At 38.6% G+C, this 229,272-nt stretch overlaps 3 protein-coding genes, 1 long non-coding RNA gene and 1 other non-coding gene across 7 annotated transcripts; 1 reads left to right on the top strand and 4 right to left on the bottom strand.

Moving 5' to 3' along the window:
* Positions 1-14,795: 14,795 nt before the first annotated feature.
* On the top strand, positions 14,796-59,801 carry PRSS12 (serine protease 12). The gene is made up of 13 exons (XM_074867210.1): positions 14,796-15,263; positions 23,623-23,761; positions 26,026-26,204; positions 28,344-28,494; positions 33,079-33,257; positions 33,900-34,041; positions 35,015-35,211; positions 38,298-38,439; positions 44,538-44,743; positions 45,382-45,460; positions 46,326-46,448; positions 54,696-54,976; positions 56,999-59,801. The coding sequence occupies exons 1-13, from the start codon at positions 14,948-14,950 to the stop codon at positions 57,304-57,306; spliced, it is 2,442 nt and encodes an 813-aa protein (XP_074723311.1). The 5' UTR covers positions 14,796-14,947; the 3' UTR covers positions 57,307-59,801.
* LOC141942943 (uncharacterized) lies at positions 18,608-20,590 on the bottom strand. Its single transcript, XR_012628783.1, has 3 exons — positions 20,548-20,590; positions 19,034-19,108; positions 18,608-18,783 (listed from the first exon to the last, which is right to left on the bottom strand). It is a non-coding gene; the product is annotated as an uncharacterized LOC141942943 (long non-coding RNA).
* Positions 59,802-63,316: 3,515 nt separating the features above from the next.
* Positions 63,317-149,752, bottom strand: LOC141942939 (bifunctional heparan sulfate N-deacetylase/N-sulfotransferase 3). 3 transcript variants are annotated; one of them, XR_012628778.1, is made up of 17 exons: positions 149,637-149,752; positions 140,656-141,784; positions 118,290-118,377; positions 115,175-115,329; positions 111,380-111,565; positions 108,598-108,726; positions 94,728-94,910; positions 92,639-92,735; positions 91,660-91,783; positions 87,575-87,749; positions 86,973-87,143; positions 82,231-82,340; positions 81,524-81,626; positions 79,884-80,304; positions 75,935-76,040; positions 72,108-72,169; positions 63,317-64,034 (listed from the first exon to the last, which is right to left on the bottom strand). XR_012628778.1 is itself a non-coding variant. In XM_074867209.1 (15 exons), the coding sequence occupies exons 2-15, from the start codon at positions 141,634-141,636 to the stop codon at positions 76,032-76,034; spliced, it is 2,622 nt and encodes an 873-aa protein (XP_074723310.1). In that variant the 5' UTR covers positions 141,637-141,784; positions 149,637-149,752; the 3' UTR covers positions 75,992-76,031. The 3 variants fall into 3 exon arrangements, 2 of the variants coding, with proteins under 2 accessions (XP_074723310.1, XP_074723309.1); XM_074867209.1 differs by lacking the exons at positions 63,317-64,034; positions 72,108-72,169 and having other exon boundaries at positions 75,992-76,040; positions 80,194-80,304; XM_074867208.1 differs by lacking the exons at positions 63,317-64,034; positions 72,108-72,169; positions 75,935-76,040 and having other exon boundaries at positions 76,090-80,304.
* On the bottom strand, positions 64,498-71,178 carry LOC141942942 (endogenous retrovirus group PABLB member 1 Env polyprotein-like). The gene is made up of 2 exons (XM_074867217.1): positions 70,981-71,178; positions 64,498-66,514 (listed from the first exon to the last, which is right to left on the bottom strand). The coding sequence occupies exon 2, from the start codon at positions 66,375-66,377 to the stop codon at positions 65,127-65,129; it is 1,251 nt and encodes a 416-aa protein (XP_074723318.1). The 5' UTR covers positions 66,378-66,514; positions 70,981-71,178; the 3' UTR covers positions 64,498-65,126.
* LOC141943634 (small nucleolar RNA SNORA24) lies at positions 72,322-72,452 on the bottom strand. Its single transcript, XR_012629016.1, has one exon. It is a non-coding gene; the product is annotated as a small nucleolar RNA SNORA24 (small nucleolar RNA).
* Positions 149,753-229,272: the final 79,520 nt, after the last annotated feature.

Here is a 229,272-nt window from a genome sequence, read left to right as displayed (position 1 = left end):
ATGCGTGAAGAGAAGGAAATTAGAGCAGTGCAGACTAACACAGAAAGAAACTATTTCCAGCTACTCACATTTCTCAGTGACAGAAAATCCTAGAAAAGTGATGGAGCTTTTCAGTGTTAAAAACCCAAAATACCAAGAGGTGATTTTTTATCTCCTTAGGAAATACATTACTAGTTATACTGTCCTATCTGTGGAAATGTTATGGAAAAAGAAATGCTATCTCATAGTACTGCCCACTTCTTTGATGTTGGCTGTAATGAATACAGTAGAAGTCCCTGCACAGTAACAAAATCACTTCCTCCTGGATGTGATATGATGAAGTTTGTGTGAGCCTGCACTCCGTTTTTAGAACTGGTTGCTAAGACGAGATAATCTTTACAAACATTAATGGCTATGAAAGATGTTACACTATATACACGCACTGTTTCAAATAAAGTTTGTATTTTTGCAGAATGCTCCTCGCCTTTCTTATTCTCTCCACATGCTGTGGTTTTGGCTCTCTGAGCCTTGTATGCAGTCTGTGGTCAGTTTTTTTCTGTTAAGATATGTATCAGACCAAATTCTGCCAGTGTGGAGTCAAGAGCTACACACGCACATATACTGTACCATAATCCAATCTACAGGTTTGGGTTTAATCACTGATACTGTTTGATTAAATCATGATTTTCTGTGGCCTTGAACCTTATCATGGAATCATCAAAAAACAAAAAAAAAGAATCCTTTAATCTAGCCTCATATCCTGATGTCATCCCTGACGTAGTGTCAAACCTATAAATATGCAGTGCTGGAAATGCATCAGCCTCCCTGGGCAAAACATACCTATGTTTCGTGGTACTTACATTCAGATTTTTTCTTCCTAGTCTCCAGTCTAAATATTTGTTGCCAGAATTTATAACCTCTACTCCATATGGACAGCAAGAGAAATGCATTTCATACTGTTTGCCATGAGCACGCAGAAGTTTATTTGCTTTTCCTCTGAAACAGTCCTTAGTGTCTGGGAAGACTGCCACCGTATTTCTTTTCACCTTGCTGCTCTTCACTTCTGATCCTTCTGCCTCTTGGAATCTCACCGAGTCAACTCCTTCGTGAATGGCTATTCCCCAGACTAGGTATTCAGCTGCAGACGAAGCCCTTACAGCACTGTGTGAAATACAAACATGATGTAGCATGTGATGTAGGCCACCGACCCGTTGAGGGATCTCAGTGCAGTTTTCCTTTTTTTTGCAACTAATGACTTCGTTGAACTGCCTTCAACTTTGATCCATTATCCAGATTTTTTCCTTCAGATTTATGAAGCTAATTGTTTTCTCATCCTTTTTTAAGTTAACTGTTTATTCCTGAGTCCATGACCTTTCACTTCTCTTTATTGACCTGCATTCAATCTTTTTAATGATTTCTACTGTTGCGATAAATTTGAATTCAAATCCTGTCCTCCAGCATACTTGTATCTACTTCCAACTTCAACTGTTTTTCTCCATATGTAATCAGCAGACGTTCTATGCCACTTTGTTTAATCATTTATAGCTTTATAAAATGTTTATAAAACACAGGAATAATGGTAGAATTTCACACCTATTTGGGACTTGTATTATTCTGACATATATTCGAATCTACTCCATTTAGCAAAAAACTGGTAGCTTATTTTGTGACAGTAAGAATTACTGTAAAACTTAGAGAATTAGGCCCAAGGTGCTTAATTTATCACTGTTCTCTCAGGTTAATTGTTCTTCACATCACAATCCTCCAACTAAATTATAGTCAATTAGATGCTCAATAAATTAATAATTTAAAAGGACTGAGTGGACCAAATAGATGAAATAAAAGAGAACTTTATCTCTTGAAACAGACAAATAGAAAATGGTTAGCATGGACTAACACTCTTCCTATTTCATGTCACTTTTCCTCATGCTTTTAGTCAAGTACCTAGATCTACCTCTGTAAAAATATCTTTAAAATTTGGTAACCTCAGCTTCGGGGCCCATTTTGAATAAGTGATAGTATCCACAACACCCAGTGATTGTGGCTGTGCATGCTTTTCCACCTCTGCCTTAGGCTGTGTCCCTACAAGATGATAAATCTGACTTAATGAGCATATTGCAAAAACACTACAACCGTGAATCTATACGAACTCACTGTAGCGGTTCAAATGTTGTTTAAAAATCTCCTAGAAGTATCTTAGTAGCAGCAGAGTTTTTATTAGGCCAGTACTGCTTGTCCTTAGTAAGCCAACATACAGCCGAAATAGAGCCTTCATAAACACACCACCATACGCTCTGGATAATTTGACAGACATGTGCTGCGATTTCACACTTGATCTAGATCAAATTTCATTGCCATTTGATCCAGTATTGTACATGTCCTTTGTAATGGACATGAAGCCTTGATATTGCTTACAGCACAAGAGCTACTGCCTCTGGACCAGCTGATCATAGCCTCCTTACTAACCCAGAGGTGACTATTAAAAGGAATTTTGAAAGAGATCATTTGCTTTTCTTTTGCATAGCATCATATTTCATTCTACTTTGTCAGTAAGAATAAGTAACTTGCACCCAAACGTTTAAAAAACTATAAAAATGTTTCTAATTCCCCTACATGGAATAAACTAATTTAATTTCTTAAACGTTCTGAGCAAAATACTGGTCTGGTTTGTTCAAACAGTATCCAACATTGCCAGAAGAACAGCAGTACTGGAGTAGAGCTAGAGAAGCTTTTTGAACTGAGCTTTGTTTTGCTGAAAAATGTGGCTGGGCCAAGGGAGCATTTTAAGACCTTGCACTGAATTTGTTAAATTGCTGGGAATTAAAATGATTCCCACTTTTAAAAATTCCTCTGATCAACATGTTTTGTTCTAGAAATGTCACAAACTACCAAAAATATAGAATATATCCTTAATTCAAGACATTCTATATACAGCTATTTAGGCCGGACATTAGGAAGCGTTTCTTTGGGTGGTCAAAGCCTGGAACAGGCTTCCTAGAGAGGCGGTCGATGCCCCACACCTGTCAGTGTTTAAGAGGCAGGCTCTAACTTTTGGTCAAAGACTGTTGTTAGCAACAGGCTTTAACTTTTGGTCAGCCCTGAATTGATCAGGCAGTTGGACTAGATGATCATTTTAGGTCCCTTCCAACAGAAACTAGTCTAGTATAGTCCAGTCTAGTCTACAAATTCATTGCGTTCATTTCTATACCAAAAGGTAAGATTTAGCCTTTTTATTTGGGGTGGAAAAAAGAGCAAGCTGGTTTACATTTTTTCTTTTACCTATTGCAGAAACTTACTAGACACTTGTCCATATACTCTAAGGTAAACCATATACAGCAGGGGAACTCAGAACTGAGAATTTGCCCTATGTTTTCCAGACAGTCTGGGCGTTTTAACTCTCATGAGGACACAGACAGTTGTACTGCACCGTCCCAGATCACACAAATCCACCCGCCGTTAAGAGTTCCATTGAAATCACTGGGACTATTCCCACAGAATAGCCAATGCAGTAGTATTAAATGTGAATAAGGTTGGCACAATATGAACCTAACTCATCTTCGTTGCTGTAGGATATTGTATATTTTTTCTGGGGCTATAATGACTTGTGTTTTGATATCTCTCACTATCAGGATTAGATGCTAGGCATATGCAATTTCAGAGATGCTACCTTGCATGCTATAGTCGTCCACATAGCTTGCCAACAGTTACATCCATATTTTAACAAAGAGATTAACACATTCTTTCTTTTGACAAATTTAGTCAATCAGGGCAATTCACTTGCCCTCCTAAATTAGTAAAAAATCCTGTCCCCTGAGCACCCAAGTCCCACTTCACTTGAAGATCAAGCATTACTGGCTTCCCACCACGTTCGGAGAATGTGTTAAATACAACTGGCTTTTTAACTGAAACGTCTGTGTATATGCCTCAAAAAATAGAATGTGAAGAGGGGACCGAGTTGCATCTAGCCCTGTATATACTCCTTCTCATTTTAACACTGCCCCCAGATTGGCCCCCCTTCTCATTTTAACACTGCCCCCGTAGTAAGGCAGGAGAAAATCTCTAGTATCTATATGAACTTCAATGATATTATTTGTTCTAAGGCTGAGCTGAATTTGATCCACTCCCCTCAAGGGCAGTACAAATCTAATTACATGACATCTGCTGGCTTTATTATTATAAATGAAGTGTTAAAGAAGTGTGAATTTGTTATACTTTGAATAACAGAAACATTCCATACACCTCAGTGTTCACTGACTTAACTCTATAAGCACCAAGATCAGAAAATATTATCTATCACTTTCCTGCTTTCCTTATGTTTCTCACAGAAGATATTAAAATTATACCGCCAGTTTTGTCTCATAGTCAAAAATTGTGTCCTATCATGCTTGCAAAACAAACCCATACATTTCTACGTTTAAATACATTACTTGTGCATATTTTATGTGATTATAGTATCCTTACTTTGTCTCAGAGCTGTTTTGTTTGTACTAAATAGCAATAAAGGTGACTAAATAATGATACTGTACAGAATATTACAGTATATGGTACTTCGTATACTGAAAACTTCATATGTCTAAAGTCTTTGTATTCCAGAAAACTCATCCTTATATATTTCCTCATATACTCAGTACTTTTCCATTTTAAATTTGTTTTCAATATTATTTAATGTTTTCCTGGATACCGTCATAGCTAATTAGATGGAGTATTTTGCATCAGCATGTTATTTGCACAGAATATTTAAAAACATATCTCTGAATTTATTATCTTCTTTTCCCAGTCTCCCATTTACTTACATGTTTTCCAGAGCATTTACAGTGTTACCAACAGTGTTACCAGTTAACTGTGGCTTCTATGAATACTCCATTTTTCAGTATCTACATCTTAATGCTTTCTTGTTTAAGTATACAGCATGCTAATCTAAACAGCTCCTAGATCTGCCGCTTACTTCTCATTCATGCCAATTCACTATCCATTGTGTTTTCTGTGTGGTTGTGCAAGAAAAAGATCTGGCTGATCTTTTAACCCAGTTTGGATTATTTTGCAGCAAATGTGCAATCACAGCTTCAGAAGCAGTAGATGTACAGAGAGAAGGCAATACAGAAATATGAAAAATGTTACTCCAGAAGATGGCTTGTAGTTAAGTCCTAGAGAAAGAAGTTATTCTGCTGCTTTTTACTTTTCCTGGGTTCTAGGAAATTCAGAAGGAAGCTTGAGGAAGAAAAACTAATGTATACTAGAAAAAAAGTAGACATATGGACTACTCATGATCCAAATTGCAAGTCCATCTGCTACAGCTCCCAGCAGCAGTTACTCACTTGATTTCTAAGGGCCAAACAAAAGTTCTGTTGAAACTAATTGCAAAACTCTGAGACCTCTTTCCAAAATAGGGTAAGAATCATAACAAAAAGCCAATAAGAAGTTCTGAGATTTTAAGATTAATAAACTTAGCAGTACTTCTAGTTAATATAACTGGGTATTTGGTCTAGCAGGATTTAGTTACACACTATTAGAATGTATTGGGTAAAATAACAATGTTCAGGAGTCTAAAGTACAAAAAGTAGTGTGTACTGTAACACAGTGTTTATTTACAAAAATAAATGGCATGCTAGGCAGATCAGTACAAAACCAGGACAAGTCACTATATATCTTTTGTATAGCTATATCTATAGCAAAAATCTGTGGCTTTTCATAATCCAATGGGTTTAATTTTAATTTTCACTTTTTAGTTGACAAATCATTATCCTAACCAAGATGACTAAATATGAAAATAGTTAAGTTGGAATGTGTAATTCCACATCACCATTAGATTATAAAAGAAATAGCAATGGGGAAATCATTATGATGGGACAAGAGGGAACAGAAGAGATAAGAAAGGGACACCAGTCAGAAGTGAAGAAAGAATAAGGGATGGTTAAGGCAACAATGAAGATTATAAGAAAACAGTTTGTTTTGCCGGTAGTTACAGCAGTGGATCTTGCCTTCTTTGCCCCCTTTCTTTATCCGTTGCTCTTCCTCCCTGCCCCTCCCACAGCTCCTGACAGACATTTTTCACATTCTGTGGTAATGAAGGCGATCTAACTGCAAATGTCTGTCACAGGTCTACACAATGCCAGTGTTGTTCTAACTACAAGAGTCATAGTTCAATAGTGCAAAGTCAACTCTGATCCCATCTTGTACAGAATCTACTCGCAATTGTAGATGTTATCCTCACCTTACTTATTTTAAAGCATATGTAACTGCATTTTAAAATTTCAACTAAAATGTTGAAAGGAGGCACAAGTAGCAAGTATATCTTTGTGCATCACTTTATATTAATCAGTGTGAAATGGTTGCTCTAGCTCTGTATATATTTCTGGAAGCAAGCTAGGAACTACTGAGATTTATATTTTTTTTAATGGTAACAATATGGGCAAACTAATGCTTGTATTCGTAACACACAAAATCTATTCACTAACATGAGAAGACTCACTGATTTTGATGAAATTATTAACCAGTACAGCCAACAGGACATGGTTTATAAACACTCAACAATATACTCCCCTCCTTAATAGCTAAACTTTTCAACTAATTGAAATTGCAAGTAAAAGAATATTTAAAAATTAGTCCTAGTGCTTCCAATATAACCCCAAAAGAGAACATACAAAGATCACGTGTTACGAACATGTGCTGATAACTTCCAAGAGATCTTTCAGTACCTTTATGAGGTAAGAATTAACATTTCTTAAATCTCTTCTTGATAGCACAACATTCAGTTCCTTCAGGTAGTTATAAATCCCAGCCTCCTTAAGTCAAATAAGTATAAACTTTTTTTAGTTTTCCCTTCATTAAGCATAAGAATATGTGTTCCTTTGAAACAATAGTGATATTCTTATCCAAAACTATTATTAATGATAAGAGAATGCAGCTTCTATGATTTTTTTCTCAAAAAAAAAATTGGAATTTTACTTGTATTATCCAAAGATTCAAATCGTTGCATAATTTTTTAAAAGGGTAAAAAAGGTAAGACTAAATTTGAGTAATGTTGACCAAACACCTATTTCAGTGGGGAGTCAAAAGTATGGAACACCTAGCAGAAGGGACATATGAATATCTTCACTGTAGTTCAGGTCTCTCTTTTTAATCTTGATAGAGAATTGTGACTGAAAATAAGAAGTGGCAAAATCCTGCATGCTTTTTGGTCTAACTTTGTGAGACTTTTTTTTCAAGTTCATATATAATAAACTTCTCCAGCTGTATACAATGGTGAAATCTTTTTAAAAGTCTCTCTGTGAACTGATTAAAAATAATAGATGCAAACAGACTTTTGGAAATATTTAAAATTCTTTACATTGTCAATTAGTCCAGCACTTGGAGATGAACACAGACCAAACCTAAATAACAGTAAGTGACTGTGAAATTGTATTTGATTATTCTGTGCCTCTGTGAGAAAATGGGTATTGAAACATGTTAATATATGATTTTAAAAAAAAATAGCAGTATTTTTTATGTTAATGGGACATTTTAAAGCCTTAAAAGTCATATCTATTGGGTTATATTTTAGGAGTGCACTGCAGAAGCATATAGAGAAATGTATAAATCAAATTTATTTGTTTAAAATGGGTTCCCTCCAAAATATTTTGTTAAATAAATAAAATATATGGGCCAGATTATAGTTGTATACATATACAGGAGGGGAAAGATGGAAAAAGGAACATGTCTTGCTTTGCATCTCAATTTGTAGACCAAATGCCCTCATGGTAAGGTTTGTGCTAATCTGAAGTGCTTTCTGCTTTTCAAGATCAAAAGCATTTAGCAATTCAAAGTCTATAATATGTTAAACATGGCTTCATGGACAAAACTATTCTTGCTCCACCAAGAATTTATCTTTTTTTCCCCCCCCGTTTTTATGCTTATTTTACATGTTCTAATAAGCTATAGTTATATTTTAATAATTGTGTAATATGTACTTGCGTTACGCATAATTGTAAAAATACAGCTGTAACTCGCTTTATCCTTTCTCATTCCCAGTAACAGAGTCTTATGTTAATGAAGATAAATCAAATACTTGAAGGGTCATTGCACGTATGTAGCTCAGCACTAAAGTAATTCCTACATCCCTCTGAAACTCTGGAGAAAAAAGTCTTATTTACACACTGTATGTACATTGCCATTGGATTTTATGCAGGACACTGAGAAATTCCCACAGGAAATATTAGAAATGCCTTGTTCCATTGCTGCTAATGATAAGGTGACACTTGGGTTAGATGGGAGGTGAAAACACAAACCAGCCCTGCTTGACTCATCTTTCTGTGGGTTGTGATTTTCATTGCACTTACACTTCACAACAATGAAATGCAAAATTCTGAAATAGATATTATTAAGAAATGTTTTCAGAAGATTAACTCTGAACAAAGACATCTGCTACCATTACAGACATAAATAACTGGAAGAGGACTACCTGGATAATTTGTGAGAGAAGAACTTATTTAAACAACTGCATTTATAACGCATTGTTTACCCCAGGGAACCTTCTACACCATGAATGTCAGAGGAAATTGTAGAAGGTCATATATCTCCGCTCTATGAACCAGTTGTCCTAACTGACAGTGGATGTTTTGAATAAATAAGGCTTCATCCTGCTCCGTGACAGGCTTACTTAATGTTGGCTGATTTGTAAAGGCCACTTTCTACATGAAAGAGAGTTCAAAATGTATGTTTTATGATGAAGACATTAAAAAAATGTTTTCACCTTTTCTCTCTTAGATCTAAACCAAAATGTTAAACATTTCCACAAATGTTAAATATTTTTACAAAGGTGTAGCCTGCCCACTCTTTTTTTTTTTTTTTTGAGTGGGTTGTTTCACTATCATGAACACAATGAATCCTGTACAGAGCTTCCCTTAAAGGATGAACTCAATGAATCAAGTACCAAACCCACATATACCCAAGGCAGTCAGGTTCGGAACTGAAGTTCCATTTCTTAGCAAGACTTTGTTAAGATTGTTTGTTAACAAATACCATTTCCCATTCCATTTCCTCAAAATATCCTGTTTGGCATATTCTTGCCTCTTTAAATATGCTTATTTATAGAACAGCTTCACAAACTCACCTTTCACCTAGTTAACAGACTGCAACATATGTGATGCCACATTTACTCCCTATTCTAAGCATCAGGAAATAAAGCAGCACCGCTGCTGTATTTACACAGTCGTGCTGGAGCACTCCTACTCTCACACTTGCGTCTCGCCCCCCACTCAGCCACATGGCATTGCACGCCTGGGATCTGCTAAATGGTCCTTCTGGGAAGGCACATAAAGGAGTGCCTGGAGGTTGCTCATGGAAACAATACACAACGCAGCCTCAAACACCATCACATTGCAACTGCATGAACAAGACTGTACGTTGTAGTACTTGTATGCTCCCAGGTGTTGCCGAAATAGTAGCAACAGCATGAGCAAATCATGTCTCCAGTCCTCCAAAGTTCTACACACAGTACTCATGTAACCTACTTTATACATGGAGACATCACAGTATGCAGATGTGTACATACTAAGAATGAGGATACATGCTTGCAGAATTAGAACCTTTACCAAATGCAGGGCTTTTTTTGTTCTTACAAAAATATTTTTCAAACAAATATCTCCGCATTTCATTGTTATTCAAAAATCCTTTTTTTTCTGTAAAAAATGTGATAGTTTTTAAGTGACGCATAGTTCCTTTGGATATGTCAAAACTATCTCAGTTGAAATAGCGTTTTCTTCCATTCACTATATTAAACAAAAAGTGTTCACCAGTTTTGTCTGATTCAGTTTGCCTTTCAGTTTTAAGTGCAATTATTTCATCATGTCTGTATAACCCTGTGTTAGGCACATATGCACCGATGTATTGAATTGTTCCAGGAAATCAAGTTTCTTATTGCCTTGTTCCAGGAAATCGGGTTTCTTATTGCCTTATAATATGAACTCAGCTTGTTGTACAAGAAAGTACTTAACACTTTAAAAAAGGTTTTTCTATGATCTCATTACTGTGTGCACTGTGTTATGTGGTAATGGAAACCTCATCAATTACAGGCTGTTCAGTTACATCCTGTGTAATGCAGGGTCACCCTATGGAGCTTATATATAATTACAGACAAAAGGCCTATTCTCTTCCATATAAGCACAAACTCAAATGAATTTTGAGTCAGACTTGGCAGGATTTCAAATTTCTGCTGCCCGTGTTTGTTAAAAAGAATGAGATTAATGAATAAAATTATTTTATAAGAGCGCTGACTTATAACCTAAAAATGTTGACTCATTACGGCACCCATTCTACGGCCCATTTTGCACACGGAAGCCTCCTTTGTGTGAAGCCTTGCTTCCTCTCCTCCTAGTCCTGGGTTCAGACCCTGTCTGGTGCTGTTAGATCTCACTCGGTGCCCATTAGGCCATGTGCCTAAGTTTCTCCATTGATTCCAGCGATTAATCTATTGGCCCCAGCATACTTGATTATGTGAAGAAATGATAGTAAGAAATTATTAGATGGATAGTTTGAAAATAATTTCATTACAACGTGTTGTGCCTGGCTATCTACATTCTCTCTGCTCTGTACTTATTTCCTGGGGGAATTTCTCATATATTGCCTTGCCTGAAGCCAAGCCTTGCTCTGATCTGTCACACCTACATTGCTGTTTGACTCTAACCTGGTCAGGAGGGAATGCAGGAGAGAATACCCTGGCTTATGGCTATCAGTGGCAATAAGATGGGACTGGCTCAGGCCTTCACTTGTCAATAGTATTTTAACTGAATTCCACCAACAGCTGGAAGTGCTCAGCTTTTCCAAAATCTGTGCTGAGAGCACACTGTATGAGCTACTCGAAAATACAGGTAGCAGTTTTACTGAATACAGGAAGAGGCTAATCAGTGAATTTTGCTATTGATTTAAATGGGAGCAGAATCAGATTTTTCAAGCTGAATTTTAATTGCTTAGTATTAAATGTTTCTGAAATGCAAGACTACTATTTTTGCATGTATAACCCACACATCAGATACCTTCACCTGTTCACAAGAACCATTTATTGAAAATTAGTCCTCTGATAATATGTACCCTCACACAATTCATCCAAAAGCAGAGCCAGAGACAGGGAAGAACTGTCACATGCTTTTAGAAAGCTATTAGGATAAAGGAAGCTCTTGTGTAAGTTTGCTTTTAAGCCTTGCATATATGAATAACCCATGCCACTACTGTATCATGCGAGTATTTCTAATATTTCCATTTCTCGGGTAACCTGAGGAATCTGTGCACAAAAACACAGCGGGGGCGGGGGGTGGGGGGTTGGTGGTTTGGAGTGGTCAGATCAGTCCATACCTATGAATTATTTATTATTCTTTGTTTTATCAACAGTTCGGTATTGGGGCTGTCAAATATCAGGAGAGAAAAAAGCAGCCAACCCTGTGGAATTGTACAGAAATTAAGACCTGTTCTAGCAGATGATTTCCTACAACTGCTCTCATGGAAGTTGTCAGGTACACAGCACAGATTTGCTAACTTTGGTCATGAGCATCATTCCATAGACTCCCATGGACTGCTGTCAATAGGTACTACCTCTGTGTGTAAAAGGTACAAACTAAATTCTAAGATTAAGTATTGAAAATTTTTTGCAAAAGAAATAATTGCTATGTACTTCAGCTGGAGCCAGTTCACCCACTGTAATGTCATTTTAACAGATTATTTTCTCTACCAATCTAGAAAGACTAAAACAAGCCTTTCTTTTCATATAAAAATGCAGGCCTTGTTAAACACAGATTACTAATTTAAATCCCACAGTGCTGCTGCGGGAATCTAAGTAGCACAGTTTCCAAAGACTTCTTATTTTCTCAACATTTTGTGACGATTTTTTTTCTGAAAAGTTGGATACTCTAATTTCAGAATCAAAGTTGTATGTAATGCCCAGATCCACCGACACCTTTTGAGGTTTCCAAAGATCTACTTGCTTATTTTCCTAATTGAGCAAACATAGGTTTTTTTTCTTTCCTTTTCATTTCTAATTCAATTTGTGAGTGAGTTTTCAATAGTTTTGTAGAGCAGAGACAAAACTTTTTAAGGCAACCAAATGCACTAAGAACATCTCATATTTGGCATCTTTTTAAAGCTATATCAGCTATACCAGAGTAATAAGCCTTTGTTTCTTGTTTATAAACATGTGATGGTAAAGTCTACCCTTAAAGCATAGTGCAGTTCCATTTTAGGCACACTTGTAACTCCTACTGTTATTTTAAGTGTGATGTCCAAAAGAATCAGGGTTCTCAAAAATGCACTGTCTGTCCATGTAACTGTTGCTTTGTCTTTGCTCTTCCCAATAACTTTGGACCGATTGTGAGAAATTTGACAGAGGTAGAAGTCACACAAATAATGAGCTTCTTACAAGTGTAACAAAAGTAGTCAAGCAGATGAGAGTGTTTTTATACGTGGCACCTGTAAGTGCCACAGCCAGAGGAAAAACTGCAACATGCTCTCACGCAGTTCAAACACAAGAGAAACCATATGGGGGAGACACTCGTAAATGCTCTAGCCAAGACAGAAGCTGCAACCAAAGTGCAAAGCTGGGAAGGCAAACTTCCCCAATTCCAGTATTTTTTAGAAAAGGGCCCCTCCTACTTACAGTGAAACTATTATCAGTCTTGAATGGAAGCCAGTCCAAGTCCTTAATTTGTAAATTCTAACATTATTTCCTGCAGCATTAACAGACTTCACATCATAGTGAAAGCTAATTTACAGTTATTAAAACCAATTAAGGCTCATTCTCTCTATATGATTACATCAAAAATAACAATCATGATAAAAATTACAATGTTCAAGAGTGAATCTGTACACGTGGATCATTCGATTAAACCTGAACCCTGTCTTGGGAGGGAATCATTATGACAATTGTTTTTTTCTTCTGGATGCTTCTTTTATAATTGTAGTTACTTCCAAACCTCTTTCCCTGTGTAGCCCCCCTCTTTCCCCCCACCTCCTGCTTAGTACATTTTGCAACCTCAAGCACCTCTACCCTACAAAGGCAAAGAAAGTTCACTGCATCTAAGATTCCTGCTGGCCCACACACCTAGGGGAGACAAGTGTAATCAGAATACATGAATAAGTACCAGGCTCAAAGCTTTGCCTGAAGTGTTTTGCAAGATTCATCACACTCATCTGTTCTCTTCCTCCTGTGCTGATCAGCAGAGCCCTTCCTCTTCCAGGCTAGAGGGGGGGAAAAAGAGCTTAGGTCAGGGAAAATGAAATATTGCTGTTACTGTGATGCCAAAAAGTGTTTACTAGGCAATGAAGGAAGCCTTAACCAGCTAGGCTGAACATGCTTTTAACCGGTCCTTTCAAAGGATAAAAGCAACCAACTTGTCATGACAGCAACAAATTCTCAGACAATTTAAAAATGGCCATAATGAGCTGCTTTCAGGCTAACATCTTGCATATATTCAAAAATTCTGAAAACAAATTAAACTCTTGCCAGTCCTGACCGTTTCTAAACTAACGTATATACACAGCCCCAGAAGAAACCTCAGAAGGAAAAAACAATCCGTGCGCTTATATCCACAGAGAAGTGCAACAACACATGTGATAGCACAGTTATCATGTTGCTGTAGAAACGCCAGCAGAGTATTCTTTAACTTTGTGAGTGATTAAAGTACTAACTGTAATGTTGCAATAAGAATCACAGGTGAGCAGAACTAAAATGAATACAGGTAATACCAAACACTGGAAGAAGACCTGCTTTTCCTTAGCAGTGGAGCTCTTTCGTTCTTATAAATAAAAGGTTAAATCGGTGAAGTTGCATTTTGCACCTTCTCAACAGCCTTTGGAGGCTTCTAAAGGAAGCACTGTTTGCTGGAGATCCATGGGATCCTGCGTGGAAAGCAGAAAGCACAATCTCTCTTTCAAACTCCAGTCACAACACAAGGTTGTGGAAATACTGTTGTGCTCACCCAGAAACCAGGTTAACACTTTTCAGTCAAAAAATTAGAGAGGAAAAAAGATCCTATGGAGAGGTGAATCCACAGATTCACGCTACAGACAAATTGCCAAATAGAGGGTGTGTGCTCAATCAGCCAGGGTTGGGCTTCGCAAAATATGAACAGCGTAGATGAAAACCAGTGCTAAATTAAAAAATAGTATCTAACCCAAACTAACAACAGAACAATATGAGTCAAAGCAGCAAAACTAACTGACAGCCATCCTGGTAGAAAAAGGGAATCGGCGATGGTCAGGTCATGCAGAACTCCGCAGGGGCTGGGAATAAGCAGATTACTATTCAGAGCACATGGGGCTGGGATAAAGCTAAACCCTCGAAGACATTTCACGGCATTTGTTTCCAGCCCCTTTGTTTCCCACAGACGCGTCTGGGGCTCTCTCCATCCTCTGCCCCCCCAGCCGCCGTGCGGGTCCGTTTTGTCCCTCTCTCCCCGAAGCCCCGACCCCGGGCCGGGCTTTGCCCGGGCTCCTTCTGCTCTTTGTGGGGCTGTCGGGGAGGTCGGGGGCGCCACGGCCGCGGGCGCAGAAGGTGGTGCCGGGCAGGGGAGCCCCAAGTGCTAGAGGGAGAAGCGGGGAGGGGGCGCAGACTGCGGAGCTGCGGCGGGACGGCGGGCAGGGTGAACCCGGGGGGCGGCCCGGGAGGGCACGGGGCTGGTGGGGGAGAGGGCGGCGAGGTCGATGCGAGTCCCCCCGCTCCGAGACCCCGCCGGGGCTGCCGGAGGGGCGGCTGCGCCGCTGCCCGCCGCGCCGGGGTCGGCTGCGGCTGGGAGCCGCAAGCGCCAACTCCGCCGGCCCTGCGCGGGGGCTGCGTGCCTCTCCGCGCCTCGCCGCGCCCTGCCCCCGCCGGCAGGGCAGCCGGGGGGCGGGCGGCAGGGGTGTGCGGCGTGGGGGGATTAGCGGGACGCCGCGGCCCCGCCTCCCCCCTCCGCATCCCGGGCGCGATGAGAGGGGGAGATGGACCCGAGCCGGCGGGACTGGCACCATGACATTCGCCGGCTTCGTGGTGGCGCTGGTGATCGGGACGATCCCCGGAGCCCGCGGGCCGGGACAGGTCTCCGCCAGCCTCCCGGCCGCCCGCCCCCCGCAGCCCCCGGCCCCGCCGCCCCCCGCCGGCTGCCCCGCCGGGGGCTTCGCGGCGGCCCAGCGCCCCTGGCCGCCGCCGCCGCCCGCCCTCCCTCGGCGGGGGCTGCGGGGCCGCCGCAGCTCCTGCGCCCTGCCCGGTGGCGGCGGCGGCGGCGGCGGGCGGGCCGGGGGCGGCCGGGGCCGGGCGGAGCGGGGCCGCCCTGACTGCGAGCGAGGTGAGCGGGGCCGGCGGGAGGGGGCGAGCGGCGCTGCGGGAGGGCGCGGGGGCTCGGCCGGGCGGCGGCGGCGGCCCCACCGCCCGCCCCGCGTGCCCCGTCGCCGGAGGGAGCGGGGGGACGGCCACCTCCTGCCGGAGTGACAGCAAAAGCTGCGCTGAGAGCAGCGATCGGACTTGTGCAGCAGCGGCTGCAGCGGGCGAGGAAGGTCCTACCTGGCATCGTTGCGGCGCTGTGCCATGCTGGGCAAATGGCGAGCGGCAGCGGCGCCCCAGGTGCGCGGTGGGCTCGGTGAGCCGAGACCGGCATTGCCAAGGCTGGCATTCCCCCGGCGTACCCGGGAGCGCGGCTCCGGGGAGCGCTAGTTCTACAGAAGTGAAGAGGCAGAAGGAAGAGCAAAAGGATGCCTTGCTCCAAACGCGAACTGCTCACCTAGTATCTCTTTCTCTCTCTCCCCCCCCCCCCCCCCCCCCCCCCATCTTGGGATAATGGGCTTTGCGAGTAGCGCTGGTGCTTGCAGACATCTGTGAACCCAGCCGGGAGACGTGTGCTCCCCCCGACTCCCGGCTGAACTCTCCGTGACTTCAGAGGAAGTTTTCAGGGCGTAAGGACTGAACAGCGATTTCAGCATTCAGCCCTTGAGCACTTGATCAGCTTTACATTTCATCAGTGTTGGCGTTAAATATATTTATGCACAGTCTGGGTTTGAATGACTTCACATTTTCTCCTGCATTGCTCTGGTATTATCTCCTACCTAAATAAGAATTATGTCCTATCTATAGGTACACTAAAAATGATCACACATAATTGTTGCAACGAAAATAAATTTTCCCTTCTTTGTTGCCCTACCTTTTACATGTTTTCTAATATCACAAGATCAGCAAGGAAGTTGATCATTAATATTAATAATTTTGTTCTTGTGGAAGTTGGTTTTAGTTGGTGTTTTTTTTTAAATAATTTACTTTCAGATCTCTGAAGAGAATTGTTATCCTTCTCTTCCAACAACAGCCCTAGAAGTTGTGTGAAAAAAAATATGATAATTTGAACAATGTGATAATTATACATATTGGTGTAAAATATCACATGAAGAGCACCAAGGTCCACATTGATCATTTATGCATTAAAAAAAAATGCAGCTTCCAACGCTGTGTTCCAAGTCAAATGTACTCCTTTGAGAAGACAGAATGATGTTATGTGTTACAGATGTTTCCCTGGAGAGAATACCAGGCAGCTGATGCCACAGAGGAGAAAACAGATAACTAGACATAGATGAAAAAAAATCCAGAAGACTTCATGCCCTTTAATTGGTCTCAATTTGGGAAAGGGCCCCACAGTTGCTTCTTTGATTTAGCCCATCATATTTATAGCTTTTTTTCAGAATTCTTCAGTCTGGTTCCCAAAATACTTTGTGAGAACTTGGTCTGAATATGTTACAGTGAAGAAGAACGTGGCATTTTATTGCTAAGAACCCAATCTTGCACTTACTTAAGTTAATTCCAGAATCCCCTGTAAATTCAGCATGAATGTGATTTAAGTAAAAAACCACCAAAAATACTACATGGTTTGGGTTTAGCAGTGTTTCTTCAGTCTTTTCAGAATGCCACTTTTTTTTTCACCAGGAAAAGGAAATCCAGGTTAGCCCCTATTCAGAGGGAAGACATAGCTACTGAACAATAGCCGATACTTTAATTGAAAGGTCATCTGCTTCTGCTGGACTCAGTGGTAAACTCTCGGTGACATCAATAGGGCAAACGCCTGTCCAAAAGCCTTCGTGGAGGCCGTATGAAAGAATGGGAGAGTGTGTGAGCTGGCTTAAGGTGGAACATGGAAATAAATCAAGCCATTTGCCCAGAAATAAACATTATTATAACATTCGTTCTGAAGTATGTTCCTTTCTTACAAGAAGCCAAGAAATGCACGTAAGGCAATGTTATGATGCAGTTTACAGCCAGAGAAGGACAGATTATTCAGAGGTAAACTCACTGCATCTGTTGCTTTAGTACATGTGCCAAGGAAGCCCATGCTCAGTTATTAGGCACCTGCAATAACTAAATTCAATACCATGTTCAAAGCCTTAACTGTAAATCTCCTGGTTTTTCTAGCTTAAATATTAAGACTTATCTGCAAAGTTAATAAGCTAAACTTTGTGCACGTGTATATATTAAACTGCTTTATATTTAGACATTAATGATGAAAAATTAAAAAAAAAAAAGTGCCTTTGCAATTATACTATGTGGTACCAGTCTAAAATCAGGTTTATAGTTTAAAATAATAGATTTTGGTGTTTCATTTCCTTCCTTCTAAAATGAGAGACATCTGGGTAATATTATTTATTCATGCCTTGAAAGCAAGTAAACCAAATACAAATATATATAAATTATGATTAACCAAGGAAATCATAGAGGAAAATAAATGAGTACAAGAGTACTCTGTACACAGAGCCAGCGTAAGTCCAGCAGAATGTAGTGTTTTAGTTACTGCTAATAACAACTTACCTGTGACTTACTCATGCTTCAAAAAAGAGGCCTGCTCAGTACCTAGCTACCACACAGTGTTTATGTGGCATGTAGTTACAGTATTCTGCATGACATATTGTTCATGCTATGTTGTTAAGTATCTAATTTAAAACTTTTAAGTAAAGTGGGTTAACTATTTTTCTTTACTTTACAAAGGGGAAACAATACGAGAGAGGGTAGGTGTCTTTGCCAGAGGTCACGCTACCCATCAGTGGCAGAACTGGAAAAAAAATACACATCTCCAGAATGGCCAGACTGTAGAGTCTTTCCATTTAAATTGCTTTTAACACAGGATAATTCTACTAATGCCAATCAAATAATGCTTCACTAAACTTTTGAGAGAGAAGAATCAAGCCTCAGGCTCATAGTCTAAACACTAGATTATTCTTCCTACCTGTTATACTATAGTGCAGGCAGTTGATGGAAGGTTTTCTGGGGTTTTGTTTTTTTAAATAGCATGGGGTTAAAGAAAAAAATATGATGAAAAATTAAACATTAATGTCTGTATTTTCCTTCTAAGAAGCAGCTCTTTTGGAACCATTCTTATTACAGCTGCCCAGCACGAGACCCCTCATTTTCTATAGCTTTGTACCACACAAGACAACTGCACTCCTTTGGAGTCTGTTATGCTTCTAACGCTTCAGTTTATTTTTTTAGAGCCTTAAACCATTGATCATTGACATGATGAATCTCACTGCTGCAGAGGAACCGATTCAGCACATTACACACAATATATACAATATTTATGAAACTTCTAATATAAGGATCCTTGTGTGTGCAATACTGCTATCTGCTGAAGTTCTCAAGATAGTTCTTAAAAAGTAGTTCTGATGAATACACCCTTTTTTCAAGGTTAAAATACCAAGAGAAAACAATTGTAATTTGACTAAGAGCAGTGCTCAGGAAAGTGATGGACAACAGCATTCATTGATCGCAGTGAGCGTCATCCATAGTTTTGCTGTAGTCAACAGGATTAATTTATTTGATTTGAGCCAGCCCTGATCCTGGAAGGGAAGAAAAGTTTCCATTGATTTGAACTGGTGTTTGATTTGACCTATACTACAAGTAGCTTTTTACAAGTACCTCACGCAAACCGATGAATTAGTTTCATTCTGAAACTGGGATAGACTCTTTTATGTGTATTAGGAATCATCCACTAGTGTTCCAAAATACTACAAGTTACAATGTGGTTACACGGGATATACAGCATGTATCAATGGGAGACCCTCACACTTTATGTCAATTTGGACTTACCTAATTGACTCCAAGGCAACAGAGATGAACTATCAGTGCAGGGCCTTTCTGTGGCACTATCCCATGTTGCAACACCTTGGAAATGAAAGCAGAAATAAAAATAATTGTTGCTTTTACACATTTCCAAAATGCAGAATACTTCTTTGATGTATACAGAATACAGAATTGGAAGTGATTCCCATTCTATCTGCAATTCGGCCACACACAGTAACAATGCTTGTTCTCAGTGAAATGTAGAAAATAAAATAGGTTTTGAAGCTACCCAGCATCTCTGGATGTGAGAATGATGTAGGAAAAGAGGCCAAGCACAACAGTGCAATTCCTTTGAACCTCTTCTGCTTTTTGGAGTTAATTAAAAGTTGGCTGAGAGGTCTTCCTCTCCCTTTTTTCCTGTGTGTCTCATCTTGAGCCTATATGGCAGGTGTTGCGGAGCAAGTCTCAGCAGCACCCACTGGATACCCTTACTTCCTTGCATTTGCAAGTATAACTTAATCTCTTTTAAACAGTGATAGCAGATAGGAAAGACTCTGACTTGGGCAGATACCAGGGTAACTAAAATTACCAGACTGTATGTAAACAACATGAATTGACCGTCAGTAACCTCAGCTAGAACATAATTAGAAGAAACACATATGTATTTTTTGAGTGTATATAACTGAAGGAGTTTCTGGCAAGACAGTAGATTTTTATTCTTCAATATAGGGCTGAATTAAGTCCTTTGTAAGACCACAGTATGTATCCTAGAGCTGCCTGGTAGGCCTGCTTTGTGGTCCTGGGCCCTTGTTTTGAACTCTTGTGGGGTCAGTTCACCTCTCCTCATCACTCCTCTTACTGACCAGTGCTGAGGAGGGCACTGAGAGCCATGGGCAGGACCCCTGTACTCAAGTTCCCTGCTGTTGAGCTTGACGTTGAGGCAGTGAAGATTTGATAAGCACTTTACGCAGAGGCTTGACACCATATTGAGTTGGTGGAGAGGGGAGAGAATGTGAGTTTCTCAGAGCATTGTATAAAAGTTAGAGTAGATATTACTGCATTAGCTCTACTCCCACATGTTTAGTATTCTTCAGTAACTGAAAGAGCTGAAAACTTACAGTTTAAAAAATGGAGATGCTACCATACCTAGGACTCCAGAAACCTAGAGCCTCCAATGCATATGCTTAAGCCAGACCTGTTTTCTAAGAATTAATTCAGATTCTCTTCTCCAGAGCTTCTTGTGCCCTAGGGGCAGCACAGAAGGAAGCCCCTTGGGCACACATGTTGAGGTGCACTATGGGCTTGAGGTGTTAAAATGCAACAGTAGAAGACTTAACCAGTGAAATTAAGAATTAACCAGTATCCTTTTAATCATGCTAAATACTAGTTTTCTTGCAGCCTATGAAGTGAAAGAGCATTTCCTAGTCATTTTAACAATGCAGACACTGATTATCTTGCAAGTAAGATACTAACACATTCTTAGTAACAAAGATTGAATCATGAGTAATGAACAGAAACTTGGTAATACAGCATAAACATACATGACAGCAGATGTTGGCCATCTTGCAGTTCCCTATGATCAATTTACACATGAAGTAAGAGCTTTACCTATTGGAAAGAAAAAATAAGCTACTGAAATGAAGGTCTATATTTTAAAGTTCTGTTATGTTTTATGAGGTATCCATGTTACTGCAACTAATGTATCTCTCGATCCAGTAAAATAACTAGCAGCAGTCTGAATACTGCAACATTTTGAGTGAACAACAGAGAAATAATTTTCTCATTAGTGTGCACTTTGATTTGCTTGCCACATAATTATGACTCATCATAAGATATAGGTTAATACCTACTTCAAAGTGCATATGAAACAAAAAATACTGTATCATTTTACTCTTGTTGGATACAGTGCTGAAATACTGAGCTAGAAACACTTAGATAGCACTTAGAAAAATACGTTAGAGGTATTAACCTTTCAGAGGGTTTTCAATTCTGACTTTTCTTTAAAAAAAATGGCTTTAGTTACTATTTTGCTTCAGGAGAGAATGCTGGATTTTGCCCTGGATGGTTTAGGCTAATCATAGCTATAGCTGTCAATACTGTCCTATAAGGAGAGTAGTGAGTCAATGCAACCACATTAGAATTATTATATCATATATTTGGTTAAGTCTATTAAACAGCAGGCATAATAAGAGGTTTAAGATTGACTAAATGTAAAAATAGGCTTTCTTTTTATTTCTTTCTAGATTAATTTATCAGGTGAAAATCAAGAATATTTTTAATTTATTATGAAATTACCTTTAACAATCATTTTGTGTGTTTTCTGTATGAGAGAAGCTGGTTCTTTATAGTATTTTCTTGCACGATGAACAAAGGTCTGTTACGAATGCAGGCAAACCAAAACATTTTGTTGAGATATTAGATAATTTTTTAAAAAATCCCTCATTTATTGTTTTCATCTATGTCTTTTCACACAGGCATGTGGAAATAAGGCACTGTCCCTTCCAATCATTTTCCCTTCCTTACCAACTGATATCAGTAGTGTGTTTTCCCACTTCAGCAGGGACCAGATGTCACCTGGGGTTCCTTAGGGGAGTGGGTGGCAAGGGAAAGGCTGTTTTCTTTGTTTAATGGTACGTGTCCACAGTGACTGAGAACTCTGTGCTTTTCAAATTTTTTTCCTGTGGCTTCTACTAGAGATGCAAAGGATTTTAAATTTCTTTCATTTTTAATTGTTGGGAAAGGAGTTTCTGATGTGCCAGAGTTATCTCTTGTGCTATCTTTGCTCTGCATACGTGAATAAATTCTTCGACTGTTGTCACTGGAAATTCTGTAAATACAGAAAGAGGAGTGAGCCAAATTCTGCCATACAGACCTTAGAAGAGAATTTTATTCTTCAAGTACTCCCTTATGCAAATATCTGAATAGAAATATTGTGTAATGTGTAGTCAGGATACACTGTATTGATTTCAGTAGGTGTCATGCAGGACTGTAAGCAATCGTAAAAAAAAAAACTTATTTTTGGAGATGACATCTTCAAAATTGCTTTCTGGTATGTCAGGAATCACTTTGCTATGACTGCAGTTGATGTTTCAAGTGAAAATAATAGTCCATACAAAAGTCTGCTGAAGAAAGCAGAAATAAACAAAATTCCAGACTCTCTCTGTATGTGACGGAAAAACACAAAGAGAAAAATTATAAATACAGATAAACAATGTGCAACACGCCTATAGGATTGTTAAAATTAACTCATTAATAATCCTCTATTCAGAGTGATAGCTCATTCTGTAACATGAGTTGAATAAGTTTTGTTTGTCATTTACTGCACAGTAAGTTACTGCTGAGAAAGTAAATAGTAAGCAAAAAGGAACACACAAAAACAAGTTTGAGGTTAATTAATTCCTTGAGTTATTTGGCAGTCATTTGGCTTCGTGGTTTTATAAAATACACTGAACTAAATTAAAACCAGGACACAATCTGCGTGAAAGCTGGGAAGAAAAAGTGGATCTACCTTTTTTTATTATTATTTACACATACATGACCACATATACAATGAAAAGCAGGCACAAACATTGAGTGTTTTCTCCCATCACTAAAAGCCCTGCAAACTGGGTGATGGGGTAGCTTCTGATTTTAAGTAGATCGCAGAACAGAGACAGATGGATTAACAGATTTCAGGTAATACTAATGCATACAATTAGGCTATGTTTGATAACAGAAATGAATTTTTTCTTCTTGAATTACTGCTCTGTTATGACTCTTTATTCTGCTCTGTAGAGTTAGACCTGTGACGAGCTTTATCCTACTTTTACCAGTGGTACTTGGCTACCTTCAACAGCAGATGCATCTGGCATCTCAAGCAAAACTACTGTAACAAAAAAATGGAAAATCTGATTAATTTTCTTGGATTTCTGTGTCCTGTAGCTCTCAAGAAGCAGACTTCCCCCCCCCCCTCCTTCTTTTAGATGATTCCTCATGTTTTTAGCTTGTTTTGTCTGAGACTTTGGTAAAGACCTCTCATGAATTAATAGAACTACATCCAATGTTTTTCTGTCTGAGAACAAGTATGAACAAATGCATTCTTTGGCTAAAATAAACTGCTGACATCCATGACATGCACAACGTTACATGGGTCAGAGCAAATACAATCCATGTGGTTGTTTTCTGATTCCCTTAAGTTTGATGGAATTATGTGGAAGATAAAAGTATAGCACTCGTATATATATATATATATATATATGCTTTTTGCTCATTTGGGTAGAGGTAACCACATTTAAGTAATTATGTGTAGTCTACACATACTTCTTTTTTGGTTAGATCTTTAACTAAGTTGTAGCACCAGAAGGATCAGAAATGTGATGTAATTTCAGTATAAGAAGCAAAATGTCTTCCTTATGTAAAAAATAAGATTATCTTCTTTTATATATCACTGTATAAGAATGTTGGATGTGCCAGAGTGCTTCTTAGAAGCAGCTCACCCAAAGAGCACAAAGATGGTAATACATGAAACAAGAACCCTCTCTGCAGAGGGAAAATCACGTTCAGAGTCTTTTGTGTGGGATGCATTAACTGAGCAATGGAATATCTTGGAAGCTTAATTTTTTTATTTTTTTAACTAGGGTCAGTGAGACTCCAGGGTGGCAAGAATGAGTTTGAAGGTACAGTGGAGGTTTATTTGAATGGAATCTGGGGAACAATCTGTGGGAGCCATTGGGACAATAATGATGCAACAGTTGTATGTCGACAGCTTGCACTTGGGTAAGTTTGAGTCCAAGTAAAAATCAGTCAACTTATTTTAATGATTTCAGTATAAAGGACAATCTATTTTGCAAATCCTGAGGACTTTTGTGTTTGATGATTGTTTTTTCTGTTTGAAAGCTGTTGAACGCTGAAGTTGTTCTTCCCAGAATCCTTCATTTCCTTCAATTACGTTGTACTTCAGAGAGGTTGCTGTGAGAATCAGTATTTGATTTGAAAGCTGCATATGGGATCTGGAGAGGAGCAGATGAGGGTAGATGCTTTGCTTTCAAAGTGAGAAGTGTGAACAGGTCAGGAAAGCTTAGGGCAAACAAAAACTGCTTTACTAGACATCCAGGAGATGTCCACAAGGGCAAAAATATCTGATCCTGATCTCACTTATGTAAGTGTCAATTAAGAACAGTTCCAGTGAGGTTACTGAATCTATAAAAACATAAATGTGGCCAGAATTAGACTCTACATGGGCTCCTAATCATAGGAAAATTCCTGGTTCTCAGGAGCATGGGGTTACCCTGGAAATCATCCATTCTATCCTGCCAAAAAACATCTGGGACTCATCCTAGGTTTTTGGAAAATGTGATATTTTTGTTGTGCATATCTTCATCTAGCTAGATAATCTGTATGGTTTACTTTCAGAGTTGCACATTGATAACAAAACCCAAAACCAGACAAGTTTTGCAGCTTCACATTTTCATGGAAACATTTTACAGAGTTATAGTAATATTGGACAGGTTGAAAGTCCCTGCATTGTCCTCATTGACTACTACTTCCCACTGCTGTCAGAATGGAGTTAACCAACAGGACCCTTTAACACAGTTTGGTCATTAAACTCTAGATAATGCCTATAGTGATACTGCAATTGCAATAGTAAGATGAAACTGAGGTAAGGAACAAAATGCCCATACCAAAAACGAGTTTTAAAAATAAAATGCAATTTCAGCTTCTAAAAAATCAATGCTGTTCAAGTTAGCAACCAAATTACTTGAATATCCCCCTTAGCACCCCATTCAGTTTGCACTTTCTCAATAAGCCACAAAGTATGGCTGGCTTTATTGCCTTTCTAACATTTCTTGCAGTCACATACCAAAGTAGTGATTTTGTTTGCTACAAGCAGTAAGGGGCTTTTATAGCATACTTGCACTGTGACATTCCTAATGATTATTCCACTTTTTAAGACTGCTAGCCAGAACTAAATCTAAGCTGTTTTGTAATGTTCAATACTAATCTGGACACACCATGCCAATTTATAAAAATATGAGGATTAGATGAGATAAAAGTTCAGCCATCTGGAGACCGTGATTCTGCTTATGACTTCAGCTGTCTACGTGCAATGTCTCCTTTCCTCATTTTCATTTAAGTTCTTTTTGCCTTCCATACCCTAAACATTCTGGTTGAACAAGACCACTATTAGTAAAAGTAGATCAGTGATATGGGTGAATGACTTGGTCTTTTCAACAGAAATGGCTTAAATCTGAATCTAGGCCAAAAAGCTCCAAGCAAACAGTAGTTGAAAAGTTTCTGTTATCGTGTGTGTTTGGCAGACATTTGGGTCTATATACCACAAGGTGACCTCGCTAGGTATTATTGATGCTTTTCAGGTGCTTCTATCTATCTGTTCCTTTGATTTTACAATATTTGGGCTTTGTTTTTAATTTAATTTTGTTGGGTATTATATGGAAGAAAAGATGGCTCAATAATTTTGCTGTAGATTCAGTATGGGAAGGAAAGGAAGCTGTTTATAAATGTTCTGAATGGATGGGAATGGCTGAATAGAGAATAATGGAAACAGGCCTGGCCTGATCTAATGGAGTATGAGGTGGTTTCACTGCTCCATGGTCACAACCATATTGTATGTATGGGCAGAGCACTGGTACATTTTAATGGAGTAAAGGAGAGGATAAGGGTGAAAGGCCCATTAGCATTACCCCTCCTGGAAGTATAACTGCAGCAGGATGGTACTGTAGGTTCACCTATGGACTGTGGACTCTGTGTTGATTTTTGTAGTTAAGAACTGGGAGGACAGGAATGTAGCTAGCCCTGCAGCAACACAGGCCATTGTACTAAAATGTCCCACAACAAAATGGTGAGAACTGGGTCACATCTGTTACTTTTCTTTGTGCAGAAGACAATGCTGTATGAAAATGTGATGGATTTACACTGCTGAAGAAAGCCCTTTCTTTTATACGCCAAGATTTATATATGAGAAAATGTTCCACTTCCCCTCCTCCCACTCTAATCTCCTATCCTGATTATTCTTCTTACAGTGAAAAAGGTACAGCAAAACACATACCATTTTCTGGACTGGGCCTTATTCCGGTTTACTGGAGTGAAGTGCGTTGTCGTGGTGATGAAGAAAATATACTGTTATGTGAAAAATACATCTGGCAGGATGGAACATGTCCTCAAAAAATGGCAGCTGCTGTCACATGTAGCTCTTCCCTGGGTAAAAAAAATACATATGGTTTGGTTAACTCCTTACCTTATTTAAATAGAAGTAGTAATAATTACTCATTATTAAATTAGAAAAAAATATTAAGACTTCTTGGAACAGGAAATTAAACAGATTGAATCATCACATCATTAACTGTTTCAAGTCCCTCCATGCTGTGCAAGCAGCAACTAGCTGAACCACTTTTTACCTTTCCATAATCAACAAGCAAATGTTGCTTTGAGATACAGGTTGTGAAAAAGGGTGAAGCAGCGAGAATCTCTTGCTGTAAAAGTAGGATTGTTCCCCCCCCATTTAAAAAAAAAAAAAATTATTAATTTATTTGTCTACTTGGAGGTTATCTTTGGTAGCTACATATGCTACATGTTAATTCATTAGCTTTTCTTGAACAGTAGGGAGGAGCAGCAATTTCATAAACAGGCTATGCCTTCTCCTTTGGTACAGAAGTGTTGGGATCACATTAACGTAGATGACATTGCACAAGAAACTGCAAAGTTTTTGCCCTATTCTGCATACATTTAAAACAGGTCCAAGTCTTCCTAGCTGAAGGTTGCTACCTCACACACCACTCCCACAAGTCAAAATTATATTGTTAGGACCAAAGTATTATTAATGTTTTTAAGATATTTCAAATTATTTTAATGAACATGATAAATGGCAAGTAAATGGGCAATTATGCCATCAGATTTAAGACATTGCTGGCCTCGAGAAAGGTTAGGCTGGCAGTGCTGAGGAGCTGGCAATGTCAATTTCTTCAGTTGTAACCAAACCATGTATGGCTGCAGACAGTTCTGTGCTGCCTTTCCTCTCCTACTTACATTCCTATCCAAAGACAGATGCATTTTTTTCTGAAAGCTCCACTATTCATGAGGAATATTTTGATAAATGACTTCTAAAAAATCATTTTGATCTTAATTTAGAAAACTGTAGTGTAGAGGGAAGGGAGAATCTTTTTAAGCTAGGAGACAAGTTGAAGGACCAAAGCAAGAGACATAGTTTTGCCTAAAGAAACTGAAAACTATAAATTTGCAAATTATACTTTTAGATCATAAGGTTTTCCTTCTCTTTATGGACATTTTCACCAGAAAACTTTGCTTTGCTTAGATAAATTTATTAAAGGACTGTGTCTGTTTCAATAATGCCGAAAGGAAGTTTATCAGTAATTTAGAGTCCAGGATATCGGAAATGAATTAAATTGATCCTGAGTTTCGGCAGACTAGATGAAGCTTTCATATTTTGCAGGTTCTCCTGAAAACTAGCCTTTTTAAATAACAACAAAAAAGCATATTTCATACCAGTGAAATAGTAAGATGAAATTGGAGAAATACCCTCAATTTTCTTTCTTGAAGCCAAGAAATAGATGAAATAGTAGCATTAATTGGTTGGAAGGCCTACACAAAAATTAATCACATTTTAAATCATTCAGATGTTAGATATGGTGAAACTTTAAAATAACCTTTTTAAATATTAGAGTGATTATTTTTTTAATATGGTTTTAAGCTGTTTCCATTATTATAGCTTTATGCACAAGTAACGCTTTCAAGACAATTTCTTGCTGGACCAGAAAAGGGTTAATGATTTGAATAGACCAAAAATCAAACCATATCTCAGAAAGAGGGAGGGAACAATACTTGCACAATTAAAGTTGAGATTCCACAGTCAGTAAGATTTCACTGCTCTAACTAGAATTACCAAAGGAATGAGAAAACATGAGGATGAATTTCTACTTTTGTGGCAATGAAAGAATTTTTGCCTCTTACTTCAGATTTTAACCTCTGGGACCAAGCCTATAGAGAGCCAAGTTTGCTCTTACTGGTAGAAATGCAGCTCTACTTACTGACTGTAGTATTTGGCCTTACAGCCCCAGGTATCTGTGAATGATTTGACACTTAAGTAACTCAAGATCAGTATGATTACTTGTCTGTATAATATTCTTCAGCTATTGAGAGTGGAGCTTAGGAGAACTCATTTCTAAGAAGTTTAATTTCAGGTTTTCCACCTAACTACAAAAAATAAAGTGTAGTTCTTGAGTGATGTCAGAGAAACCATTAAGCCATCTTCTTTTTTCTTTACTATCAGGATAACATTTTAGGAAAGAAATGACCCTTTCCTATATTCTATGTTTGATCACAGCCCCTGTCTTTACTCCGATCCGGCTGGCTGGTGGGAACAACGCTCATGAAGGAAGAGTAGAAGTCTACCATGCTGGCCAGTGGGGGACTGTCTGTGATGATCAGTGGGATGATGCAGATGCTGAAGTTGTCTGTCGGCAGCTTGGCCTTGGGTTTGTGTTTTCTACATATTTTCAACTCCAGCAGCAAAGCAGGAGAATTAGTCAGATACGTAGCTTGGAGTTGTCACAAGATGCTCCTTTAAAATCGCACTAATACTTTGAAGCAGTAACTAAGTTTATTTATAGAAGGTTCAGGTACAGCACCATTACTTTCAATTCCCTTGAACTTTCATTTATAGGATCCAGTTTTCAGTGTCATATGATAGGGGCAATTTTGTCTGTAGGACAGACAAAGGATATGCCTCAGAATAAATGCTGACTTTTTAGTGAAAACTCACTACAATTTCAGTAAAGTTTCAATCTAAAACCATAGGTGAAGAAGAGGAAGTTGCTTTGACTCTTAAAATCCTTACATCCATTTTACTGAAGAGTCTAACAGCCTCCTTGCTTTGGAGTAAGAGCACTGTTTTGTCAGAAGGGATATGGTTTTTGGCATGCCTGTGAGAATCTCTCAAGATTCGTTTAAGTCACGAGTCTCTGAAGATTGTCAGTTTGCATATACTGAGTAGAGATCTGTTTGAAGTTTTGACAGTTAAACTTGTCAGCAATTCTGTCTGAACTAAGCATGATCCATAATATAGTCACAGCAGCAGAACAGGATTTTCTTGCTCCTCTTCTCAACAGCCGGGGGTGATCTTGATACCACACAGAAGATAAGTATTCAGTATTTGAGGAAAGATGCTCCAGAAATGGGAGGCAAAGAAGAGAACTGCTGGATTAGAGAGGAAGGAGATGGGGACAATTGGGATGAAAGGTCAGATGGGTTGAAGAGGGAAAGAACTAAAAGCAAGATGCAGAGAAGATACTAAGATTTAAACCCAAGGAGGAGAGGGGGATTATGGCTGAGGCAGACTGGATGAGAACTAAGCAGGTCAATGCAGAGGAGACTGGAACGGAACTTGCTTGTTCAACCCTGCTGGGATTATGATGAATTAAAAGAAGTGGCATGGAAGGTAGCAAGCTTTGGGGCATTAATGGGTGGCCCCCAGAGGGTACTTGTTTTGTAACGTGAAACTGAGGCCTGGGACTGCTGGTGCCAACCAAATTAGCTCAAAAGGATGAAAACTGTGCAGTACTTAAAAAGATCTCCTGGTGAGAATCAACATGCTCCTCTGACACCAAATTTTCATTTTTACCCAGTTTATTTTGTTTTATGTTATAGTTCTGTATTTCCATACATTTTCAATTGGGAATACCTAATAGAAAGTCTATCTTCTTACAGGCTTTTTCTGATTTTGAATTGGGCCTTTATTAATAAATTTGGGGAGTTACTATCTATATTTTACATTTCTGTATACTAACGACAAATGTCATGTTCTTAACTGGCCTCCTTACTGATTACACTAAAACATTTGATTACTCATATTTGATATTCAGAAACTGCAGTTCTGAGATGTTTCTAATTTGATTAATTTTTCTGAGTAAATAAATTGTATTAAAATGGTGCTAAGTCTTTTTGAAATATTTCTTGACATTTACAGAATTTCTCAAGTAATCAAGATGTCTTGACAAATGTGCTTATTACTATGAAGTGAAATTTTACCGACAGTGGCAGTAAACCAGTTATGAAGTAATAAAAATAATGTAAATTTGCATACTGTTAATCCATCTGGAAACATGCCACAAATTGTAAAAGTAAAGCAACTCAGCAAGTACTTTCCCACACCCTTTCAGCTTTTCTGTAGCACTCCTATAAGAACTTCAGAATATTAATCTACCATTAATAGGTGAAAAACAATGATATTTTATTTTATTATTTGGTTTCATAAATGCTTTTTGCTTGATACAAACTGCCCTTGTTATAGTAATGGGATGTGTTGTCTCTGCTTTATTGGAACTCCAGAGAATCTTACTAGGTTTTGGTATAATTTGTTTTCAACATTCAGAGTAGTCAGGCATTCTTTGATTTCAGACAGCTTCTTAAAGAATAAGGATTTTTTTTTTCCTAACATTTTCTATACATTTGTACCAGCATCAGCATTAAAAAAATACAAGAAATGGAAGCTATGTAGGAGAATTTTCTTTTTGTCTAAAGTCTGTATACATGCAAATACTATTCAGTAAACTTAAATGAAGATAATTCATCTGATACATATGAATGTTCCAAAGTACAATCATCTTAAAAACTACCAGTAAACCAGGCTTTCTGTAAGAAGTCTATATTTAGAGTAATATTAATAAAAATAGGTAACCTGAAAGTAGACTCTTCAGTCCATATTTATTCATTTCAACAGAAATAGCATGAAGTGCTGAGAACTCACAGAGCCTATCTTGGTACATCAGAAAGATACACTGGAAAACCAAGACATTTTTATTTATTTAGATGCTTAAATATAAATGGGATACCTAGATTTGAAATAAGTATTACCCTTAGTGTATCCTTTGAATTATATTTTCTTAGCTTACTATATAGTCATTCACAACTTCAACCAGTTTGAAAAGCAGCGCTTTATGAAATATGAGATGGAGGATTTGGCTCTTTTTCCCATTACCAGCACTGCAAAATGCAAGTGTTCAGTAAATTAATGCTACATATAGAAATGCATGGTTACTTAACAAACTAAATGAAAGAATAGTAAGGGCAATCAAGAAATGTTTGCAAATCTCAGGGAAAAATACCATTTCCAATCTATTAAAATTCTTCTTGGCATTGCTAGAGGAAAAAGAATAGAGCAAGATAGCTGTTAATATGTTATTTGGAATTAGGAAGGTCATTCAGAAGAAAACGCAATGTCTAATTAAAAATATCTCTCAAAAATAAGGTACTAACTTCAGACTGAAGCTATGTGTTTTGCTAAAATGTTGCCTGCTGAGTGTTTGAGGATATTTTTGGGTTGTTTACCTGCTTCTTTGAAGCAATCGCAGATTATAACTCTTCTCCCTACTGAGTAAGTAAGACCTGCTTTTTGATATTTTCCATGTTCCCCACCACTTGAAGAAGGCATCTGGTCATCAAAGAAACAGTCTGAAAATTAACAGTGCATTTTCAAGATTAATGAAGCACATTAGCTTGAAAATATTAAAACCAAACTGATTTTAAACAAAAACAAAAATGCAAAACACAGACTGTGTGTGCTTTTATTTACTCAGCACTACCATCTACACAGTGTCTACCATGAATTTCCACATCCTTCCTTTTTACAGCACCTTTTCCTGATCCTAATTTAATTTTTATAAGCCTCTTACTGCTATTTTTCCCATACCCCTTTACTGTTTATCAAGAATTTGTGTGATTGCTAATTGTAAATTTAGTATTGTTTTCCTTTTAAAAAAAAAGAGAGAACAGAGATTGTTCTGTATTTATACAAACCACTAGAAACGAAATTCACATCTATCTAAATCCATACATGGATTAATGAGTCAGTGCCTTAAAAACATGAACTACTACAACTCACATTTAAAAAAAATAATCACAGCAAGGTACTATTCCCACACACAGTTGCAAAAGCCAACTAAGAGTTTGAGTGATTACATCCCAAAACAAAATAGTCAAGACCTGTCATGTTTTCAGTACATGCTGAACATACCATTCCTGTTAGGTGTTACGTGACAATATAGGGCTGGTAGTGGAAAACTCTCTTTAAAGCAAATTAATAATTAATACAGAGCCCCACACCCAAACTGCATGTTAATTAATTTAAACTAATCCTTTAGATTATAGTAAAAAATTTAGACAAACATTTCAATCTTATACGTTGAAAAAGAAGAGAGATATTGGGACTACTCCTACAAAAGCTAGACTGGATATATCAATAGAGAAACTATTGAGAGAAAAGAAACCAAACCATGAAAAACATTTGCATATGAAAGACATGTTATCTTAAATAGAACTGAAAAAATCCTCATAGATCATCAAGTGTTAAACACTGCATAATTTCTCTAATGCTGAAACCATAGGTTTTTGTGCTCAATTCCTCTATGCTGGCATAAAGAGTGTAACACACACAAGGCTAGTCATTGGTCTGCTTTCTGTTCTTACTGCTACCACTGATTGGTGGTATGACATTGTCTAGTCACTTAAGATCTCTTTGCCATGGTTTTCACATGACTAAATGAGGAACAATCAGTTTTATCTACCTCTTCTGGTATGTGAGATTTGATTAACGAGCTTTGAGGACAACAGATGAAAGTCACTGTAGAAATATATATCGGATTATTTTTACTACATAAAACCATTAAATTAAAATTAAAATTAGAATCCTCATACCCAAGCTGTACATCTATAATCTGTTCTAGGAAAGATATGCTCAAAAATCAAAAGGGACAGAAAAGGAAAATCTCATAGATACAAAACAACGGAAAGCGATTTTTTAAATATGTTCAAACCATGTAAGTGTGGAAACGGTTATGTTCAAGTTGCTCCATAGCCTCAGCTGAGACTGAAGTTGACTGTGGAACCACATCATGTTATGTGACATAACATGGGCTGCACTGTCAGTTACCAGTGCAGTGGCTATTCAGGCAGTACCATCTACTATTTTAGAAGCTGGATATGCAATATCTTAGCTCTTCCCACCCAGTCCCAGACTCTTCAACTTGCTTGTTCTTGACTGGGTGTTTGTTGCATTTCGACAGGGGTGTTGCCAAGGCGTGGAGCCAGGCTTACTTTGGAGAAGGCTCAGGCCCCGTGCTACTGGATGAAGTGCGGTGCACAGGAAATGAACTATCCCTAGAACAGTGCCCAAAAAGCTCCTGGCGAGAACACAACTGCGGCCACAAAGAAGATGCTGGTGTTTCCTGCACACCTCTCACAGGTACTTCAATTAACAATAATCACACAGGAAAACAGTGACAAATGCAGAATTCACAGCTCTGGAAGGAGAATTTGTAAGGTTTGCAGCTGCACACACCACCCACCCCAGTAATAAAGTGTTCTGGTAGTATCAAAACAAACCAGCTGTTAGCTATGGAAATTTTACAGGTACAGAAAATCTCATTATTCAACACAAAGCCTTGATTCCTCAGTAACATGCTAACTGCCACTTACTATGTGGGGCATGCCTTAACTGTGTATCACATCTATCAATGGCAGTAAGCATTTCAGCATAAAAGCAACGGGAAATAACAGAATATACAAAGATAAGGTGTATATACAGTGAAATCACGTAATCAGAGCCCACTCCTGCAGACTTGGCATTGGGGGATCAATATCTTGTGCTATTTCTCTTGCACTTAAGCAATTGCATTATGCAACACTTAACAGCTGGCTGGGTGCATTATGGCATTTCTTTCATCTTCTCATTAAATGACACCTAGTGATCAGCACTAGATTTAGTAGTCTAATATTCTGGTCAGATGCAGTAAACGCAATGTTATTAATTTTGTTTTAGAACAATAATTGGACCTAAGAAAAACTGATTCTTGTTTTTGTTTTTCCTTACTTGTTAATGACACAGATGGTGCATTAAGACTAACAAGTGGGAAAAGCAGTCATGAGGGACGCCTGGAGGTCTATTACACTGGGCAGTGGGGCACAATCTGCGATGATGGGTGGACAGAGCTGAATACACAGGTGGTTTGCCGGCAGCTGGGATTTAAGTAAGATTACTTGATATTAGATATGTGACTCTTTGACTTGACAATGATGACATTTACATGAACCCTACATTATTCAAGAGTCTGTTTTTTTAATATTATTTGAGTGCTTCATAGGAACTACTGAGTTGAAATCCATTAAAGCCTGCTTCCCTCAGTCTCAAAGAGATATTTATGGCCTCAGTATAGGCAGGAAAAAAAGCTTCAACTGAGGTTGTGATTCAGCAGCCTTTATTCACCAAGTTCCTTTCAATCATCTTTTTGGCTAAGATCAATGCATATGCTACAGAGAAAAACTGATTTGTTGTATTCTGTTTTGCCTATAAAAGTTTGATTCTTCAAAATCTTTGCTTGTTGAACAGTCATTAAAAATCACAGACATTTTCAAGGTATAAGTCCTTCTGGATCTAGCTCAGAAAAATCCACATTCTGACCCTGGAACACTGTTATGTACTGAAAAGCATATTTTAGAAAAAAATCCCATTAGAGTTTCATGCATTCGCTCTTCACTACTTTTCCTACTGACTGTGGCTACAAAGATACACTCTCACTAGGTGATTGTTGTCTTGTCTTCAGATTATAACAGCTCACATTCAAAAAAGAATGTTGTCTCATTTTTCCCAGGCTGTGACATTTAAATGTATATGTAATACTAAGAACATGCTTTAAGTCTCAGTCAGTGAGACAGCCATATGCTTGCTTAAAGGGAGGCCTTAATCAAAGGTCTTACATTCTCAAGTTTGTATTAATGTAAAGTAATTTCTTAAAAAAACATTACCATAGAAGCAACATATAGTGCTCTCATTGAATTTAATGCTAACTGAACCTGCTCTGTCATGGCTAACACTGGTTACTGTTACTACTTGAGAAACCTTTATTTCTTCAGAAATAATTTATTTCCTTTCTAGTGCTTAAGCTTCACATGCCCTCAGATCACTGTGGACCAAAATGTTATGTATATGTATGTGTTACGCAGGTATGGAAAAAGTGCACCCGAGAGCTACTCAGAAGGAAGCTCTGGGCCCATCTGGCTGGATGATGTCAGCTGCTCAGGGAAGGAGACGAACCTTCTGCAGTGCTCAAGGAGAGAGTGGGGAGAGCATGACTGCAACCATCAGGAGGATGTCAGACTCATTTGCCATCCAGATAATGACAGCCATAAACTCTCACTCGGTAAGGCATCTCTTTGGTAAAGCCACAGTAGGAATATTGCGATGGGTGCAGATCCGAGCAAAGTATAGTATACTTAAGGATGCTCAATATCCTAATATTTGGCAGATGCGTGCAAAGAAGGAACAGAAAGGGAAAAAAGAATGCTTTTCTCCTGAAGATCATAGGAAGCAATCAAGCTTTGTTTAAAGCAACATAAACAGCCAGAATGTTAAAGATCAACATAAATTTGTAAGGTAACAAAGTCAGATTCCAGAGGTCCTGTTCTCTCAGTCTTCACCAGATTTTAGACCTATTCAGCACTTCCTAATGGTATACTGCATTTCACTCAGCACTCTCCAAGTTTTAAGTAACTGTCTCATGCTATCAAAAGTTGGAGACATACCTGAACACTGAGGAACATAGATCAATAGTATATCCTCCTATGGCCTTACATTCAGAGAGCCTGAAAAAAGAGATAAAGAGGAAAGTTCAGAGATTGCAAGAAGGAAGGGTAAGAAGCATGAAATTATTTCTGTATTGCTACTGCAAATCATTTATGTTGTGCCTGGGTGAATATTGACCAGAAAAGAATGATACTACAAACACAGATCAGAGAGCTAGTTTTAATGTCAAAAAGCCTACAAACTTGTATGAAAAAAGAATACAAAGACAGATAAGAAAAGAAATGAGAGAAAAATACTAATTACACATATACAAATGAATTCCAAAGATTCCTAAATCCACATGTAGATAATTTAACAAGAATTCTGGCTATCACACAGACACAGTAAAAATTGCAGGGGAACAACGGGTTGCTCAGCAAATCTGAAAAACAGTTTCATTTTTAAAATTGGCTACATACGAAGTTTGTAGCTTGTCAGTAGGTAACCTTCTACAAAACTGTTGCTAATATTCTTTAATTTACCCAAGTATATTTTAGTCAATTTTGAAATTAGAATTAAAACTAGTGGAGTTAGATTCACAGCTTCTACTGAAATCTACTGCATTTGTATGCCTGGGTGCCTAAAGTTCTCTGGAAATTACAGACTGAAGGTCTATCCTGCAAACTAAGACATGGATTTACTGCATGGCATTGCTACCTGTTATAACAACAACCAGCACTTCACAAGTACTTTTCTAGCCTCTCCCTCTTTACAGTCTTTTTCTTTATAGCCTTTTAACCTCTCACGATCCAATGAATGTTTTATGTTGCAGTACAGTTCCATTATGTGTAGATGATGTTAAATCATATTTGGTAGAAAGTATTTTCTCAGACCAAAAATAACAGGAATTCAAATCATGACTGCTGTCTTTACAGATGCAAACCATCTGTGCTGCTTTGCTCAAATTCCTATAAAATACAATCTTAGCTGAAGGAGGTCTGGTTCAGTTAAATGCATCCATATGGTAAAATTCTCACATCCCCCATCACCAGAAAGTTATATTAATTTTGTGCTCATATATATATATTTTCTAAAACACAAGATGATGAGATAACAATAAAATAGCTATACTGTAATTTAATAACACATGCCTCTAGTTGGATAATATAATTTTCACCTAAATCATATTCTTCCAGAGTAACACATCATTTCAACAAGAAAATGAAGACAGTGTATCTGACATTTCCTACAAGATTTGTGATTGGAAAGTGGACAAAGACTCTATTGTTACCATTTACTTCCCAGCATTTGAAAAATCCTTTTTTCTCTCTGCAAGGCTGAATTCAGTCGAAAAATATGAGAAATTAGTAAATGATATGACTTGAAGAAATACTGACATTAAGGAACATTAAAAATGAGAGAGAATACACTAGAATAACTACAACATTTGTTTAGTATGTAAGATCATGACAATATAGCTCAACAGAAAATTGGTGAAGGTAATTCATGTAACTATCCAGACAGTATGAACTCCAGTATAAACAATATGATTTAAATGACATTTGAAGCAAAAAGACTTTAATTTTATTTTCAAATCTTTTCTCTTTTAATTAATGAATTAGGCCAGATTTAACTAGCTCCAATCCAGAGCAAGGTTTGGTATACAAAAGTTATCATACCCTAAATTAATCTGACTTAAATATCAAATGCAAATGTCTCAAAATACTGCTTTATTTAAGATCATAATTAAGTAATTTCTCACCTTTACAGATTTAGAAAAGATTAGGAACAGGTTAGAAGAATTAGGAACAGTCTTTCCAATTATTCTAAACAGAAACTCTCACTGGTGTATTAAGGATTATGAAGTATGACATACTAAAAGATTTAGAAGGTGATTCTCACTTAAACATTATAAAGAGGCCTCAGAGGACTTCATAACTGTTTTAAGGCTACTTACATTGCTTGCATGCTATAAAGGAGTTTTAATGTAAGAATCAAGTATGTACTTTGCCTAATGATTAAGAATTTAACTACAGGCCAAACACTGAACAAACCATGATTAATTAAGTCTGACTAATCCACATAAGTGAGATTTTGTATTATGAACATATCTGAATAAGCAATCAATTTAAATTGCTAGAAAAATAATCACGCATTAGTCTAGAATAACATGGTGTAGAACATTATGTTATCACACAAAATATGCTACAGAACAGCATGCATAACAATAAGTAACTGAAGTTCAACACAATGCTACACTTTTTTGCTGAGACAGTGGTTAAGAGAAGTGGTAGCAACCAGTCTGAGAATGGATTTATAAACTGAGATAAATTCGCCCATAAAGTGTCTGCAAGGAAAACAAGTCCAGCTTGTATGGGTATGGGTATCCTATCAAAGATACCTCAGGTGTTTTCTGCTGTTAGGGGGAGAATTGTTCTGTGCCCATTGTGGTCAAATTCTGAGCTATGTCACATATCTGTATGAAATGAAGGAACAAGATGAACTCTGAAATTCAAAATACAGTAGTATTTCATATTTGTCTTGTAATTTGTACAAACTGCTTCCTTTTGCCAGCCAGGAAAAATATGACTACTTTAACAGCTGATATGAGGCTTGTTGAACATAAACATCAGTTGACCCTATATACTGAATGTGATGAAAATGACTTAAAGTACTAGTTCTTGCTTCTGTTGTTGTGAGTTGACAGCAGTAATTTATTCCCAGGTCCTCCCATCAGGCTGATGGATGGTGAGAATAAGAAGGAAGGACGTGTAGAGATTTTTATCAATGGCCAGTGGGGCACAATTTGTGATGATGGATGGTCTGATAAGGATGCAGCTGTAGTCTGTCGACAGCTTGGCTACAAGTAAGAAAACTCATTAAGCTGTTTCTCAAGTTATCTGTTTGCTGTATCTAAAAATGTTTAAGTTTCTGCAACTGACTATCACTAACATACGTCTGATAACATAATATATGCCTTTTAAAACTTGTCTGTCATTCTTTTAGAAAAGTGTATTTATACTATTCATATAAGAAGTAGTAAGGGTATGTCTTCAAAAGGAGTATTCATTTACTAGCATAATTGGGAAAAGGAATTTTAATATTCAAAGGCATATCACAGTCTGACTAGCAACTGAAATGTGAGTTAATGCTAGTTATTAAATATTACTTAGAAGTTAAATATTCCAAATTACTAAGCTATTGACTAAATACTATATTTTATCTGTCACTTATGGTGCTACATGTCTATATGATACAAACATATTACACCAATTTTAAATTTTTTACATTTAGTTGCACTGAGAAGATCATTTGATTTAGTGTATTTGCTCTGTGCTCCTTGCCACTCAAACTGTTCTTAATTTACTTCTTTCATATTCTGTTTTCAGATTTCTAAACATTTTTTAAAAGTTAAGAGTGAAATTTCTGGCTTGGAAAAAATAAGGGAAACTAATATTAACATCTAGAATAGCACAGATGATTACATATTTTGTGAACTATATAGATCCTCTGTTTTGTTTCTGATTTTGTGTGAGAGCTGTGTTTCACCATATTTAAGTGACAATTTTCATTCATATAACAGTTTTTATATTGAGTCATCTTTAGTCAACGTAGAAAAACTCAAGGTACCTAAATGCTAGTGCTTTGGTGATTTAACAGTATACATAGAAAAACCTTGGGGAATTTAAAATGCCTTTTGCATTACATCAGCAAAGAAAATACAAATATTTGGAACCTAGACATGGTTTACCACAGTTTATGGAAACTGTCTGGAATTTAGCTAAAATTTCAGGGGTAATGGTTGTATTGTATTAAAGAGTTCTTGATCTGTTTTCATTGAAAGGTGATTTTGCATATTGTTAATATTTATCTTTGTTGAACCTTAATGATGACTTTGAAATCCTTATAGATTCTAACGTAACTGTTAAAATTTTTAATGAAATACAGCAACAGATCAGTGTCCACTGTCACAAGGTGTGGATATGGTTTCTGCAGATTCAGATGTAGGTGCACTAGCTATGAATTCCTAGTTTCATGGTTTTTTCCTTCATTTACTGCTCTAGCTTGACTTAATGTAGCTTGGAGATTTGATGAAACTGTTACACAAAGGCTTATGGCTTTGGCCTGCATGATATTAATTTGAATAAGCTTCACTTAATATTGGAATAGACCTGACAGGACAAAAACACCCTCTAATTAAAACCACCACAATGTATATATGTCACTTTTGAACTAAGTTGCTTAATCAGGCTTACATCACTCATAAGCAATTTTTTTCTGGATACCTAAGAGCAGTAAAGATATAACAACTATAGGGCAGATATATAAATAGCAGAACTAATATGAGCTGAAAAATATCCAGAACACTAGTGAAATACAACAGGAAAGTAGTGAAATGTCTTCTCTGAGTGTATCTGTAAAGAAATCTGAGCTTAAGAAATACAAATCATGTTATCTGTTTGCTGTAACTAACAATGTAAAGTTTGTGCAACTGAATATCGTATTATTATGTCTGAACATATATGCCTTTTAAAACTTGTCTGGTATTTGTTTAGTAAATATATGTAGTAGTAGAATATGGCTTCAAAACTACAAAACTTGACTTGTATTATCTCCCACTGAATCATTCATTTAGTCTGCTTCATCCTCAGCCTCTCTGGCCTTTTATATGTCTCCCTCAGATGATCAAACTCAACTACTTAACCCCACCTTCTGTTTTTAAATCTCTGCAAGGACAGACAGTTGGCTGGATTCTCAATTTGTGTCATGTCAGAATGCAGAATGGGGGGTTAAGATTATAGGATACAACAGAGCACATGTTTCCTGAAGGACTAGGGATAGACACGTTTTAGAAAACTAAAATTAGGTTCCAGAAATTGGGAGAGTGTGTCGGCAATGCTGGATCTTGGTGACCCTACGTCTAGACAGTTGCATTCCCGAAACCTGACTATGTCATTACGTGCACTGATGGGCTGGAATTGCTTCTGGGCCTGGGAGATCATGCACAGATCTTTTTGCTGAAGTTCAAATTATATTTGGTGGTGACTTGACTGTTCCAAAGCAAGGCTGGGGCTTCTGGGTTCACGCACCTGAGCTTCAGGGTTGATGAATGTTATTTCTTTAGAAATAAACACATTATGATCTTTTCCTGGGAGGAATTAAAAAAACACCTAATACTGAAGTTGACATCATTTTTCATTAAGACTGATGACAGAACTAGACACTACCATTCAACTCCCTTTACAATGCTATGTTTAATTCTCAAGTGTTTCCTACTGGGGAATTACATTCCTTGGGAAGAAAAAATTCACACATTAATTATTACACATGGGAGAAAAGACTGACTTAAAAAGGAAGACTTGCATAAGCAAAGGGTAAACACTGAGAAAATGGACTGGTTTTCCTGCATATATTATTCATATTGTCAATGCTTATCTGTACATTTATTTTATGAAATCCTGCTTTGGAACATTCTCAGCCATTTACTGGGGTTCATTTTGAGACTGAAGTAAGAAAACCCCTGAGTTGGTAAAATCACTAGGTTCAAAGCAATACTAGTTTTAAAGATGTCTCATTAAGCCAGTTTGTCAAATCCATGATTAATGTTAGGAAAACATAATATAAATAACATCAGAAAACAGCCCTACTAATTGTCTAAAACCAGTCATGAAAACATAAAAATAATTAATAGCACCCTAATCAAAGTATATTTGTAGCAAGATAAACACTAGGAGAACACACACCTTTTCTTAAGTACTATCTACTGTGTGATTGGGTTTAACGTACAACAGTATTTTGATACAATGAGTAAAGAGCAAAAGACAGTTGGTTTTTAGAAGCTCTTGCATTTTAGTGAATTAAGTGGCCCAGTAAAATTGGACCCCTTTCATCTAGGGCAGGGTTATAAGAATGCACATGCATGCAAATGCACACACATACACAAAAAATGAGCAAATATCCTGCAATTAGTGCTCCAAAAATGATCTACTAGAGGAAAAAAAAAAAGCTCTAGGGTAGTTGGCCATCTATACTAATGAACTGGATCTCCTGATTAACAGTATTATGAATAATGGTTAATACTGCATCTGAAGAGCTCAGCATGTTATTGTGTATGGCCTTGTGTCTGAGAAAAGCTAGGGGATAAGACCTGAAGCTGCCCTTCTCTCTAGGGACAGATCTGAGCTAGCAAAAAGGTTGTTTCTCTGATGGTCATCTGTGCATAAATAGCTGGCTTGGAAAGCAGCAATTAAAGCACATGCACATGTTTGTTAAGGGTGGACTGAAACCAGTTGTAAGGGCACATTCCAGCACATCACAAACATGTAAGACTTAACACTTCCACATTTAGAGATCTCCCAATTATATGAAATGATTTTCTCTGTTAAGCTGCACTCCTTGCTCTTGAACAACATGATCTTTACAGTTGTTTCCTGGTAGATGTTCTATTTAAACAGTGGGGGCTTTTTGGTTAAGAGTGGGTATGGACACACCTTTCATAGCAATTACCAGCAAAGTGAGAGATTACTGACACACAGCAAGAGAGAGCGAGCTTTCATATAAAGGTATGAAGAGTCTCTGCAGTCCAAGTCCCATGACTGCAATCTATACGCACTGAGTTCCCTCCTTCATCTTTGTCTCTCTACATCTCTTTCATCTAAAATATTTACATACACGACCTCATAGATGTCAGAGTATTCTTTGAGATTTATCTGGTAAGACAATGGAGGCAGTGCCCTTATTAAGTAGCTGATAAGAGTCCGCAGGGACAATTCTATACCGAACTGCAATAAATACTTCTCTGGGAAAGGCTAAGAATACTGTGGTGATTCACAACAAAGTAGTTTTCAGTATCCTGAGGAACTTTAGAGCAATGCCCTAAAGCAGAAACTTTGTTTTTTGACACAGAGATACCAAGACCAGTTAAGAATTTGCAACAAGTGCCTGTACTGTCTCACTATTTTGTAATAGCATACATGGACACATCAGCTGACCACGGGTATTGGAAAGTTGGATTTTTTTTTTTTTTGTAATTATCTATAATCAGAGTATCATTCACAGAAGAAAAATATTTGGAGCAAGAAGAGACACATTGCTTGTGACTGACAAGTTAAATCATACTAAACTCATTAGGCAAAGATTGTCCTATACTGGTTCCAAAGTCAGTTAAAGCTTTGGATTATCTGGTAAATACATGCTAGCCATGGAAATTAAAAATGTGTAAGGACAGTTGACCTTCTAGTATCATCTCTGTCAAATGTTTTACATGCTTCTCTTTCCTGCATTCTAACAACATTCCCTGCTTAGAAAACCTGCACACCTACCTGTCAGTATGTAGTAAAAAAATCCAAATAGGCAAGGCTTTCTATGTGCAAGTTTGAAAAAGGAGGAAGCTTGTATGTATTACTTTCAAGTTTCAATTATATGGATATGGGCAATTGATGGCTGGATTCTTTGAGTTTGATCCAGCCACACTTCCAGTATGACAAAGCTTTGAAAATGGTATGACAAATCAAAATTCCTCCCCAACAGAGAATCCCTAGCTGATGAAGGGATATAAACTCTTTATGCCATTCTCACCTATCCTCCCCAATACTGCAGGTATTAAAAGAGGTATAAAAGAAGCTGTAAAGGGAGAGAAATACTTTCTTGCCTAATACATTTTCATTGTTAAACTCTTTTCTCTACTCCAGCATTACATTGTACATGCAGTTACACTTCTGCATACATAGAAGTACTGTCCTTTACACTATGCAACTATAACTCACCCTTTGAACTGGAAACCTATGAAATGGTGCAACATTTTAGTTATCTAGCATTCAGTATATTCTTATCACAATAAAATATCAGTAAATTGCTCTTAACTGTAAACTTGAAGTTCAGACACACCTAGAGGCAGCAGTGGCTTCCTGCCCCACCTCTCTATAGCCAGTTGAGTGGTCTCCCACTTATAATTTTTTTCTGACTCTTAAACTGTATACAACAAAACATCTATTTTTTTATTAAGAAGCATTATCCTAAGTAATTACAAGTAAAAATCTATCCAAATCAGATGCTTACATGCACAAGTCATGTTTTTTTATTGGGTTTGTTCATCCACTCCCTCATTTAGGAAAAATGCTCATCATTCAGAAGGGGTCATTCACACAACTGATACTGCAGTCATTGCTGAAGCTGCACAACACTACATACAAGCTATAAGGATCAGGACTTCAAACCCTAGTAAAATGTCCTAAATCTGACATTCAAATACTTAGGTTTGATACTTATCCTTACACAAGCACAGGATTATCATACTGACCTTCTTTGTAAAGTGCCTTGAGGCCTATCTATGAAAATGCTACACAAACACTAAGCAGGGGGGTTCCTCCCAGGAAAAGGAGGGTGCTGAGACTGAACTGGGTTCAGTCTTTCTCCAGTATATTACAGTCTTAGAACTCAGCTGTGGGGTACACTCTAAAAGTGGCATGATAACAAAATATGTTAATAACTACTAACAACTAATAGATCTGTAAGACATTGCTCCTACTACACTGCAAGTATACTGTATTTAACTGGCCCATATTTCTGAGGGAATCAGACCAGAAAAATTATTTTTAGCATTCACAGATGCTGATTTTATATGAGGATTAAAGAGATTATGAAAAAGCAGCTTTCACATATTTTGCTTTATAGGTATTTGTAATGCCATTACAATGTAAAATACTTTGCATGGTGCCTTCTAACTAGATACAGGAAAGCACTTTTTAAATGTAAATGAACTGTAGCAATTTTGTTACACTTATTTTTTTTCTACGTACCAGAGTAACACAGGCAATGAGAAGAAAAGTTGTCATCAAGTGAATCAATGACAGGACTTGGAATAAAACTCCAGTGTCTTTCGCTACTCACTCTGAAATATTTCAGTTGAGTAAAATGTAGAATAATGCCTCAAAATGTTTATAAAAAAATATGCTCTGTTTCCAGAGGTCCAGCTAGAGCAAGGACAATGGCATATTTTGGGGAGGGCAAAGGCCCGATCCACGTGGATAATGTGAAGTGTACAGGAAACGAGAGATCCTTGGCAGACTGCATTAAGCAGGAAATTGGGACGCACAACTGCCGTCACAGCGAGGACGCAGGGGTGATTTGTGACCACCTAAGCAAGAAGGCCCCTGGGAACAGCAATAAAGGTGAAGCCCCACTGTGAGTGGCAGACCAACAGGTTCAGATGGGGAGCTATCATGGTATGAAGAGACGAACGTAAACAATCTCACCTCACAGAGGAAACAGTTATATCAAAAGAAACAAAAGTGGTGGGAAATCCTCTCTACTTACACTGTGTGGTCTTATTGTTGTGCCAGCTGTGCAAAGGAATCCTAAAGGCTATTCAAATGATACAGGGTATTTGCCTTCTGTAGCAGCCATGTTTCTAAAGTTGTATGAGAGACATGAAAATGCACAAACCTAGACAGCTACATTCATCTTCTCAAGGTATTGTTACCTTCAGCTGAGGATTGAGACCTATGTTGTATGCCAAGCTCTGCTTCCACTTACATGAAGTAAGGAAGAACCCTATTAAAAATTCCTACACTTGAGAAGCAGAGCACAAATGTGTAAATTGCTCTGTGATCACAGTCAAAAGATCTCAGCTAAAAAGAATTTCTGAGAAAATTCAGTGTATTCTCCCCAAGCAAAATTTGGTTGTTAAAAACTGCCATGAAACACAGAATAACTTCAGCCTTTATGGTTTTTTTAGTTAACTCTCATTGAAGATTGGGTACTTTTCATTTTGAGTTTAATGCTGTCTACATCTCCCTTTCTGGTTTAGATTCTCTTGCTTCTGTTTGTGGATTGAGGTTACTACATCGTCGACAAAAGCGAATAATTGGTGGGAAAAATTCTTTACGGTAAATATTTGATAAAGACAAGTAATTCTGAATATAAAGCTCCTAAGACATGTATTTGGCACTGGTGACTCTGAGATACGATGCTGGACTAGATGATCCTTGGCAGCTACTGTACTCCAACATACCTATTCAAGCTGACAGTAGTCAGAAAACATCTAAGCTTACCTGTTGCTTATTCTTGGATGTTGCTGTTGCTTACAGGTGCATCTCTCTCCCTCTCCCTTCTGTCTGATCCCATATTTTGCTAATCCATTAAACTGGTGAAAAATAATCCATCCTGTCTTCATAGGCCTGCAAATATGTATCCCAGATCTGCTGTACAAAACAGATGATCACAGGCTGAAAAAAGGTGCTAATCTATTACTTGTGCTTTCTACAGTTGCTTTAGACCTCTTGGTTTGCCAGCTTCCCTTTTCAAACAGCTCAGAACTGACAAAGATATCAACACAGACAGGAAAGGATGCTGGGTTAAGCTTTTCAAGAAATTCCCTTCTTTCCCCTCTCCAGTTGACAGGAAATTTCTGGTTTGTTGACTTGGATGGTATTTGGTGAGGAACCCACAGAATGTATTCTTGGCACAATGAATGCAATCTGAGAAGGGAAAATTAAAATAATTGACACTGGGAGGAAGCGCTCAGAGTGCTGGATACCCAAACAATCCATAAAGTAATCCTGACCATTGTTAAATGGAATTCTGACTGCTGTAGGAATATAAAGGTATTCTCAACCGTTACTCAATAAATAGCATGGTTTGCAAGCTGTGTCAGTCAAAGAAACTAAATAGGATTTACATTCAAGGTAACCAACAAGCTACCTTACTTGTCCATTGTTGTGCCCTGAACGCAATGTTTTATGTCCTCTGTAGGGGCGGCTGGCCATGGCAGGTTGCACTCCGACTGAAATCTTCTCATGGTGACGGAAGACTCTTGTGTGGTGCTACTCTCATCAGCAGCTGCTGGGTCCTCACTGCTGCACACTGCTTTAAAAGGTAGGTCTCTCTTCAGTAGTGAAGTGTATTTTCAAACTATTTTGTTGTTCTGGGTATAGGCAAAAACATTTCAGTTTAAGCCCACTGAAAACTGTTCTAAAGAGTTGGTCTTTGGTTTAAAAAAAACCAACTACCTATCAACCTCCTTTCCCTCCAGATAAAAACAAACAAAAAACCCTAATACACTGAAATTATTCTGGGTGTCATAATTCATGAGATTTATATTCACAGCTTCAGCATTTCCATGAAAAATATAGACAATACTTCTGGCATTTTAACACAGCTTTCTGTTCTAACTAAACGGCAGCTTATGGCTTTCAGGTTATAGTGAAGACAACTGAGCAAATGTCAAACACAGGGACTATAACATTTCGGATTATTTTTGGTAATGATAGATACTGGCAGGGATAGACATTTTTACTGCAGTGACTAGATGAACTAGTCCTCCCAAACCTATTTTAGGGTAAAGCACTATTATGTATTTTGCTGAGTCTAATATGAAAGTAAATATGTACACTGGATGCTAGTGAGACTGAGCTGTTTTGCTTATTCTTCACAAATAGGCTGAAGCCACTGCCTTACTCCGTTACTTCACAGTACATGAAGAATTGTCTTTTGCAGCCATATAAACAAAGGTCCCATTCCCTTTAACAATGAAATAATTGTCTAAGCGGTTATACTGGTATAATTGTCTGACACTGGCATCTAATAAAACTATGCCAAATTCAGGTCTTTTCCATACGTTTAGCAACTGTTTTGCAACTTACACTACCTTGTAAATCACATTTGATCGACTTGGTCTAACTTCTGCAGTTCTCAGTATTAAACAATTACCTAGTTTTTTAAAATGTCTTTTCCCATTTTTGCAGAAACAGATATTCTGTTACTGATAATTCTGTTCGGTTTTTATGATATCCCTTCTTCAGTAAATTTGACATCAGGAATTCACTGCTGATGAAGTTACTGCAGTATAAAAGCATCAACTTGCACAGTAAGGAAGCTGGTCTAGTATTTTAAGCTTTCAGCAGTAATTATTTCATTGGAATCCTTACAAGAGGTTGCAGTATGGGCTGGAAAAAGCATAGAAAAACGGTATTGCAGTTTTGAGGATATTTGCTGGTATTTGCTCAAGTGGGCTGCAAATGTTTTAACTTTGGGCTTTGAGCCTTTCCTTTGGCACTCTAATAACTAAAGAGTCAGATATACTACTCAAATTGAAAGTGTTACTTTTACGTAGCACCAGATACACATTTTTTTCATTTTCATGTTTCATGAAAATCACAAAGGACTTTTCTTGATAATATTTCAAGCTGAAATGGTCAAACTCAGTAAAACTTCTGCCTACTTCAACTGAGCTCCCAGTTGTTTCTGTGGAAGTATGAAAGCATTTCAGTTGCTATCACCAAAATGTGTAGACAATGGCTTCCTGTTCCCCTGTTCATCATCTCTGTAGTGATTACTAAGGATGCAACTTAAGCTTCTGAGAAAGCTTTGGATTAAAGGCTGGAAAACAAGGCAGTCCTTTCTGTTATTTTACCTCAAAGATCCTCTTCAAGGAAAGAAAAAGGGAGTTCACAGGAAGACAGTTATGTTTTCTGTGTGCAAATCAAGATCTTAGCTACCCAACTCTTTGCCTTATTAGAACGCTTTCACAAAGTTTGGTGAAACAAGTTAGTATTTGCTGTGCTGCTGCAGTTGCAGTGCATTCTTACATTAAGCACTCCCCAGAGAACACACTGCCGGTTCTTCCCAATGGCTTGCTGACGTAGATGGGGCTCCAGGTCACTACTGAGCGTGCTGCCAAAGGGTGCCCATTTTGGATACTTTGCTCAGCACCCACATGATGGGGCAGCAGCATGGCTGTAAACTGTGATGCTGTACACTGTGATACTTCCAGATCAGTGCAGCCAGGCAAGGGTCTGTTACAGGCTATCCTAAAAACTGTTACGTGTGGTTTTGGGGACCAAAGTATTGTTTTGCCCCAGATGTTGCATTTAAAACTGAGCAACCCAGATCTCAGTGTGCAACTCTGACAGCCTGTGGATGCACTACTGTTTACTGTAAAAGTGAGAAGGCACCTGTAGCTCTAAGTTGACATTGGACAGACTCGGCTGAACTTCCTAATGATCTCAGAGTGATTTTAAGGGGCTAGGTTTCCAAGAGCTATCTATAGATCAAGCGCCTTCTTCACATATTTTCCACAGACAGACAAGAGAAAGGCCAGTATACCATTTCTCATATCCTGGAAATTGGAACACTGCTTAAGTAACAAAAGTGGGCTCATCTTTACTGTGGATAAAAATGAAATACAGTTTTATGCATGATAATTAGAATTGTTCACCAGTATTATAGCAGCATTAATGATTTCTGTAATTTCGCAGACATAATTTAAGATCAAAAATTGATTTAAGCGATTTTTCCTTTTACAATCTACCCATGTTATTAGCAAGTTTTGTCCCGAGTGGTTCTGACAGCTATAGGGAATTTGCAAGTCTATATGTAAAAAATATTAACTTTGGATAATTGGAAATATGAGGCACAGAAAAAAAGGAAATTATACTGACCATGATGTCATTTTAGGAAATACTGTGTTTCTTGAATGTTGTACTGTTCTAACAATATAACTCTTAAGTGCTTCTTTAGGCATTCCTCAATGCCCATGTATGCTTCAACATGGTCCTAGTAATTTTGTTTGAGAACTAGGGACCATGAGGCACAGTGGAACCAAATAACTAGTAAGACACCATAAACCGAAGCAGACATCAAAATTAAAATTCAGTTTGCTCAAATTTCGCATGAATGGTGAGATGAATTCAGGTGTGCCTTCAGTGTCAGTACATTACTTGACTGGCAGCAGGATATTAGCATGGTGGCTGACTACTAATCCAACCTCCAGTTGGCTGGGAAATAAACATTCTAGTAGGTGCAAAGGTCAACACTGCCAGGCTGCACTAGAGCTTAAAGGCATGCCCAGCCCAGCCATCCAACAGAGGGGTAATACCCTGAAAACAACATCACTTTCCACACATGAAGCACTCCCAGACTCCTCCTCTGCCTCCGCTCTTCAAATGTGATGTGCATGTGGTGGTTCTCCACCATTTCATAGGTGACTTCTAGGTGAGGAAGACTGGACACCCCTGAGCTAGACTACTTTGCCTTTTTTATGTACTGATGCTCTACTACAGTATTTCCATATTTGGCAAATACCAGCTAGTACAGGGGAAGAAATATAATTGTCTACAGATTAAAAAGTGAGTTTAAGAAAGCCTTGTGTGGGAATGTGCACAGAAAGATGGTAAATCTGTGGAAAAACTGCTCATTAAGCTTTGCAGTAGAAACCTTGCAGCTATTAAAATTTCATACATTTGCATGAGAAGCATTCTCATTCTATTAAATGTTTAAAATCAGTACTTTTAATTAAGATAAGCTTTCCTGGATCTCCTTTGTTCATTATTCTGCTATAAATGACTATTATCCATAACACAGACAAGCAGCAGGAACCTATTAAAGTGAACTCTGTTCCTTTTTGTCAAAATCAAGGATATAACATTAGATAGAAGCAGCAAGTTTTCTACTATACTAGCTGATACATGGCTGACAGGAGAACACTCATTATCACTAGTCATAAACAACTTTCCTTCATGTTTAGGCTTACGAATCAAAATAAACAATTAAAAATCAAGTTCCTTTGATTATTAAATCACAGTTTAGGAAGGAGGTGTGTTCATTTCTCATCTAAATTACAAACACCTAATACATTTGTGACTCTGTAGTACTCTGACTTCCATGAGCTTTAAAAAAAATATCAAAAAAACACACAACCCCTTCACCTTTTCAAATTGCATTAAAGATAATGGATAGAGTGTATGGTAAATCCTGTAACTGATGTGGATAAGGCCTACAGACTAAATGCGGAAGCACCCATTACATTTAAAAAAAAAAAGAAGAAAGATTTATACCGTGTAAAATAACCTTTCTCTACTTGACAGCCAGATTTCCATTGCACCATTCATAACACACATCTGCAAAGTACTGTGATTGTGTTTCTTTATATATACAAAACCTATATGTCAATGTACACAATGGTTAACTTAGATGGGCAAATATTTATTAAAGGTCAAAAAGCTTTCATAATTCTGAAACTATCACCATAGCACTAATTAATATGTGGCTTGCTGCACAGAGCCAAAAGTCTATCTGTAAATTATGAGAGAGTATTTTCAGTGACCTTTTGAGAATGTTTTTTGCAGATTATGTCAGGCAAATATATATTTAATGCTAATGACCCTGTACATTTGTATTCTAATATGACACTCAGATGTGTACAAAAATTGATAAAATATTACTTTCACACATTCAAAGATCATATCTAGCAATACATTCTAGAGTACAGAATCCTAGTTATGATAGCTTTTAAAGGCAATAAGATCAACAGTTATAAACAATCGCTTTAGGAAAAATTATTAAACTATTTAATATTGCTTAACTGGCAAAGGAAACAGCATAATTTTACTTAACTTATTAGGCTCGGTTGCTGTATCACTTAGATTAAGCAGAACATCATGATGCAGTTACTAAATTTGAGCAGAAAAATATATCTGAGATGTCAGTAACAAAACCAACTCTTTCATTTAGTGGGAGTTTTGTGTGTAAGGTAGAGTAATTAAAATGAAAATAACAAAGCCATTTTACTGCAATAGTAACTGAAGTACTTTCTGTATCAGCTTCCTTTTCTAATTTCCTCTGAGGAAAACAGATCCTACAAAGTTGGTTAATTCATCAGCCAGGATTGTTTGTAATCTTGTCCTGGGCAAGACATTGGAGAAGTACTTCGCTGGCTGTATAAGCCATCCCAGTATTACTACACTCTTTAAGTTCTGAGCATTACATCTGTTCTGTAAATAGATTTTGTAGAAGTGAAAGACTGTTTGACACTGCACACCCTGACAGGTAACTGCCTCTATACTGACCTTGTCAACTTTGGCGAGGGGCACAGGAGTTGCACTGTCAGTGTGTAAAACATTCTATAGTTGGGTGTTTTATTCCTCTGTTTTACAAGTTTCACAGAGGACCAATGCACTGATTAGCTCACACAATAAAATGAATTACCAGGGTCTGTCAGTTTGGTTTTCGTAGTGTATTCAAACTGCTTTACAAACCCCAGTAGCATGCTTTCTGACAATCAGCATTCTGCGTATTTCCATGAAAGAGATGGCCAAAGTGATCAGTACACTTGCCCTTGATTTCGTAGTTTCTTTTGGTGCAATCAGTTCAGAAATCTTGAAGCTGTAGTTCTAGGAAATACACTACCTATGAGGTTATATAGCCTCCATGTGAAGAGACCATTTAATATATATAAATACTGAACTGCAGATGCAACTTAATGCAGAACACAAGATTAAACTAAGGAATCACATTACTTTCCCTAATAATATTTTCCATAACTAGAGGAATAAAAAATACTTCCCCCCCTACTTTGTTTATTTATTTAAAATATGTTTCTAAGTTTGAATGCTATGGTTTTGCCAAAGCATTACTGGAAATTTTTGCACATGGGCCAGGAAAATTTGCTTTCAAGTCTGTCTATATGTACACATGCTAAATTCTGAATTGTAGTTTCTAAAAATTCCAGAAGCAATAGCAACCAAATATATAAAGCATATTCAGTACAAACTGGTACTGAAATATACCAAGCATTTTATTGTAAAGATACACAACTTATTCATAAAACGGTCACTTCCACAGAAATAATATTATAAGAAAGCTGTGTTAAGTAATGCCTGTACTATATAGTATTTTAACATACTAAAGATGTATGTAGCCTCACTCCTTGTTGTATTAAGGAAAGCCAAATAGATGGCAGAAGAAAAAACAAAAAAGAAACTCACCCAAGGTTACAGATCTGATCACAGCACTGCTGTAAAAACCCCCCACTGTTTTCTAGCCAGTGCCAGATTATACTTTTACTGGCTCCCACATTATAGCTCAGAGTAACAATAATAGTATGCTGTTACCAGTCTAAACTTCTAAGTATCTCAGCAAAGTATGGTAAGATTACCCTTTTCTGATGTAAGATGTGTGGCAACAGTGACCCAGGAGGGGATTTATCAGTGTCAGAGCAGAAATTCTTGGCAGGCAGCAGATGGCAAGGATTTGACAGACAATCTTTAGGGATGCAGAATTTAGGATTTCACTGATGTCATACTTTCAGATGGCCAAATACAGATGGATATATATAACTCCAGAAACTAGTTGAGACCTAACAGCCTTTCTTACTCTGAAGAATCTCTTTAAAGGTAACAAAAATAAAAGCAATATATCAGGTACCAACCCTGCTTCCATGGAATTTTGCCATTTATTTTATCAGGAAAAGAATCAACTGTGAAGTCTTAGTGACCTTTAAAACTGGCAAAAACACACAAGATGATCTAGAAATGAGAACGTGAAATCTAGTGCAAATGAAAGAGAGATTCAAGTATTTATTTTTTAAGAAAGCTTGCAAAGACATACCTCTATTCTAGAAACTTCAAGAGACTGGAGTCAGAATGCCTGGAAAACCAGGATTCATGCTTCTGCCTTTTCTGATGTTCTTTTTCTATTCATGTTCTTATTTTTTAATAGAAAATTTCTAATTAAAATTGATTCAGTGATAAGTTATAAAATACAAGCACTTTTGTGGTCAAAGGAGAAAGATTAGTATAGTGACAGATACAAACAGGTTTTTTCTTAAATATCTTGAGATAAACATACTGATCCACAAATCAAAAAAGCTCTTGAGCTATTTTTTTTTCAGGGGGAAAGTAAGTAACATATTTTGTAGAATACACAATTTAATTTTTCTCAGTTCTCCCTCTGAAACTAAAATCAGTAGGAATACTTTTTAAAACACCTCTGGAAACTTTAAAAAGTCTGCATGAATTGCATCTCTTCACTTCCAGCTGCTATAGAATTTTGATTTCCAACCACAAGGAAAACACAGTATCTGGAGAGTATTTCACACAGACTATTACTATGGAGGACCCGGAAAAAGTTTTGTGGTAGACAAGCTACTTCATTTTTCCTATATAGAAGGTCATCTTCAGATGAACAGATGTTTGGTCACAGCCTGCAACTCTCTCTCCTTGCAAGCCTAGAAGTGAAATTTTGCTCATAGAAGATCTGAAGGAGATGTGCAGAATTTGACAAAGCAAGCTTTGCAGGCAACCTGGAATGGAACCCACCACTAGAATAAATATTCAGTGGTACACCTATATATTGTTCTGAAGAAACCTGTAATGTTCCTGCTCTATCTGCTGCTCCTCAAGCAAGTTCTAGTAAGCTATGGAGATCAGCACATTGCTGGAGGTTATAAAAAGAGCAAGTATAGGTTAGAAGGTGACAGAACGACAGAACACTGTAGAGTATTTTCTGCACACACGTATTACAAATTTCCTGTTGAAGGCTAGGAGGGAAAGGGAGAAGTCAAAGGAAAAATACTTAGCTTAGCCAGATTTTAAAATAAATAAATGTAGCCAACAGTACTCCCTTGTCTGCATTTTCCCAAGAAGGGCTGTGTGTCCTGTAATCCAAAAATCTCCAAAGGCATGCACAGAAAATTGTTATTTCAGCCATAGTAATCATCTCTAAGGTATCTACCATTTAGTCTGTGATGTGAAAGAAATTGGGGTTGTATTAGATGCAAAACAAGTGTAAGATTTACAGGCCTCTGTCACTTTGACAATAGGTGCTTGTGATGCACATATGTTTTGTTCTCCTTACTGTAACTTCAGTTAATGTAAGAGGTTTTTATCAAGTTATCGAAGCCTCTATAATTTCTCAACCAACCTGCAAAGCAAGCTTGAACGCTGTTTTCATTTCAGTAATTATTTGGAGCATCACAATGGTGTTACTACTCACGTTTTCATTATAATTACTGGCAGTTTGTGCTACCCTTCCTAAATACATTTATAATGCACACCTTTCTTGCACCTTTGAAATAAGCGCCAGCCATGGCAGATGGCCATAAGAAACCTTGTCTGTGAAAATACACAGAAAGGAACATAGCCCAACCTGAAACTTCAGGAAAAGTTATTCTTCAGGATACACTTGAATGTCAATCTAAACATCTGAGAAAGCATTTTTGTTCTTTAAAAAAACCTTCTGGTATCATTAGTTATATGAGCGACAAAGACCCTGATTAAATCTGTTTGCATGCTTAGGATCTGACTTTGCATAAGCCAGCCCTATTTGTTTTCACCTCAATCTTAGGTACGGCAACAACACTCGGAACTACGCTGTGCGAGTGGGAGACTATCACACACTGGTACCAGAAGAGTACGAGGAAGAAATTGGAGTCCAACAGATTGTGATGCATAAAGAGTACCGGCCTGACAGCAGCGACTATGACATTGCACTGGTGAGGCTACAGGGGCCAGAGGAACAGTGTGCCAGATTCAGTACCCATGTCTTACCTGCTTGTTTGCCATTAAGGAGAGAGAGACCACAGAAGACTGCTCCCAACTGTTACATCACTGGATGGGGTGACACAGGTAAAAATGTTTTAATGATTTCCACCCACTGATCTCGTTACCTGAGGCTGCTTATTTAAAAAAAAAATCAAACCCAAAACTCAAATACCCAAAATAAGAAAATGCTCAAAATGGAACTGTGGTGGTTTGACCTTGGCTAAATGCCAGGTACCCACCAAGTCACTCTGTCACTTCACCCCCCTTCCCCCTTTTTTCTCAACAGGGAAAAGATGGGAAAGAAAAAAATACTTTTCTTACATAGGGGAATATTTTCTCTCCTGATACTTAACCAGGAATGACAACACTTTGTTTACTGAATTTAGTTTGTGTTTGAAAAGTGGCGATTAACCATGTCACTCTATCACAGAACCAGTGAGTAAAATGGCCTCATTAAGACTGACAAGCATGAAAGAAAAGCTTATTTGTTGCCAGGCACACCCTGCACAGCAGCTTATCACCCCCTGCCTCAGAACATAACTAACAGCTTACATATATTTAAGGTTTTTAGGGTAAGTACAATGAATATTTTAGAAAGGTTCTTTAAATTACACTACTTCAATAGAAAAATGGATAGAAAATATACACATAATAGCATATCAAATAACATTTTTAGTCTCCCCTGTTACCACTGACATTTTGAATCAGCAGTTAGATTTAAATAAGAGAATATCTTGACAAAATTTATGAGAGCCATAATGCAATCTGCAATCCAGGCTTCTGGAACAAACTAGTCACTTTTTAGGTCAGTACAAGACTCTTCCTCTTCAAAGGTCTTTGTCCTTTAAACGTTTTACAAATTAATAACCATGTTTTACTTTCATGTTTTTATGGTGTTGAATACAGTGCAAGAAAGCAACCACACTTGAGCCTTTGTTCCACTGACTCATTCAAACTGGCAAGGAGACAAGGCAGCAAGGCCAAATATCAGTTCCTCCTCTTTACGTGCATTAATCTGTGCACACAGATGTCTGGGTCACTGTACCACAATAAAGAAGATAGACTTGTAGGGTGGGTTTTTTTGCTAAAAACAACTGCTAATTCATTGCTTAGCTCTGTCTAGCTTTTTACACAATTCACTTGAAGTTCTGCAATGCTGTTTACTTAGGACATCTATTTAAGGAAACATTAACCACTGCAATAATTGGCTTTAATTACATTAAGAAATGACATCATCGCAGTACTTCAGTTGACATTTCACACACTGTATGAATCATAATTACTTTACAAGTATTAAGATTTTACTTAAAAGAAGACCCCAACACTGGCTTTAATTTCCCATGTTTCCAACTGAGAAAGAGGTGCAAGCTACAGAAAAAGCCAAATGATTTAAATCTTGACATTTTATAAGCAGAGCAGTGCTTATACAATGCAGGATTCACTACAGATAAAGAAAACCAAAGGACAGGTTCTGGTCATCTCCACAAAATGAAGATTCCTTTTGGTCAGGAGTCCCATTAGCACTCTGGTACACCAAAGACACTGCTAATCTCTACTAGAGCACACTTGGGCTCAGTGATGTTAGCTCCGCATCTTGTGTGTACTTACAGGGCATAAGCATGATGGTTGGCTGGATGCTCTACTTGGAAGCCGACAGAGGATGCAGCACCTCTCAGGCTGAGCTAGACTAGATCCAAACTCGTGACCTAGAAATGAAGTACTTCTACAGCTTTAGTCTCCATTGCTGAAGACTCCCAAAAATAGCTTCCACATTTAAGTATTAAGGCATATTCTTGTAGAAGACACAAAGCGTATTTGGAACAAAACAAACTCCAGCCTTGGAAAGATCCAGTGAACATAAGGAGTAAAGCTACATCTTATCAGTTTTTTTTGCTAAAAAAAGCATCTATATTCCCTATTTACAATACCTACATAGTTTTTTAGTATTATATTTAATGCACAGCAGATTTTATCTGTCTTGCTTTCAGTCATTTTATTTAATGACAAAACAGCGTGAAGGACTGACAGCAAAAACTGGATGAAATGACATTCATGTTTCCAAGACCAGTCATCAAAATGAGATAATAATTTGGGTCCTCTTTTCAGGAAGGGCTTATTCAAGAACATTACAACAGGCTGCCATCCCCTTACTTCCCAAGAGGGTATGTGAAGAGCGTTACAAAAGAAGATTCACAGGAAGAATGCTCTGTGCTGGAAATGTCCAGGAACAGAAACGCGTTGATAGCTGTCAAGGAGACAGTGGCGGACCACTGATGTGTGAACGTCCAGGGGAAAGCTGGGTTGTGTACGGTGTGACCTCCTGGGGCTACGGCTGTGGAGTGAAAGATTCTCCAGGTGTCTACACAAAAGTATCATCTTTTGTACCCTGGATAAAAAGTGTGACCAAACTATGAATGTCCATAATGAAAACCAAACTTTGTTAATAAAGTTTGAGGCAGGACAACCTGAAAGGCACAGACAGTGCACAGCTGGGGCCCACAGTGGGTGGAAACAGACACATTTTCCCGATTCATGTGTTTTTCTTTTTGTTAAATCCAAGCTGTATACACATAACCTTTCCAGGTAGGGATTACTATCCAAACAAAATCCCTGGTGTTAAGGAAGTTTATATATTGCACGAACAAGTTACCATGTGTCTAAAATAGGGGAAAAGTGATAGCCAGCTTAGAGTAACATTGGAGCAGAACAGCTGGAGAGTTCAGGGTGAGATTCACTGCCCACAGGAAGACTGTGGTAGCTCCAAGCTATTTATGCGCCAAGTTTCTTTAGAATTAATTACAGATCTCAAAATTAATCTTCAGTCTACTTTATTTAATGAGTTCTTGACTGTTTTCCTATTATTCCTATGATCTTACACTTAGCCCTCTAATTTTGACTCGTGTTTCATTAGCTAATGTAACCATTAGCATGTTGATTCTTGCTAAATAATTCTGACTATGTATTAAAAGTTAGAAGGTAAATAATTGTCAATAATCAGTTCCCCAGCTATTCTGATAAATGTTCTTACAGCTTAGTGTGCATAAAGTACACTCCCAAGTAAAATAGGTAGTACACTGGAAGTTAAGTTTCCGCACAGACATCCTGCACAGCTGCAAGAGCTACATCAAAAACAAATAACCTCGTATTTTCTTTCCTCTAGATGTCTTCTTTCTGAAATTAATAATCTTTATCACACACAGCATTTCAGAGAGAATTTAGTTTTCCTATTTACCACTAGCTGTCAGTACAGTATCAGACTAACAGACAAACATCTCAAACTTCTCATTGCTGATTTCAGAGGGGCTTTACTCAAGTAACACTATGAACCTCTGTCAATCCTACAAGAGAAAGTTGTAAGTATGTACAGTGCAAGTACTGGAGATGTTGAGCCAAAACCTGTCTGAAAAGGTCTATAAAGTCTTAAACTACTATTTTCTACAAGATAATATTTAGACAACTCTCTCCTGCTTAGTTGCAAAACTGGTTCAGACTGGTCTTACAGGAAAGGTGAGAGATAGATAGTTTTCAGTGACTAGTTCTAAAGTATTGTCACATCTTGATTCCATTTAATTACTTTTACAAATACTGTTTCCCACACTATGAAAACCTTAATGGTTTATTATACAAATGCACTGATAAAAAGTTACTCTTGATGTATAAGATAAATATAAACCTACTTACTATCCTTTTAGAAAGGGCCACCCCATTGAACTTACCACACAGAAAGTAACCACCACCTTCGTGCAACACTAATGGGTATCAGCCTTGAAAACAGCTGTGACTAACTACAGTTAAGAGGGAGACAGAAAAGTCCAGTGCTACCTCTACAGCCCCTGTCAAAGGCCATTCTGATTACATGCAAGCATGCTGTCTGTATTACATTAACAAACATGCTTCTTAAAAAGATGAAATGAAAGCTCTGTGGGCCATGAAACACTCCGTGACAAGTGTGGCAGATGTGTGTCACCACATAGTGATTGTGCAAACTGTGACTACCAGTGACCGTTTTCCTGTGTTTCCTATCCCCAAACACTCTGGCTACTACAGTGTTGTATGGCCTTTTGTGAACAAAGTGGGATGCTTGTATTCATGTTGTAAGTGGGCAGTCATTGATTTCTATATGGTTCTGTGTCTCTCTGGTGTTGTAACAAATATCCAAGACAACTCAATTTGTAGACAAAAGTGGTGATGATATTGCAGAAGCCCATGTGATTGAAGACTTCGACCTTATTTTCCCCCCAACCTCAAACTTAGTTTTCAAGGGTCATGACTAGTTTAAATATCTTGTTGGAACTGGTGCTAAACTAGTACACGAGGTGCTTTAATATATTTTAGTTTTCTGTAATTCCACACTATTTGAAATAGTGTGAAATTTTATTTAAAAACATGTCAAAATCATAGTATTGTGACCACCTACTGTTAGGCCTATGTGAAACACTCTGTAGTAAACTTTAAAAGTAAACTTTAAAATCATTTTACATTTTTACTTATACATAGCCCTTGTAAAGGGGAAGTAAATCTGTCAAAATGTACCATCAAAGCTTCGCTATACAAGACCCATTATTTTAAGACTTGTGCTGGAATAGGCTATATAGTGCAATACATGTGTTGTACACAGGGGAAACAATTTTCTTTTAGAAGTTGCACCACAGAAATACAATACTTGGGGAAAAGTCAGGTCTGTGTACTAAGTGTAGCAACATTTAGATTTAGTACAGTAGTTAATTAGTTTTGCTCTTTAAATAGGATGCTTTATTAGCTTTTAAAATGTTGCACTACCATTTTCATGCAGAGAGCATGCCTTTTCGGTTTCTAACATGAAAAATTGTCCTTATGTTATGCCATTCTAATTTTTGTTCAATGAGCCTGATGTAAATGTGTACAATAAAAACTGCCACACTGACTACAACTTTTGTACATTATCCACGGGATTAATGTGTAAGTAGATACTACAGGAACTCATCTCAGTGAGCTTCATGTGAGCTTAAGTGAAAAAGGGTGCTCTTGAAAATATTTGGCCCAAAGCTTATATGTTTTAAAGAATTTTCTCAGAGACTGAAGTTTGTTCTGTACGATGGAATTCCTAGTCCTTTGTGTGCTTTAACTTAGACCAGTTAGGTTGTCATAAATAAGTTTACCCTACACTCTTAAAACTGCTTAAGAATATTTTTGACCCTTGCTGCTCTCCCCATTGTTCAACGTTTTGAATACATACAAGGTGGTAGAAAAACCCGCTCTTCAGCCTATGCTAATGGTTTTTTGTATTAAGCAGGTTGGCCAGTGTTAATGTTGGCATAAAATAAGTAAACACTCAGCACTTCTATTAGATGACCATCTTAAACACTGATCTACCCAGGTTCCCCAGCATTGTGAAGATTTATAATTAGATGTAGTCCCTCTGAACTTCCCAAGGTTTTGTCCATTTTCCAGATATTTTACAGGCAACTACATCAGAAATGAAGAACAGAAGCATTACTGCAACAGACACACAAGGTCTATTTAACATGCATTTATCTCAACCGTGAATAACTTCCCAAAGGAAAGGGGCACTTATCTATAAGCCACGATAAACCAAGATCCCATTTTATGACCATTATATATAGAATATCTATAACCTCAGCGGTCTTACTTCCAGAAAAATTCACAGCACTATAAAAGTTTGTATTTAACAAAAAGTCAGTCCTGAATCAATGTTCTCCATGCTTTTCAATGTTGTTGCAACTATTTCATGCTTTTGAGTGCTAGAATATTTATACTCAAGAAGATTTTAACGCTGTTACGGTTTCAGAGTGGCAATCAGATCATAACACACAAGGCGGCTAAAACAATTAGGCTCAAGTAGCAGATCCCAGCAGAAGAAACCATCTGTAAAATAGTAAGTTTGTAGTATCAGGAAAGAGAAATGGTTTTTGTTTGTGCTCCAAGCTGCTGGGTAACAGCAAATGCAGTTAACTGAGGTAGCAGAGACCAAACCTACCTCATACACATTAGATACCCGCTCACATGCAGTAACTCCTATTCCATTTATTTAGCATGGAACACAGAAACTGACCATGTAACCTCCTGCAAATGCAACACCAAGCAACCACAAACAGGGAAAAGATGACTTAAGGTTTGGAAAGAAATTTAAGAAATATAAAAGAAAAACTTTTGTAGCAATGTAAAGGAAAAAAAAAATACTGGTGGGTAAAAGTTGGAGGTGTGACACTGGACGTAACTACGGATGGAACAGGGTGCAGAAAAGTAAGGAGCATCTACAAAGGTAAGAGCTAGATGCACCAGGAATAGATTGGAAAGATAGAAAAACAGTTGTTTGGAAACTGAGATTAAATTTTAAGAGAAATCATGAAAAACAAACCATCCTAAGCCACACGGAAATGAAAAAGCCACATCTTGTAAGAATACCTCTACTGTGCTCAAGTAATGTGGTAATATTGTACTACCCTCCATGCATGTGACTGGATGCTCATGGAAAGCTTCAGTCATAGGAAAGGCTATGTAACCTCACTAAGCACTCAAAACTTATAGTAAGAGATACCTACAGCAAACATTATAGGTCATACTTTTGTATCTGACCATAATCTTGAAAATCAGGGGTTTTTTTCTTCTCTTGATTCAAACCCACTGTTTTATCTTTCAAAGTTCTAAATATTTGATGAAGAGCTCAAAATTGAATGTTCACAAACCTAACCAGCAGATCAGATGAAGCCACCAGGCCAATTTATTCAGGTGGAAATATCAGTGCCCTCATCACTTGGCTCACACAGTGGACTAGCAGAACAGCTCCGTGGTCCTCCTCTAAGTTAGTTTTACACAAAAGGATCCTCTGTTATAGGAGGCACAAAGGGCAACTTGTAAAAAAACCCCAACCAATTCAGTTATGCACTGAAATTGTTAAAATAGATTAAAAAGGCAGCTGCTGTCTGATAAAAGCAAAGGTTGAAATTCAAGGGAATTGGGGTGACACCTCAGATGACCAGATGCCATACAGTAGCTGAAAGTCAACACCAGAAAGTCTGAATTTTTCAGTATTGTTTCAGTGACAAAAGAAAAATGCTTCTCTCCAGACCTTCGTGTCATATTTTTAAGTTTTGTGCTCTGTGTTCATATTGTTTTAATGTATTCTCCAGATCCCTGGAGAAAAAGATCCTCAACCCTGTTCCTGCTTCTTCCTATTCATTTGCCTACACCTGTTTTTCTTCATGGGATCAAAGCCAGTCAGAAAAAACTGATCTAAAAAACTAAGGAAGCCACTCTGCATCAGGGTGCCCATCAGAACAGCAACCACACTCGCAGGCAGTGGTAGCACTCTCCTGCCCACACCTTGTCCCTGGGACAGCAGCAGCTCTCTCTGGGCACTGCCTGCCTAGCATTTCCTCGTGTAAGATAAGCAAGTAACTGCCCTTGTAGAATAGATGTGTTAACTTACTTTCTAAAAGCACTAAAGTTACTACAGAAGTCCACTCTTCTCGGAGAAAAGGAAATTCACAGTACATGCTCATGACTGTTGGCTAACAGGCCTGGCAGCCACAGACTTGGAATCCCAAGTAGTGAAGATGTCATATGATAGGGTTGTATGCAGAGCTGTTTAAAAGGAAAGAGTAATCACACACCGCCAATTAAACAGGTGTAGTATCACTTATTATAGCTCCACACAGAATATACATTCAGCTATAGTTTTGAATAGCAGAAAAAGTACATGCTAGGAGAAAAAGTTTCCTATGACAGCTCCCTAATCTCCCTACCAGTCTATTCCAAAGTGTGATTAACATGACCATCCGAAGTCATTTCCTCAGATCTAATCCATGTTGTAATTAAAGTCCACAATTCCGCCCCCGTCCACTTCAAATAGGAATCCCCCCTCAGCTATCAAGTACTTAGCAGTAATTGCACTGTCTACTGATCTCAGCTCTACCTTCACAGATTTTGTTTCCCAGCCCTTTCAAAGCCCTCCTTCCTCAACTTTTCAGTTTGCAATGACTTGCAAAAAATTTCCATATTAACTGGAAGATATTCCACGAGACTGTGCCAGTACAGCTGGTATTAGCTAAGACAGTAAGTTTACTTGCAAGTAAAACGTGTATCTTGTCTGATTCTGCATCATCTACTGGAGCTCCATTTATTCTTTTCTTGAACGTGGATTAAATAAAAGATCCCTCAGCAACCAAAAATGAAAAAGCAGCTGCATTCGAAGCCACCGTTTCTCTCCTACAGCAGTAAACTCTGATTAAAATTATGCAACAATGCATCAGCCACAGTCACTGCTTTGCCCTGAAACCAGTCATAAATTTAAGGCCCTGCTACCAAAAGCTGTACCCGTCCCCACAACAGGCAGGTGGTGGCATGTATCAGTAACTCCGAAGAACACACGCAGATCTAGTCTTGGTCATCAGTAGTCTTTTAAGGAAGAAGCGACACTTGCAGTGAGAATCAATATCTCTTTATTAACTTATTGATACATCTGAATGCTTTACATTGGCATATATACTAAAATTATGACTGTATATTTCACATTCATTTTCCAGACTTCACAAACTTACCTTCAGCTCATGCAGTACACATATACTCCTTGCAACAACCATTCTAACGCACTTGAACAGCAGAAGAGCCACCACTGAAGGTGCATGTCATCGGACTTAATACTGCAGTATGGTCAGCCACATGACAGAGCACAGCACAGCCACTAAAGCACCAAGAGCATTATTGCAACTGCTTAAGACTTGGTGACAGCCTGAATATAGCAGCAAGAGATCCCTGAAAGCAGCACAAAATGAGCTAGTCATCTTAACTCTTATTCGTATATAAGCAGTCAGTGCTCATTTCAGGCACGCTAACCTACACTCCAGCCGCTCTTTGTGGAGCTGAGAGACGGACTGCAGAATATCTCATCTGGGCTCCAAGTCTGAACTTTGTTAATTTCTGTTAAATCTAAAGTGAGATTAAGATCTAGCCTAAAATCAGTTTTTGCTAGCGCTGCTTGATAACCATAAATAATACTGCTCACAAAAGGCATCAATTCCAGAAGACAGATCCACCCTCCCCTAAATAAAAATTAAAGTTCTAGTCACAGCTACTTCTAGAATTCACATGCAGAATTTAGCCCCATCTTCTTCTGTCATCACAACTCAAGAGTGTTTTTCCCCTGTAAAAACAAGTTTGAGGCAGTTTAATATCGCTATGGGAAACGCATACAAGACAGCAAACATCACTGAACAGTACCATGCTCTGCTCAGAGCTGTAAACTACTCTGAAACAAAAGTACTGCTATCAACTTGACATCTTCCTCTGCTCTTGCAGTTGCAGACTACTCTTAGTACTCCCTACATTAAATCAGAAACGTACTTATTGAAAAAGACATTCCCCTTGTGCAGACATCCCCGAGACATCTGTGGGTTCAGATGCCTCTACTTTAGCAGGTATAAGTACTGGCAATGTGCGTTTTATCATAATCCACTATTCCTAGATAATACGTCTACACCCAAGCCCAATTCTTCCTAGTCATGCTAATATATGCACTCGGTTGTATTTTTCTGCCAATAAAACACACATACAAACGAAGCATGCCTTAGAAACAAAACACCAAGCTGAGTCAAAGAAGAGACGTATCCGGGCAGCAGATATTCTTTATTGCAGCGCTGGGCACATGGGGGATCGCTCCACCAAACATGTGCAACCCAGTCACTTCACCTCTGACTATTTATCCCCCCAATTGTACATATTCATTACATTTCTCGGAAAATGTTTACATATTCAATACTTTTCCTGGAACTACTTTACATACATGAATGTCTATTTGCGCAGCCGCACTACCGGTCTTTGGTGGTCTTCAGGGGTCCTCTGGTGGTCGTTCATAGTCTTCCTCACTTGTCCTTTTGTTGAACCCCTTAGTTTGCGCTTGCGCACTCAATTTCTTAGCTAATTATTTTATATTTTCTTTAGACGGCCTTGAAAGTTACCCACTCAGCTTCAATATATCACTGAGTTGGCGTCAAACATTAACAGCAGGATATACACTTTGCTCGTTATCTGTGAGGCAGGATACATTCATTACAAAAGTTGACAGAGTGTTTCTACATGAGTAGTCTTCAAGGCTAACAGGATATATGCATCGACTCATTGTTTAAAGATAACAAGATACTTAATCAAACACACAAGAATTTCAACATAACTATGACAGTTTTGCCCCCTGTATCAAGTCCCCCCTTTCCTTTACAGTTTGCAAATTCTTTTGCAATCATACTGCCCCATTATGTTTGAGGGATCTCGCAAAATACTTTCCCGTTTCCACCTGATGTTTGATCTCATTCTGTTTCCAAACTTCATAATCATTCTTGGCGCTTTGACAGCACCACAGGGAACACTTAAGCATTATGCAAAGTAGTATTCCCAATCCTATTACAATCAATATTGTAACGAAAATTTGTTTTAGCCATTTTAAATTTGGCAACCATGCGGTTAGTTTCTCCCACAATTCCTGGAATCCCCAGGAAGTATCGTCCTTTGTTATTTCATGTAGTATTTTACTTTGTCTCCATATCTCATCTAAATCTGTAGCAATTTGTCCACTTAAATCTATATACATACAACAGCTTGTATTTATAACTGTACACACTCCTCCTTGCGATGCTAGTAACAGGTCCAACGCCATTCTATTCTGTTGCACCACTTGGGCCAAGCTCTTTATTTCTAACTGTTGTGCTCTTATTATATCTATTGTCTGATTTTCAATTCTTTCTACTACTGCTGAGATATTAATTATGGCTTTTTCTAATTCACTCACTCCCAACCATGGGAGAAACCATCTAGCAAAGGAGTGAAATGCTGTTTGTCTCTTTACTAGAGGATTTTCAACCTCTCGCTTAGTCTTATGAATATGTGTACGAACCCATCCTCTTGGCGGGCGATCATGTATAGTCATATTGGGTACTACTGCCCCTAAAGTACACTTTCCCATCCAGTTTTTAGGTAAAACTTTCCATGCTGTGTTGTTACACAGCCAATACCATCCCTTCCCTTCCGGGACTGGCCAAATGGTAGTGTTGAGAAAGGTTGAAGCCCTAATATTAAAAGTTTCATTACACATGGTATGATTTCCTACATACACTGTATCTTCGCATCCTCCCACTTTATCCAGTCCCTTGGGTGGATTACACCTCTGTACACACTTACAGTAAGGAATTCCTGCTACAGGGCTAGAGATTTCAAGGGACTGTGGTTTATATGTCTCCTCGGGCCAAGAGGTATTCCCCCAAAAATATTTCCATGATTCATTGCCTGGGATAGGAATGCCAATTAACGAAATCTCTTTCCCACTATGTTCTGGCATATGCGTACATATCCAACAGTCAGTTTTGTTTAAAGCTTGTGAGATGCCCTGGGTCAAGGCAAAATGAAAATTTGGATTCCATCGGGTATCACCTGATTCAAAAGTCACTAGGATCTGGAGAACCGCAATCTGGTAGGTCCAATGGGTGTAGTAATCCATGGCTTCTCCGGAGCTTTCTTTATTCTCGAATAGTGGATCCAAGCTGATTGTTCCTTAATCTTCACCGCAGTGTAGGTCGTCAATAACACCTGGTATGGCCCGTCCCACTTCTCTTCCAGCGGGTGTCCTGAAAAATTCTTTACATATACATAATCACCAGGTACAAAAGCGTGAACTGGTTGATCCAGCCCCCTTGCCCGAGTTCCTAAGACATATTTATGAATTCTCTCTAATTGATTTTGGAGAGATTTCATATATTCACACAGGTATCCTTCTCCTAACTGGGTCAGGTCTTCTCCCCCGAATTGGAACTGATATGGCCTTCCGTACAGCATTTCAAAAGGACTAAAGTTCTCTTTGGTTCTCGGCTTTGTTCGTATTCTGAGTAATGCTAATGGCAAGACTTGTGGCCAAGTCAAGTTAGTCTCTTGGCTAATTTTCGCAATTTGCTGCTTAACAAGATGATTCATCTTTTCTACTTGCCCACTCGCCTGTGGCCTATAAGGGGTATGTAATTGCCAATCTATCTTTAAAATTTTTCCTATCTGTTGAACTATTTTTGCACAAAAATGCGAACCTCTATCTGAAGATATTGTTGCTGGGACCCCAAAACGGGGAATTATTTCATTCAATAGCATCTTGGTTACTTCCCTAGCTTTATTAGTTCTACAAGGGTAAGCTTCTGGCCAGCCCGAAAAAGTATCTGTCATTACTAGCCTTTACAGTGCATTATGGCCACCTTTTCTGGGTGGTTAATTGCTTCTAATAGCCTCAAAATTTCTTCTGCGTGTTTAATTTGCTTCTTTTGTGTTGTCAATAGTCCTCTTTCCTTCCAAATAGCACCATGTGCATGTACCACACCAAATGCATACTTTGAGTCTGTCCAAATGTTTACTCTCTTTCCTTTAGCTAATTCCAGTGCTCTTGTAAGGGCAATGATTTCGGCTTTCTGTGCTGAAGTTCCTGCAGGTAGGGGTTTAGCCTCAATTACTTGTTGGGTGGTAGTTATTGCATAGCCCGCTCTCCGTTGTCCCTGTCTCACAAAGCTGCTTCCGTCGGTGTACCAAGATTCTTCAGCATCTTCCAAAGGTTCTTCCTGTAGGTCAGGTCGGCTAGAATAGGTGGCTTCAATGGTTTCCAGACAGTCATGGGATACAGGTTCTTCTTGGGTTTCACTGAGAAAAGAAGCTGGATTCACAATATTAGTGACCACAATTTCTACATCATCTTGTTCCACCAGAATGGCCTGATATTTTAGGAACCTCTGCGGTGAGAGCCAGTGATTCCCTTTTTGTTCCAAAACTGCGGAGACGGTGTGTGAGACCATCACAGTCATTTTCTGTCCTAAGGTAAATTTCCGGGCTTCTTGAATATTAATCACCACCGCAGCCACTGCTCGGAGGCATCCTGGCCATCCTTTGCTCACCTCATCCAGCTGTTTGGAGAAGTATGCTACCGCCCGTTTGTATGGACCGAGTTTCTGGGCCAATACCCCAAGGGCCATTCCCTGTCTTTCGTGGGAGAACAGCCAGAATGGCTTGGAAACATCAGGCAGGCCGAGAGCCGGGGCTCTCATTAGTTCGTGTTTAAGCCGCTTAAATGCTATTCTGGCTTCGTTAGTCCAATTAATTTTTGACTGACTTTCCTTTGCCAAGTCATATAAGGGTTTTGCCAGCATACCATAATTATATATCCAAAGTCGACACCAACCTGTCATTCCCAAAAACGTCCGTAATTCCTTCACCGTTTGAGGTTCCGGGGTACGACAAATCGCTTCTTTCCGTTCACTCCCGAGCTCTCGCTGTCCTTTAGAGATTTCCAATCCCAAATATGTCACACGTTGTTGAATCATCTGGGCTTTCTGTTGGGAAACTCGATACCCACTCAATCCCAGGAAATTAAGAAGTTCAACAGTCCATACCACACATTCTTCCCTAGTCTCGGTGGCTATCAAGAGATCATCCACATATTGTAATAAAACTCCCTTACCATCTGGAGGAGTCCATGCTTCGAGCTCTTTTGCCAATTGATTCCCAAAAAGCGTGGGACTATTTTTGAAACCTTGGGGTAACACAGTCCAAGTTAGTTGTGTTCTTCTTCCTGAATCAGGGTTTTCCCATTCAAAGGCAAATAGTTTTTGGCTTTCTTCAGCCAGCGGGAGGCAGAAGAAGGCATCTTTTAAGTCCAGCACGGTAAACCAGAGCAAATTATCATTCAGCTTTGTGAGTAATGTGTATGGATTAGCTACTACAGGATGTATATCCTCAACAATTTTGTTTATTGCCCTTAGGTCCTGAACCAATCTATAACTTTTTCCATCTGCCTTCTTGACTGGTAATATCGGAGTGTTATACTCAGACTCGCATTCTGTTAATAATCCGTACTGTATGAATCGATCTATTATTTCTTTTATTCCTTTTCTATCTTCCAGCTTTAGAGGGTACTGTTTGATCCTTATCGGCATCGCATTTGATTTTAACTTAATCACAATAGGGTTAGCATTCTTAGCTCTTCCAGGGGCCTCAGTTGCCCATACCCCTGGGTATACTGAATCAGTAATTTCTGGAGGTATCTCCAAAGCCGACTGTGTCTGCAGCAGGGCTAGACTTAAAACTTCAGTTAATTGTTTTTCTTTTACTTGAAATTCTACTTTTCCCCCCTGAAAGGTAATCCTTGCTCCCATCTGTTCCAACAAATCTCGTCCTAACAACGGTTTTGGGGAATTCGGTAAATATAAGAATCTATGTATTCCTATTTGTTTCCCCAGTTTGTAACTAAGGGGTTTTAGAAAATAAGCTTTTTCGGATTGACCAGTAGCCCCGATTACTGTTACAAATTCCTTATCTTCAGGAATCAACCTCTGATTTAACACTGAATATGATGCCCCGGTATCAATAAGAAAATCTATTTCCTGTTTTTCTTTCCCTAGCTCAAGTTTAACCAGCGGATCCGCTAGGGTGGATTCCCCCGGTTCCCTTCATTGATCAGAATCTACGTGTGCCACTACTAAAGATTTCTTAGCCAATTTAGGACACTGTCCTTTCCAGTGTCCTGTCTCCTTACAATAGGCACACTGATCCGATCGCAAGGCTTGACGTGTCTCATTTCCCTTGTGCAGCTGCCCCTTGGGAGGTTTCCTTTTCGGTCCCTCCAGGGCAGCTATAGTCGCCTCTGCTATTACCTTGCCCATTTTGTATCTGTTTTGTTCTTCTCTATTTCTATAAATTCTCCAGGCTTCCTCTAACAATTTCTCTAAATCTCTGATTTCAGGTTCTTTCAATTTTTGAAGTTTTCTCCTAATATCTTCTGAGGATTGTCCCAAAAACAGGGAAACTAATTGCTGTTTTCCTGTATCCGATGATGGATCTAATGTAGTAAACTTTCTCATGGCTGTCCTCAGCCTATCAAGAAATTCTGTGGGAGTTTCTGTTTGACCCTGTTTTATTTCATACAAATTTGACCAATTAACTGTCTTAGGTATTGCCGTTTCAATACCTAACCTAATCCATTCTTGGTATTTTTTCAGTAGTCGATATTCTTGGTCATTATTCGGATCCCAATTGGGGTCGTCCCTAGGCACGTGAACTTCCACTGTACCGGGAAGGGTTCCGGCAGTGATCTGAATCTGAACCTGGGTACGAGCACTTTTGATTATCAACTGCTTTTCAGTTTCTGTTAATGCATCCAGCATCAAATCTATGTCCCTCCAGTCCGGGTCCTGATTTTTAACAATCAGTTCAAATCTCTTAGCTACTCCTTCAGGATCATCCCGATATCCTTTCACAAGTTCCTTCCAGGTATCCAAATCATTCATAGAAAAGGGAATTTTAATCCTAGTAGGTCCGGTGGTCCCTACTGCCTGTCGTAGAGGCGCTTGAATCACCGGACCCATTTTACTCCGGGCACGAGTGGAGATTGGGGAAAACCCCACATTTCCCGAGCCTCCACTACTTGTTCCCTCGCCTGGGTCCTCTACATCCTCACCCTCGGCTGGTTCTACTAGGGGTTCCGAGGATCGAGGTGGAGGAACATAATCTTCCAATCTATCCTCTACCTCTTTCAACTTAACACATCTCTGTCCAATACTACAAGCCGAACAACATCTCTTTAACCTTCCCCCACTTCTTCTGTTCTCTTTCTCCATAGCCAACACTAAGGGGTCTTGGGGAGCTAAGTTAATTCCACATTCCTTCTGCCACTCCGGATGATTTCTCAAAGTAAAAAAACATGTCAGCATACATAACTTCATCCCATTTCCCTTCTCGTCTTAAAAATAACATCAATTGCAACAAGGTATCATAATGTAAAGTTCCGTGGAGGGGCCATTTCTGACCCTCTTCTAACTTATATAGTGGCCACCATTGATTACAATACTTTATCAAAGTTTTCTTATTCACATTTCCCCCTGGAGTCCCTCCCAGCTCTTTCCAATGATCCAGGGCACAGCCTAAAGGGCTTTTCTTTAAAACCCCCCCGCTTTGTTTTCCTCCCATAACTCTAACAATTCTAGACAATACACCAAACAGGACAGATTTTACAACGACAATAACAACACAAAATTATCACAATGACAAAAATTATAACAACACCAAACACCACGTACCAATATATCCCGGCAACCATTAATCATGTATCCGCAAATCCGAGTCCAATTCCCAGTTCAGTTTCCAGGTCCGATATTTAAAGGTACAATTTATACCAAATACAAATGTATGCTTAGTAGTCCAAACATACAAACATATGCTATCCCGCATAGGCTGTCCCTATGTCTTACGGAAAGCTTTCCAAACGACCGGTTCCCAAGATAAACCAAACAAAAAGAATACCTGTCCCGTTTGAGGTAGATGGAGTCCTTGTCTGCTCCTGCAACGATCCGGATGAGGCGAGGAGTCCCTCCGGGAAAATCAAATCCCGGGGGTACCCAAGGGAGTCCTGTTCTCAGCGGGTCTTGCAGCCGAGCAGAGAGGGTCCCATCTGGGGTGCCAGATTGAGTCAAAGAAGAGACGTATCCGGGCAGCAGATATTCTTTATTGCAGCGCTGGGCACATGGGGGATCGCTCCACCAAACATGTGCAACCCAGTCACTTCACCTCTGACTATTTATCCCCCCAATTGTACATATTCATTACATTTCTCGGAAAATGTTTACATATTCAATACTTTTCCTGGAACTACTTTACATACATGAATGTCTATTTGCGCAGCCGCACTACCGGTCTTTGGTGGTCTTCAGGGGTCCTCTGGTGGTCGTTCATAGTCTTCCTCACTTGTCCTTTTGTTGAACCCCTTAGTTTGCGCTTGCGCACTCAATTTCTTAGCTAATTATTTTATATTTTCTTTAGACGGCCTTGAAAGTTACCCACTCAGCTTCAATATATCACTGAGTTGGCGTCAAACATTAACAGCAGGATATACACTTTGCTCGTTATCTGTGAGGCAGGATACATTCATTACAAAAGTTGACAGAGTGTTTCTACATGAGTAGTCTTCAAGGCTAACAGGATATATGCATCGACTCATTGTTTAAAGATAACAAGATACTTAATCAAACACACAAGAATTTCAACATAACTATGACAGTTTTGCCCCCTGTATCAAAGCCTATACTTTGATTTCAGCAGGCAAGTCTCAGTAGTTCAGTCGCTAAACATAAGTTATTGAATTGGTATTATTCCCGCCCAAAACCTCACTTCTAAGAGCTTATTCCGTAGCACATACCCAGGCACGTACTTTTTTGGGGGAAGATCTTTAACGGCAACAGATGCGTCTCTGTATTTGCACCTTCTGCGCTCCTAAAGAAAAAGAGAGAACACGTTTAAAGACTATGCTCTAACCGCATACTGAGAAAATAAAAATAAGGGAGAAAACAGAAGACCAACCAAACAAAAAAACACAAGAAGAGGAGACAGCCAGTCCCACGGCGCCACCCATCTCGGCCGACTCGGCCTGTTACTTGCTACAGTCAACGACTAATACCCACAAGACGGTAAAAGTTATGCCAATCAGCAAGGAGCTGCTCTTCCATGCCTAGGAAGGGAGACAGCCACGGACGGCAGCCCCCATGGAGTCATGGATCACCCCTGCTCTTCCACCCCCCCCCGCCGCCACGTGGCGGCCGCCATCTTCCCTCCCTCAGCCCGGCCCGCCGCCGCCGCCCGGCCCTCTCCCGCCACCCCCCCGCCACGGGGCCCACCTGCCGCTCGCTCCGCTCCTCCGCCGCCGTGGCTCCCCTCGGGCCCAACCGCGCCTGTGGGATAAGCGCGCCGCGGGGCCTCACGGCTACGCCAACGCCCGCCCCACTGGGACCCCCGCCGCCTCCCTCCTCCTCTTCCGCCCCCTCCCGCTGCCCCGCGCCGCCTTCCCGCCCGCGGTGGCCCCGCGCGCCCGCCAACGGCCACCAGCAGCACCCAGAGCCAGCGGCCCGCGGTCCCACGCCACCAGCTCGCCTCGGCGCGCACCGCCGGGAACTGGGCGCTGCCGGGGCGGGGCGGGGCGTGGGGCGGGGCATCGGGCGGGGCATCGGCATCGCCCCAGCGGGGTTGGGCACGGGGCGGAGCCCCAGCACACAGAAACCCCCTGAATTTAGTGATAAACTGAGGTGTGGGGGGAATGCGGGGAGGGCTAACGGCGGATAGGATATGAACCTTTTATTCTGCTTTCGGAAACCACTAAGTAGCATCCCCAGGGGAAATTCGATTAAGGGGTCCATGGAAAAGAGGCTGCAGTTGCTCCCCAAACCAAAGCAGTTCTCTTCAGCTGGTCTAGACAGTGATGCTGCTGTCTAGATGTAGGCGGAGATATATGTACGTATGCATACGTTGCGCCAGGGAAGGTTTAGACTAGATATTAGGAAGCATTTCTTTACAGAACGGGTTGTTAGGTGTTGGAATGGGCTGCCCAGGGAGGTGGTGGAGTCCCCATCCCTGGAGGTGTTTAAGAGTAGGGTCGACATAGCACTGAGGGATATGGTGTAGTTGGGAACTGTCAGTGCTAGGTTAACGGTTGGACTGGATGATCTTCAAGGCCCTTTCCAACCTAGACAATTCTGTGATTCTATATATGCCCATGTATGCTTGGTCAAGTCAAAAGATGGGACTTAAATGCTAAACCAATGCTATTTGTTACTTGAAAACCATGGACTAAGAAGAAAGAACAGGTTATGAAAGATGGGCTAGAAAAATGAAGTAATCCCTTTAGGTGAACACAGGTAATTTTCCTTTTCCAGTCCGTATAAGCAAGTGTACCTGGTTAATGCTCGCCAAATTCTCACACCCTCATTTTTAGTTAGAACTATTTCAGTTGGAAGGGACCTACAATGATCATGTAGTCCAGCTGCCTGACCACTTCAGGGCTGACCAGAAGTTAAAGCCTGTTGTTAAGGGCATTGTCCAAATGCCTTTTAAACACTGACAGGTGTGGGGCATCGACCACCTCTATAGGAAGCCTCTTCCAGGGTCTGACCACCCTCTTGGTAAATAAATGCTTCCTAATGTCAAGCCTAAATCTCTGGTTACCTTACCTTTCACACCACAGCATCTTAAGTATTATTGCAGTCATCCTCAGCGCAGCCAAGGGCAGTTTTTAAGGGCAGGGCACAGGCTGCAAAAGCTGCTCTCTGGCAAAGGCCGCACCTCAAAAGGTGAGTTTGTGTTCTGTGCGTGGGTGTACTGGAAAGATGAGGCAAGCGATTTTGGCTTTTGCAGGCCAGATGCCAATGAACTGACACAGCCAGAGGACTGAAAATGTGGCTCCATCAGCTACAGTGGGATGACTCTGTATTTGAATTGTTAGATTTTGAAGAAGAAGCTGGAAGTGATGACTAGTGTAGTGCAGGAAGCTGCCTTTTGGCTCATATTTTAGTATCCGCATTTCTTACCTCTTTTTCCATGGAAAAGATAGGAAATTATTTAAGGCATATCTATCACATTAGGTGTTTTTCATCATTTTCAGATGACAATGATGTAATACTACTGCTTCAAACTATCACCCAGTGTTGCAGAATAATGAAACTCCTGCTAGGATTGTACAGAAGTGCAGAGACAAACTACAGTCCTGCTATGCCCTTACCTGTGCCATAAGCTAAACCTCAGCTGTTCTGACCTTGCACTGTTTGTGTTCAGGAATTTTATTTCCACTCTATCATGTGCATAAAAGAGCTGGCTCCTGCCTTTAGCCCATGTTTGCCTTCCAGACAGAGTTCTATAGCTAAAATGTATGTACTGTGTTGTATAAAAACTTATGGAAAAAATGCTTTTCTGTTCTGTTTTTGTTTGGTTGGGTTTTTTTTTGTGTTTTTTTTTTTTTTTGTACAGGAGTAAACTGGTTCAGAATTTAGCTGAAGAAAGGAGCTTTACTGGGAGACTTAGGACAGACAGTCTTGATGAGATAATTGCAAGATTTCTTTTCGAGGAAAGGAGCCCATTTCTCCGATCTCCTCAATAACACAGATTACAGGATTTGAACTAGTAATTTTGAACCAAGCCCCTACATCATGGTTGAACTAAGCCATGTCCATGTCATACCCTCTGGAAGAGATCTGATAGTGACCTTGCACTACTAGTCTGACAGCTCTCCTAGTCAAGACAGACATATGAGCAATTAAAAGTATATGAAGCTTATTTCCCATCTGAATTTCTCAAGAGAAAGAGAGGATCAGAACAGAAAAAGGGAAAAGAAGAAAGAACATACTGTATTAAAAAAGAAAGAAAGAAAGAAGTAACCTCACAGAAAACAGAGCGGTGAAGACTTAAGCTCACTATATGCTTTTCAAATCTATCACCATTTATTTGTCTAAATTTCTCCTCCATTCAGGTCTCCCTAGCCCTTGGTTTCAGCTGTTAATTACTTTCCTGTTCCTGTGATCTTTCCTGTGATGCTGACTGTTGTGCTTTCTTCATCCATGTGGTCCACAGAGACAAAAAAGTGTCTTTTGCCTTTGAGCTCTAAGGATTTTGGGATTGGAAGAACTGAAAAGGAACATTAAATGAAAGCAGATAAATTGGAGACAGAAGTCAGGCAGGTGTTATTTGTAGCAAAGATCTTTTCCCTTTGCTTAGTACCTTCCTGTTATTACTTCACTGTTCCACTTTAGTTATTCTTAGGGATTATAGAGATGGGTATTACAAAAGCAGCGTAGACTTCTAAATTATAGGTTGCATCATTTCTCTGTAATGAACGGAATATTTTGTTAACATAGGTTTCCTATTTTCTACACCTCTATGAAGATATTAAGCAGCTTTTGCCCACATAGATAGTGTACTTTTCTATTCTGTTCTGAATTTCTTGATAACAATGAATTTTCCTTTGGACATTCATACCATCTTTAGAGGTTTCTCCTAAGAAAGGTTTTCTCATGTCTGTGAAGGCTGATGCATGGGCACAACTATTGAATCCCCAAGGCAAATAATTTGAATAAAGTCTGCTTGTTATCTTAAAAATAGCAAGCTCTGGAAATGTTTCTACAGCACATTAGCAATTTCTGGCACAAGAAATAAAAAGTAAGCAGGAAGCAAAAGCAGTAAAATGAGCAGCTGCATAGTGCAGTAATATTCACTCACAGAGACAGTAAGCAATATTTTTCATTTCTGAAAACATTTCATGCTGTTCCCGTGCTCCTGGATTGCGTTGTAGATCAGTGTCAAGCTGCAATAGCTGCTAACAAACCTGGAAAAGGACAACTTCTGTGAACATAAAAATCACTTCCACACAGCCCTACATTTTCTTATCAGAGTTTATTGTTGCACTTCAGATACCATGCCACTATCAGAATAATATCTATTTTTTATTTTAAAAAACTTTGAGAAAAATGTTTCCAGCAATTTTCATTCAATGTGAATGACAAGAGTATTACATCTATAAACATTGAAATATCTATTTAATTTCTTCCTGAGGAAGTTTCACATTTTTAAGCAATGAAAAAGGATATTCTGTACAAGATAGTCTGCAAATCATTGAAACTAATTCTTTCTGCACAAGTAGAACTGGGAAAGTATCACAGTATTTTCAGGAATGTGTGCTCAAATAATTAAGTGATTTCATATCAGGCTCTGTGTTTACACCCCCCCTAACGGTCACTTTCTGCTCATAATCACATATTGATTTTTAATGGCACGGATGTCTGCAGAAAGCAAATTTCAGAATCATATTTATGAAAACAGAGGTGAAGCTCACATAATCAAACATTTGTTAAAGAAATTGCTTGTGCAGTTATCTACCAGGGGAAAAGAAACCATGGCTGTGTTACCAACCACTATAAAACATCTAACTTTGATTAGCAAATATAAATTCATTGTAATGAATCAGTATTTTTTATGTTAATACTGATAGTCTATTTCTGGAAATCAAACACTGATTGTAGGTAAGCTGTGAATAGAAGAGGTTAAACTTTGTCAGATAATTCATGTTGTATGACTCGCTTACTCAGCTGTACTCATGTGCATCCTATGATTTGGGGAATAACACATCTAGCTGTTGTCTGCATGCTTTGCTCACACTCTTCCATTCTTCACCAAGTTGTATGCACATTAAAAGTCATTCTGTTTTTTAAAGTCTCCTCTTAAATGTAAGAACATATTTAAATAGAACGGTTCTGGAGAAAAACAAAATTGGCTTCATACCATCTTTGTATAAACAAGTAATAAGTGAACATCAAAAATTCAGAACTGCAAAGAGCTCCAGCAGTTTGCCTTTACTTCTCTATTGCTTCTCTGCCTGAGACTAGCCCGCCTAAGTGTACAAGAAGCTAATCCTGCAGCACCTTTTCTAAAAATGCTAGTGCTTAACAGCTCCATCTCAACAGGAGCTTAGACTTACACTGATTCAAGATCACGCCCTTTCAGATGCACAGTTCCAGGACCAAAAGGTTGAGCTACTTTGCTTTTGAGTATTGATTCAGGTAACGTTACCACAAGAATCCACTGCAGATATCCCTAGGAACTCATTCATTTTGTTCCTAGTTCCCTCCCTTAGGAAGGGCACTGGGACAATAAGAGAACTCCACCCTGCTGTTCCTGATCAGGACTTGAGAGTCACCATGGCACTCCTTCCTGGAGGCCGAGCTTTGTGTTTAGTTGCCAAACCAAGCCTAGTCCACCCAAGGCTAACGCCATGTGTGTGTGGGGCTTATCCTCCCAGTGCTGCATGGTGACTGCAGTTGGGCTCTTTTACCAGATCACCAACAGTTGTAGGGGGCTCCTTGCTGTACCTCAGAGAGGACTTCACAGAAGTAGTCCACAGATCTGAGACATGTCACCTAGTCTGTTGTAAATTTCTGGAGGGACAATGCAACTGACGGGCATGTCCCTATCACCACTCTATCCTTGACTGCCCACTCGTTCTCGTTCTGTGGGGGCTTTGATTTTCCAGAGAAAGAAGACAGAAAGGGATTTCTTGAACACAAAGAATGAACTATGAATGTGGCTGAAGCCCATTCCTCCTGCACACGGGAGGCACTCAAATTTCTGCGCAGAGGGTCCTCTCACCATGAAAACTTCAGGCACTTGATAGTACCAAAGATTTTCCCTATTTTCTTCTATTTTATAATTGATGCACTGAAGAACATGGAGTAACTGAGGCAGCAGTGCACAAAACAGAAGCTTCATGCAATCACTGTGGATTTTTAAAAAATGTTTGAGTGATATCACATCAGGTTATATCAAGGGTAAAATCAATCATGCCAGGATGAAAACCCCAGGTATTTTCTCCAGTTATTCAATTTAGTTGTAAGAAATCCATATAGATTCTTGCAGGACATATGAGCTGTCCACAGCATGCAGAGTATTTGCTCTTACAGATGTTCAGAATCCAGAGTGTTTCTTTTATCAAATAAGAAGTATTTTAAGACAAGTCAGCTTTTGGGACAAATCCATATGACAGTGAATATTTAAAGTGAAATGAAAATTCTCATTCTGTCTAATAAATAATAAAGATGTTCATCTTAAAAAATGTCTACTCTAGTAGGTCCTCATCATTAATCATGCATATTCCCTTAGCAAAAATGTGCTGCGTAAAGAATATTGTTATATACAGCAAATTTGTCTAGATTTTTTCTTTACAGGCCTATCAAAACCACGTATTACATAGACAAAATCAATAAATAATAAAGATTACCAGTTAGAGGTACAGTAAGGATTTCAACATCTGTTTTCTATTTAGGGAATAACAGACTGGTTTCCATTCCATTACCTTGAAAGTTAAATTATATGATTACATAAATGTTGTAAAACAGCACTGAGACATAGAAAGTTTTTCCACCATTTGATGCATGTTTTTAACTATTCACCCTAAAACAAATTATGATAACATTATAGAGTTACTGTAAAAATCATTGCATTTAGTTAGTACTGTAGTTCTCTTTTGTTTTCACTACCTCTTCATGCCTTTAGAAACACTCAGAGCCAAAGTTCAGTGGAGAAGCATTAAGGCCATACTCAGCTGAAGTTTTCATTGATCTTCTCTCTCAACTTCTAAGTACTATTAATTAGACTTTATCTCACATCTAAACTGATGCATTGCGAGACGTATCATTGAAATGTATCACATAAATGTAAGGCTGGATATTTCTGTTTTCCATGATTAGAGCATAATTGTCTACCATGATTACACACTGTGTTTGGTTTTTTTCCCCCTAAAGCTTATTCCTAATATAGAATACCAAACATGTTCAAAATGTCTGGATCCAGAACCAGTATTTTCATCTGGAAATCTGATAGATTTTTGCAGCTGACATAAACTGAAGGTTACTGAAACATGCTACGATTTTGATCAGGTTGAAGGATCTTGGAATACACAAAGCATAGATTGAAGGCAAATAAATTAAGGAAAAAATAGTGGTGCAAATTAAGGCAATCTAAGTATGGTTCTGTTTCTGCTCTTTACGAGTTTTTAATGCATTTCAGTGGAGTCACTCCTGATTCACAGCAATGTAAGCCCTGAGTGCAGTATCCGGATCTGACTGCTCACAGAAGTCAGGAGTGAAAGCCTGTTCATTGCACTGCTTCAGTTTGGTTCACAACTGTTGAAGTATAATACTGCTCATAAAGATTATACTGCAACTTTTGTGTTTCACATGTCCAATTAAATTTCTGTTCAGATAATGGCTATATTCTGTATTTTGCCATTTCAGTTAGTACAAAATCATACATAGTAATTATGGACAAAGGCCCTTACCACATTCTAAGGGTTTGTTGTTACAGGCTATAATCACAGATAACGTTTTTTGTGTGTGTTTGTTTTTTCCTACACTGCTTTTGCCTGTGGCTTCCAGATTTTGCTTTGTGTATTTTAAATCATATATGATAACTGTACTTCTCACCCTTGTTAGTATATACTTCGGGTATTAGCAAAGGCAGAAGTACACCTGGCATTTTGTGCTACATTAAGTTTTCTTATTTTATGTGAGACAATAACCAAATAGTAAGAAAAACTGTCAGCGGTCTAACAACGGGCTACAGAACCTACATGAGACACAATACTTTTAAACCGATATAGAAAAATGTAAATATTTACCGTGAAATTGGATAGGTCACATATCTCTGAAGCTTATACCAGTTGCAAATAACTTCCATGTATGTGCACAGTAGTCCATAAGTCCACAGGCCCAGAAATGTTTATGAGAAAGATTTGGCCCACCAGAGCTCTAAGAAACACATGTATCTTCACAATCCACATGCCAGCATATGGAAATAATTTCTATCTTTTACTCTTTTTTGAAGAGGTATATCTTACAAGACCTTCTGGTAGCTACTGGAGACTTTAGGCATGATGACTGAAGTGTGGAAGAGAGATTTCAAAAAGCCTTTTTTCAATGCTATCTTACTTTCTGTAGCTCCTGTCTCAGCCACGATGGCAGGGGTTGTCCCAATTTGTGTAGGAGTTTTGACAGTTCCACATTGTGATCTCTGTAGTAGCTTGACAGAAAAGCCCTGCACTGATGGATACAAAAGGAGATATTTTTATTTAACAAAATGCTGTACTAAAGGTGCTGTGAATTCTAGGTTTCAAAGTTTGTTTTACCTGTGTCAAAACTTTACTTTATCTTATGCAATTTATATTGGTTTATGCTACCTACTGCATGCAAGTTTAAGCTCTTCGGTTAGGAGCTGAACTGTAAAAGGTAATTTCAAGAGAAACAACAGTTATCCAAAACAAACACAGAAGTCAAGGCAAAGGATCTGATTCTACTCTCAGATAGTCATGTAAATTAAGAATCACACTGAAGCTGATGCAGTTACTTTGAATTTACTGAAGTGTGATTGAAACCAATTGTTCTAAAATATCTTTGTGTGTGGTCATGTATCAATTAGTAACCCCATTTTCACGAGTATTTAGCGTTGAAAAATACGACAATAAACAAACACAGCATTGTCAGATCTCTGGCCAAAAGCCTTCTCACCCAGTGATTTTACATCAGTATGATTCTATAGATGTAAAGTTACTCATCATCTAAATACTGTGAGAAAAAAATCCTGGCTTACTTGCTACATTAATACTGATGTTCAAACTGTAAGTTTTTACTTGTGTTTTAGTCAGGCTAAATGAAATGAGAATACAGGACAGAATAAATGTGAAAGTTACAGCTAGAATAGGAGACTAAACTGCCCTTGAGTACAGGTTGCAGCACTTGATCTGATGCAAATTCTTCATTTGAGCATTTGTCTGGGGAAAGTATTAATAAAATTCATAGAAACAGAACCTACCCTCTCTTAAACCCAGATTATATGAGTCTGCAGTACTTGTCATGGTCTAACTACTCTCAAAGACAAGGGACCAGACACAAATGCACATATTTGATCATGACTGAGAAAGAACCATGCACTGTAGAACCTCTGCTGCTTAAGTCAGTTAAGTAAAGGGGACAGGTTTCCAAGTGAATTTCAGGGAACTTTAGGGGTGCCAAGTTTATTTTCTAAGGGGTGCCAAATTTTCAAAGTTTTTTTAATGACTTAAATTCTTCACATTTGAAATAAAGAACTGAAAAAGTCTATGCACTCCACAGTATCTTAAATGTTTCATTTGTAGAGAAAGGTAGTCAGATAATTAATGTCTACTTAATTTTGTCTTCTCTCCCTCCTTAGGATTTTGTCCGTGTGGTGTCCCATATGTGGCAAATGAATCCCTGTATAATGTCAATGATCATAATGGTTTACCTCAGAATCCATAGGAGGGTATTTTCTACCTTTGCTCTTTCCAAGACACTTTGTTTTTCCTTCTTCCAGGAGCTGACACCAGAAACCTTTATGTGAATCGAACCTGAAACAAATATTTTGATGTAAAGGCTGTGAGATACTGTAATGAGGATGCATCTCCCAAGTTTAGAATGAAGACTCAAAAAAGTAAACCTGAGGTTATTGGTCTTATTTTAAGGCCAACCAAATCTAAATGTCAGAATCCAAAGGATTTGTGTACATGTGTATTTATGACGTACAGAGTGGATGTTACATTCCCAACTGATACCACTTAATCTGCCTTGCAGCTATTGTCAAAAATAAAGAGAAACTAATTCTCCTTCCTTTATGGTTATGCATGTCAGCATTCCGTGTTCCACTTACGGAAATAAAATTCCTTTTGATTCATCCAAAATTCATATGCAATTCTCACAAAGCAATACTTACTTTGTCCATTTATCAGAGGTCTACTTCTGTAACAGTCAAACTCCACACTGAGTGGCTCAGTAGATGATTCACAGAAAATCTAACCCTGAATTGTGTTCTTTGCAGACACTGAAGAATACATCTCACTGACTCAAAGCTCAAAGAAGTATCGGAGGCTTTATTTTGCAGTGAGCTTGCTTACAGACTAGCTGCTATTTTAGGAATGTAGGAACATGTGAAAATGATGATTAAATTTAACTCACGTTAGGGCTTCAGAGTAATTATAATGAGGAGAGACTCCCAGAAATTTCTGTACTTCATCCATTACGGTAGATGGGTCAGTTCTCAGCTGCTGTCCATCAATAATTAGCAACTACAACAAATAAAATAAATGGAAGTTTAATTTAAAATTCACTATTTCAAGCCTCAAACTGAAACTTCCACCTCTGTCAAACTCATTCATTATATGGAGGGTACTGCCCCAGAGAATGATAATTGGTCCCATTTTAATTGTCATCATCATTAATGACCTGGGAGCAGGGTAAATGGCATGTTAATTAAATCTGAAATGATATTAAATTGAAAGCTGTTGTGACAACAGAGAAATACCTGTGAAGGATCTAGAAAGATAAGAAATATTGGCAGGAAATTGACTGATACTTGTCTGGCCAAGAAAAAAAGGTATTAATGTCTAGAGAAATAACCTATAATTCTCATAGACACAAACATATACATATATATGTTACAGTAATCTTTAAAAGCTTGTCACTGGAAATGACCAGAAAGACAGAAACCAGTAGGCAGATGTTAGGTGAAATGCCTTACTTCTAAACCCATACAACAATACATAATTGTATGAAAAAAAGGTCTTTGAGAACAGGAATAAAGGCGGATGTTATGAGGACCTTAAGGCAGGGATGTACATAGGTACAGAATGTGCAACACATCTTTAAGAAAGACAGGCACTGGTAGGTAATTTCTTTTCCTTCTTTTCAAGTGCTCAACCATATACACACTCACAGTAGGATACTTCAGACAGGGCCACCCTTTTACCTGTAGGTGAATCTTCAGGGGAACAGACACTACCTGAGAATTTTATCAAATGTGGTGCCATGCCCAAATGACCCACTGATAGTGCAGCAAGTTTGTGTCTTTGTGACTTGGAAGGGAAGCAAGGTCCCAAATGGATTAACGAAGCATTCATTTCCTGCGATGGAAACACCTCCACTTTTTCCATCATCCTTTAGTGATGAAAAGGAGAGGGGAAATAGATTTGCAGATGGTTCAACAATCTCCTTCTGCAAGCAGTGCTGAAGCTTGTTTTTACATTTCCATGCAAGCAGAGAGGATAAAATCATATGGATTGCTTCCAGGACTGGATGAAACCTAGAGGTCTGCAAGATTATCAGGTTTCAGAGCATAATCAAAAGGGAGAAAATTTCTTTTGAAAGATCAGTCTTTGGAATTACCCATATATAGCATGTAGATTTAGAGATGTGGATTAGTGGAAGTATCAGGCTGTTCAGAAAGCAGTAGCTCATTCCAGAAGTCTTTGCAATCAGATGCATGATGACTGCCTAAGTCCAAAAATGAACTCCCTGCTTTACGAAGACATAAGCTTTGAAAACAGGCCTTAAGTGCTTCATTTGCACAGAGGTCAAAAAACATCCCAAATGGGGGATGCTTCCATCTGAAAGGAGTGAGGGTTTTTTTCCTTCAGTATGTAAAAAACACATAGAGATAACTATCTGTGCCATTTCCACTTCTGGCACCCCAAAAAAGACACATAAGTTTTACCAGTGGAAATTCATTTAAATTCCTGACATTCCCAGGGAGCAGGTAATAAAAAATGTTCCCTCTCAACCTTCAGGGAGGTTCTAAGGAACTGAGGCAAAATTTTTCCTTACTTGTACTGATTTATCCATATCCTGATTTCAGGAAGATGTAATTTCATGAAATTCCTCAAAATCCAATGCATTTTATGTATTGGCGAAATGGAAAAATTAAATAGTGTAATTTTTACAAAGTAGATAGCTTCACATATAATGAAAATACTACAGATGAAGTATTTTGCGTCACTTTACAGAGTATTGATCATTTTATTGTAACACTGCTGACAGCTGAAGGGATTGTTTGAGTCCCTGTTCTCCCACTATACCTTAGTTACTTCGTGTCTAAAAGTCACCATGGTGGAAGAGGAGCAAGAGAGACAGTTTGGAGAAGAGAACAACTTAGAAACAGCTTGAGTCCTGCAGCTTCAGACTGGCCATTTAACGATGGCTGTTGTAAAATCAGCTTAATTTCCTATAGGGCTGGCGCATGAGCATGTCTTTTGGCTCATGAGGGAGTTTGTCGTGCTAGGTCTGCTCTTCTTCTGTATGGCTGCACTGAAGCAATGAGTTGTAGGTAGGAAATTAACTTAAGAGACATGAGCTTCCTGAACTTTTAGAGATCTGTCTTGGTGGCCAGACCAAAGAGGACTTTTTGTATGACTTATAAGAAATTAAGTCAATCAAAATTCTAAAGATCTGAACACCAAATCATAAAGTACTCTGAGATTTGCAGATTCTTACCATGCAAGACAAGTGGACTGTTAACACTTTTCTAATGAATAGGGGAACCTTACCTATTCCTGTTGCTACTTCTACTACTTACTGTATGCCTGATGACTTCATAATGGACATTAAGACTTCAATTCAGTCACATGTGTAGAGATCCCCAAATTTATACAGCATTAAAAATTGTAGATAGCTTTTGCTAGTCTGGGTGAGAGCTCTTTCGGTGAAGAAAGGCTCTTATTTTTTTAAATAAGGCTGTACTTTTAAGATGAGCTGATTTTGGGTCAGTCTTATATAACTGTCCTATGCTTCAGCAGTTCCTTGAACTTGCTAACTAGTTTGGATATGGCATACTGTATATCGTTGCTTTTGCAATGCAAGTTAATCCCTAGTACTTTTACAGAGAAAACATAAGGCTACCAGGGCTGGTTCTTCGCTATCACTGTGGGATGTAAAATCTGGCAAAAATCTATACAGTGCATATTGTTCAATATTCATGGATTACTTTTGGAGAGAAGCTAATGAAAACATAATGTAGAGAATTTCATGAGTATCATGATGTTACAGTACTGTGTATCTCATGAAGTCTGCAAGGCTGGCCTAGAAGAGAGTGTGTGGAGAATAACATCAGCTAGATGCATCAGAGCTTCCTTGGCACTCTCTGGGAAAACAGAAGGTGCAGACTCCAGCCAGCTTGTCTCAGCTAAGCGAGTCCTGGATAAACAGAAGGTTCAGACTGCAGCCAACCTCCCTCAACCAAAGTAATCTTTAAATGTTGGGTGGGGAGTAGTGCCAGACACACTGCTAATGTCAGAAAAATCCAGAAATAAATCTATCAAGGAGATACTGATCAGGTGATATTGTGTGCCTGGTCTTATATGTCACATGATGTTCAGGGCTGAGGATGTGCATCTTTTGAGGCTTGATCTTACACAGGGCCAGAAGGAGCCCAATCACTTGTATGTTATATGCCAACAGAAGCTTGCAGGGAGATCCAATTTTCAGGTTGCATATGTGCTACCTGTACTGAAACCTATGGGTCCATAAACACACACTCTTTGAGGCCCAAAGGCACACAGAGAAACTGGTCTTAACACAAAGAATATGTTGAGGTGTCAGGATCAGTGATAAATACCAAATGCAGATGATGAGGAGCACCAACACACCAAACTTTCAGTGCATGAATCAGTCCCAGCAGAGGCTCTGATATGTGGACGCACTGTTATGGGCAGCAACGTGTAAGGAATTTCCAAAAACAAAGTGTGCAAAAGCGACCCAGTGCTTTGACAGTTACAGAAAAGTCATGTTAGGTAAAACATGCATTCACCTAAAAAACTGGTGATGCCTGAGATGGCAAACATGCTGGTGTACACAAAGGCTTTATCTTTATTGATAACTAAAACAGATCAGAGACAGCTTTCTGGTCTCGAGGCCAAATGGCACAGAATGACCTGGACCCACGTTGCTAAATTCTCTCACCTGCAACCTGGTTGTGTCCACACTCCTCAATGGTAATGGTTCTTGTTATCTTTCTAGCTGTGCTCTGGAACTGCTTTGGCAAGATGCTTTTTGTTATGGGTCCAAACTGTGCCAGAAGTGTGTTAAAAATCAAGCAGTATGGACAGCAGTGGGATAGTGTGTGAACTCTTGCACAGGTACACGTTTATTTACTACTACGATCATAGCCTAAGGAGGTTGACACAGTGAGAGATTAATGCATGAAAGGACCAAGAAGAGGGTGAAGACACTGATGCATTTAAATATTAAGGTGTTACAAAACCACTAGATCACATCAATTTCCATGTGGTAATGCCCATTTCAGATGGAAAATATAGTTTTTACACCTCAAAGTGTTCAGCCACCAAAACTCTTCTCAACCCATGCAGGGAGAGCAATACCCCATCTGACATCCCATGATGTTTACTGATACTTGCTACCACTCAGAGTAGGCAGAAATATTATCGAGAAACTTCCCTTTATTTTCCTTCAATTTTGATTTTGGGAAGCCAGATTGACCATCTGATATTAAAGAGACCACAAAGCACTGCATGCCTGGTTCTCTTTTCCTCAACATCACTGATGAAGAGCCAGACATAGGGTGATGAAAGCATGAGCAAATGAAAACCAGCTGTAAATTAAAGGCAGTTCAGGGTACAAGAGAGTTCAAGAAGCAGCAGTGATGATTTCTGAGCTCCCAGATTATTGTTCTGATTTGTTTTGCAGAACAAGCTCCCAGCTGTAAGGTGCTAAGTCACGACATCTCTAGCAATGACAATCAACTACTTAGAACATGGCTATGAAGAATCACATCCCATGTCTTAAAACACGCTCTCGTATATCTAGGATATACCTGAGGATCAGTATTCAGTAGGCAAGACTTTTACAAAGGTAATCTTTTAGGATAGTAGATACATAAGGTTAGGATATCAAGTTACAGTCTTATTCACCTGATAAGGTGGGAAGTAAGTTAGCCATCTTTCAATATGGGTAGCATACCATCCAGGCGCTAGGCATCTCTTTTGAAGAGCTCTAAGCTCAGATGGGGCTCGAGGTCCAGCTGTGATCACCTGATAGAAGCTGAATTTTAGAGCTGCAGGATCTTCGTGTGATCGCTGATGCTGTAAAAGAAGTTATATTGCTGGAATTTTACAGACCACAAAAGTTGGGAAAATAAGACAAAACTGGTTGGTCTTACTGACAAAATTTCTTTATCTTGTGTTTTGAGCATGAACTGGGTAACTGTGTCTATAAACTATTTTTTTTATGTGCCGATTACATAAATTATTCGAGTAAGTAAGTATTTTTACATGCTTATATTACAGGCAGACTTTTGAAAAGGTGGTTTCTGGTATTTTAACCCTTGAAAGACTTTCAGGTTTACATTGACAGATACATCAGCCCATGGGTGATCATATATTGTGCACTGACTGACAAATAAAATCTTGTATTATCCAAACCCTTTTTATACACATATACTGAAAGGATATACAGAGAAGATTCAAGGTGGAAACCTTGATTTGTGCCTGCTCATGTTCTTCAAAGTGCATACCTGATACCAGGAATACGCCCGATCGGATGGGTCAATGAGGATGGTAATGATCTTGGCCTTGGGGATGAGGGAAGCAGCTCGCTTAGGAGCTTCCTCAGAATGGAAATAGTTGGCACTTTTCTCAAAGAGGAAGTCAGTGGTGACATTAGAAGGAGTGGGGAAGAAATCCATGTACCTAGGAAAGCAACACCATTCTCAGAATTACTTAAGTCACACAAAGGTTGACAAATCTGTTAAGTACATTTTATTCCAGAATAATCAATTAAAATCATAGCCTAATTGCCAAATAAAAGCAAACAGAAGTTTACTTGGTACTAGGCTTCTTCTCACTACATATAACTAGACATTGCAGCTATTTTTTGGTAACTAAATGAAAACATTACGATATTCATGTATCTTCTTAAAATTAGTGAATTCTTACTTTTCAGTCAGAACAAACTCCTATCAAAGTCAAAAGTAGAAAATGAGTTTTCCAATTTTGGCCTGTTGCTGACATCAATTACAGTATAACACCATAAGAAAAAGGTTTTCAGTATCAGAATTGCTTCTACTCAAAAGAGAAAAGAGCTTGTTTATGTGGAGAAGATGCACTGAAAAAAACCCCCACAGCTTCATTAGGTAAAAGGTTTCTAAAGGTTTCTAAACAGTGACAGCATCTTTCACTTATTGTTCTATGAGTCACATTTTTGTGGAAACATGGGTTGTATTTCTTTTAGCTTTCTTTGTGAGCTTTCCTCATCTGCTATGAAGTTGCAGTTAATTTCCAGCAATCTCTTATGTCACATACAGACTTCTTTATCCATGGCCTTCAGACCACTTTTCATTATTGTTGGGGAAACGAATAAATGGGAAATGTTGGTCTTGATTTTTCAGTTAAACACTGTATTGATATGCCATTTAAAACAACCTCTTCCAAAGATCATGTTTAAGGACTGAAATTTGTTCCAGTGCTTAGACTTTGTTCTATTCATAGAAGTTAGCTACTTCTAATACAAATGACATGCTCTTGTTGGCTTTGACATTGTGACCGTTGCAGTCAGGGCCAGAAGACTTGGTAAAATGGAACTGACTGATGCACATGTACTCATCTTCAGGACACGGATCTCACAAGATGACACTTAGCACACAGGCACTGATTACAGGGTACTTCGAGACAAGGAAGGAATCTACAGTGGTTTAAAGAACCTGAACTCTGTGACACCTGATGCTGACATGTTAATTCTTATGAGCAACTTTTATGTACACGTAAGCAAACATTGCCAAGTTATTATTTTGTGCTTCTTTGGCACATGAATGGATACGAGTCATCGGAAATATGCAAGTGAAGTGGGCTGGCCTTCAGATGACAATTTTCTATGCACTAGATAAGGAATAATTGTTGTGGATTCATTCAAGGTCTTAAGAGTAGCAGCTGGTAGATTGTCTTTTATCAGAGAGACCTAAATGATGTCATGTGAAGGGCTGACGGATGGGCAGGTCCCTGCATAATATGCTCAACACTGCGTTCAAAAATTCTGCTACAACATTGCATAGTTATTTCTAGTCTCACAAGCAGAGTGTATGTAAAAAAAACTGAAATAAGAGGACAACCAAACAGAACAGCATGAAAGTCGGTCACGGCTCTGCTAGTTTATTAAGTGTTCATATCTGCCTAATGCTAATGCAAATATCTGAGAATATGATACCGTCTCACTGAACAAACAACAGACTCTATTTCCCAAAAATATTAGGGCTGATTTGATGAAAATGATGAAGCTACACCTATTTCTGATCACAAATAAAATTATTAGAAACTAATGACTCAACCTGACTGTGTGACCTCAGAATGCTTTACCAGAACATCAACAGCAAAGAAAAAGGTCAGCTTTGAAAGAGGCAATAGGCCCTAAAGGCAAATCTGCTCTAGATAATATATGGTGTCATTATGCTGTTGTAGTGAAGTCCTGGTAGTAAACTGAGTGAATACAAGGCAATGAGAACTCCAACCTTATAAGGAAACGCTTAACATTAAATATGGCACTACACTAAATTTTAGGAAGAAGTTAATTGATTCTTTACATAACATGACAAATTTGAAAAAAGTAGAAATTGATGTGGTGTCACTGAAAAATGTTAAAGAGATTGGACCGAGTGGGAAATCAAGAGGTTACAAAGTATAGGCTCAGCATTTCTGCTGAACACAGACTGCAGAACTCTTGCTTAGTACCTCATTCATGAGACGATTGTTAAAACTTGACAAGGGCAAAGCTGAGAAGGCTTTAGAGAAACTTGTCTATGAAATCTGTAACAATGCTTACATAACGAAATGTATGACTGATCTATTCAGGCTTCTTCATTTCAAGAACAGAAAGATCAGTTCTCATCTTACTGTTCTGTTATCTCTACTGGGAGACTACAATACACATCTATCCCTCTTTCAAGATGGCAGTACTGAGGTTGCCGAGGGCTGAAAGAACCCTTTCCTGCTTCTGTATTTACCCTTGGTCTAAATGTAAGCTCGTACAAAGACTAAATTAGAGTCAGCTCTGGAAAAAAGATGTATCTCCACAACCACAAACGAAATTGAACTGATTGTTATTTGTGAATACTCTTGCCTTGAAAGAATCCTAGCCAATTAACGGACTAATGAGGAGAGACCTTGTATCTAATTACCATTTGGTAAGCTCATTACACGCCAGCATTAAAATACACTATTAGACTGAAGGTCTGGGAGATTTATCTGGCAGACAGAATGCAAATCTAAGAATTAAGCAACTACACCAACGGGTAGTTCTGAGTATCCAAGCCTTAACTGCGAGAACCTGACAGGGGTGAGGGGGGCATGTAGTGCAGAGGTACAAATAGCCAAATGGGTGCTGCAGAGGGAGAAGCAGTCAAAAGGGTGTACCTGGTCTGAGCTTTATGCACCAGTGCTGTGTTAAGATGAAGGTAATTTGGCACACGTCAAACTGTATCTGCATGTTAGAGAAGTGGATATGGCAGGAAGAATGAGAAGCAGCAAAGGGGTCTTCTAGCAATGTGAAAACATTGATTTTGTGGAAGAACTGGCTCACTGTACTTAGGCTGTCTCCATCAGTGTGGACCTTGTTTGCATGTCATCTTCTCTAGACTTCAAAAGTTTCACAGCAAGGAGTCAGCTTTCTAATTTCCAGGCATTCAGCTGGCATCTCTATATTGGTAATAACTGGCTGACTCACCACACTTATAAACAATTATAACTCTGCAAAAACTAAGTGACTTAAAAAGAAATTGGATCTGATGTATCTGCATTAAAACCATATAACAGTGTTCACCCTGTTAATTTTCTAGATGAACACAAAGTCAAAGGCAAGAAAACTATTTTTTCTTAAACTGGGGGAGAAAAAACCAAGACAAAATATCAATAATCTTTTACTGGTGTTCCCCAGCCACTACAGCATGTTACCGCTTTTCATCATGTAGTACTTTATATTGCAGCACTTTCTGAAAGCAAGAGGCATCAAGAATGACCTGGGTGCAGCTATGTCCAGTGATTCCCTGGTGGCCATAGTGAGTGTGGCAGTGATACATACTCTTTTATAGCACCACTTACTAACCTTATGGAGACACTAACGTTTTCCTAATTACCTGATCTTTGAAAAACATTTTGAGAGGCTTTCCCTGTTCCCTTTTTACCTAATTGCTATTTCTGAATCCTATTTTAAAAGAAAAAATGCCTCTCCCTGATATTGCCTTTTTTTGTCTTAAGAAATAAGATTTCCAACGGGAACGTAATTTTTGCCTCCATATATCCAACTAACAACCATTACTGTCCCTACTTCAAAGGCACGTGTAATAAGAAATACATCTTTTGTTACTGTTTTGCATATATTAATATATAGATATTTACAAAAAAGCCTCACAAAAGTTAGTGCATTTATGATATTCTGTAGTAAGATTGTTATTCACTTGCATTTATTTATTATTTTAGAAGGACACTGAAGATTAGTTTTTTATCTCACTCTATATATAAACATTTACCATTACCAACAGCAATGTCATTTTTGTATATAAACTTTTGTATTTTGTATATAAACTTTTATATTTATACTAATAACCCATCTTACCAATCAATCCCCCTGTGGTAGTTATTTCTATTAAAGAACTGTACCTCCTCAAAGGTTTTTGGGCTGGGGGAGTTACTAATGATGGAAGGATGCATGATCAGGAACAAATACAAGGCTGTGGTACCTGCAAATAGGATAAAAGTTCAAGATTAAAAAAAAAATACACACACACAATTTTTTTGGGGGGTCATACCCGCAAGATGGACTAAATCAGCTTTATTCCATTTCATTTCAGTGAGGGGATGCTGATTTTGTCACCTAAGAATCTGTGCTTTCTGCGCTTTTAAATTGAAGACATTTAAAGAACTGGAAATAGTTAACACAGAAACTGGAGTGCCAATGCTGGAATCTGATTTTCACACTTTTAATAACTGTGTTTTAAAAATAATAATTGTTTTTTATGAGACTGTCACAAAAATAATTTAAAAATCTTGCACTCAGTAGCTATTGGGGATTGGTGAAGATGAAAGGAAGCACATTATGCAATTTTCTGATTACAGAGAAGAAAATTAACCATTACGTTAATTTATAAACTATAGCCTTGCAATTCAAACTGTCCATTAGGAACTTCTTGACTTGAAATAAATACCATGAAATAAAAAGTTTCTATAAACAAGACACTTGCAGGATAGACAAGAACTTGCAATTAAGAATCTATACCATTTGAAAAATGGCTGTCCTTTCCTCCTTCCACTTTGACAAGATCTTGTCTATCTTGTTGATCTCTTTATCAAAGTATTACTCATTTTGACATAAAGCCAAAAAAATCACACATGCCTGAACCCTACATTTTCAATATGTGTACTGGCCATTGTTGTAATTTACATTATTAAACTACATTTGGATGATATCTGAAAATAAAAAAATGCTATTAGATGATCAAGATCTCTGCACAGCCGTCTGAGCAAAAAGTGATTAATCAGTATAATTATTTGAACTTACTCATACCCTATCTTGTTGAAATACAATAAAATCTCACCAGTTTTCTGGGGTCCTACAACCAAGAATTTTGGTAATCGATCACAGGTTTTTTCTTTAGACCAGATATCTCTGTGCCGTTTGTCATCACAGGGATTCTAAAAAGGAGAAGAACAACTAAGAATTTAATTGGTAATCACACCTGATAAGGTTCTCAAATTATGTTTATATAAATTACCAATTTTTCTCCAATGTACAAATATTCTTACCAGAAAATATTATTTTCCTTTATGACAGAAACCCATGTTATCATTAAAGAACTATTTCAGTGGTTCAGAAAGGTATCTGCAGTGTAACCAGGCCAGAAAGTGTATCTCTTAAGTGTTGGGGGGTTTATGATGAGACAAGCATGTTAAAGAATCATCATTTTCATTCTACATACATATAGTTGCCTCAGCTATCCAACAGACCCTGGGACAAGATCACTTCTCCTATAAAATGTCATTATGTTCAGCAAAATTATGCCAAAGACAAATCTGATCCCACATACTTAAGACGTGGGAATGATTTAAAATCATTTGATCAATTACATACAAGTTAGGAAGACTTGAAATTGCTAATGAGTTACCTAAGTATCGACTTTTTCTTTTTCATTACCATAACAGCTACCACCCTACACATGCTGTAGTTTTTAAACTAGAAGAGTAAATTCATTATAATTTGAGGCTTTCAATTCACACATACATATTTTGATACTCCAATTCAAATTAGTACATAATATTAAATCTTGTTTTTTCATCTGCTGCTTTACAACTGAAACAGTTTATATTTGTTTTAGAAATGCTACTTGGCAGTACTGCACTGAGATGAAGGGAATTACCAATCTTCTAGGCTTAAAAAAATGCAACCGTAGTCAGTCATGTGCACTATAGACAAAAGACACCACATTCAGTGTATGTTAGTCACTGTTACTTACAAATGTTTTTTCTAAGTAATTCTAACTTTTCAAGTCATTTGACTACAGGCTAATTCCCATTTTTTAAATTAATTCTCTCTTAACATTATGCAAAATTAACATTTTTTCCCCTAGTTCAAAGTTTTATTCAATAACAGCATGAATTTCACGATGTATATTTATGTGCAAATTTGCAATCTCATACACAGATTTTAAGTTGGCAGTTCAGTATCCAGTGCTAGGAAACACTTGAGTAAGCAAGCTTAAATACATTTTTATGTTTGATTTAGTGAAGTTTGGTCCTTAGAATATTTCTACCAAGTCACCTCAACGGGATGATATTTGGGATACATATTATCACTGTCGGGACACATGTGCCTACAGCACTCAGACATTCCACTGAATCGGCTGAACCGTCACCCAGCATGTGCAAAATGACTGTGTTCACCACTTGATGCAGGGCTTCCCTTTAGGGGCTGTGCTCTTAGTGCTGGGTGATAGGCTGAAGACGTGTCAACTGCAAGGTCAGTGCAGGCTTCAGCCTTAGCAGGTCTTCCCAGTCCTGGTATTTTCAATTTGCTCACTTACCAGTGTGGGATAATCAAGCGGCAGAGCTGATAACATCAGTGTATTAAGTGCTGGTAAACTTCTTGCTTGGGCATTTCTCAGCCTTTTGTGAATAACCTTCTAATCCATCTATCTATTTCTACTTGGCTAGTCAGTTTTAGCATTAAGGTATCCATGGTCTTAATGTTCTTTTCTCTTTTTCGATGTCCTCTTCACATACTTGGAGAAGAGTTCATGTCTTTAATGGCCAATTGCTAAAATATGCATATACATCTCTCTGTCAAATGCTTCACTTCTATTAGTTCCAAAACGAGGAAAAAAAACCCCACAACATGCCTCTCCTGCACTTCCCACATTTTAGAGCAAGTAAAATCACAAATAAAATTAATTAAAGATAATTTTAATTACACATCTTAACACATATTAATTTCACAACCTTTCTATGGAGATTTAAGCGATGGGGAAAACAATCATGTACACTGAAGCTTCAGTAAGCTGTTTTATGGAACCAGGCAGTAAATCTAAAAGTATTATTGCTTTTCTCCTCAAGAAACTGAAACAAAGAACTTCACAAAAAACACCATCAAGACGATTTTTTTCTGATCTCTTCATCAGCGAGCTTGCTTACCTGCCAGAGTGGGTCCTTTTGCTCAGGGAATAGTTCAAAATACTTGTGAGCCAGCTGAACTGGAGGAAGAGTTTGCAGTTTCAGGTTTGTCCAGGTATGAACGAAGTTGGCCAGATTCACAAAGGTGTATAACCCCAGGCGGTCATTTCCATAATTAGACAAATGTGTCATGAAGATGCTGATCTTCAGAAAACAAAATAAAGAAAGCAGACATTGACTCTTCATATCACTAGATGGCAGTGTAACCACAGATAATATAAATTTAATTTACATTTTGCTCTTATTTAGAGCTGCAAGACTTTGATTACATTCGTGTTGATCTTACTGTCCTTGGTCTTCATTGAATTACATCCTCCTTCTCAAGTCAACTCAATGCAACCAATGAACAAAACTGTGGAATAGGTACCATGAGCTCTGTGTGAACTAGGATACACAATCCTACCCTGGTGTTGTACAACATTTATATAGTCTTCATGTAAATTTACTTAATGGAGAATGCAGCAAAAACAATACCCAGAATTTTACTTCAAGGGGAATACAAATGCAATATCAAAAATGTTAACTCTGTTTTTGTGGAAGAGTAAAGAAGTCAGAGACCAAGAGGATAGCTGACCTCTACTGCTCCAATTTAAATCTTATTGATCCAATAAGTTTTATTAGGATAAGTAGATCATCTCTATAAAGCTATTCTGCAAACACTGTGCAGACAGTTGAATCATACGCAGAAACAAACAAAAAAAATCTGAAACCCGGTTGAGTACTTTCAAATAATTATGCATAAAATACTCCTAAATAAAAAAACCCCAAACCGAACAGCTCAATATCCATTAATTATAAGGCTGCTTATATTTTGTTCTTCTAGCACTTACTATGAAATTGCTACTCTCCTCCTGCTATGTCCCTTGCTCCAACTGCACCCTCACACTCCCAATGGAAGAAATGCCTGCCTTGAAGGTTTCTCAGAGGAAGGGCATATTTGGATGCACGTAAGCCATGCTGCTGAGCAGAGCAGGAATACACAGTCGGCAAGGATGGTTTCTCAGGGACGGAGGAAGGGCTGAAGACTGAAATCTCTGTTTTGCAAAATGATCCATTTTTAAAGTAATTTTTCACTGATGAAACAGTTTGTTCATACACTAAAATCTGCAAACCCTTGCCTCTCTAGCAGTGATTTTTTTTTCAAATTTTTTTTTGAAATAGGATAACTCTCCCAAGATAAATTCTCCAGACTAATTTCCATTAAAAAATTAGAAACATGACTCTTTTTAGAAATAAATCTGCTAATGTCATGAATGGGCAATTTCTATTTAAAGTAAAACTTGATGTAAGCCACTTTAAAATAAAAAAGGCTTATCATGGCCATAATTCTGAAATTAGTTCAGGAACTGAAGTTAGTATTTTGTAAAGGAATGCCATCCTTCAATTTAAAAAAGAAAAAAAAAAAAGAATGAAAAACTGGAATCTACAGCTGTATTCTTTTGTTTCAGAGTATTTAAACCACTGGCTTCCTTTGATATAGAACATCCAAAGCTACTGAACGTCTATTTTTGAATGCCTAACTGTAACACTACAGACTACTTGTAGTGAATGGACACAGAAAATGTGTTTATGTAATAGTGTCATTTGGTGACACCTCTTGGCTTATGAAGTAAGCTGAGGGCTTCAGTTTGTCTGACTCAAGTAAAATTAGAAGATATACACTGATAAATCATTAGGATACAATCTTTCTTTTCAGATAGGAGTGAGACTGAAAAAAACACCCCCTCCCCACCCCCCCACCCCCCTTCTAGGCAACCAATAAAAAGCATTTTGTCAAATGTATAACCTTTTCAAGTTTCCATTTTTATTTCAGTTCTCAAAGCAGGAACAGACCAGCCATAGGACTATGTTATTCTGAACAAAGATACAATCAGAGGGTTTCCATAAAAAAGGTTAACTTGTTTTCTTGACAGCCTCTTTCTTTCCTACATGTGGGTTGACCTCTGACATTTATAATGTCAGTTGACCTCCTGGTAACTCCTTACATGCCAACAACCACAGCACTGCACTGGAAGAAAAAGAGAACTTGAAAAGATTGCTAGTTGAGGGAAAATATGTATTATTCTTTCCCTGAAGAGAGTATCACTGTAATTTTAAGAATGTCTGAGTGAAGGCTGAAAAATTGATCAGACGTATTATCATAAATAATTTCCATCATATGAAACTGTGTCAATGAAGGGGAAAAATATAGCAGAGACCTTAGCTCTCATTTTAGTTATTTTTTTATGTCAAATACTTTATGGTTAATTATTTACGACAAAAAGAAAGATGATAAATGCTTGTTTAAAATGTAAATTACTAAATCTTGTAAAGAAGTGTAATCAAATTGTTATTTAGCGTCATCAAATGCAGACTCTAACATACAACTTTACATTGTAGAAAAGGTCTCCTTTATTTCTATATGGCATCAAAAATATTACAGATCAGCTGAGACTATCTTCCAGGAAAATCTGAATGAAAGTTTTTCCCCTCCTGTTGACACTGTACAAATTCGTAGTAAAATCACTACCACTACCTGTGTAAAATCATCAAGCTACAATCCTGTGCTTCATAGTATGAACAATGAAGTATTGCTGATCCAGGGCCTAATTCACCTGATCTGACCTGAGAACTACTTTTGTTTTCAGCTGCAAAAGGTCTATGCAGACTAAGATGGCAGCTTGTATAACCAACAGGAACGTGATGCTGCAACGGCTGCATTCACGTTTCTCCGAGAAGGATCTTGGCCCACTTTGTACGCTAGGGATCTTGAGGAGAGGTGGCTCACAGTATGTGATGCCAACCTGCCAGCCGCTCACTCCTGCGAGTTTGTCGACAACAGCTACGCAGCCACGGCACTGGGAGAGATGTATAAGCTGATCCTCCGGTTTCCCTGACTACAAGGAGAAAATGATATCCAAGTGCAATTTTGAGGGATTTCACCTTGGCGCTGGCCCAGCTGCAGGGGATGGTGTGCTGCTACCCACTTCCCTGCTTTCCCACCAAGCTGTGCAGAAGGGTGGAAACTCCGTATCATTACCTCTCCCTTTGCAGGTGTGCAGTTTCACACAAAGACAAAACATCATTACTTTTTTGCCTTACCTACTGAGTTATGATGCTTTGTTTTGCTCTATCATACCACGTTCTGCTTCATTCAAACAAGTTCTAACTAATGAGAATGATTACTCTTTCGGCACCAACTAATAGTTAGCACACACTATGCTATTAAAGATTTATTCTCTTAAAAACACAGATCAGGAGATATAAAAGGAATCCTTTGTGGGCATCTCAGAAGCCTAGATCTTGTAAATAACACGATTTGTTCAATAACCTTTCACCTTGGGGAAACGCTGTAAAATATAAACAGAGCTTCATATATTTCTTTATTCCTTCTTCAAAAGGGAAGCAGCTATGAATGGATTTATATTTAACAAGCATTTTAGCCTCCCTTTCAGTTAAAAAGAGCTTATTTGATTTTATTATTTCCAGCCCTCTTCTAAAATAACTTCTTTCAGGGCATCTCCGCATTTTCTTTATCTCAGTGCAGGAAGGATCACCCTTTTAAGCTGTTCCTCATAAACAAACTATCATCTTGGTTGCACTTCAATGCACACTCTCCACAGGATTTAATATCTTTCATGAGGGGACTGAAATGCAATGCAGACGATTTTTAAAATGATGGTTTGGGACTAAATCTGGCCTCTGGGCAGCTGCTCCTTTCTTGCTTCCACCCGTCTTTGGATCAGAGTAGCAAAGGTGCTTTACTCTGCCTTCTCACAGAGCCTTATAGGCAGCTGCATGACCTGCTCCTTTCAGCTTCTCCTCAGCATTTCTGCACTCCTCCTTCACCAGAACGAAAGGGCAGAAGGCTACTTCTGTTCTGCTCTTCTTCCCAAGCCCTGATTTTATTTGGGATTCTGACTAGTACTGCAGAGATGCAGGCAAATGACAAGCACTCAGGAGAAACAGCTTTTATCTTTCATTCTGTGCTGCATATTTCCTTACTACGTTTCCCAATTAGAGGCAATAGCTTCTAGGTCAACAAATTATAGAGTTGAGACTGAGATTGAGTTGCTGCTATTAAATCATACGAATCAGAAAAAGATGAACCAGCATGATCTAATTTATGTATCAAGAACAGAGAAAACAATAGATATTTGACAAACAACTTACACAAAACGAAAAAATGCAACTAGTTACCCAGAAAATATTTATGGTGAGCAAGACTAGCTACTCTGATGGAAAGCAGCAGAGTTGATATTTTTGTGCTGGGCAACCTGCAAATATTCCCTCTCCCCTCCATATACCCTGACAAGCAAAATGTACCTTGCTTCACATTCAAACTCCATTTTACACAAACATTTTGCAGATGAATAGGTTGCACTTACACCTCACTATTATTCTTCTTCATACTCCTTTTCTGTTTATACCTCCGTAATGGTGCACCGCAGCAGGAGGACTTTTCAATTTGGTTTCAGTTACAGTAATAATGCAGGAAAGGAAAGAAGTGGCAATGTCTACAGCAGAGTGAAATAAATTAAGCACAAAACAACAGTAAAAAGCCTGTAGAACAGTAGTCCACCAAGCCAGTGGTCTCCAAACTTTTTTGACCATGCACGCCTATCAGTAAAAATTTTTTGAGCACGCACCCCCAATGTACGTATATTTATTTATAAATTATATACTTCTAACACTGAAGTTCCAATATTTTCTTCCTACACCCAACTGGATCATCTTGCGCACACCTCTTTGGAGACCACTGCACTAGGCTGTCAGGATTGTGCTGTAACCCAAGAGCAGAGAGAAGACTGCCTTTTCAGAGGTTGGCAAGCATCTTTGGCAAGCATCAGGGAAGCCAAGGGAGGACTAAGACTTGCAGTGACACTGATGTTGTTGAACAGATTTATTATCATTCTGGCGTTTTAAATCTGGAACTAGAAGAGCTGGTATAAAAAAAAAAAATCAGTAATAACCATTTCTTATGGACTGGACACATATTTTGGTTTTTTACCATATATAAATCTATTGCAGGCAATCCAACTTGACTAAATTCATACTATTAAACCAGTCACCAAGGTACTTTTTTCATGGGCACTATGTCACCCTCCAATCTGTGCAACAACATTAAAAGGCAGCATTGAGGCCTCCCAACTCAATGAAGTTAAGCACACCACTTTAAAATGAAGTTAAATTATGATTGACAATTAATTATGTGATCTCTCCTAGGCACTAGAAGCAGATGCATTACCAATTTAGTATATTGCTGATATTTTAGCTACTGAACAAATGTTTACAGGCCACAAGAGTATGTCTAACTCTCAGAACACCTATATTCCAATTAATTTGGCATTGTACACACTGTTTGCAGTTCTGATACTGTCTCCACGTCACTCAGAACAGTTTTGTTTCAGGTATTCAGAGACTCAGCAACAGCTGGTTTTGCTCTATTAGACTAACAAAGTGATAGAATAATGAATTAGATTGCAGTCTAGACTTGAATATGTATTTTTAATAGTTGAAAAATATTCCTTTTAGACCTGTACACTACCAGAAAAGCTGTGTTCAATTCCACTACAGAGAGATTCCAGCTTCTAACTCCCTTTTTTTGCTCTGAGGCTGTTCTGCTGGCTTCACAGCTGCCATGAATCTGCTCACTTGCAAAGACAACAAGCCAACTAGTTGAATTTGATTTACTTAGCTGTGTCTCAACTACAAATATATGGAGCCAGGGAAGATTCATAAAATCAAACAAAATGACATAATTGGTGTAGTTCTGAATTATTAATCTGACAGTCAGGAAAGCTGAGTTTATTTTCAGCTGTTGCACAAACATTTTTTGCCTTTCTCTGTAAACTGCTCATTACCCTTGTGACTCAACTTCCCAACTGGCAGTAACGTCCAAAAGACTTGCTTCACTAATAGCTGTATACGACTTGTACAAGGCTTTCCATTTGAAAATTTTGAAGAATCCCAGAAGGGTAAAGTTTTCTTACTGCCCACAACTTCAATGCACCTCTAATGAGATAGCTAATCCTGTCTGTTCTGCAGCCTTTCCCTGTTGCCTGTTCATTTAGGATTTTTTATATTTTGTCTATTCCACCCACAAAATACCAGACTCTGTCTGGCTTTTATGGGGGATTTTGAAGAACAGATAGGAAGGCAAGGAATACTTGTATTTTGCAATCAAAATGCTGGGCAAAACTGACTTCCCCCCTGTCCCAATTCATGGCAACTCCCCAAACTATTGTTGGAGCTCCCAAGAGTTCCTAAAATGGGAACAGGACAGGGAAGAGATGAAACTCTTGCATTTCTCACTCACCCATGAAGTGGGGCAAGCCTGCCGAATTGAACCAGCCCATGGGAGAGGCCGGGCTACGCTTCCAGTGGCGCTACCGTGGGATGCCAACAACAAACTCCACACACCAGACCTCAGGGAGGTGCCTGCATATCAGTGGGCTTCTCGACACATTTGTCATCTTTCCTGCTTCTCACACTTGGTACCATTAAATATGAGGCTGTATAAAGCAGGACAGACAGAAAGGGAAGATTTGAGCCTGAATGCCTTTGGTTTTGCATTTTCCTCTGTAGTCCCAAAGCCTAACTATTCATCTTGTTCAGGGTCACATTAACATATAGTAGGTTCTGCTGATGCTCATATAAATCCTCTCATTTTCAGTGCTAAAGGAGATAATTTCTCCCTTGCTGCAAGTCAATTAGCTTAATAACAGCTCTGCTCACTGTAACTTGGGAGAGGTAAAAATTAGAGAAAAATAATACTTAGAACTGAATGCATACAAAGATTACAATTATTTTAAGATCAATCAGACACAGGGCCTAAACCGTTAACAGTCTTCCCTCTCGATCAGTACTGCTGTAACCATACGGAGAACACACAGCTGGCTACACATAAGCTTCATTGTTGGGCTGTCAACCATTTGAAGGCTTTCACCAAATTCCTCTCCATAGGGCATTTTCCCTTTTCTTTAGATCTGTAGACACACAGTACTTTGTGAGGAAGTGCATGTAAGTGCATGTAATGCAGTTACTGTAATCTGTTCGGTGTGTTTTTCTTGGGGGCAGAAAAGGTATAGAAGATTTTCATGAACCGTTTTTCCTTAAACATTAATCTTGTAGGATAGCAAAGCTCCCGATCTGTATCTTCCGTAGTTCAAAGGATATTTTAGGACTGCATTATGTATGCCTTCTACAAAGTTAAACTGGGACACCTTAACTTTTACTGATGCTACCAGAAAAGGAGAAGCATACAATATTGTTTTAGACCATGTCTTTCATCCAACTTGAAGTCACATATTAGGAAAATTTTGGTTTACAAGATTACTTGGATTTTAGAATCAAAAAATACCTTCTACATCATTTGAAAACTAAACCAAACAGATTAACAAATTGGAATAAACTTTAGGAATCAAATCTAAAGAAGTGGTAGAAAGCAGATGAGATATACTCTATTTCATATTTTTGATCTGCCTCATGAATTTTTATTATTGAAACTTTGCACTTAGAAAAACAATAAGCTTTTCTGTATGAAAAAAAGAATAAAACTAGTAGGTCTGTCCTGTGTTTGGCCTGTTTATCTAGTGCAACATGCTGTCTACAGAATCAGATGGTATCAGATATGTATGAGGAAAGTACAGGATACTCTATACAGCTGGGAGATGTGTGAAAAACAAACCCCTATGGAACTCTACGCTGCTTTCAAGGGTTACATGAAAGCAGGGAAGTTTATACGAAATCCATGCCTTACCAGCTACTACAGGCATGAATATTCAATCACATTTATTTCTGTATTTCAAATCTTGGTAAGTTCTTGATGTCAAAAACACTACCTTGGAGGAAGATCCTGATACAATTTTCATTTAAATTCTCATCCTGTTTTAATTGGCTATCCTCTGGTTTTCTGTTTCAAGGCCGGTAAGAGGAGTTAATTGTCTAGGTTCTTCATGAAATTTCATAGTTGCTTCTGTTTGTCATCTCTCGTCAAATAATTAATCTTGATCATTTTTGATTTCTCTTCAAACTGAAGTTTTTTCCAGTCCTTCGTGGTCCTCTTCAGTCAACTGCTTCCAGTTTTGCCCGTAAGATTGAGTCTGGAGAGTACCATGGATTTCCAGAACTTCATTATAAAACACTCCACATTATTTTGCACTCTATTCCTTCCACAGTGTGTCAATGCTTTAAAGAATAAGGAACACAGATATACCTATGTATTATCCCTCTAATGGGAAAAATTCCACTGACTTCACTGTGCAAAATGTGCAGATCCACACGTTGAGATTATTGATCCATGTACATTCCACAGAATCCAAATATACAAACTCGCAGATAAGAACCTTTCTCTTCTGTTACTGGGATATAACATGCTGTTCTCAACAATGTCTTTTTAAATTGGCTTAGCTATAAGCAAGTTATTTCATAGAACAGTGAACTCATTTTCCTGTCTGTGTAGCACAGAGTAAGCTAATACACCATTTGCATCAACTTAGGTTGCTGTATATGCAGCCTGAAGGAGAAAAAGAGCTGTTTGCCGCTTATTCTGTAGCCTCCATCAGCCCTGTGGGGCAGGTGAGTGAATTTCAAGTCATATTGGGTTTGCATGGCAAGGTTTTGGTAGTGGGGAGGCTACAGCGGTGGCTTCTGTGAGAAGGTGTTAGAAGCTTCCCCCATGTCTGACAGAGACAGTTCCAGCCGGTTCCAAGATGGACCTGCCACTGGCCAAGGCTGAGCCCATCAGCAACAATGGTAGCACCTCTGTGATAATGTATTTAAGAAGGGGGGAAAAAAAAGCTGCACAAGAGCAACTGAAGCCAGATAGAGGAGTGAGAATATGTGAGAGACACAACTCTGCAGCCACCAAGGTCAGTAAGAAGGAGGGGGAGGAGATGCCCCAGGTGCCAGAGCAGAGATTCCCCTGCAGTCCGTGGTGCAGACCATGGTGAGGCAGGTGTGCCCCTGCAGTCCGTGGAGGTCCACGGTGGAGCAGATCTCCACCTGCAGCCCAGGGAGGACCCCACACCAGAGCAGGTGGATGCCCAAAGGAGGCTGTGACCCCATGGGAAGCCCACGCTGGAGCAGGCTCCTGGCAGGACCTGTGGCCCTGCAGAGAGAGGAGCCCAGGCTGGAGCAGGTTTGCTGGCAGGACTTGTGACCCTGTAGGGAACCCATGCTGGAGCCATCTGTTCCTGAAGGATGGCACCCCGTGGGAGGGACCCACGCTGGAGCAGGAGAAGAGTGTGAGGAGTCCTCCCCCTGAGGAGGAAGGAGCAGCAGAAACAAGATGTGATGGACTGACTGCAGCCCCCATTCCCTATCCCCTTGTGCCACTGGTCGGGGAGGAGGTAAAGAAAATCAGGAGTAAAGTTGAACCCAAGAAGAAGGGAGAGGTGAGGGAAAGGTGTTTTAAGATTTGGTTTTATTTCTCATTATGCTATTATTTGATTGGTAGTTTCCCCAAGTCAAGTCTGTTTTGCCTGTGATGGAAATTGCTGAGTGATTTCTCCCTGTCCTTATCTTGACCCATGAGCCTTTCATTATATTTCCTCTCCCCTGTCCAGCTGAGGAAAGGAATGATAGAGCAGCTTTGGTGGGCACCTGGTGTCCAGCCAGGGTCAACCCACCACACAAGCGCTCATCTGGCAATAGTCACTCCAATAGCTCATCTCTATTAGCTGCTTTCATTGGGGAACATGTACATCATCAGAGAAAATGCTGCAGTATGCAGTGCTGTCTTAGCAGAATCCTGTTCCGGTCAGAATTTTTACTTTTCCTGGAAAGATGAAGGGTGTATAGCCTTTATCTATACGTATTATCGTAACATGTATAGCTACTCATGAAGACAGCCAGATTTGTTATGTTCCCGTTAATTGAACAATACTGTTATATATCAAACAAATAATTTAGCAGTAGATAGCCTTAGTTACTCAGTTAATCAAGTTTGGGGACTTAAATCTATTGCAACACATGTGCAAGTTAGAAGAAGCTCATTTGTAACTTAGGTCTTCGAAAACTTTATTATACCACTGCTTTTTGAACTGTTCTAGTCTCAGTTCTTCCTTAGCTTATTTTATGGTACATCTTCCACATCAGCTACCTACAGCAACAATGGCTATGGTACAGACTGGTAATTAGCACAGACATATTTTCATAAAGAAGCAATATGTATGTATGTTTCTAGTTGCAGATGAGGAAAATAAAAAGCAGCAGACAGAAAGGAATATTCAAATAGTTTTTATAAAGGCATGTTCAGCTATGTTTACTTTGGCTCAGTTCTTAGATCTAATTATTTTCAGAGCAGTTCAGAGGTATTGATAGAGGCTTGTCAGTATTGATAGAGACTTACTAGCCAACCTGAGAAGATATGATACAGTTGATGGCAGTGTCCATACCTACCTCATCATTATATATAACTCAAAATCTAATCGCTCACTTCCTTCATCATTTCCAAGATGTATTTAGGAGACTGGTACAATTCCATTCTAAGAGGCGTTTATCAGAACTTTGCTTTATTAATCCAAGAACTTCACTGAATATTGCAGACAGAGATAGATGAATCTAAAGTCACTGAAGATTCTAACAAGTTTATCAGGATAAATACTTGCTAAAATGTTTTCAACTCAGTACAGTGTTAAGAAAAATAGTAACAATGTGAAATAATAAAACAAAGATATAGAGCTGTCTGACTGGATAAGATACTCATCACTAAAGACTTCTACAATGCATGTTTTCCTTGTGGCTTTGCTACAGAATTCCCTGGCTAAATTAGTGTGAGTCACACAACGTCCCTATAAGTCAATTACTCAACCGATAATGTGGGGAAAATAATGCCAGTATGTTAAGAATTCAGGGTTGATGAAGGTTTTTTGTTTTTTGGGTTTTTTTTTGTTGTTGTTGTTGTTTTTTTTTTTTCTTGTAAAACATTTTGTGCAAGATCCTGATATAGTACAATCTCGCCTAAGGGCTGCTGAAGTCAGCAAGACCTTTAACAGAAGACAGACACACAAAATATTATTGGGAGAGTAGATAGCACGTTATATTACTACTTAGGCTCTTTTCATCTTGGTGGCACTTCAGCATTCTAGATGACTTACAAACACAAAGGGCGCAGCTGTCAAGATCACTTTACAGCCATCATCAGATCACAATCGAACCAGCAGTGTGGGGATATAAATGCAGACCACATAAATACAGCTTGCTAACCACAAGATTAGCTACTCCAACAAACCAACTCCTAGTTTCCATTCAAAATATAACTAGCAGAGATCATCTGCAGAGCAGGATTTCCTGATGCTTTTCTTACCTGCAGGACTTCTGACTGTACCATGCCCTGGGAACAGGGCAGTAATGCTGGTTCTCATGTCAAAAGCTTACAGCTGCACATGTGTGGTTTTTTGTGGTTTATTCTGCAGATTGTGGTTGATCTAGCATACTATAAGGAAGCAGAGCCTGTCTTGGGAATAGCTACCATTACACAGCCAAACCACAAAGAAATTTTGGGATTTATTCTTAGGGGCATTTACTTCAGTGTAGGGTATTCAGTTTCTAAAGCCTCAGCCTAGTAACTTACACCTCAGAAACTATATTCACTTAAGATCAGTTATCCAAATTAAGCCAGGAAATGCAGTGAAGGCCTTTGTTAAGATTTACATTTAATTTACACCCACATTTTCCATTTTTGGAAACTAAATATTTATGTAGTCATTGTTGAAAGTATTATTTAGCTGACACTGTAATGATTCCTAAGTAATGTTTCTTCTTCGTAGTTTTACATCAGTGAAAAATAACATTTAGAAAATGCCTCATAATGGAATTTTTGCATCCTCTGAAAAGCTGGGCATTTCACATTAAGAAATCCCAGCAACTTTAAAGAAAACACAGAAAAGCTCATGAAATCCAAAATGCCACTTCATCATTAGACAAATTCCTAAAGCTATTTAGTTTTCATTTTAATGCCTAATTTTTGCCCAACTCTGACTTGCAAATTAGGGTATAAATACATGTAATAGTTAAAAACCACAAAGATGCAAACCATAATTTTTAAATTGATTACATGCCAGGCTAATGCTTAGAACTTTAGAAACTGTTTATAAGCAGATATTTAAAACCAGACGTATCATCTTTTCAAAGGCAATCCTTAAAAAGGATTGCAACAATTTGTCTTGGGCAAATTTTGGTCTGATATTAATTTACAGTTGTATTTAGAAAATAGAGCATTTAACTTCTAGCCTTTTAGTCTGTACTGTATTGGGGTTATTATATTTCTCAGAACGAGATGATCAGACAGTCCACATTGCAATGCATAAATCAAAGATCTAATTGTAATTTATAAAAGGACATTACTGTACTCACACTCAAGAATGTTAAGAAGACATGATCCAACTTCTATAATTAATACCAATAATCATGACTGTTTCACTGCTTGTCTTCCCCTCCACTCTCTTCATTCTTTTAATTTGAAAGGCTTATACCTTGAGCAACCATACTAAATTTTACTGTTTCCCTACTGTTGTAAGACAGTAAAGTAAGTTTTTGGCTAAGTTGTGGTAGTGTTTCAATATGGAATACAGTTCATCCTGACTCAAAATGTTGTACTATGTCTTCCTCTAAGTCTCATCTGTTAAGCTAGTAACTCTTAGTTAAGATCCATATATTGCCAAAGCGTTGCTATGGTACTAATACCCTCCATCCGAGGAATTTTCCAGGTCTCACCTCTGTTAACATGCTGTGCCTGAAATGACATATATCCTCAAAGTTAGGACTGGGACTACTGTCATCCTCTAAAAGGGAGACCACATGTGTGCTGAGGAAGTGAAGTTTTTCTTTCCTAATTCTGCTATGTGAACATGAAAAAGGAGAACAAAAGACAGTAACTGCTCTCAAAGAACCAAAACTACAGCCTGAAAGAATATGAGGCTTGAAAAACAGACCTGCATATAAATTGCTAAAGTAGCTGACAGAAGCTTCTTTCCTTTGGACTTCCATCAAATTATGGAAGATCAAAAAATGGCACAAAAATGTTTAGGCTATTATTCCAAAGGATTTGAGTGGAAATATGTTTTATTCCCTTTGGTGTTCTGAAAAATTGAATGCTAGTGATTACATTTGTATAAAATGGGTAAATTTTATTTATATGTTTCATTTGGAATTCAGATGAAAAACTCGCCTAAAAGCTTGTCTAAAAGGTCAGTTTTGATGCAACTGACCTAATCCCCTACCATTTTGAAGTACTATATTGTTCTCTTCTGTCAGTATTCTGTAGTTTCATAGCCTTGTTTGTTGTTCCTTCTTCCATTAAAGATAAAGGAAATGTTAAGCAGATCTATTAATTATGTGGTTCATTTACTTGGATCTTTTCTTTGAAGCTATTATGAATCAGCAACTGAAAATTCTCAAAACAGATTTAAGCACAAGCAATCCTTGGTTGCAACTTTCTCAAACCAATTAGAGTACTCCCAACATTTCTGAATGAATTTGGCAGAGCCAGAAAATGGACTTCACCTGAGGTACTCATCTCACAGTAATATGAGTTCTTAATGCTTGAATTTTTTAAAAAATTAAATCTCAGGGTTCTTATTTCATGCAAAAGTAAAGAAGAACAAGAAAGGTTGCTACTACTGCACTACCAACAAAACTGTTCTCAAAAAAAAAATAGAGATTATCGTTTTACAACTGATAGAACATATGTAATATCAGATCTTAAATTAATTAACTGAAAAAGCAGGAGAGCTCACTGTGACTAGTCATTACTATTTGGGAGACCCAGCTGATTAGCCTTGAAACATTCAGTAACTTCTCCTTTAACTAATTTTTAAAAAACATTTCAAAATGACACTGTACTTACTGGATTGAGAACCACTGTGAAGAACAACTCTCCTCCTTGAATACTTTTGTCTAGTTCCTTTGGGCCTCCAGGATACTCTTTATAGAATATTGTGTGGGTGAATAACCCACAAGTTTGCCTAGGAAGCACCTGAATTTATTTAAGAAAAAAAAAATATTCGAGAGAAATTCACAATACAAAAATGTTTATACTTCTAATGAGATAATGAATGCCAGATAAGTAACACATAACTGATAATGTTCCTTTGTGATAATTGCTGGGTAGATTTGGCATCATAACTTTGCCAGAAGTCAATAATGATCTAGTTGAATTAATACACTGGCAGATCAATAAATAGAGCTTACTGAAAGAAACAATTTTTATTATCAGTGAAATCATAAGGTCCAAAAATTCATCACATTTTGTTTGAAACTGGAGATTGATCTCAGTCAGTAAGTTAAAATTCAGCATCCTCCTCAAGATAATTTTGTCTGTAACACCTGATTGTAAAATCAAGTATCTGAAGTCTGGCCATCAAAGTTCTAAAATTTTAAAATAATTTGAAACATAATCTGAAATTTTATCAGTCTATAATGCATTAATCAGTTCTACTTTTTATTTGAATGATGGCTTTGTTGTAAATTTAAACAGGAATTTGAAAGGGTTTTTTTTGGTTTGGGCATCACCACCAATAATAATTCTACACTGACACACGATGATTTTTGCCAATAATGCTCACATTATAAGATAGATTTGCTTCTCATTCAACTGTGCTAGTTTTGTAACACCAGTTGAAATAAAAAGTAGCATAAACAAAAGTATTTTTAAAAACATGCAAAGAACAAGTCTTTTGAATAGGAAGAACTAACAAATGCAGTTAGGTTTTCCAGAACTTCAAAATATTTTCTGTCAACTTCAGAAAATAATTTGCTGGAGAGCATTAAAATTATGTCTATTTTTTTAATGGAAAATAGACAGCTGAGTATTGATGTTCATGTATAATTCTTAAACTGGGATTGTCTCAAAGATTTTAGTTGAATTTAGAACATTTATTATATGATAGCTTAAACTTCTAAAGCATGCAAACCCCTTACTTGACACAGACTGTGGTTTTGTAGATACTCTTTATTTCTTGTAGTTTTATTTCTCAACATTGTTTCTGTAACGTACAGGATACTGTGATCACAGATCGTAAATTCTGTGTTGTCAGAAAATGTATGGAATTTGTACATTTGCTATAAACTTGCATAGGCTTTTTAAAAACCTTTGGATTTCACTGATGTAATACGAGAACAATTCTTTACAGAGGCAAAGAATGAAGCTGTACTGATGGGAAATGCTCTGGCAAATCTTACACAATGATTTTATTACCTAATGTATTCATCACTATAAGCCTGCAGATGTAAAATATTAATGTATTTGCCCTGGAGAACTGAAAGCTTTAGACTCCCAAAACAGGTGGTTTTATACGACTGCTCTTGGAAATAGATTTTTGGCCCCAGTGTTCTTGTGTTAGATCTCATTATGTGTCTTCAAATGACATTTTTTCACAAAAATTTATGAAAGAGATTTTTGGAGAGTCTGAGAGTCAGTCAGTCTTCCTCAAATGCTTCATGCCCCCTGAGCATACCCACAAACCCATGATTTTACATGCAGCTCTTGCTTTGAGAAGAACAAACTGTAGCTCAAATCTGAATGGTGTCAATTTTTTTCCTGGATGACTGGAGATCATTCTAGTTTGCATCATCCCAAAATAGATCAAAACTTTTAAATATTATTATTTGCTTAGAAAAGTGGTATCCATGGTAACAGGAGGACAACACCAGAATTCTGTTACAAGTGGCAGTCTTGTGCTAAGGCACTTGACCCTCCAAAACTGCCTGTTGCAGCCAGAGACACAACACAGTAGGATCTTTCCCATTCACTGCTCTCCTGCATGCTCCAAAAGAAAGTTACTCCAGAACATACCATCAAGTATTCTGGAAAGTAGTTTTGAAACACTTTTCAGATAATAATGACAATATGTGAATCTGAAATAGCCTACGCCCCAGTGACCAGATGGTATTAGCATAACACCTTCCATGTCAGTTGCATATGACCCCTTTTGGCAAAGACTGCTGTCGATGAACAACGCTGTGAATTATGTAATACAGAAAAATTGTGTGATTTGACTTGTGGCTGCCCCAACAGAGCACTTTCATGGCCTGGAGGGGTGTGTGGGGTGTGTGTGGCTTCCTTCCCTCCAACCTTCTGAGTGTGTGCCTTGTATCCAGACTGATTGCCTGGGCCCAAAGCCTAGTTGTGGGGTTAAGACACAGTGCAAAGCACAGCTCACATTTCTGTATGGCAGAATGAAAAAAATGGAAGAAAAAAATATTTATGCACCAGGATCCAGATTCTCAGATGGCATAAACTGGCAAAACTCTTTTGCAGTTAATGGTACTATGCAAATTTAAAACCTGCTAAAAACCTAACCCATAATATTCTGCTAAAAGATGCAAAAAAGATGTTGACTTTTTCCTTGAGATCTCTGAACTGTATTAACAGTAGGACTAGAACAGCTAACAGCCTGTTAACTGTTAACAGCGGGGTGCCTGGAGGCTACCTTCATCAGCAATAACATCATCAGCAACAGACTGATTTTAATTAACAAGAAACTGTCAAATATATCTTGCTACTTATGCATAGCAATATGTGCTTCTCACAATGTGAACTTTCAGGATACCATGCTTTTCCACTTAAAAATAAATTGTTCATAAAATGGTAGAGTGGTTGTAACATGAACATCATAAATACAACTCACCATGATATTTTTGTGGATGAAGCCTCGTCTATACCTTGCAGGCTTCAGATGTGGGTATTCTTCTGTGCTGGTAACTCTGATATTCCAGACTTTTTTCCAGGCATCATAAAGTTGAACGTGTACTGGATAGACTCCAGAATGGTGTGGAGCCACTGCATAGCCCAAATCAGTTGGAATACTATGTTCCTAAAACATAACAGACTGCTTTCAAAAATGTAAGAAACTTGATGGCTTGGCATTTCTCAAATCCTTTGTTTGTGAGAGATCAAGAACAGCTCTAAAATGCAAATAATGGTGATATCAAAATATGCTGATATGTAAGGGAGATGGAAGGCAGCATGGTGAAGATGAAATGCAGGATTTTAATACAAAAGCCTTTTTAATAAATAATTTTACGAGTATATAGGGAAGAGTGATATATATGTATTTTACATTGATTTCTTCAATCTACATTAAACTGAAAGCTGTACTCTTTCCAGTTCTTGCAAGGAATATGCTCACAAACGAAGAATTCAGAGAAGAAATTACTGGCACATATTCAACACAACAGGTAGCATTTGGCAGTTACAATAACAAAAATGCGATTTTCACTACATGTCCCCACAAAATTACTTGGATTGTTAGCTGAATTTCAGAGAGTCACTGCATTTCCCCTCTAGTCCACTTGAAACACAAAACCATATTCAAAAGCCAGCTTAACCATTTCAGTGTCATTTTGAAAAAGGAAAAAAGATAACCACTTGTAAAATTCTGAGGATAATAGGCAGATGTTGTAGACTAACCCCTTTTGTAGTACATCTTCTATTTTTGCAGACTTCTGTCATTTATCTTGTTTACACACTGACCTTGCAGATATTACCTTCTCTTGACATTCAATATATTTTCTTTCCAGTTTCTGGTTTCCAACATACTCCAATGAATTTTGACACCCCTTCTCCTTTCTTTCAGGTTACTTTTCAAAGGAACAGTATATAACAGATATTTCTCTGATAGACTGATTAGCAGAATACACTGTGCATAAGATGTTGCTGCATTGCAATGACTTAGGAAAACTGCCTTTGCACAACCTTTGAATTCTGTTTAAGAGTTTTTTATATTGTTTGTATTTGTATGGTCATCTTCATATTTTCTAACCATACTTCGTGTGCAAAGGTAAGAGTTGGTTGATACCTGGGTCTCTTCCTTTGAATAAACTAGTTACTAAGCAATATGAAAAACTAAGTCTTATATCAAAGAAAAATGGGTGCATGACCTTAGTAAAATCATCTTTCTTCATCTTTTCTGGAGAAGGACCAACTACTGCAGGAAAGCTAAAGTACTGGACTTAAAAAACTTAAATAGTCAGGATTCAATATTAGATGTATCTGTTATAATTTAAATATGACAAATTCACTAACAGCTCAAAACAAAGCAAACTCACAAAAAGCAGTATTTGCTTCTGCTCTGGAAGAACACGAGAAATAAGACTAAAAATGTGAAGGCTGCAAGGGAAGAAAGCTATTTCTTCCTCATTAAAGGGCTACTTTGAACCTAGTACAATGGCATGTGTAACAGACAGGTATGGTTTAATCACAGTTGAGAACCCTAAATTTTCTGTATTTAAAAAACTGGTGAAATTATTACTCCCTTTCAGCAATTTCTGCCACACATAATGAGGTGTAAGATTTTACCACCCTGAGGCTGGTGCAGCTTTTGGAATTCTCGTAAGGCCATGCTGCTCCTGGGTAAGATCCAAACACCCCACTAGCGATCCTGCTGCACCCTGGGAGCGTGTCACCTGCTGGTTTACAGCCAGGGTGCGCTAGGTGTAATGTGCCAAAGTAGGAATGAGTAAGATCTGGCCTATTGGTTTTACTGCATGGGGAGATAAAAATGGACATGCCATCAGTTACACAGCTTTACACTATGTAAGTCCATCACAGATATTTCAGTTCCTCTTCCTTTTATCTTTTCTACTTCCTTTAAGCATGCATAAACATCAGAAAGAAAAATCTTTACAGAACATGTAAGAAATTGCATTCTCTAATGTCCCATTTAATCTCCTTCATTCAGTTACAAAGAAATGTCTGATTTTTAAGGAGTTTTCCCTTAAATTTTACAATAAGCATTAATAAATATGTAATTAAAATCTTTCATTCTAATTATGAGCCTATCATCTTCAATGTATCAGTGTCTCCATTATTTCTTAGTGACTGTAATTCCCAAGTTGAGCATTTCAGACACAATATACACATTCAGTTTGATAATGCATGAGGCATCAGCATTTCAGCCTCTTTCAAAAAAGCAGGATACTTATCTCTGTTATTCATTTAAATACTTTAAGCAAATGAAGCATGAGTAGCTTCATGTCTGTATGTCTATAAATAGCTTCAGACACAAAAAACACTTAATATAAAGTGTCTGTAAGTATTAAGGGCATTGAAAGTAGTGAAGAAAATAGAAACCGATGAAGTTACCTAAACCAGGGTTGAATATGAATTATTCTAACAACATACTTTAATGGTTACATACTGTAGACTAATCCCAGAGGATGTCTTAGGTCACACCAAAACTACAAGAACTAATGCAGTGGAGCTTGCAACAGTACACAGAATCATAGAAAAAAGGAAATTTTGGACAGAGGGTTTTTAAATTTTCATGGTTCTAACTTCTATTGAAATGCTTTCTTTAAAGGAAACAGTAAAATTGAGCTGGTGTCTACTCAGTACAACTACAGATTACAGTAAACTTGGTAAAGATCTTTGGTTGAAAGAAAGCATATACCTTACTTAAAAGCAAAGTTTTCAAATACAAATTTTAATTGTTTGATATTCTAGGTCTATACCTTCCTCCTACGCTCACTGACACATAACCATAAGTGCACTCTTTTTTGTTCTGTTATTTCAAATCCCCCTGCTCTTTCAAGGAACAAAGTCATTACCTGCCAGCTAAAGAGCAACCAGTGTATTTTGAAAAGGGGGAAGTGAAATTAGGCTGCTGGAAGAATAGATGTATTTCAGCAAACAAGTTATATTCTGATATAACACTTCTTTACATGTTTACATTGGAACATTTCTTCAGACAAATAATATGTACTATGTACAGCAGTTTGGTTTGGTTTTATTGAATGAAATTAACCGTAGAGAAAAGGTAAGTCTGTTTCTCTAGTATCCCCAGACCTAAAAATCTGGTTTTATTTTTCTTATATTCTCACTGAAACTTTGTTTTTCCAGAGCTTTGCTGTGAATAAATAATTAGTAAAGGCAATGCTTTTCAAAACAAGTTTTTATAAAGCTGATCCAATGGGCATATGTGTTATTAGGTATCACTGCAGAACAGCATCTTTGAAAATGTTGCACACTTCATTTATCCTAACATGCAGTGTTTTCATAAAGTCATTTGACACGTTTTGATGGATCATTTGTTCTCGCAACAAAATGGATTTTTTCTAATCTAAACAAGGGGTTATTTGGACAAAATTTTATTTAGGAAAACACTGAAATAGAAAAATTTTTATCTATATTGACTTTCCAAGATGGGAACATACTAATTCTTCATTCTGAAAGAATTTTTCCATTCAAAATTTTTCATAAAGTAACACAAAAAACCAAACTTCAATTGGAGAAAGAACTGTAGAGAAACAGAATTTTCATAGCGCAAAATAGAGTGATTGCAAAAAGCACTTTATCAAAACTTTCTTTTTTTTTCAATTCATTGAGATTAAAACAAACTCTGCAAGGATTGATTTTCCAGCAAGATAGGAATAATGGTTTCTGAATACCTAAATTCAATATAAAATGCAAAAATATAACTTACTAAGGCAAATTTTTTGTTGAGGATCATCTGCTCCACCAGTGATGACTCATTGTGGAAGAGATGAGGCTGCATGTGACTCCACATATGGGGAAACCACCAAAACTCATCTACAGACCTCAACAACAGGTCATCACCTTCATCTTCCTCTTCAGTGCCTGCAAAAAAACCACAAAAAAATCTCTGAAGTAAAGTCTCTACTTTTATTATATTTTTAAACATTTACAAGAATATAAGAAAGAAATTAGCATAATAAAATGTGACCATTTCAAGTACTGAGGATTTTAAATGTTTCCAAATACATATTTCTTTTCTTGAAATAACTACAGCCAAGTAAAAGACTGAGTGCCCCATTTTCATGGCATCTTGAATACATGGGTACAACACTGTCCTCACATGCATGTGCTGTATCAGTAACATCAGTATCTAAGGGATGGAATCTGAGAAATTGTATACAAGACAGTTTAATACAGAGTATAAATGAAAATGTTGAGAATTCTTTTCTGGTATTCCTTATCCAAACTAAATTCACTCCCCAATCAAACTTCTTTTTCTTTTGTTACCTGTGATATGTGAATGTATTTTTTTCCAGCAGCCTTTTTAAAATATTATGCGTAATACAATTATTTTCTCTTCACCACTAATTCTTACCTTTCTGATCATGGCCTATTGAGGAGTTCCCAGGAATCTGCATCTTTGAAGAGACTTAAAGGGTAACTGGAGCTCACTGAGGTATTTCACAGACAAATCCTTTTGCTCAGCATTTTGCAACATCCATTTTCCTTTTTCAGTCGTTTAGCCAAACATTCAGCTCTGATGCTATCTGCATCCATACAGCCATACTCTCACTAACCCTATATGCTTTTTGCTTTTACCTCTTTCTTTCAGCAAACCTTGTCTGACTGTTGTGATTTTATTCCTTATTACCTCTGAGGGAACTGCAGCAGTGAATGAAAAATGTGGCCAGACATATGTAATGATGTGCCAATATTTGTAGGATCATTAGATTTTAGAACCCCACGTGAGTCCATGGGGCCCTGTGTGATGTTCACACACTGTTAAAGAAAAGTGACAGGAGTGCCTAAAGGTCATACGATAGCCAGACTAGGGAGAAGAAAGCACATCAAGAAAGGAAGAAAACTACAGCAAGGGATGGGCTGTAACAGAGACAGGCTCAACTCATTCAGTTTACAGCCAGTAACTGGGTCAGTTTGTACTACAAACATGCAATACCTTTGCCAAATCTCACTCAGCTAAAACCATGAAACCCATGCGCATGTTCTCTACAAAGCATCTGAACTGTCAACTGAGCCAAAAGAAATGGTCTGGAAAGTACCTCTGCCTGCTGAGATACTGGCAGGTGACAAAATTGGCAGTCAGGGCCATTTTGCTGGGCCATTTTAAGCAAAAGAAAGGGGAGGAAGGGATGGGAATGGATGGAGCAAGTGATGTCCTGAATGTGAAAAAGTTTAGGCATCTCTAGTCTCTCTGAACTGTGCAAGTGTCACCTAGACTGCAGGGGTGAAACCTGGACATTTATCAAGTCTAGCTGAAGTCTGCTGAGCCCAGGAGAGACCTGTGGAGGGACTGTGCAGCCCAGCTGCTTTCTTCTCCAGCTGTTCAGTGCTAAATAACAGACTTCTTTCCCTGCCTCTTCTCAATATGACAAGTAATACTGACTAAGGTGCACAACTGAACACAAGAAGAGTTACACTTATCCCTCTGCTATGTAACATGCACAGCAGTTAGGGATATTCAAGCTCTGTGTATCTTCCTTTGGTTTTGAATAAATCCTGTTTTGGTTCCTATCCTTAGCTAACATGTCACTTCACTTCCCTCTTTTCATATTAGCATCCTTCAACTATGACATTATCTTGTGTTGCCTTTTGTCTCTCTCTTCCAGACTCTGATGTTATCCTATTTTGCATGCGTGTCTTTTTCTTTCTGTTTGACAGTAGAGAGCACCTTCTTTCTTCTATATCACATCCTATTTTATACCTTATCTTTCATTTCTTCCTATTTCTACAATGGTATAAGTATAAAATTATTTTAATGGGTAATATATATTGCTATATCTCTACAGTAGAGATTAAACTATCCAAAAGGATAAACTGTGGTAGCTCAACAGATCTCTCAGTGAAGTCAATAGAAAATTTCAGTTGATCCATGGAATTTACCACTCAACAACAGGTTGAAAGGAACTGAATTTTAATGAAAGAGGAAGAATTCAATCTGTTCCACACTGGTACCTAATGCAGGCATCACGGATTACTAGAATTATAGGTGCCTCATCCCGAGATGTTCCAGCCCACCTAAAATTACAACCTAAATTCTCTGTGTGCTCAGAAAACAGATGCAGAGAAAAATCCAGTTCACCCATTCTATGTGCCTCCCTCTCCTCATTTCCTGTGAGAGGTTCTGTAGTGAGCATCTGAGATAGCTCAAACTGAATGAAAGTACAAAGCAACAGTAAGAGATGTGTTTATTCCACCCTCAGGACTGATTTTACTGTTATCCAATGACATGTATGTAACATGTATAACCCCTACTGTCAAAGCTGTCATCCCAAGCCTGGAACACCTTCTTGCAGTATCTCCTCCTGGCCCTGTGACTCTGCCATTTCTGTGTGTCCCAGTTTGCAGGAGGAGGAACAACATTCCTCTTATTCAGGAAACTTGATAGTCTGACAGTACACTTTTCTGAAGGGCATAGTCTTTCTCTTATAAACTACAGCCTGGCTCTCCTACTTCCACATAATTGCTCTACTTGTTGGACAATAAATTATGCAAAGAATGACCACTTTTTTTTCTTTTTTAAAAGACTAACGTTGCTGCAAAGAGGTGTTTACAGGCTCTACCTACATGGTTATTTCCAAACAGACTACAGCTCAAACAAAAGGTTAATCTGGTATAATAACTTGAGGAGAAAATTTTGATTTGGTAAATTACACAAATGTATGTCCCAAAGAAACCTGGAAGAAAGAACAATTTGATTTTTTAGTTATGCTATTATGAAGGAAACTCTTCTTTCTATTCAGACCCTAAGTCTCTGTCATTCCTACTTTCCTCATACTACAACGAATGTCAAAATGAAAGTGATTTTAGTAGTTCACTCTTACCTGTGTGATAAAATTTCCCTGAAAATCCCAGGTTGAAAGTAAAATTTGTAATCTGAGCTCTCAAAAGATTCTGAGTGTCAAGCAGGGCCTGAAAAAAAAACAACCCACCATATAAACATATCTGTAGAAAACACACCTGGCACAGAAATTTAATATAACAATATAAATATTTTTACAGGTATATGTTTTTTCAACTGGTTTTGCTATTTAAAACCAGCTCTTTATCTGTTATTTTGTCATATACATTTTCATTATCATTTAAAGATTAAAGACAGCATGCAAACTCCATCATTTTCCTCATAAAGATGACCAGCTATTAAATATTGTTTTACTCCCTGAATCATGAAATAGGAAAACAAAGGCACGCATCAGAGAAAAGACCTTTCACTAATTAGCCAGTAAACCTGGGACATAGCCAGGAAATGAAATTCAGACCTCTTGTGTCCTCAACCACTGCTCCATTCACTAGGGTGAACAGTTAGAATTATGTTTCTCTAGATCAGGTCAAGTACATACACAGCATTTTAGTCATGTGTTAAAATTACTGGCAATGAAAAAAAAAATGCAGAAAGACAGAAAGAATCTAGATGAAGTCTATTCCACATCGAAGAACTTAATCCTAAATTCCCCCAAACTGACACATTTCTCAGCATACTGGCTCTCAGCATACATGTACTTACATTAAATTAGTACAAACAAAAAAACCAGCATGCAGGAATACAGGGGAAAGCTATTATTCATCAGATACAGCTTCACTCTGATTTCAGTATGCTCTTCTTGATTTGCTACTCCCAAGATTTACATATTACTTTCAGGAGTTATCTCCCAAACTGTTGCACTCTGCTGTTGTTCACTTAGTTTTCCAGGTGTAACAAAGGAACCCAGCTTTCCAATGCAAAATAAAACTTTGCAAAGCAAGAACAAAGCAGAAGAGCAAAAAGCCTCCTCTATAATGAGACTTGGAGTGCACATTCGTCTAAATAACCTGCCTTCAACTGCACACTTGGTAGTTGGTAATTTATGAACACATTGGACTGTTCGGAGATTTGTAACACTGTACACAGCACATCAGAAGTGTATGGCCAGCTTCAGCATGCACACACACACTTGGAGACAGGCACTCATGCAGTACCTTTGAAAGAAAGAGAAACATTTATACGTCAAAGGTCGTGAAAGAGTTTTCAAAGTCAACATACATTACAGCACAATGATTTTAATAAAGTGATTAAAAGCATTACTATTGTCAGAAATGAGTAACTCTAAGCACATTATGAAAGGGGAATGTATTTAAAAGCACAGGAAGATTAAAATCACTGGAGATTTTCAAAGGTTTAAAGGTCTCGTAGGCTCCCCACTCTTGAAATTCAATGACAATTTGGTGCCCTGAAAAATATGACCCAGTAATTTTAATTACAGTTTCTTTGGACATTTTCATTATATGAGTAATTTGTCTAAAACTATTTTTTTAACTGGAATGCCAATGACAACAAAACGTTAGCATGGAAGTCAAGTCCAGCTTTAGATAGGGGCATAACATAATCAAGTTACAGTTCCTTAAAATATGACCTGTTTTACAGATGCAGGTGATATCCACCTTATCAGAGAAACTTTTGGGCACACAAGCTCTTCTTCAGGTCTTTTCCAGGGCTCACCTATATCAATTCTAATAAAAGTAGGATCTCCACCTGCAAACCCTGTCAAGCCTGTTTTCTTACTCTACCATACCTATGACATTCTAGTGACAAAACCAGGCAAAGGATGACAATAGCAGGGGCTGCCCTGTGCACCAACCTCAAGAGAGGCCCAAGGCAGCAGGCCCAGCGGAGCTCCCATGCCCAGTAAGAGGTGGTCACACACCACAGCTGGTGCATCCATCCCAGCTCTGTGCCTGCCTTTCCCAGCACCCCTTTTCCAGAGGTCAGCATTTTCACCTGGCCCCATGGAGAGACAGGAGCACTGCTTGAACCAGGAACACAGCTGCTTTCGAGTCCTCTACTACCCTGCATCAGAGGCCTCAGCGAGCTCATGAAGCTTGTAGCTCTGGCTGGCTCAGGGAAGCTGGTGCTTGAGGGAGCTGATCTGCAGCAATAGGACAGACAGCCATTTGTCCCCATCCTAGAGAGTTGCAAATTTGAGTTTTGCTGACATGGCTGACGAAACATGAGTGGTTTCAATTCTGAGTCATCAGTAGTACTTGCCTTGTTCACCAGAACATTATGCCTAAGCATATTCATTAAATATATATTAATCACAAAACTAAATCTGTGAAAGAACCATCACTTTTCTGCTTCCTATTTCTTAAGGTCCTTTCAGATCTGGAAGTAATTTGCCACTCCCACTATCTTCTTCAGCAGCGTAGCTCCAGCAACAACAGTATAGGCAGTTTCAAAGAACAATACTAGTAAGGTAAAGATCATCTTTCACTGGGAAGCCTGGAAAATGTCCTGCAAACAAGGGACTTTCAAAGGGAATGAGTAAAATGAAGCACAGAATGAAGATAATTGAAAACAAGCTTGAGATGTGTGAAGTGGAATATTAAGAGAAAAATCTTGCAATGCTGTAATGAGGGCTTTTGCACAGGCTGAGAGTGCAAAGATCACCAAGGAGACTTCTTATTCTAATGAAAGGCAGCAAATCTGCAGAGGATTTATTATGAAAACCATCCATGAGCTGCTGGGAACCTATTCAATGAAATAATTTTATTTTTGCACAGTTAAAAATGTAGGAGGCAAATGATATGGCTATACATTTATTACATTAACAGTACATATTGTTGAATGAAAGAGATCCTGAGTGCAGTTTGACAGCAAGGTGGCATGAATGGGCTGCACAGATCTCTCCCTCCAAATTAGATTAAGACCTGTGAGCATTTTTTGAGCTGAAGGTCTGTACCTTTCTAACACCTTCTCAGCTTGTCAGCTCCAGTCTAGTCTCAGCATGATGGAAAAACAGAATGGGAAAAACAAAGAGCAGCTGGAAACACCAGAGCAACACAACCTGGAAGGAGACCTTTGCTGCACCTCCCTTGCCCACTGCAGCTACAGGGCTGACAGGAGAGTTGCACATCGGCTTTCAAATGAGAGGGGGGAGAAGGGTAGGAAAAAGCCCATAACACTTCTATGATAATGCAACATAGAGTTTACTTCTTCACTCAGAATTAATTTTGTTAATGTAGTTACCACCTTCTTGCCTCAATGACTGCCTGATGACTGCATTTTATTTAGGCCAGCAGTCACAATAAGACACTCCAAATCACACTCAAATAACATGAAACTCTAAAGGAAATCTGAAGTTCACCTTCTACAGAACGAACTTTGAAAGTGATGCTGTTGGTTTTTTTGGCCACATTACTCTCATTAAAATCAACAGGGGATATTCCGCTAAAGCCTTGTGGTGGTGTTTGAAAATGTATCAGCTAATACCAACGGTGTACTTGCTCACCTGCTCTATCTGCAAAGAGGGAGGGCACAGGCCTGCTGTGAACCACTTTTTGTGCAGACAAGCTGAGATAACATTTGAGTTGTCATGCCTATGATTATTTTCTGCGTGACTTGACATTTTACTCATCTTTCAGGTTCTAAAAACAAAATGTTAAAACTCATGAAAAATATATAGTAGCAGATGGCAGGGCCTATTACTGTGAGTATCAGAAAGAGAGAAAGAGAGAAGCGGGAGGACAAAAAGCTTGAAATTTCATTTCTAAATGCTGTTTTATATGCTGAAGGTAAGCTGGTGATATTTTCTGTCTATTTTATGACTGGTTTATGAACAGCCCTCTGGGTATCTGTATGAGGTGTCACATAAATACACTAGTACTGAAGATTATATTTTACAAACTGGTTAGTAAAGCCTTCATATGTTTCTAAATAATTATTTGGTACATATGTTATACTTCCACTGGTACTATAAGGAAAATAAATTGCTGGCTGCATGATCACTTTCATGTACACAGCTACAATGGAGTACTTTCTTTTCAACTTTTCCTAGGCTCACATACTGAGTTTAGGAAATGCCTTGTGCCAGAATTCAAATGTGAGAATTCAATATATGATGAAAGACCCCCTTCTTCACCAACACTCCAGAATAACCTCAGAAAAAGGCCTTGTTACAATCCAAGGAATAGACAAAAGTTATCCCGACAGCAAAACAACAGGGCTCTTTCATTACTTGCATCTGACAAGTTTATAATATAATGAAAGGAATATAAGAAATCATGTATATTGTAAATAAAGCCAGATTCTCAGATGATTAATCAGCATCATCCCATTTTAGTTACTTCTATTTAATTTCTGATGAAACATCTCAGCAAATGTAAGCTGCTGTAATTGCCAATGGGATCTCAACTGACTGAGAATGTGGGAGAAAATGGACTCTTAAGATCACAAATGGAACAGAAGGAACCACGAGAATTATTCTTTAATTGAAATATTCACGCAATAGAAATGTATGAAAATTCCTTCCTTTGTACAGATGGCCTCTTTCTTTCTTGACAACAATTTCATTCATAAATACCAACTTTGTTTACAATGTAAACAGTTTTATTTGATTTTTCTCATCTTATAGACAGGACAAACAGAGGCACAGACAGATGACATGGGCTGTCAAAAGCTCTTGCTCGAGTAAATAAGCAGTAAAGCCAAGGATAAAACTCATATTGCCAAACTTGCTTCCCATTTCCACAGCCAGAAAACCATCCTGCCTGCTGTCCTCGAATATCTCTTTACATGATTTCACTTTATAGTCTGTCGCAGAGAAGTCACAAGTGTCAACTTGTCTTTGGTAAACAGACAGTAGTAATTTCTTCAGCATCAACAAAAATTTTCAGACTCAAACATCTTGGCTGATCAAACAAATAAATCAAGAATGTTTTGTTGAACTCTGCTTCACCAGAGGAACTATGAATTCTTTCTGTAGTCATACCAACATATTTATGACTATTTTCCTGCTCAAAAGCTGCTAAAGAACTTAGTCACTCGAAAAGCGAAATAGTTCAAAACGCTGTTAATTTTCCTTGTAATCACACGGATTTTAACTAAATTGGTAAGCAGATACACATAGCCTCACAATGCTGCAGCATTAATATCCTAAACTTCAAATCAGTACCTGCTTTCATGTCAGTAACAAAAGCAAGGTCAGCTTCATAATTTTCTAAAAATCCTATCTCCTTGTCCTTTTTTTTTTGGGAAGCAGAACTCATCTCTCAATGCTTGCTTTACTATTTCATGTCTAACAATACTATCAAAGGAGCCCTTAAATTAGGAATTACTTTGCTTTTGAGGAAAACTTCTAATGCCATGCTGGCTCTTTAATAAACGCAAGGACCTTCTGAAAAGGTAAAATAAATTAATAGGAAGTGTAACATGAAAGCACACAAGTTAAGCACACGAAGCCCCTTTGTGGGAGCTCTTATGCAGAAACAGCTTTAATTTTCTGTACAATATTTCCTCTTTAGTTTAACCCCTGCAAGAGAGGGAAGAAACATAACTAAAGCCATTTTAACTTCTGAGTGGAGTTCTTAATGTAGGGGTTTAATGAGCTGTAACTGATGTGATATCCTTTACTTTGCACTTTTGGTGACATCATTTTGCCTTTGCTGAGCACATCCATGCTCTGAGAAAAAGAGTCCTGCTACTGAAGCTGCCTGGGCAGGTATACGCACCCCACCTGCCTCCCTTGAACTTTCCCTTCTGCGGAACCTGACCTTTTCTAAAGTTTCTACCCGTATTGCAAATTCACTTGCTTATAAGAGAAAAAAAAGAAAAGAAGAAAAAAAAAAGAGGGTTGGGGAGGAAATGGAAAAGAGAATTGAGGAACATAACAGATATGCAGCTGAAATTTGCATTTATGACACATACAAATATTATGATTTTTAGAGCATCATGCCTCTCTTTAGAGTTCAACAGTCAGTATTGGAAATTTCAGAGATATATTTTGAGATTTGCTTTATCATGTTTTATATACTAGTCCCTAAACTTAGAGGCACTAGCAAAGTGTCCAACATTAGAGGCAATACATGGCGCAGCGTGGCACAGAACCATGGCCTGGTTAACAAGCTGTGCCTGATGATCAGTCCCAGGTTTGTCCTGGCACTGCTGAGGTTGATGGCAGAAAATGGAGGAGGGAGGACACACTGCCTGGGGAAGGGAGAGATGCGGGGGAGGCAGCAGTGGGGATCTGCAAGAAAAGTTGTAGCAACAGTGTGGCAGCGGCCTGAAAGTGAGAAGTACTGAGATCGTGATGGCAGGCATTCAAGAAATGGCGGTGGTGATAGGGGATGGGAAGGCAGCAGGCAAGAATTTGGGGTGTTTGGAGGCAGTGAGAGGCAGTATGGCAAGAAAAAACAGAAGACAGTCTCAATGAAGGTCCATCCCAAATGGCTGGGAATCATTATTTTATTAGACAGACTATTTTGCTTCTGAGGAAAAATGTTTCCCTCATGATAAATTATGTATTTTGGAACATCATTAAAATTCAATGTCTATTCTTTCTGGATTTCCAAGATTAGCATTTTGACACCCATTACCATAAACATTTAATCTATGCAGGAGAAAGAATAATTGCTTTGGGTATACTGGGTGTATCTGAAAAAATATCTTGAACATCCTTCAGACAAAAGGAGAAGAATGCTTAAATTTTCTTTGACTGTGCACTCTCTTAACAGAGCTGGCACTACAGAGAGGGCAAGAGACGAAAACAAAGAAAACTTTCAGCTTTTTCTGCAAAGTGTTTAGCTGGCAGAGACCATAACTTATAAACAGACACTAAACTGTGTAAGTGGGGAAACACATCGCTCTACAGTTTAGTGGAAGCAAGGTGTCCAAGAGGACACAATCCAGCAGAAATAGAAAGACTGATGAAACAGGGATGGAAAAGCTAAACTGCTGACAATACATCTGTTCAAGTTCATAAAATATCAGATTGCATGTGAGCTGAAGACAGCTATTTCTGCTACTTTGTGCAACTGAATTAAAGAGGGCGGGGGGGGGGGTAGACACACCTGTTTATTAAGATACAATAGCTTCAAGAAACAAATTATTCTTTCAATTAAAAGCATGGACTTTGATAAGTCTACCAAGTCCTTCAAAAGATGTAACAGTCCAGAAGTACCACGTGCCAGCAGGATGCCTATTTACAAAGGACCATGTAATATGGTAGAATTTAAAACAGAAAATGTGTGCAAAAATTCCTTGGAGATGAAACAAAGTACCTGGTTTCAGTTACTTAAAAATTATTGCATTTATTGACAGCTAGATTGTACCTGCAGCAATTGTGGTTTTAAATTATCAAACAGGGATGCCTCGGAGCCCGATTCCTTAGTGTGAAGGACAGGCAAAGCTCCCATTGATTGCTTGGGTTAATTTGGACTGTTTGCCAGATCCATTCGCCTGAGTATCTTATCTGACTTCCTGTAAGGCTCATACTCACCAGCTGAAGAAGTCAGTGTGAGTCTTTTCAACAAATTCAATAAGCTCCATTAACTGGGTAACCAGCTTCTCTTCAAAGTGTCAATAAGATGAGATATCAGGCCGAAGTCCAATTACATACATCTTGGCTTTTCAGTATTCCATATAGTGGACCTGATTTTCAAAAAATTCAGGAGACACAACTTTATTTTATGTGCACAGATGCTGTAACTAGGCGTCTGAATTTGAGGTCCACTAAAGGATACTAAAAATACAAGTAGCCACTGATGGTTGGACTGAATGATCCCAAGGGTCTTTTCCAACCCGAATGATTCTGTGATTCTCTAAATTTATTTCAATCAAAACTTTTTTCATCAGAACACACTGTTTTAATGTTACTGGGTCTTCCTTCAGAGGTTTCTTTTTTATATCACATACAATCTTGTTGATGGTTCAATTATACATTTTCAAGTAATTAGGCGCTTTCATTTAGGTAAATCATTTGTACAACCAAGAGATTTAAGAAATATTTCTAACTTCCTTTACCAGCTTCTCACTTCTTGCACGTTGAGATAGCGGCTAATGAGAATGAGCTAATTATGCCAAGGTAAGTTGAACATTTTAAATACCTGGTGCCAATACTATTTAATAAAGTAATTAGCACACTGTTTTCAGGATTCTATATGAAATTTTGCAATATTAGCTCTTAATTAAACTGTACTTTGAGGAAAGAGGTTACTATTACTAAACAGCTAAATGGTTTCATTATTCTGCAGTTAACAGAAATAAAATCCTGCATTTCTTTTAATTAAAGGTCAAAAAACCCCCAGGCCAATTGAAATAGAACTAATAAACACCCTACTGCTGCATATGATATTTTTCCCTGGAATTTTGTCAGCCGGGATTCAATAGAAAACTTGTTGGTTCTTGCATTTTTGCCTAACACTTTATCTGCTTATGAAACACCACATATGAAGAGGTAAGTTCTCAGAGTACAACAGTACTCAAATTAAAAACAAAGTGACTCTCAAATGCATTTGAAATCTCTGCATATTTATCCAGTTAAGTTCTTGTGATTGTTGATGAGACAGTACAGTACGAAACTGAGGTTTCTTAGCCACATCGCAAGCATTCAGTAGCTGTACTGCAAAGTCACACACCCCCCACACAGCCGCCTCAGCTCCAAGCACGACAGACCATCTCTCAGGGTGACAGAGTAGTTCAGATCCTGTTCCAGTTCACTTCTGGGCCACTTTGCTGTGCCTGCTTAGTCTGGCTTGTCTCCATTGCATCCCATCAGCAGCAGATAAAGTGTAAGAGTTGTTCACTGATTCATGTAGACACTTGTCTAGCTACCGGTAAATGTTAGGTGTCAAAAACTCAGGTTCAAACAACAACCTCAGATGCAAAGCATTTATACCTCTGCACCCCCTCACCAGACAACCCATGCTTTTACGGCTCCAGATCTTGTTTGGTAGGATGCACAATATCTTGCCATAGAAGTTAAAACAATGGCATGGCTATTCAGTCTAATGGTGCATATATTTTATAGTCATCCAGCTCAGAAAGAACAGAGGTTATTATCCAAGCTCCTAGTACCACATTCATTATCAACAAGCACATTTGCTTCTTATTTAATGCTTCCTCACATGCCAGCTCCAGCTTTAGCTTTCACTACAGCCAACAGGAAAGGCAAACAGAGCTTGGCTGGAGGACAAGGGCTACTCTCCAAGCAAGACAGTCCTCCACTGCACGGGCTGGCCACGAGCTTCCGCTGCAGCAAAACCTGTGCTCCCTTATCCACCGCACGCTGCCTGGCTCAGCTGCTCAAGGCCCTTTTACCCTGCTGTTGGCAACATGTGGCTCTCTACAGCCACTGAATGCTGAAAATGTCTAGAAGGTTCAACACTGGAAGAATTTCTAGGCCTAATCTCTCAGCAGCAGAGACCACGGTGGCCTCACCTGAATGCACAGGAAGTTGCAGCTGAGTCACTACCTCTGCTCCACTCCAATGAGTTTGTCAGTTGCTACATTACTACGTCCAAAATACCAGTGTTCTGAGAGATGTATTTAGATTTCAGGTCTACCTTTACACCCATGATTTGCATACAAAACAGAAATTTATTCCATAAAACCTAGTTTCCTTAGATTTGTTTCACAAATTGCTATTCCCACAGCCTGACTGACTGCACCCCCTTTCGCACTGCTGACTAGGACCGACCATCCCCATTAGGTCTCCAAAGCACCTCCTTCCCTTCCCGCTCTGCCCCACACCCCCCATCTAGATTAAAAAGGGACAGAACATGCTATCGCTAGCTCCAACACACAGCACATGGCTTAGCCAGGGGCAAGGGCAAGTCAATTGAAAGATAAATGCAGAGCTCACTCTGAAAGCTCTGCTTCAGCACAGGCACTGCTTTGCATATGCACCTTACCCCACGCTGAACTCCAGGATGCCAGTAGAAACTGTCTTTGAGAGCTGCCCATATCTGTCACACTGGCCCAAAACTGGCCAGCAGGTTCAAACGTCATTAGACTGATCACAGAATGGTTTGTGTTAGAAAGGGACCTTAAAGATCATCTAGTTTCAACCCCCCTGCCACAGTCAGGTACACCTTCCCCTAGACCAGGTTGCTCAAAGCCCCGTCCAACCTGGCCTGGAACACTGCCAGGAAGGGGGCAGCCACAGCTTCTCTGGGCAACCTGTGCCAGTGTCTCACCACTCTCATTGTAAAAAATTCCTTCCTTATGTCCAATCTAAATCTACCCTCTTTCAGTTTAATTACTGGACTGACAAGGCAAATGGGGACATTAAAAATACCTAATTTTTTTAGAAAATGAAAGTAAAAACGGGGTGTCAGTGTTGTATACGTCAAACTCCAACAGTCTGTGAATATGGTCTTCCTTATTTTTTTCTTCAGTGTCAGTATTTTCGGGACCTCAATGCCTGAGCCTGGACAAACTAAGACCCACCTGTCCCTGTAAGCCCTGAAGCCTGCTCAGCAGAATTTTAAATCAACAAGATTTCAAAGTTTTGTCTACATCACTACACAGATGATCACAGCTCAGTAGGGAGTGGTATTTAACTCTTTTTCCAGCGTACACAAAATTCAAAGCATTTAACTTTTTACAATATTTTTCTAGCATTTACAGAGTGATCACCGAGTAACAGTGGCTACAGTTATAATATAAATCTGTTGTGTGATCACAGGAAAACTCGAGTCCACAGACCAGATATAGGAAGCTGCTATTCAGGTAGCTGGAAAGAAATATTGGACACTACAAACTATGTCTAAAATGTTGGTACCAAAAGGAAACACTTTTGGGTTTGTTTGCTTCTTAATTTATACTTTTTCCCCCCGTTTAAAACTAAAGCTTCTAGACAAGCACAATTATTTGCATTAACGTTTAGTTTTACATATTAGAGAACAAGTGAAGTGCAAATAAATGAAGACTCAAACCCTCTAATTTATATAAAAACCACAATAAAGTCGGTTGCTCTCCCTGTTTAGTAAAGCACTACAAAGATACCACATCACTGGCATGTTAAATAAACTGACCACTCCATGGACTGCGCAACACACCAATGACACAATCCATTCACAAATGTTTCTTAGGTTTTTTGGGTTTTCCTAATACAGCCAAAAAGATTCATGTGCTTCTCTTAATACTGTATCCAATTAAAAATACCTACCTACCTTTGTCCCTATGTTTGGGGTGAGGTAAGGCATACCAATAGCTCTTTTTCCTCTATGTTCCACCTTTATTGACAGAAAAAAATTATTTGACCAAAAGGATTTTCACTTTCTGCCTGAAAAGCTCCATGTCAGAAACAGCTGGGAATTCAGTCTTCAGCTTGCTCACCAGCTAAGGGTCACAAATATTTATTTTTTTCCTTCTCTTTATGAGTAGTTCTAAAGTTGCTGAATGAAATTCCCCTGCTACATCAGCATCAGTATCAAAGAAATGACAGAAAAATAGAAAGCAAGACAAGCTTGCATAAAATAACAGATATAACTCTCTTCTTAAGCCATATTTTTTATGATTATAGGTAGTCAACACAGAAGAGACATAAGAACTTCAAGTTAATAAAAATTTGGACAGTCTCATTGACTCCTGCATAGTACCTAGTCTAAAGGATATAATTCAGCAGAAAAAAACCCCCAAACTTTAGTGAAACATGGGACATTAGTTAAGAGAAACACAGGGGGATAACTTTGTTAGAAGTGTTAATACATGCCTTTCCTGTTTTTGCACGAGTGTTTGCATTTCTAAAAGACAAGATTACAGAAACGAAATCTACATGGATAAACATCCCATCTGGCCAAATTCTACAATTGCAGACTCAAATCAACGCACAGGAATCCAAACTGAGCTCTGCATTTGATTATACTGTAAGAGACTGAGAATATATCTTAGTACAAATTCCCTGCCAATATTACATTTCTTCCAATAGCATATTTCATGCCCTTTTGCCAAATCTAATTTTTAAAGTCTTACATAATCCTTTTACTTACTTTTGGATATTAGCCTCTATTCTGCCACTTTTATTGGCTATTCAGCCTATACTTAAATATCTCTGTGCCTTACATTAAATATTTTTATTCATCCTCACTCTTTATACCCTGCAGCCTATTGCCTTCTGCTTTGGTCATCATTACTTACTGCATTTTTTAGCCTTTATTTTTTCATTTTTTGCTCAGACACTTATTCACTATTCTGGTGTCTCCAAGCACTCTCTAACTATTGCTGATTAAGTGGTGCAGAACTGAGCACAATATTCTAGAAACCTCCTCAGTCAGTAAGATGAAGTACTTTCCTGATGTAAAATGATATTTTTCATAGTCAGTTTAAATTTCAAACCAGCTTACATTACAAACTCAAGTATATTTTAGTATTCATCTTGTTTTTAGGATATTTTCAGGATTACCATTTTCATCATTTCTATTACCTTTAACAAAGGCAGTGAGAAAGGACAAGGGATAAGCAAAATGTTTTGCACCACAAAACCCGCACTTTCTATATAAACACAAAATTATTTTTCAACCTCCTTTCCAGTCCCACTAGAGTTCTAGCAAAGGCAACTCTGAGTTATCTTTAGTCCAGGTTCACTTTAAAATGGGAGCAGAAACACTTGGGTTATTCCCAGGAGTGCTAACACTGAACAGGCAAGTGAATGGAAGCTTGACTTAGAGCTGTGTGCCTTATTAGCTCCACAAAAATGCCACCAGTGTTCCCAGCCCTAACCTCTGTACAGTACGGCAGGGCCTCTGTCACATGAATTTACTGACTTGGGTTGGAATGAATCTGTGGAGCCTTGCTCTGCACAGTCACTGACTTTTTATTTGTCCTCTCTACTATCTGTACTTTCAAATGTACTATAGTAAAATTTTTGCAATAGAAAGTGGTATTTCATTTATTATTTATTCCAGATATGAAACTACATTTTAAGGAGCAATACTAACTCATATCCAGGACTGTAAAATATCGTAAGGAATCTCCTAAAGAGTAAATATTTTTAAAAATTGGTCATAAGGTTTTTATGCTGTCAAACAATTTTTAAATAGTGAGTAACACTTCTACCTTGTATTTCATACCTTGTAGAAGTGTTGAAGTTTGCACAGAAGGAGACTAGAATTGGAAACAGGGCATTGTTATTCCATGAGGGATTAGATAGACACTGCCAACCAACTAATTTTCTGTTACTTTGCTTTGTAAGTATAACCACTAAAAATCAGTAATGTAGTTGCATTGACTTATTCCAGACTGAACAGATAAGAAGAAAGACACTTCCCATGCAGCTGTATTGAAAAGAAACTAATGAAAAAGAGTCCCACTTTTATCTTCATTTTTCTCTTTTTGACAGATTGTGTCTGCCTTCTTGATGTCACTGAAGATCAGGAAGCAGGTAGACCCAATTTTGGTATCATGTTCTATAGTTAATTGCTTTGATTCCTAGATCTGTCTGCAGTGTGTTCTGAGTGGCTAACTTGTCATCTGAAAAAGTCCAGAATAAATCTTGTGGCAGTCACTAGTACAGTGATGAATCTGTACAGCTCTGTGGTAAGCTGTAGTTGCATTATTATTATTTGTATTACCAAAGTGCTTTTTGAACGAAAAGTACAGAACAAAAAGAGCCTCTGACCAAGAGAGCCTGCAATGTAAGGAAAGAGAGGGACTGACAGGATAGCTGAGGGGTGCACTGCCAGAAGGCTGGAAAGCAGTTTCAGCATGTAACTGTTCTTAATTATGCCTCCAGGCGTGCTGCAGACAGGGCTAGTACCCTGCCCCAGGTCTGGTGCATTAACTTGTAACATCTTCGCCCAGCAAGTGCCTTCTCTCAACTTCCTTCTTTTGCTTCAGTGAAATGCGAAAAAGCTTTTTCAGTAGAGACAAATTATCCAGTAGATTTGAACATTTTACAGTGCACACTAAGATTCCAATATGTCTTGACACGCATTTCACTTCATAGATTTTGGAATGGCAGGTTTTGCTTTCATGGCCAGATGGATCAACCCAAACAGAGCCAAGCTTAGGTTATGTTGATAATACTCAAAGTAAAGTGTGCAGAATCACATGCATTTTTATCTCATCCATGAATATATTCACATACAGTCTTAAAAGTATAACTTTCAAAGTAGATAAAAGGAGACAGAACTTACCAACTACACAGCTGTGAACCAAAAATTATCACCAAAGGGTGACACACTGGGTGGACAAGAGCATTTGTGTGGATTTCTTTGGAAGGGAAACCTTAAGCTCAAGTGTAAAGATATCTCTGCATAATAAAGTCAAGGGAAAAAGCAGAAACAGTGTTACAAAGTATTCAGTTAGCCCACTTCATCTCAGGTGAGTGCAATTGCTTAAGTTTGAAATAAAGTATCTCTTACATCACAAAACTCTGTTGAGAAGAGGAATGGGAATGCAATGGGCAGACACCATTGTTAAGAGAGTTCCATTAAGCCTAAGGATAGCAAAGTATTCACCACTAAAAGAAATGTGGGGAATTAAAAAAATGAAAAAAAACCCCTGTAATTTTCTGGAAAGATGTAGATGCCTGCATCCATAGTGCACATCTACTTATCTGGGAAATCAACAGTGGATTCATAGAAGCCATGATTCCCTTACTTTGGTTCTATCAGGAAGACAGACCAAGGACCAGGGAGTACGTAACCAATAGTCGGATCTGGTGCTGGGGTAGAAGAGCTTGAAGCAAATCATTCTCATTTCATTGCCCTTGAAGATCTCATGGGATTTACCACGCCAAGAAGAAGTTTCTGCAGCCTCTTTGACAATAAAAAAATCTGCAACTGTGATGGATTTCTCTTCTCTTAGTTCCCTGTGACTGAATTCATAACAGGAGGAGATGGCACAATCCTTGAAAAATCACTGTTTCAGGATTTAGGTTTGCATGAAAGTGTATAGTGTCACAGCTTTTAAATTAAAAGAGAAAAACAAATCCAAACCCAAACCAGATTTGGTTACTCCAGCATTGCAAAACTAAGCAGAAAAAAAAAAACCCTGCTATAAACAACTTTATGATTAGTGATCTGCCTTGTCCTTCTGAGATATCTTTTGTCTTAATGCTCCAGAGGACTCAGCACTCAGCAGTTCAGTTCCTTAGCAGTTGATAAATACAAATGAGGGAGCGTGAGGCAGTACCGCTCTCCTGACCCAACCCTCCCAGGCGAGACACTTCTGCAGCACAGGCTATGCACACTTGTGAATGTGCAGAACTGCCACAGGATTCCTTTGGAATAGAAAATACTTGGCAATTTTTAGGCCCAGGTGCAAAAACAGGTAGGAAAACAGATACATAGCATATTCTCCCCCTTAACAATAAAACTTCCCACTGCTTTGCTAAAGGCCTCAAAGGCCTCAGCACATCAGTACTGAGTTGTAAAATTCTATGTCTAGGACCTGATGACTCTCCTAGGTTCAATGAAGCTAAGGACTACCACATCCAACTGCTTTATTTTTCCAGGAATTGATTTTTCAGAAAAACAACTCCAAAATACCATCAACAAAACAAACAAGACAAACCATGAATTTCAGCAAACTCAGAACTAACAGGAACGAAGACTGAAATTTGGTTTCCTCGTAACAGACACAGCACTGGAACTGTAAGGCTCCTCACACTTAAAACTGCTAACAGGAATCGACTCTGTGTTAGAAAGAGCATCCACCAATCAATCAGTGATCACTTTCACATTTTCAGTGTAGAGTAAGATGGCTTAGATACACAGCATCCTCTTCACAGCTGCTGTGCCTGAGAAGTATTTGTATAGATGAACAAAGTGGATAGTTGAGCCAACTAGTAACAATGGGTAAAGGCATTTACCATTCTGGCACAAGTGCAGCTTCTTGTGTACCTACAGAGGAGTATGGCAGTGCTACTATTTGACATAAATGTTCTCTTTACAGACTGTCTGTGTGGGGCCATGCTCATCCCACAGCCCCAGAGAGCAGGCAGCATTGTTTGTGCAAACTTTTCTGGACCTCAGTCCTTCCCACATGTATGTGTATCAACGTAAAGCGCAGACCAGGGGCATTCAAACACACAAAACAGGTAGCCTCCTCTCCGTTTGCCTGGCAGTCCACAGAGATACGATGTAGAACATGGCTATTATTAGACACATGGTTACCATGCAAGGTTTTTGTCTTCATACACCATGGATAAACTGCAAAATTAATCTTGGCGCCAAGCTTATTCCATGGGGTTTCATTGTCTCTAGCTCTACACAGGTGGAGAACAGGAGGAGGAAGCACATGTGGAATTCCCAGCACTGCCCTGGAAGTCCCAGAAGTGCCGTATCCAAAGCAGAGCCAGCTCTCCTGCGTCCCCATCAGCCCTTTGCAGCCATCCTCCTCTGGTCAAGGACTTTTATCCAGCTTTCTGTTTCATACACCAGTACACATCTTTTAAGAACACAAGCTGGGCTGTATTGAGCAGCAGTTGTTAAAATTCACAGAAGTTGGTACATAAACCACATTGCTTTTAGAAGTTAAATGTTAAAATGACTGACTGGTAAAGTGTTCTATATGCTGGTAGCAGCCCATAAAATATATAAACCAATTTTTATAACTTGCTTTAAAGTTATACTTTAGTTCTAAGATCTAATGCTAATTCTCTACTGCCTCACAGCACATAATATTCCACACTACTATATCTGAAACAATATGCTCAAGAACTTAAATTGGCCTTCCTAGGGTATCAGACAGCTACAGAAACACCACAGTCAATAACATTCCTTTTCTTTGACTCTTTTTAAGGACAGAATGTACTTTTTACTTATTATTTCATCCAAGCCAATATAAAATATTTTAGGAGCTTCAGATCAAATTAAGAAAGAATATATGTACACAGTAAGCACACTGAACAACAGCATAAAGGTACTATGGCTAATGGATTGGGAATGTAAAACGATTTAGCAGAACAAAAGTTCTTAATAGTTAATACCTTATGTCATTTAAAGAGGTGATTAAAAAGATTTTTTGAATCTCCCCAAAGGAAAGATTTACGGCTCATTGCAACCAAATAGATGTGAGCATCCCTGGTGGTTCTGCAACTGACACATTTGATGACACATCTATCATTTCTTTACTGATAACCTTCTACGTGATCCTATTGATAAAGAAGCAATTAACTTACAGGATTAGACTTCCTCCTTGACAGGAACCATCCTGCGTATTGACAGTTCAGGCTTTCCGCACCTTTTAGCCATTCGGTCTTAACACAAAATATATCTAAGTCTCTCTTCTGAGGCAAATATTTAGGTCATTCCTATGCAAGAGTAACTGAAAAGATACATCACTGTATTTTTTAAGTTTATATCCAAGTGGTATGCTCTACCATGGGAACTTCTGATTTCTTTCCACATATGCTACTCAGGGTAAAAAGACACTTAATGGGTTTTAAACAACTGTAGTAATTTAAGCTGTGCTGACTAATGTGGATGAATTTGTAATATGCTGAATAAACAATTAGCTCTTAGGGAAGAAATCTGTTATTAAACAAAATTATATTATATTAAACGAAAGATTAGGCCACCAATGTGCTAAGGAAATAGCAAAAAAGTGACAGCACTTGCTTTGAAACATGCAAGAAGATTGATCTGACCAAGTGTAAATGTTTATGTTTGGTCTTAGCCACTCTAGAAGAATTTTATGAACAACAGAAACACACACATATTTTTAAGGTGCAATTCACTTAACTAGTGCCTGCCTAAAGATGAGCTATTTTTCTACACTGTCTACTACAGTGAGTTACAGGACTAGCTCTGCTATTGATGTCTACATTGTAAACCTCAAAATCTGGGCAAGATGACAGACTGCGCAAGTGATGGAAACTGAAATGCTACAAATGTATTCTTTCTGGATAAATCCTCTCCATTATCAGAACACTGTTTGGCACAAACAATACACAAAGAGGATAGGTCTTGTCCAATTCTTCAATGACTAATGCTCGAAGACTGCAGATTCAAGCTTGTACTGCCCATTTCAATGTACATATCCTAACAGATGCATTGCCTAAGTGCTCACAAAATATGAGAAAAAAAGATATATCACCCCTCTCCCAATAACGGATGTGGTTAATACGAAGCTTTTTTCTTGGCAATTATAAAAGAATAATTACAAGTGTAGAAAAAGATTAGGCTTACATGAAGAAAATGAAGACATGCCCATCCTGACTTTAATTCAAAATGCCTCTTTTGAAAAGCACACAAAGGACAAGACAGTCAAGAGGAGATCACAAGCTAATTATTTGGAAAAAAAATCATTTCACAGTGTTCTAATTTTTCATTTTGAAAATGTGATCAACTCTCAAGGAAATACAGAAAGTGCCTATATTGGGGAAATTAAGGAAAAGGTAGACCAACCCACTGCCTAGACCAGCAGCACTGCATAGACTATCAATAGGGAAAAAAATGATATTTAATTTCCTCCCTATTATCAGCTGCTTTTCCCTTGGAAAAATCTCAATGTTTCACAGTCATAAAAATTTCACAAAGAGTAACTGTAACAAAAAGAGATATTAAATTAGTAGACCGTCAGCCAGGACAATCATGGTCTATTAAGATAAACTTACTCTGTGGATATCTAGATAGATTTTCTCTGTATGTCCATTTAAATGAATTATTTGCACTGCATGGGCTTTTAGTCTTCTAAAAGACACAAGGAAAATAAAATATAACATTGTCATAGGATAATGGTCCCTCCTGCCTGACAGACAATAGGATAGAAAAAAGTCACTGAAAAATGAATGTTGAGATGACATTACCAAGCTTATTTTCAAAGTGGGAGGCAATTAGACTATGAAAATGTTCTCTTCCATTATTTCTATTATACCAGAGGAAGATAAAGTAAATAAATAGGAAGATGGATGGTTATTGTTGATGCACAGTGACAGCTACTCAGTATGTTACATTGAAGAACTATGTTCTATCAGTCCAGATTTTATACAGTGACAGGCAAAGCTGTAACAATCAGGTAGTCTAAAAATCTGAAGTACAGTTTCAAGTTCTTTGGGTCTTTTTTTTTTTTTAATTGATGAAGTTGTGGTGAAACTATAATAAACTTCATCTGTTGTTTAATAAAACAAACCATTTATTAGTTTTACCGGTTCATAAACTATGTCAAAAGATTTTCAGAAGGGCTCTTTACACTTGTGTCCCTGACACTGTAGATACCAAAGCTGAAGTGCCACCACTCTGCCTCATCTCTAGAGGCAGAGAAGACACTCATTTTAGAGGGTTTGTTTTTTGACTTGACCTCTTTCAAGGTCAATATATAATACTGATAAAAAATTACCACTTAACCTTATGATAGTAATTTTCGTAAGTGCTCAACTTCAATTCACAAACTTCAAAGAAGAGGGCAGTTTAACCTAATGTCCAAATATTAACTACTCTGGCCACTTCGCAAAAAATCATTTAGATACATGAAGAAATTCACTTGATCTTACATGCAGTTAGGATCTCTCTTCTTGAAGACAGTCAAAAGGCACCTGGACATGGCCCTGCTTGAGCAGGGGATTGGACCAGATGACCTTCAGAGGCGCCTTCCAACCTCAGGCATTCTGCGATTCTGTGAATTGCAATCTAAAAACTACCCTGTACTCCTCCAATTCTACAGGATATCTTTTGTTATGATGACCCTCTATTTTAACTCTTATAAAGAAAGGACAATACAGACAGAGCTTTCAACTTGCTCACCTAACTCATACCTGAACTTTAGGGGCTTAATGAATCAGTCCTCCTAAAGCGAATCTAGGTTCTCTATGCACTCAGAGAGAAGCCTCCATCTCAGAAGACCCAAGACAAATGCTGCTTCTTGAGTTAGGTAGTGAATCATCAGTGACTATTTTTGCTATCACTTCTGCATTAACCCTCCAGTTTTTGAACTCTGTCCTATCCAGAGGATTGGGCAGAACCAGTCCTAGAGGTTCTCTGGATGTTGGGAGCTTTCTAAAGTGTTTTAGGTTACTTTGCATTAATAGAGCAATTACTCTCAGCAAGCTCACAGTCCTACCAGATGTGAGCATAGCCAGGAAATATTAAAATAGGAGACATGTCAAACAAAATTAAACCACAAAAAAGCGTTATACCCAATTCTATATTGCTAGTATTTAAAATGTAAACTTAGTAGAAATGAGTTAATCTTCAGTACTGAAATTATACAAAGTCTACATTTAGCAACCTATTTTCACACTTTCAACACACAATTCTGTCACAGTCAATGCAGCAGAACTCAGTAAAACACTCCTGTTTAATAGGATGTCATTTATCCGCAAATATACTTTACAATAACGGATTTTCAACTGCAAATTGATTTTATTTCATTCCTTCCACATGTCATTGTGCCACAGAGGATAACTCTTTTGATATTAATAGTAATGAAGACGCATTGCATCTGACAGCCCTAACAACATGTTTAATAGAACATTTTAACTTTAAGTAGATGAAGAATCAGAAGGGAACACTTTTTCAGATTCCACTGTTTTAGAACACAGTTCTGTATAAATTAAATTATCCTACTTAAAAGTTACTTCCACTTTGATATTATTTTTATTTGACAGTTTTATTTTGGGAAGGTAACATTCTGACATACTGCAAATTATTCTCCCAAAACAATACAGTTTATCCTTTTGTATCCGTTTTAATTAAATTTGTCTCAATAGCCTCCTGTTTCTGGTAAGTAATTCTGACAATTATTTGTCCTAATTTATTCTAAAATGACACAATCCTGAAGTGTCAATCACAAAGAGAAACAATACAAAACATACTGTTTCAAACTGCTACTACAGAACACATTGAGAGATTTATTCAGGCTTTATTTTAAACATGTTGTTACCAGAAACTGCTGCTTCTGCAAAACAACAGGAGTTTTGACAGTGATGCGGGTCAGACCTTCTTTCTTTCCTGCAGTTGTAAGATTCTCAAAACATGCTCACCCACCTAATTCAAATGCTGCCATCATGTTCTACACAGACTCCATTTATTGAGCTTCACCTTTATTCCAGCTCTCTCCCATGCAATTTGTCTGCATCCGGAAAACACCTACTTAGCTAGGAGGTATTTATAATTGCATGTGCAGAGAATGTTTTGGAAAATAGTGTATCCTGCAATTCTAAAGCAAATTAAATTGTAACTACAAGTTCAAACCTTTCTTTTAAGAAAACAATATATGCAGGGTTAGTGCAGCTTGACAAATTTAACACTGAAAAAACAAAAACCTAGTTAAAAATGAAACAAAAATGACCACCAACTGCATGCAGTGCTGTCACTGCCTTTCCTTTTCCCAGTTCCTCTTTCCATTACAAAATTCTAACAAAACATTCCCCCTTATGTCGAGCACAAACAGGGCAACAATCAGCATTTTACAGATTTTTAGCTTCTAGACCAAGTACAGTTGTGCAAGGTGGCCTCTAACTACCTGCTTTGTAACACCACTCTTCACAAAAAGAAAGCAAGGTATACAGCAAGAAATAATGTTAAGATGTTCCTCCTACTGACCCATAACTACCACCTCACTTGAACAGCACAATAGAGTAAAAAATGACCTTCAGGAATGTACAACTTAAAATGTTAAAATGGAAATTGTCAAGTCACTTAGCGACAGAATAAGCTTTTAAGACCAATATTAACACAAACCTTGCTTGCAAGCAAGAGCCATAAAACAGAGATAAGAAAGGTGAAATGCTGCAACCAACTTGTGACATCTGAAACCTATTTGGAACAGCTAAGAATCCAGTCTATTCTTCAAAATTTATGTTGACATTTACTTTTGCTCACCACATTTACCTCCTGCTTGTAAGACTAGCAACATGCATTTCACATATGAATAGCTCTTGGGTCCAGCCCTTAAGTCCTGTGCTGTTTTCAGATGACACTGAAGTATGTGCTGAGATAGAAGCTGTCATCAGACTAGAGTTAAACACTCTGCAATTATGCTTAGAATTCTGCATGCTGGGTAGGTTGTGGTGTGTTTGAAAACACTAACACTCTTACCCCCTTTTCCTTATCAGTTACTTAGCAACTAGCTGTCTTTAATTTCCTTTTGGAAGACTATTTTCCATATATAGTAAGGGGAACGGAATTCAGTGGTGCCCACCAACCTGTTTATAGAATTTAGCTCAGCAGGGACTTGCATGTCACTTGAGAGAAAACAAGTGATAGTAACCAGTGAGTCATCTTATCTCACACTTTTCTAGTACAGGTACAAGCAATACTGCACAGACTCTCCTCCAGCCTGAAGGTTGAAGGAACTGCTACACCTGTAATCAGTGACTACTCCAAGCCAGACAGACTGGCTTCTCTCTCAGGGCCCGAACAGTTTGCGTTGGTACTTACTGATCTGCATCTTCTGTGAGTTCCAACTATTAATAACTATTCACTTTAAGATTAAAAAAAAAAAAAAAAGCACTTTGCTGTAATGACCATTAGTTTGTGCACATACTTTACCTGTACATCGTTGGTGTTCATTCTTGTTCCCTCCTTCCCAACGAAGATGTCATCTATGTCAACCAGAATGTACCTATCCAAGGACAGTCTGAGCTTCTTTCCAGACAGGAAAGAGATGGCATCTATGAAAATCAGCTTGTGCAGCCAAAAATTCAAGTTATTGCCGAAAAGGACTCGTTGAATCCCATCGTGGAGCCCCAGGTCATGAATTACCGTGGCATAGAGAGCACTTATAGCAGCAGGTGGTGAAAGGTTTTCTGGTGTCTTTACTTTTGCAAATATCACTGGTTGATAAGCTGTATGATTAATCTGGAAAACCGCCCAGTCATTTCCAAGCAAGGGACCTTTCTCAAGTTTAGAAGATTTAGTCACATGGAGCAGTGGGGAATGAGGGTTAATGCAACAGTCCTTAACACCCAGATTGCTGTGGACATGGAAAGGAAAGCCCTTCAACTGAAAGCTTTGCAAGCTGTTCTCATTGCCTTTGTGAAATCCAATAACACCTACACCGTATTCTATACAGTACTTATCTAGAAGGCCTCTGTTCCAAGAGTCCATATTCACATACTTTAGAATATTTTCATATACTATGAGAGCATATTTGCCTTTATTTTTGTCTATAAGTACTGGGAGGTCACCTTTCCCAGGTGCAATTTCAATGTGAAACTGAAATCTGCTAGACTCTAAAATGGTTATTATATCTTGGCCTAATGTTGAGTACTGACTTTCCACAAACACCAGCACTACAAGATCTGTCCTCAGGGGATCAATAGGCTTCATGGTCTTCATCTCCATCAGCTTGTACGGCAACAGTTGAGGATCACCACATTCCACTTCTGAAGAGATTTCAGAAAGTTCATTTTCCTGTTTGTAGCCATTATACAAGTAGTACGCAGAAATAACTATGCTCACCATACAAAAAGTGGCCAGCAAAATAACTGTTCTTTGAAAATGTCTGTGAAGTTTCATGATAAAACTCATGTTGTTTACTTGCCTTAGATTGTTCTCGACAGCAGCATTAAAAACAAACACAGATTCTCAACAACTTGTTCCAGTCCTCTGAAATATTTATGTCACCATTGCAGCACACACACATCTATCTTCCACAAGGTTTTACAGAAGATACAGTCTAGAAGAAAAGAAAATCAGAGATTTAATTGAGGCATCGCACTTGTGAAATATCATCACACTTAAACTAACGGTCAGCAAAGAAATTACTGCCAAACGGAGGTTTGGAAATGAACAGCTCAAAACTGACAGTTTCTTTTTTAAATTTTGCATTAGTAGTGTTATTTTCTCCTGCTCCCACAAGTTTCCATGATCATTTGAATGTCTCTAAATCTCACAGGCTCCTTACCCCAGAGGATCAAGTACAAGAGGGCACACACTGAAAAGGAAGATATGGTGGCAAAGAACTTACTGTTTTTCTGAAATTTTTAACCCAAAGATAAAAGATAACTCCAAGTAGACAATTACTGACAACCTAAACATTGAAGAAGATTTATAACCTTCCGCCTTCCACCCCAAGAAGCTGGAGGAACATCAGTCTACATGATTAAACAAATTCTGTCTTGTATTAAGTTTTGAAGAGCCAAAAAGTTCTTAACATGCACGTTTTAACTGTTGTATACCTACATACTGATATACTCTATATTACATGTATTATAGAAGTATTTTTAAAAACAAACCACACTTTTCCCTGCAACATTAGAACTAAACAAATAGCATTTTATTGGACTGTGTACTGTTTTGCAAACTGTTGGAAGCACTTTGTATTTTTTTGTATTAAAAAAAGCATAAAATAATCCAGCTCTTAAATTGGTGAAAAGAGAGTAATAAATCAAAAGCTAACTTAAGAGGCAGATCACCTAAGGATATACTTATGCTTTAACTTGTACCTAAGGAAAGCAGTCATTTTTCAAGCCAACGGTACAATTGCCGACAAAAGTTTCTAGTAAAACAACTGAACGATGTGACAAGCATAAAATAATTAAGTACCATAAATTATAAAGTAAGGTTAACAGCAGATTTAGAAAAATACCAAGGGTATGAAGATCTAGAACATGCTATTGTAACTTCACAATGCAGTACACATCCACCCCCATTTTAAATGGGACTAGGATAAACTACGTGTGCAACGTTAACATGGTCATTTGCCAACTGAGTGCTTAATCCTTCCATGCTCAGTTTTTTAAAAAGATAAAGTAGGGCTTAAAAAGAAGCTCCAGAAGTGTAACAAATATCAAATATGAGCTTTTCTGTACGGATTGACAGGAACAACTAAGTTTTCTTGAGAGATCATGATAACAAATGTTATCTACTCAAACTTTATCTCATGTTTTGTATTTTCTAAGGTTTACTGGGTTTTTGTTAGAAATTTTGATCCCTAGAAAGGCTGACAACCTTCAGTACAGAATCAGGGAGCCGATGATAACAGAAGAAATACAGTCAGCTTCTGGTCCAAAAGAAATAGAAGTATATAAAAGATTAATTACATATTAATAAAAAAAAAGGAGTTGTAAAAACCAAACAAACAACAGACAAAACCAAACAACATGTCATGTACTTGTCTTGTACATTTAACAAGAGCTTCTCATCGTACATTGTAAAGAAGGCAGCCTTTCACTCCAGGTTTTCAAAAAAAGTTAAAAAATATGATGTACTTAACAACACTTATGTAATTCCCACAACTTTAATTAAATTCCAAAGATTGATCCTCCCAGTACCAGGCACATGACCAGCACAAAGTAAAAAATGAGTAGGAAAATGAGATAAGGGGAAACAGAGAAACTACATGGCATCCTATTTATCAAAACAGTAAAATTAAGCACCAAGAGTAAGTGTACGTAAGCTGTCTCATTCATAATTAAGATTTCCTTTAAACCTGCATCTCACCAGATAAGCCCTCTTTCTGGATATAGTCTACTCTCTTCACCTCTACTCACAGATACCAGTATATTAACCCTTTCTGTTCTCGATGGACTTACACCCAGCCTTGAACCTTACCTGGAGCTGCACAGAGACTTGCACATAGCTTTTTAGATGGGAAACTTGCCTTTCACACAGGCGTATAGGCTCATTAATTGGTGTTAGACAAAAATAACATAATCCCAGTTTCTCAGTTTCTAGAGGCATGTATCTGAAAAGAAGTTAAAGAACGCATAAAGACGGAACAACAATCTGAAAGTTCCTTTAGAAGAACTCAAAGAACATTTTTAAGTATTGAGATGTCTGATTCTTGTCACACTAGCTTCAAGAATATCAGTTTAGATAGCAGAAAATAGATATTTAATACGGTAAGAAGTCAGGTGACAAAGAATGAACTCCATCCTGAATGAGTAAAACCAGAGAGATGTTTCCAGACAGATGATTTTTCGTTACACACAAAAGATTCTCTTCATTTTCCATTTCCAATTCAGCTGCCTGAATGCCAAGAAACTCTTAAGTTTAGTGGCTAAAATTAATACTTACTGAATTCTGTAGAAAAGCTGTACATACGCCTACTTATCTTCAGTAACCACAGACCTGGCTGCCTTACCTCACATAGAGCTCAGGCCTGGTTTACACAAGAGATGCGAGCCTGAAAAGCGGAACTCTTGCTGACGAAAGTACAATGAATCACTTCTTTGAATGACACCAAGTCAGCCACCGCACAACCAACAAGCACAATGCCTGTCTGCTTCTTTTAGCCCTAAGGTCCTCTAACATGGCCCCAAAATGCCCCTATTCTTATGACAGAAACCTCCAAAGTCCTATTGAGAGGATGTTCCCAGCAGCATGATTTAGAAGTTTCTTTCTTTACCAGCCTATGCTTCTGACAGTCACCTGAACCCGAGAATCCTGCCTGGAACAGGAAAAATTTACAGCAACCTAAACTCATGGCAAGAAAGAGCTGATTAGACAGAGTTGTTTGAGTGAGGTATTTCAGAAGGGTTGCAGCCCAAGGGTTACTAAAGTAAGCAGCAGGAGCACTTGAAACATTTGCAGCAAGGACACAATTCCTACTGTTGTTCCATGGAGCAGAAAATCTGGAGCCAGCCCAGAAACCTGTATTTTTTTTCAAGAAAACCTCTGGCATTTTATCTTAGCTCCTAACTGCAGGTACCTCCTGGGGCTACAGAGTGCAGCTGTAAGGAGGAGTGGATGGAAATGCCAAGACAGATGCGAGGTTTGACTGAGGAATGAGGAGTTCTCCGAGACCCAGCAGGACACAGCCAGACTTGACATCTCACCACTGAAGACAGGAAGGAAGGGAAATGGAACAGAATGAGGCACAAGTTTTAAATGCATGCTCTCTTGAATAAGCTTGATGCTTATGTAATTTTCACTTACTTAAGCGCTGTTTTGTGTGGCAAGATTTCAAAAGGACACAGAAAGAAAAAAATAAAAAACACTACGAGAACATGCATTTAATAATATCAAAATAGTTTCAAAGCCTTGACAAGGTACAGTTGCTTTCCTAGAGGACCGCAGCATTTTACTCTGAGCAACAGTATTTGATAGATATTCCACTGGTATCTTACAACACCATGCACCAAATTTGACAGTGGTATAGAGATCTTCAGGGTGCATCACCCACAACACACCGTGGGACTTATCAAGACCACTACAGTGACCTTTATCACAACTTTAGACATGGCTTCAGGGAAAATGGTCCTTGTCTGCTATCACTTCCAACAGTAAAACCAGACAAATGGCGTAATTCAGAACGTATCAACAGTGGGTAAGTCGTTAGAAGCAGCATTTCAGAAGAGGACAGTATTTATGGAGTCTCACTTTCATGACAAAAGAATACAATATTTTACAAAAGAATGAAGAAGTCATAATAGCTTGAACTACAATACAAAAAAAAAAAATCCAGATATAAGAAAAAAAAAATAATCAAAGAGTCTCGAAACTCTTCACAAGAGTTCAAGCTTGTTAGTATTGTTTCAGTGAAAAACCATGAAAAAGACCCGTAGCTAAGATAAGCAGTCTTAGCTCATTGATTTCAACAGAGTCATGTGGAGTTCAATGCAAGGAGGATATGGTCCCACCTACATCTCAAAGCACTTCAAAATGGGTGTCTGACATTATATGAATCCACTGTTCCACAAAGGTGATGTTGAAATAAGCTTTACCTATAAAATAATTTGTATGGTATTTTTCCACCATCTGAAGCAATAAAAGCTGCCTCAGTGTTCCTTATGTAGAGTCTTATTATTTTAGAAGAATCTGCATTTGATCTCCTACAGAATTTTGCATTTTCATGCCACCATCTGAAAATTCAGACCAGAACCTTTTAACTGTGTTGTTCCAAGTACGAGGTATCAAAATGCCTCCTTAATGTAAAAATTAGCATCTTTGAATATTTAGAATTTTGGTTTTAACTTGTGGACTCACTGTGGAGGAAAAGATCTTGCTAAGAGAAGGCAGAGTCATGGAAATAAGTTTTACGTTTTATTCTGAATACAGCAAGGCTCAGTATCATTTTCATCTACTGTAGAAGTGATTTCTGCTGCCCAGAACTAGTTCACATGAAAATCTTGTGGGTACAGGAAATAAGTACCACCTTATTAACTGGAAGATTTACAATTCTAAGCAATACTTGCGGGCAGTCACCATCACAGGTAACTTCAGACAGCTAGCATGAAACAGATGCATTAGAATAGAGATCTTCAACAACAAACTGAGTTTGTTTGGGGTTTTTTAAAATTTGTTCTGTTCGGTTCTTTTTAAATTCACTAACAAGATAGTACTGATGAGAGAACAAATACCATGATGAACTCAAAAGAGCTGAATTGCACCATAGGCGCCTGATGAGTTCCTACCATTTGCAGCTTTCTTTAGTTTGCTGTTTAATTGCTAAGTATAAGTGACCAAATTCTTGGCTTCTATAAATCATTTCAGCACAATAACCCTAATAGAAATACTTACATGAGACAACACTGGCTTAGCCTATTAATGAGATGCAGTAAGTGAACATAAAGAACATGAAATCAAAAGTCTTGATTTTTGTGTTTTCTGGCAGTAAAATTTATATAATAAATACTACAGCAGCCTCCCCAGAAGTCTTTGCAGTCAGCCTGGAACCCAGTCCCTGGGCTCAGACTCATGGGTGGCTGCTGACAGTCTCTGCTCTGTGAGTGTCATGGCAACCCAGCAAACATTGTGCCCTCCTTGGTATATTTTTTTGCATTAAGACTTCATGGTGCGCACAGCTCCTTTCCATGGGCTTTGTAGGGACTGGCTTTTCCACACAGCAGAAACATACTATTTTCTGGACTCAGTAGTTGAAAAGAAATGTGGTTCTGACCATTCAATTTCATAACTGGTACTAATATTTTCTGGAACTAAAAAAAAAAATTAAAAATCCCTCAAAGATAACAATTTCAGGTTCACATCATAGAGTGATGAATAGATCCTCAAATAGGAAGCCAGGTACCCACACAGACACGTAAAACTGCATACAATTTAAAAAATCTATTAAAGTTGTATCATGAATATCAATATATGTATTATGAATATCAATATAAGTATCATGAATAATTCTTAAAACTATAAGAAACATTTTTCTTTAATTCAGTTGTGTTAAAACCTACCAAGATTAAAACAACGGGCTGAGCTAAAACATCCACAAGCAAATGAGAAATTGATCCCAAATCACATTTTTTGAAGTGCAGTAACAAAAATCTGGTTTAGTCTTGCCTCAGGCCTGTGCAAGGGCAACTGTTTACTGTGACCCTTGCTTAGAAACAATAAAGTTATGTCATACTTACATAGAGACAGAAAAAAATATTGTCAACGGGTAACAAAAATCCTTTTCATCAAGAACTGCCAAAAAAAGGAGCTGGTTCAGGACTGATTATTGATCAATATTATTCAGCTATATTACATTTGTCTGGTTACATATACCCGGACATATTTTTAAATATCTTTCTCCTCTTCTAATAAACCCCACCATTATATTCTGGTTCTGCTCTTTACCAAACTGGCCGCTACCACAGTGCTAGCGACATACTCCTGATACGTTAACTGAAGGATGAGTTTTAAATTAAGAATAGACAAAAAATAGACATATTGGTCAGCATGTTAACATGGGCATTTAAATCTCCACTGATTACAATGCTATTTAATTCCTTTGAACGTAAAAGCCTGCTTTGGCCGGCCACTATGAGATACGACCTTAAAATAAGTATTCTGAAGTCATTACATTAGTGTTACTAAAATGGAAATCTTTGGATATACGAATGACATGATAGAAAGCAGCAAAGTGCATCTGAAAACAACCAAACTTGGGATGGATAGTAGTGCTCAGATTTTTAAATCAATTATGACAATATGAAACTGGTCTCCAAATACTGAGTGCTCCTATTTACAATGTTATTTTACTGACTGAAGTATTCAAGCAGCAATAACTCAGACAAGCAAATCCAGGCTGAGAATGAGATCTTACGACTGCATATTAAGAAGACATTTTCAAGTTGAAAAGATGGTGATACGAGACATGAACTGTCAAGGGACGTCATCGAGACCCTTTAGTATCACATAACAAACCCTGAAATGTGTGATTATTGAAGGGCTTGCATTCTCTCACAGATGCCTAAAAAAAAAAAAAAAAGGGAATGGCTTAGGCAGAACAAGAATTCTGGTAGACAGCTATGCTTTTTCAAGTCCTTGGGGCAAGCAGTTTTCAGTTTCTATTGTACCTGTTATCCTTAGCTCCACGCTGTATTGCTTCATGCATTACTAGAGAGCCTTACAGGATAGGAATTCACGCCTCAGAATTTGTTATTAGAAGATATTTATAAAGACTAAATATATGGTATTTTTAAATACTCTAAAAGAAGGCTTGGAAGACTTTAACAGAGTACAGAAGTTGGGTTTGGTCTTCAAATTACTATTTACCTTCATACAATACTTTCTGCCGAAAGATCTTAAAACAAATCACGTTTCATACAATTTTTCTGAGACAAACCCTATTATTTTTCAGCACTTGCAGAAACATCATTATCTAAAGACTAAGTGACTTGCCTAAGGTCTTTAAGATAAACGTACAGCACATTTTTTGTCTGTGTCCGTAGTACCACTACTTCGCCCTCTCTTTTCTCACACAACTGCCAAGCACAAGCCGAGTGTAAAGAGTTAACAAGGAAGAGTTCATCACCATTCCTGCCGAGAGACCTGAGCCGTGCTGACAGTGAGTGAAACATCATTTCTTCCACTCTCCGTTTTATTAAAAAGAAAAAAACCCCACCATGCCAAAACCTGAAGCAATTAGCCAGCACATCAAGTAGTAAATTAAATAATATAAAAAAGTTTTCTGCTATTTCCCAAAAGTTGCATGTGACTGTTGCAACGAGTAGTAACACACGCCAATTTCTGCACGGGATTTTGAGGATCCGAGCCGCTATGATCACCTAAAGTTACTAATAATTACTGCACTACGATGACTAATTTTGTTCCCCAACACAGCAATCAACCGAGGTCCGCAGACACTAGATGGCAACAGTGTCGCACAGAAAAAGTCCGGGAGGAGAAAGGAAGAAAAAAAAAACCAACCGGCTGAAGGGCCGGTGCGGGTACCACATCAGGCAGGCAGATGCTAAGTGAGCTAGTAAAGAAGAAAACCAAAACAAACCCCAAAGAAACACCACAGAACAAACCCGAAAGCGCTCCCCCGCGCAGCGGGACGCGCCCGTGGTCTGGGGACCGGAGCCCCGGCGGCGCTGCCGCCCCCCGCGCCGGCACCGGGCAGCCGCCCCGGCCGGACGCGCTGCCGGGCCGGGCCGTGCCCACGGCGGCGCTGGAGCCTCCGGAGCGGCTCGGCCCCGGCCTCGCCGGCAGCGCCCAACTTCGCGGGGGGCAGGGGGGACACAGCAGGGCGGCTGGGGAGGGTGGGGAGGCCAGCGCGCCCCGCTCGCCCGCCCACCGAGTTGGGAGACTTAGCCCCGCCGGGCCCGGGGGCACCGCGCGGAGGAGCCGCCCGCCCCGCCCGTTACCTCCAGGCGCGCTCCGCCGACATGCCACCGCCCCGGGGCCCGGCTGAGAGAGGGAGGGAGGGAGGGAGAGCGCGCGCCCGCCCGCCCGCCGCAGCTCCCGCTCTCGTCCGCCGCCGGCGGGCGCAGGGAGCTGTGGAGGCTCCTCCGAGGAGCGGCGGCTGCACCCGGCGGGGCGCGGGGAGCGCGGCGCGGCACCGCCCCAGCCGGCCCGCCCGCCCGCGGGGAGGTGCGGCGGGGCTGCCCGCCCGGGGGTGCGAGCGCCGCTCGCCTCGCCTCGCCCTCCCGGAGGAGGGGCGCCGCGCTGCCGCCGCCGCTCCCGCACTCACCGGCGAGGGGCGGGCGGGGGCTCCGCCGCCCCGCCATTGGCCGGCAGCGGCGCTGCCGCCCGCGGCCCGCCGCCTCCTCGGCCTCCTCCTCCTCGGGAGGCTCGGCCGGGCCGGGGCGGCGGGGCGGGGCGGGGCCGCGGGGCCTTCCTGCCCTCAGCGACCCGCGGTGGCCGCACCCGCGGGGACACGGCACCAGGCAACTCGTGCGACCTCCAGCCAACCGCAAACTCCCTCTGTTGTGGGGGTTTTAACCCCTATTTTAAATAAAGTTTGTTTTTTTGTGGTTTTGGTTGTTTTTTTTTTCTTTCTTCTTCAAAAAAAAAAACAATTTAGCAAGCCCCTTGCCGAGGGGAAGTTTAACTCGGATGCGATTGTCAAACCCATCTCTGTTTGTGCAGGTTTAGGATCTGACCAATTCCTGAGTCGTTTTAAATGTAGCACACAATGGTCAATTCCTTAAGGTCAATTATATTTTCTTAAGACAATTTGGGGTTAAAATCTGGAGAGAATACCAAGCAATGTGTTTGCAGCCCCACTGCTCTGCTGTATTGAATTTTCTAACCCCATCTCAAACAGAGTTAGTTCTTCTGTATTTTTCACCAATACCCTGCATCCTTCACTCCAGAGACAGGGCTATTCCATTACTGCAGGTTAGGGAGTTACGATTCCCTGTCTGAACCGCATTAGCTGACTTCTACCCTTCACAAATGCGAAATAAAATTAATAAATTTTACAAGTGCCCTCTTGATCTAGCTAATTTACTTCACAATTGCATCGCGATTGTTAGCTCGCCTAATAGCCAATAGTTCCACATACCAGATGAACTCCATCACTGGCAATTGTCTGTCCAAACCTTTCTTTCTATGACTGACTCAAGACAAAAACTTAAAGGAAAAAAAACCAAAGTCATCTGAATGTTGCTTTTCCAAACATCAGCAGAATTTATAGCTCTTGGTTTAGGAATATTGTTAGTTACTGCTTTCCCCTCTTTTTTCTCCCTTTTACTTTCATGACACACTCTGAAGGAACAACCCAAATTTTAATGTCTTCTAATCTAAGCAGCAGTGCAAGGCCCCAGGCCCCATGAGCTAGACTTCCAGTAGGACAGAGGACTTGTTGACACAAGGGCTTACTCTGCATGAGATTATTAATCCATGGAATAGAAAATCCATCTGAAATCCTGTTGCCCTCTCAATATTCTACACAAAGGGACTCTCTCCCATCTTAAGCTTCTTGACTGTTGTGGATATCCTGATAAACTCTTGTTTTGGGGCCTCTCTATTATGAAGGATTTCTCCTACAACATGCTATGAGGTGTGGGGTGGAAGCCAGCCAAAAATGACTGAAATTCTTGGATGTGAGTTCAAACTCACAAATGTGCATGGTTTCCCTCCTACTATTCTTTCTGAGTAGCTGGCACTGTTTTCAAGTTATCACTGGCCAACATGGACAGAAGAGTGTTACCTACTGCTTGCCCTCATAAGCACTTGGATGCTCGCAGAGATGTGCTAGACATCTCACAGCTGAGGGCTTCAGCACTGCAAGTCAGCAGCTGTAGTACTGAGCAGTTCTGGCAGGAATATTAACAGCTTTGATCTTTCTTAGTGCTACTTTTCTTTTTTTTTTTTTTGCTCTTGAGCTGTCATTGCAGCGTGAACTGGGCATGATATCTTAGCCATTCTTTTAGCAATACATCTCAAGACACTGCTGAGTGTGCTTCTGGTCAAGATTTCTGCCTGGCCCCCAGCACCTCACCAAACAGAGTGATGTGGTGTTGCATTATCACAGAGTGCTACCACAGATGGCATAATTGTGGCTGTTCACAACATCTGAGCTCACATCTAATGTGCACCACTCCAGAACTCAATAGGTAAATGAATAGTTAATCCAGACAAGAAATTAGGTGGGAGGGAAACTGGTGGGCTACTGGACATGCAAAATGGAGGCATATTCAGACAACTGCTAGTCTGTAACATGAGCTAAGGCAACACCTTGTTATACAAGGCAGTGACTGAACCCTAGTTGCCAGACGTACATACTGACTTGTGTCCATATATTCAGTAAAGAACAGACATTGAAGCAAACTGTCCTCTGTTCTATGACTGGGAATGTTTGTCAAGGAAACTACCTACTTCATTTCAGACTGTGGCCCCAAACCATCTATATTCCAGGTGAAGTATTTAAGAATCTAGGATGTAGACCAACACTACAGATCACAGAATGGCTGAGGTTGGAAGTCACCTCTGTAGCTCATCTTTTTCCAACCCCTCTGCTCAAGAAGGGCCACGCACAGCAGGCTGCCCAGAACCATGTCCAAATGGCTCCTGAACAGGAGGATGGAGACTCCACAGCCTCTCTGGGCAACCTCTGCCAGGGCTCGGTCACCCTCACAGTAAAAAGATGTTTCCTGATGTTGAGAGGGAACCTCCCGTGTTTCAGTTTGTGCCCATTGTCTCTGGTCCTGGCACTGGGCACCAAGGAAAAGAGCCTGGCTCCATCCCCTCTGAACCCTCCCTGCAGGTATTTGTACACATTGATGAGACCTCCCTGAGCCTTCTCTTCCCCAGCCTGAACAGTCCCAGTTCTCTCAGTCTTTCCTCATAGGAGAGATGCTCCAGTCCCTTAATCATCTTAGTCGCCCTTCACTGGACTCTTGCCCCACAGCTCCACATCTCTCTTGCACTGGGGAGGCGAGAACTGGACCCTGCACTCCAGGTGTGGCCTCACCAGTGCTGAGTAGAGGGCAAAGATCACCCTCCTCAACCTGCTGGCAACATTCCTCCTAGTGCAGCCCAGGATGCTGTTAGCCCTCCCTGCAAGGACACGTTGTTGACTTGTCTTCAACTTGGTGTCCACCAGGACCCCCAGGTCCTTTTCTGCAGAGCTGCTCTCCAGCTGATTGGCCCTCAGCATGTCCTGGTGCCTGGGGTTGTTCCTCCCCAGGTGCAGGACTCCACATTTTCCCTTGTTGAACTGCATGAGCTTCCTGTTGGCCCATTTGTCCAACCTGTCAAGGTCCCTCTAGAGACATAACACATGCATTCAAATTTGAATTCCCTGATTTCCCATTAATGAGTGCCTTTAGTTTATATGAATGCAGGTCACTTCAGCATGAATTAACTAAACTTGGGAAAAATACAATGCTTTGTACACACAAGCCTTTACTCTCCTACCGAAGCATGTAACTTGGGCACTAAAATGCCATTCGGTATCTGGCACTGCATCCTTACTTTAAGTATCTGCCCTGTTTCTGATAAATTGGTTATTTTCAAGCTAATTACTTTGAAAATTGTACCTTAATGAATTCCTATCTATATAAATTACATTGTGTTCTGACAGCACTGCTGACTACTTATGCCCTTATACATACACATAGCTATGTGTGCACACTTACACAGCAGCTGGTAATTCTGATTACATTCTTTCTCTTGGAATATTACAGTGAAAAAAGATGAAAAATGTGTTTAAGAACTTCCAGCAACAATTCTATCTCAGTTCAGCTTCGCTTTTTAGTCATCGTCTATCTGAAGCATGTTTAAACATGTTTTCTTGCAACAAAGATAGGCTTTAAAAAGAGTAGCCTACCTTCCCTTTCTTACTGCTGGCCTCTACACGTGAATGCTCTCTTTCTCATTCACATTTTCCTTCATATTCAAGTCTTCACACAGTGCTTCCTCCTTTTGTATAATCGGCAATCTTTCTATCTTTCTCAGATGAACTGGATCCTGTGATGTCTTGTGGTCTTTTTCAGGCTATTACCGCAAGAAATAGTTCTAAATGTTGCATGGTTCTAAGTCTGCAAATGAGCTCTTGGTCCTTCCAAGTTCTGCTGAAATCTGTGTAAAATTTAGGTATTTTTGTTATGGTGGTTATTACTACAACTCCCACCACAATTTGTATCTATAAGATAGACAGGATGATTACTGTGGGCATCATCCCACAAGCCAGGGAAAGGTTACTGGTTGTAGAGTTACATGTAATAGTTTTCAATTATAAATACTTTATCCAGTCCTGCCTTTTCAAAGATTAGATACATCTTTTAACCAAACACTAATTATTATTTGTATTATTTTTGTTGACATTTTCTTGCAGAGAGCCATTACAGTGATCTAGGTATTTGAAAACAAGGAGCATCTAAGCAATTGCCTGTTATTAGTCATCTCATTTTTACTTTTTTAAAGCTATTACAAGTACTACTAGCCAAAAGGCAAAGTTATTGTAGATTCATACTGCTCTTTGGATTAATCGGAATCTAGATTTTAAACAAAATCTAATAAATACGCAATATTAACATTGCTTAATATATTTATCTTTTAAATACTAGGCAAATATTAATTAATGACTCCTTAAAAGGTATTTTCTTCATGGGTATTGACATTAGTATTGCTTTCCACATACTTGATATAGAATATTACTCCATGAAATTGCCAAAGATTGGGTCAGTGACTCAGTGAAGGTTATGATCAAAAGTCAGAGGTTCTTGACTCAGGGCTGAGTTCAGACTATGAGACTATATCACACTCTACTTGAACAGACATGGGCTGAAGCCAGTGAATGTTGTTCCATGTTAAAATGCAAAAACCTCATTTCTCCCCTTCATTAAACTGGAAAAGCCTTTCTTTACAAGTTTCATCTATATAATGAAGAGAAAAATGAGGCCTAAGATTGAAGAAACACATGTGGTCAAAAAAGTAATCAGCTAAGAGGCTGTCTCCAAGAAGAAGAAAAACCCAACACTGTTCAAGTTTATAATTGTACTACCTTTTTCCCATGTTATTACAATACCCTTCATTTGTGAAGTGTTTAAAGATTATTCTGTAGCAAACAATACAGGAAACCAGCCACGCTTGTGCATTTTCTCTTAAAAAGTCACTAGCTTTCAGATGGAATATACATTTATTGTTTCTTTTCAATAGTTTCTATTTAATTTTCAATACCTTATCCTAAAAAATCCTACTATCTGCATACATTGTAGTAATATCTTTCAAACCAGTGGAAGGCAAGTTGCTAATTACATGCCGTGGGTGATGACTACTTGGCAGCAGAAAGGCATTTTTATCTCTAGGCTTAGAATAAACTATTGTTATAAATATGTTTTGTTCCATTTTAATCAGGGCATCGAGACAATTGTCATCTTTGTACAATTATCAAATGGCCAACTTTGGAATTCAAGTAGCTCCAAAAATCATTAGGTATTTCTGTTCTAAGCTGCAAAGCCATCATTTACTGCTTAAGTCACATTCCACGTGAAGTGTAAGACAGATTCATTAATGAGGAGGACTGAGTATTTACTGTCACAATTTACCAGGAAATTTGCTTATGAAAAGAGAGGAAAGACTCTTCCTTCCCATTATATCAGGTTTGTAGGTTTCAAGTTAATAAATACTGAAAAAAAATAGCAGCACAGATTCAGAATGTATTAATTTTAGTTAGCTGTTTTGAGTGTATGTCAATGTGAGTGAAAGCTCCTTAGTAATATTGAAATTGGTTACAGGAAAGTGATAATGGGGACGAAAGAGAATTAAAAAGAGACGAAGTTGCTATTAACACAGTCAACACTCTAAAGCATCTTTGCCCTTTTAAAGAAAGCAATATGTAATTAAAACTTCTGTTAAAAATTGATTTTAGGATATGTAATAAAATAGGGCATGCTCTGGGCTGAGAAGAACTTGCATTATCACCCTAAAACCAACTCATTTTTCCCATCAATAACAAAGCAAAAGTTCTAAAAAGATCTTGTAATTTGCAAAGGTGAAAAAAAATAAATTCCTATACTCAGGTCTTCAGCAATCCAAGTTCTTCCCAAAGCATAATGTAATTTACAGTCAGCTGGAAAATTCATAATAATTTCATCTTTCCTTTCCCTCAGCAAAAGTAACTCTGGAGAACAAGGCTAATTTAGCTTTTTTTGTTTGTTTGTTTGTTTTTGAAAGATAAGAAGCATCCTTCAGCACTGCCTTCAACTTCCTCATGCCCTTCCCTTTTTTCTGTACAAATAAATTCCTCCCGCCTTTTCTCTGCTCCTTGAACATGCAATACCTAAAGCACAGCCTAGCTTCCCTGTGCCCTTGGAGGCAGCAAACAAAGAGCAATAAACAGAGGAGTTTGCACGGGAATAGGAAGTTATTCAGAATGCAAGGTAACACACTGCAGGATCAATGACACGAACGTCTGCTATAAACTGGGAGCTCATCAGTTGGAAATCACTGAGGTGAGAAAGGACGTGGGTACTTGGCAAAGTTAGAGAATGTCTGTCAGCTGTCAAAGTGATGTGTCTAGAAAATACCACAAGCAGTGCTTGCAGATGAAAAGAAGAGGTGGAAATACTGAAAGTGTTGATGCTATTGCATAAGGCTGTGGTAAGTCCTCACCTGGAATGCTGTTTAAAGTTCAGGGAAAGTAATTCAAAGTGGAAGAGGTGGCGAGAAGAGCTGTTGCTGTGATCAGGAGAATATGCAGCCTGTTGTACGACAGGCAAGGTGAAGGTTGAAAGGTGATGTAGTTGCTGCACGTGATGGGGAGAGATAAATAGGAAATGGTAGCTAACATGTATTTAAGACAAGAGATTTTTGGCATAAAAAAGATTGAGTAAAAACTGCACATGGGCTGGAAATTAGAAGAAGCTTTTAAATCACCAGAGTCAACCAGACTCATTCTGTGAACAGTGAGGGCAAAAAGGGTAGCTAAGTTGAAGATGGAGCTTGAGTGACCACAGGACGTTATTCATCAGAGTGCTAGATTGGACTTGATGTCTTAAAGAGAGTCTTATCCATCAGTGACCCTATATTTTTTATTGTGTTGGAATCAACAACAATGAGAACACTGACAATAAATCCTCCTCGTTGATGTTTAAAGTTGCTATCAGCTGATACAGCTGCGGGGGTTTGTTTGTCACATTGATTGTTTCAGGCTGTCTGTAGGCACTAGCAAAGAGGAGCACCCACATTCTGTTCACATGAATATGAACACCACCTTCCAAGTCGTAATTTTTTAATGAAAGCTTGTATTCTGGAACACAAGATGTTAGCCTCCAGGGAAATGTATCAGGTTGTCATCTGTCCCAGAAGGCAACAGGTAAAGAAAAAAAAGAGAAAAATTGTTTGTTTTTTTTTTCCCCTGCTAGAATTAATTTGAATACTTTATTTTTCTGCTTATTAATATTTCAGTTCTCCCCAAACATAAAATGGATTAAAATATCAGATATGCTGGTAGAACTCTTATTTTTGTCATATATTTTGATTTATTAATAATGAATTATGCCAATAGGTTGCCCATATGTAATCATGCACCATGCACAGAGATCTTAATTACCCTGTTCATCAAGTAAGGATATTCATGATAGCACATATTATCCAGGGTATTATCCTATATTGTAATATGTGATGCCACATGAATACCATATGGGAGAGGGATTTAAAAAAGGTTACAGGCTAATAAGAGTATTTTATTCTACTCAGAAAACTCAAGAGAAACAGCTCTTTTCAAAGATCCAGAGACTATAATTACATGCAAAAAGTTAAGTCACCTTAAAGGTAAATGCTAACCCAGAAAGACCAAAGATTAAAATTAAAAGCTGACATTTCCTATTGTTATTAGTGCCCCACTGCACTAGATATTGTGCAAATATATGAAAAAGGTGGGTCCTGTCACAAGAAGTTTAATTCTACATTTCAGCTTGTGTTGTCCTAGAGAAGAAATTGTAGTAGGTTTAAGCTAGCAGCTGGTGGTCATATAATAGCAGTGAATTATAATGCTTTATAATACCATGAATTCTGTACGCAATTCCCTGTGAAATTTACTAGGAGCTGCATCTAGAAAATGATGCTTCGGCATAGCCCCAAATGTCAGACTTACCATTTCATTTTATTTACACAGTACGTGCCACAGCCCTCGCGCATCGTGCCTTCTCCTATGTCATGAACTCCATGGGAGAACTAAGCTGACTTACACAAAATCTGGACATGGTCCTCTGCCCATTTTTTGCCTGTGAAGTGTCATGCACGTTTGAGATTATACAGATATATTACCAGTAAGCAATGCTTCTATCATCCTTCAATTCAGCAGGGGGAGCACAACTAGTATCTCTGTTGCATGACAACACTACTGCGATTCTGTAATAACTACATTGTGTCTTCCAATATGACTTGTAATCATCTGGATCGTATTTAAAGTCTTGGTCCTGCAAACAAATGAAGTATCCACTCAGCTGTACACATAGGAGTAGTCTCTGGAGCAGTTGAAGCCTAGTAATCGCTCTGTGATTTCAGACTCAGAAGCCTGGACTCAGTTATGGCATCCCGCTGCTTCCCTCCTCTCTTACACTCCTGGGTAAGGAATTGACACAATTTGCAATACTGCAATGAGGATATAAATAATTCTAGTACAGTAGTAAGGGAATTAATTACGGGTTGAGTCAGGGGGCAAATATCTTTTCCCATGGCTCTAGAGGGCTGAAGCCCGTTCACGGTGGCATGCTGCACCCCCTGCTTCTGTGCTTGAGTGCAGGCTGGGCTTTGATGGTGTGCTGCTGTGGGGCTGGGCTGCTCTGCGTGACCCATCAACACTGGGCGGGTGGAAGGGCCTGTGACTACCAGAAAACAAACGAATCACTATTGAATAAAGAACAAAATCTAACAAAAATAGCGAGCTATTTACAAATCTTTTCCTAAAGTACTATTCTCCCACAGCAGTGAAAGCCCTGATTAATTCTCAGAGCCTCTTCAGGAGGCACTTGGGGAGGGCTAGATTGCCAAAGATAGGCCTGCACTGCTGCAGTGTGATCACAAGGAACACGTGCGTTTCTCTGTGCAGAGCCATTTGCTACTGGTGTGAGTAGGGCAGAGCTCAGATACAAATTGCACATGAGGCAGCCACCATGGCTCCTACCCGGGACATTAGCAAAGCAGCTACATCCTCGTCTCAGAATCCCTCTGCCTCTTTGAGGAATTGTTCCTTCTCCCTTTTATTCCTCTTCTACCAGCACACTGTCCCCATGGTTTGAAGCTAAAATTTCCTATTCAAAGGGGCTGCAAATAGGTAACCTTTTCCCCCATTTTTTTCCTTTTCCTGCCTTTCTTCTCGCTTTTTCTCATTCTTCCTCCCTCCCCTTCCATTCCCCTCTTCTCCTCCCTCTTGTTCCCTTTTTTTCTTTTTCTTTCCCCAGAGAAACCAGACATAAATAAGATGTACGTGTTTAAAACAAAACCACACACATTATACAGAACTACAATAATATTGATCTCAGCAAATCTATTATTAGATAAAAAAGGACAAAATTTACCCTATAGTAGCAATGCTCTAAAAAAGTACAGAGAAGCATTGTCAACTTTTATAAGCCAATTTACACAAACGTAAATTTAGCATGTTAGTCCCTATTAAAATATCTAATCCATCTGACTAGCAATCCTTGGCTTCAGAGGCTGTCAGTGATACTGCACCGAGATAAATCTCACCATGGCGACTGACCTTCTCTCCCTCTCTCCTCCCTTTCGTTTACTCTCCATATAAATCAGGTACGGAAGTTTTAGAATTCTAATAGCATCAATATAACATCCTCCAACTGAAATGTAGCCTACAGAGGCCACAGGACTTAAGTCATAATTTTACAATGTAAGAAACAGATACAGTAGAACCACTGGAAGAGTTTGTAATTGTGCATCTCTGTGGTTGTAATACAATAATCTTAGGCAGAAATTAAGGGAATTGACTTCAGTGTGATACTGGAGGCTGACTACTGATCGTCTCTGCTGATCATTCTGTTCAATGGGAGGGCCTAATCCCCCTGGTCAGTCAAATGAGCTCCAGTCTTAAAAACACAGTTGGTTTGCTGTGGTTGATGAGATGTTGAAAAAGCGTGAAGATTTCCTGAATCTGACTATTCAGTTTACTGGTCTCCCTCATGCCTCAGATGAGTAATATATTTACCTTATAAACTTTTTCCCCTGATCTAGTACCCAATTGGAGTACAAGGGCAAAGTATGTAACTGGTTTTAAGATGGACCTATCTATTAAATGTCATAAGGCATGTGGGAAAGCTGAGGCATACTGAGTTTAAATAAAAGGCACAAGTTCACGATAACTGAGCAGCAGAAGAACTAAAAAGCTCTGATTCCTACAGAGAAGCTTCCATCTCAGTACATTTTTGTGTCAGGTATTTTTCACTGAGGGGCACTATCCCCTACCAGGCCCTCTCCAATAGTACAGAACATTGTTTTTGAATGATTTGGCTAGAAATAGTACTTTTGCTCTTCCATACGATATTTGTCATTTGAAGCTTGTTCCTGACTGCATGTTGCTGGATGTGCATGTTTTGCCTGTAGCACAGGAGCATTCTCCTTCTTTCTTTATCTTAACACTGCAGTATTTCTTCTCTTTGACATAAACAGTGTCCAAAGTACTCTAATCCCATCCACATACTGTACAAATAGAACAAACAAGGAATGACTTATGCACACATGAGTGTGCTCTGTATCTTATTAGATGAAGATCAATTACTGTTCTGGACAAGGACACATTCTTCCAAAAAATCCATCTTTGTAGATTTCTGGTGCTCAATCTCATGCCTTCTGGAAATGTATTTTAGCATGCTATCACTATTTTCCTCTTGGTGATCTCTGCTGTACCATGCACCGTATATGTGGCTCTGGAGGAGCAAGTTCCCTTACTAGCAGACTGCCATAGCTGCAAGATACAGCTCCTGTTATATCACTTACAAATGATGCTGCTCTTCTGTTTTATGACAGATGACATTTTTCCCAATTTCTGCCAGATGTTGATGATGTTATTTAAACACAAGCATTAATCCTCTCCCTCTTTCCTTCCATCATCATATTGTATACACTACACTCTCTGCCTTCATAGTCACTTCTGAGAGTCAAGTCTGTCAATTTTGTATACAGAGCAAGAATCTAACTTTGTTGACATTTGACAGAAAGCCTAGGGTCTGCATCTTGTGAGAAGCACAGCTGTAGTATATAATTGATGTTTTCTTCTAGAGAAAATCTGTATTTGAAAAGCATGAATTGTTGATATGCGTTCACTTGGTATCAGAAAAGGCCCAACACAGTTTGTACTTATCGGACAGGTATATTAGCTATTGCTGAAACCAACAAAGCAGTAAATTAACAAGCTAATTTTTCCCCTTCTCCTTTCATTTTCTTCAGCTTTCGATATGAAGTGATCTCAAATTTAATTTGTCTCCTCCCACAGTATCTTACTCTCTATCCATGTAAACACTGAATAAAACAGATTTTCAAGCTCCTTCTTCCAAAGGTAACATAGTGACAGCATTCATGTGACACAAGCTGTGTCACAGATTTTAATAAATCAGTCTTTACATAAGCATTTCTAGAACTCTTCTTCTAGAACTGGCAGATGAAGAATAATGAAGAATGTCCCCTACCTCTTAGTTCTCAGACTGGCATACTAAAATACTTTTCAATAGTTTTGAAATTTCCATGAATATTTTCTAATGAGATTTAGGATACTACTGTTATTATTGTGTGAATATACATATCCATATGAGAAACACTTACCCAGGCATTCTCTATCTACCCACAAGACTCACATTTAAGAGTCAGGAACTGAGGAGAAAAGCAAATGAGAGATTCAGTGATGGTCCAGGAATAAAGCAAAGAGATTGGAAAGCCAGAGGAGAAACAGCTAGAAGCAGTACTTGCATTATGGAAAGGTATACAGGCTTGCAGCCTTTTGCACGTATTGCACTCCCCAAAATGGAGTGACTCATTGTACTCAGATCGAAGGCAAGGAACTACCGTGGTCACGCCCAAAAGTCAAAACCACTTAGATCCACAGCAGCCTTGTACATGATATAAACAGTGCCACAGACAGATGGTGGATCAATGGCGTGACACAAAGCTGTACTTGTGAACAGCATTAGGAAAGAACAAAAGGACACACTGCAGTCTGGCAAGGCAGGTGCCTGGTGTTTTAAAGTTTCTTTAAAAAAACAGCTGTTTGTGCACAGCAAAACTCCAAGCGATGAAGTATATGGATACTGTCCTAGCATTGTACTGTGTTAGGATTAATCATTATGAAAGACAGTGTTGGACTGCTAAGCAGTCCAGGGCTGACCAGTGTTTTACGGTTCATTTGGAGACTACCACAAAGGTAGACAGCTACCTTTGAAATGAATCAGCTGAGGCTACTGAAGAATTTCTCTACACCAAATGGAAAAATGTTTTTGCAAAGTTTTTTAATTGCAGTCTATATTCTTATTTTACTCAGTCTTCTATTTTTTTAAAAACTTACACAATGATTGTGAAAGATAAGAAAAGTTCATCTTATTTCCCACTTCTTACTTGCTGGGACAATGGAGAGGCAAACCCATATAGCTTCATTTGCAACAGGCAATACTCCGTGATTTCAGGGTCACAGCTAGTAGCGAGTGGGTAGGTACCTGTTCGGTCACTGTGTCCCTGCTAGCTGTGGTGGTGCTGGTTACTTTCCCTGCCAAACACATCCATTGGGAACTGAACTTTCACAAAAGCCACTGAATAGCAATTAAGAGAGGTTTAGTATGAATTCCTTCTGCATCAAAGCTACCACTGACTTAAGAGGATTTTTTGTGTGCCAAGAAATGCAGGACCAGGTCTCAGATGGTAGTGATTTCCAACCGGTGTGGACATAAGCCAGCTTGAAATATCAGCTCTAGAAGCAAAAAGTTCTATGAGCATAATGACACCCTTGAGACACCCAATACGGGTCTTTGCTTTAAAAATAATGAATCGCATCCTTTTCCCCACTCCTTTAAATCAAAAGAATAATATTTTTCCATATAATCATGAGGTTGCATTCTCAACACAATCTAATGAGTGTGATGACAACTCTTGTATACTTCAAAGAAGTTATGACTACTGCACAGAAAATGTCCCCCTATTTTGCAGCAGGCATTCCCTAGTGTAACATTTTTTCTTTCAGCCTTAATTGAATTTTGAAACATTTGCTTGTTCATGCTGTTGTCTGTGTAAGCTTTTCGTTTTTCTTTTTTCTGAATTAGATGTGCCATTTACAGTACACCTTCTACCAGGTGAAAGAATAGAAGAATAGAAATCCAACTTTATATAACAGCTGGCAGTACAAATTTTTAAATCAAGCCAAGAGTTAGTATAATGCAGTGTTAATTTTTGTATGGTAGATAGAATATGAAATATTTTTATATCCCTAGTCATTAACAAACAGAGTACATTAGTTTTATGTTTTGAAATCAGGTAGTTACAAAGATATTTGTCTTTAAGATTATTTTATGAAACCAAGGAAGGAAAAATCCAATAATTACTCAGGAGCTGGGAAATTGTCACCATGTTGAACACTCAGTTGCTTCTGCATTAAATTGATAGCTTAGGCAGTATTCTGATAGGAGAACTGGGAGAAGTTAAAAGACATTAACCCTCCTGCCACCTCATGCTCAAACGGTTGTGGACAAAATAGATATTTAAGTTATAGCACCTGTTCAGTTTCAGTCATCTCTTCAACTGCTGACCAAAAGCAGTAGGATTTCAGAAGTGATCTCTCCTCTTCCACTGTTTGTAATTAGAAGTTTTCTGAACTGCCACTTGTACTCTTATTTGGTACAAGAGGGAGAAGTGCTCTGAGTATCAGCTGGAGTACTGGGTTTACTGAAACTTCGTGTGAGCTCTCCAGTGGGTGTCCAGCAATCATTCAATGCTCAATGTTAGTGCAAGAACTCAGCTTTATTCTATGTCCTCTTCCAACTGACTGTGTGTAACAGCAACAGTCTCATATGTGTAGACATGGTGGAAAATGTGAAGTACAAGAAAAAGGACACAAATCAGAAAGGCCTCTGTGCTTGCAGCAACGAGTTTTTAAAGTCACAGTATCCCACACTATTTCTTCCTTTCCAAACCAGAACTATCGGCAAGAACCTTGAAAACTAACATTGAACTAAGATCAAATTGCACATACAACCAACGTTAGGGTAATCCACATGCATACTTTTATTGCTAACTTTCAGTTATGTAATCTGTTATTCAGAATTTATTTCACTCACTGACTAGCTCAAAGCCTTTTTTATCCCAAAGCTGCCTGAAGTCTGTCACAATCTTGACCTACCTTTATTTCCTCAAGAACAATTTAATCTAACAAATGGTAGAACCCTCTACCATAAAAAATGCACTGTATTTTCCAGAGAAATAGCCAGAGTATCCAAAGTATGAGACACAAATGAAATGGAAGTCTGTGGAGAAAGCTTCAGTGTTCTGTTTGGGCAAGAACACTGAGATGGTTTTCTAAAGACACCTGGCAGAACCTTTCTGAAATAACTGGCATGAAAACCTGCTTGGTATTGGCCAACTCCCCAAATGTTACTCTCCCTATACTGCAAACATTTTGTTTTGCCACATGAATTGTTTTGAAACTGTCTCATTCTTCCTCTAGAACAGGCAACACATAATATTCTCTATTTGGTCTGTGACTCCCAGTGAAATCAATCTACCCAGCCACTCTTTGGGCTATCGGGCCAAGATGAATGCCCTAAGGATCTTGACTGTGAAGTAGATGGACTTTTCTGTCCTGGGAGACCAGTCCTGTTTCCTGAAAACATTCTCAAATTCTTCCTCAACTATTTCCACTCCACGACCCATCAATTAGCCTCCCATGAATGAGATGAAGGACTTCACACTTTTTTCATCAAAAAACACATGACCTTTTCTTTGATACTATTAAAAGACAGCAGCGTTACTGGTAGAATGTGTCTTTGTTCAAAAAATGCTCCTTCTGGTGCTTCATAATATGCACTTCAACATTCATAATAGTTACTAGCACCTTGCTTAATGAAAGCTAATAAAAACATGATGTATATCAGCATCATCTTTTTCACAAAGTTTTCACTTTGCTGTTACCCACTGCTTCCAGATGAAAAGTGAAATCCCCCTGCACCAAATTCCCAGAACTTCTCTCATTCTTCTTTATCTTTTGTACAATATAGGGCACAATAAAAGACTAGCTGGTGTTTCAAGTGACCAAAAAGTATCTACTAAGCCTTATCCAAATATTCCTGCATAATGAAACCTTTCCATGAGACTGAAGTTCAGTCTTAAAGGCTCATTTTTAATATCTCCTCTAGCAGAAAAAATCCAGGATGATTTTTTTTTTTGAGAATGAACAGAGCCTACGTCCATGTTGCTGCTGAATTTCATTTACCTCTATGAGAAAAAGTTGTTTTCTTTTGTGAGATTTCCAAGTAGCTGGATACATTACTACATTTTCTATTCCTCCTTTAAATTAAGGAAATAAGACTCAAAAATATGAAGCTTGACACAGATGTAGAGCGTCATAAAGTGACAAGAGTAAGCAAGGTTCAGAATAGCAGGGATACAGTGATACCGGATCTGTTCAGTGAAACTGGACTGTACTACTGGGATAGGCTGGGTGAAGGGATTTAAGTGAGTAATCTTAAAGTGGGGGAATCCATAATGATCCTTGAGAATTTGAAGAAGAAAAATGCTCTGGATGGGAATGTTGCTACAGTTCTCTTTTAGTCTATCACATTTGATAGTCTTGACAGGCTTGAGAGGTGGGCCTGTACAAACCTCATGAAGTTCAACAAGGCCAAGTGCAAGGTCCTGCACATGGGTCGGGGCAATCCCAAACACAAATAAAGGCTGGGCCATGAGTGCATTGAGAGCAGCCCTGCAGAGAAGGACTTGGGGTATTAGTGGATGGAAGACTGCCTATGAGCCAGCAATGTGCGCTTGCAGCCCAGAAAGCCAACCATGTCCTGGGCTGCATCAAGAGAAGTGTAGCCAGCAGTTCCCCTTCTTCTCAGCCCTCGTGAGACCCCACCTGCAGTCCTGTGTCCAGGTCTGGGGCCTCCAACAGGAGAAGGACTTGGACCTGCTCGAGTGGGTCCAGAGGAGGTCACAAAGATGATCAGGGGGCTGGAGCACCTCCCTCATGAGGGCAGGCTGAGAGAGTTGGGGTTGTTCAGCCTGGAGAAGAGAAGGCTCCAGGGAGACCTTATAGCGGCCTGCCAGTACTTACAGGGGGCCTGCAGGAAAGATGGGGAGGGACTTTTTATCAGTGAGTATAGGGATAGGATGAGGGGTAACAGTTTTAAACTGAAAGAGGGTAGACTAAGATTAGATACAAGGAAGAAATTCTTTACTGTGATGGTGGTGAGACACTGGCACAGGTTTCCCAGAGAAGCTGGTCCACTGATAAGGTAACTTAACCTTTTCTTCCAGTTCTTTGAAACATACCTGTATATGAATAGAGTCTAAGGGAATTTAGAAGAACAGTAAAGGATCTAACATGCATATCCTTGCATTTAAGTCATTACCTCTACCAGATGGGTAGAAAGCAGGCAGACCTAGCAGATATTGCACCTCTGCACCACTCCCTACTGATAGGCCAAATCAGACTTTGTATAAAAGCAATAAAAAAAGCAAAACGAGAATGCCCAAAGAAAACCACAGCATCTCTCTGGCGCATATGGAGCATCTCTCCTATGAGGAAAGGCTGAGAGAACTGGGACAGTTCAGCCTGGAGAAGGGAAGGCTCAGGAAGGATTGCTCCAGTTGTACTCTGCAGGTGTACAAATACCTGCAGGGAGGGTGCAAAGAAAACAGAACCAGGTTCTTTTCTGTGTGCCCAGTGCCAGGACCAGAGACAATGGGCACAAACTGAAACACAGGAAGTTCCCTCTCAACATCAGGAAACACCTTTTTACTGTGAGGTTTACCAAGCACTGGCAGATGTTCCCCAGAGAAGTTGCGGAGCCTCCATCCTCGGAGATGTTCAAAAGCCATCTGGACATGGTCCTGGGCAGCCTGCTGTGCATAGCCCTTCTTGAGCAGAAGGGTTGGACAAGATGAGCTCCAGAGGTGATTTCCAACCTCAGCCATTCTGTGAAACCAAAGGATTTTACTCTACACTTGCTGCTGCTGTGAGGGCATTCTATCACAAATGTCTTAAACTCAATTTTTGTAGATTCTCAAAAGTCACTGGTGAGATAACTGTTTGACTTGCTTGACTTCCTTGAGAAAAAATTAGTTCTTTTCATATATTCTTTACCTTTTCTTATATTATTTTCTTGCTCCTGTAGACCTTATTTAACGAGGCAAAACCTTCACTGATTTTAATGACAATATTGCTGTAATAATTACTGCAGGGTTGAGCCCTAGAAAATCATCAAACTTTTCTTTTTTCTAACTGTTTTTAGAGGCAAATTACCTATGGTGCTTCCTGCAGTTTATTTATGCTTGAGAGTGCATGAATACAACTTACAAGTCTTTTGCTGCAAAGCCCTGCTGATAGCTGATATGATTAAAACCCAAAACTTAGTGTTTCTAACTCATACTTGAATTTAGACTGGTGCTATGCAAGCATCCTTGAGTCTGTCTGCTCTCAGGTATGACTGGATGGGCTTATGTTTTGCCAACTTGACAGCCCTAGCCAACCTTGGCAGCTTCTGAGTTTTACGAGTTGCTTTGCTTTAAAAGCAGTCTATGATGCTGAGGACTGAATAATTACAAAATATGTTACCATCAGATATACAAACAAATTCTCTGAAGCACAGTAGATATTCTTACAAGAATGTTCTGCTCTGCTTGATTCAGTCTTCTTGGTCTGTAACTTTTAGACTATGCTGGAACTTGATATAATTCAAAAGCTGGGAAAAAAAAAAATCTCATCTCAGAGAAGCTTGCAGTCATTTTCAAAGAAAACTTAATTAGTTTTCTATCCTTGTGACCAAAAAGCATGTCTTTTTCTTTTGTCAAACCTGAAAGAATTATGGAACTTCGGCACAAGTATATGTTGTGATGTTAATGAAGCTTTCCCTTAGTTTCAATTCACTGGTACACGGAAGCAATCAGACTGAATTACATTCAGAAAAAAACCCCAACAAAAATCCAAAACCCAAAACCAACTCCAAATCCTATTTGCTTGTGCCTGTCAAGAATTTAACGGAAGAATTTGGTGAATCTAATTTGTTTTGTTCATCTCGATTATTTTAATTTCAATTTTCTGAAAAAAATTAAGAGATTTATTCTTCTTCTCTTGACCTCTGTTATTTACATAACTTGAAGTTGATCACTTTTTTCTTCTGGTTGATACTTGACCTATACTCAAGAAGAGCAGCCTGAAGAACAGTCCACCTCAAAAAATGAAATGAAATTACTACAAAGTTCCATGGTCTTATTATGATGAATACTTAACAGAGTCTTTGTTCTTATTTATGGAGCTATATATCTCCTTTAAAACAATTTATTTTATGTCATTCTTTTTTAGGAAAATCTGTGGAAATAGTATACGTAGGAATGCTACTGTGAAATAACTCCTGCTTTCTATAAGCCAGTTTAAGATAATTAACTGAAGGTCAAAAAGCTATTTGCCTTATTTTTATTTTTAATATAGACACAGGGATGTTCACTCTATTTAAGATATGAACCAGATGACAGGTATTACTTTGATTCTTAGATATACAATTCAGAGTTAAGGTCAATATAGAAGGCTTTAGGAAATACCAACTTTACTTTTGTTCAATATCTGTGTACTTTCATGTCACGGACAGAATTTAAATCAGTTCTTATATTCATGTGATAAGTACATCCATGGTGATACTTCCTTTATTGCAGAGTATTAAATTCTACCTTTCCAACTTGTTAGCATGTTGGGATGGGTTCCTTCTAACAGTGACTGGAGATGGTGTCTCTAAATTACTCTGAACGTGTAAAGAGGGAAGAAGAGAGAGGAATAAAATCTGCAAACTTCATTACAATGATAAATGTGAAAGGTTGGGGATTTATGCAAATGGTTGTATTTTTTTTACTCAAAGCTAGGAAGTTCCTTCTACAGACTGAAAGAACAATGCACAGACTGAGGACTTTGCAGAAAACCAGAAGAACAGAATATGTGGCCATTCAAATGAAGATGTTTATGGACACCTTAATCGTTTTGCCTTACCCCGGTTGAACATGACTGTGACAAAAAACCTTCTCTAAGTAACAAGTTGATTAAATGCTTGTGTTTAAACTCATAACAAGGTTAGAGTTAACAAAAAATCTTGGTGTAGAAATATTTGAACACTTTATCCTAATATTTATTGCCAAAATTATTTCCTGTAAGCCCTTGACATTGAACTCCTTCATTTTGTTAACTGCTGGACAAACACTGAAGAAAACTGACTGTGTCTACTGAAGAATGCAAACATCAGGAAAGAGATGGATACGACACACCAAGGACACCAAGACAAAGAAACCTCTCTGAAGTGATTTTAATGCTTCCAAGCAGTGCAGGAAAAATTAAGGACAAAATAACTGAAGGGGATGAAGTAGGAGGATCACAAAAGTCGGAGGACTCTGGGTTACGGAAGCTAAGGTGAAGATCAGTGGGGTTTTGAAGAGCAACAAGAAGCTGGAGAGAATTTATGAATACAGAGGGGATCTCAATATCTCTCTCCTTCCTCACTAAAGCAGTCAAACATTGAAACGTCTCTATTCCTGGGATCCTCTCCTCATTCCCATTTCTCCCTCCATACAGCAACCTGTAATAGAAGCCTCCCTGCCCCATCCTGTCCTCCCAGCAACAGCTGTATTCTTGCCTCTGTATTGCTTTGTTTGTGGCTGCGATCAGTGGAGAGAGAAACTGCTGAAGAAAGCAGGATGGTGATGTCTAACTGTGCAGAAGAAAGCAGTCTGGCTGCTTAGGAAATAGTTGCTGCTTGAATAGGTATGTCTCCTGTCTCGTCCCCCATGGGCAGGATGGCTCTTTTGCTGCTGCCATTAGCCTGCTGCCCTGGGACAACTGCCTACTCTGCTGTACCCAGAGCTGGCCCTAAATCAGAATCACAACCACAGAAATTAAGATGTGTTACATTAATATTTCTAGTGCTTTGTTACAGCATGGGATTCTGTACCAGCTACTATATAGGTAAACAATGTACGAAGTAAAGGGAAAAAGAATTTATACCTTCTACACAAGATCTGGTCTTGCGGTCATCTGGTTTTAGTCACCAGTAGTATGTTCACAATCAGAAATAAGAAACAACCTTTTTGAAGCATCAGGAAGAACAGGATGTGTTATATGTTAATTTACTCTATGTATTAGAAGTACTGCATAGTAATCTGAATCCCTTCCAGATATCCTGCAAATAAGACTCTTAGCATCGTAAGAATTTCATTTGCAAGAGGCTGTACAACTTATTAGGCCCAACACAAATATATTTGGATAAACAATCATTTACACAGGGTGAAAATCTACAACTCAACGGAAGAAGCATTTTTTTTTTATCCATTAAATCCTAACTCTGACATGCACTGACATTTATCTACGGTATTTACTTCAATTGTTCTCATTAAAATTAGATTACAGTTACTTGTAGCCTTGCAATGTGTTAAAATGAAGAAGAAGAAAAAAGTACTTTTGAGAGCAGTTAATTTGGAATTAAATTAGTTTCTTCACAGATCAGAAGATACGTACATAGCAGAATCTTATTGAATTATACCAGCATGCTTTACTATGTAAGAAAGAGCAAAGGACAGTGAGACACTACTCCTCACAGAATTGCAAAGATATACCCCCAATCAAATCCAATCAAGAAGAGAGAAAAAAGAATATGAAAACAATTCTGTTCTGAAGGATCATTTATCTTTTTTTTAAGGCAGATAAAAATAGGACAATTTGGTGTGCCAAAAAATGGTTTTAAACACAGGCCTCATTCAAGTCAGCAGCTATTTTTCCACTGCCTTCAGTAAGGGTCCTTCTAACCTAAAAGATACCGCAACTCACCTGGGATGAGTCTACTGTGACTTGGTGATGATACAGAAGGTTAGATGAGCCATTGGACTAGCCACTGGCCGTTGTTTGAGGAACAGTGATCTCAACCCTTCTAGGTCCAGCTTGAGAGAGCAAGAAAGCATTCCAAACAAAATACATATACATGTGTACTTCAAAGGGGTTAATTTTCCAAACCCAAATAAAATATGAGAGAGATGGTTTGGGAAGAAAATTCATACAGAAAAAGATGAATAAAATTTATTTAAATTCAAAATCATACTGTGAAGAAGGAAAAGAATTCCAGGCAACTTCTGGTTCAGTGCAGAAATAAAGGCAACAATAAAAATAAAGCCTACTTCTAAATCTAGGGATAGAATAAATGAGGAATAGATAGACACCAGTACAAATTATAGGTTAAAAAGTACAGAAATTTCATATGGGTTGCTAAAGACATAAAGACTCAAATCCATGATGACCAGAGGCAAATATCCACAGCTGTTAATAGAGATGTAGAAAAGCTGGAATTACTTCCTAAATATTTCTTCTGAACTTTGAAAAAACAGGATGGTGCACCTGGTGTATCACGTAAAAAGAGGTGCCTTCCAGTCTATCTGTTGCAAAGAGGATGCTAAACTACAGCCATGGAAGATAAATGCCTTCTAGTCAGGAGATCTAGATGATTTCTACCCAGAAGCCTAAAATTGTGGCTCAGAACTTTTTACTGATATATATATATATATTGAATACATCTTGGAATTTTTTAATACATCTTGGAATACCAGGGCAGAGATAGAACATTAAGGTACCAAAATCTTGTGCCAATATTTTAAAACCTCTGTATGGTACACTATGCAGATATGGTGAATTCATAAGGAAAATACAGTTTGGTGAAAATCAAATCAGGTAAATTGCCTTCTGGAGAACAGCACAGCTGAGCTGCAGCTTCAAGCCAAAAAGGTGTTATGACATTAAATTGTCTCCCTCAAATATGTGCAGGAGACAAAGACCTGGAGTTCAACTGAAGAGGAACCAAGTAGATAGAGAAAAGTTGGAAGTAACAGTGTTCTAAAACAAAAAACTGAGGCAGAGAAGGAGGCAGGCATTGGGAGCAAAAGAGGAGTCAGAATAGGATTTCAGAATCTATAGGTATTAAAAGCAACTAATTAAAACAGGTGTGAAGAGACATGATTGGTTTCAGTTTTAATTTAATAAAAGCTTAACAGCTTTTTTTTTTTTTTTCCAGATCCAGTGAAATAAAAATTGACTGTAGGTTCAATAATCTCTTTGGTTAAAAACGTGGGGATAGGCACAAATGCATTTACCTATATTCTTCTGAACTAACTCCAAAGAAAATGAATAGCTTAATTTTAACCTTTATCCCTACCAGAGAAAGGCAAGCAAGCACAACATTGTTAGCTAAGGATTCAGCTGGTATAAAAAGTAGATGTGAGTCAGATGTGCATAAAATTCTCCGTAACCTCTGGCAGAGATGCCACTGAGCTAGAGCCGGAAGAGCTAGATGGAGAACAGGCAGCCATTTACCAACTTCACATGGACTAAAGAGCAGCCTGACAAGTGGGATGAACAGGCAGCAGTGTGTTGAGAGATGAAATGACTCCGTGGCTGCTTGTGCTGGACCAGCTGGTTCAATGTACAGACAGAACCAAAGCAGAGCAAGAGATTCGAGTTCAAGGTGGGAGAAAAGGAGAGAGGTAAATGTATGCATCTGGCCCGACATATGTTTTGGCTCATCTCTGTGAGAGGAAAAAGACACGTCTTGTAAAGAAATGTCACATAGAACAAGTGATAAATAATGAATAAAGATTCTGCATTGTTTATTTACAGAATATCAAGAGCATCCTGCTAGATGCATTTTCAATTATCATTCATTCTGCAAAGCCCTACTGTGATTGCTTTAACCTTGATTTTAAAACAGAACTAACAGTAACATGTAAGCATATTGGTAAAGCCATGGTATCAAGGAAAGAATGGTGGAAAGTGTATTTATAAAGCAGTAAAATCACATTAAACCAGCTATGCAATAAAAACTACATTGTAGGCAGCATCTGGGAAAAGGGTATTCACAAACCAATAATATCCTATTAAAACTAATGTGCAATAAAAGCATACCGTAGCAGAATGTGTAACAGTTTTCAAACCAGGGCCCTGGAAATGGGTTTTTGACCTTTTCTAGTACTGCAAACTTTAACTTGGCACTTCAGGTACTGCTCAGGAAACACCCAGGATGCAGCTTGGTTTATGAAATTAGGTTTTTTTCTCATTAATCAAACTTGCAAATGTGGTCTGTTAACTGGTTATGCAGCAAGTAACCTTATTAAAAAGTACTCCTGAATCTACTTGAACTGTCCTGATGGATAAAAGAATGAAAATATGTCTGCTTCAAATAGCACATGGTCATATTTTCAAAAATGTTATGCTTCTATACCCAAACTGTAGTCTCAATAACTGTATTTGAGAATAAATAATTGTTTGGGGAATTTTTTAGTGGCTAAACAAGCAAACCTGTGAATTGACCCTAAAAGATTCTTTGTTTTTTTCCTCACCAAATTGAATCTGCTATTATACTTTTTTTTTTTTTTTAAAGTGACAACAAAATTAATCTTGCGATACAATTCTGAAATGAAAAATGTTTTTCATATTTTGTTTTCAAAGCATCAGAATGTTTCAATTTTTCATTTTTTGAATAAACAATCTGCTGAGTTCAGTGCAAATTTACAGAAATAGTTTTGATCCATTCAAGAGTGCATGTTTTTAATGAATAACTGATTTGTTTACAATTTTAACCACCTCTGCTGCATCTCTGATTCTTCCCTATAGAAGGTGTAATCTAAAATCCACTGAAGATGATTGGAATTTCTGCGTGTCAGTGAGCAAATGTCAAACTCCCCACTGCTCAGACACTGTTATACTAAGGAAACTTGATACAGAAAAGAAAGAAAAATGAAAAGTAAACACTGCAAAATAAAATTAATGTTTGTGAGAGCTGCCTTGGCTTAAATTCTGAGGCTACTCTGCAACTGTAAACAAACCTTTCTCAAGGTAAGCTGCAAAACAGCACACACAAAGCGATCAGGGTACAATGAAGCTCCAGAAATGTACTCAGGATATACAAAACAGCAAGAAAAGAAGAAGAAATGTCATGGTTCAAGAAAGATTCTGTGGTGACATGGAGATACAGCGGAAGCTGTTGAGGAGAGCAAGTGGGTACCAGACAAATTGTTTCATTAGGGACAACATTCTACTGTCATTCACCTATCCTGTGTCTGCTAGCAAGAGACTAAGGGGGCTGATGAATGCCCCTCACCCCTTCCAGGACAAAGCCCATGTGGAAGCCACAGGGCTCTCAGAAACATTGCTGCAAAGGGCTGATTGACACCAGTGTAAGGGAGAGCAGGATTTGACCATATGTAACTGCCCTTGAGGAGATCAGAGTTCTTCACGTGCCTGATAGATTTTGCATCCAACAGAAAGCAGTCTAGGTTCTGTGTTCTACAGACCAAGTGTAAGTCTTTCTGGAGATCTTCCTGAATCCCAAGTAACAAATGATTTTTCTCTGCCCCTAAGAAGATTTTTGCCAGATTTGTTAGACTAGAGCAAAACTCAGCACTGCTACTGCAGGTGCATCATGCTCCTTGTACTACTGTTCTTAATAGCTACTGTGGACTGTTTACCCTAACATAACATCTTAGCCTAAAACCAAACCCTGGAAATTCACACATATTCGGTATGCCATTATAAGATCCCTCATTTAGTTCTTCACCAGAAACTCATCTCGTGTACATTACATACATGGCCTCATGTTTTAAACATCAGAAAAAGCCAATTAAGCTTGTCCCTGATTCCATTGTTTCTTTCTTTTGCATTAAGGTTTCCTTATAGTTGAGATCCCTATATGGGATACGTCTCCAACAAAAGTAACATAAAAACAAGAAGCTGAATTTTATTCCTCTTGTATAATGAGCTTCCAGTATGGCACTTACAAAGACGCTGTTCTTATGTAAAATAAGCAAGGGGGATTAAAAGAGCAAGGGCTGTATTTTACGTTCACTTATCAGCTGCGGCTCACAGTTCTTCCATGAATCGTATTATCTAATTAAAAAAACACTGAATGTCATGTTGCTCAGTCAGACTATATGGGAAGCTGCTGTTCTCCTTCTGAGAGTGACAGGCATCACAAGAAATGTAGTGGGATGAGTGACACAAATGGCAAGGAAGCATAAATCAAAAATGGGACAAAGGCAATGGAAAAATACTCTTCCAAAGTGACTCTGCTTATTTTGGCAGAGATTTAGATCAATGTACTCGGGACCAAAATTTAGTTCGGCCTCTCTTTTTTCCCCAGTGTGAAACGAAAAAAAAGCATAAACTAGAAATGCATACAGGCTCTTTTTCACTGCAGAATAAAAACCGAGCACAAGTTAGAGATAAGCAAATACAGATCTCAAAAGTCAGAGCACTGATCTTGAACTTCTTGACAACTAACATTTTTGCAAAGCTTAGCAGCAGAGACCCCCTAGTATAATTTGGGCTATGATGGCCCCAGGTAAAGAAGCAAGCAAAAACTAAATGTTTACTTACTAATTTTTTTCTGCACTTTGTAAATTTTAAAAAATGCTAGTCACAGATGAAACTTAAATTGCTTTTTACTTCATTGGAAAGAGAGTGCCAATAACTAAGCAAGTTCTTTCTTGAGGAGAGGAAATTTTGGGTGTTTGGGTGTGGCAGATTTTTATTTGAGCAGGTTGTTGATGTCTGCTTTTACCTTGATGCTTCTTGTGAAGGTCCTTCCCACTGAAGCTACAGGTGGTCACGACATGAATGACCCCTCAGTGCAGCAGATTATCACCCCTGAGTCCAACATGGTGCTATATGCTTAACATTAAGCACATGCTCAAGTACTTCCCCAAACTAATGCATGTTAACAGCCTTTGGCTCAGGACATATTTCCCAGTTACAAGAAGGGTTGAAAATAAAGTGCTGGGGTGACATTTGAGTGTTCCTTTAACTCAATCTGTAATCTGATTTTTTTTCCACCGGGGACCAGGGAGTTTATTGGTATAAAGGGATCAATCTGGCATTTGTGCATTCAGCCCTTTATGCTGATAAGTGCGTGTCTGCCTTGGTCTTACATGATAATACTGGTGATTGCAATTCTTTACTATTGAGATGATTTCTAGATTATCATGCTAAAATTTTTTTACTAAAAATTGTGAAATGGGGAGGAAGGAGGAAGTTTTCCATCAGAAGACAAATAGAAATGATTGGTCTCCTCCCAGACTAAAGTACAAACTGAATACATTTAAAAGCAATGTAGTGGTTCAGGCCTCTATTTTTCTTAATTATTTCTCTTCTCATAGGGAAGTCACAATGATTTGATTGAAAATAATAATTAGGAAAGTTGCTGTTGTGTTTCACATCGTGAGAAATTAATATCTATTTTCATCAATCAGCAGGAGTGAAACTCATTGGTGCAGTAAACCAGAATAAGGGCTTCCACGCACCACAGAAATCCAGTATCAACATGCTTCTGGCATTAATTGTCTCTGTTGCCTAAACTTTGTACTAGTTCTCTTACCAGGAAATGACCATATTCGGAACATGATGTATCCTAAAATTGCACTGCTGTTTATCCATATCACACTGTTACTACTGCAGAATTTGTTGACTAGCTTCACCTCAGGGTCTCTTTAATCACTACCATTTCCCAATTTTCTTTTGCTCATTGAATGAATGTGCTCAGGAGTAATTTCCCCAGGAGATAACTGTCTGCATTTTTTTCAGGTTGATTCTCATTTTGCATTTCCAGTGCATATACTTTTCTCACTAGGCACTGTTTTGTTCTATTATGTCTCTATTCCTGTAGTGTTTATAGCACCTCTCACCTCAGTACCACCTACAAATTTTATTAACATTCTTTTTCTCCTTCTCCAAAATGCAGTTTTTTTCAGTATTTCTTTATGATGAAGCATCCTCCCCTCTATCCTCCCCAACAGAATATCAGATCTCTTAGAACAATGACTTAAAGAAGTAATTCTGTTTAATTGGAAAAATATCTCATTTATCTCCTTTACAGAGTAGTTTAATCATGTCTGGTTCATAAATTTGAAAAGTTTACAACTGAAAAATAGCAGTATAATTCAATATCGTGAAGTCTGGAAAAACATGAACTGGTCTACATTTGTACCTGGTGCATAAAATATGCTCATTTCTCCCTAGTGAGGCTCAGGCATCCATGTCTTTATGGCAATGTAAAGCCTAAAGCAGATGTATTCTCTTGTTCTCTATGTGTAAAAACAGGAACTGGTGTTATTCATGTTCCTTCCTTTCATTTTGTCATTGCCTTTTGTCGATGGATGACACAGAAATGGTTGACCATTTTGAACCACAGTTTCCCTTCTGTGTTATAATGTGTGTTGGGGAGCTATAGCGAAGGAAACCTCCTTTAGGGGATCATCTATAGACTTTTGAAAGGGCTTTTTTGCCTCTGAAAATTATTAAAATGCTACACTTCAGAAGCTGGGTTTGCAGTGTTTTCCCTTGACTGTCTAATGTACTTTCTCATGGCTGCTATCTAAGTCCTTGCTCTGTAAGCACACTGCTACTTCCTAATCCACCCCTATTTTTAAGACAGACATACAAAGGTTGCAAGAAAACATATTTACAGTAAGATCAGAAAAAAAGACCAATATTTTGCAATCTGACTACTTTTCCCTAACCACGGATATTAAACAGGCCACATCATAATTATGTATTTTCTACCTTGCTGACCTTTGCTGCCTACTGATATATTCCCAGTTGTCTTGACATTGCCTGACCCATATGAATGTTTTTCTGTTATGAGATGATTACAAGCAATGTTTTTCCCACAGTCTTACTGAAAATATTCATATCAAATAATAGCACAGAATAATCATTAAAATTCGTGCTAGGAGAATCTAGAGGCTCTATTTTTCTCTTGATTGCAGAAGAAATTTATGAAGTTTGGCAAGCTGCTCTTTATGTAAATGCTTTCTTTTCTCATCACCAATACAATGTCCCAGTTATTTAAGGGTTTGCTAGTACACCACAAAAAAACATAGTTTGTTTGCACTTCAGAGACTGACAGGGATTATTTTTAAATTTGTAAACAATGCAGTGGAGTGTCTGCAAAGTAAATACGTGGAATGGAGGAAGGAAAAAATAAGGTCTTTAGAATGGTCCAGCTGGGGCTGTGTGGAGGTGCTCTTGCAGGGGCTGAAGGAAGCTCAGCTCCAGAAGCTGCTCTCTGCCTGTGATCCTCTGCAGTTCTGCTGGGCAATGGGCACAACATGGGGATAACAAGACAAGGTTGTGGGTCTGTACCTGACCTACTCTCTGGAAAATCAAATGTTGTAGCATTTACGCTTGCATGGCGCATCTATTGTTTGACATGACCCGTAAAGAGATTGGGTATGCTCAGTCCTCTATCACAGAAAGATGAAGGTAATTATGATGTCTTGACTACCTTGCACGACCATGGTTTATGACATCTCTTAACACAGATGTTATCAATATATATTTGAGCTTGTTGGTTGCCCGCTACTGGTGATCCTGAAGGGCTGACTGTATGGTAGCTTTATATTTATCAGGAGAGATTAACAAACAGACAGAGATGTTATTTATAAACCTAGATGCAGATAATATCACCTCAGCACTACCCAAATAGCATGATCCTTAATTAGTATAGAGGGAGAAACTTTTCCCTCCAGTGATTTCAACACAGACAGAAATATCCAGAAGAATATACCTTTTTTGACATTCCAGCAGCAACAGGAAACTGTCACAGAAAGGACAGTGGAAACCTGAGAAATCTGGATAGGATGAAAACAAAGAGACCTTTTAGGGAGGAGACACAGAAAGGTGGCCTTGCAATATAATAGTGTCTCTCTGTTACAGGTTTTAAAAATTAACAGGGTAAGTTACAGTCTACCTGACACTTTGTACGCAGACAGCATCCTTTGGTAACCCGCCACATCAGGTTATTCCAAGGAGTAAGTGTGCTGATAAATGCTACTCTAGAGCTGTATGAGGCAGAGAAATGCCAGTGGAAGCAAAACTAAAGCAGAATTACAGTAATTAAGCTTTGTAGCCATAAGGGTGGATTACTTTTGTAAGGTCACTGCAGATAAATACAGAGAATAGTTTAGAAATATTGTGCAGCTGTGGAGAAACCATTCTTACACTCTGTCAGATGTAGTTTTCTATGGACACGGCACAGTCAGAAACTACCAATTTTGTCTGGAAGCTGGCTAAGTACTTTTCAGTGTGCTTTCCAGATAAAAGAAGACAAAGAAAGCAATGAGCGTTGCAGAACTAACTGCTCCCCTGTATCAAAATTCTGCCTGATAGGCGTAGAGAATAAACCATCTTTGTGTCTTCAGAAAATGTTATTAGTTAGGTCTAGTACCTGCTGCTAGCAACATCAGAAAATTTCCAATGGGAAAGCCTGTTCAGTTGTGTCATGGGCTATGAGAGCTAAAAGGAGTTAACAGTGCTTCACTTCTGTATACATGATTATGAACTTGGTACATGCATGTGTCAGGCTAAAAACTTAATTTCTACTTTGGCCAAACTTCTAAAAAAGGCTTTGAAAGTTGCAAAAAAAAGGTGGATTCTATTGAAATAGAAGTCTAATGTAGAAAAAGTCTTGTGTACACCCAGCAAACATGCCAGTGCTATAACAAAAAAAAAAAAAAAAAAACAAAAAACTTGCAGAGGTACACTAAGTAATTATTAACCCGAAGAGGTCACGGAAGCCAAGATGAGCTCCAACTGCCTTTCCACTGGCTCTGCTCTAGCTCACAGGAGAGCCTCATAATCCGTCTTCACATGATAGGTGTGACAATATGAAGTCAGCTTGTAAACTTTTGATGCAATTAACGGGCTGCTTTATTCTGCTTGACATGATACAGAGTAATGTGTCTCCATGTACTGAATTGGAAGTATGACCATAAAGGTTAGAGAGGGTATTTCATAGTCTGAAACGTCTATATTGCAATAGATCTATTGGCTTGCAACCATGGCTTTATACTCACTATTATTCACTTCTCCTGTCCTATGAAACTTTATTCTCCTGGAGTAACAAGGGCTCTTAATCTTTCTATTGATAGAGTTAAATGAGAAATCTCTTATCTAATGAACGTAAGTAGGAACCCAATTATCCATTACTTGCCTCTATGAGTGGGTAATAGGATAACAGTAGAGCTGTCTGAAATTTTCAGATAACGCTTTTATAGGACTTTCCATACTCAAAGCAGTGTGAAAAGAAGTAATCCTCTTACCATCTCTGTAAGAAAAGGAGGTATCACTACTCCAACTTTACAAAAAGAAAAACTGAGGCTGAGAGAGCAAACCTTTCCAAAAATAGATGCCAAAAATTTAGAATTAAATTCAGAATTAGCTGTCCAACAGAGTGACCTAATTATCAAATTTCAACATTTTCTAAATCAGGCTGCTTGTTTAGGTGTCTAACATTTTCTGTTTGTATTTTGTCATTTAGCTTTGGCGGTCTGAATTACCTTCTTGAATAAATAGTCACATTTCCAAATTCAAAATTGGTTTTCAGCAATTCAGACAAATGCTTATATACTATGTTTGCCAATTTTGTGCACATTAGGCTTAGTAAACTCATTCACTACACAGTATGAAGAACAGACCCAAAAGAATGCAAACACAGGGAGAGAGAATTTGTAACCCTCAAATAAGACATCTTTGCAGTGCTAGTCCATATTTACACACAATACTGGACTTCAGATAATGTGTTCAAAATATTAATGTCCCACTTGTCAAAATTTACCTGTGTAAGTTTACTAAAAATATCATCATTTTCTGCATGTTTGTGTATTTCTTTATTTCCCTGTTCCTGGTCTCTCCCATGGTCATAAACTTCCAAGCGGTTGCCCATTGTAGCTCTAATAATTTCAGCTTGATGATTTGTTACTCAGCTTGTAAGCATATCAGCAATATTCATTTGAACCTTATGAAGTTTTCTCACTTTGTTAATTGCGTTAGGCTCAGATTTAAACTATTGGTTTATATTTCAACAATAAATTCATTTCAGTTTAAACTTCAGAGACAAATTAGAACTAATTCTATTTTATGAAAGGAAAAGCTTTAATACCTTTTCAAATTCAGACTTAATTTGCTTTTGATATATTAAACAAGTATCTTTGTTCACATTTTAATTTGGATTGTGCTAATTTAATGAAATTGTATTAAACACAACAGAGAAAGTGCTCTTCTGAGTGTGAATTATTGTAATGGTATTTGCTTTTATTTGGTTAAAAAAGAAAGAAATAAAGAATCAATCACAAAACACTACCTCTATAAATTATAGATACTCTGACAATTCAATAGTCCAATTAAATCTCATGGAAATCAACAGAGGGGTTTCTTGGCCAAGAAAGCACACCAAGATTCAAGAGCTGATTGCAACTAGATGAGGTGAAAGAATGGACAGTCCCTCTGCCACCAACACTTAATTTCCCTCTGCTTTTGAGAAATTTGCTTCCTGTGTTTCAATACTGCCCCCCACTCTTATTGCACCTTTAAATTTCTGAGAACAAATTCCTGAGCACTGAAGTGAGTTTCTCATGAAAATTATTGATTTAAAAGGAAAATGTGGTATCTCAAGTTTTCTGGCAAATGGGGTTTCCAGCCCACCCACCATCTCTCCTTTCTCTAGCCATAAATCTTTGGACCGTATTTTCCTTTTCCCACAGGGCTCTGCACTGGAACTGGTGATGCCATTCCCAATTCACTGCCACAAACCCCTACATTTTTAAAATTTTTCAATCTCCTTTATGACATGGCCCTAGATAGGATGCTAATCACCTGGGATACAGTCTTGCTCTTCATAATAGCTGTGATGTTTCAAAAAACCAATTTAGATCCTTCACCCACTTTAAGGAATATATTAGTATCTGTGACGTTTATCCTGGAAAGAGATTCTAGTTAGGTCATTGTCCTGAATTATATAACAATAAAGCTATATTTTTTAGGAGCAATTTATTACTCTCTTTCCTCCTTCACCAGACAATACAAATAAAACGAGAATCTGCTCGTGACTTCTTGCTGCAGCATCCTGGACTACAGTAGCACACTGGTTCCCAACCAGTGAAGTACAACTTGCTAGTGAGGCACATCAGCATCAGATGATGCAAGGCATGGTGTGGAATCTATGTTAACAGGCTTTGCTGGGCCTTCTAGTAGGTGCTGTTAGCCAGCTGCAAGGGTCTGAGCTGGGGAACATGCTTGGCTGGAGGTATTGGGAGAGAAAAAGTGGTGACAGAGAGGCTTGCTTCAAATGATTATACAGGATAGCGCTCACTTCAGGAACACTCATCCCTGGGCTGTGGAAATGATGCCACAGAACTAATATAGGAATACTAAATTTATTTGTTTGATATGCAGAGAGTGATGGGACAAGGATATAATTTTCCATCTAGTTCAGACAAGACAACTGGGTCAATGTCATTTTCACCCATCTGTCTCTCCTTGCCTTACCTCCTGTAGTCCTTCTGCCAAATTTGCCCTGAGTTACAATCTGTGCAATCAACTTAGAAATCAAGATGGAGACTGCAGGCTGCAAATATTCCCAACAGGAGAGGATAGGATGAGGAAGACTGGATAAATGTTGTTGAGGAGTGGCAGCCACTACACAGCACGGAGGCTGGCAGAATGGTCTAAGAGCTGCTGGTTAGACAGTCCATGTCCTGCCTTTGGACTAAGAATGATTGCCTAGTAATTACTGGAGTAATTACCTAGTTGATTATCTGCCGGGTATTGCTTTTCCTTTACACTGCTGCAACAGAATGTTAGCTGAGACAGGCAACAAGAATCCTAATTGGGGCTAATATTTTATGTGAGCTGCAGAAAATATGAATCTTAAGATAACATGGATTTCATCTCCCTCACATCTCTGTGTCTGGCAGTTAGGAAGCAGTGGTCACCTACCCCTACACCATTAAAAGTTTTCTTCCAATGTCTTGGAAGTCTTTCAGGGAGAGTCAAATCCCACTTAGTATAACACAAGACTGGCTACTCCAAGTAGCCAAAAAAATTACTTTTATGAATCAAAAATTGCAAAATTACTTCCCTGAGGTAATTAAAGTTGTTAGAATTAGAACTTTTGGAACTGATAGACATAATAACCGAACCAAGCTCTGATGACTAACGTGACAGAGGGGGAGCTTTGCTTCTGTATGGAGCACTTTAACAGCAATAATTGGTAATGTCCTGTTGTCGTAACATAAAAGGCCATGGATTTCAGAAAGACAGCAAAGCACAAGACGAAATGCGCGGAAATAAAACAAATGGTCTATGAGAATCATCTGTTGTCTGTGAGTAAACGGTTGGCAGCAATTCAGTGTGCTTACAATCTTGACAAGCATCTCCCTCTTTGACAGAGCAACTAACATGCCTCAGCAGTAGCTGCAGAAGTAGCCCAAAGTGATTAAATCTCACTCTTTCTTTCAGGAAATTGCCTGTGATGTCTTGTCTCACAACTACATTATGTCTCATTGTAAATTCTGTCTCCTATATAGATTGGACTTCAGTTTAAAAGTCCCACAGAGCATCTGCTGTTTAAGGTTTCCTATCAATATGCTGCAGATGACAGGAATATGTTATATATACATTATTGGAAATTTGAACATTTTTAATCATGTCTTAGGAACATGTAAGTGTTCCTCTGTAAGTGAAAACATCTTTGTTTCTATTAGCATGTTTTCTTTACTGGAATCAGAGATGCTGAGAACTCTTTTTTGTCACTTTGCTCTCGAAGGTGGAGAAATTTTCTTTATTCAGTGAAGGTAAACTCCTCCAGCCTAAGACAGCCACCACAATAACTTGCAGAGGCTGAAGAAATCCCCATTATTTTAAAGACAATATTAAAATAAAGGGAGATTCATACTGAAAATGTTAAGTTAGTGTGCATCAAGTTGTCTAAGGACAGTTATGATACACATGGGTCCATAACTCTTCAAACAAAAAGCAACTGTCACCTGGGCTGAAGTAGTGAACTTGTCTCATTCTGAGAATGTTTTTAAAAAAAGTATTTTCTTCAGTGAAGCACATCCAAAAATTTTAAAAGTGAATATGCAGACAACTTTAAAGTAGAAACCACTTAGAAAAGTATTTTTAAACAGTAGCCATTTAAATTGATTTCCATAATTTCTTATCATAAATATTGAGTTACTGAAGAAGAGCATTACACATAGCAGTATGTCCCGATACTGTTCTGATACCGTTTCTGCTGCTCGTAGAGAAGGAGCTTTGATTTTTACCAAAGCTTTTTTGTCTTTTTTAATTCTTAAGCTTTTATTCACAAGCTGTCTAAGCTATCTCACGGTACTGGGCTGAAAAAGCGATCCCACCTTTCAGAGAACCTTCTAGACAGACTGAGACACTGATTTGAGACCAGAGTGCACAGATGGGTCCTGTAGAGGAGTAAAAATTTCCATCAGACATGGTCATTAGCTGACCACCTTCAACAGCCACAACATAGTACTGAAGCATGAAAGATGCTGCTGCTGCTACCCTAGAAGGGATTTGGGAATTTAGTCTGTTACTTAAGAGTCCTTGAGAAGGCCATTTCTGCCTTGTGGCATTGACAACTTGTAAGAGAGAAACTACCTGCCTCCAGGGAACCAAAACCAGCCATTGTGCCATAGGCATGTTACAAAGGAGCTGAAACAACAGCCTTCAAATGGGCCCTCTATATGGCAATGGAATACTGTCTATATCATATGAAATACAAATATAATGAAGAGGATTAGGGATTTGGAGTGTGGCACTGATGTATTTTATACAGTTTGTTGGAATTTTTTTAAAACAAAGTATTGCAAACAACAGATGACTGACTGTGTTTATCCCAAATGTTCCCATGTCTGATTTCAAAAATAATTGTTCAAAATCCTATTATTACACCAGTGAAAGGCACAAACTGACATGTGAGGAAGGAACTTTAACTCCCTTCATTAGCACTGCGCATTCCTGAACAGCCACCAGTATGCACTGTCCCCTCATGCCACTTAAATTAAGCTGTACCTGCTGGGAATATCTGTGATGCTCTTCTGCTAGAATACATTACTCAGAAGTTGTGAGGAATTACTGTGAATTGGTACTATACAAATGAGTTTTTAGAGCAGAGTCCTATGTTAATAAGGAACTTCCTCTTCAGATACTGAAAGGTTTTAGTAATCAGATCTGTACTTGATTATTACAGTATGTTATTAAATGTAAAAATTATTTACTGTTTTCTTTTTTCTAGGCTATGTAGTACTTTGGACAGTAGAAAGAAGAAAGATACATAAAGTCTTCTCCTTCCCTTAGGAGACATAAAATCCTAAGGCTAAACATTTCTCCCTAACAGACCCATCAGTAGAAAACTTCACAGAGCAGCATGTTTTGCAAACCAGTGACTGCTGCATACACATATTTACCCTTGATGAAATCCAGAGTTTATCCAAAATGACCATAACTGCTCAGGTGAAATGCGCTACAGATGTTAATAGGGATGAGCCCAGTTGGATTTCACTTATGCACAGAGAAGTCCTTTAACGGTATGTTATGATTTGATCATAATCAAAATGAAGTAATCAAAAGGAAGAAATCAAAAGGAAGTCTAGAAGGAGAGCAGACTGTAGCATAGTGTGAAACCTATTTGTTCTCCTGCCTGCATGCAGAAGGTGCTGAACTTCATTAGTGTACCTGCCTGGCACATCATTCATATACAACTCCCTTTTGAGCACTGATGATTTGAATTACAGTGGCTTCTACAGATCCCTCATGAAAACTTTATTCCAAGTCCTAGACAAGCACAGAAGAAACAGTCCTGGCCCAGAGGATTAATAACACGTAGAGATGAATGACAAGGCAGAAAGGTATTGTGTCTTACCTGAGTGTGGCACAAGGCAAACAGCAAAACTTCAGCTGAACACTTCCATTCCCCAGTCTTACCGCAGCACCATGTCCAGGAGGAATTTGTAGTGCACTCTACAGAATTTTCAACATTTGCTACTCTATTATACATTTCATCAGAAAAAACAAGTAGCCCCCCAGTACTCCATCAGGAGTCCTCACTACTCCTCATTCAAGCCACCTCCTGAGCATTTTTGGTCCCACTTCTCCTCCTATGTCCAGCCAGGGACAGGATTTGATCTTTCTCACACAAAGTAAAATGAAACAGACAAATACTAGAAAAAAAGGAAAGAGGGAAAGAAAATAAAATGCCTTTTGGAACTTTTCAAAGCTAGTACTTGTCTGAGAATTAACAACATAGTGTGAAATAAACAGTGATTGGTGAAAGACCTGTGCGATATCTTTGTCGATTTCTGTTTCAATGGGATGAATTTATATCCTCGTCTGAGTTCAGGACTGGTATCTCTGACACAGAATGGCCATACTGTGAAGGGGGAAGCTGATGATGCTTTGGAACAGACATGCTGTAGGTGGACAAGAATAACTACCCTCCCGGTTTGCCGTCAATAATCCTTTCTTAAAGAGACACAAAAGAACAGTGTGCAGTATCAACAGAGAAATATTTAAAATGTATTGACTGATGCACAAAACCATGCTCACATGCTCAGTGGTATTTTAGATAGGGGAAATCTGGTGTTATATTAGCTACTAGCTATAGCAACACAAAAAATGTCTGTAGGATTCCAACCCCCCCCAATCATTTGTCTCTCAGCTATTTTCTGTCAAAGCACAGAAATCAATAGCGGCACACTGATAGAACCCAGATTGGTTTGAAGATCCAGCACATGGTATCCAGTCAGTCAAGTGTGATGGATTTAATTCATGCAGCACTTATTATTCCCAAGCTTTGCTTGTCAACAGGAAAAAAAAGTATAGATCTGAAAAGCAATCAGGCAGTTTTCAGAAAGACAAATCTTGCAGTGGTTCCACTCTCCCCCTTTCCCCCATTAGTTTAGATTTCTTTTCTTCACTTCCATTTCCTTACTTTTCGTATGTGTAACACTGGCATCAAAAGAAGGGCAGCTGTTGCCACATGAAGTCCATTAAATTTTCTGGTCATTCATACAGTACATGCACAAATGTTTTAACTATAGCATAATGACACCATTCTCTGATAGGCAGAGACAATAAATTGTGAATCTAATATGATGAAGCATCTAAAATACTAAGGATCATAGATGTTAACATGCAGACCCCTATCAGAGAGGTTTGGTCTACATTTTCAGATGGCTTCCCTTTTTCAGAGACCAGTATTTTGCTTCATATTTTCACAATTAGTTAATGGCCTAAATCCTTTTGCAGAAATAGCTCTGCATCTAATTTTTTTTTTCTTTTTTTTTTTATTAGAGCAGTAAGGATATTGTGAATGCTAAAGTTTAAATGGGACTCCAGGGGAAACTTGAGAAGTCTGTGGAAACCCTTAAGTTTCCTTAAGAAACCACATCAATTTTAGCAAGTTTTGGGAGCGGCCATTAGGTGAGGGCTGAAACAGTTTTAAGAAATTCTCCTGTCTTTATTCTTCCCCAAGAATCTGCTTATGTCAACTGGTGGAAAGTGGATACCAAGATGCATTGACCCCTGTAATAGGAAAATTCCTATGTTCTTCTAATTAGCATGCTGGTATGACTTAGCCTGCTCACTTCTTACTGGGACCTGGCTTTCCGGAAGCTTGTCTTCAGTCATTAAAAATGAATTACTAGCATGCTGTCAAACAAGTCATAGAACAGGTAACAGGGGAAATTCACAGTCCTGACATTAAGACATTTATAGCATCAAACTGTATTGCAGTACTTACAGCTCTAAAACTGAGCTAGGTGCTGTCAGAGAGCAGGAACAGCTCATCCCACAACTCCCACCTGTGGGTGCATACCTCAGTGAAACTTTGCTTTAGGTCAGGGCAAGCCACTGGCACACTGTGCTTGCCACTTGGCAAGGGAAGGATGTCCAGGCCATAATGACACTGCAGTATGCTCTAGGCAGCCTGACATGGTCTGAGATGTGACGAGGTATGCATTTACCTCTCAGATCACACTTAGCTGCTGAAACCAGGCAGGAACAATGCTAGAACTGTCAAAGCTGTTTACTGTTAACCAGCTAAGTCTGACAGCCTTTCCTCCTTCCACTTTCCCTCCTCCCTAGCTGAGCTCAGAGTTAGAATTGTTCCCTCTCCTACTGATTTCTACTTTCTCTCCGAATATTGGTATCTGTTAGCTAGGCAAGGAAGTTTGTGGGCAGTCATCTTGTCATGGAATAGCTACCCTGTATTTCATACTATTTTTGATTTGCATTGGTATCAGCTAGCACTTCACAGAATAAGCAATTTCATATGTGCTGTGTCTGAGATTGCCCTGGACAGGCACCTCAGGTGAGAAGCTTTGAGCTGTAAATTAACCCCTATGCTTTATTACCTGTTATCATATCTATGAGGACAAACCCTGCTAAAATTCTTAATACTGCCACATAATCAATCAAAGCAGAACAGGAATGATATTTTGTAGAGCCTAAATATTATGTAGGGCTTCCAGTGCTGCTACAGTATGAATGACAGCCATTGGAAACAGTAACTTTGTAACACCCCTGAAAAAGTGACTTGTTGATGCAGCTTTCTATTTTAAGACAATTTTAGCAGTTATTTTACCAACTTCTACTAATATAAATGGCACTGCACAGTAACAGTTTAAGATTAACCACATGTATCAGACATACACCTTCACTGATGCTTCAAGGAAAGTCTCTAGTTTTCATATCGTTTCACCTATCAAGTTGTTTCTTTTAAATGTTGGATCAGGATATGAATTCTTGGTTTTGATTGCTGCTAATAACAGGGTAATAAACTTCATCTTGGAAATACTAATCTATGTTCATATGTCAACTTCAGGTTTCTATCTGGCAATCTGATTTCCTGTTTCTACACTCCCACATGGCTGAAGGCCAAGGCTGCTAAACTAATATATGGCTACACCTGCACTGCCATTTGCTCCACAGTAAAGTGTTTCCAAGATGACAGTGGTGGGGCACAAAAAGCAAGAGAAGAATAACACTTTTCTACTGTGAATGAAGAATAGCATACCTGATTTTATATAACCCCCATCATTATTTATCATATATGCAGAGTCAAAGAAATATACCTTTATTTACAGACAAGAAAAAGAGAGGTTTCAGACTTCAAAACCTTAAAAGTTATGGTTGCAATCACTTTCTCTTCTCCTTCTTTGCATGTCCCACTTAGAAGGGCTGGAGTCTCTCCATTACAAGGCTAGTGCCCCAGCAGAATGCACTTCACGTGAATTTCACTGGGATGACACATGTGAATGACATACAGAGTTTGATTTTAATTTATGTGTAAAGAAACAGGAAGTCTCTGGCAAACAAGCTCTAAGTATTTTCTTCAGATTTATGTTTTAATATATTTTATTTCAGAGTAAGATTATACTTCAACGGAAATGAAATTAAGTTATTATGCAGTGAGACATGAAAACAGATTTTTTGAATGGACAGGGATTAAAAGGCAAGACTATTTGTATTGCATTGAAGGATGAAGATTACTTTAGGTTTAGACTGCAAATAAAATACCAGAATCAATCATTCAGTTATCCTACTGAGCAGGATAATTTTTTTTTTTTTTCTAGAAGAAACATATTCCCCACCATGTTTTGAAAAAAAAATTAGTAAACAACTAAAGGCATAGTACCAAACCTCTAGCATACCCAAAATTTCTACTCTCAGAGATGCTTCAAAGATGCCAGGAAAAGGGTTGCTATAATTTTACATACAAGATTTTAAATTACTATGGTGATGCACGCTTGTATAAAATCTTAAAATAAAGTTTTCCCACTAAATTAGGTTTCTGAGTTGTTATTAACCTGACTCCTAGGCTTGCTTAAAAGTGGAGGTTTCATGAATCAGTAATGAATAATTTTTCGTTCTAAATAAAAGTAGACAGGCCACTGCTGTTGTTAAGCCAGACTTATCAGCTACTTGAAATGGTGGATCGTCATGGAAAAGGGCTCCAGTCCTTCCCACTGTCCCGTGAAAGGACAGTTACAGTTAGTACGTTCCTTCAGCAATTACACCCAAGACGTTCTTGACATTGTCTCCTTTTCTTTAAACTTCTGATGATAAGCATTTCACAGCTTTCCTAGGCAATTTATTTCACTGAGTAACTAACCTTTACTATCTGAGAGAACTTCTTAATGCTTAGTTTTCTGTTTTTGCATTTGTGGTCCTTTATTTCTTGTCCCATTCTATTTACATCCACAGAAAACACTGAGAATAGGTTATTCCTTTTTCTCTTTAAATGCTTGTGCTCAGTTTGTTCAGTCTTTCTCCAAAGGATCCCTGAATATTACTATTTCTTTTTCAAACTCTTCATAATGGCTGAATACTACAGCTTTAGGTGAAGGTACTGTCATTTCTGCTTGTAACTGAGCTTCCAGGAGCTGCTCTGAGGGCTTCAACCTCTGTTAGCACCCAGCTGAGAGGAAGTAAGACATTTCTGTTTCCGAGCACCCTCAAAGGCTGCTGAGGTTCTTCAGGGTAGAGCATAAATTAGTCACTAAAATCCCATGGCAAGGACTAACCTACCTGGGAAAGTAGGAACACTCAGCATTCCACACCATGCCGTTGCTCTTAGTCCCTGCAAGTTGGGCCCCAATGAAAGCCAAATCAAAGTAACTGGTTACATCAGTGCTACTATCTCACAGCCTTCAGCAAACAAGAATTCTCATGCTCTTCAAAAAATGTCACTGATACCATCTCCTAATCTTCGAGATAATTGTTGTAGGCACTGAACTTTCACACCCTCCTCCCTCTTTCACAGGAAGATTCCTTAAGTATTTGTTTCAAAGGCTGGATGGTCTTAAGGTAACAGACCTTAAGATTGTAAACGATATGAAACACCTCAAGCCACAGGTAGAGTTCTCGTGGCTGTCTTGGCCTTTGAACCGTGATTTCTCTTTTTGTTACACAGTCATCCAAACTTCATGACTGTGCATCTTTCTAACATCCAGCAACATTGTTATGTGCACCAGGAACACAGAAATGATTCACAAGAGTGAATAAGAAATCACATCATTCAAAATCACTGTGGGAACTTCAGTTTGGATTAAAAAGATGCATCCTGAAAATATGCGTCCTATTAGTTCTATAAACAACCCAGTTTTCAAGTCAGTATTGACCCATCATTAATTTTGTGTCAATAATTCACACAGAAACATGTTCAGAGTTTTTTAAAGGCAAGGCAGTAGCATAGGAAAGCAGATCAGAAACGGGTTTCAAAACCACAAGCACTAATTTATCATATTCTCCACAGCCACAGTGAAGCACACAGTGTGAAAATAAACTCTGAGTCTAAAACCAGGGTCCAAATTTGAAAATCTGCTAGCCCTACAGTTTTATCTTCCTTTTCCAGAACAAACTTTGTGACCAAATGGAGGTTACAGGCACCCAGTCAATGACAGCATTATTTGGTTCTTAAAAAAATTCTTTTCTTTTTGCAACTATTGCCTTCATTTATGCAAAAGGCTGTACTCTTCTGGCCCTACCGAGCCTGCAGCTAGACAGCCTGAAACAATAGCACCAAAGGAGGTGTGAACTTCCCACCCACTCATGAGTTGCTCACTTTATAGCCTGGATGTGTTCATTTACATGCTAACGCTATTAACAAGTAAGCAAAACACAAATGGATTTTTTTTTAAGGCAGCTGGGCTTGTTTTGGGGTTTTGACAGTGAAGACACACAAGGCAAAACAAAACCCAGCATACAAAACCAACCCAGATGTCCCGTGCCAGCTTAGAGGAATTAAGGAAAGGAAAAGAGGAAAAAAAAAAAGAACAGAAAAGAAAAGAAAAAAGTGTTTTCTAAACTGCTTCTTCTCAGCTTTTATCTAGATTTAACGGATACATTAATTCAATTGATGTGCAGTTTAGCCAGCCGGCAACACATGAATACCTTCCACAAATGGTAGGATTTGCCTTTTTTTTTTTCCCCTGCAGAGACGTTACCACAGATGTGAGCTTTCTCCTTCTGCTCTTTTCCTTCCCCCCATCCCCCTCTGTGTAATATTTTAGCAAATAATGAAACGTACCACATGTCTCCGAACAACCAGGCGCAATAATGCTGAAGGGGAGCTGCTGCTGACTCTATGCTGTTGTTTCTTCCTTAGCTGTGTCAGCCTCTTAATGTAATTTTCTTTGCTTTTTTATTCTTTGCCAGACAAATATTAATATCCTAATGACTTTCAAACGAGTATCCAAGAACATATTGTCTTACTTCTAAAAAAACCCCAGATTTCTTTACCTGGGATTGGCATGACATCTGAGGATGGGCATAAAAAGCAGCGAAACTGGGCGTTAGGAAAAAAGGCATGTGGGTAGAGAAATTCTTATGAAAAGGAGAAAAAAAAAGTAACGAATGCAAAAATAAAGCAAAAGAAAAGGAAAAGACAGTAGTGGAAGGGAAATCTGACATTTAAACCTAGTCTCCTGGCTGGTGCCCATGGCAACTCCACTGACAAGTTGGTAAAAACTATTCTCTCCTTTGATTGCTTTCAAGGATAATCCTTGCTTCTCTTTCCTGGGAACCATGACAGATTTTCCCTCTTTAGGGACGGTGCAGGAGTTTCTTTTATAATGGCTCTAATAAATAATGGAGTGTTAATGTCCTTTAGGACTACTAGCTGTGAAATTTGATCTGTTTAGGACACATTTTCACACTTATATACAAGTAAGGCATTATGTGGTAAGGAATACAGGTATCTTCAAATGCGTTATATCACGTGTTTATGCTATTTTAAAAATTCTAAGTGGAATCTAGCATTAAAAAAAATCATTTAAGGGAAACTGACTTGAATTGCTCCATTGAGCTCAGCATGTGGTATTCACGGTTTCTAAATTTAAATAAGGTTTCCATCTGCTCTGTTGTTCAAGAATCTCAGGGAGAACTATTAGAGAGCAAGAGAGACGGGGCGGGGGAAGCGCGAGCATAAACGTATTTATGCAAGGTTATGCTTTATATGGGATACTTTTGAAGCGAACACAGGTCCCACAGTGTGCTGGTTCTTTATTTGAGACACATAGCCACACATCTCTCCTTTGATCCAGCAGTTGGGTCTGGACCTGGGAACACCACAATGCCACGCAGCTTCCCCAAGGCCTGCCCAGCCCATCCTACAGCTGGTTGGGGGCTTTCAGGTGCACTGGCAGCTGCACAAAGACAGCAGAAAGGGTCTCTTCCTTTCCTAAACGAGAAAAGAGTCTCTCTTCAGCAAAAATCATGCGACTAAGAAGCCAGAGGAATAGCATTAACAAAACATAAATATCTACCGGGGATATCTCTGAATAATTAACCAAGGAAAACCTGGTTTTCAGTTCTTCCAAATGAAGACAGGACTGAGTTCCAGCATTTAATTCAAAACTATTTCAGCTACTGAATCTTGTTCATGAACAAAGTGGCACTTGCAACACTCACTAAATATTCCAATTATATTGCAATCGGGGGGGGGGGGGGCTAACAATTACATGAAAATATCAAGACAGTCCATAACATTCTTTCAAATAGTACCTTATTGAAGTATGTGAGGAAAAACCTAGCCCCTATGCCTCTTCTTAAACATGATACACTCTTCCCCTGTGTTTGCTAAGGGGAACCAGACTCTTTTGGAAGAAGAAGGAAATCAGCTGCAGGAACGAAGGATCTCTCACATGGACCTGTTGCTCTTATTTCCTCATTGAAATATGAGCATCAGCTTTAGTATTTTCAGTAACTTTTACCACATTGGGTAGAAAGAGAAGGAGTGCCAAAAACTGTACAGCCTTGTACTAATAAGTCAAAGTCAGTATGATAAAACACACTCAGAAATCCCAAGCAGCATGGACAAGGTGTATAGCTCTGGACCAGAAGAGGAAAAATATAGCAGAAATAAGTAGTAAACCATGTATGTTTAAAAAGAGTCATAAGGTTTTATATTGTCTTTAGACTACAAGGTTTTAATATATTTAACAGCCATCTGGAAAACGGGCACGAGACAAATGTGGTGATATTATATAATGTAGAAAACAAACACATCTACAAGGACACAGAGGAGCCCAAGAAAGCTAAGCAAAAGAGAAGCATGAAAGCAGATAGAATTGGTTGTTAGTAAAAGCAAAGCAATATATAACCAGTAGTCGTTACTTGAAACTATCTGCACTTTCTGTGCATTTAAAGGAGTTAACCACACAAGAAATATAAGAGAAGGCCATTAGGGGCAGCTCCATGAAAACCGAACCTCCTGTCTGTGCCACAGTGGTTCTAAAAGCAAATTTCTCACAGTGGGATTGGTAGGAGGATGTAGGTGTCTTAGGACTCTAAAGTCTTTGCTTTCAAAACCCTCCAAAAATGGTTAAGAAATGGGCTAGGAAAATAGTTCTGCAGTTTTATGTAAATCAGCAGTGCACTTTTTTGCAAAAACATTTTGTTCATTTCTTGTCATCGGTAACAGACACACATATGAAGTTTGGGGGGGGATGGGACAGGAGACTCTAAAAGGATCGATTTAAATGATTAAAGGAATGTAGACATTTCCATATGAAGGACGATTAACAAGTTACCAGGCTGGTCTCTACGTTCTGTTAGTGCAACACTCACTATAATGTAACACAAATGACAATAATAATGAGCAGTGGGAAGAGGAGATCAGTACTGTTCTGATTAAAGAGGATGGAACATCTTAGGGAAGCTGTGGTACAAGGCTACAAAGTACTGTGCAGATAAGCCATGCATTTTTATAGGCCTTCTTATAACATTAAGATCAAGGAGGATGTTTAAAAACAAAATATGTAAAACTGATACAATGCACTGCATAATAAACCCATCGCCATCCACTAAAGGCAAGGGCTCAATAAGGTTTGAAAAGATATATGTTTTTACAACTATGAAAAATTTTCTAAAATCAACGAAAAACTTTCCTAAACACAATTATAAAATACTACAGATAGGATGAAGAAGTACTTCATTCTTCAGGTGCTGAGTCAAGAAGGTAGTCCACGATTAGCCTCATTTTTGCTTGTGGATATTTCCATATAGATCACAATGATAACTCACACACTCAAAATTAGGCAAAAACTTAAGCAGTCTGTACAAATTGATGACTAACCGATGAGAGGACAAGAGGCACTTCCAGCGTGGATAGTCCATTGCTCACACTGTCGCCACACTTGTACCTCTAATTGACAGCAAGATTTTCTTCCCTCAGAAGCCATAGCTGCTCCAGTGACAGAATATTTGACAAGATGGAACCCAGATTAATTTTTTCCTGAATGGGTTTAAAAAATCATTTAGTGAATGATAACAGGTTTGAGAAAACATGCTTGCCTTTAAAAAAGAAATGAAAGAGATTAGACAAGGATGGAATAAATAGCCTGGAAAAAGCAGATGGTATGGTGGTTGTGATGGACCATCAGAAATGTCTTATTGCAGCTGGGATGCAAACTAAGTGTGTCTCAGCATTCCCACCTTCTTAATAGAGGCACATGCAACAACTGTGCAAAAAATATATGCTTGTTCTTCCTTACAGGCTTTCTTCCCGCAGCATAGCCATAACAAATGACCACAAAGTCATAAATTAGTTGAGAAAGTTGAGTAATATTTAATGTAGTGATTATTAGTGACAGCTAAGATAACAAACGAAAGGAAAGAATGCAAACATTCTGCTCTTCAAAACCAATTGAGAAAACAATGAGCCCCATTTTTAAGCAATTTTCTGCAACCATGAGGACTTGAAACTTTTGTTTCTAAAGGAAGTTGAGACTCCTTATTCAACTGCTTGAGTACAGAAACTGACACTTGAGGAAAAATGTCAAATACTGCAGCAATCACAAATTAAAAAAAATGAGTTCTAATCAGAGGGATTGGCATCACTGTACTAGAGTGCTAAAATATGCTTGTATTACAGACTGTTCTAGTGGCAAGAGCATTTGTCTGAGAATGATGAGACAAGATCTATTTGTGGCTTTCAGCAGTGTCTTTTGGGCAATTATAAAAAACACCTGTAGAGCTGCTTCCCACTTTTATTTAGAGAAATAGCATTGAGTTTATGAATCTGTACAATGCTCAGTAAAATTGGTCCCCAATTTCAGTTGGGGCTGTATGTATAACTTCACTACAAATAATAGTGAGCAAGATACTCCACTGCCCTACTCTTAATTCCTCGTGAGAGTAACAAGTCACAGGTAATTTTAACCGAGGTCCCAACTACAGCAAAGAGAGTAAGGGTTCAGAAATCTCAGCAACAGCTGCTTCTTACTAGTGTGTGTAGGCAACACATGTCTGTTCTAACGCACTCTTTCTCTACCCCTCCTCTGCTCCTTGGAACTGAATGCAAACATACATACATAAACACAAACATCGTGGCTTAAAGCTTTGGGTTCATCAATTCAGTCCAGGGAATATTATTTCTAGCAGTCTACTCGCAGAAAAGACATACTTCAGCAGCATCAGGGTCTGCCCTTCTCCTAGCTTCTCTATTTCTTTAACATTTGGGAACCAGGAAAAACTCATTTAAACAGAAATACTGTCTAAAATGTAGTTCCCAAAATACATTTTCAAAGATAGATTTAAAGGTCTTTTAGTATCGACCAAGTTGTGTGGGAGGGCACAGCAGGACACTAACAAGGCTCATGGGGAAGGGTGGGAGATGAATTTCATATGCAAATGTGGAACATGACATGGATGGGAAGGAGGAAAGAAATTAAGCACAAATATTATCTCTTTATATCCCCAAAGCTTCACATTACAGATATTATTTCTACTGTTTGTTCCATAAGGAAATCTGTGGAAAATAAAATGAAGAGTTTCCAGCCTTTCAAAAGATAAACAGCTTGCTAAGTGGAGGGGAGGAAGCACTAATAGTTTGCATGCATATACATTAAAGAATCATGTGCTAAAGGTATCACAGTAAAGTGATTTCCATGACATGCTAACATTGTTCCTTTGGGTACTGCTTCACGAAGACAGTATTTCTGGTATAACCCTCAGAAAACAGTAAAAAACCCACCTGCCTGCCCTTGGGATATCCTAACTGATGATTTGAGTATCGAAATACATCAGTAATTCAGATCTGTGTTTAGAGGTACTTGAGAGTTATCTGTGAGAGCACTATTCTTCAGGCATTGCATGTGGATCATAAAAGAATACAGTCTGTTTCTGCTGGACTAAGCTTTAAGCAGAATAAACAAGTCAGCTTCAGGATCTACCAGTTACAGGCTCACAGACAGTGAACTAGATATTTTAACATGCAGATAACCTGCTTTCCTCTAAACCAGTTTCTTGAGAATCAGTTCCTGGTAACCCACACAAAGTCACAGTTAGTGACAGAGGTGCAGAAAGGTGGATCAAATACACAGACAGAAGCAGCAGACTATGTGGTAAGTGGAGGATCAGAATTTGAAGGGGAAAAGGGGACTCTTATCTCACTTCTCCTACCTGTAAATATGTATAATTTACATTCCCTTTTGATCAGTTATTCAAACATTTGTAATTTACAGATAATTTCAGAGTTACAATTGCAAAATTAGGAGAATTCAGACATGGCAAGAGATCAAAACAACTGGGCATTACACTACAAGCTTCTTCCTTTCTGCATTTAGGCTAGACATTACCTTTACAAAACAAGAACAGCACTTCACGCTTGCAGAATGTCCATAAATGGATAACCTCAAAGTACCAGGAGTTGAAAGGAAGGACTCAAGTTTTCAACCTCATGCTACAAAAAGTCTTGCTCTTTACAGTAAAGAGAGACCTAAACCTCTGGCCATGAAAATTCCATGAACGTGGCTACTCCTGCTTTTGTGAAGGAGAGAATCCCAAGCACCGAGACTCACTGGCCACGTGGGAGGTCCCAACAATGAAATTACCATCCCTGAGCCTAGGGCCTACAGGTACTACAGCTGATTAATTTCCTACAACTAGAGGCTCACTGACCCTGGAACAGCATAAAAGCAGCAAGAACAAGTGTGGTCTGGCCTTGCAGCTTCTGTTGCAGTGTGTGGTACTTGTGCGAGCCAGATGATGTTACATTATTTCCAGACAGACTGTCTCAGAATTGACTACATGTGGCAATTGAGGCATGGACTCTCCGTTGAAGTGCAGAAGGAAAATCCTTTATTACTACAATGGTACACACTTATGCTCTTGCTATGCTCTCACTACCTTAGCTCTTACTCATGATAAGCAAATCAGCAACTAGACAGTCATCAACCTTCTCTCCCAGAAACAGTTTCATACTTTCTCTGAGCTGACTTATCTTTCTTCCAAGGTCTGCTTCTCCTCCAAGCCTTGCTGCTTCTCTGGACCTACACAGATCTGAGCTGGCGCTTCTCCAAGCCAGCACAGGACAGAGCTCCTACCTGGCTCACCAAGCAGAGCTCTCCACCTTCGCCAACCTCCCTAAACAGAGCTCTCTGACTGATAATCTATTTGGCTCTTAAGTATTGAATCTCCCACAGCTGTGCAGGGCTGACAGGCCAATGCCAACTTGCCTCTTAATCATTTACCAGTAACACATGATTTGACTCTTAACATATTGAATCTCCCACAGCTGCGCAGAGCTGACGCTCCCAAAACTACAGGGCTCCCAAGCTTCCTTCCCCCTTCCTCCCAGTGAGGGTCCTTTGGCCTTTGAAACAGCAATTGGGGGCTTTAGCTCTCAAACAACTGCTACGTTGTCAACAATCTTTGTCAGAACCATATCCAAATTCCTCTAGCAATCCCTCACTGCCTCTGGCCCAAGGTGGCTATCCAGTTTGCATTTCTCACTCCTCTTTTGACTCTTTCTAGAGAGCTCTCATCCGCTCCACTTCCATTGTCCTGGCACAGCTCCCTAGCTCCAGCTCCCCTTTCGGGTTAGACATCAGCTCCCTTCCAAATGCTCTACCAGGACAAAATCATGTCTGTGTGTGACAGAGAAGGAAGGGGTTTCTCCGCTGGGGTATTTATAATCTACTCCAAACTTAAAAAATTTCTGTCAGCAATAGAAGTAAAACCAACGTTTTTCCTCTCCAAGCAATCAAGTGGTGAAGGTGTAAAGACATGTATCTTTAGCAAACCTCAGAATATCCCACAGAAAGCAGGACTAGATTTTACTGAACCTACCACCCCCCCACTCACCAATTTTGTGCTAGATACAGCCTTACCAAAACACTGTTGCTCTGGCAGCAAGGTGTGCTTAGTTCAGCTGATCAGACTCTTGTCCTATGGACAAAATTGCAAGAAATCTGTATGTGCAAGTTAGTTATAGATTGAAAGCAAGAAGCTGGACTCTGTTTATGCTACGGAAGTACAACAGGATGAATAAATACAACTCCCTGCACTCTCACTGCCCTCCAGCCGAGTTCCCTTCAGTATATGGAATAAGCCATGAGTCATGAACTACGCTCTTGCATAACATAATCAGATACTGTTATTTTGTACATGCCTAATATTTTAGGGGACCATTTGTTTGTTGATATAGAAACAACTAAGGAAATAAACTTTTTTTTTCCCTAAAATCCCACTCAAGACAGACAATGGAACATCTGCGTATGGGTCAGCGTTACCACATCCGCCCTCGTTCATAATCAGCAATCACCCCTGCTACAGCCAAAATACAGTTATTTATAGGAATGTAGACAGCTTGAGCTAAAGGCATTACTGAACAAGTGAGATCAGAAATGAGCAAAAAATACTACATGTTCCCCAGGAAATCTTATAAATAGGCAGAAATTAACTTCATAGTTCAGCAAAACTCTTTGTGCTTGAATGTTTTGAGGACACTTGCAAAATACAAACCCTCCAGTGGTATGGAGCCTCCTAGCACTGGTCAGCACTCAGTGACTGTTTACAGAGCAAAGCTACCAAAAATGCCAACATCGTTTCATGAAACACCCTGTACATCTCCATTTACAGTCCCAGTCCAAGACGATATTGCCCAAGTAGAGTAGCAGGCAGGGCACCTAGCAGATCAACAAAATGAAGCCTGTAGAAAGAAATAGAGCAACAAGCTTTTGCTTTTACATTTCTAGCAGGAACACCATTCACAGGGCCTGTGGAAGCAGTATCTCAATAAACAAACAAAAAACCAAATTAATAAGGGAACATGGTAACATGCTTTATGTCTGACATTTCTATACTGTATGTAAGTAAATGTTAACTCAAAATATCTTGGTCTTGGCAACACGTTATCCTATCAGTGGATGATTTGACAAGTTCTTTCCTTTAACAGCCGAACAGGCGGTAAGCAGAATCTATTGAGCTTCCATCAGCTTGAATTTCTCTGCAACTCAGAAGGATACTGAAACTGCTATCCACCATGCATACGGATTTTCTAATAAAATACTCATCACTGCTTCTCATGAGCAAGTTCAATTAGGCACTTCAGCTCCTTGATGAAATTTAGTAGCACTTAACAATTTTAGAAGCCTTAAGAATGAACAAGGGAGAGATCAAATGGTGTTTCTGCCTTTGTCAGACCATGAAAATGAAAACATCCTTCCTAAAACTCTCTGAAGTCTAAGGTTATACATATAACATTTAATCTTCATCTGCTTTTTGCACATCTGTATTGCTGGTTTATACAGCAGTTCTGTAAATATTCCCTGTAGACCTTAAAAGATTTTTGTTTCAAAACTGATTTATGAGCTGAGAGTTGTGTTCAGTGCTTATGGTATTCATATACCTAAAAATGAAAAGCTGAGCATGAGTGATGGATATAATCTGTTAACAGGACTTAAAGACTATTTGTCTATTTTCCATTTTCATTTCCCTGTACAGTCATAAATTGGTGCAAAATTGATTCAATGACCCAGATATTACTACTCTCACAACTTGGTCATTTTTATCTCCTGAACAAAATGGCTGCAGTACAGGAAGAATCTTTATGTCTTTTTCTATCAAGTTGCTATGCCAGTCATTTGCAACATAAATGCTAAAATAGCCATGTCAAAGGAAAGGCATTATTATTTTTACTGTGAACAGAACAAAATTAGACATAGTTGAAGACTAAAATCTTTATTCCTCAGCCTTTTCATAAAATTTCCTTGCTTTGTCATTTGGTGCCCAGTTACCCCTCAGACAGATAAACTGCATCTTCCATGAAGAAGATTAAAGGTGATTGAACATTTTCACTTGAACAGTGTTTCTCTTTTGGTCCCTCTTGGTAAGATGAAGGTATAAACAGCCACACGTACTCCTCTATCCTACACAGGAAGCTTCCCATCTGTCTACAAACAAGGGCTCATTTTTATTGCTTTGGATATAACCTAGGGAACAGAAAATACTACTGCCAATTTCTGCCCCAGGAAGTATTATGTTTGATTTTAATTATATTTCTAGAGCTTTTTAGGACTACAGCATTTCTAATTATTAGTGCAAACTGAAGGTATCAGGAAGGAATGCCCCCTTGACATCCTAAGTGCAGCAAAACAGCCAAGCTAATCACGTTGTTCCCCACCTCCACACACACATCTCAGGGTATTGATTACTGCCAAAGGAAAGATAACAGATTTTATAAACCTCTTGTAGGCACTGAGGCAGCAAGCAGTGAGACTGGGAAAAGGCGCCTGAGGAGATGCTTTATTGGAGGTCTCATCAGAGCATTCTGCCACAGGAGAGAAACACATTATGACTGGAGACACCACTGAGGTCTTGCAGAAGTCTGGCGAAAGCCCTCTGGACTACCTGAATCCCACGTTTGTACTATAAAAGTAGATAAAATGCCTGAAACATTGGACAGTGAATGCACTGCTGAGAGAGCGTGTTCCTCTTGTAGGCTAATGCTGGATGCACACTGGGTGAGAATGGGGAGAAACTATTTCTATAGTTACCTAGTTATCCATTGTTTGCCTCCCCACTGCTCCACTCTCCTGGTTTAGAGCCTGCAGAGGATCCCAGTTTTGGTACCCACATACTGAAAAGAGTAGCAAAACTTACTAACAAGCAAACTGGAGAGACTGTTGAAATAATATAGCAAACATTAATTCTTTCTAAGAATAACTGTCAACTATAAGAAAGGCTTTACCTCTTTTTTAGTTACAGAGCAAAGAAAAGCTTTCACTGAAAATAGTTAAAATTCACTAAACCTTAGAAAACAATGGATTTAGTTAATATGTGAAATTCTCTTTGGTGCTACACAAGTAATCAGTATATGGAGAAACAAGAGAGAAGGCTTTATGTCGCGAATCAAGACAGAGAATTTCATCACAAATGCACAGCTATTCCAGGGGCTGACTTCTGAAAACAAAGTTATGGAAAAAAGCTCAAGAAATCTCCCTGTCAATATTTAGTATTAAGGACAGCCACAAATGGTGTGAAAGAAACAACTCCAAACACCATCACAAAAGCATGCAGAGGAATTAGATGAGAAATGAATGAGGCATGTGAATTGTCAAAACCTGTCTTGGAAGAGGTAATCAACCACTCTTTGTCCCCACATTTACTCAAAATGCCTGTAGAAGATGGATTAAAACTTTGTTTTAGAGACTGACAAAGGAAATCCATTGAAAAAAGATTACATTCAAATAAAACTATAAAATAAAACAAATCTTTCTCTCCCCACTAGCCTAAACAGCATTACAACATGCTGAAATAAGATGGAATGAAAACCCCATACCTGCAAGCAGGGGGTGGGATAAAGCACATTCAGCCGAAGGCATTCAAGGACATACTGTATCCCGAGACACACGGTTTACTGCACGAACACGTCTGCACGGCTTTTGACTGGTAGCTGGTTTGATGATGCTTTCTCAAGATGGAATAGAGAAGCCCATCATTCCTCTTGTTTTTTGGAGGGGTGCTGACTGCACCAGCTGATTTGCTGAGGGGAAAGTGAAAGCTCCCCACTGAAGTCCCCTGCCACTCCAGCTGTTTCATCCCACCGTGCAGAGGATGGGGGAGAAGCCGAAGGGGTTGATTACACACCAAAAGGAACTCTGGACTCTTGACTTCTCTGTGTGATAGTGTAAAGGAAAAATGTTTATCCTCTTCAATTCTGGACAGCTTACATTGCTTTTCTGAGTAACTGACGATAGAACTAAGCTGTGCCCAGAAATAAATGGTTTTGTTTAGGTGATACTGCTGACTAGATTTGGAAGATGTATTTTTCGAAGTCCAGAAGAATACACTGTTGCAGCTAAAAGTTTTACTAATACTAGACACAGGCAGTACACAAGCCTTCATTTGAAGTCTAGTGTGCAGACAGCATCATGTTTCTAAGTTCACTGGAACCCCACAGAAACAGTACAAATTATTCTCTTTATGTTTGTTGAAATGTAACACTACTTGATAGTGACAGTGCCTGGATAGTCTGTATGTGGAGATATGTGAGAGACCAGTGAACAGACTCTAGCCACCAGAGGCAGGTCAAAAAAACAGTTATTTTTGCATCCACTGCTACCCAGAGCTATTATTACAGCTTCTCTCATCTTTGAAAACAAACCTAAATAACACACCAATGTAATGTAACTTCCTCAGCCTAATATCTAGTTAAAGCAACAAAAAGTCATGGGCGTGGTCTGTCAGGTCCCTAACGTCCTTGCAGAGAGAGGGCTCACTAGCCTTTTTGTTTGATAATTACTTTCTTGATGCTGTTATTTTCTAATATGTTTAAACATCAGCCTTCCCAGTCTTCCAAGACCTTGGGGGTGCTCTGGCCATAACCTGACTTCACTTCAGGATACATGAGTATCGTCCTTTTTCTATCTGTTCCCTGTGCCAAGGCTTACTCTGGAAGTTAATTAGGCAAGCAAGCTAGAAAAGAACTGTGGCAGACTCTGCCCAGGTCCCTGGTCTGCACAGACAGGCCCTGAGGACACTCCAGATCCTACCTGTAGACACAGTCATACCATTTCTCACATGAGCTGCCTCCTCTGGAAGCGTGCTCATTGCTGTCTTGATTCTACCACATTTGATCCACATTTGCTTTTCTAAAATCAGTGAGCAAGCGCATGGGTGATGCTTTTGTTGGCACATGAATGCTGTCAAGCGCACTCTAGAGCCCTGCTGCAATGAAAGAGCCAGTTTTTCTATGGGAGATTAATTACATTGTTCTGTAATCAAACACAACATCACTGGAGTTCACAAAGGACTTCTTCCCTAAATAAAGTTTTTTGCTAATTCCAATCAGCTGTCCATTCACCCAGCTAATTACATAGGAAAGCCAGAGCATTACTATCCTGCTGCTTGAGCACTGTAAATTGTCTAGAGCAGATACTGCAATAATAAATAATATCCCAGAGTTTAAATTTGGCTCACTTGATTATTTTCTCTGAAATATTGTTCAAGACCAAGAAACCAAAATCTTTCTCAGTGACTCTTCTAGACGGGGTAATATTAGAGTGCTTTAGCTCTGCAAAACGTAAAGGAGATTCCTGTTACTCCAGATGTTCGGTATCTGTCTGAGCTTGATGCTGAAGAATGAATTTACCTATACATTAATGCTACCTGGAGAATGCTTTAATAGCAAGAGAGAATATAAACAAAATCTCACCTCTCTGGGTTTTTGTTCTTTTTTTTTTTTTTTTCTGTTTTACAAACCAGATTTAGAATACTTATAAAAACAATTTTTTAGTTTATTTACAAAGCAAACGGCAACCATGTGTTTTTGCACTGCCCCTTTCTCATTATAATCCACTGAGATTCAAGCAGCTGAGAATCTGTATCCACTAATGCTCTGTCACTATTTTCAATATCATAAATACATGTATGAACTATGAAGACATAGATCCACTTAAAATAACCCAACACAGACAACACATTAAACTCACAATGAGCTATTTATTATAGAGGGCATTAAAGGGTAAAACTGGCTCAGTTCTCTTCCTGAATTTTCAGCTGTACTTTCTTTAGCTGTTTTCTGAATTGTACATTTTTGACAGATATCTATCTCTCACCTATTTAATTTTTGGTCTCTTTCTGCATCCTGGTCAAGATCTTGTACCCCAGATATTATCCTGCTTGAAAAGGTGTAGCTACAGCCCCCCTGAGGTTTGTCAGTTTCCACTATGTGAATATATGTTGTTACGTGTCCTTCAGTCCTACTCCCATTTTGCCCAGATACTGGGTACCATTTTCCCCTCTTAACGAAATGCTTCAGAAGCGGTTTATTCATGAGTGATAAATCTGAATTCACTCGATATTTATTAGAACAGCCACATAAATTCAGACATGGCTCAAACCAGAATTTGAAATACTAAAGCCACGCTCCTTGCAATGCATGACAGAGCTGGAAGGAGATGGATAATGAATCATGCAACTTGATCTGCCCCCTCCCCCCCACCTTCAGTTTGGCTTCCAAGTTGTGTGTTTTGCTTCTGGTTCCGATTGCAACCCAGCATTCATTACTGAATCCAACGAGTCCAGTGACTTTTTCAGGCCTGATGCAAATGTGTAATGGGACTGAATTTTAATTCCCCTGCAGACCTTTAAAAACAAATAAATACACTTCACAATAACTTGCGTGCACTCAGCTGTGTTCACATCACATACATATTCACCACTGCTCTCTACTGCATTGGAGCCCTGCTCTAGAAGGGAGAGAACCTGTACAAGTGCACTTCGGTTACAATTAGTGACATTGGACTGCAAAATGTCTTATACCACTATACAAATATGTACATTTCATTAATTCTACTAGGCTAATAATTAATTGGCCCACAACCCAGACAGCAACATTAATTCACTTCTGGGAGAACTAAGTTAATGCTTGAGAAATTAAATTAAAATCATAAAAACTCTATGGTAGTTCATTGTTCGGATATACATAGTTACAAATACAAAAAATGAAGAGAAATCTGAAGTTCTTACTGCTTTCAACTCATCTACCTGACAGATGGGTACTATACTTTTATATCAACAAAGATAATTTAATTTTATAGGCAGAAAACTAGAAATACAAGTGACATTGTACCTGTAATTGAGCTGAGTTATAATTAAGATTGAAAACTTTGTTGCTGCACTCCTCATGTTTTGGTGTTTTAACGATACAACCATAAAAAGCATTTTTACTTTGAAAGCACTTACATAAATATGTCATCTACTCAGAAGACCTGTTTTACTTGAGTATTCTGACATGCCTTTGCAATTTTAATGATTGAAGTAGGTCCTCTGTGCTTTTTATTGCTGATGCCATCAGAAAGATAGAACATGAGTAGAACAGGTCGATCCTCCTTATCACTATCCACAGAGTAATTTACTAAATTAAAGTAAGGTTTTCCATCTCAAGTAATTTACAGCAATTAAACACCCCCCAAACCTTTTTATTTTTACAAAAAATAACAGAGTGTTTAGAAATCAGATGTATATTTCTTTGTCAATCAACTGGAATTCCCAAGAAATTGAAGGAAAATATGGTCTGAGTCAATATATCAGCAAGTAGACAGCTAACGGAGATCAGTGAGTACATCCTTGTGCAATGAGGGTTCTGAGTAAAGGGGCACAAGCAAAGGTTTCTGGCTTTTCCTGGATTGCAGCAAGAAAGAGCACTCAAGCAAGACACATTACAAGCCCAGATCGCCCAGAGACAGAATAGCCATCTAAGCTTGCAAACTGGTAATTGAGAGGGCAATCATTTGGGTGATGAGGGACCTAGCTATGCAGATCTTTATTCATGTTTTATCACATAAATCTCTGTCTTAATAGATGTGTAACCTGGTCTCCCTTGAAGCTGAAAGGATTAAAATCAATTCCAAATCCAAAGTAAACCTCCTCCACTTAAAATCTGGTATAAATAGTAAGAAAAATACTCTTTTTGCCTTTGTTTATCAGTCTAGGGAGATAGGCGCATAATAGTCTGCTATTGGTTGACACAACTATTTGTAAGAAGCTACTGGCATACTAATTATTAGCAGAGTTGGCTAGAAAGCAATTAGCATGCGCCATGAAAAAATATAAAAGATATAAAATTCAATTCTCATCTCATTATCTGGGAAACTTTTTGATTTGTGAAAAATAAAACACTAGCGAATGTTTGTTGAGAACACAACAATTTTTACTAGAGACTTGATTTTGCTGGTGCCATCAATTTTTCACACCACTTCAACTAAATCTAAACATTAGGGGATTCTGTTTCTGACTTGAGGAGAAGATAATAATCCACAGATCACAGACACATCACACCAAAGCCACTGTGTTTCTTCTAGTGGACAGTGTGACAAAGTGAATCAGACACGAACTTGTTATTATGCTTTGAAGGACATGGCCTCCATTCCCTACTACCTCTGAGCTGTCTGTGGCAACCTAAGTTATCTTAAGCAAGGGACTGACTGTCTCAGCAACACAAGATAATGAGGTCTTGACGAGCCAAGTGTCATGAAAAAAAGAGAAGCTGCAAGAGTAACAAGTGAATGAGCACATCCGTCATACATATTTTCTTTCCCTACAGCTCAGCATAAATTTTAGGGCAGGAAAAGGCCCATGGGTTTGAAATGGGGCCTGAGATACTGTTTCAAATAGCACATCACAACTGCCATTCCAAAAGGAAAGTGGGTGCAGTCATCCCACCAATGAAAAGTAATTATTTCCACATTATTACTGGAAAAATGCTTATATGGCATGTTAATGTATGGTCTGTCACAGACATTTGAAGAATCTGTATGGATCTGAATACATAATTGTTCCCCAGTTTTATCTCACAGGACAGAGAATAAACTAGAGGTGGGAGTACACTCGGTTTCTATTCCAAAGGTACAATATTTTCTCAGAGATACTGAATTGTACAACAGACTTCTCAAACATCAGCCCTAAAAGAGGAGCAACACTTGACAAGCCTGCCTCTTGGAAACTGAAGCTCCCCAGCTGTCAGTGGCTATACCTCCAGCTCTGATCTGTTGTGTTAGAAATGTCTATGGCCACACGAACTGTGGCTACTTTACACCCCCTTGCATGAAACCATGTCAGCACCAAGAGTAGTGGTAAACATTCTAAAATGAACCTTGGTACAGACATAATTTACAAATACTCCTTGATGCTGACAACATGAGTGAGATACTTAGGCCTCTGTTCAACTGTGGTGGGTTGACCCTGGCCAGCAGCTAAGTACCCACACAGCCCCTTGCTCACTTCTCAGCAGCAGGACAGGGGAGAAAATAGGAAAAGCCAAAGTAAAACTTATGGGTCAAGACAAAGAGAGTTTAATAAGTGAAGTAAAGAGGGAAAAAAACAAGTGATGCAAAGGCAATCACTCACCAACACCTACAAGCAGACTGATGTCCAGGCAGTCTCTGAGCAACAGCTACCTTGGAAGGCAACCCCTCCTCACCTTCTTCTTCCAGCACCCCAGTTTTATCTCTGAGCAAGACATGATATTGTACAGAACATCCCTTTGGTCAGTTTGGGTCAGCTGTCCTGGCTGTGCCCCCTTCCAGCCTCTTGCCACCCCCAGTCTACTTAGTGCAGGTGGTAGGGGAGGCAGTGAGACAACAAGAAAGCCTTGATGCTGCCCAAGCATGGTTCAGCCATAGCCAAAGCACTGGTGTGTTATCCACACTGGTTTAGCCACAAATCTAAAGCACAGCACCGTTATGCACTGCTATGAAGAACATTAACTGCATTCCAGCCAGATCCAGCACAACAGTATCCCCTGAATAAAAAAATAAGGCTTTCTAGTAATTCAATGGGCAGTGGATCTGAACTTGAAAGGGTTATCATCAGCATTATTTATTTTTTTAATTTTAATGCATCAAGATTGCTGTAGGCTTTGCCTTAAGCTTTGAGTGACATCTTGGCAGCCTTTCTCCAAAAATTAATCTACAGAGATCAACAAAACAGTCTTATAAACTTCTTCCTTAGTAAACATAAAACAAACCTGTACCATTTATTCTGTTCCCAGATATACTTTTTAAAAGCCTGCTATGTCTCTTCTGGGGAAAGAAAGACAAAAAAAAATTACAGAAAACAGAAAGAAAAAAAACAGCCAACAAACACAAGAAACCCAACAGTCTAGATGCCATTTTTATTTTCAAAGATATCCTTTGTCAATGAAGCAAAATAAACTGTTTCTCTTTGTTATGAGAATGAAACTTTGTTACTGGGGTTGCATGTAATCTAGACAGTGGAGTTGACCAAAATCAGTTCAAAGAAATACAATGAAAAGGTGGAAAGATAGTATCAGTGATGAAGAAAAGCTTTGTATTGCTCACTTCGATGAAATGAAATGAACTAAGGATGATGATTATAGATGCAAAAAAAAGTTTGGTTTTGTCCTAAAATGAAAGGCAGCAGCACCATGTCCCCTCCAGAAGACAGCAAGTGCATGGCAATTCAGGGCAGTGCTCTGACTTGAGACACGTACGGTGAGAACACAGAGGAAGCACAGAGAAGTTGGGGGCTGCTGAAAGAACACTATGTTATTAAAAAAATTAGACATTGTAAAATACATGCTAATAAGACCTCACCTGGGTTTTAAATTATTTTATTATACATAAATTATCATTTCACTCAGTAATCAACTAGCTACTTATTCTGCCCTCCCATGTTTTAAAGCCCTCAGTCTATTTAATGATCATCACAATAAAGTACTTCTGGATTTTTGTGTTTAAATAAATTATATCAGTGAGGACACTTTGACTACCCATTGCTTGTTATTGCCTCATTTCTATTCTTCAGAGTTTGCATGGCTGAGAGTAGTCTGGAGGAAAAGGTAAGCTATACAGAAAAGCTCACATAAAAAACCAGACTGTCATCACCTCAAAATCTCTACTTCATAGGAAAAAAATAGCAAGAAAAAATATTTTCAGCTGCAAGACTGGCAAAAAGAAATCCATCTTCTCAATCCTTATTCAGTCTATTCCTGCAGCCCTTATTTTAGAAATTCTGTAGTACCTTGTAATAGACATACTTCCTAAAGAGTGAAAGGAAATCATCACACAGAAGACTCTGCATACACAAAAGGAAATTCCCTCAAATTTTGACCCAGAGTTTATAAATTGCACTCTTCCCAACGCAAGCTTGAAATCAGATCTACTCACTAGAGGCCAGTTTCTTAAGAAAAGAACACAATGAAAACAAAAAACTGGCAAGCTGAAGCTTTTCCTTGGCCTTTGCAAGAGTTTTTCCCAGCAGATCATTTTTTTAGAAGATGGACTTCAGAGATAGTTTGTGCCTTTCTAAAAGCAATATATCTATCAAAATCACACAGTTAATGAAAGAAAAAAATGTGTAATTATTGTTATTCCTATAGTAACAGCAAGATAAATTTAATCTCTGGACTTCGCTGCATTAGTAGAAAGTTCACATATAATGTAGCTCACCAAACCTATACCAGATTTACAACATTTCAGACCAGACCACTAAAAAGCTTTTACAGTTTGGGTTTTTTTTTTGTGTGTGGGGAAGTACCATGCATTCCAAATGATCAGCCATGGTAGCTACAATCCACAGCCTGAAACAGTAATGGCAACAGCATCTCTCTTTAGATGGAACCTGTCACAGAATCACAGAATCATCTAGGTTGGAAAGGACCTTGAAGATCATCCAGTCCAACCATTAACCTAGCACTGACAGTTCCCAACTACACCATATCCCTCAGCGCCATGTCAACCCTACTCTTAAACACGTCCAGGGATGGGGACTCCACCACCTCCCTGGGCAGCCCATTCCAACGCCTAACAGCCTGTTCTGTAAAGAAATACTTCTTAATACTTCCTAATACTGTCCATTTAATACCGTAGCCCTTAGGGGCTACATGCACCAGCACCTGGGTGGAGACTAGGCACTGCTGCCAGCTCTAGGCACTGCCTGTTTGGGAATCCAGCAGGCCTGGAAGCAGCTTCCATGATCTGCTTGGAAGATCCTGAGTAATTAAGTGACTAAATCTTCTTCAGCTTCAGGGAAAATTACAAAAATTGGGGCCAGCTGAATTTTCATGTCTTTTTTCCACTCGTTCTATCTGTCCTTTAATGAGGCTTTTTCTTAAAGCAGTGGTTCTCAACCTGTGGTCTGTGGATCCCTGGGGGGGCCGTGATGTCGGCACAGGAGGTCCGTGAAGGCTTAAAGCAGGGGTGGGGAACATCCAGCCTGGAAACATTTGATCTGGCCTGCAGCAAGCACTGCGCCTCTTCTTCCTACAGCCCCCTTTCCTCAATGCTTCTCTTATACTCAAGCCTGCCCTGCCTTCTCTCCAAATTTGAAGACCCTTCATGAGAAAATTGAAATAAATATTTGATGCAGTCTAGTGCTTTAAATCTTGAATTAAGTCTTGGTGGTCTGAGGCCACAAAAGGTATTTAAAGGGGGTCTGTGGTGAAGGAAAGGTTGAGAACCTCTGTCTTAAAGTGTTTGCTTTGCCAGTCAGACAACTCACATTTTTTTTAAATCTTGAAGAGAGTTTTAATGGATTCAAACCATTTATCCCTGAGCTTTAAAATACTTAGAAATGAAAATGAATGAGAATGTCATTTAGGCATTAATATCTGATGAACAGGAATACCTTTAACTTGCTCCTTTGATCTCATATATACATCTGGAGTGGCTAGTAGTCTATAAATGGAGAGTAGTTTTGGAAAACTGCAAGTCACAGCTATAAAATTCCTAAAGACAGCAGAAAATAGCATGATGAAGAGCAAGATGCAGAAAAGTAGATTTTTAAAATTGTAGATTAAAGTCATTATTAATAATGTTACAGGGCCTTTTGTGCAAATAAGGATAGCAAAACCTGATCTTGTGTAAAGCAAATTTCTGCAAAAAAGAACTACAAAAGATGGAACGTAAGTACTAGAACTGCAGTGTGCAAAAAACATTCACTGACAAATACAGATATTTATGCATATTACAGATTCATTCCTAAAGTGCATCACTGTTGACGTGTTTCTTGTAAAAGTGTGTTTTAAGAAGAAACAGAAATTAATGGGTAACCACTTGGTACACAGAACAGAATGTGTTTCACACCTTAGGACATCATTGGAAGTTAGGCGACAGCTACAGCACTTACTGAAAATGTGGGAGGCAAATCACAGAAAATAAAGATGAAAATTGGCACTGAGTCCAAGGAGTTCAAGCTCAGTTTGGAAGGAAAAGAACAAAAGTAAAAGGTTTAGAATTTAGGAATGACTTGCTTGACATAGAAGGAAAGGCAGACAGGTTTTCTCTATTTTACTTTTGGCATATGTGACAAGCAGTACGAGCAGTGAAGAAACCAAAAGCAGCAAGTCACAATATCCAAGTGTCCAAAAATGCTGGACTGGTGAAACCATTTACAACTGCTTTTGAGCCCTCCTGCTAAGCAGAGTGCAACTACTTGCTATAGCACTACATTCCTAACTGTCATTATACTTACTAGTAAGGGTTTGGCTCATTTAATATGAATGCTGAAAAGTATCTTCTTCATAAATGCTTTTGCATGTACAAATAGGCTTTACCTTACATACATATGACCAGAGATGCAAATATAATTTTTATCAAAAGCAATAAAGCATGTATATATGAAAAAAAACAAAAGATATAATGTCATGAATCACATTGCTCTCATTCTCTTATAACAACAAATATTAGAATACTTGTACAAATTTTTGTCCTGATATAGAATAGATTTAATGTGTGTTGTTTCGCATTGACAGGCTAGCAGAAGTGAGAAATCTTGGAAAGGTATCACGATCTTTGCTGTAATATTTATTAAGCAGTACTTTAAAGTTATACCAATCTAAACATCTAAGAATTTCTGTCACAAAAGCTGCACGTGATTACAGCTTTCTGTGCCATTTGCTTCGGATGTACATTCACAGCTACAAAGTGGAACTGGAACTCAGTATAAACACTACCTTTCTACTTCTTTGTCAAAGAAGTCATACTGAGCTATTAATTTAGTACATTCATAAGATTGTACTAACAAGACAATTAAGATACCACCAGGGTCATATCTACTATTAGGGGACCCTAAGCCTCTAGATAATATAACTAAAGAATTCTTTTCTATTTGGGGCCTAAATAAAGATACTATGAAGATCACCAATAGACTGAAAAAAAATTAGTATTAGAAGAGACCTGAAGAAGTCGTCTAAGCTATCCTCTTGCCTAAGAAATGAATAATAGCAATGCCATTCCTTAATGTACTTGCAAATATCTGCAGGAGACTACACAACCTGCCTAAGCAATCTACTCCAGTGCCTCATTATCTGGACCACTAGAACAGTTTTCAATTGTTTACCCTAAACCTTTCTTCCTGCAGCTTTAGGTCATCTGTCCTTGTTCTGTTCTCCAAGGACATGACATATACATTTTACTCGTAGCAGCCTTTCATGTACCTTTTACAAACTGCTACCGCATCCCTCTCCTCTTTTCTTTACACCTAGTCTCTACAGCTAAGCAGGCCTAGTTCTTTCAGTGTCTTAGATGTCACCCTCTAAGAGTTATTCAACCTTTGTCTTTCCTATGCCCCTTTATAAATGGGAAACTGTCACTCAGAATCAGTACAACAGTACACAATTCATTTTTGCAAGAGGTCACCATTAATTACTATTAATTTTCTGTAATACTAGTACATTGAGATTCTTATGGTATCAGAGGATCTTTTAATATTGGATTTACATTGTGTAACAAGCATTTATGATCAATAAATCTTTTTTCTATTTGATCCCCTGCGGGGAATCATGTATCCCCTATGTACTTTCATTTATCAGAGAAAGGTCAAAATATTTAAAATGGATAATTACAGAATAACATGGCCACAGGGTGTTCAGGTGTTTCTTTTAACTCAGGTAAAGGCTTCCATTAACGCAGATATCCCAGTGTTATGGGAACAGCCTGTCCTTTCATGTGACACTTGGCTAATGTCACAAGTATGTACTCTACTTCAGGAATGATTTTAAGAACTCATTCAAAGATAAAAGGTCAGATAGCTAAACAATGTATGTTTTTATTTTCATTTTGTCTTTGAAGTTTTAATTTGACATCAAAAATCTGTCAAATAGGAGTACAAGCTTTTTCCTGTTTTTCCTGGCTTGACTTTTCTATGTATCAACATTTAAGAAAACCAAAGTAAACAGGGGAGACAACAAAAGGTTGCTTGCAATTTCTTCAAAGTGTAGCTAGTATCCACAGCTCCTTGTGTAATGGTTTTCCTCTTTGAATTTTGGACAGGAGGCATTGAAAGGATTTTATGAACATCAGTCCATTTAAATGCAACTCCAGGGAGATGGGGGTAGGGTGGGGTGGGGTAGTGCAACCCACTCAGCAGATGGAGATTGCTGAAAAAGAGGCCAAATGATTTGCCCAAAGATATACAAAAGTTAGCAGACTGAAGTCTGGGAATATAGAGAAAGAACGATGTGAAATAAACATAAAATAGAGAAGAAAAGAAGAAGTGGTGATAGTCTAATTTCCAGAAAAAAATATTTTTGTAATGATATCTCCAGCATAAACACAGAAACCACATTAGTTGGAAAACTTCACCAAAACTGGATAAAATGAAAATAATCTGATCTTTCTGATAATATATGGTGCAATAAGTAATTTCTAACAAATGTGGAAATAGTCTTTCATGTTCTAAGTGCTTTTCCATCATCTAGTATAGAATTAATTTAAGATTTAGTCACTGCTAAAATATACAGAATCCTTAAAAAAAAGGAGAAAGCATGCGAGTTCTTCAGAAATAAGTTTATCTTTGTATCAGTATGATCATTAATTTCAAACTGAAAATGTTACATGATTCCTACATATAATAAGCTGCAATTCCACACAAGCCAATCCAAACCATAAGAGGTTTTGGTGTATTCCTTATGCCCTTTTCACATTTGAAAATAGTGGGACAGTACTTCCCCATTATCCTTTTTAGTTTTGAATTACAGTGGCCCATTTTATTTCAGGCAGACAGAGATGTAGTGACTTGCTGTGACCCAAACACAAAGCAGAAGCTCTTTGACCTTAAGAAAAAAGAATCAGCCAAGCCTTCAGCGAGGGGATCTAGTTATCTCTCCCTTTTCCTGAGCACAGGAAGTTGCTGCTTCCATTGGTTTCCCCTTTCATTTAGATCCTGTGAAAGCAGTTGGCATTTATTGCTCCCATACTGAAATTAGATTTGTTGGTGTTGCATGTATATCCTTGTAAGAGAGGCTGTGACTCCCCCCTCCCTGGAAGTGTTCAAGGCCAGGTTGGACAGGGCTCTGAGCAACCTGATCTAGTGGAAGGTGCTCCTGCTCATGGCAGGGGGGCTGGACTAGATGACCTTTAAAAGTCCCTTCCAACCCAAACCACTCTACAATTCTATGATAAAACATGATGTTAAAATACTACAGACTTATGAATAAACCAACATACCCCACAGTGAACAAGCATCCTATTCTCTTCTAATGTATCCTGGAGCTTAGGTATCCAAGGCACCAAGATACTGAAAAGCTACTGCAAGACGGAGGACAAATGGAGGAGGAGCCTTCAGGTGAGACCACAACATGGTAAACAAGGGTCCCCCTTCTAGGGTTAAAGACCTAAACTATGTGAACAATGGTATGTCAGGTATTTGTGTCCTGATATTATAATACAACTTCTACACATTGTTGAGACAGAACAGCAACAGGCAAGACACTATGGAAACTTGCACATCAAAATAAACAGGTTGTGATGGACTTTTAAATAGGCAGTTATTAAAAAAAAAGGCAAAGAGATAGGAAATGTTTGTTGTCTTACTCTGCATCTTCTAAGGGACTTTTATTCATTTTGTTTTTAAAAATAGCATCAGCAGAGATTTGTGGAAAAAGATAGAGCTGTCTACCACCTACCAGCTTCCACTTCAAAATGAGTAAAATGAATCCCCCTGCCTAAAATAAAGGCTTAGCGCATTTTGTTTGTGTCACAGCACTGTAAGAGATATTAGTTTATCTTCATAAAAAAAGAGAAGCATATCATCTTACCATGAGATCGTATCATCTTCCAGTTACCTCAACTAGCAGGGACTGACCTTAAACTGGAATCCGTGAGTGTGAAAGGGAACAATTCAACTTGGTATTTGTAAAAGCACATCTGGAGGAAGGAAGGGTCATTCCTATTGTGGGAGGAAGTTACGTACAGTTTCATGCTCACTGTTCCATTTCAAATACTGGAGGGCTGTTATTTCTGCCAAAGCACACAGTATTCCAAGCCAACAACTGGTAGGAAAACACAGTGTGTTGGTAAAGTAAGGCTACTGACTGTGCAACATGGGAATATACTTTCACGAGTGGAAGAGAGTCAGCTATGGCCTAGAAATATATCTTGCAATCATATAGTCATCCATGTGAAATAACAAAATATAATTAAAACTGTTATTTGCACCTGCAATGTTAATGAATTTTAATTTTTCATCAATGTTTTGAATTTTAACAAGAGAGAGGGAAGACCTCATGCTAAGTTTAGTAAAATTCTTGTTTATATCATGGCTTATATTATCTCATGGCTTCTCAGTTCCCCTTGCATTTCCTGGAACATCTGTTCCAAGCATGTAAGTACTGGTGCAGTAAAACACTACAATAAATATCTAGCTATGTATTCTAGTTGGCAAGGAAAATATTAATCAAGAAGATTCAAACTGCAAAGACCAACAAAACATTTCTGGAAGCTTCTGGCTCTTTCATATCAATCTATATTGTGAACCCTTAGCAGGTACTAGCTTAAGAAATGCTATACATAGGAAGGTTTTGGGGTAAAGATGGTAGGTCTAATGATTAGACTTGATCTTCAAGCTAAACAGCTTATGGCAGTAATGGCTGACATGTTCCTAAGTAATTGCTAACAGTGTAGGTTATTCCAAGCGGACAAAATTACTCACTTGATATAACATTTCTTGCTTAATGAATGGCCAAGATTTAAGTGAATGGCAGTTTAACATCTCTCTCATTTCCTTCAGAGGCTGTGAAGGAAAAGGAATAATGTTTCGGTCTGTAATGTGAAAAGCTGACACAGAGCTGTCAGACATTTCATTTCAGCTAATCCTCCCTAGGAAGCGCAACGTTGTGTGAGCTCTAAATTCCCTGCAAGTTTATTGATCTCATGTTTGCCAGATAAACAAGCGACATCAGCCCTGCACTTGTCGCCAGAAAGTGAAATGGCAGTTTCTAGTATCCAGATGCAGGTTGATTGGGTTGTTTGTTTAAACTGAATGAGCACAAGATGCCGAAGGTGCCTCAGCAGATACAGAATACAACAGCTGGTGAGATGTAACCTCTTACCTTAGTCACTAGGCAAGCCAAAGACAATCTCACGGAAGAGCTGTTTATAAATGCCAATTTTTGTATAATGAGTACAGGTCACTTGGTGATGAAGTAGCCCATGCCATTTGTTTTAACTGCAGTTGACAACACACTGCTTAATTGACTAGAGCTAATCCAGCACGATGTACTTGCACATGAATATGTGGAAGAAGCAGCTTTCTGAATATTTAAATGGACAATGTCAAGGCAGTCACAAATACTGTATTACATTAGCATGACTAATATAGTTTGCTAACAGGAATTACAGAAAAAAAATCTCATTGCTGAGTATATTTTCTGTAGCCTCTTAGTACTTATTTAGTATCTCCTGCCTGCCCTCATTCTTAGAAATGCTGCTCATTTATCAGCAAAAGGTCTTTGCAGCCTAGGTACTCAGTAAGCCAGACCGGCACAGAGCTGCTCTCATACATCATGGAGCTTATTAGCCATGTACATTTCTTTCCCCGGGTTTCAAATGAGCTAGACCAATTTGTTACACAACTCACAGGTGGGAGTGAAAGGTATATAGAACAGTGTATTGCCAAATAGATGTAGTTCAATTACAAGTAGGACAGTACAATTGCAAAAATCTGGTGGATAACTAATTGCTTGGAGAATGTGCCTTCAGATATGAGCTGTTCTCCCAGTGCAAGAGTGAAGCATAAGCAGATGGACAATAAAATACATACATAAGCATCTTAGGTGTAACTCCACACTTCCATTTAGGATGGGATGTGTTTCTTTGAAGGGGACTGAGTCTAAAACCCTCAGACTCTACTTCACGCTGAAAACAGAATGAAAAATACTTGTTAGCATTCTCTTGATAACTCAAAAGTTGCTTTGAAGAGCAGTCCGTGGCATAACTGCTGAAAGACCTCTCTCTCTGTGGACACAACTGCAGAACAGTTTGTTGCTTCTATTATTTCCTTAATTCTAAAGTCTGCTGCAGGAACATTTTAATAGGAATCACAAAAATGGCTTTTTTTTAGATGCTATTTTATTTGCATCCTTGCATGGCTAAAAAAGAGGGGGTTTTATCTCCAAACATCTTTTTGAACTATGCTCTGCAAGATTTTTTTTCACAATATTTGATTTCATTAGCTATTTTTCCTTCTTGAACATTTTCTGATTGTTTGGCTTCATTATGTTGCTATTGTTGATTGTGGAGTTTGTTTCAAGGCAGTTTCCTAAGTGGGAGTGGTGTAGGTCAATATAGGAAGCATACTGTGCTCACAGGGGTGACATTCTTTCTAATGGCTTCACACCCAGTCACTATTCTTTTCTGCAAATGCCTTTTGACTTGTACTGTTTGTAATGTTTCATCTCCATTAGATTTTTGTTGACTTTTTCAAATATTTTCTTTCATTATGCAGGAGAATTTGCTGTGAGACACTTTCCTGCTCTTGCTCTCAGTGAATAGCATCTACTTTCCCAACAAGTCCCCCATTGTCTCTGGCACTGTCTGTACAGTCCTGTACTACTGTCACTGACAGTACCCTCCAAGGCCAAATTCCTTGACCTCCTGCCCTGTCAGAAGGCCAGGAGCACTAGGCCTTTGTGGGACTTTCCAAAGGCTTTGTAGACCACTAAACAATCTGCTGCATCTGGGCATGTCAACATAAGCTCATAAGGCAGTCCACTATGGTTTGTATCTTCTTGCCACACCAGAGAGTCTCCAGGCCCTCATACACTGCTTGCACCAAAGACTCAGACCTGGTCACAGAAATGGGAAAGCAGCTTGGAAAAGGTCCTCATCACCCACTGAATGGACATGGCAGACACCCATACCTCTAACTCCTGGGAATACTTCCAGACAGAACAACACCATAACATCTAGCACTTACAGCTCATCTTACCATATTCACACCAACAGACAGACTAGAACTTCTGCTAATCAGGGCTGTCCTCAGGGAGGATCCCACAAGAGAGGATGGAGTTGTCTTCCTCAGAGAAGACCATCACAGTACCCTACAAATGGTCCCCATGTAGCATTGTACATCACCAGCTCCTCTCCCAGCTCAGCTGGCTGCCAGACCTCCTACATCTGGCACTGGGCACAGAGAAAGGAGACAGACTACAGCTACAGCTCCACAATGAATAGCTAAGCTGGTACGAGACAGTATTGCTCCCCTTCTGCCCGAGCAGCACAGCACTGAGCTGGGTTCCTGTCCACTTCTGTGAATCCTGCTGGAACAGGCTTCATCACAGGAAAAGGAAGCCCTCCACTTCAAGACAATATTTCTCCATTTCAAAAAAGTAGAGCCATTAGCTCTTTCCCCCTTTGGCTCCTTCAAATCTCTGTGCTCGTTCTAGGGAGTAATTTCTGACTCATGCTAGACAAATACACATACCTGGTGTGACTGAGTAACGAATCTTCATCCAACAATGCTCTTCATGCAGGTGCCATGCACACAGATCCCCCAAAGTGTTCCTAGAGAGACTTCCTTGTTGAGATTCATACAAAATACTAGGGTCTGTCTTCAGACATTTATTTGCTACCCTCCATACTGCTTTTGCATGTATGCAAAATCATTTTGATTTATGTTCTTAACATCAAAGTCTCCATACCTTGAGAACTAAAGTAAAAGTTACATAGCTATCTTCTACTGGCAATATTACCAGCTCATTTTGAGTGGAAGATCTGGACGCGGTATTCCAAAGAACTATTATGAAATGAAATGTTAGTGAAACTCAACTGGAACTTCTTACAACTGCTTAGAGAAGGCTCAAATCTAAAAGGTACACCTGAAAAATAGTGAATTCCTTAGGGAAACTAAATCAGAGCATTATCACCTCTTGTAGATCCATATTTAGCATTCATGTTTTGTACTGGGTGAACACATGACAAAACTTGTGAAAGAACTGAATGAATATCAATTGGTCCCTAGTGAAGCTCAAGCCAATGCAACTACCAAAGATTTCTTTCCAAATATTGTACTGTACTCTGCTGTCTCAATACCAACATAATTTCCAGTGATAATAAGACATAATTTATAACAAAATAATTGCAAGCTACAGTAAAACAGGATTAAAATTATTTTTCCCCTGTTAATAGCTACATCTTAACAGATGGATTAAGAAATATAGACACCAGAATTTATTCTATTTCTAATGCAAACTGCTAAGAGGCATAGGAGATACTTCTTGTATTCCCTACAAAGGAGAAAAGGATGGAATTCTGGTAATTTATAAAAGATACCCACATTTTCATAAGATTGAGCCTGTACAAGAAAAAAAAAAAGTGGTATGTTACAATGGACTACATGCATGTCCTGTCATGCATGAAAGCTGCAGGTCTGTTTTTCACACACTGGGAATGCAGAGAAGGGTTTAACATCTCTGTGATGATCCCTAGTGTGATTAGAGTCTTCACTTCACCTGCCCTGTGCGGTGGGAAACTTTGACAAGAAATATATATTATTGAATAAAATTTATTCTCTAAGTCCCAAATTTCTCTACTAGACAGATAATGCACAGGGTGGTGTAACCAGAGAATGTGATTCCGAGTGAAAATGAAAGCCATGTGTTATTCTTTTGATATAGGCTAGAAATAAATAAAAGCAAACAGATTTTACTATCGTAGGCTCAATGTTATACTTGGCAATGTTTTTACTCTTGGCAGCAGTGAAGGCCAAGGTGAGGGGGTCTGAACATTACTAATGCTTGCATGAAGCTGGCAGGAAGGGCTACCTAGATTACTTAATGATGTGTGATTTGCAGTTAATGAGTCGTTCTTCAATTTTGTCTATTTAATAGAGGAAAAAGAAGTTAGTTTGAGAGTGCATTTGTCATGAGGGGATGATTGTTTTTGATGTTTACTATTATAAAAACATAGTGTTGGATGTAAATACACAGATACATATGCAGTCTAAAATGTGTTTTTTTCTCTTTTACTGAGCATAGTATTAATAAGACACAAAGCGTTATGTTCATATATTAAACATTTTTTATAACATGCTGTCTTTGAAGTTCTGCAAAGGTGGTTTTGTGACATGATTAATGAACTTTGCCTTAGGTGTGCTAAAAATTGCATAAGTAGTGTAAGGTACTACCAATTTCTTCATTATGCTAGCTAAATTGCATTTACTGTGAAGAAAAGCAGAATATCCTTGTAATACTGAATTACCATTCTCAAGTGACAGATTCTTAATGAAATACTCTAGAATTTGCTTTACCTGACTTATCCCTTTGATAACCCCTATTACTGTTTAATCCACAAGTGCAATTAAAATATATAGCAAGCACATATATGCGTTTAGAATACATACAACTTCATGCATATATACATCTCCCCAGTATATTATATAACAATACATATATTTTTCCCTAGAAGCCTACTGCTAACAGTTTTTTTCAGGGTGTTGCAATTTCTTTCCACTATGAAAGAGAAGCTATTTAAAAAAAGGATATTCAACCTCATGGCAGAAGACATGCCAACTTTCAAAACAAAATGTTTAAAGACCAACAAACTGCTGAAGTTCTTCCCATAAGGCCTTTTCTCCTATTCTTACAAACAGAATGTTACAAAATTGCTTTCACCTTCGCAGGAAGAGACCAGAATTGGTCTTGAGGATAACAAGTTTGTTGGCCACCACCAACCAATGCAAAATAGTGCCCCAAAGGGAAATAAATCAACCTAGCTCAAACCCACAGGAATTCAGCCTGCCATCCCCTAGGCACATCAAAAGCTCAGCTCATTACAGCTGATGTCCACACACATAAAAATGCACACGCACAGACACAAAGGCTTTGAAGTTCTGCTTGTTTCATATGCTGTGTTATTGTGAGAGACTAAATCACTTTCCATTTCAAAGATAATAAAAATGACCTGCTTATAGAGTGAAACACCCTTAAAGATGCAAAAGATTTGTCCTCAGTCTGAGGTACCACTGATAGACCCTCTTACATATGGTTATAATTCTGTGTAAGTTTCTAAGCAGTGTTTAATACAATGTAATTTTTGTATTTTATGAGTGAGGCAGAAGCTGAAAGATCTAAGTAGAAGAAACCCGGGGAACCCAAAACTACATACAACACCTTTACTTGTACAACGCGGGTTCTGTTCTGTCAATTTGAATCCTCAGAAATGCTTGAGCAAAGCAGGAACATGTGTTTGGTATATTGTTCCCAAAGAATGCTTGCTAATTGTTTGCTCTATCTGCAAATATACATTTGCATTTTATTTGCTAATATAAATTATTACAATAGCAAGTACTTTTTCTTAAAAGGGAGAAATGAGGACTTGTTCCCAGCTTTTCCCTACCTACTTATTTAAGCAGAAGATTAACAAGATCTCATTCATATGCCAATCAGCACATATTTAGCAGAGGCAATTTTACACAGCTCACAGCTTGTGTCCAAAGCTCAGTCTTCACTTATTTTGGAAAGAATGCGAGCTAGCCTTAGTAAATTAAGTCAGCCTAATACTACACAGATTTTTCCATTTGATTGGACTCACAGAACATTGATGATGATCTTTATTATTATAATAGTCTTTCAGAAAAAAACTCACATTTTTCTCAGGACTCTGCAGTAGCGGTTACAGGCAGTACTTTTTATCATTATAAAGTTTTCATGTTTTAGGAGAACTACCACCTGCTATAACAGATCCTGTAGGATTGAATTTATGAAGAATTCACAATGACAAATAAAATCCAAACCAAACAAACAACTTTCTTGCCTCAGGTTATACATTTTATTTCACCAAGGTGCAAAATTCAGCAAAGCACAGTTACAGTCCCTCAAAGAGTGGCTGACACATTATTATTTGTATGAATGATTATGCAAATAAACAAAAGCAAGTTGACATCTCAGCCACATCTCACATAAAATGTTAAACGGCACAGCCAGGTCTTCATCCAATAGATACACTAAAGCTTTAATCTATTCTTATTTTCCAGTCTGCCTTACTCCATAAGAAAGCAGTGCATTTCACAGAAACCCTGTTCTTCCAATAAACAGTCTGAAGCACCTATTATCTTAGCAGGATTCCACCTTTTGAGGACGAACATGAGGCTTTGCTTACCAGGTTCAGGGTAAAGGGCACTTGTAAGGGAGTCAGTAAAACTGACTCTGTACTTAGCTATCTAATTACGATCAATTTTTGAGACAGTTTTCCCCTGGCAGGCAGGAAATAACCTTGGTGTGGAATTCTTGAAAGAAGACATTGCTTCTGCAACTATACCATGCACGTATGTGTAAATAAATTATAAAAATGTCACTTACACAACAATCATACTTTGCGTCACTGGATTTGCCTCTCTTGGGAAGCTCTTCCTGCAAGGCTCCTGATACCTTCTCTTAGTTGACATGTTGGCAACATTCCTTTCAATGAAAGGACACTGCTAAAAAGAAAAATAAAAAGTAGCATTACATTCTTATTTCTTTGTCTTTGCACAACTCTTTAGGTAAATGTTAACCATTATTTTCATAAAGTCTACGATCACAAAGCTTCAGGTCTGTAGTGGAGATCAAGTTCAGCAGAACTGTGTGTCAGCATTCTTTGCCTAATAAAGCATCTCAAGCCAGCTCAAGCTCCATTTGAACTGTGTTTATTGTTCCTTAAGTATAGTTTTACTAACCTGCTTTTTGAATTACAATTGCCCACTGGCCTGCCTGCTGGTGGTGAAAATCTTCAATTCAGAACAGAATCATGCAACCATTATCATTAACAAGGGAGAAGTTAGCTAATGACTGGCAGCTTAAAGAATAATGGAACTGTTAATATTTGAGGCCATCTTCCCTGCTTCTGTCTATCACAAGTACTAGAATCATTTAAATTAAATACTTTATGTGCCTAAAACACATTTCAGATGAACTATAGCTATTGCTGGTTGAATACATCTATCATTTCTAAAGTTAGGCCTAAGTCTACCTGCTCTCCAAGGGCTTAATTTTGCCCTAATTTACACCTGGGTAATTCCACAGCTGTGAATCATATGGTAGGAGGTATATTAGGGGAATATTTAATCCTTGCAAAGTATTTTTACTAAGTTTTTTTAAAAATTAATTAAATTTCAATATTTTAAAAATCTTTTTGAAGAGAACTGATTTGTAGAAAAACTGTTGTAGAAAGAAGTACTGATGGTTTAATAAGACACTAACACAAAGTAATGTGAAATGGATTTTTGTAAAAGATTTTTCTCAAATGCAAAAGATTTAGTTCAAAGAAGATTGAATCAAAATGGATCTACCAGAAACAAAGTATTAAAACTCTCTTTTTTCCCCAGAGGGAAAATACCGCTTCGCTCGTAGTATTTCATATTAATAGTCTTAAGTCAGTTATGAAGTGTTGCAGAAAGTTCTGCACCTTGAAACGTATGGGGCATGTGGATTTAGCGTTCAACATGCATTCCTGGGTTGACCCTACTACATGATTACTCTGGAGTTTTAAGACCCAAGATATAACACTCCAATTTATTCTTGCCAGTGCTATCTTTTCAGTTCAGGCTTAGGAGCTTAAGCAGACTTTTTTCCCCCCTCTCTGCTATGAAAAGCCAATCTGAATACCAATATAGAAAGCATATTTCAAATTAAACAATGTTGTGAAGTATTCACAAAACTCCCAATTACCACTGTTATCCAAGTGTGCTCGCTGTCAATATCTATTTACTACAAAATTGATAGTGTTACTGTAAAAGCTGGCAGAGGAACACTCTAAGACTCATTTTGGAGTTTCAGAAAGCAGGCATTCCTTATTGTAGCGCTGGACACACATGTGAATAGCTTTGCAAAGGTGAGCGTGCCCCAGATCTATAAGAGGCAGCTAATATACAGCGAGATTATGCATATTCATAACTTTTCCAAGAAGTGAGTTACATATGCATTAGATTTCCTGGAACCAATTACAATATCTGCATCCTAATTACGCGTACGCTTTCTTGCTGGGTGGTGGTCTCAAGGGGTCCCTGGTGGTCGTTGGTGGTCTTCCTCACTGCCCTCAGTGCTCACGTGTGCTCACAAAGGTCTGTTAGGAGGTGGTGTGCAGCTGTGTTGTGTCTTGAGCTGGTTTGTTTTAATTTGTCCCGTCCTTTTTCCCGTTATCTTCCAGAATAGGCCCCAACTGTCTTATTTATTACTGTCTTATCTTGAAACCCCTTTCTTCTTCACCAAAGCACCAACCTTCAGCTGTGTCTGCACATACCGGAAGCTACATTAACACTGACCTAATTTATTCTCAGTAAAAAAATGTTTAACAAGACGAAAAAGCAAGAGAAAAAAAGTTAGCAAGATGTTTTGGCTTACAATAGAAGACTCAAGTTGACTCAGAAATTGTCAGAACTTGTGATCTTTGTCAATGCAACTGAGTGACAGACTGAATTGTGTAAATATCTGCACACTCCACCATTAAAAAAGAAGATCATTTCAGGTCAGTTGAAGCAAAGCTTTTGTATTTTCTTATGGAAAAAAACTTAAAGTTCTCTCTGGTCAACCAAAGCTTTGCTTAGTCTGTGGTTTTTTACCAAATTATAAAAAAGTGAAACACTTCTAAAACAAGTTTTGAAATTTATTTTCAGCTTTTTTTCAAAGGGAACATTTACCAATCTGATTTAAATTCATGTTTTATCTCGGGGTTTTTTTATATGACTAAACATTTATTTTGGTGAAAACTTTTCAAACAAGAGAAAAATTGCCTTGTTTTTCCTTCTAGTTGTCCTCTTGGAGAATATTCTATTTGGGATTACTTAATTTAGAATTTACATCACAGAATAACACACACAATAGAAGAATTAGTCTTAATAACCACCAACTAGGAGGTTGGTCAAGAACCATCCATTGAAATGAAACTTTCAAGAAAAGTTCTGAAGTAACTGTGGTTCTGAATTAAATTGCATCAAATGTGAAAATGGATCTTTATGACTTCTTAATGAAGTCATTAGCCCTTCTGTGAAAATGCTGAACTTGGCTGCTATGTATACAGGGTACCTAGAGCACACAATATTCTTTCTGAAAATCTTGTAACAGAAATCCTGTTTTTGAAGTAGGACTGTTTCCTTTGTAAACATGCCAAAGCCACCAAAAGCTTCCAGTATCTAAAGATACCTTTTACAGGGAAACAGAAATCTCATCTTAGAAGAGAACTCTTCTAATAAAATGGCAGACCTTCTTGAGGTCTCTTTTAGCCAATGACTTTTAGTAGCTTCTCAACTTGAACACCCTCAAAACAGTTTCACCTGAGTTATCAGGAAAGTCTTGTTCTTACCATCATTTCTGAAGCCTGACCTTGTGTTTGCTCCTCAACTCCTGCAGACCCCCTACTTCTTTTAGAAATCTCCCAGTCTGCAGCTCTGCCACAAGCTCCTTCCTTGACTGAATTTCAGGAGATTTTCTCACCTGAACATGCTCAGCTGCCCTGAACAGCATCTCTTACTCCCCAGAGCTTTCCACCTGCTCTGGTGCACCAGGGCAAGATAATCAGACAACCTCTTCCTCTGACTAGCTGCTCCTTCCTAGCACGCTCTCATGTATGTCCTGAGCCAACAAATATATCAGCTTTATTACTTATCATGCCCTGCAGTATCAGAAGCCTGAATCAATTGTCTGTATTGGAAAGCTTTGCTTCTGACCCCCCACTTACATTATACTTGCAGCTGTTCTATAACACCCACAGTAATCTTTGATCAAAGACAGTATGTGCTGATCTTCCTTTTATTACCTGTTAAGTTCTCACTTCTATTTGGTTGCCAGCTGGTAGTTTCATTGAATTGCACACAGATTACCTGAGTATGTTTATGTATTGCAACTTTATCAGCTGAAGGAGCATTCCTGCAGTTTCCATGTATGTTAGCAGTGGCAGAGAGAGTGGAAGATATTTTTCTTTGGCTTCTAAGACAAGGTTAAAATCTGACCTGGAAAGAACTGAATGCTAGAAGTCTATGAAGCACCTAGTGGCTGTTTTTAGATGTTTCTGTGGAGAAGGCCTCCCTCAAAAAAGGAGAAAATGCTCTTCTAGCTAGCTCAAAAAACTAAAAAAAAAATAATCTGTAGGTGCTCCCATTACTACATGAAAAATGTTGTAAAGTTTTATCTACTATTTGTTAATATAAACTACACATGTTGTTGATCAAGCTATTGCATTTTCTGAAATGTCTGGAGCCCTTTAGGGTTCTAGGCTGTTTCCAGAAGACAGAATTTTTGGAGCAGATAAAGCTAGTTAATAAAACCCAGAAATTCAAAACTCTCTTGTGAACTGAGAACATATAGCTTCTACGAGTTATATTTATGGGCCGGCCTCAAGTTGAGTTTTTATTCCAAATGGCAAGTTTGAAAAGTTTGGACCAATGAAGATAATTATTGATCTATCACCTTATGATTCCTTGAAAAAGATGTGTATGTGATTTTTGACTTTTCAACTAGTATCACAGTACATGATCCTGAGAGATGATGAGTACCCAAGGATTACAAGTTGAGCATTTGCTCTAGCCAATATCCTCAATACAACCCTTTTGTTTTCTTCTGGCTACTCCTCCTTTTTTTTTTTGCTTGTTTTATTCCAAGCTTGTAACAAGGCTTACGCTGTCACACACTAAATATATCATTATATAATTTTTATAAGAAAAAGCTTCTTCTAGCGGCTTCGGCTTTGACCTACAGTTATATAATTTTTCTGTGCTTCATTAAATTTCATGGAAATCACAGTACTGTAGTTAATAACTGAAAAAAAAAAATATATGGAAAGCAGACAGATGCTGGTTTGCTTGCAGCTATTTTATGGGCTAGGTTGTGTCATAGGTGTTTTGACTAATCCCATGTAATTTTGATGGCTCATTAATATGACCATGCTTAGCATTGCCTCTCCCACTCTCCCTGTGTACCTCAGCTTCTTTGCTTCAAATTATAAAACATTCTGTAGCCCAATATCCATAACATATGAGCTCAACCTTGACATGATGACAGTGCTGCACAGAGTCCTATGGTTGATAGGATGCTAAGAAGTGGTTTTCTTCTTCCTTCCCATGGGGCACTTCCCCATCTCAGCGTGCAACCAACGGCTGACAAGATGGTTTATATGTAGTGACACCAGGCACAGCTAGCTACCCAAAAGAAAATTAAATCTCACACTGAGAAAGGACCCACTATCAGTTAAGCTTGCAATGAGCTGTAACTGTGCCAAGTACCATCATTACGAGCCAATTGTTGTTTTTTATTGTTGTTCAATACAAGAGATTCCTTCTCTAAGCAATGCCTGCCCCTGAAGAAAAGATTAGGATTACACAATGCGGCTAGTAATTTTCAGTTTTCTCATGTATAGTCATAAACTTCAGAGCAAAAGACGTCCAACTGCTTGGGGAAGGAAGGAGGTAAAATGGTAATAAGAATGAAAATGGCAGTAGTAACCCAGTACATCAAGCAATTGGTGTTGAATAAGTGCAGCCTGAACAACTGAAGAAAACTCCAGAGCTAAATAGGACTTGTGGGCCAGAATACAGCAACAAAGAGGAACTCCATTTCACAGCAACTTCCCTCATTTCAGAACATACTTTTATTCCTCCTTTCTAGAGTCAAACTTTTCAAACACTTTCATGAAAACAGGTTTTTTTTTCCTGATTGAAATGTTAGGCTTTTTAATTCATGAAGGTGTGAAGATGTACCAAGATTTCTCCTTCAATACAGGGACTGTGCAAGACAAACTTCAAATATTCTTCCATCTCATTCAGAATGATTTGGTGTAAAAAAAATCTTCTGCTTTGAATCTGATGACAAGCAGAAAATACACAAGAGAGTCCCTCCTCCTGGGCTAGTGCCCCAGCTGCACTGAGACAGAAGTTTTGTTAAAACCAGTATATCAGCATATTTAGTTGGTAGCAAAGCTCCTGAAATCAAATCCAATTTAAAGCCTTCCAACTAAAGTGATAAATTTTTGGTTCATTCTCAATTTCCTTTCCCAGATTTTTGTAATTAAAGAGGGAGAGATGAAGAATTCACAAATTTTACTGAATTATGTTTTTCAGTGATGACACAAACCAGCATTTGCAGTTAACACTTAACAAAAACATTTATTTAATTTCAAAATTTTTTCAAAATGATGCTATGTCACTTTTTTCTTTTGACATTTCTAAAATGGTGCAGAAATTTTCCAATAGAAATTCTAGCATTTGCTGTATGAAAATTCTGAGTGAAAACTCCTGTTTCTTAAAAAAATATGTATAATTTAAGAAATTTCATGTGGAAGGTTTTTTTGTAAAGACATTCTGATTCTACTGCCATCAGCATTGAAATCCTTAAAAAAATGCAGCCAGAAGCATAAACTACATGATATTGAACTTGTCTAAACTGTGTTTTAAAATTTATTTCATTATACTGGTGCAAACTCTTCTGTGCTCCCATTTAAATAATTTTAAATTTGATTTATATTGATTTAGTACGAGTCAAGTTC

Source organism: Strix uralensis, chromosome 4, assembly GCF_047716275.1.
Source record: "Strix uralensis isolate ZFMK-TIS-50842 chromosome 4, bStrUra1, whole genome shotgun sequence".
NCBI classification, from domain to species: domain Eukaryota; kingdom Metazoa; phylum Chordata; class Aves; order Strigiformes; family Strigidae; genus Strix; species Strix uralensis.
The sequence above is the reverse complement of the archived record's forward strand: the minus strand, read 5'-3'. Positions and strand labels throughout refer to the sequence as shown.

What these genes read in the sequence shown, in the direction of transcription:
- PRSS12 (XM_074867210.1), top strand. Translation starts at nt 14,948, where the DNA reads ATGACATTCGCCGGCTTCGTGGTGGCGCTGGTGATCGGGACGATCCCC. An exon ending in CACATGTAGCTCTTCCCTGG is followed by an intron (nt 26,205 to 28,343) that starts GTAAAAAAAATA and finishes GTTTGATCACAG; the next exon opens with CCCCTGTCTTTACTCCGATC. An exon ending in TGCCGGCAGCTGGGATTTAA is followed by an intron (nt 34,042 to 35,014) that starts GTAAGATTACTT and finishes TGTGTTACGCAG; the next exon opens with GTATGGAAAAAGTGCACCCG.
- LOC141942942 (XM_074867217.1), bottom strand. Translation starts at nt 66,377, where the DNA reads ATGGATTACTACACCCATTGGACCTACCAGATTGCGGTTCTCCAGATC.
- LOC141942939 (XM_074867209.1), bottom strand. Translation starts at nt 141,636, where the DNA reads ATGAGTTTTATCATGAAACTTCACAGACATTTTCAAAGAACAGTTATT. An exon ending in TGAACACCAACGATGTACAG is followed by an intron (nt 118,378 to 140,655) that starts GTAAAGTATGTG and finishes TTTTTTTTTCAG; the next exon opens with GCCCTGCTTGACACTCAGAA. An exon ending in TCACAGTGGTTCTCAATCCA is followed by an intron (nt 94,911 to 108,597) that starts GTAAGTACAGTG and finishes TGTTTTCTGAAG; the next exon opens with ATCAGCATCTTCATGACACA.